Source organism: Aythya ferina, assembly GCF_964211825.1.
Source record: "Aythya ferina genome assembly, chromosome: 4".
Lineage (NCBI taxonomy): Eukaryota > Metazoa > Chordata > Aves > Anseriformes > Anatidae > Aythya > Aythya ferina.
The window spans coordinates 69,952,214-70,232,098 of NC_140300.1; the positions used below are offsets into that span (position 1 = coordinate 69,952,214).

Below are 279,885 nucleotides of genomic sequence, written 5' to 3' on the forward strand. Positions count from 1 at the left end.
GCCGGCCGAGGCCCACCAGCACCTCCTCCTCTACCATACCCGACGTGGGTTACAACGATGGATTCAGTCACAGGATGTTTCACGGTTTGCCATCATGATGCACTGGCACCACTCATTCAGTCAAATCCAGGTGAAGAAAAGATGGTAGAAATGAGAGGGGGAAAAAATATTAAGAATCTGTAAGTAAATCTTGCTGGGTTGGTAACTGGAAGTGGAATGAAACAACAGACTGCTTGGAAATGGATTCTGTAGATGACAAATTACAAGACAGCCATGTCACCCTTAGCAGCACAGGCAAGGCCATTTAAAATCCTATTTAAATTCCAAGAATTATAGCTATATTGATTAGGAATTGTAGTCAATTTAGTGGTTTCTTTGTAGTAACGTAAAACTAAGCTGTTTCTAAACTGCACTAAGTGTTATAAACACATCCAAATTTGATTAAACTGCTACCAATGTAAACATGTCATTATAATGAGATTAAAGTAGTAGCAAGAATTGTGGTATGAAGCCCTAGCCAGATCTCAGTGACATTGAGATAATAGGTGGAAGTGCAGAAAGTATCGATTGTGTGTGACTAATAGGCTGCTTCATAAAGGGAGAAAGACTTACACATTGAAGAACTGAAGATAAAAAGTATTAATAGCAAACCTGTAAGTGCTGCTGCAGTGCATGCATGAAATATCAAATGTTAGAAAAGCCCATTTCCCAATTAATATTCCTTTCATAATTATGAAGCATGAGAATCTAAGGTAGCATATCTGTTACTGGCGCACAGGACATTGAAAAGATTTAAATTAGACATAAGTGCACTGGGGAGGGGTTATACATTTATAATCCGAGCATAAAGGAAGAATGTATTTCTGTTTAGAGAGAGCGCAGAAAATACGCTTTTTCTTTCCATCTCACTTAACATCATAAATCATTGGTCTATGTCCCTCTGTTTTCTTTCCATTTGTAAGCTGGAGCTAATATTGCTGTGACATTTAAAAGGCCTGCTCCTAGAAGGGAGTCATGAAGATGGAGAATTCAGACATTGGAGCAATGAGTAGTATCTTAATTATGTATTTATTTCTTCTCATTGCATCTCAGGATGCAAACATTTGCTGTTATTTTCCATCTGTGAGAGCTATGCCCAGTCCAAATTCCCTTTTTTTTTTTTTTTTTTTTTTTTTTTTTTTCTGCAAAGATAACTTTGGGAGCAATGCTTCCAGCCTTTGCACCCAGCCAAGGAGAGGTTAGGGGACCCTTACCCACTCATAAATGCTGGTGAACACTGTTCCAGGTTTCCTGATGCCGAGCGCGACCCAGCTGCAAATCACTCTGTCACAGCAAGACAATATAGCCGCACTCAGAGGAAGCCATCAAAGACTTCCAAAAGAAACCTGCTTGGAGATGAAAGAGAAAATTATGATGGTAATCATCTTTACTAAGAGAAAAGGAAAGCTCTTTGGGAAAATTTCCAGTGCTCAAGAAAGGGGGAGAAGGCGGGGAGGGAGCGTGATAAGGTCTCACACGTTCGATTGATTGTTCCCATCTAACAAAAATAGCCCCAGCCTGCTCCCATTGTCCTGCAGCTGCTGGCTTCATTATGCTCATTGTGTGTTTCCTCGTGGCCCAGCAGCGCGGTTGCCCAGTTTCCTCTCCTTCATTTCCTAACAAGATCCGTGATGAACTGTAGGAAGAGCCAGCAGCACTTCAAAACAACGCCTTGCAAGTCTTGCTGTGGCTCTGAAAAAAAAAAACAAAACAAAAACAAAAAACACAACAGGCAGCTTGCTCATAGCATTGCAAGGCTATGTCAGGCAAGCTGCCATTGCAGGTAGCTGGGCAGTGTCCTGAATCAGTGTTCCATTGCTTGCACGTATGCATTTAGTTATTTATTTTGGTAATTCCCAGGGCATGTTTGTGTTCCGTGTGTATTTCACACTTGCTCATTAGGTGACAGAAGAAGCCTCCTGCGAGCGAGGCCAAAAGTTCTTAATTTTGGGAAAAGAATCTGTACATAGAGATGTGAACATTGGATTTAAAAGGTCCCCCTCGCCTTTATGCACTTAACAGCGAGTGTTAACTCTCTGAAGGATCATTCCTCTCTATGCAAGCAGTTTTAGGATAAAGAACAAGGTGTGGAGTGGGGTTCCCCCTGGCTCCTTCGCTGCTGCTAGAACCATTTAAGCTACTGCTGAAGTATCAAACTGACCTGGTGCAGCTGGATTGCCTCTATGGCGAGGCTGCCCAGCCCCTGCGGACAGAAGCCGTAGAAAGCAAATGATCCCTCCCAAGAGTGGTGTTTTCTGCATACAGAACTTAAACGTCAGAGCACAGTAAATGAATGCTGTGAGATGGCTGAAAAAAAAATCCTACAAATATTTTGCATCCTATTAAATCCTCTTTAGATGAATTTCTCTGTCTTTTTTTTCCATGCCTTAAGAAATTACAAAAAACTTTTCTACAGAGAATTTACAGAGACCACTAGTGTGCACGTATGCCTTTCTTCCAGCATGGATTGAAGATTCAAGCTCCGTGTCATACCCCACCGTGTTTCTTGTTCTTTAAGAAATGTTTTCTTCATGAGAGAGTTCCATTTGTGCAGAAATAATCTCAGATGTTGCAAACAAAACCAGCTGACGGAAAGATTTGTTATTTCAATCTGTGTTTCTTTGTTATTCTTTATTATTTGTCAATGCCTCAATAGTTCCACCAATAAAATCAGCTTGAACAAATCCTGTAGGTGAAACAATCAGTTTCTGATGCGAGGTGCTAGATAAAACCAGACAGCTACAGACTAATCTCATGGCTAGGGTGAAGCCTTCTGCCCTGATATTTCATCAAAATGTCACCCTTCAGGAGCAAACACCGGCACCCAGATGTAGGTGAGCCTTACACAGACGGAGGGGGAAAACAGCAGCGTGGGAATAATCAGCAAAAGGGAAGAGCACCTTTGAAAGCATCCTCAGTAAAAAAAATATTTTTCCAGCCCCACTCCTCCCTCAGCAATCAGTCTGTTTCCTGGATAAGTGACTTGTTAGCCCTGGAAACCCAGCCAAACAGATAAGCTACACTTCAGTTCACCTTATTTGCTGCCAGATATTCAGTCCCAAAAACACTTGGTGGTCAACAATTCTTAATCTAAATGTCAGCCTTCTCTTCTCTACTCCTCTCACATATTTCACATAGCTTTGAGCAAGGAAATTCTTCGCAGGCGTTTTCAGAGATGCTCACAACCCTCCCCACAGCCCCTTCCTGCTCATGGTCCTTGCTGGGAGCACCAGACCCTTGAAACATTCATATTAGTGAACAGGGATTTAAAAACACATCAAGCCTCCAAGAATAATGGAAAGGGTGAACAAATACTTTTTGTGTTTCAAATAACAAACGAGGAAAGGAGATAACATAAATCACTGACCGGTTCCTGAGTTATCCATGATTTCACAACACCTCACACAAAGCTCGTTCGAGAATCTGAAGCCCACAGACTAATTGGGGTCTTAAAGCTGCTGTAAAACTCTAGTCAGAGTCTGTCTTTGCTGTAGCTTGACCTAAATTCTCCAATATCCACCAAAAGCCCTGATTTGACAGGAGGCAACATTAAATAAGCTTCCTTTAAATGCTGCTACTAATTCTCTGGCATATATTTTAGCAGCTTTCCTAATACTTTTGTTCAACATCATAGCAATGTATTCATTCTCCCAATATTAAGACCCTTGAATTTTTACTTCCAAAGTAAAACTAAAATACAAAAAAGCAAACAAACAAATAAAACACCCTGCATTAATTAGATAACAACAGAGTAAAACAACAAAGTAATTGTTATATCTACCTCATCAATTAAATGGCTTTTTCAAACACACAATACTTCGTTTAGTTGAATTAAGAACAATAAAGATCAATTAATATTGATTAAACGTTAAAAAAAAAAAAAAAGATGACATTAAATAAATGGCAGGTCAGTTCCTACTGCATAAAAAATGAACTCTGCTGAATGTTTAGGCAAGGCACTCTCTTTTAAGTTCAGTTAAAAACCTATCTAAAAACAAATGCAAAATTCAACAGGCAATCCCTGTCTATCTTGGGAGATGTAGATAAAGCAAAGATCAGGTGTGCAAATGAATGGGCCTGTGGTTACTTCTCTCTAAGACAGACAGCATCCAGAGAAGCAATCCAGTACAGCCTCCACCTCATGACTTCTTTCTTGGATACTCTTTGTACTATACTGTCCATTTGCTGTCCCTAAAAATCTTCGAGTCCTTGCAGATATTTTTCATTACTATGGTAACTGTTTTGAGAAGAGCTGGTGATACAATCAGAGACAACCATCACTAGCCAGACTGAATCAATCACTGGTTTATTAGTTGTATTGGTTCCTTCATACTCTCACAGACAGCTAAAATGGGAAAACTGAGAACCTGCTCACTCCCAGGCCTGAGGCAGTTTGCACCACGTGTTGGGCAGGCTGTGTAATGAGAAACAGGCTTTGTAGCCAACCAAAACCCATCACAAACAACTGCCTAAAAATACTGTGTCCTCCAATAGCCCATGATTTATTTAGTTTTCCTGCTACGTCTTACTCCTCAGGCATCTCAGGGTAGGCCTTGCAGAGGACTGTGCTTGAGATGCCCAGGCTCAGTCTGCCCAAGGCAAACCAATTGCTGGAAGCAGCTTTCCTGCTGGAAAGGTCCACATCTGGGCATGTGCACAGCTGTCTTATTTTGACACCTCACGTTTATGCCCCATTGGTCTTACGAAATGAAATCAGGTAGCCCTGGTGCGAGCTTTGAGGAAGACATCCCTTGCTCTCACACTGACAGCTTGGAATCTCCCTTTGGAGATCAGAAATTTAGCTTTAAATCTTCTTAGGCTGAGGGGAGATTTGGACAATGTACTCCCAATATCTCAAAAATGCCTTCAGGCAAGAGTTACTGCAAGTACCCTTCATATTTTTCAAAGAAATGTCTCTCTCCTCACTCCTTGAAAGACTGAGGGGAATCCATTTTCCTCAGGAGCGGCGGGCAGCTGCTGGCCTTTCCCACAGCCCCGAGTGAGGAACCTGCACCTAAATGTGATTCCAGATCTTCCAATATTTTTCTGTTTTTCCCCAGCACCGTTCTGGGCAGCGTCACCATGACGGTTTGCCTCAGCACCCAAACTGAGGTAGGCCGACACCGGATGGTTCGTGTCTTCCGTTCGCCAGTTTCGCTCATTTCTTTGCTTGCGTGCATGACTGTTGAAAAATAACTTTTCACTTCTTAGGATGCCTCCTGACATCTGACAGGGTACCAACAGTCCACGAACCAGAGCCCCAAAAGACCTACTGATCCACACTGAGGTACCAAGCACTGTCTCAGGCCTCAGTATCTGTCTCTTGAACCTTGCCACCAAGCACTGCTGTCCTGTGAGGTAAATGAAGGCATTTAAGCTGTTTATTGACTCCAGCTCTACAGCCATCACAAAAGATCTCCCAGTCTAAAAGATGTGCCAGAGTTACCTATTTCTTCCTGCCCTGGGAGTGCCGGAATGATCTCAGGTGCGTTTTGGAAGGATTAAGTACATCTGACCTGATAACAGCTTGCTGATGTTCTCAAATACTGTAGGGAATCACGATACTGAAACTCTCCCTGCTAGCTCATCTTTCCACATCATATAACCTATAAAAATCCTGCATTGCCTTTTTGGGACTGAACTGAGAATTTTGGCTGGAAAGGGACTGTCTCCCACTCTTCTGCAGGCTGCTAAAAAAAGCCAAAAGAGACGTACAGACCTTTGCGAAGACTCACACAGCTGTAGTCATACTTTGCATCAACAGAGGTTTTACCAACTGGTTTTCCTTTTAGGTCTGCTGCAGATCCCTGTGATTGTCAGTGCCACCTCCTGGTACTGAAACGTACTGAAATCCAGCCATGTAGGAATGCCAGAATAAGGAAATGCAAAAGGTCCCAAACCCCAAGTTACGTTCAATTTCAGTTGTTCTCCACATCCTTTCATAAGCAGCTATTTATTTTGCAGGTAATCACAAAGTTAAATATTCTTGTACCTAGAAATGAATGAAAAGGCAGAGGAGCTGTCAAAGGCAAGAGGTCACAATGGACTTTCCAAGATGTTCATAACACATCTAAACCCAAAACAAAAATGGCAATCAAACTAGCAGAAGCCAAGCAAGAAAAGCTTTGGGAGTTTAAAGTTTTAGTCAGAAATGCCTGCATTCATTGAAGGACTGAAGAAATATCTGCAGCATGTATGAACAAAAACAGCAAACAAAAATGGAGATCCTGATCGAAGATTTGAGAAGCCCCTCAAGGAGTTCCCCTAAAGCCTCCATACCACTACTCATCTCCTGGGGCAGGTCAAATTTTTGCCAGCCTATTTACAGAAATCACATCTTAAAAAGACATGTGGAAGAGAAAAACTGGCATGTATCCACAAAACCAAACAATCCCAAAAACTGAAGCACAGGACATGTTTTTTTCAGCAATACCTTCCCACCTCTTCTCTGTCTGTCTCACAGCCTCAGGTCTGAAGGAGCAGTAGTCTTCTCTCTTTGCCGTCACATGAAATTAATCTTTGCTAATGCTGCAGTGAAGGGCCTAAAATGCAGCATTCAACCTCTGGCTCCAGGAGAGGGCAGTGAAACACGGTTAAACTTGGAAATGGCAAATGCAGGCTGAAGAGCTCAGCGACGCCTGCTAAGTCAACCCAGGCATTGACCTTGGTGGCACCGGCGCGGGCAGATTCAGCAGGAGGAGCTGTGAGAGAGGTTTACACGTGTTGTGAGCCCCATAAATTGATTTGTGTCACTATTTCCCAGGGAAAAAAAAAAAAATGCAACCACTTTCTCTCTTTCTCTCTGCCCACAGAGAGGAAAAAATGTCATTAGGAGGCGGTGTTCACTTGCACTTGGGTTAATAGGTCTCATTTGTTCTGCCAGTGTGGAGGGAGGCAGAACCAATGGAAGAACTTGTAATTCTGCTTTATAATTAAGATAATGTGCCATACCAGCCCTCAATCATACTTTTGGACGCTGCAGTGTCCATGACACATCTTGGAGAGACCATGGCTGCGATTAAATATTTTTGATAACCCATAAATATAACATTAGTTGCCTGGGTTAGGTTTCTGATAACATCATTCATTTCAGATCATTCAATTAGCACAGACAAAGGGGCTCTTTCCAGGAGACATAATGTCATTGTCTCTGGAAAGGAACGCACTTCCCAATGACTGTTTATCACTCTGTAATTACAGGGCTGTAGCAGCCATTCTCTATATTACAAGGAGTCCTTTTTGTGCCCAAGGATCCAGCAGTTCTTTGTTTTAATTTATTTTCCTCTTAAATACCTCCTGCTATTTAAGCAATAATTCCCTGTAAATCAATTGTTAGCAGCAGTTAATGACTGGTTGGTTAATTAATAACTGAAAGCAAAGTGGAGGGTGTTCGCCGCTCTAACAAACCACCCCATGTTAACCGTGGTATTATTGCTAATGTACCCTATAATCAATGACTTCTCCCGGCGGTGGCGTAGCCTATGTATCACTTAAAGAAGGGACTGGCTGAGTTGCAATAGGTGACAACATGAGGAAAAAAGTCACCAAGGTAGCTGTCAACACTGCTGAACCATGGGGTCAACCTGAATGGGGCTGTCCCCATGCTCTCCCCGATGCCTCCATCAGAGTGATTTTGGTCCCACAGATCCCTCAGCCTCGTCTTTTGCTCACCCTGGGGTCAGCCAGGAGCTGGCTACTGAAATCCCTGCCAGCAACACGACAAAAAAGCCCTGGGTCTTTGCCTGTGTCAGAATCTGATTACTGGAGTACTCAGGGGTGTCTGCGCTCTGCTGGAGAGCAGCATTAAGATGTTTTTAATGCGAGGGTCTGCTCTGCTTCTCTCTCCAAGGGACAGATTCTCAGATAATCTCTTTTCACAACATTCTCATTTAATATTTATATAAGCCTGTTTTGTCTCTTATCTTCCACGAAATAAGGTTTGGAGTGATGCTGCCATGGAGAACGAAGGAGAGTCTAAAGCAGGCAGTAATTGATGTTCAGAAAGAGAGTATGTGTAATGGACCAGCTGGCTTATTATGAACTGAAATACTGCAGTATCTTCAGTACAGAGGATGGTAACAGAGAATAAATGTTGACATTTTCGTGGTGAGCAATGTAAGGCCATCAAATCAAACAATTTCTGGCATATAGTCAAAGCAGTGTTAAAATGGAAACTCTAGCGATAAGAACAGTTTTGCTTTTTTTTTTTTTTTTTTTTTTTTTTTTTTTTTTCTGAGCAGAAATGTGAGGCTGTATGAAACCTCATGGAATGAGCTCCCTGCACTGAAACAGAGCCAGGGCCTCCCAACAGGCACTGTCTGACTTGTCTGAAAGAGAGAAAAGGAAAAAAACAAAACAAAACAAAACAAAAAAAAAAAAAACACAACAGCAAGGAGCATCCTTGCATGACAGCGCCAACTCTTCTCACCCTGACATTAAGTGGCAAATTAAGATAATTTCTGCTTGTTATCCTCTCTGTGACCAAAGAGAACAATTGATCACTGTCTTGTTCACAGCCACCACTTATGTATATATACACACACACACACACACATATATACTGGAAGTCTTGTCATATTTCTCTCTCAGCCTTCTCTTTCCTGAAGTAAACAAACCCAATTCCCAATTCAGCATCTCCTCGCAGTTCATGCTTCTCAGCACTCTACGCTCTGACTGCTTTCCTGGTATTTTCTGTTTCCTTGTATTTTCTGTTTCCTCTTTGTTTGCAGCAAAAGGTGGCACCCACAAATGGATGCAGTACCAGAAGTGAAGCAAAGACAGGAAAGTAATCATAGGCTGTGTCTCAAGGATGGCACTCCTCACACAACCCAGAACATTTAATTCATGATTCTCTGCAATCCTCAAGTCCTTTACAAACATACTGCTGCCTAGTTATTCTCCCCAGCCACCACCGCCCCACATCATGTCTCTGCATCTCGTCTTCCCAGGTACAGCACTTTGGACTGTTCCTGAGAGAAATTCATTGTAATATTTCAGAATCATTTCCCCAAGCTGTAAAGATCATTTCAAGTTCAGATCCTGGCCTCCTTGGTCTTTTGGTATCTCCTAATTGTGCCATCCACAGGTTGCACTTGTTTGCTTGTTGTTCAGCTTCCAAGAAAAAATATTTATTAAAACCTGGGTATAAGACAAGCTGCTGAATTACATACTTGAAATATCCTCCCTGACAGCGATCCAGCACTAGCTGTTGCTACAGAGCTATTTTTCAACAGGCTATGCACCTACCCCATTGTAATTATATCTATACCATACTCCTTAGCCTGTCATATATGTCAAGAAGTGTTACTAAAATCAAGCACTGTTGCATTTGCTGCTTCCTCTTTATTCACTAGACAAGCTACTGTGACAAAGAGGGAAATGAGATTGATTTGACATCAATCGTTCTTGACAAGTCTATGTTTTCTTTCTTTTTTCTCTTTTCTTTCTTTTTTTTTTTTTTTTTTTTTTTTCATCACCATATCAGCTGGCTACTTGCAAATTGATTGTTTAATGATTTGTTCCTGTATCTTTTAAGGACCTAAGTTAGACTGACAGGTCTGTAATTCCCAGGGTCCTCCTTCTCCCCTCTTTAAAACATAATACACTCTGTTTGCCCTTCTCATGTCTTCAGGGACCTCCTCTCTCCTCCATGAGTTCTTAAAGATAATCACTAATGGCTCAGAGATTGCTTCAGACAGCACCTTAAGTACTCAGGGGTGAACTCCATCAGGCCCTGCTGACTGCACTACATCCATCTTATCTGAATATTCTTTAATCTAGTTCTCTTCCGTTCCAGCCTCTACTTCTGCCCCTTTGAAAAAACTCAGTTTAATCCACTGGTAACTGATAAAATTTGCAATTCAAAATAATTGGAAATTTTACAATATATTCTTTAAGAATTACCCAGGTTTATGTTTCCTTTCTACAAGTTACAATTCTAAAAAATACATACGGTACTCATAGAGCCCTATTCACTAGCTGCTAAACCAAGACTTGCGGATAGTTTCACATCCAAGAAAGGAGCAGAAAGAGGAAAAGCAAGTAAAACATTGTGTTTTTCCACTCAGGACTCCAACAGCCACTTATATACTTGCACTGATTGCAGAAATAGAGGTTTCCATTTCTCCCTACAGCTGTTCCTAAAATTATGCTAGCACTTTCATATCCAAAACGGCACCTCTGGCAGCGTCCGTGATCCAAGTAGTGTCCTTAATGAGCAGCTAGAGTAGCTTGAATTTGGAAAACTGTTGGACCTGTTCTCTGGAGGTCCTCTAAATTACAATGTACTAAGTCAACATGTTTTTTGTGTGTTTTGTTTTGTTTCTTTCCTTCTTTTTGAAACAGCAAGATTTGCCAAAAGTTACAATGGGTTTTCCACGTAAGTGTGATGTGAAGACTCACTCTGTTTTGCTCTATCAACCATCTGATGCTGCCATACCCAATGGGAAGGTAACTCCGGTTTCTGCCTGTGGTAGCAGAACAGAACAATTTCTGTGGCTGTCTTTATTAAAGTCTGATTTTGCCCACCTTTCTCCTCAATAACTCACAATCATTAAAGATTTCAAGTGCATGCTTAAGGCTCTAAACTCAGTGTCCTGCTGTGCCAAAGCCTGGATTTCAGTATAGCTCTGCCAGCAATTGCTGCATGTTTCTGAATCAAGGCAGTCCATACAACCCAGGATGAAGCTTGTGATGGCTCACAAGAAGCATTCTCGTTTGAAGGGATCTATCTCTGGAAGCACGCACACATTCAGAGGCTGTAGGTAAAGCAAAAATATAATCCTTTTTCCAAAAAGCTTTTCCCCTTCAGAAAGAAGGACATTTGAAATGACAGCTGGGCTTGGGAGTTTTCTAACTGCCTTTTTCATCAAAATTGCATGATGAGTCAAAAGTGACCCTTTGTGCTGGAACGTTGGTTGTGGTGAAACCCTCACTGGCAGCATCTCTGTGGTCTTGAACCAAAATTATATGAAACTGAAGAAGGGGAGAGGTGTACCACACGTCAGGCAGTGGCCAATTGGAGGGACACTCATGCAAGACATAGGAACCTCTCATTTGCATGCATGAATACCCACACACTGCTCATCAGATCTACCTTCTGATACGGAGATTTTCAAAACCCTCACAACAGACAAACTCACTGCCACTTAAACCAAAATAGATCGGAAGCTCTAATGGCTGGGATGTAAGTAATTTTTGTCCCATGAATCTTCTATTCCTCATCTGACATACAAACATAAATGTTGCCTAAAGGACCCTTTTCTCTGAGCTGTACAGCCATCCTCCTTTCATATCCTTTGTTCTTCCCACTACTTTTTTTCAGCCATTTTACTTTGAAGCACCCCCATCAGTCTAAAAATGCTCTTTTTTCCTCTTTTCCTTTCTTCTTCCCTTCCCTTCCTTTTCCTTCTCCCCCCCCCCCCCCCCCCCCTTTTTAAAAATTTATTTCAAGAATCTGTCCAACCTGCACTCAGGTTATCCATCTCTGGATTTTGCAATTTCATAATCTATTTGAGGATGACTGTATTTTTAACTCCCACTAGTAATTTTGTCTTCTGTTACAAAGCCACCTTCATAAATCTTCGATGAAGAAGAAGATAAACAATCCTTTATCCCGTTACCATCTTCCTCAAAGTTCAGTAACTCAGCAGGCCAACTTTAGCAGTAAGCTTCAAGTGCTGCTTTTTCCAGTTCTTGAAGCACTGGAGGAGCCAAGGCTGTAAATCAGCTTAAGATTCAGTTGATAACAACCCATCCAACTGACAGGTTGGCCTTAACCAAGCATTGAGTCAGTTTAGAAGTATTCAGGACTTTTCCCCTTGTCCACATTCCCAGTAATCCTTTAAATCAGAGCTTTTGTGATAAGTATCAGGAACAAAATCAAGCATATCTCACTGGAATTAGGAACTTCTCGTTGTTTATTGCATCTTTAGAGAGCATCTTTATTTCTGGGAAGGTCCACAAAGCTTTGCTCCCCACAGAACGCCCATTAGACAGGCCCCTTAACTTCTCTGCATGAATTTTCTCATCAGGAATATAGGGGAACACCTGGCTGCTCCCATTGTCTAGGGTAACTGGTGCTGGTTTAGTGATTTTTTAATGCTGCACTTCCAGTCTTTAGGAATAGTAAGTTTTCCAGTAGAATAAATTCCCTGCAAGCACCATTCAGAGCATCCCACTGAGCTGCTCAATAACTTCTTCAAAAAAATGGGGGAGCCACTGTTATCTTTACCAGGAGGAAGAAAGTGTAGCCCTTGGATCAAGCAGCTCTTCCTGGCATCCGATTATTTGTTTTCATTGCATAATAATAATAATAAAAAAAATTAGCTACATTGATTCATGCATTGATTGCTGGCTGGGGTTTCATTCTGGGTTGCTGCTGGGACTGCAGCATCAGCAGGAGTGGTTGCTTAGCCCTGGCTGTGCTGCACAGCCAGTAACCTGATCACGCTGTGTGAGGAGCACGGCTTCCTTCTGCTCTCTCCTTGTCCGAGGAGGAAACCCAGCTCCTCCTAATCACAGGCTGCCATCGCAGGGACACAACTCACTCCTACAGCACATCGACTACTACAGCCTTTATTATATGGTTCCCCAAAATAAAAAGGCCCTGTTGGTCTTGGCTGTGGGGTAGCTTGGAAGTGGACGCATGTCTCTGATGGGAACGCAGGCCTGGATTTCCCCAGACTCTTGCAATGGGGTTGATGGTTCAGCCTTTTTCAAAGAGGCACAAGCCAAAAGACGTCACCATGAAGTTAATGCTATCCCAAGTACAATTCCAGCAGACTGCCTTAACTCTGCTTTGAAGCTTCTTCGCAACCTGGACGTTTTTAGCTGTATCTTGAAAAATCTCTCCGTAATAGGCTCCCGATTACAAAACCCTCATTATAATATGATAGCATATTAAAGCTGCAGTCATGCTCAGCTTCCCCTCGTGCCAGAAACCCTACAATGGACTCACAGTGCCCTTCCTCAGTAGTTACACAAAAGCACAACAGAAAAAATAAAGCCTAAAAAGTTCTAAGAAGTTCTCTTCAGGAGGAAGAGAACAACCCTCAGCCAAGCAAAAAGAAAAAAATAAAGCAGGCCAGAAATCCAGCACTAGGCTCGTACACTGGCCATGTTTCAGACACAAGATACTACTAAATAATCTCTCCTCATTTAGGAGTAATCTCCCTGGAAGTGAGTTTGTCTTTGTAAAACATACAGTAACTTGCCTTATAAGATAACACGTACATTCTTCATGCTGCAAAATGCATTTAGTATGCATCCCATCAACTGATGCGTATGAAGTTGAACGTTACATGAATTACTCAGGTTTTCCTCTGCTGAAAGTAAAAAAAACTACTGCAGATACTGTGCCCTTTAATATGCTCAGGTATGGCAATTATGGGTTTAGTAAAATTGGGAATGTTTTTATGTATTTATTTCTTTTAATTGGACATGTTAGCTTGAGAACTACTGAGAAAAGAAGTACACTATAGGAGCATCAAATCTGTAATGGAAAAAAAATAGCCTTCCCTGAAAAAAACCACGCCTGTAATTAACCACAGATACTACGTTCTGCAAACTGCTGTTTTTCCGTATCTTGAACTAATCATCAATGCGTACAGTCACGCTTGAGCAAAACTCTGAATTCTTTGCAAAAAGAAACTTCAGTATGCCAGTACGCTTTACTAAACTAACTTTAAAATGCACATTCTAATGCAAAAATCCAAATGTTTTCACCATTTCACCTGCTCGGCCAGGTGAAGCCAAGGGACAGACAGATAGGAAGGGGAGGCTGTGGTTTAGGCATAGCCCCAGCGTGCCGAGGCACTGCATTATCCTCCAAATTGAAACGAAAATAACCACGAGTAGCACAGCACATCTTAATCTTCACTGCCGGTAGTGACAGCTTTACTCAATTTTAGTCAGCTATCGAGTAATCAAAATGGATTAAGCAGCAGAAGGAAGGACTGCGCTTGGCTCCAGCAAAGCAGCGGGCACTCGAGCGCTTCGGGAAGCCTCCGCACAGCTCCCTCTCTTCATTATCGCTGCGGATTCCCCACTGCTGCCCTTAGGCAACTCCCAGCCACCAGCTTCTCCCACCACACCTAGCACACACCCTCAGAAATTGCTGGGGGTCTGTATGCACACATGCCTGAGTTTATGTGCTTCGAAGAGTCTAATAAGAAGGCTTAAAGTGTTACCAGGTCCCAGCAAGGCCCTCTCACACCTTAAACAAGGCACAGTGCTTGCACTTGGTCAGGTTTCCTCACCCCACACGTGCTCCAAGAGCTGGGACGGACACGCTGGGACACTCAGCTGCTCGCCTTCATGCGAGCCACGACAGCACTTAGAGGCACAAACCTCCCGGCACGCAATTAGGGTATGAATTAGGACAGCTCTTGTGAAGTCTCTGCCTTTAACTGCAGTTTAGCACTGCCATTAAGCTGTCACACATGGGCTGTGATCTGCAGTAATTTCGTGCGACTGTACATGCAAGGCAAGTGGTTAATGCCTCCTCCATAAATCCTGATGGCCGAGCTGTAAGGAGGCTGTGGACGCAGGCTCTGCTAATTCAGTCGGGCATAAACCTGTTCTTTATAATACTAATAAACAACTATGCCCATTTCCCCGGGAACAGGGCTGAAAGCACTTGATGGAAAATGCTCATGACGGGCTAAAAAAAAGAGAAATCGAGAGGAAAAGTGACTTTCAGCACAAGATGGCTTCTCCTCATCGTTCAGGTAGCTTGTCTTATGCAGGGAAATTCAGGCCCCTGCTACCTCTGGGGAGAAAATAGATTTAAAGACAAATCCATCTTGAAAGTGATGGAAAACGCTTCTGAAAGTATCCGAAGAACGTTCAAATAGCCTTTGATTATGGATCATTACAAAATTACCCTGAGCCGAGGCCCTAATTTCTTCTCCAACAGCTATCTGCCTCCTCCGAGCTGCAGCACCCCCAGCCCTTGGTACCTCCCCCTCGAAGCTCTATGCAACATCGCAGAGAATTCAAGTGTCTGCTCTTGGAGGAAAATAGTTTCTAATTAAGCATGTTGTGTGGGTGTGAATAAAGCTGGGCCCACTCCTTGCTGCACTGATGTCAACAGAGAAGTGTTTTTTTTTTTTTCCTTTTTCTTCTTTACCAAGAGTGTCAGCAGAGGCAGGGGCCCTGGTGCATTGCTGCTAGCTGTGGTTTTGAAGGAACAGAGGTCCTATGCTACCGGCAATGAACGCGGATTTTCTGTAGGTTTGGTGAAAGGCTCTAAAGCTTTCTGAATTTTAGATTTAGGGTCCGGGTCTGACTGGGATGGGGTGCACCATAGAGCCACACCAGAGGTAAGAATGAACCCACTGAGCAGACAGCCCAGGAAGATGGTTGTTCACCTACACATCAGGTACCTGCGGGTCCACTCCAGACGTGGACATCGGAGAAAAGAGAGTCATAAAAACCTTTCCTGTACCAGATCAGAGCACGATTTTGTGGATTTTGAATCAAATGTATATATTCAGGGAATGCTGTGCAGCGTTTTCATGGTAAAATAGGTTATTTTGCAGGCTGACAATCTAGCTGAATCATTTTCAGATTTATTCCTTTGTTGATTTGAGGACTGAGCTCAAAACATAATCCTATATTTCCTCATTTTTCTCTATTATAATCCTTCCACAGACACATCCAAAAAAAAAAAAAAACCAACAGAAAATTGTTGTTATAAATGCAGACAAATAGACACAAACCTTGCAACATCACAATGTAATACAGACAGGTGAAGATACAGTACCTTTCATCTAGGTGGCCGTCCCCTTAGGCCAGGGTAGCTTTAGATGGTGTTGAAGCTCCTGATGATTCGATCTCCATCTCCTCAGTTCCCTCCCTCAATCCTCTCCGCCGCTGGAGCAGCACAGCAGCATTTTGATCACTTTTGGTGTAGGTCACGTTCGGTTGTAGCTCCATGGAAGATACCCATTTGGAAAAGGATTTTGGAAAAGGAGAAGGAGAAAATGAAGAAGCTGAAAGCCTTGACTGACACCACCAGAAACTGCACAGTTAGTTTGTTGGGAATAACCTGGTTTTACAGGTTAAAACGTGACTCCTGGTGAGATTAGAAGAGAGCTCTGCCTCTGTTCTAGCCATATCTCATACGTTGCATGAAAGAAAAGCTGAGTTTGCTGAATGGTTACAACTCATCTTCCATTTAAATTCTCAGCTACAAGCACTCCAGTTATTTCTGCAATAGTAGCTGGTAAAGCCAGGGCCTGCGTGAAATACAAAGAGATTTATTATATTTCAGTAACACAAAATCACATTTTCCTTGTAGAGCCACACAGAAAAAAAATAAATAAATCAGTAGCTGGTCTCTGGAGGTCCATCCAGTCCTATAAGTTCATCAAAGTTCATATTCCTGCATCTAAGCATATATTTTGCTTCAGAGCTCAGCTTGTGTGGAGCTGGGAAGGAGTGATCTGGTTTTCCATTTTGATGAGGCCAGCACTTCTCAAAGTTCACCTATGAATAATGTCGGCAGGGAGAAGTGCATCTGGATGATTCAGAAGACACATTTGTGTCAAAATCCATCTCTCCTGATTTTCAATGAAGTGTTTTGATATGCTATGGTACTTCACAAGATTGAAATAAGGGCATTTCATAGCCCTCATCTCCAACTCCCACCTTCCCTATCGCTATATTTCCATCCTTTTTTTTTTTTTTTTTCCTTTTCAGAAATACCTGAGGCTACTTTTTGTTTTCCTTAGCACAAGATGCAGGGTAATTTGAAGCCTTGTCTCTCAGACTTGTTTCCCTACAAGCCATTGTTCATCGCTATGGCAGCATCTTTCTGCACAAAAGCATCTCTGGGGCCTTTCAGGTGCTGTTTCCCAGAGGAAAGTGATGCCAAGACAGTATTTTCCTTCAATAATTGAATTATGCATTTCTTTTTTTTTCCCCCCAAATGCAAACTTGTCATGGGGGTTGTTCTCATTTAAGGACCAGCTGGGTTTGGGGAAAAAAAAAAAAAAAAAAAAAGGTTTTCCTTCATCTGCAATGGACACCGTGGCCAAATTTTTGAAATTATCAGAGGATATAGTTAGGCACTTTTCAAATCCTGCAAATGAGAGCTTAATTACCTTCAGGAATACCACCGGAACTGTGGCTCCAGCTGTTTTAACTTTCGTCTCAGCCCCTTGGAGGTTTGATTAAAGCCGAAGGCTGAGTGATGTAGATGCAAGGCTTCGAGGTATTCCCTCCCCCAGCTGCCACCCTATCGAAAATTATTTTTCTCCCAGGAAAAGCAGCAAAACAAGCTGTGTGAGCATGTTTTGGCCACTTGGGTTCACAGCTCTGATGTGATGCAAACCACTGATCAGTTGTTTTGCACTATGCCACTGGTTTGGGTAAAACTTTAGCTGGAAAGCAGTAGCCATGGGCTGCATGTTCTTCAGCTAAACAAGGGACCCTTCTAATTCTAGCCCTGGTGGGACACGAAGGCAGCTCAGGAAGGAGTGAGCATCAGGGGCAGACACTCCTTTAACCCTGGACCCAATTACCTGCACCTGTGTGGCATTTCAGACTGACCCCTTGAACCCCACAGCATACACTGTTCACAACATTCATTCTTAGAGTAAGTCTGAGGACACAAGTGGAATAAAATACACTTCTTACTAGAAGAATTTAATTTTCCCCCATGTGTAAGGGAGAGCCTTGCATACGGCATGGAAATCCTGCAGTGGTATTTGAGAAAGGGACAGAGCTATTGATAGCAAAGGACAAAAGTTTTGGGTTTTGTTTCGTTTTTGTTTTTAATGTTAACCGAACAGCGTTATTCCTCAGACTTATTTCAAACTGAACCAATTCCATCTGGCTTAAAGAGTCCTCCAACAGTGTTTCTGTATCATGCCAGGAAAGATTTGCTGTGCCCCTGGGATAGGAGCTGGACTCCTACAGATGTCATGTAGGAACGCAGAATAATGAGTATAGTGGGACAAACAAGACAGAGAAAAAGAACAGAAGTATTCTCCAACCCTGGCTCTTTTTTATTTTTATTTCTTAAACAAAATTTGAATTTCACTTATGTAAAAGTGTGGGGCTCACCTTGGCTTTCTGTGACCTTGTCACGGCGTGATGCTTTGCCTGCTTGCTGTGTTCCACCAGCACAGGGCACAACGAGTACCAGAAACCCCATGCATGAGCTTGAGGAGGGAGGGAAGGTTGAAATACCACATTAATTCAGCTGGTTCAAGAGTTTTGAACACTCACTAAAGTTGCTGAATGCTTGTTCAGCTTCAGCCTCGAGGGGATGGCTACTGGTTTGCCACGTGGACACCAGGGCTGCAGGGTTACACGCACCCTGCATGGCAAGCAAGTCCCAGCCCCATTTCCCCACCTGCCTGAGCTTCACGCAGCCCCAGAAAATCGTTCCATTTCCTATAAATAAATAAATAAATAATAATAATAATAATAATAAAATATGTAGGTCTTGGGCTGGGCTGTTATAGATCCTGAGTAATAGAGACTCCCCACGAAATAACATCCAGGCCCCTTGGGAGGTTTTGAATATCACAGGCTTGCTGTCAGTGCTAGCCCAAAACAAAGCCTTGCTGAAAAACATGAGGTATCTCCTGGCAGGCAGGGAATTTAAAGTGGAAGAAGGGCCCGGGAGAAGGGAAGAAATGGCAAAAGGAGTCTTGTGGGTTGTAAGAGCTCTAAACAAGAAGGCTTTAGAGACCCTCAGGTAGGCCTGATTCCCTGAAACAAGGGAGAGCGCAGAGACAAAAAGGATGGAAGGAACGGGGGCTACTCCCAGTCTCTGTTTCTGCATCCCAAGAAAACATGAAGATCCTTCACAAGGACTCAGCTCCATGCACCATTTATTCTTCCCCATTCTAGCAAAAAAATTTAGCATTGTAAAATGGTTTATGGTATATGAAACTCAAAATTTTGATCTTATAAAATAGTCCAAATGTTACTGTGGGGATATGAGCTAAAACAGCATAAAACAGCAACAAAACACTAATGAATCAGATCATTTTTCTTTACCCAGATCCCCTTGTGTCACCACCCCAGTTTTCTCAGCAGATCCATGTGTGCACAGGAGTTATTCCATGTTGATGCCCCCCTCAGTTCAGGTGCCAGTTTTGTGAGATGACTTTCACCACCATCCTGTGTAGCTTCCCTTTCTCTCTTTTCCCCTCTCTGTAGGGGGAAAAATAGCCCAAACAACAAGCACAGAAGTTCATACGTTGAGTAAAAATTTCACAGCTTGCTACAGGTTTCACAGAATGACTCAAGGAGCCTATTAATTTGATTTTCAAATTTTGCAGCTTTAAAAAAGGAACGTCTGGCAAATCCTACAGTCACTCCGCAGTGCCCTCCCGGCTGTGCTCCTCCTGGAGTCAAGTCTTCCTGCTCATCTCCTCAGCTAGAGAGACCCACCAACTCCTCCAGCTTAATTTAGATTTTGCTTCTGACAGAGCACCGTGAGATGCACCATGGCTCCATCACAGCCACCTGTGCTCTGCCAGGCTCTCCATTTTCTGTGTTCAAGGTGAGGACCAGCACGGTCCAACCCTAGCTCAACTTGCCCCGTCAGCACTAAACTAAGCAAACACAGAGGGTTCATTCACTTCTGAAATGAACTTAATTTCACTTTAGAGAGAGAAGAGGGGGGAAAGAAAACCACCTGTGATTCTCCCCCAAAAAAAAAAAAATCTGATTAAATACAACTTGCTCCATAAAAATTTGTTGCCATCTCTTGACAAGGATGGTCTGGTGCTTGCAGCTTCCACTGAATTTCATTTCTATTGTAGCTGAACTTGGGAGAAGTGACAGGGGAAGGATATTAATATATCTCGGGGCTGAGAGGAAGATGTTTTTCAAGTGAGACAGAAGCAATGAGTGTTTTGAACACCTCATACTTCAGAGAAATCCAATTTTCTGTCACAGGCTTTGCAGTGAAGCAAGAATGCTCTTGGAAGTCAGAGACTGGGATGCTAAGTGGCATCTATAAACCACGCAGGAGATGAATGCCTTCTCCTCCTTTGTTGCTTGCAAACGTACCCTTCAGTCTGCAGCAGGAGCGAACATTAGCCCTTGGCACAAGGCTTTGTGCTCAGAGGGTTTTGCACAGAATCCAAATTGCAGCTTACAGCTCCTCATGAAGGCTAATGAAAACGCCTGTGAATTCCCATGCTCAGGAATAATGCAACGCCTTCAAATGTTTCTAGAAGGCAGGGCATCTCTGCTGAGACTACGGCTATGCAGGCAAGCTTGGGCCTTAAGCTCTGGCCAGCAAACATCTGTGTTTAACCCTTGGAGACCTCTCAGTGCCCCGTCTGCTCGCCAGCTCTGGCCGGCACCGAGGGGGAGCCAAGGGGTGCAGAGAGGGTGCCCGCTTATGGGCAGCAAACATGAACTGTTTGGGACAGGAAGGCAGCCTGCAATCTTCTGACCAAATCCATCCTGGCGAAGAGCATGACAGTAATAACAGCCCTCTTAAAAGGATAAAGGCAAATCCCAGCGCTGAAGTCAGTGGGATCTCCGAATTCCTGGTGGCTTAATCACAGCCAAGTGCTCAACCACCGGGGCCGCTCTGCAGGCCGTGGGATGGATGCACCACACGGCAGACCTGCAGCCAGTTCTTCTAACCCAGCTGCTCCTCAAACCCGTCACGCTGAAGGCGTTAGCGCAGGCAGGGCAGCTCCTTCGGGCAGAGGTCCCTGCCCCTCGGGCTGAAATGTTTCATTAACTTCAGCTGCACTAGATACAGCTAAGCCCTCTGTTTGTGTCCAGAAGTAATACGCTTTTTACCTCCTGCCCAATTCTCTAGTATAAACAAATTAGATATACATTTTAAGCATGCCATAGACCACACCTGGCTTAAATTTATGCAGTCTTAATAGCACCACATTTAGAATAAACTCCCAAGTGAGGTAAACATGGTTAGAAAATAAGGCTTTGGCTCTCCTGGAAACAAAATATATTCTTTTGTCACTGCTAAATAATGAGACCATTAGTGCAAAACATCAGGAAGCATTTAATAGGACATAAGTGGAAGATTTAGTTAAAAGACTATGTAATGGGAAATATTTTCTGTCCAGGGGAGAAGAGCCTGGGAGAAACCAAGCCAAGCCAGGCCATGCCGGAGAGCATGGCCCTGCTCATCCCTTCTGCCTCTCCACCCCAGGAGCAGGAGCCATGTACGAGCACAAAAGCTGGTTATTTAAAATGGGGTCAGTGACCTGAATGCAGGAGCTGCTGGAGCTTGAAGCTTTGTTTTATTAATCAGTTTTCATGCATTTAGTTGGGGATTAGCAGAGGCTGCCAGCTTTATCAGCATTAATTTAGAGTACCTTGAGGTATTGGGGGCAGAGCTGCCTGCTGCTCCTGTAATTTCAGTGCATCACCCGCATCCTGGATTAAGAAACAGATTAAGAAACAGGGTAGAGAACAGTAGATGCCTCGCATACAGGATATTTTGGCACTGCTCGGCCTTGTTTGCCTTCATTTTGGTGTCTAAGCAGGGCATTGCAACTACACTCGTCGCAGGAGGTGTGCGCACAGCTGTCCTGCATGGCGAGGCCTGCTGGACCCGAGTGGGGAGATGGAGAAGGAAGACAGCAGGAGAAGAGATTTGGGGTTTATTTAAGTAGTTAGTAACAAAGTTAATGACAATAAATGCCAGTATTTTCAAGACACTGAGATTTTCTGTGGAAAAGAGCAGACCTTTGTCTGTGCAAAGATCAGAGGAATGTAAGTTCGGAGCTCCTCCAGCTGAAAATCCAAGCACCTGCTCCCATTTCTCTGGGTTAACACCTTTTCCTCTGAAAGAAGCAAAGGCTGACTATGGAGTAATGATCCAATACTTCCAGCTGGACACTGAACAAGAATATTAGCTTCATTTTCAAACACAGGCCAAATTTTTCTGCCTCTTCCTATTTCACTCTTTAAACTTTGACTTCCCGCTCCGCCCGTCCATGTGGGAGAGGTGACACAGGCCTCTGAGGTGCAGGCCTGCAGCCGGGCCTCTGCGCCATGATGGGGGCTGCAGAAACCACGGGCTGAGGGGCAAGCTGACACGAGAAGAGATCACACAGGGAAATGCTGCTGTGGTGAACCAAAGGGATGAATTCAAGGCAGCAGGCCCCTGCCCAAGCACACTCTTTGCAGCTGGTGCTGATTCAGAGGCAGAAATGTGCACCAGAACATCCCAAAGGTAGCCCAGATCCTGAAGCTACTGTGTGTGGCCAAGCTCTTGTACACCTCACTGAAAGCACAGGCTGCTCGCACTGGAGCTACTGGGCAGAGGGAGAAAAGAAGCCATTAGCCACACAAGCCTTGTGAGGGACTGGCTCTGCTCCCTGCAGGAGGAGCAGGCAGCATCCTGCAGACACCATGCCAGGAGCACTTCTCCCCTCACCCCCTGGCCGCTGGTGCCGACTCTACGCTTAGCACAAGCACTGCAAGCAGTCTCTGGGGCTCCGTCTCAGAAGTTGGATTAAATTAATGTAAATTAAATTAATTAATCCTCAGATATGTCTCTGGTTACTGCGCTAGGCCTTCGCCAGCCAAATGGAGGAGGCAGAAGAGGCAAGCTTGGCATGACGAGGGCCAGTGAGCTGAAAAATTCCACACAAATTTTTGCAGAAATTAACTCCAGCTAGAAAAGGCATCCTGACAAAGCTCTGCTGTCTTGTTCATAAATAGTCATCTTCACTGATTGGAGGCTTACCTGCTCAGCAGCTGAATGAAGTCAAGCCAAATGACCCTACAGAAACCAAGCACCTTGACTGGTGCACTGCCCAACTCCAAATCGCCCTTTCAGCCATGTCCCTGAGGTCTTGAGATTAATCCCACCTCTCAACTCCATCTCTACACTTCCCCCAAGCTGTGTTACCACACAAAAGTGTTTGCTTAAGACACAGCCCTGCTGTAGAGGAGGATGAGAAAAGCTGCCACCAGCCAGCTACTGCTTCTTATTTGGGGCTGGTTTGGGGGGTGTGCTTCTCTTATTTAAGCCCTGAATAACCTGGGGGTACCCTTGGCCCCATCGAGCTCTTCCCACAAGTACCTCTTCAGCTGATTCTTTGCTCCAAATCCCATGTGAGAGGGGACCTCTCCCTGCATGGAGACATCTCCCAGCCCCAGGAGGTACCTACAGGTTTTCCCTACCAGTGCTAGTGCCTCCTCTGTGGCCACCTGAAGCACAGAGGGTCCTGGTGACCAATCGGGCAGAAAGCGCGCCTCAATTTTTTTGTTTTAGTGATAAATGTGAAATCCTTATCGTAAACTCAAGATCAGACACAGCTGCTTTGAGCCAAGTCAGGAAGATGGGCTCAAGGAAGTCACCTGGAGAGCTTGGCCAGCCAAATTTGCAAGACAGAGCCCCCCTGAGGGCTCAGCTACCTTCTGGCTTGCCAACTATGTCTTGCCAAAACCAACCCAGCACACCGCCATGGCCGCTCACCCCCCTTCTGTCTCATTTGGATTTTTTATTTTTATTTTAACCACAGGGAAGGGTTCCATGCTGTAGCAATCTGTGTGGACCCTGTAAACAGTCTTGAGGGCAGAAGGCATCAGGTGATAGTCTGTTTGCCTACAGCTTGAAATAGTCACCCACAGCTGCAACAACACAATAATTAGCACCTCCCTGTTTGAGGGATTAACAGTTCCCTATTCAACAAGGACAGACAACAAATCTCTCAAACTCCATGGCCTCAAACCTGTTGTGTAAGGGCACCTGGGAGGGCGAGTCTGTTAGGGAGGGGGGTTCCCTGCAATGCTGAGCAGGGACCTGTTTCCATTCCTCCTCATCTCCTAGGTCCCCTTCCTCTGCCCAACAGCGACAGGGCAGGGGATCCACCACTGTCTGGGGTGTCTCAATCCAGTGCCTTTCTTTCAGGCCTGGCAGGGAGTTGCTCCACCAGTCTATCTCCTGCTCACACTCCCTGGTAGCCCTTAACCTCTCCACCTCGTCCTCGAGCTCTGCCACCAGGCTGAGCAGGCCATCCCCCTGCTTGCACCTCACACACGGTGTCTCTGCCACCCTCAGATGGCAGCAACAGCCTCAGGCACTCCCTGCACCCGGAGACCTGAACTGCCGCATTTTTGAGCGGGAACTCAGCCTGGGTCACCACAGGCTTTCTAGAAAGAGCTTTCTGCCTAGTGCAAGCCATGGTGGTTTAGCTACAGGCAGGCAGCCGGCAGACGAGCCGTCCTCCTGAGTGGGGAGGGACACCATGCCCTGCCTGAGGCGCCATGCCCTGCCTGAGGCACCATGCCCTGCCTGCCCGGCCTGGTGGCCGCGCTCCCCAGAAGCTGCCTTTGTACAACATGGAGGAGGCACTGCTGGCTCTGTCTACATCTTCTCAGCCTCCCTCATGAGGGCTGCCAGACCCTGGGGGCTCCCTCAGCTGCCTCGAGTGGCCTTGATGGTGGAGAAAAAGCCCTGACCGCCTCAATCCCCCTGCTCCACTGCACAACGCATCTGCCCCAGAGCTGATCACCTCAGCGAGTGAGATTAAAACACTCAGAACACTGTCGAAAAGCACCATTTCCCCCTTACTCGGCTTGTTGCAAGTGCCAGAAATATCAGGTGCCTTTAAGCAGAAGGATTCTGAGTGGCGATCAGACAAAAGTGATAATTTGGGCGCTGAGGGGTGACTGAACCCCCTCATAATGCTCTTTTTGCCAAACTATCTGGCAGACCTGGAAGAGTGACTGAAACCTTGTGTTTCTGTAGTACGCTCACTGTTTCTTCTGGGATGTAATTATGAGATTAGAACAAATTAAAGTCAGATGTAGGTGTGCCACCTGCATAGTAAAGTTGACACCCTTCCGTGAAATAAAAGACAAAAATCTCTAGAAAGTCAGGACAAAGAGGGCATAATTAAAAAGCAACTATATTTTGTTAAGGCCTGGTTGCTTTAGACCCTACCTGATCCAAGAATCTTTTTGCCAACACTGAAGCAAAATATGAATAGCTACCTCGGGCCTGGTGGATGCTTCAGCTGGACATCACAGTGCCACAGACACCAGAGTGTATCTGGAGCATCCACATCCTCAGAGCTCCTCATCTGGAGGCAGATGTACCAGATAGAGAGGCTTGGGCTCTCAGCCCACCTCCAAGCTCACCACTGACCTCGCCATGTCCTTCCCAGACCAGCAGCCTTTATATGCATTCATTCACTCTGCCCACCAGCTGATGCTGCTTTGGCTCCTTTAGATGGACAGAGGTTAGAGAAGGACCTACCTGGTGCCTTGTGCTGTGTGGTTGTCAGTGGTGGTCCTCTACAGTTATTTTCCCATGCTGTTGTACCATCTTGTCTGGTTCACTCCCAGAGTAAGCACATCTGGATAGCTTACTTCTCATGGACGACAGGGGTGGCTTAAAATGGATAATCCTGGAGTCCCTTGGTGGCCCTGGGTAACAGCCCCATGGCTTCTGCATCGCTCTGGCCCATTCGGTTCAGGATGCAGGCAGTGGCCTGGGGGCCTGCACCTAACAATGTCATCATGCCTCACAAGAGAAACTGCCAGCTTCAAGCAGTGACAGCCCCCAGTGCTCAGCAGCAAATAAAGCCTTCTCAGGGATAAGCTTCACATTAATTGTTCCTTTGAAGCCCTATCTGGGGAGACTGCCATGAAATCCAGCAAGAGAATAAGACGATTGCTCTCATGCCACCTTGCGTGACTCACTAGAGAGACAGGAGCACAGCGGTGTGGAGAAGATAATTACTCTTTTGTGAGTATGTGCCTGGTTTCAGTTTGTTTAAGTGTCTAGTTCTTGGCCGTTGTATTCAATCTTGTTTTTATTAGGGTCTTAAAATTGTACAGCATGGAGAAGTTTGTACCTCGATGGGAGCTTTCATAATGCAGTAAAACACCAGTATAAATAGCAGAAGTGCAGGTTGCTCTCTGGCATTTACATATAGCGCTCTTCTCTTGCCTCATTAATTTTGTAAGCATTTGGGTTTGCTAGAAATCAGCGTAATTTATACTAAAGCAGTAAAGTGAGCAAGCCGAAACACAAACATACCAGAGCCACTCTCGCTGCTGCATTGCACGTTGCCGCAGACAGAAAATGGGCTGCTTGAGGCAGAGCAAGAGAGGCCTCCAAGGCTGTGTGGTTTTGATGACAAACATCCCGCTGGACACACGCTGAGGTGTCACAGGAAGGGACGTGGCTGAAAAACAGGGACAGAGAGGTGACACAAGGCAGTGGTGGGCACAAGCACCACTACACGCAGCGTGGGATGTGCTCTGTCCTCTCTGCAGAAGAGCTGCTGCTCCAGCCATTGAACAGCAGTGTGCAATACCCTCTCTCTAGATCAGTTTCTTCTGCCTGTATCCTTTTTTTTTTTTTTTCTTTCTTTTTCTTTTCAGTGGTTCAAATCTGAGGAAGGAAAATGGCCAGCCTGTTCTGCTTTGCGGGCTATATTCCTATGGGATGCTGCTCCTTAAAGAACACAGCTGCATGGCTGTGAGGCAAACGATCCCACCCACCAGGACTTGTGTTTGTTCTCTATGGGTGGCCAGATTATATTCTCTAAAACACACAAAAACCCCTAACCTCACAGATAAATTATCAGCAGGCATGTAGCCCTTCCACACACTCCCCTTCCTAGCTCTGCATAAACATCAAAATTTCATTTTTCTCTCTCATTGCCATACGCATTTTTAACCAGCTGTGTAGCATTCCTGCCATAGAAAATGCCTGGGGAAAGAAGAAAAAAAAAAAGGCAAAAGCAAAAGAGTGTGCAAAGGGACTTTACTTTTACTACAGGACACATTATGAGGTGTGATGCACAGGCCCAGTCCCCTTGGATCTCTAAAGAGGACCACTTGGAGCACATCACAGCTCCTTCCCTGCCTGTGTTTCCTTGCCTTCTCCAGAGTAAGATGGTGTGGTTTGCCTTTTCGTGGAGTGAGACCACAGGTGGAGCAGGGGCTGAGGGCCAGGGCTGTGGGTTACAGCTGGCTGCTAAACGGATGCAACAGCCTGCCCCGAAAACGTGGAGCCCAGATTTTGACCCTTGCCGTTTGGAAGAGGAAAATCTGTCAGCAGGGAGAGCAGCGGGTGCTGCTGGCAAATGCACATTGCTCCAACCCTGCTCCAGTGCTGGGTTCATACAGGCCATTCAGTGCTCGGAGGCGCGGGCAGGTAGCCAGGCACTGTTCAAAATCCATGAAATAGAAATAGTCAGAAGCACATTTCCAGTCTTTGCAGATTTGTTTTTGTATGTCCTTTGACCAGAGAAGCCACTAAGAACGCTGTGTGTTTGTGAAGTCCACCCAGCCCACTACCCTACCCCGTGAAGGACAGCGATGAACGCTAGGAAAAGACCTTCAGGAAATAAGAAATAGGACCCTAGTGAGCAACCCTACCTGGTCAGCTGCCTCACCTGCTGCTTGCTGTTCAGACTGCTGTGTTTTCTTTCAATGGTCAGCCAATGCGATAGGGTTTTTGACCAGGAAAACTGAATTTTGGAAGGAAATCTGGATTAATGAGTTAGGGTTTTTACTGGTCAGACGTGCTCAGTAGAGACAAGGGGACCTCCAAAAAACTGATGGACATCGCAAGTCAGTTGTCTCTGCGTTACTCTCTGAGACCCCTTATCTTTCCCATTTCTAAAGGCAGGAAGGAATAACAATGCCATAATTTCCTTGGAAGGGCATCAGAAAGCTTAATGAAACAACGTTTGTCAAGCACATTAGGGTCCTTGGGTGCTTCGAGTGTTTTTTGTCTTATTACTCTGTTCCAGCTCTTGTCCTTCACAAAAAGGCAGAAGCAAAGGGCAGTGCCTAGACATGGTTATTTCCACAGCCCTCGGTGTTCAGTCTTTGTGGGCTGCAGCACAGGGACACCCCCAAGCCTGCTTGTTCTGGTCTGTCCCGAGGTGGTTAATGTTTGCCAGGTGTTGAAATGCACAGACACATTTCACCCCGAGGTTATTTAGAGCCGAAATCCACGGAGGCAAATGAGAGCGGTGTGCTAGGAAGCATATTCGCGTTCCTCCTGCAATCTTGCGATTCTTTCCCTTGACATTTTTGCACAGTTTCAAGCCAATGATTAACTTTCCATTAGCAAAATAAGGGCCATAAACCACCGAGAGAACTTGCTAGGCATGCTCTTGAAATAACGTTTCGGGCTGAGCTGGCTCCAGCGCTGATGCCTAGAGGAAGAGCAGGGGTTATAAAGCATGCCACTGCTTCGGCAAAAAGCCAGACAAAACTTCAGCTCAAGGGACTGCTTTTTCCCCTGTGGTGGCCGATAAGCCAGGGTGGGCAGCGTCCCTTGCAAGCTGAGCAAGGAGGAGGAACCTCGGGTGGAAGAGGAGGGAATTTAGCAAAACAACCCCCACAGCCCAGTGAAGAAACCTGCCAAAAATAAAACCAACACACACAAAAAAAAGCACAAACAGGAAAATAAGAGCTGCTGAGGGTCCCGAGATGGCGGTGGCTGTGGTTGACCACCACGGAGGGGAGCGGCATGAGTCAGGGGCACGTGGGGAGCACCCTCTGACCAGGGTGGCCCTGGCAGCCCCTGGGCTGGAGCAGCATGGAGAGGTGACCCAGGCAGCGTATTTACCACGCACCGTGGCTCAGGGACTGACTGAGCTCAGCTTTCATTAGCTGCTAAGAATATAGGGCCCACCGGTCCATCCGTATGGCAAAGCTCAGTGTTTTTCCACTTGGGTTCAGTCCCGTAGATGCCCGCAGCTTCTGAGCCAGGGCCCCGCATACAACGGGGAGCGCTGAAATAAAATCGCTCACACGAGCAAACGCCAGTAGGTGAGGGTAAGGATGGCAGAATGGGGTTCTTAACAATCCTGAGAGATGCTGTAAGCAGCCTAAAGAGAAGCCTAATTCAGATGCCTCGGTATGCAGCCTTTTTTATTACACCCACAAACCACCCACAACCTCCAAATTGCTATTCTTTAGAAACACCCTGCAGCACTTTTCTGGTTTCCAGCATACAGCAGTGCTGTAGGCTTAGCTGCTGGATTTGTGCATGCACATGCAAAAATAACTAATGGCGAGCTTGATCAGACAGCAGGATTTTTCCTCAAATGATACATTTTAGTATTAAAGTAAATGTATTCTGTTATCCTGCTAGCGTGGAATAATGAAACCAGAGCTTTTCCTTCCCAGCTTTTTTTTTTTTTTTTTCCTCTCCCTTCCTCTCTTCTGAGCCTTGCAAAGCAGCAACGCTCCTTGGCTCGTAGGCTGCAGCAGCCCACAGAAGCTTTGAGAATAGTGTCAGAAACCCACAAGCCCGCGCCGTTAATTGGGGACCGGATTGCTGGTGACGCTCGGGGAGCGCCGGGCTGTCATTTCAAAGCAGCAAGGTGCTCTGCAGATGCCAACGCCTGACATTTAGCAGCGGAGGGCGGACGGGCCCGTGCTGCTGAGAAATGTGCGTTTTGCAGATTTTTTTTTGCTTTTTTTCTGCAAGATCAAATCCCTCCTCCTGCGGGGCCCTGCCAGCAAACCCCGGCCCCACGCACCTCCGAGGGGCTGCGTGGCCATCGTGAGAAATGGTGGCCGTGACATGGCCGAGGTTTCATTTCAAGACGTGCACGCTGCTTCTCAAAGCTGCTGCTCGCCATGGCTGCAATCGCTGTAATACTTGAGGGGAAAGACTAGAGGAACAACGAGAAGAGGCTGATATTTAGGCCACCCCATGAATTTCTGTTTTGTTTCTTGGGCAACTGGGCTTTTTTTTCATTGTGGTTTCGGTTTAAGGCACGGGAGGGAAGAAGATTGAGGAGGAAAGAAAAAAAAAAAAAAAAGCGTGGATTTTCTTCCATTTCACACTATTGGGTGTGGCTGGAGAACAAAATCTTCCCAGAGAGCATAAATGCGTCTATAAGGAAAAAGAAAAGAAAAACAGAGAAGCCCTGCTCCTGGCTTTTAAACAGACTTTTACAAGATGTTGGTGTTCCTCGGGCCTCCCTGCTCACTCCACACCTCCATCGGGCTCCCTGCAGCTTGGTGGTGCCCTCCCCAGGTGCTTTTCCTGCAGGTGCCCCTCTCTCCATCATCATCCCCATGCAGCACGCTGCTCCGAACCCACACGACACCAGAAAACATACTCGGAGCAACATATAACGTCCACCAAAACCAGGAGTTTTTCTTACTGGAAGAATAAAAAAAAATGGATGTTTCTGTGCAGCACGGAAATACCAAGAGCACCAGAGGCTCCTCGGCTCAAGTCACCTCTCAGCTAACTCTGCCTCTGCGGCTGCCCCCAGACTCCAGCATCCTCGTGTCCTGGCTCTCCTCCTCCAGCAGCCTCCTCTGCCAGCCCCGCAGCGGCAGCAGAGCAGCCCAGCCACCCTTGTGCTGAGTTTCCCCAGCGCACCTCACTCCTACGTCTGTAATTAGGTTCCTTGCCTCGCTAATGATTACATAAGCTGCCTCGGAGGCCAGAAACGAGAAGCTAATGCCTCTGCGAAGTGAGAATCGTTCCAGGCACACACACACCAAAAAGAAAAAAAGAAAAAAAAAAAAAAAGGTGCTGCGCTCTCCTAGCAACCGGAGTTGTAAAATAATGTAATCACAGCCAAAATAATGCGATAAAAGATGATGCGACGCTTGTATCAGGTTGTCACGGCAACTGAAATAAGCTTAAAGCCACGTATCCAGAATTTCAAGCAAACGGCCTGATTGTATGCAAAGTTGCATTTCTAATTAATCCTGGTCAGTTTGCATTCATCTCCACTCACGCTCACTCCAGCTCTGCTGTTAGGTCTCATTTTAATGGCCTTTGCCCTCTCCCTGCCCGACCCAGCTCTTATTTTGTTTTCAACTTTCTGTTCTTTGACCCTGGAGATGTACAATTCTTATTTCGTCCCCGAGAGCCTGGTAGAGACAAGAGATTTGCATTGCAATGCATCATCTCTAACCCGACCTTGTTTCATTTTCTTTTCCAAACAACTTCCTTGCCTGGGGAAACGCTGCCATAAGGTGTCAGGGTTTCCTCAGCTCCCCCCACCACACACAAAGACATTTTTATCCCACACCAGCACTCGTCACGAGAAGAGCCCACCCCAGGGAGGTGCAGGAGCCTGGTCCACGACTGTCTCTGGTCAAATCAGCTGCCTTGCTCTCGAATTCTGGATTCTCATCAGGAGACGCACTTTAAAAAGAAACAAATAACAACGAAAAAATATTTTTGCGGAAGAGTTAGTGCCATAAGGGTTTTTTAAATAGCATGCCCTGTCACCAAATCACAGTAGCAGCATGTGTAACGTTCCTAGCATTTACCCATGACCTTCCATCTACCAGCACAATTTGGGGAACAGAAAAATTGGCTTCATTTCACTCTGATGTTGTACCAAGACCCAGGGAAAGGCCTGGCTGCGTGACGTGGCGTACACACGGTTCACACCGCTCGCATCATCCTTCTGTGCCCACAGGCTCAGCAATTAACTCTCACCAATTAACCCTGACACTGCTCCTCCATCTCAGCACTATCCCAGGGGCCATCCTGCTAGACTCAACGGGAGCACCCAACAGATTGCATTCACATTGAAATCCATAAAATACAACACCGGGTAGGCATTGCACAGTTAAATGCACTCCCGAGGTGCTCAGACCCAGGGTCAGCAGTTTCCCACTCACTGCACCCGACCTAAAGGCACCCTGCCCATCCCCACCAGGACATTATTTTATATATCTCCCATTCCCAGCCAGATAACGTGGCAGACAGGTCTGGCTTACAGCCCCAACCACCACTCATTGCATTTCGTCAATCAGGATGGGATGGGGAAAGCCACAACACAAGGTATTGAGGAGCAGCTCCCTGCCTCTCATCTCACTTTAATGGGGCCGTCGCAGGGAAGATGGGGGGAGGCTTTAAAATTAAAATTAAAATTTAAAATTTAAATTTTAAATTAAAAAAATTAATTTTTTTTTAATGTCGTCACTTTCAGACAAAATGGCAAGTTCATATTTATCTGGAATTTAACTAAAAAGGGAAACCTGCATGTGAATTTGATTTCTGATTGGTATGTTCTGCAGCCAAGAAAACATCAAAACCAGCCTGTAATTTGGTTTGCTGGTGTATAAACACTAAAGTGAAAAAGAAAAAAAAAAAAAAAAAAAAAAAAGATCATTTATCTTTGCATCCTTAGGGCTCTCAAACTTTGTTTGAAAGCCCAAAGTCTCCAAGCACTTCCTAATAATCCTAGTGGTGATATGTAAATCGTTGGAGAAGTTTCATGCAAAAACATCTTGTGCTAGCTGGTTATCCCTTTGAGGCTCTTCGCGTGGCTTCATTGAAGCAACTTATGCCAGCAGTATCAGAGTGGGTCATTTATAAAGAGCTCATAAATGATGCATTTGGAGAGCATTGATAAAAGTTAATTGTATGCAAAATGGCATACAGCAGCTCATCCCACATCTTCCTTGCAAGGTAGTCATCACCATCCAGGTAGGAAGACCATTTATTTGGATATTTCCAAGCTAGTCTTGAAAGCATTTTAAGCACTTTCTTTAAGAAATTAGCAAAGCACTATTTGTCCAGTTGCTATAAAAATTAATAAAAGATGCAAATCGAGTCGTCACCACGCAGGAAATTGGAAGCTATGAAAGACTGCTTCTAATCCAAATCCCTGCACCAAGTCCCTCTGCAGCAGCAAGGAAATTATTATCTCTGTTCTCAGCCCCAGTTTTCCCCCTAAAGTGCTAATGCTAATTATACCTGCTTCGTAGAGGTTTTGTAACAAACAGCCTGTGTGTGAAAACTACTTTGATGCAAGCAAGTGCCAAGTTTCAGTAATAAACATATGGTGAATGACATTTTGTCTGGATTTATGCACTGTAAGAGCTTATTTAAATCAGATTTGGAAACCAATAGTGAATCAGAGGAACGCTGGGTTGTTTCTCAATCGATAAATAAATACTTCCTTGTATCCCTTGCTCCAAATACCAGAAGCCGTGGCTCTGCTATAGGCATTAGGCAGATGGTGTGCCCGATTTTTTTTGCTCATAGCTTCAGTTATTTGCTGCGTAACATTTTTTTTTCAAAGCAATTTATTATTATTTTTTTTTTCCTCCAAAGGACCTTCATCCTATTCTTTTCCCCCCATTTAATTAAAAGTGCTTAAAGGGAAGAAGCTACTGTAATCTATGGCCACCATGTTTGTAACCTATATCCAGGCTGTATGCACTGGAAGTGCAGCTATCACTTAAGTCTCCAAATGTTAATTTAGATACCATATTAGACTATAATGCTATATTATGAGCATTTCACTACAGACATTGAGGACTCAGATCTGGCGAAGGCAGACCAGGAAACGGGACAGAACCAAATAGCTGTCCTCTCTGACACAAGAAGCCACCGCCAGCTCAGCAGAGGTGGAAGTGTGCTTTGGTAACTTTTCCAGCAGGCAGGCTACTCTGGCCAGAAACATCCTGAAGTAAAAGAATAACTGGTATCTGCTGAGTTACATCAGCGCACTTAAAGACTCTTTGTCTTAAAAGGCAGCTACTGACTTGGACAATCTACAAGCCTGAATTATTTAAATTATTTACAACATCTATTCCTCAGAGCAGCAGGAGTAGCAAGTGAGGAGACTGAATCCTGACACAGACCTCACTCTGTGATGGCCGCGTGCAAAATCACAAGTACACGGAGATTTTCACCAGCACAAAGAGCTCAGCCCCAAAATGCTTTGTTTTAATTACAGACCTCTGAGGAGACAGGCCAGCTTTCTATCATTCTTTGCTCTGGAAACCAATTTTTAATTTCCACCTTGCTTGGGCCAGGTTGAATTCACGGCCGAGGTCTTAGCCCTGCTGAAGGGAGCAGCAACCGCCTGATTGCCTCCAACCAGGCCAGGATGCTCCTGCCCTGCAAACGCCTTCCTGACTGCTTTGCAGGCGCACTGTGAACACTCAGCAGAAATTGCCTTTGTTCTTTTGTTAATATTTAATGCGAAATTTTAGTCTCGGAGGAGAACGACCTCTTGATTCTGAGGCAAATCTAAAACGATTATCGTATTAAGGCTCTCAATTATTTCTTCCCAAATAAGCGTTTCCATATGGGCAGTTGTATGACAAGTGGGATAGAGCTGTTTCTGCCTCCTCCAGCTGCAGCTGTTGACAATTTTCTTCACTCAGGATGGATTCCTGCACTTCAGCCCCAAATTAACGTTCCAGGATTTGCGCATCTTCTCCTACCCCACCTCTTAAATTACCAACACCACAGTCCCACCGGAGAACCGGGAAGCCGAGGTTATAAAAATGTTTAATATTCCTAATAGTTTTAATTACCGTGTATTTTTAAAAACCTGTGATTCCTATGTCCCTGTGGGATAACTGCTCTAATTTGAGTGGTGACAATGTACGTGGGTACGGAATTAAATTTAAAGCTTTCGTGGTTGCTAACAGCTCTATAGCTAAGCTCTTCTGGCAAAGTAAAGCACCCATCCCATCCCAACACCACGGTAACTGGACGTGTTAAGGTGTCCATGACAATGCTTGTCCATCTCCCAACAGGCAGCAAGGCTGTGCAGAACAGGGGGAAAAGCCAGCTAAATCTCACAGCAGGCACGGCCTGCAGGAGGTGAGGCCTGCATGGAGCACCACCAGGTCCAGCATCACCGACCACAGTGCCATCCCAAGCTGTTTTCATACCTGAAATGATTCTGAAGGTGCAGCCGACCAAAGTCACTCCCCTGTGTGTGGTTCTCTGCAGGACAGGGCCCGTCCATCCTCAGGCCATGGTGAATGCTGTTGAGGCAGTGCTCGTAGTGGTTATGCGCCAGTGCAGCAGCAGCCAGGTCTTCACTGGCACCCTTACAGCCCCTCTGGTGTGTTATCTGCCACCCCTTGAAACACAAGGGAGAAGAAAGACTTCCATATTTCTTGGGTGCTTGCTTTTACTTATCAGATACCTTATTGTACATGCTTTTGGGGACCAGAAGTCACGTTGCTTAGAGTAGAGTTGTCCCAGGAGGAGCCTCTTCCCAATCTGCCCATGCTCCCAAGCTTTCACCACTCACACCCCACACAGAATAACCTTACACTTGGCCTTGGGGCCTCCCTTTCCATGGCTAGTTCTTCCCATCTCGATATTTAAAAGGGATTCTGGTGCCTGAATCTCACCAGTTGTTCTATCCAGGCCATGGATACCACACTCACCCACACAATGCTCTGGGACCTCTTTATCTGGCGTTGGGGCTGCTCTTGATTAGCAGATTAGAGGTAAGAGCCTGACCAAGACACACCATAAGCCTTTTTGATGTTTTTCTGCTGTATTCCCATCTTCAAACCTATTATCTGTGGTTTGAGACGTGCAGACACGAGAGATGAGTTCACAAAGCTACTCAGAATGGAGCATGCCCTGGAGGACACTTCTCCCCTGTTAGATATAGGGGGGGAATCAAACAACCAGCAGCCTGTCTTTGATGCTGATACTGCATGGCTTCATAATGGCACATTGTATGTAAAACCATTCAACCACAGAGTTCAGATGACAGCCATGCTATTTGTCTGAAGCTCGCAAGAAACCACTTCCAAGGCATAACTACTCATCCACTGTAACTCCCAGTCCTCCCGAGGCCAGCCTGGGAATGACATTGTGTATTCCCAAACGGCTTGGATCAGCATTTTCCCGTCTGTGTGCACAGTCATCCCGCTGTGCTCGTCAGACAGGCGTCGATTGCCTACCAGTTTTCTACAAAGGCCTTTCGCCGAACTTCGTGAGACCAAACCAAAAGGAGGTGGTACTGGCAAAGCCGCTGCTTCTCAGCGTGTCGAAATTTTAATGCCCAGTGATTTCAGACAGGACTTGAGAATGACAAAATTTTTGGTGGTAGGAGGAATGTCCCTGAAGGAAAGCCAGACTAGCAAAATGGCTTCACGCCTTATCTAATGAAGTCTAACATCACTTGGAAGAACAAAGCCAAACAGTTTTCCATCAGTAAATACAACGATTGCGCTGCCCATTCCTCCTTTTTTTTTTTTTTTTTTTGCTCTACTCTTAATATTTACAAATGCACCAAAGCCTATGGGACTGTGGGCCCCAAAGCCATCATCCCCATAGCACAGATGATGCTATTCCACCCAGGTGAACCAGAGCATGGACATTGCTGATAGTGAGTCCTAATCCAAGGTCCCCAGGCTTCCAGAAACCATTACCTTCCCCGGTGATCTTTGCCAATGGCTTGAGTTGCCCCCTAATGCTGAACACCTGCACTGGGTTTTTGCCTGTGCTGCAAACGACATGGTGAACATGCTCATCACAGCAGCTCCTCCCAGCCCTCCTCCTGGTGTGCACCGAGCTCTTGGGCACACAGCGGAATAAATTTCCTATGCATCGAAGACTAACAAGGAAAAATAAAAGCCAAACAATAACAACAAGAGGAGCAAAGTAACATCATAAATTACAATGTAATACAAACACATCTATAAATTACAGGTATAATATCTTTTAAATTATCACTTCATAGCTGATCTATTACTGCATTAGAGACAGTATTTTATACTCAATAGGAATTGTGCTGCTTTACAAATATTGACTTTTCTAATTCCCCATCAGAAAATTAAAATGCTGATCCAGATGACACAGCTGGTTAGAATAAGCATTGTATTCACAGATTTCCAAGAAGACTGTCAGGATGACTTGAAAAAATATTTGGTTTATTATTTATAAGAAATACTAGCTTTCCAATGCCAGCTAATTCCCTTAAGATGCTATACCAATGTTCTAGGTTCAGCTGAGCAAGGGATTTCCAGTTTTGCACTATTATAGTTTTGGCAGCTAATACTGCTTGCAGCAGGGTTTTTAGGGGTTTGATCTTTTGTGTTTTTTTTTTTTTGTGCGAGTTAGCTAAATCCCTGAGTTTCTTCACATGCCCCAGAATATAAATCTGCCGTTTTCAAGGCCAATTTGTTTTCTTTTAAATCATATCAATTCTCTCTTGAACTTAAACCCAGGAATGCTTAACTGCTTGGCAATACCCTGAGCTCGCTGCCCTGGGTGGTGCTTCCCAAGTCAGCTCAGATGCTGAGGTGAGGGTACCTGGACAGCAGCACAGCCCGCCCTGAAAAAGGCAGCCCCTGCGCTCATGCTAAGGTTGGGAGATGGGTTTTGGGGTACAGAACAGTAGATGCCTCACATACAGGATATTTTGGCACTGCTCAGCCTTGCCTGCCTTCATTTTGGTGTCTAATCGGAGCATTACAAGTCCACTCATAGCAGGAGGTCCTGCATGATGAGGCCTGCTGGACCTGAGTGGGGAGGTGGAGAAGGAAGACAGCAGAAGAAGAGATTTGGGGTTTTTAGTGTGCGAGCACATAGAAACCCTTCAAACAGGACCCCATAATAGCACAGATGATGCAAGGGCAACCTGCGGTGTTGGGCAGTGGGAAAAAGCAAGGTCCTGGTCAGTGGGAAGGGATGTTTCCTCGTGCTGGACACCACAGAAGGTGGAACCATAACCGCATTTTTAGTACCTGATGCAAGACAACTAATTAGTAACAAAGTTAATGGTCATAAATGCCAGTATTTTCAAGACTCTGAGATTTTCTGTGGAAAAGAGCAGACCTTTGTGTGCGCAAAGGTCAGAAGAATGTAAGCTCCTAGCCTTTGCTTCTTCTAGAGGAAAAGCTGTTAACCCAGAGAAATGGGAGCAGGTGCTTGGACTTCCAGCTGGAGGAGCTGATTATGAAGTAATGATCCAATGCTTCCTGGTGGACACTGAACCAGGAAATATAGCTTCATTTTCAAACACAGGCCAAACTTTTCTGCCTCTTCCTATTTTGCTCTTTGAACTTTGGGACTTCCCGCTCCCATGTGGGAGAGGTGACACAGGCCTCTGAGGTGCAGGCCTGCAGCCGGGCCTGGGCCTCTGCGCCATGATGGGGGCTGCAGAAACCACGGGCTGGGGGGCAAGCTGACACAAGAAGAGATCACACAGGGGAATGCTGTTGTGGTGAACCAAAGGGGTGAATTCAAGGCAGCAGGCCCCTGCCCAGGCACACTCTTTGCAGCTGGTGCTGATTCAGAGGCAGAAACGTGCACCAGACAATCCCAAAGGTAGCCCAGATCCTGAAGCTACTGTGTGTGGCCAAGCTCTTGTACACCTCACTGAAAGCACAGGCTGCTTGCACTGGAGCTACTGGGCAGAGGGAGAAAAGAAGCCATTAGGCACACAAGCCTTGTGAGGAGCTGGCTCTGCTCCCTGCAGGAGGAGCAGGCAGCATCCTGCAGACACCATGCCAGGAGCACTTCTCCCCTCATCCACTGGCCGCTGGTGCCGACTCCACGCTTAGCACAAGCGCTGCAAGCAGTCTCTGGGGCTCCGTCTCAGAAGTTGGATTAAATTAATGTAAATTAAATTAATTAATCCTTAGATATGTCTCTGGTTACTGCGCTAGGCCTTCGCCAGCCAAATGGAGGAGGCAGAAGAGGCAAGTGTGGCGTGACGAGGGCCAGTGAGCTGAAAAATTCCACACAAATTTTTGCAGAAATTAACTCCAGCTGGAAAAGGTGCCTATAGGTTTCCCCTACCGGTGCTAGTGCCTCCTCTGTGGGCACCTGAAGCACAGAGGATCCTGGTGACCAACTGGGCAGAGAGCACGCCTTGATTTTTTGTTTTAGTGATAAATATAAAATCCTTATCCTCGACTCAAGATCAGACACAGCTGCTTTGAGCCAAGTCAGGAAGATGGGCTCAAGGAAGTCATCCAGAGAGCTTGGCCAGCCAAATTTGCAAGACAGAGCATTAGGCAGGGGAAACACCTGTGCCTCTGTTTTGTTCATATTTTGGATGATTTTTTGCTGGACCTTTCGGGCTTTCCACCTCTGCTGGACTGAGGCAGCCTGCTGAGGGGCCTGGAGCCAGAAAGGAAGGGGAATAAAACCAGTCACGGATGACGATGTCCTGCAGGGAGAACAACCCGATGGCAATGGTGGATGAGGTAAGAGACGAGGAAGCTTTGTTAATTACTTACCTGGCATAGGAACCGCGCTGGCAGCCCCTGCCCCAGAGGTGAGCCACTGCAGCTCACCAAACCCTAAACCAGCTGGGCTTCGAGGGGTCACCACCTGCGACCTGAAACCTCCCTGGAAATGTGCCAGCAGCCTTTGGAAAAAGAGTGGGGCCCAGATTTACTGTGACAATGGGCTTTTCTACTAATTTACATATGTATAATTTTTAACCTCCCTCCATGTCTGTATGTCCAAACAGCCCTGGGTGGTAAAAACCAGGGCGTTGCTTTCACACAGCTTTACAAAAGCCCAGAGAAAATCAGAACATAGTGGGCAGGAAAACGCAAATGGGATTAAATACCAACCTAAATAATTCTGAGGGTGTAGGACTGAGAGCAATTTCATTTTGCACATTTCACACAGAAAGCAAAAACCACCTCCGAGCTCCACATGACACCTCCTCACCTCTGTTTTGAAATGGAAATGCGGGCGACATGAGGGGAGCACAGCAGTCCCAATGCCACCCTTGAGCCTCCCTCATACTGAATTACATGCAGTCATCCCCTTTTAGTCCCCTTGGATGTCCCTGGCTACAGCTCAGCCCCCGTAGCATGTGCCATGTGCCTTGGATCAACCCAGAGACCAGACCCAGTGCTGAAGCTGGTGGTCCTCCCAGGGAGGACGTCCCCAGAGTCCTTTTAGTCTTAAAAAAAAAAAAAAAAAAAATTCCTGTTGCTGTCCTCTCTTTTGTATGTACATTTTTTTTTTTAATTTTTTTTTTCATCTGACAAATTCATGGTCCCCCTTTTCAACTTCTCCAGCGAGCAGCTGCACCAGTCCAGGGCTGCCCTACAGGTTTCATTCCTCCCCTCTCTGGCTTTGCTTCTGGTTTTGTTATTTATTAGCTGCAATGGCTTGTGGAAGGTTCGTGGCATCGTATTTCTAACTTCCCCCCCCCCCCCCCCCCATGCCTCATACCTCAAATATGAGCTATTTGTCCTTTTGCAGGAAATCTGACATTTATGAAGGTTTTGGCTGCTCGGAGAAGCCGGGAAGCTCTGGGAGGCAGATCAAGCAGAAACTGTGACCTCTGCCGTATTCTGTCCTCCTCCTCTTGTGGCAATGCCAAGGGGTCTCCTCGCTTTGTGCCTCCCCCATTGCTTTCCACCTCTATCTCACCCCACAAATCATTTTGTAATGCTTGCAGAGACCTGCACATGCCTCCTGCTGAATTTCTTGTCCTAGTTTTTTGACGGTCAGGGCCAAACCCTGATGCCCTGGCCCACGCCGAGGACACCCTGGCACTAAAATAAGCCTTAGTGGGGGACCCCAGAACACCTTACAGTGAGGAAAGGGGGCTTAGGAACTCTGTGGGGTATTTTTTTTTTCTTTACAACCTGCAGAGCAGAGCCCGTCACTCATGGTGACAATGCACCGGGCTCAGATCTTGTGCCTGGATCTGAGCTTGTCAGAGACGCGAAGTATTCTATAAATGTCTCGGGCGATTACATAAAGCCAGGATTTCTGCCCCAGAAACACAGCTCCGGTGCCTGAGGGGCGGCTGGGCGCACACAGACAGCGCTCGCACCTTGCGAGGTGGTTTCTCACCCTCGGGCACGTGCCAGCAGGACGCCAGCTGGTACAGACAGACAGGAACGTGCTGCTGCCAACACGCCGTGGCATTTCACACTGCAGCTCTTCCTGAAAGGTGCACGCAGAGGACGGGCAGACGCAGGATTCGCTAAGTGCCTGACTCTTGGTGGATTCAGATGCTCGTTCTGGGGCTTCTTTGCATGCAGTTATGCAGCTGATAACTGCACCAGGTGCAATCTTTCCTTCACCTCCACACAGCCCTGAACAGACGAGCATTTAAGCAGCTGCGTTGCCTGCAGTGAGAGGAGGAACCCAGCAACATCGGGTACTCAAAACAGCGCAAATACCTGCGTGTATAGGGCCACAGCCATCACCTCCCTGCCCCATCCCGGGGAGCACCTGCAGCGTGGTGGGAACCAGCAGCCCGTGGCTAACCCCAGTTCAGTCAGTTCACACACCAGTGCTGGTGCTTTCCGCCCCGTCAGCAGGCCCCCGATGGCTCAAGGGACGCTACACGCACCTCAACAGTTAACACCGAGGGGATTCGGGGCATCACACGCCGAATTTAGAAAGCCCCAAGGTCGCCATGGAAACAGGTTTCTCTTACACATAGCGATGCGCGCAGGGGACCCGAGCGCTTCACAAGGAAACGCTGCCTTGCTTCCCAGCTCACTCAGCAGCACCAGTTGCGTGGAGGGAGCAGAGTTTTAGCACTACCGGGTTTTTAAAAACCCTTTAAAGTGTGACTGAGCTTGACAAAACTGGGAAGCCCCAAGTGACCGTGCTCCACTTGAAGCCACATCCTGGCTGGGGATGGAGGAGGGCAGGACTTTGGGGCCTTCAGATATGAAGCCCGGCCACCCTAGCTCGTCTACATGTGCACAGCACTTCCAGCATTAATGGGCAGGTCCACGTAGATGGCCAGAGCCCATCACGCTGCCACGAATGGCCCTGCTCATCATTAGGGTCCTCCCGATGGCCTTGAAGGCTGGGGCACCAGCAGGAGACATCGAATCGGATGGAAGAGAGCGGGGCCGAATTCAGAGAACCCGACAGCCGTGAAGGATGGAGCTGCTGGCAGAGCAGCAGGCAGTGCACAGCCAGGCAAGTCCACCCCGTAGCAGCCATCCCGAAGGGCTCCGCATCCAAGCCAATTACAAAACCCAGGGGTTTTGTTCAAACAACAGACAAGTGCTCACATGAGCATAACTTGATTTAATTTTCAGTACTCAGCAGAACGTATTTTTCACTGCACCTCAGCTGTGGCGCAGAGATAAATGATGGATTTAGTCTTCTGACAGTTTCGCTAAAGCTTCGCTCCCAGCTGATCTCTTTCCAAATGATCCATATTTCAGGGATTTTTTATCCTTAATTAATCTTGGTGATAAAAGAATAAAAAAAAAATAAAATGAAACGGGGATTTGGAAAAATGTTTTCTGCTGTTAAAATCTTATTTCTTTCCATTCCTCGTTTGTTAGGCACCCCCAACCTTAGCCTTTCGCTGCCCTTGCAGCTATGCAATACGCAAGACCTCTCCAGTACATGTGATACTGCAGGAGACTGGAAATATTCCTGAGCCAGGAAACAATGACAGTTGTTCCATTAGGTACAAAGGTTTTCCTCTGCAAGCTTCACTAAAAAGGCATTACACAGTTAATAATATTACCTAAACCTCACTACCAGCTCTCAAACGGCCCAGATATCCTTTTGTCCTGCTGCTCCGTGCTGTATCGCTCCCTTCTTCCAATAACGCTTTGGCAAAGGGGCGTTTTCACAGCAATAAACATGCTCCCATAAGCTTGATGTAAATCCCAGCCACTGCGCAGGCAGCTCTGCTGGGTTCCTGCAGGTCCAGGATTTTTGGAAATAGCTGCAGCGCGCTCCACACAGGCAAGCTCCTGGCCTGCCTGTTGGCTTGGGCTCCTCCGTAGCGCACGGCCACGTACACAGGGTAATTTATAGCACGTTGCTCCAGCTGCATGACGTGGAACACAGGCAGGAAGCGCCTGCGTGGCCACTGCAGGGGAACAGCAAGAAAAATAATATTACACAGACACACGCTTTTCAGCCCAAAAGCTCTGTTTGCTGGGCTGTGGTCTGGTTCCCAAGAATTTTTCAGCTTAGGCAGATCCAATCTGAAGAGCTAAAAAAAATATCATATTCTCTCTCTAAAACATCAGTGTTTTATGTACGTTTGTGTGTGTATATATATATATATCCATCCTTGCAGCTCCTTGTGCTGACGCTAAATTCACACTCCTGCTTAAGCTGCGAGGAGCCTTAGCTGGGAGCGATTCCTACACTGTAGGTACAAAGGTTAAGTCGGGTTAACTGTGTTCTAAAACAACAATAAAAGCACAACCCATAGGAAAAAAAGGAAAAAAAAATAAATTCCATGGATAGTTTTGCCCAAATCTTTGCCCAGCAGAGGCACGACGATGCCAAAGACAAACCCAGCAAGGAATCCCCAGCGGTGCACAGCACTTGAGTGCTCCGTGAGTATCTGTATCGTAATGGATATCCGTGCCTTGATGGAATAATGTTGGACCGAGCAGCAGATATTCTCACTCCTCATGGAAGACCAGCGCAGGGGAGCTCTTTCACAAGGACAAACCCCCTCAAGCCTTGGAGGAGCCACCCCTGAGCCAGGAGGGATAAGAGAAAAAGCATCACTGGGCAGCCAGCAGCCCCGCAGGCAGGCAGGGGAGCCGGGAAGCTGCGTGAATCACAGCTGTGATTACACAAATCATTCCCCCTTCGGGAAAGCTCTTGCCCAAAGCTCCTGGCAGGCATTTTGCGGACCCATGCCCTTGCCCAGGGAAAGGATCCTCATTTCTGAAGCAGAAAAGTCTGCCCTGAGGGCAACTGGGACGTGTTCTCCAGTCTTGGGGGGAGAAAGGGCATGTTCAGCACGCAGGATTGCTTCAGACTGTCCTCAGCTCCCGTCCCTCACCACCCATCTCCTCCAAAAATTGGTCCCCACAGATGCCAATTTGCTCTGACAGCTCAGCAGTGCTTCAGCCGCCGCCGAGCCCTCCCTGCGGCCGGGCTTTCTGGGGACGGGAATCCCCCTGCCCTCCCCACAGCACCCGTGAGTCACGGAGGAGGTTATTTCTGGATGGAGCTTTCTGGACTTGGGGAATCGCTGCCATGCCAGCGCCCAGCTGCGCTTTCAAGAGGCGCATTGTTTGGCCAGCCTCGCAGAGCTATTTCCATATGAAAGCACCCGCATGAATCACTCCTGGGAAGAAAAAGCTGTGGAAGGGAAATGGGCAAGAAAAAAGGGTTTGCTGGGAGATAAGGAAGGGAAAACTGGCTGTTACTTTTCCTGCAACTCGTCCTCTCCTGCAAATATCAGCGTTTTCCAGCCACCACGTGTTCCGAAGGAGCACAAATTGTTAACAGGAATAACAAACTGGAGCTGATCAGCCACCTGTGTTGCTCCTAACGTTTGGACCAGTCTTTGTGGATTTCACCAAGTTGTTTTTTGTTTGTTTTTTTGTTTTCCTCACCTCCGAGGTCACACGAAGGGCTGCTGCACACTACCATATTGCTACTGCGAGGCATCACCGTAACGTCCTTGTGACAATCCCCATCGTCCCTAACTTACTTCTGATGCCCATATGGCACCGTAGCAAACAGCCATTTTGGTCATTTTGGTCAGCAGTTCCCCTCAAAGTTTTTTCCTTAAAGTTTTGCATACGATTACACTGAGACCAATGCGCCTGCAGTTGCTCCTTATTTATATATACTTCTCTACTTACGCGCTCTCCAAGTATATTTTCAAAGTACACCACCCACTCAGAGAAGTGTTAAAGAGCACTGCCATTTGACCAGTAAGCATATGTGGTATTTCTGTTGCAGCTTTAGGAGAGAAATTATTGCATTTTCCTGGAAAAAAAAAAAGAGCATTAAATGCTGAATTTGCCTGTGCCTCGATTCTGGTAGTTCTTGTTTCCATATCCTAAATCTCATTCTTGGCTCTTCTTCCACGGTCCCTCAGCCAATACATTTACTTTAATTCTTTCCCTTACCCTTATTGCATCATTTCCCTTCTTCTTTATACCTTGCTCTTCCTATTTAAGGGTCTGGAAAAGTTCTGTGCTGCTTTTTGACCACGATCAGCAAAGAATCTTAGCTGGACTCATGCTGATTTTCGCTGTATTCTTAGACTTTTCTGGCAATCCACAGCTTGCTTGGCTGCCAGCTCATTTTCCCAAACACAAAGCAGTGCCACCTCTTACTGATTCTGTGACTACAGTTTGAAGACTTTTGTCTGCTGTCTAATCTGAGATTAACGGCGTCCAAATATTGCCAACCAATGCCTGGCCAGCAGTTCTCCTGCTAGGAATTAGCCTTCCAGAGAGACAGAACTTCTGGTGGTACTTTCTAGCATCGCGGCCGGCGTGATGTGATGGATTTGGGTAGGGTTTGTAAAGTTGCCGTTCTTCTGTTTTCTCCCCGAGCTCTGCATCCACATTTCAGCTCAGCTGGAGCGTCAGCCCGATGCTCCCTTCAGACTGCACTTTCTTCTCATTTCAGAAAAATGCGGTCCCAGCGCACAGCTTATTAAATACGCACAGAAAGCAATAAACCACCAACTGGCGGATAAACAAATTACCTTCTCCTCAGGCAACCTCCTCGGAAGGTTACTTCTCCGTCCCCAGGGAGGCACAAGATCTCTCATTTATCTCATATCCTGATAATACTCGCAAATCTGCACTGTAATAATGACTGTATACAAATCACATGCTTCGGGGCTTCGTCCATTTGCCTGCTGAATCCAAGAAGGGACTGTTTGCCTCCGTAAAGCATTGGCCAGACTTCTGCTCCTCCTGAAGCCCTGAGGACCAGCAGTAGGTGGGACACGATGCATGACAGAACTGTACTGAGATGGTGAAGTGGATCCCTTTGCACTAATACCTATCTGGATGATCTGCGATCCAATTTATTGTCAGATTTGTCACTAAATGCTGTTCCTGCTCTTCCACTGTTCTCTCAGGCCAGTGAGGCCTTCATTTTCTCTTACCTTCTTCAATCTGTACCTCAGTACATCCCTGCTCTGCTCCTGCAGTGTTCCTCTGCTTCCCCCATTTTCTGATACATGGCTCTCCTCTTTCTGACTTCCACGGCTGGAGATGTCTTCTCCTGTCTTAAATTACTGGCACCAACATACATTACCAGCATTTAATAGTACACAACGGAAACCAGGCAGGTAATTCAACTTTACCATGAAGGTGATTAAGGGACTGGAGCCTCTGACTTACGAGGAGAGATGGAACTGCTCAGTCTAGAGCAAAGGAGGCTCAGCGTGGGCTCATCCACGTGTATAAATGCCTGATGTAAAGAAGGGGGAGGCAGGCTCTGCTCAGTGGGACCCCACGACAGGACAAGAGGGTATTAAATGCAAGAAAAAGCTTCTTGTTGTTTTGTTTCCCTGAGAGGTTGTGGGGTTTCCCTTCTCTGAGATGCCCAGAACCCAGTTAGACACGGCCCTGAGCAGTGTGAGCAGTTGGGTTGGGCTGGACAACCTCATCTCTTCTGACCTAAAATTGTGAAATTATTCCAAGTCACAATGTTCAGCCGCTCACACAAAGCAAAAAGAGACCAGAAAATACCCAAATGATGAGAAAAACGGGTTTGCTTGGTTGCACGACGGATGTCTGCATTGACTGTGTCTGAAACGACCACCTCTCGCTCAAGTTTTTCTGCCCTAAAAACGGCCCAGCTGGGAACACAGACCCCAGACCTCCAAAAACAGGCACACAGGACTCCACCCAAACGGGAGGGCGAGGCCTCGGTGAGCCCCAGCACAGCTAGTGATGGCCTGTGACAAAGGTGTAGACGCTGTCACCTCTGCCACCATGCTTGTCGACTTGTCGCTGGCGGCAAAGCCAGTCCTTCAGCACGTTCTTTGCTGAGTTGTTACCAAAAATCAAGCTTTTGACAAGGATGACAGAGCCGAGCCAGCCCCTCCTCCCTTTGCAGGCTCGTGTCAGAGCAGAGTGCTGCCCGGAGCACGCAGTAATCCTTCAGCTTGATAAAACATCATGTCCCGTATAAAACTGAAACTGCCCCCAAGTTATTTAAAAAAAAATAGAAATAAATCAAAGCCTCATAAACCGTATATTTTAAAATGCTTAGCGGGCTTGATACTGCAAAGTCAGCTCAGCAAGACTAATAAAACCCAATCTCTAGCTCCATCAAATCCTCCTCCTTTGTGTCCCCCACGGGGATGAGCACAGTCCTCTGTATTTTCATACACATGCGAACACACACATATGAACACATGCGAACTGGCACATTTTTTCTAAACCTTTCAAGTTCTGGGAACTTCATCCTTTTGCACACTGAAAATGGACTTATTTTTATTTTTTTTAAGAAGAATTAAACACCCTCCCAAAAGTAACTGAGAAAGTGATCTGCAAACTATTTTCAAAACAGCTGCTTTGGTGCATTTTTTTTTTTTTAATATATTTTTTTAATGCGATTCTCACATCCCTCTCTTTGTGAACAAGTGGGAAGATTCATGGATCTGACTAATCTGAGCAACAGTACCTTGAAAAAGACGGGAGACAGATTTCTAAGAACTAAAATTATTTTAAAAAGTATAAAAAAAGTATAAAAAAAGAGTAAAAGAAAAGACTGAAAGAGTCTGTGTGTGTGTGACAGCTGGCAGTTATGATAGAAGCTTAAGCAGGGTTAACTCTAGCACAATTTGGGGGAAACCCTGGGCAATAATCAAGATTGTCTCCTTCAAAGAACATATACTAAAAGCTTACGCACTTGGTAGCTGTTGAAAAGGAAAATTATCATCATGCAGAAAATATAATACACATATCCAATACACCACATCCCACAGTGGAAACCTACAAGTTAAAAAAAAATAATAATCCAGTCAATCCTGATGTAGGCACCAATGATGCAAAGAAACCTGTAAAGGGAGATGTGCTTCAGTGTGTGGCATTTCACTGAGTGAGACCATCCAAAACTCAGCCTTCGGTGGCACCACGTTTTTTCTTCAAATTCATCTATAGCTCTTTCTGTAGCAGGAAAAAGGACAGCTGAAAGAAATGGGATGCCCTGGAAAGAGATGACCTTTGAAAAATGGTTTTATCCTTTGAGAACATGAAATTATAGAGCGGAATACTCCTCAGAGCTCACCCAGAACCAGCCCCACGTTAGGACAGCGGGACCCGGTCCTGCAGAGCTGGGCCATCTTACCTGGACCCATGGGAAGCTGCTATTTCATACACTCAGGACATTTGCTATTCTTCCAAGACAGAAAAAGTTAAATAAATATACATATATCCTGATTGGCCACACAGAATTTGTGCATTTCCTGATGCAGCACTCAGCCTGCGCTACCTTGCTTACTCCTAAGCTCTTGAGCAACTGCAGCAGGCACCTGCAAACCCACGGCTGATTTTTAGCTTTGATAGCTTGGGTTAAGCTCACTGATTGAGAGGTCTAAGCAACACCACTGCTGCTGATGGAAAAACTCCTTTCTTCCTGTTAAATTGAGTTAGGCAACTGCCAGGGCCTGAGTTAAACGAATCCAGACAACATTTTGCAGCGACAAACAACTCGGTTCTATGTTGTACAAACTAGCTGCTGAGTGCTAGCCCAGGCATCTCTACAGAAAAATTCACACGAGGTAACCTACAGTTGTTCAGCTAGCACGTCCCTGGGACTGATTTGGCAAATAAAATAATCACTCAGAGTTTTACCATTACTTTTTCCAGAGACCGTTGTCATTCATCAGATGAGCAGCTCCACCGATCAGATGCACAGTTAGACCCTGCACGTCTCCCCTTTGTGTTTCATTTCTATATAAGCCTAAATAAAACTTTAAATATAAAATTAATCCAACTTCGCAGCCATGGATATTATGAATTCACTGTATTTTTGCCACCATTCCTATCTTGCCAAAAATAACAAGACAGGGCTAAAGTGGGAAGAACACATAAGAAAACAGGCACCAAGCCAACATTTAATAATGCTACCTGAAAGGAAGACTAAAGCAATACCCACGTTGTCACACCGTTTGGCATTTTCCATCACTTCTTCACTGGATGATGGACTGTGGAAGGATGCTGAGCACAGTCAGGGAGAAAATGAGAAAAAAAAAACACAGAGCTTTGACAATTCATCTCTGACTAAAAGACAACATTTGAAATCTGATACTGAAAAGCATCGTGTTTTTTTTTTTTTTTTTTTTTTTTTCCTTTCCTAAAGGAAGATTGCAAATGATACTAATTCACCTTTTCAAATACAGGAAGAGAGCTGGCTAGGAACATATGCGAGGTCTGTCCATACCATTTCCTTGTTTCCACACAGGGCGGGATGCTAGTCACATACCGTAATTACATCTTCATAATTCACAAGTCATGATGGAAAAAGAGGAACCTGTATTTGAACTGGAATTTTCTCTCTGCCGTGAGAGCCTAAGATGAGTCCTTCTGCTACCAATTCCAAGCTTTCTCTGTAAGTTTAGATTTCCAGGTATGAATCATCTAATATTTGTTTCTAATAACAGTCTGCAACAACACTGGGGGGATAGAAAAGCAAATTACAATCACAGGGCACTGTAGATGAGAGAGCAAACCACACAGAAAGCATACTATTTCTTGTGCACTCTACTAGTGGGATACATTCTACTCATTTCGGAGAAAAAAACCCTTTTTACCTAGAACTTGGGGGAAAAATCAGACATACAGGGAATTTGCAGAAGCAGCATTCAGTAGCTTAGTGCAGCTAGGTAATAAATGCATTTTTCTTAGTAAAGAACTGACCTTGAACTGTGAAACGTGTCCTTCTTCCTTTACGCAGATGGTCTCCACTTGTTCAAAAAGCAAAAGAGAGCAACAAACGCACGAACGTGTGCGCACACTTCTGTGATTTAGTCAGCAAGAAAGGGAAGAGCACTTACGTTCATGCACATTTTTATTGAGTAGTAATATAAAATGCTTCTTTCATTGTTACAAGTGCATGCTTTTGATTGCCAACATTTCGAAGTCAAATTACAAAGGCAAGGCTGTAGGCTGTAGTGAATTACTTGGGCACTTATACAATTGTTAAAAAATATCAATGGACTGTTTTGTTTTGTTTCTTTTTCTTTTTTTTAGAATGAACCAGTCGAAACCCGTAACTGATATACAAAGGGAAAAAAGTGAAAAAATTACACATTTTGTGGCACATGACAGAACATAACAAAATGACTAAACCATTATGACATTAACAGTTATCATGCATTTAGAATTTCACATGTAACTACAAACTTATTTAAATTTCACAAGGTTTGCTAAACATGCTACCCATCTATATGTGCACTGACAAGCTTATGTTAAAAACTTTAAGAATACTCTCCCCTTAGATTTTTCAAAGCTTTTTTTTTCGATTACAAAATTTCAAAGGCATTAAGCATTTTTTTTTTTAGAGAATATAAAGTACGCCAGTATACATACATTTCCAGTATAAGTCAGACCACTAAGCGCATTACAGTCCCATACAGGCCTATACAGCCATTTTTTTTCTTAAAAAACATGCATAGGCAGATTTTTACAGAATATAGATGCTTTTCACTGCACTTAATATGGTGTCTTGTTCACTATACTTAAAAATGCACCACTCATAAATATTTAAATTCAGCAAGCCACAACCAAGACTTGATTTACCAAAAAAAAAAAAAAAAAAGAAAACCCCCCAAACCAAACCCCCCTAAATATAAACAGCAAAAAAAAAAAGATAAATGTTATCATTATTCCAGTTTTTTTTTTTTAAACAAAGAAAAGGATAATCGCTGCCAAATTAGTAAGATAAGTGTTATATTTAAAGAAGGGCATTGAAGCACACTAAAGAAACCTGAGGTAAGCATAATCTGTACAAAATTAAACTGTCTCTCTCTCACTCTCTCTCTCTCTTTCTCGCTCTCTTTTTTTGGCATTTTAAACAAATTTCCAACATTCTTTTTTTTTTTTCTTTTTTTTTTTCTATATTTTTTAAGACTGCCTAATTTATTTCATAGCCATTGTCTGACAAGAGTAGCAAAACATTATCAATAAATAGTCCTTATTTAGTTTGTACATTTTGTTAAAAATGTTTTGATGTTGTCCATGTTTAGTGCTGCAACTGTAAACGTACAATAGTTAGTAAGAAATTAAACAAAGTTTTCATGTCCAGTAACATAACAAAAGGCCTTTCAGTAACATATCTAGAAGTTCCCAATGCAGTAGGAAAACATGTTCATTCCCCTAACTTTGCAATATATACCAGCATTAGCTTTCATTTTTCTACAAGCATTTTAAAGGCATATCCAAAGGAGGTGTCTATCCCCCACCCCCCTCCCACCAAATTAAAGTTTACGATCTCTTCGTAGATGATTTTGTAAACTGAATCCAACACCTGGCCCCCAGAGCAAGTAAGCTATTATCAGAGGCAAGAACATCCAACTGCTGATGTGCAGCAACCCCATCGCGCCCTGCAGCTCAACCCCCCGCCCAGGAAGTGGTCACTGAATATTGCTGCTATTACTGCCGTTGCTGTCAGTGCCATTAGTCTCTGTGGAGATTGCCTTGTTGATGGAGTTAAGGTTGGCATCAGATGGCACATCTCTGCGCGGAGGCATTCGCTCATTAATTCGATCTAAGCCTTTGGCCTCTTCGAAGCTAGTGATCTTATGCTGGGGTGAAAATCCTTTGATAGCTAAATAAAGGATTATTAAAAAGTACAATTAGCAACGTGGAACTCTTGGCAGTTTTTCCCCCAACTTAGCACCGTCCTTCTTTGCGAAGAAGGCAATGAGAAGATCTGACAACACGACGGACTCCTTACCGTATGCAGAAAGAGCTGGGGGCGAGCCGCCACCGTCTCTTGCAACCCAACTACTTTTTTTACAAACAAAATCATCTCCCACTACTTCGCTGTCCTCTAGGGCTCAGCTTAAAATACTAAGAGGCTGCTGTGAAGCTATGGTCTGTAAATCGGAACAACGCTCAGGGCAAGCAGTGACCCAGTGAGGTGGTTTTGGTTGTCATGGCCTAGAGCCTATGGCCTACAACGTTAGGCCTCTCCATGACATCCTCACTCAGGGAAAACTCCCCTTTGGTTTTCAGAGCCCACACAAACTCTGGAAGCACTGGCCAGTTACAAGCAGAGATGATGTGACGTGGCCAGTCTTCATGGTAAAGCTATAGGGCATTCGGGCTGACCCTATAACAGCTCGTCCTAGGGTCTCAGTGAGGGCCAACCGCTTGCCGGTCGGTCACTCCCCAACCTCCCTGGACTCTAAAAAGCAGTTTGAGTGGGACAGCAGTAATGCCGTGCAACGCAGATGAGGGCTATCATATCATTATTTTGGCATATTGGTACAACTGAACTTTGAGCATAAATTCACAGAGGACCAAAGTTCCAACTGGATCCGAGGACTTTTGAACGGCCTTTCAGCAGCAGCACCGATGAGGCCGCATGGACCTCAGAAGGCAGCCGCAGGCTCAGGAACATACTCACAGAGTGTGATTTATTTATTTTTCTTTGATTGATGAGTTTAAGATATTTAGATTTAAAGCAAGAGAGAAAAAAGCACTGTAGGCAAACAGCAGCTCACAGCTCCATAGCAAATTTGTAATAGCCTTCTGTGTGCTTTTCTCTTATCAACGCCAAATCCGTGTGCTGTACTTCCAGAACGCTGGTTGCACTTTTGTTAAGCCTCTATCTTAACATGCCATATAGCAGAAATGGTGTGTTAGTACCAGGAAACTGCAAACTCCCTGGGTAGAAAAGTGGTAGGGGAGTTTCAAAGATCAAATTCAATATTCTTTATTCAATATTCTTTCCCACCTTTTACCTTCTTCCCTCTTCCCTAAAGTACCCCTCATCTCCTTGCAATATGAAGTCCCAATTCTGTACAAGCTTGTACTTCTGCTAACCAAAAAAAAAAAAAAAAGGCAAACAAAACCAAAACCCCCAGACCTCCAAACATCCCTGGTACCAATCTACCACTCCTTGCATTTTGTGGGGAGTGAGAAAAGCATTTTCATGCTGAGATTTTTGCCAACCATTCCTGTGAAAATGGATAGATCCTGTTTGCCTCAGGATTTAGTTCCGTAGCCAGTTTCACAAATGTTATATTGGAACTTTGAAGTGCATGGTTTTAACATGTATCATACTTTAACTTAGAAAAAACAACAACAACATAATGGAGATTAGTCAAGTGAGCAGGGATGGAGCAGTGAAAACAGAACAGGCCCTATGGTAAGTTTTTTCAAGTACTTTTTCTTTATCGTCTACCACAAAAATGAAGATGTCTAACAAGCACCCAGGCCAATCCCTTAAAGCAACAGTTTAATGGATGGCCGTGTTGAAGCTGAAACAGTTGCTGTGTTCTGGAGCTTGCAAGTAGCACAGCCCAGTTGGAATTACAGGTATGGAGCACCTGGTGTCATCAGGCCCTGAATCAAAACTGCAGAGGGACAATTAGAAAAGGACGAAACATTTTCTCCATCGTTAGCTTCGTCTGTGTAGAGTAGTCGTTATGACTATGGTTGCGTGCCTAACTAGCGAGGATGGCAAATCAAGAATTAACTTGAAGAGTGCGTATTGCTGGAACAGGATCACGTTCAACCAATTGTATTTCAAGCAGACACATTATCATCTGTAATACTGAAGAAGGTGCTCTGCTGTAGTTGCTGGTCAGACAACGAGTATTAGCAGTTTACATTGAGAGTATACTAAACACAACACATAGTCACAGAAAATCACAGAAAACAGCCAAACTGTCAACAAGAATGCACACTGCAGATTAGAGATTGCCGATAGGAATAGATAATTCCAACATAAATAGCAGCTTACTCACTGCTATTTAGAAAGCAGTTGTATTTTCTCTTACTTATTTGTTCTAGAATCTTATTCACTGCTTTACAAAAATCAAAAACAAATTCAGCTGGCCAAAAGGGCACATCTCACCAACGGACAGCGATCATCAGATTTTATTTTATTTTTTTTAAATTAACTAAAAAAATACCCGCAGAAAATTTGAGAGGGGCAAGAACAAAATACAACTGAAGAATTTTGTTTTAAAGGGGAATTATGAAAATTCTTCTTCCAAAACTTTATAATGCTGAATGAATATTGTACATCTGTATTGCAATATGTAATTACTTAGGTCTTAGCTGTGTAGTTAAAAATTGCTTAGGGGTTAACTTAGAGGTCTGTCAATAAAGCACCATAGCTTTTGATACTAAACACTCAGAAACCTTCTGAGGCAGCCACTCTCTTTATGTTTGTAGCTAAAATGGTGCTAGTGTTAATGGTTGCTCTAATGTAAATATCCAGTGTGTAAACTGCCACTACCAGAGGAAACAGACGTCTTACAGACAAATGTGTCATGTTGTTTTACTTAAAGAGAAACAAACATGCTGAACTTTAACAAAAGACCAATAAAAATTTTTCACTAGTGACCTAAAAGTAAAAGAAAAAACAAACTGAAAAAAAAGAAAAAAACAACAAAAATATTTTAAAAAAACAACTGTGTGTTTTCCTTGACCAGAGATTGCTGAGAATGATTAGAGGCAGAGCCAGCCTTTAGCGTACAGCTTTGGAGCTATGTGTCACAGAGTATTTATGAGCTGCTGCCGAGTTATGTCCCTTGAGATCCAAGTCCCCTGATCTCCTACTGTGGCATTACTCAGTGCTTGGTTCAACATAGAGGAAGGATTCCAACATGATTGTAACTTTCAGAAAGAAAAACAGACAACAACAACAACAAAAAAAATACATTTTCCCCTTTAAAGCAATTACATTTTGGTTAATACCGAGCCACAATTGTTAGCCCAACACCCACACAATCTGTACAAGCTACAGCAAAATGAATACACCCAGCAGAGCCCTTATCTGTTGTAGCACCAACAGAAAGGGGACTGGCCAATTTACCTTCATCAGCCTCAATAGCCTCAACAGTAGCTGAAGAGAAGAAAGGGGTAGCAAAACGAATGAGAAAAATGAGCAGAGGATTTTAACTCTAAGAACAAGTCAGTGAATAGCAAAGGAGCTAACACACTAATGTTACTGTAAGTGCTGGATTTTGGCAAAACAGACACACACAGAGAAATGCTACACAAAAACAATAAATTGCAGATTGAATTAAGCTACAGTTTGTTCTGAAGCAGAAAGATTCACAAAGTTCATAAAGGCATATTTGAATAGCTTTCTTTTGACTCATAAAAAAAAAATCTTACAAAATGAAAACGTTTTCCATATCGTATATCTGACCTGCAATGTTTATTGTATAATTCTCTCAGTTTTAAATAAGAGTGGTTTGATTTGCTCTGTCAAAAGAGAACAAAAACTGGCATAAAGCCATCACACAAAATTCATACCACTTACAAAGTCAGCTTGAAAAGTATTCACTGCTGGTACAGGGCAAAAGAACCACATCTGCAACTTCTAAGAAAGTTTTTTCTCTCTGCTGACTAAAAGAAACCTCCCCACAACATGGGAAAGAGTTTGCTCAGAGAGCTTTCTTCTTTGCTTGCAATCTCACTCAGTCTGCTCCATCTGTAAGCATCCTTTATGGCAACCTGATCTTTGAAAACAAAATTCTTTTAATGTTTTCAACTGGTGGACATAGATACCATATTGAAAGCCCTTGGGCCCACAGAATTGCAAAGCCTGGTTGGAAAGAGAAAATTTTGTAATCAGGAGATTGCTGCAGTGTTACGAATACACCGTATGTTACCACTGTTTAGAAAACTTCATTGTTCTTAAAAAACTTGGCCTTCGTTTGAATTCTAACCATCAGTTCTGGTTTCAATTTGTTTCTACAGTAGTCAGAGATGTAGATGCTGAAGCAAACCAGCAAATGTGATCTAATACAGCACTGCTATTGTTAAATATTTAAAGAAATTTTGATTTTTCAAGAACTTTGCTGGTGTAGAGAATAGCTCAAGAAGCTTTTTTGTTTGTTTTTAATTTCTCTTATCTTATTTTTCTCCACGGAGAAGCTTTTTTGTCCTCCAATGGATTGAGATCAATATTAAAAAATACATACCGTTATCTTGCTGCATGGGGAAATTAGAGAAGCTAATCCACATGCACCAAGGTAATCTTATGCCTCTCAAGCTATAGAGCGAGAGAGATGGCAAAAATCAAGGAACTAAACCAATACAAGCATAAAAGAAAAGGAAACATGACAACTACGATGAGAAATTAAAATGAATAACCAGATCCAAACCAGCACTGACACATTAGGGGAAAAAAAAGAAAAGACAGCTAAGATGTATTACTTCCACAGAACATACTACTCATATTTTCTGTTAAAACACACAATAACGGGTGCTTAACAGAAACTATGTAGATTTCAGATTTAGTGAATGAGGTACTACTACGTGTTAACCAATGCAGGAGCATTGTTTTATAGTAATGTTTTACTATGCTACAATACTGCAGTATGAGGAGATTTTACTTTTAGTCAACAAGAAGTGTAGGCAATTTTCTCCAATTCATTTCAGTTCCTAATATTTTGCTAGGGCAACAGTAGCAGTTTTCCTGGACAAAATTTTCTGACAAACATAAAGCAACTATACAGTGAAAAGCCTAGATAGCAAGCGCGACCCTGTGGAATCATATTGCAGCATTTTCAAAGCAGAACGTTACTATGTCTGTAACACACAAGTCGTCAAAAAAGAAAAAAGGGAAGGAAAAAAGGGGAAATGAAAGTTTACCACAGAATACCTGAATCTTCTAGGTAAGAAAAGAGACAGTAAAGGGGAAAAAAATACAGAGGAAGAATGCTCCAGGAAGGAAACAAGAAAATCAGAGGCTGAGACTGTGTTAAGATTATAAAACATTTCTATTTCTAACATCTACTGCCAATAGAACCTCAGTAAGTGAGAGACATTCTTGCGTGCCTGCTATATACTGTACAGAAAAAAAGGAGAGCTTATAGTAGTAAATTAAATACTTTGCAGCTCCTTATCCCACAAGGAATATTTCATCAAAGGCAGACTTAGAGATTTCCTGTAACAAAAAGCGCTTGGTATAAAACTGAACTGACAATCTGTATTGTGTTTGTGTACAAGGCAAACACAGTGTTTGTAAGAGCCTCCCTTCACTTTGGCTTAAATCAGAATGTGAAATTGTTCTCATGCTGTCACCTAGGATTGCTAGAAGATAAAATCTACTTCTAGAACTATTTTCATTGGTGATTCTCTGTGAGGAAGAACAAATCAGATAAAATAAGAGTTTGAGTGTCATTATCTAAGCTGAATCTTCTGTACTCAGTGTATCAAAAGCTGCTATTGAGAAAAATAAAAGACGACTCTATAAACTGTGGGAAGAGTGCACTTCACATGTGATGCTGATCTACCATTCTGAACAGTTGATTCTCAGGGACTTTTTTTCCCTCCTTCTTTGAAAATCAGTGGTACGTAATAAGTCTTGAGAACTGGCCTTACGTGAACTGCTCCAAATGCTCCAGTACAGCAAGCCATCTGTTTTATTCTGCCCTTTATTTATTTATTTCTGAGAAGAGTGTGGTTATTTTCCTTGGGTTCTCCAGTTAAAAATCAATTGTTTCTTTTACACATAATGACACACAGAGGCAAACATGCTTACCGCTTTGCAGTGTTTGTTTTCCTCCAGAGAGCACACCACTGGGCAGCATTCCTGTTGGAGTCAGACCTTTCAGCGTCAGCACACTTTCACTCTCTTCTCTGCAGAAGAAAAAATATAGCAAAATCATTGTTATTTATTTTTTTTTCCCAAAAAAATACAGAAAGCATTCTAGCTACACCTTATGCTACACCTGTCCTGCAATAATTTTTTTAATCTCCTATCTCCTTACCAGGAAAGAGAGAATCTGCTGTTGGTGCAGTTCCAGCGTTGATGCAGTTTCCCCTCACAACATTTGGGATTTCTCCTTTATATATGTAAGTACTTCACCTTTGCACCACACGATGCACAGACTCCCCCTATAGCATCAGTATAACCTGCATCTATCAAACAGCATATGCAAATACCCACATTAGAACACGGTGCTGAAACCACAAACTTGAAAGGAAGGAGACCAAAGGAGCAGTTACTGCCAACAATATATTTAAATCTGTCTCAGTAGTTGATTCTTGGATCACACAATAAGCTGTTGTTTTGTTTTTGTCTACACTAGCACTAAGATGCATTATTTATTATTGATCATCAGCCACTTCAAAAAAAAGGAGCTAGAAACTCATTAAAATTAATGAGCACTTTCAACCTTGCTAGTACTCTTATAGTTTTCTATGCTGAAAATGATACAGGAATTAATGAAAATATTTTAGGAAATCTAAATATGTTTTCCAGGTCCCCAAATACATAGTTTTCAATATATGTCAGGAGAAATACAACAGCTCTATCCAGAAAAAGTTATGTACAGCCTTCTGCAAGCACTGTAATGCTGATGACATACTTTCTCAGCAGCAAAACTGACCCCAATTCTTTAAGAGAAGAATAAAGTGTTTTACTTTGAAATATATAATGACATTAAACTGGAGGAAGCAAACACAAAGGCAGAATTTAGTTCCGCATCCACTCGAGGATAATGTGGTTTTGTCTATCAAAACTGTCTCTCAACAATTCTAGCACATACAATTTTCTTTAGACCTCTACATGGCCTGAATTAATCATGTATTTTAAGCGACTCTTGTTTATCTATGACATATACTCTTCAAGTTCCATTTTTAGTCCGAAAATGTTTCTTCTTCTACACATACTTTTCCTAGTGTAAAAGTCAAAATTAGACTGTGACTGTTTTCAAGCTGCCTAGGCAATTAGAACTACAGCAATAGCCCAATATTGCCTGAACTAACAGGGTATTGTAATGCCACTACAGAGTATGACACATTAAAAGATTTGCTTGCTCTTGATTATCTGCCTCTACAAGAAAATGTCTATCTGCATTTTCAATTCAGTCAATTTCTTCTGTTTTTTGAACTAAACTGCAGGATCACTTTTAGCTTCACCTTCAAAGAAAATGTTTATCCATTGTATTTTTCATTATCTTTAAAATACACGTCCCCAACAAATCTCTGATTTGATCTCAACAAACTTTAAAGACTTTTAGCTAACCTTCAGTGTTCTTAATTTTGTATTTCACCTCCTTTATTTAACTTTTTAAAATAAAAATGAACTGATTAAGTATTTTATTTACCTCCCCCCTGTCTAGATACATCCAAAGAAAAGCTAGGCTGGAAAATACAAAGTTACAGAGAGGCCATGACAGAGAATCACAAGGTCTTCCACTGAGCTTAAGTCTTACGGCTTTCTTATGGCTTTTCCTTGCAAAGCTCATCTACAACCTTTGAAACTGAATATAGTGGTTTTTTGATGCCTAGTTTTGAGATGGAAGTGGCTGAAATGATCTCAGATATGAGCTTTACATTCAGGTTACACTTAAAACATATCTCAAGGGAGGTGGCCACTCTGGCTCTGAGAAGAGATCCCTTTGAATCCGGTCAGATCAGGTGAAGATTATTTGGAAAAGCTTTTCAACAATTAGTCAAGCAGGTTTCACAGAACAGCAATGACAGACAGGAACCTCAAAGATTTCTGAAATACGTTGTTTTAGATGACAGTGTTACCTCAGTCTTTGTAGGGTTATACACCGTTATCAAACACTCGTGTGTTAAATGTGGACTGCGCTGGCAAGACTGAAAAAATAATCCAGGCTATTCTGTCGGAATAGTACTTGGAGGATTAACCTCATGTAATCTTATCTGTGTAGAAGCCTAGCATCAATCTGAGGAGAATCAACCTTTACCAGGCAAGAGAAGAGGTACACCCAATGGTGGCTGGGGTGAAATGGCACTCATCTACCTCAACAAAATTGTCCATTTGATGTACCTATTTATCTGCCTATTATACACAGTGAGGGTGTGCTATATTTGCTGGTTAAAGTTAAGGGAGAACAAATATACTTTGTCTTCACTCCATCCTGCAAAGTTTTAAGGCCCATCAGTATGTAAAAAAAAAAAAAAGTATCCAAGACTCAGCAGCTTCAGTGAGTGAACCACTGGCTTCTCTACCAGATACAGTCCATTCTGGCCTTCTGGAGATGTTGGGATGCATGCAGTAGTGGTAAAAAAAAAAAAAAAGTCTCATGAAACACTGAGATAAATTTGTCTGATTCTCAGGAAAAGATAAAGCCTGATTTCCATTAGTACCTCAAAACATTACACTGATTTTCATGAAATAATTCAAGAGAGCTCCAAGCTTCAAATAGTGCTAAAACCCTGAGCTATGAGGCTCGTGCATGTCACTTAAAGCAGGGCACAAACAAGAATTACGCTGTATTCCTGCTTCATGCTTGAAATGATTCCTGCCCCATGGTTCCTTCTCAAAGTCTTTGACATATAGGTGATGAGAATCATTGGCAAATTATCAAAAAAAAAAAAATCAGCTGATCATCAAATTCCAGGCCCTTCTGTGCATATTTAAGTCCAGGTTTCTGTTAAATTCATCCTATATTTCAAAATGCAATCCAGAACAAAATACAGTGGGGATCCAAAAGCTACAGTTCAAGGGCATGGGGAAAGCCAGGTTTCCCAAACTTTGTTTGCTCAACTATCACCAGAGAAAAATAATCGTGCTGTTTCATGAAGGTGGTGACAATGTCAGCTCCAGGCTCTCTGCCAGATTTAATACAGAGGAACAGGTGGAAACATTTGACTGCTCCCCCGTCTTGTTTAGGGAAAAGGCATTATGCCAACTTTTTAAAAATTATTTATTTTTGTTTTTTATGGGTACCACTGAACTGATAGTTCACATGTAACAGTTTTGGAACCCTAGGTATAAGGTTCTCTCTCCATCTCAGTTTGCAATTTAAAGCTGTGCTGCTGCACTCCGCAATGCACAGGTGAACTGCTGTGTCCATGAGAAGCCCCAGTGAAAACCTGCCCCAGGTGCATGCTGCAGGAGAGTCTCAAAACAAGACAATTTCATCTGAAATCAAGAACGTATTCTTGAAGTAACTATTTTTATTCCCTTTTCTTATATCAATCACAACTATCATACCAATATATTAAAAAAATAACCCCCCCAAAAACCCAAACCTTGATTTTATACCAACTGTAGAAGCCATAAACTGACTCCAGCAGAGCAACATACCATTTCCTGGAAAAATTCCCTCCGCTGAAAGGGAGGAAGAACTGTATTTTCTATATTTAGACCTCAGCACAGTACAGCATGTTTTCTATTCTACTCAGAGACATCAAATGGAAAGTTCTAAACATTGGCTAGCAATTAGTTACTCATGTTCATGTGTTTGGGGGAGTGCAGCTGAAGGTAATGAGTTGCTGTTGTTTGCACTGATTTCCCAGATTTTTAGTTAAATGACCCTAATGCTTTCACATTTAATCATCTTTACTTGTGGCTCTAGCAATAACTATAGGTGACAGTGGTTCAGTTGGCTTCCTTTTTAATGAGATGTTATGTGGAAAATGCACTTTCCCTTCATTTAACTCTTGCTTAACAGAGACTAAAAGAGTTAACTTGCACACCTGGAAAGAAAAGGACTTTAGAAAAGGGTAACTGCAATTTTCTTTATTGATGAGGAAGATTTTTCAGAGCCATAATAAACAGCAGCACTGTCTAAATAAAACAGTCTTTAGAAGGTTCCAGCAAAGCTCAGTTGGGTGGTAGATTAAAATATTAAGTTTGCTGTTCGATGAACAGTAGAGAGCTCTAAGTAATCATTAAAAGCTGTCCTTTAACAGAAAATAAAACAAACAAAAAATAAACTTACCTTAGCACTGAGAAAACTCTAGCCATTTTTCCTATTGCTCTTATCTTGTTCCTTATAACCTCCTTTCGAGCAGCAGCTGTTGCTCCTACAGAAAATACATTAAAAATAGTTAGAGACTTGTAAATAATACATCACCGCTCTGAACTCTAAGTAAAAGAAACATCATTTTTATACTTCAGTTTGCCAAACTAAGCCATATCTGCTCTCAAAGCCAAAAATATTTTTTATCACTTACAGCTCAAGACTAATCACTTCTGAACAATCTAGTTATTAGCATCTTTAGAGTTGCGATCCTTTTTCTGCTACATATTAAACCAGCATATTTTTCATCAATATATTCTGATTTTCCATTTAAAAAATATTTTCAGAGGTCAAACTCTTTTGAAAACAAGTTACTTTGAAAATTGTCAAAATGTCAAAAGATATTCAACAAGAACAGTGTTCAAACCAGAAAGTTAAAAAAAAAATGGGATTTTAAAAACTATTTCTTGAACCTGCAATTTTAAGTGAAAAATAATCATGTTTTGTTTAATTTTCTACAAAAGGGATCGGGGTACATTTAAGGCCAAGAGGATCCTAACACGTCTTTCACATCCCTAGCTGAAAAGCTTTTAAAAGGTTATGAAGCCTAAAAGAAAGAGTCCTGAAAACCAGCATGATAACGTAAGGATAGTGTTGGCTGGTAGTAACTGGCAGATTTCTTTAGACAAAACTTTCTTCTCATCATTCTATAGCCTGCTCAAACTTACAATTACTCTCAAATTTATGAACTCACAAAATGCATTGCCTTAAAAACATCATACGCTGTAACAGTGACTGTAGTTCAGCTGATTTTGCATGTGTAATTGCTACCAAGAATATTATATACGTATAAAAGAAGAAAACCACCTTAATGGGGAAAACCTATAATTGTAGAGCTAAGTTATCAGAACTAGCCATTCCTTTTAACAAGGAAAAGTAAAACACTCCGCAAGAAAATGCCACAGTATAGTAAGTAAACAGCTTCACTTAATTATCAAACCCATAACCACGTACACCCAAAAGTTCTCCCCAAAGCATTCTGAACAAAAGGTGACCTCGGCTCATATAGATGCTGTCTGACAACTCCTGCCTCTGAGGTTCAAGAATGCGACTAGAAAAATACCCCACCAAGATACTGCTTCCTTCTTTGCTGTGCCAGAATTCAAGGGCAAAATGAGAACTCCTATCTTCAGTTCCTAGGCAAGCCCTCCATTTCATTGAGCAGAATCCATTGTAGAAAGAGCCAAAAATCAGGGAGCCAGAGCAGCAGAGATGTGCCGCAGAGCAGCAAGGTGCTGCTGAGTGCCAGTGATGGACAGAGTAGGTGAAAAGCAGCAGAAAACATGGGGCCTTGCCACGCAGGCCTTCTTTCACTGTATTTAAAACACGAAGTGACCTCAGCCAGAAGGGGTCGGAAGGAAACACGGGCTCCAGCCGTTCGGCAGAGCGCAGGAGAGGTCGGATAGTGCAATGCAGGAGATTTGTTGGGCACTTCTCAGGGCCAACTGCGAGATAATACTCATCGCTGTGGTTTTCTCCACATGTCTCTGCTGATGGCGGCCCCATGGTTCCACTATCAAGTGCTGTTACCTGCCCTGCTGCAAATCTCTCAATTACAATTACACTCCTAACAGCTTGAGACAACTCCTGGAAACACAAGGATTGCTTACTGTTATTTACCAGCTGACTAGGTGGTCTGGCTGATACTCTGGCATTTTAGAAGAGGTGAAAAGGATGTACCTTTTTTTTTTTTTTTTTTTTCTCCTGTGCTTGGATTTCAAAACAAATAACAATCCTTTGCAAAACTTTCAGAACTGAAAATAACTCAAACTCTAGAGCTGTTCAAAAGCAGGCTAAATAACCTGAAGAACAAATATCACAGGTAACAACACAATATCTCAGGATGAATCACACTACAACTCTTAATATCACGGTGGAGAGCAGGTTCAACCCCTTAGCAGAGCAAGGGGTATTTTATAAGATGGGAGCTTGATAGATGCACAGAGAATTGTGCAGAGCTCTTTGTACAGTTGCACATCCCCACCCAGCCTGCATACAAATGGGGACACACGAACTACCTTGCATTTACTCACAGCTACCACCATCTGCACGCTGAAGTGCTTGTTACTCTAAGCTTACACACTGGTGTATCTTCCTCCACGTGTCAAGGAGCACAAACTAGCTGTCTTATAATCATGCATGTTACTCTTGCCTTTCCATCTCTTGGGGCGGCCATTAAATGTGTTATTTCCAGACATTTCCAACTGTTGTTATAACCTGCCTGAATTAAGAGTCCATTTCTCGAAGTTTAAAATGAAAGAAACTATGCCTGGAACAATGTCTTTCAAATAGAAGGCTAGTTTAGGGCATAAATGCCTCATTCTAGGTGATAAAGAGTGGGAGAAAGGGCTGTAATTCAGCTGAAACTGAATTATATCTAAATGCATTAGTAAGAGCTTAATGAAAAATTTAAACAGCAACAGGTTCATCAGGAAATAGAGGGGATACATTCCTACCTCAGTTTCTAGAACCTCATGAGGCCACTGAAACCACAAGGTACATATGACAAGGTTTTCATGTTTTCATCCTTTTTTTCCCCCCACGAAAGCATTAAAACACAATTTGTACTTTCTTTTGGGTCTCACTACTCCTTTATTACAAGCCCACACTGTTCTAATTAATCTTATAAGTACTTTTGACCTTTTTCCAACCAGTGTTTAATTTCCAGAAGAGTTGAGAACTGGAAACCAGGAATATAATTTATTACTGAAGTAAAATACAATGCTCTACCCACATATGAAAAATAAGAAATAAAACCACCCTCAATCATAAAACAGAACAGGCTCAGAACGACTATTTTTTTTCTCATCAATACATATACTTTACTAAAAGACACACTAAAAATTTCTGTCTCTATTGAATTCCCTAATTTATAACAGATCTGTGAAAATGACTTATTTTTAATGTTCACTGCTCAATTATTGGTAATGATTTTATTTATCCTTATTTTTTTTAAAAAAACTTTATTTGCTAAATAACGCACCTACTATTGCTGCATGACATTTCCCTGCTAGTTTTGACTCAATGCTGCTAACCTGGTAATATCTGGATTCCCTAATCATTTATACATAAAACTTAGACTCATGGTTCAAGTGCGTCTACTCTGTTTTCATATTCTGAAATTCACCATTATGGAAAATCTTTATGAATTACCTCAGCTACACTTAAACATATGCTTATATGAAAGTAAATAGGTCATACCTTGAGAACTGACTATGGGTAAAATGGTTAATTTTCATGTCGGCAAACGTTGTCTAATATCCCCATACATACTTTTAAAAAGTGATATGAACACAACCAAGGTTAAAACTGAACAAATATGGGGGGATGTAGAATAAAGGCTTTGAACCTTACTTCAGAAATTTAACAAGTTCTATCGGAGCTCAGATTTGTAGCATCTAAGTAAGTACTTTGCAAGCTGGATATGTAGGAGTTAGGTAAAATTTAACTTAGACCTTCATATTAAGAAGTAAAACAATGAAAAATGACGGTAAACTCTGAAGATAGTGTGAGAGGTAGGATTGAATGGATAGAAAATACTGATTAAAAAACAACAAAAATAAATCTCTCAATGATATCCTAATATATTATGTATGATCTAATTAAGCATTAGGAAAATGATATGAAAGCAAATTAATTAAACTTAAGCCTTCCAATTTAATACCTTTCTTCTGTGCATAAATGGGATCTTCTTATGAATTCCAAAGGGGGGGGGGAAAGAAAAAGATCAGTGATGTTTGCAGAATGAAAACAAAAAATAATAAAGAACATTTGACAACATCAATGGAAACGCAATGTTTAAGTAAAGTCTGAAAAACAGAAAAGAAACAAATTAGGCAGGGAACATCCAAAAGGAAAGAAACAGATTGAGAACTATGGGGGAAAGAAAAAAGAAAATGAAAAAAAAGAAAAAAACAACTGTTTTCAGGTTAAAGACTTGTTAGTAGATTTGTAGGACACTAACATGCAGGCAGATCAGCAGGTAAGCTTAGCCTTGGTGCTATGATCTCTTGAATTTTCTTCTAAATTATTGCAGCTGCTTTGATAAGGCTCAGTCACTTCTCAGAAACAGCAGATACTAGAAAGATCTCCATCCTTCATCCCACACCCCATTTGGGGGTGTGCCTGCCTGGTACCCATGCATTTGCCAGAATCGTCCAGCAGCTTACAGTTAGCAAATCCAAGCGGCTACAAGGCACTGCGTTTTAAAATCAGCTAGTTTTGAGAGCAAGATAAGAGCAACCCTCAGAGCCCGGGCACAATTGCACCATAAGAAGTATTTTGGGGACATAGGTTGTCTAGTGCATGCTACTAGGCTGGTTCAAACGCAGAGCACACCGATGTGCTGTACTGGCTCTTGTGAAAAAGGTTTTGGGTACGGAACAACTAGACCCCGCCAGGAAAAAATAAAAATGCCATTAAAATGCACTTCTGCTATTAATTCACAAAGGGGAGGTACGCATTGCTGCCCAACGTTGCTGCTTTGCAGGAAGAACAAGAGTAAAACTGTAAAAAACAACCTCCCTGTCTTTCCTAGTTAAAAATTAACTTATTCATAAGATATGTCTGTCCTGTCTGCCTAGCTAGCATCACGAACGCTCTGATCAAGGCACGGGTAAGTGACCGTGACCTAAAGACAAAGGCTTGGCTTTGACTTGATCAGTCTCCGTGTCAGCTGCTGCAGAGCTTTCCTGGGTGTAGTGCATTGCACTGAAGACCTGTGGCAAATCCCACGTGCTGCTGCTCACAGCGGAACCAGGCTACGATCAACAGCACGCGTCTGACGTGGTAATTCGGTGTAGTCTCAGACTGCAGCACTTCGCTGCGGGAGCCGTGTTCCAGCCGAGGAATAAACGCTGCACCTAGTGCTATGCCAGCAGCTCTTTCCGCAAGAAGGCTGCGAGCTACAATGGTAAAGGCAATACCTAAATTACCTGCGTTAATTTCTAAGTGCCTTTATGCCAAATCATGATAGCGATGCATACAAAGCCAGGAGAGCATTTGTGTCAAGTTGGCTATTACATTATTGCACACTTTTAATTAGCAGCTTCGTTTTCCAATCAAATGCAGGAGGCCAGAAATGTTACTAATTAAAATAATCCAGGATTCTGACTGCATGCTGGCTGGGTACAAGTATTTGTAGCTCCTGTTGCTAAGCAATACGTTTGATGCACAAACCACTAGCTAACGTTCACCTAGGACATTTTTTACTGGATCCGATTATGTTGCAACCACCGTAGTGAACAGGAAAGAAAACGTACAATAAGAGGAAGCTATGAAAGATGAGAAAAATTTAACATACCATAACCTCTCATTTTTAAAGCAAGTGAAACCAAAAGGCCAACGCAGGCCACCAGGGAGATACGGTGTAGAGGGCACTGCAATCACTATTTAGGTTCTCTTCTACCAGGCATACACAAAAACCACCTCTAACAAACAGATCATATCCTCAGGATATATCTCCTTCAGCAAAAAAGAAAAAAAAAGGGGAAAAAAGGCAGGAATACATGCTGTTGGGCATCCTGCTCATGGCTAGATGCAACATGCATGACTTGGAACAAAAAGATATATATATAAAAAAAAAAAAGGCTCACAAACACCATGCAGTGAGGTCAGGCAGTACTGATGGGGCTTTGTTTTGAAAGGGAAAGGGAGTGAGAGGGGAAGACAGAGGGCAAGGAAGTGTAAGAGAAGGTAACAAATGAATGATCAGTGCAAACCATAGCGATGGATCATTCTCACTACATGTGGGAACCCAGGTCAGGGCATGTTCAAACTGCAAGGAGAGAAAGGAAATCAGCAGCGAGCCCTGAAAGCTACAGGTGATGCAAAAATACTCATTGATTTTAAAGAACCATCAAACAAAATGCGTCTGCTGTCGCAGGTATCAGGCATTTTCTTCTCCAGGAAAGACTGCTAAAGAAAACTGTCAGTGGTGAGCAGGACTCTGCTGCCGCAGTCCTCCGAGGAAGCTGGACAGAAATTGTGAAAAAACAGTGGAAACGTTGAACCACTACAAGCCTGTCAACACACCGCCCTCACAGGAACGGTTTTAAACCCATAATCTTTCCAGTTTGCTTCACCAAGAACACAAAGAAAACACCTTGTACTTCCTCCCTCCTAAAAGGGGATGCTCTAAGAATGAATGAATAAATAAATAAATAAATAAATAAGGAGGAAACAACTACCTCTGAGAGAAAGATCATTTTCCTTTGCTGTACAGAAAATAAATCAGAATGCACTGGGAAGTCATTACAGGTATCAGCCCCTACTTAAATTTAAATCAACTCTCAAATTTCCTTTTATGCCCGAATCCTTTGGTCTCTCCCATGTGTACAGTCCCCACGGGCCCAGTGCTCCCAGTGGGCTGGAGGAACAAGAGTACAGGCTCTGCAAGCTGCAGCACCGCTGCCCAGATTTCCCTTCAGAGCTGTGAGGGGATTATCTGGGGAAACAGACACGACTGGACACCAACTGCGGTTTTAGCTGCACATCCTGAAGAGGAAGACACTGCTAATGTCTTTCTTAAAATGATGTTTTACACAGAAAGCATTCATACCAAAAAATCTCGAAGTAGATTTAGACAACGGTATTAGCTTTACAGTACTGGGAAGGGTTTAATTATTCCTCATCTAGAAATTTTAACGCTGCTGGATATAATTATGCAGTACACACACACACGCAAGCCAAGGGGATTTCAGCCTGCGTTCCTGCTTAGGCACCTGTAATGCTGCAAACGCCACGCCTGGAAGCGTGCCATGGCAAAACTCCCTGGGAGACAGCTGCTGCTTGCTCCTCACAGCGAGGAAAATACGCAGGGAACACAGAGCCCTCCTGCAGCTGGGAAGGGCTCCTCTCATCCTCACTGAGGAATTATCCGCCACAAGAGCATCTGTCCTGGAAGACTCCCTAATATGCCTCTTCGTTTGTGGCCATGAGGTTGAAAACCTGCTAGAAACCTAGGCATAGGAACGATGAGGCAGTAACATTTCAGAAAAGGACTGCAGCCACTGGCCTACCTGTGCTCTGTTTAGTGTCAAAGGACGTTTATAGTACAACTTCGAGAGAAAAGATTAGGCCAATGCTGAACTGATTTAAAAATTCTTCCCATAAAACCTTTGCTTTGGCAACGAATCCAGTGAAATTTCAGCCCGTGCTTAAGTGCTTTCTGGAGCCAAGGATTTGAAGCACGTGGTTTGCCTGCTACTGTATTTAATTTGACACAGTTTTTACTCATTGTATGCCTCTGTGCTGTTTCACACACTGCTTTAATTACACAGTAGCTACTTATTTAAATTTCATGAGAAAAAAAATCAGGCACAATATTCAAACAGGTGTTTTCTTCTTTGCACTGATTACTGGTTTCAGTAAATCCAGTCTTTGTCCCAAGTCCTGCAAGATAATTGTTCACGTCCACACTGTGGCGGCTGCAGAACAGGGGAATCCAATTGGCTTTTCAGAGTAAATGCAAAGTGCTATAATCCGTATCCTTCTTCCCCATCATAAAGGAAACATGTCAAAATCCATGATTTAACTTCCTCTTCCAAAGATTAAGAATAAAGGCTCTGAGAGAGAACTTTAATTATTAATTATGGTTTCATTAAATATTTGTCTTACTTGATAGCTCTTCATTCTCCCCATTCTGTCATTCTACCTACAGACATCATGAGGATATTTCTAGTGGTTGCTTGGTAGTCCTACTTTTCCATATGAAAACCTAAATAAATTCCTGTTCTCTAGATTTTTATTTTTGTTTTTTTTTTTAAATATTGAAAGCATCCATAGTAAGAACAGCAGCGATGCATGGGATTTTTTTCAGCTTTGCTCAATTGAAAAGGAATATTCTGGAGAGCTGCAATTTTCTGTTAAGCTGTGCAAGAGTAAGTAATGGCTAATGAAATAAATTCACTTCCAAGAAATTCCAAATTGCAAGATATAAAGTGTCCTTTACCATCAAACCAACAGGAACATGGCAACTTATCATCATATAAATCCCAGCCCAAGTGATAACAGAAGTGAACATTCCTTTCTTCGTAGCAGAAATGTCAGGTCAGAACATTCTCTGCGGCTGTACAGGTTGATTTTTATTGATTAAATTGATTCTTAAAGCCTTTTAAATACACAAGTGCATTAAAAGTTGTGACAAACAACATATTTCAAGTACAATTCTTCCAAAGTTACAGCATCTACATTTTGGAATGAGCTCTGCAAGAAGCTGATTTTATCGTAAAAAGGTAATTTCATTGATACGATACTTTCTGTAGGAATTGCTGGTGTATTATGCATAAAATCAACACCGTACCCCCTCATGACATCACAACTGAGATTTCATGGAGGGAAAATTTTTATTTTATTTTTACAAATCAAAACCGAAGGAGTGAGACCAAGGAAAGATTTGTACTTTTAGCTGGGGTTAGAACAGGGCAAGATTTCCATTAATTCTTTCCAACACATGCAGTAAGCAAATCCATTGGAGTCTAGCACAACAGTTGCTTTCAGCAGCACAGAACTTAAATGGGACCCAGAAAATTATCCCAGGGTTAGTAAATAAACCTTTTAAAGTAGTTTCAAGGCAAACAATCTCAACCAAGGGCAGGAGGCTCTTACCATCAAAACCATCTTCCTCTGTCCCTAATTCATCATCTGAGCAGATGTTCAGCACATTTACCAGCATCTCTGTCACTGAAATGGAAAACAAAATGCAAGTTGTTGATGTCAGGCTTCCCTGGTCAGCCAGAGAGCAAACTCTAGCTGTAGTAATGTTAAAGAAAATTCAGTACACAAATGGCACTTGCTTCTTAAACATGGACCTTATTTTATGCATGCAGTAATATAAGCATGAACTGTCTTGTGTAGTTTTTAAAAGGTCAGTCTGTATAATTTTACATAGAAATTGTTCCAAATATATCAATCACTGCAGCAAATGATTCTTTTTTCTAAACAAGTGTTTACAATCTCTCTTTTTGCAACTGCCAAGTACCTAACTTTTGTTTTCTCCCCCTCTGCCAATTTTTGATTTTCAGTCACGTTAGAATTGACTGCTCTTCTCTTGCTGCTACATTGCAGTAGGATTTGAATTCCCTGCATAGCAAACGGAATATCAATCCAAATCAAAAAGTCACAGCAAGAAAGATGACCAGAAGCTTTCATTTCTACAGAAGTTTTAGACACTGTAGTTTTAGTTCAAAAAATATTAAAGGTTTTGAGATATCTATAAAGGGACAGCATGCCTAGAAATCTAGGACAAATGGCACCGATACAAATGTCATTATTGGTAAATTCAGAATATGTTCAGCTTGCTTACTTTGCAACTCGGGCATGCAAAGGTCAGCATCAGGCTACCCCTAACCCCAGTCCATTTGGAAATGGCAAGAGTGTGACACTAACCAGAGAGCACAGAGTGAGAACAGCAGGGGAAAAAAAAATCACAACCAAATAAATGGAATTCAGAGATCAAAAGCCAAAGTTATGAGGCAAAATGTGAAATCATTAGCAGATTGATAACAACTGCACTAGATCTACATATAGTAAGCACCATTAAAACTGTTACCTGGCATGTGTAGACTTGCACTAGCTACACAGGCTCAAAAGTGTTTGTTAAAATTCTCTTCTGTGACACCTATGATGTTTGAAACATTAGAAGGGCAGGGCAAAGCCATATTTTCCTAAATTAGTGCAAGATTTAACATTTTCCTTTGACAGCATTAGTGGAAAGACTTTTGACACTAACATTGACCAGTGTTACTAACTGCCTTCTACCTTGGTTGGCCTTTGAGGAATAAAAAAAATCTATAAAAGAAAAATAAAATGCTGTGTTGAATGTTGACTCTTACGGCCAGTGAGTTTTGTTTTGCAGAAAAAGGGAGAACACTAATTTTACCTCCTCTTTCCCTTCTTGGGGCTTCAGAGTTTCCAAGCAAATGGTAAGAAAGTCCACTAAGACAGGATAAAAAACAAAAAAAAAGACCAAGGAGGAGTGTTCATGGCCTCGGGATCTCGCTGAGTCTTGACTATCCATTCTGCAGCCTCACCTGATGAGGCCGCCTATGGGAAATGACCTTACAGAGCACCTTACAGAACTGCATTGTGTCTGGAGAAGAGGCTTGTCCTATGAACAGGGCCTGGCTGAATTTATGGCCGAGCAGAATGAAAGCGTTTTATCTGCCTCACAAGTCTGCAACATGCATCAGCATGGATTATGTAATGTCTCCATTAGTGGAAACAGCTGTCTCTTCTCTGTTAATCCCCGCTTTATTGTCTATCTGTTCTGTTCACAGAGGCCTCAGGCATGTCACCAGCAGCTTTCCTGGTACAAAAGAGTAGCTGCAAACAAAGCTGGTCATGACTGCAGGTAAGAGCCATAGCTGGCCGTACTTCCAGTTGCTTATTAAGAGAGAACTGTTTTTCCAAGCAGCTTTTATGAGTTTATTATAGTTCTCTGGCAGTAATTGCTGTTGCAGCAACGTACTAAAATGGATGGATCAAAGCAAGTCTCATCTCAGGCCCCGAATAAAATGACTCGGGGTTTAAGCAGTTTGCCCTATGTATTCATTTAATATGTTAGACTAAAGTCTTTTTCATGCCTTTTATGTGCTTGCCATTCATAGCATGAAGTTGTCTTCAGGCAAGATCAGGAGCATCATGTTTCAATAAAACATCAACTATGTTTTAGGGCGAGTCTTCTGAGGCACCATGCACTCTGGGTGGAGACAGGGCTGAGAAGCAGATTTTCCTTCCAGACATCCCTCTGCTCTCAAGGAAAAGTAAACCAGAGCGGGTCTTAGCATCACCAGCTCTGTATTTACTGATGAAAAAGCAACCCATCATCATCTTATCGAGACAGGTCAGCGAGCTAAGGCTGTAACCATGATGTAGTGAAGTCTGATGTGCTGTCCCTCAAGCAGTGAACAACATCCATGGGAATTCCCCAAAGCTTATAAAGTAACAAGCAGTAAGAATTTTATTCAGTGAATTCACCTCTGGCCTGCAATGCCATAAAAATCTATTTCCACTGCAGAAACAATACCATAGCCTGGAAAAAGTGGAAATCAAAAACATGACAAGTGTGATTAACCATTGGTAATTGCTTGTCCCTATGGCCTGTTTCTTCCAATTTGTCCTCAAAAGCAAATGATCTGTCTTCAAATTATTCCTGTCAGTTCAAATAAACTGGGCCACACGCACAGTGACTTGCAAACCATTCTGCAGCTTCTGTGAACACGGCAGATTTACCTACCTTTCTCACCCACAAATGGCAAGGACCAGGTAAACACATCCATGAAATTTGGAAGCCAGTACGGATGCGGGGAGCAGTTGAACTGTCTGATATTCATAACGTTGTTTTCGTATTTCAATACTGCAGCTAAAATGGGGAAAAGAAACAAAAAGAGATGTCAGCAACGTGTACGACTCACTACCAGACCAGTAGCGCTGGTAGTGTTCAGTCTTCTAGCTGCAAGACGGGCTTTCAACCACTTGACCCAGCAGCAGCACTTGACCACTAGTTATGATAGGATACAGCCTCAAAGAAGTCACAAGTCATTTCCAAGCTGAAAGCGGTGTTGTCAGCTTTCCCTTGTACTAATTTGCATTGTTAAGTGAATTAATAACTCTTTGAACAGACGCGAACAGCGGCTCTAGGATCTGCCACCACGAGGGAATCAGGCAGACTTCCATACCACACTTATCTGAGCCCCTCACAACCACACTGGAGATAATAAATGAAAATGTTTATCATTCAGATTTTGAATGCTGCTCCTTCAGTGAACGTTTTCCACATATCTCATTCATGGTTACTGTACAACATGATACTTTCTTCTCACGTTATTTAACCTATATGGACATGAGACTATGTCCCCTATCGTACAAACACATAATAATATGAGTTTTAAATGCTACAAAACAAATCCTTGTCTGGTCAACAGAAAAAGGAAAAAAAAAAAAAAAAAAAAAAAAAAAAAAAAAAAAAGACTACACCTGTTAATGGGCAGAAATAGAGGTATTTGTGACATAGCTACATATAAGCTTTTTAAAGCACCTTGTCAAGTTCAGTGCTTACTCGTGATAATGGACTTCAGGTTCATACCTGAAACAGGACCTGATTGACGTGAAGTTGTCTATCCAATACTCAGAACAAAGTAAAAACAAAGGACATGAGTAAAAAACCAGCTAATTGTTTCCAGAAGAGACCACGCGGTACCCAGGCCCAGTGCAGCCCAAAGTCTGATGCAGGAGGAAAGGCACGAACTGTGCTTGGGTATTATTAATACAGCCAAGAGTGCAAGCAGGAGAGAGAGAGGGGAAATATCAATTTGGCTAGAAAAGGGTAAAGTAATAACAATGAAAAAGCAACATATGACATAAAATGAAGTCTACAATAAACCTAGATAAATGCCCTTATCAAAGCTCATTTTCTGAAGCATAAAGTTTGCCCAACATTATGCTAATACCATGTTCCACAGCATTTCTAGACTTCTGTGCACTTTGAAATTATTATTATTATTTTTTAATAGCTGTAATTATCAGGTTGCTGCAGATGACTAAAATTTCAGGTCAGTTATTGAGACCACCTGGAAGAGCACAGAATGGGGATGGGTGCAACAGGTGTTTGGATCACAGGTTTGTTTGTTGGCTTTACAAGGATATATTGAGGGAGAGCTTTCAATAATATGGGGTTTCAATAAAAATCACCGAGCGCTGGATTTCTGTTGTTTGCTTTATGGGCTATCTGCCCCCACTTGGGAAAGAGTAAAGCAGTAAATCTTATCCTTTCCTTCTCCACTCCTTCAAAATTTTTATTTTTTTGTCTTCTCACAAAAACCTTGATAACCTTCTTGTAAAATCTTAATAATGCAGTTGAAGACTCAACCCGGTAACGGCATCTCTAACATAATTAGCGTATAATTTAATTTACAGATTGTGCTTTTTAAAAGTCAGTAGTTTCTAGAATTATGCACATGTTCTGTATGGATGTGAACAGAGCCATTTATGAACAGAAAATATTTCTTCGCTCATGGAGAGAAAGGTAATTTTGAGACGACCATCTAAAACCAAAAGGGACTCGTAACTATCTCCAACACAAATAAAAGTTCCTAAATAATATAGGTACAGGACTGCAGACAAGATTTTTGATCAACATGGGGCTAAGTCAATACATCTGAAGGTTACATCCACTGTAAAAGGTGCTAGTGCCTTACATTTTTATTACTGGAAAAAAAGAAGTGGGTTTTCAGTTTAAAAGATGGCTCAATGGACTTAAAATCAAGTTTGCTGGTCAATGCACTACTAGAATCTACATATAGCTGTGAACATAACATAATTCCCATTCAGGTGCTTACCCTGACATAAAAATTACTTCACTGTGTTCTGCTGTTAATGACCTGATCACGTCACAATCCTAGTTCTGTAGCTGTAGACAAGCTGTCATCAAATACTGGTTATGCTGAAGACAACTTGCCGCATGTGTTGGACAACACATATGTAACTTTATGTAAATAGGCTTTGATTTGCCTTTTGAAGCTCTGAATTAAGCCATCCAAATGAAAACTAGGAACCTGTGACCCTGGGAACGATCCTCCTCGGCTTTACTCAAAGAAAAATGACTCAAAGAAGGAGCACGCATGATAACACCATCATAAACGAAACAGCAAGAATCCAAAGTATGTCAGAAACATACCACATCAAAGATACAGATTAGAAGATATAGCATGCCTTGTTTTCCCCTTTCCACCTGCCTTTGCACTTGTGCCTCACCTAGGAGGAACGTAGTTAACAAACAGTACGGGCAATGAAGTTGTATGACTGCAATGTGCCAAATACTATAGGAGATGCCATGTATCACAACACTGACTGAAGGGGGTGAACAATCAATTTAATTATTCATCTCTTTCCATTGACTAAAGAGTGTTTCAATTGGACAATAAGCTTTTTTTTTTTTTTTTTTTTTTTGTACTGCACTACATTGTCAGTTAGTGCAAAAATTCAATAGCTTGCTAAAGGTCTTCCATTTTGTGGCTGATTTGCTAACATTTACATGAACTTTTGCCAAACACCCTTCATTTAAATAAACCACATTTGACTCTTGCCCATTCAATCTCTTTTGGCAGCCATTCTGCTTTTCAGTAAAAATGGTTTAATACTGGTATTAGCAAAAATGAGAGAACTAGCATCAATGCTCTTAATATTTCCATCATTTTTTGGCTGAAATTACCTAGGGCAGATCAAAAATCATTCTCCTTCCATTACAGCGACACAATTGCATAATAAAAATAAATAGCTTGTGGCTTTATAGTAAAAATGAATCAAAACCACACAAAAAGGACTATTTAATGGATGTGAAGATTCATTTAGGAATAAAACTTCAACTTCATCATCTTAGTGAGCTGAGGTAGTTTTTTTTCCTTTCCACTATTTCAATTTATCATCAAGTTTATTTCTAAATTATGTGAAAGTTGAATAATTCAATTTTATAAGATTTTTTTTTTTTTTTTTTTAATTAACTAGCCTCTAAAAAGGACCAATCTGTAAACAGAACAGTTGACAAAAATCAGATTAAATGGTTTTAGGGCTTTTATTTGGTTGGTTGGTTTATTTTGAAGGAAGATCATTTATTTTGAGATTACTTTAAAAAAAAAAAAAAAAACAACTTCACACCATCTTATTAATTTATCTACCTGAATGTCTTACTAAAGCAAGTTCCAACAACAGTATTTCAGAAACTTTTCCCCTCTGCAAATGACCTGTACAGGTCCTCCAACGACTTCAAGAGCCACTTGAAGGAAAATAACACTGTACAATAGAGCAGTGTAATAACAAAGAAGGACATCTTCTAAAATTACTCTACTCTTAAGAGGATAAAATAAGGTAGGTTAGATACCAGTGTCACAAATGCTTTTTTGAATTTATAATTTTAAATCTTTACTCTATATGTATAATGTAGAAAAAATATTTTTTTAATTAAGTAACTAGCATGATGCTTTGAAGTCAGAAGAAGAAAATGTTAGCCTGGGCAAGAAAAAAAATCCTTCTCTCATATAGTGGCAATTTCTCTGAGGTTTTCTGACCCCTTGCTTTCTTCTAGTCATAGCTCTGTTCTTTCTCTGTTGGCTCAGAAAAGGTTTGGGTGTTTCACCTCTTCTTCATTCTGAAGTCCACATTAATCCGATGCCTAAGTAGCTACAGGAGACCTCAAAGGCCCTTTAGGAGGAGGAATTGCTTGAGGATTTTATGACTACGGGCCACATGGTTGCTTGTTGAGGAGATAAAAAAGTGGAATGGGTTCCTTTGATTATGAAACTAGTAACCGAGGAAAACCCAACTCTCTCAAACATTAATTTCCAAGTTTAGTTGCTCGTTACCCAGTCCCTAAACTTCTCTTTCTAAAGCTGTACTCAGATGCTAGCAGACTAAGCCACCAGTAACAGTTTTATAGTCTATAATCACAAACCAGAGCAAGAACCTTATTTTATTATTCCTAAACAGCCACACACATTTTAATGTAATTTTGGTACTTGCTCTTGTAAATGAGTTTTAGAAGCCAATGTTTTGTAAAGTGAAGATGTGCAGATATCCCAAATGACATTATACCTCTTTTCCAATGCTTGTAAACTGAGATATCGGATGCTGAAATCACATTAGAATGAAATGAAACACTAATGCAGCAGACAAGGGGCATTCATACTGTTTAGCTTTAAGCATTTTACCTTGGTACCTATGGCTGGACATACAGGTGGTGAAAAATAGGCAGGTGAGAAGCCTCCTTCCTTCAGCTAGGAACAGAGACAGCTCTTCTGACCTTCTCAGGGTCAAATATAAGCACCTGGTGCCACCTGAGATCCCCTGGGGGATCTCCTTGGCCTTCTTCTGTTAAAGATGAGCCTAGATCACTCATCTCATGTCAGACCTGTCAGAACTGAGTGGATGTCAGATCCTTCTGGCATCTCAAATGGCACTTTAAAAGCCTATATGTTGGGAGCTGAGTTAAGGCCTTAGGCAAAGTTAACAGCATTAAACGGTATGACCTGTAGTTCAGAATTACTCAAATACATTACACAACCTGCTGCAAGTAGTGCTGCATAATTGTTCAGTAATTGAAAAAATGTCCGTCAGAAGAAAACAGTTGAGCACGGCAGAAATATCAGCCTAGGATGAACTACGTGTTTTTAGGTAAACAACCTCAAAGTGATTTTCACAAACGAGTTAGCTAATTTCCCCATCGTTTTTTCAGAGCACCCATCCTGCGTTTTGGAAATAAAAGCAGTGAAAGGTCTCGACTTCTTCACGTTTAGTGAAGAACTGCAATTTCTGATGCAGTGCCAAGTTAACTCCAGCACTAGCTGCGCTCTCTCCTCCAGCAGAGTTGCCAAGTAACCACCGTGCTTTCTGCCCGAGACAGGTCGGGGAGAAGGGCTAGCAAAATGCTTAACGGAGTTTAAACACTGTCAAAGGCAAAAAAAAGAAAAGCCTTACAATGCCAAGGTAATGATGTAAATAACACAACACTGAAGCAGGGCTAATTGCAGTTGGAAAATCTTCCCTTACAGAAATCAGAAGGCTTTTATTTTACACGTACAATTGTGTCTTCAAAAGAAATAGTGGCACAGCATTCAAGATTTTTATCAATTGCCCACAAAAAAAATATTACTTGTAACAAACATCTCTGTGTTGGCAATGAGATGGCCAAGATAGCCCAGCAGGTTCCCTTTAAAAGGTTTTGTTTCCACGAGGAGGCCTCGTCACAAAAGCAGTGATAAAGCATTCAAGAAAATTGACAGGGCCAACAGAAGGTTGCACAGCTTTTCGTTCTCCTGAAGTGCTGTTATTTCTCAAAGATCATCCTTGCCTTCCAGGTACAATGCTCTGCCTTTTTCCAATACAAAAATAACTTTCCCATCAGATTCGTTTGCATCAGGTATATTTCTTAACGTATATCTACAGTATCCCACATGCTGATACTTTACACGTGCTTCACTGATACGTTACTTATCGGATTTGTTAACAAGCACACCAATGTACATCTGCTCTTGATTTTTGTCGTCTTCCAAACCCCCCTCCCTCTCCCTTGCATATTTCCTTTGTTTCTTTCCATCATCTGCATCCTTTCAGCAGCAGCACATGTACTTTGAAGAATGTTGGAAGAGACACCGCGTTGTTTTTTTTTATTTTTTCAATAGCTTTGGATTCTCTGGTGGTTATCTCGTCGCTGTGAAACCTAATCGTTTAAAAATGTTCAAAAGATAATAGTCTGCGTCTTTAGACAGCTAGTTAAAATTGTTCACTCAGCCAAAAAGCATGCACATACATGCATGACACTGACATGACAGCCAGACACTGAAATATTAAGTACTGGCAATAATTTACAAATAAATTGCCTGACTCTCGAGATCCTCTCTAAAATCTTTTTGTTGTTGTTGTGGCACAAAGAGCATTACAACAAGCCCTAATTAAGGCAGTAAGAGTAAAAAGTAAAGTAAAAATTGAAATGTGGGAATGCATGTTTAAAAATTGTACAAGGCCACTAGATCACACAATGATCTAGATCACCTTCTGGCAACCTCTTGCTCTGTTGCTATACCTAATTCCTCCTGATGATGGGTGCCCTAAAATCGAGGTAAATCTGTACTTATGCAGCTTTCTCAGAGTTTCTTGACCAGTACAGCCTTAATCTGAGGCCTCAGAGTCACCAGTAACTATCACAAAATCAACTACCACAATCAGCAGGAAGATTTTTGATCCTCTCCAACAACAGCAGTCTTAGAAGATAATCAATGTACCCGTATTTCTTGTAAAAAGATTTAATAATTATCTTAAAGTATCTTTTCCTTTGTGACTTCTAATAATATAATGCACAGAGGTTTGAGAAAGCTATGAAACAATGAACAGAAGCTTAGAAGTTGCCAAAAACGTATGTATACATTCCTCACCTTTGCCAAATGTTCTTCATTATAATGAATATGGAAGGCATTAATAATAATAATGAAGAAGGATAGTGTAGGAAAGAGGAGATGCAGTAGACTACACGTATCTAGGTCGTTTCTGAGTCTCTGAATACTCTGAAAGCATCTGTCTCCATTAACTACAACAGGAACCCCTGACAGTAGTCTCCCAATTGAAAAAACTAATGCACGGATGTGGGTGGGCTGGGGTTGCAGCAGGACCAGCAGCCACGTGACAGATGAATTACTTCTCACGCAGCCTTCAAGACGCCGTGGCCAGTAACCAAAGGGATACAGAAAACTCCCTTCAGTGCCAGAATCCAGGCGGTCCCAGCCAAAAGCATATGCAAAGGGTCCATAACAGTGTTATTAACAGCAGATATGCTGAACGTGGCCTTCTTTGGGTACCTTATCTCAAGCTACTCCTGCTGAATCTCCTCTTGCTCTAGTAACGTTCCCTATCTACTACTCTCTGAGTGATTATCTGAAGCCAGTGATTGCTCTCCAGTGAGGATTGAATAAATCCTTAAAGCTGGCAGCCAAGCTCAGCCCTTGAAGTGCTCTGAAGACACACAGAAAAGTATATGTGCTTTAATGGGTATAAGAACTACCAACCTAGGATAGAAAAGGAGCATTCTTAGCCCCTTGCAGCTTTTAATTTCATTTCATTTTTTAAGCAACACCATATTTAAAAATGACCCTGGAACACATCATTCGTATCAGTGGCAGATGGAGCCTCTCATGAATTTATGTAGGGTTATTTTACTAGCTCAAGTGACAACCAGAAGCGTACTAAGAATGTACTCTAGAAATGACAGGCACTTACCAGTAGGACAGTAACTACCTTTCCAAAAACTGTCAGTAACTGAAAATCCAATGATTTGGTTTAAAAATCAATCAGGTTCTGCACCGATGCACAATGAGTCAGCTACAGCAATTGTTCTGTAACACCTCTGCACGGACAAGCCTGCCTTCGCTTACTGAAACCAGTCTGTCTGTCAGAAGCTGTGTTCTTTGCTAGTTCATTTGCTGAAAATCAAGGAAGTCAACAAGTGGCCGTTTTTCGTTTTGTTTTGGTTTTAGCTGATTTAGGGTGGCAGAGTTTTTCTTTCTTGAATGGGGAAGCAAGCACCCAAATGCTACCCAGATGAAGATGCATGAGTAAGATGCAGCACGAAAAAATATGCATGATGTACTTTATAAGCCAAGAGACAGTGCAATCAGTCTCATGAAATAACGCATCTAAGACTTCTAATGAGAGAAAAGGAGGCAGTTAAACCGAACAGAAACGCATTAGAAATCCAAGTAAAGGTCAGCCTCTACATTTACAACAAGTGATACATTAAAGTGGCACATCAGCACTGCTCTCACACTGCTGCAATCTTGCCTGAGCTCACTCAGACCAGATATGCCCAGCAGTGCATCCAAACTTCACCTGTGACCACAGATAGTCATTGCCTCTCAGGAGCTGGCCATGAGCCTTTTACCAGGAAAGAGTTTTCACCAGTTTTAAAGCCTGCCCGCCACAGCAGAGAACCTGCAACAAGTGAAATGACTCTGCTCTGAAGCAGAAAGAACAGAAAGGCAGCTCTTTTTGCCACCCAAACTCTGTGGTTTAAAATTCAAGATTTTGAATATTATAAATCATTACTTTATAATTAACATTTGCTGACATGACAAAATCCCGTGTTGTTCACCCGTTGCCTTCACGTGCATAGGACTGCCCTCACATATTATGAAACAAGAGGCAAATGCTTTATGTCAGATTACTTCTACAGACCTGTCATCGGTCTGTGCTCTACCCAAAGCAGCCAACTCAGAAAGTAAACACACTTTCCACCAAGAACAATGATGCTGCCAAGAAAGTTAATGCATTCCTTGTCTCATTCTGCTCTTCTTGTGTTGCTAACAAGTCCCTATACTATTTACTTTTACAAAAATAGCTACTGAAAGCTCTACTTGGATGGTGTTTTTTGTCTTTTTTTTTTTTTCTCTCATTATTTTTTCCGCAAGTTAACATACATTTTGAGAACTAAGCGTACAAAATCCATTACCTAACAGTGAAGTATCTGAACTGTTTTCTCCCCATGCACACAGTTCATGGAATAACACCTTTTAGGTTAAAAGTTTTATAATACAGAATGGTGCCTGAGAAAGCTTTCTTTTGGAAGAAAAAAAAGAAACAAACAACATAAAACTTACTCCCTTTGCAGGCAAGTATCCAAATTAAAAATGTCTCTGTTCAAGAAAGATTGATCTCTCTGCAATGAAAGTGCTTTCAATAATACCACTGGGAAAAAATATTTTCCTTTTCTCACAAACACAATAACATTACCTTTACTAGGAATAGGAGAAAGGAGATATTATTGCTCATTTCAAGATATAGGAGGGCAGATTTATTAGAAAGCTTTATTTTTAGAAACATATATTTTTTTTCCAGTTCGTTAGAGAAGACTTTGAGAGACGCTGCAAGCATTTGTATTTAATGGAGTCTTTATAGAGTGACCAGTGACTGCTAATTCATGCAACAACTTATTTTTGGCTAATGGTATTTTATTTCCTACATAATAGTTCTCAAATGATTAATAAACAGAACACAGGTATTCCACTCCTTATCCACTGATGCTCTGTCAATGTTTGTTAGCTGGGTAGAGGGTCTGTGTGTACAAACCCCTTTAATTTTAAGGGGAGGAGCGAGGGGACAAACAATTATAAGGAGCAATGGACTCCAAACACCTCAGCCACAGCATTTCATAATATACTTCTCTTAGTTAATAGAGCTGTTCTTAGTTTTGTTTCCTGTATAACATTTACTTGATGACTTGCAGTCAAAATACAGAAATATCTTAAGGCATATTCGAACCTACATTATATTCAGAGGTGTACATCTGCCTGTAATAAATTTAATTAGATTTGCATTATGTAATAAATTGAATGGGCATGAGCTAATAAATAGAGGAAATAAATGGATGTGAACTAATAAAGAGAGAAGGAAGAGAAAAAGAAAAACAATGTAAGAAATGTGAGTAAAGTGCAGTCTACTGTATATTAACAGAAATTAAAGCTTACCTTTGTTATTGTATACATCTAGATAGTTTGGTGCTGAAAAAATTGTGATTAGTGAAGGGAAGCCTGTTGTTTGGCTTTTCCTGTACATACGATACCTAAAGGAAAGAGAAGGTATAAAACTGGTAAATAACTGTACTGGGTTTTACAAATGCCAAGACAGAAAGCATGCATATGTGCTTTTTAAAATCGCAAGAAAAGAGATTCTTCCTGCAGATTTATTCATTATTTCCACTTGGAGTGGCGAGGGAACCACACCATAGTCAAAAGTACACCTCTGTCTGCAATTTAGCATGGCAGAGGTTGTTTTTTTGTTATGGGTTTGCTCAGTGCCCATCTCCGGAGTCAGGCAGCCTGCACACGTGCACATCCTGGGATGCTCCCAGCACTTTGCTTTCCACAGGACTGAGAGTAAAGGCTCGCACCAGCACGTGCCTCGGAGGTGAATGTACTGAGGGGAAGGGCATGTCCTCCCGTGACCTCCCAGCTGCTTGCCCTTCTGCATGTGCAAGCGAAGGCAAGGCCAGGGTAGAAAGCATGAGAAAGGAAGGGGAAACAAAGGGTCAGATATTTTCGGTGCTATGTCTAATCTAATTTGGTCTATTCGCCACCTTATTAACGCCTGCATATTTTCATTACTTAACCTTGCTGCCTTTTGTAAAATAAAAGGCTTACTGGTCCAACAGAGCAGCATACAGTTGGTCAAGCATTAAACCTGCAAGTAACTGGAAGCAAAGCAACCAAGAAGTACTTTTGTCTTACTCAGAGACAAGTAACACTAAATACTCCTCTTTAGAACCTCAGCAACAAGAAACTGAAGAGTCTGGCAACCGTCCACAATAGTTGCACTGAAACCACTGTACAGTCTCCATGCAATCCCTTCTACAAAATTTTATTTTTCACCATTTATTGGAAAGCAATACAATAAAGATGAAATTTCATTACCCTTGGGTATTTCATGCCAGTTATTTTTGGCAGAGTAATAGATTGCTTTTAATTGCATTGAGGTTTTTAAGTATGTGATAATTCAAGCATTCAGAACAGCTTTTTATATGCGCAGTGAGTATCGACCTCATTCCTATAATCTTGTTACTTTATCTTTCATTATTCTTCTGATTGGGTAAGGTTTTTACCTCCAAATAATCACAATAAACACGTTAATAATTTATGCAAGATATGCAAAACTATTTATTCAGGTACCAATCCTTCATTATAATCTCACAAGTTTGGTACATTTCCCCAAAGAGATTATTTATTTATTTATTTTAAGTGGCAGAAAAAAATGCTGTCTTTACACTGGCAATAATTTCATGACCAAACTATCAACAATACCCAGTACCTGACCCCGGGGCTGTTTTTGCACACAGTATCTTTAATAAGACTCCTTAAATTCAGTACTGATACTCCTGCACAAAAATAATTTGTGGCCATTTTGAGTTCCCTTAGGTTATTTTCTTGCTAAAATGTAAAACCAGCAGGCCCAGAAGTTTCGTTCATGTACGTATTGAGAGAAAACAGTTCTGGCCATCAGAAACCAAATCTCTTCCTAGGCACTGGGGCAGTCTGTGCGTCAGAAGTCTCAGCCACACTTGCAAAATTTCTTTTGCTGAGCTGAATTAGTTTTCCCTCCAACACTTGGCAACCAAATCACTTTGGGCCACTGCACGCCACTTAAAATTGCCAGGGCTAAGTGGGATATATGAGGATTCATTAAGTCCTGTAACTCAGTAGCAATCACGTAGAAGACTGCGCATTCTAATGCCAGTGTATGCTTTTGTATCTTTAATGAAAAGCAAGAGCTGTTGCAAATTAAAATTAAGTTTCCCAGTTCACTCTCACTCAGTTCCTCTTTCTTTCCTTGCCATGTCTGACAACAACGAGCCATTATTCATTATTAGTGCCCCCTCTCCCTCTCCACACGCACTTACCCAGCATCCTGGGCTTCATGAGCTCGAAGTATAGATAACAAGTTATTGTGCTGGAGGAATTCACATACAGCAGGGTAACTGTTGGAAGAAAATAACAGCACCTGTTATGGCATTATCAGAAGCACCACATTTAGCTCTAGCTTTCAGAAAATGTTTCATCCAAAATGCATCATTCATGAAATCAGCCCCTGCTCTGCTGGCAGATTTCTGTAGAGACAACACTAGAAGCAGTACTTTTTTCCCCCCACCCCATAATTGCATGGAGAGGAATGCTGTAAAGTTGCAATTCATTACAGTAATCACCTTGTAGCTTGTGGGAAATTTCTTCCACTGTGCTTCACGATTCAATGAGCTCAGAAAAAGAAAAAAAAAGCAATACAACGGTTGCTTGCAACAAACAACCTTGCACACACTAACTGCAGCATACACAGGCTGCTTACGGACACCAGATAATGTGGTATGTGAGAAGAGTAGGAGAAAGAAAGGAAAAAGGCAGAGCTGCTTCCAGATTCCAGATTTGTGATCTTCTGAACATCATCTCCCTGGTAAACAAGGATCATCTTTCCCCTCAGCAACTTCAAATGTAAATTGCATGACTGCTGAAAACCCCCCAAAGCCTGCCCATCAAATACATCCTCCCAAGGCCTGTTCTCCTGCATGAATGTAAACAAAACCATTAGATGAAACTGGTACAAATTCCTCTGTCATGATAATTTTCACTGCACATGAACAGTGTTGCTTTCAAAGAAAAATTAGGAGCCTGTTGTCACCACCTCTGCACCACAAAACCCATTCGTACCATTAAAGACACTGACCATGAATGAAAAGCACGTGCAACAAAACCACAAAATAACCTGTACTGTCAAAACTGCATACAGGTGCGAAATATGATTATTTTAGATATTTATTTAAAATTATACCTAAATAAATGTTACAGTACTTGAAATCACTCCATATTGCTGCTTTCTAAAATAAGTTGTTTACTTCTGTAATGACTGTTTTCTTCTTGCTTTTAAATCACTGATGACTTTCCATGTTCAAGGACAACCAGCACGATGGCCATCTATCACCTCAAGCCAGGAAGCAAAACATCTCTTCTCCTATCAGTAGTAATTTAATGCAGAACTGTCCTGGCTTCCCCCGTCAGAAGCCAGCTATAGCAAGAACAAAACAGGACTAAGAACATGCTTGTAAAAAAGTAGAAGTAGCAATGGAATAATAAAAAAAAAAAAAAAATGCTTCACAGATCTGACAAATCCTTATTAGGCCTCTTAAAGGCATCAAGGATGGGAACGACTTTATCCAGATGACATCTACAGGCTCTTCTCTTTTTTCCCCCCTTCAGGTCAATTCTATGCACTTTGTTTTGCTTTATGAAGATTTATTTGCCACCCTTGAAACCCAGCAATCATTAAGTTAAGATGCTACATCTTTCACGATCATTCATCCTGGCAGGGAAGCGGGCACCCCACGAGGTAGGAGACAGCCTCAGTCCAAATCCCGGCACCTGGTGACCCCACGTCTGAAAGGCACTTGTGAATTTTGCCTTCCTCGTTGGCAAAGATCCAGCACGGTACTGGCCCCATGCTCACAGGAGCTTAAAGAAGTCGCGTTTAAAACATTAATCCTGGGGAGACGGCAAGTGTTACCACCTCCTGTCACTTGCTTTGTTTGATTAATGCTCACATAAAGACAAAATTCCATAATAACCAGGTAAGAGCGCTAGTGTGCTGTGCCGCCCTGCCCTCAGCAGTGCTTCTCAGCACCAGCAGACGAGCCATTTGTGGAATCAAGGCCAGAGATTCTTCTAGCTTGCCATTATCAGGCAGCAGATATATCCACGAGACATATTTTCCTGGAATGGAAGCCCAGGATATGGCACACAGATGTTACAATTCCCTCGTCTCGCTGCTGGACAAGTTGGAGAGCAAAAATAAAACCTGCTGCAAAAAAAAGAAAAGCTGACGACAAATGATGTAAACTTCACAAAACAGCTCTGAAATTTCACCTGACGGCTGAAGAAAAAAGCAGAACAGGCCCTGCATTAACATCCATTCACCATGTTATTTTCCAGTATTGATTCAACGTCTCCTGTAGTTCAAATAATAGGAGAGGCGGAAAGGTTTAAAAGAGGAAATACAAGGTGTCGGGGAAGACACCAAGGCATCTCCGTGATCACTTCTGTGCTGGCTCTGCAGCACAATGGGCTCACGGCATGCCTGTAAGTAACACAAACCAACCTGCAGAGTCTCTGGATCTCTACGAGTAACTCACACACAGGTATCACGTTATGGGGCTGTACGTAGCATCAAAGGGACTGCTACGAGCACACTGCTTTGCAGTACCTAAGGGGCAAGATGCAGTCATACAGCAGGAGCATGGTTAAGCAAAATACCTAAGTAAAAGCTGTTGTTAAATATACTATGTTTAAAAAAAATAAATCTCAACCAAACATGATAAAAAAGACCTGCTGTCCCAGCCATGATTTCATGGGCCACCTTCAGAGCCTGCTTACAACCACTTAACAGCTCCATCCGTTTCTTGCTACTTGCATGAAAGAGATGAAAATTCATGAGAAAAAAAAAAAAAAAAGCATAATCTAATGCCTCATCTTTCTTCGGTTTATCCAAGGGAAAAGCTACTGTTCACTTCCAACCTTCCTGCACATTTTGAAGCTGAAATGTTCTCTGCAGCTAGAGCCTACAAACCCACTCAAAGGACACATTGCTGGTTCCAGATATGACCCACCTCCTGTATATTCTCAGACACAGGTATGGTATATGGAATTGTCTAAAAAGATTGGAAGGTATAAAATAACTTAAAACTCCCAGATTAGATAGGGAACCGCAGTGATCTCAAATGCTGACAGGCTGCCATTCAAACCCCTGGCAAATGAGATCTCATTTGCATACATTTCTCTTCATAATTAATTGTGACTAAATGTAGACTTATGGTACATTTTGTTTAGAAATTTTTACATTAACTTCTGAAAACTGGGGTCTATAATGAAAAATCTGATAGACAGTTGATTATGTTCATTATCAGTGCAGCTGCTCAAAATGTCTAGACTTTTTTTTTTCTATGGTATTCTTTTCATCCAGTGTTAAGTACTGCTTTTAAAGAAGATATAATGAAGTGGTAAAAAAAATGCTTCTAAATAGGTTCTTCTTTCTATCTCAAAGTAGAAAAGTTCTTAAAAAATATATCTTTAATTATCTTATTCTTTATACAGCTATGGAAAATAGACTTCTATTAGCAGGATTTGGCTCTTTTTCAGATTCCATAGGGTCCACTACCTAGAAGGACAGAGAGGCCAAATAGTGCTCCATGCACACAGAGGAAAATTGGGCTGCCATCTTTTCCTGCGAGTGAAGCATGATAATACTCCTGTCACCAAACCTCAACCCCACGAGCAGCCTATCCTAGTATTTTAGTTAAAAAAATGCAAAGCAACTCTCAGACTTTTTTTTTTTAGCTGCTTGCTGAAGTGAGGGCTGGGGAGAGGCAAAGTTTTCAGCTGCATGCAGCTGTTACAAATGCTTCACCAGTTTGACAAATACTTTGTAAATATGAGTTTGCTCCTGCCTAAATGTGATTTCATGTTAAATATCCTTCAACACAAAATATAGAAAAAATTTACAGTAATCTAGAGAAGCAAATTCAGAGATATAAAATATGAAATCCTGAAGTTCTGGGCCTTGGGAGAACTGGATCTCACAGCCTTCAGACAAACAGCAGCAAACCCTGGAAACTGCCAAACAACCAAAGATTATGGCAAAGGTTAATAGAAACAAGCTTCTACAGAAGAGATTTGCCACTTGGATTCTTGAATTATCTTTTTTCTAATTAAAATTGCTGGATTTTCAAATCTTTCTTATCAAAACGGTCCTCCTGTAAGCAAATTCCCAACTTTTTTTTCTACCCTTTCCAGAAAGCCTCTCCTCCTTGCCCTGCTTTGCAGAGCCCAGGCTGTAATTCAGCTGAGCCAGAAATAAAACAGTTGGCCAAGAGAGAAAACAAACAAACAGACCCCCCCCCACGCAACAGGCTTTTCCAGAACAACCTACTGCTCTGCCTGCGCTTCATGTGTCATGCTGAATCACAGAAGAGCAGTGACTCACAGAGAAAACAAAATACCCCAGTGCTAAACTAGAGATGTTATTCTCCATGGACTGCATGTGTTATTCCCTCCTTCTGCACCCCTTCTTCATTAAAATTTCTCCTGCATATTTTACTAGTTTGGAGGTATTTTTTGCAGGATCAATTTCTCCCATGCAATTGTGAAATAGAAGCAATATTTTGCTAGCATGAACCAAAATGTTAGATACTGTCAAGCTGGTCTTCCAACAGCTGGAAAAACTGAATGGACTGCACAACAAGCACACTCAGCTACATGTATACCTTGATAATCCAGATTGACCTGGACAGGCTGGAGAGTTGGGCAGAGAGGAGCCTCACGAAGCTCAGCAGAGGTGAACGCAGGGTCCTGCACCTAGGGAGGAATCATGGCATGCCCCAGGGCAGGTTGGGGGCTGGCAGGCTGGAAAGCAGCCCTGTGGAGAAGGACTTGGAAGTCCTGGTGGTCAACAGGTTAACCGTGAGCCAGCAATGGGCCCCTGTGGCCCAGAAGGCCAACGGGATCCTGTCCCGCTTCTCAGCCCATGCAATGTGCTCTAGGTGACCCTGCTTGACAGGGGGGTTGGACTAGATGATCTCCAGACGTCCCTTCCAACCTTAACCATTCTGTGATTCTGTATTATTATTTGAGCAAAGTTTATATTGCATCCACAAATGTTCTTACACTTTAAGGTAACAGGCACAGGCATCTTGGGAGCATGGATCTCCTTCATTCTGCATCAACAGCATCTCCTGAAGGCACTAACTCTTCAGGAAGCCTTTTAAAGCTACAAAAACACCAACAGTACAGAAGAATAACAGCTTCCATCTCAGCCTCTTTTAGATCTCCCCAAATTACAGCGAACGATCCTATGCTCCAAGAGCCCAGTGATCTCCACCTCCCGCATGGCCTGGCAGGTCAGTTCCTAGCAGGCACAATTTAAAGGTTTCAGCCAAGCACAACTAGAGCCCTCAGCTAGATCTAGGATCAGAGGAAATGTGAAGATAGAGCTAAGCAACCTATCTGACATGGACAGGACAGAAAATGAGTCATACATTCGATAACGACGCTTTAAATATATTTTGAAATGTTTGTAACATAAAACAAACAAAAGAGGGTATCTACACACACTGGTTTTCTAGAAGGTAGGAGGAAATGACAAAGATCTACCAAGACAGTTGGCTTTCTTCCCCCCACGTTCGCCCCCAGATGACTTTTTGGGAGCTGTAGAAGCAGACATAGCAGGACAACAGCAGAATGTTCTGGCAACCTCTCTGCTCTTCACCAACCTGCCTTTAGCCCTGCTACGTGCACCTGGCTAAATGCAACTTGGACAGGTGACTAGTGTCATAGTAGTAACTCCAGAGCTTGATAATATATGTTAGCACATTCACAAATTGCTCTTTTGATTAAATATTTAAAAAAATAATCATTTTTGTTCATACCCTTCACCATACCAATAATAAGGAGATGTACACATTTCCTTAAAAAGAAGGCATTCAAATTTAGCCCAACAGCTTCAGAAGATTAGATGCAGGTATAAAAAAGGTTTTCATCAAAACAGATTGACCTTGCACTTCAGTTGTCAAAGACCAAAGTCAAAAGCAAATGCTTTTGCTACTCCATGGTCCTAGGAAGCTTCTATCACAGCTCTTTCTGCCTGTTTTCTCCTACCCTTCATCGTGCTGTCTGCACTGAGAAATGGACTAAGGAGCTGCACTGGATTAGAACACATAAATACATATTTTTCTTCCCTGCAAAGTCATTCTTTTCAAGACTGGATGTGTTCCCAGATCTGATGGAGTACACGAGCAATCCTACTAATACAGCTGATTGCATAATATGAAGGCAGCATAAGACTTCTGGCCTTGGAGATGGCAGAATGAAAAGGTGGGCAAAATAATCTGTTCAAAATGTTGCTACAGCTCAGAAACATTCATGTAACTATGCCTCACACCCTAAGGTGAAAGGTGCTACAATCTTCAAAAGCTTTTTAGCACGCATTTGTCTGGTGCTCGCATACTCACAAACTTAAAATATGTGTAAAGTAAGCCACTGAAATGATGTGCTAGCATGGCTAGAATAATAATTCTTCATTAATAATTCTTAATTAATAATTCTTAATAATAATTCTAGCCTACAGCATCTGTAAGGCCAAGTCAGTCCACTTTTGCCCAAGGCTAGCAAATGAAGAACTTTCAGGAGTCTGCAATGCTAGCCACTCTTTGTTACCATTAAACATCTCTGCCTTCATTTTTTTATTGCTTTTTAAAAATATAACAACGTAATCAACAGCCAAACACTTTTATATATCTCAGCATTCCCTAAGAGCTAATATGAAGCTCACTAACAAGATCCATGAACCTAGAGTGCAATACCTGCAGAAAATTTCCAAGTAGTTGCTCTAGTTCTAATTCCATCCATTGGCTTGGGCTGGGCTCATGCCACTCTTGTGCTCTTGTTAACAGTTATTAATTAACCAAGCCTCATACACATAATGAATCCCAGAAAGCAAGTGTTAAGCTTGTGCATGTGCTTACTCCTGATAGGAAGCCCTTTCCATAGGACAAGACACAGTTAATTACCTCCGCGGCGTAACCAAACTCCTGAAATTCTTCACCAGAGCTTTGACACAAAGGAAATGAAACAAGCTGGGCTCGGATCCAATTGCAATTTTCACGGTTAGGACTACATATGCTCATAGTAACTTTGTCTAAATGCGATGAAAGAATATTTTAATTCTTCATCCATCCCATAAATCTCCTGGGAACAATGACATCCATGAACCTAGTATGGTTTGGACAGGAGAGTTTTCCCTCCTGCCTTCACAATTGCCTAAACCCACTTACTGGCTCTCTCTCCTTAAGTTAGTATTATTTTCTGAGAGGGAAAAAAAAAAAGTCTAACTGACTTCTTCAAGCTTTCTGTTCAGCGAAAGAAGCCATTCTCAACATAAGTAGCAGTAGACCTTGTCACGTTAGATGCATTTCTCACAGAAATGCTCGAGTTACTGTAACCCTTCTCCATGAAATCAGTGCAATGGGTCATTGGCAAGATCAGTGCAACCAGCCAAGCACAAATAAATATACACTAAATAAATACAAAGCAAAACTACATACTCTGATAAACAAAGAGGAAACACCTTTACTGGCAAGCGGCTGAAAAATCTGTTTAAAAAAAATAAAAAATACAAAACAAAAACAACACACTCAAGGAAAAATTACTTCCTTTGTTTGTGACATTTCCTGAATACAAAGTAATTTTCTACGGGCTAGGATAGAAGAAAAGTTTTGCTTTAATAATTAAAAACTAATTTACACAACTAGCACTCCATTAATTATCTTTTGCTTCTTCAAGAAATTGCATCAACTAACATGACCAAAACTGTAAAGGTCACATGAGCTTTTATTTCAGAAAAGGGAAATGAAATCTCATCACTGTCGTTCTTTGTTTACTTTAAGGTACAAAGAAATTAAATACATTTCCAAAAATTACTTTTTTCTCCAGCATTGTGTTACTGCTATTTCCCAGGATGCACAGATTTTGGCAATCTACAGTGTGAATTGTTGCTGGATACAAAAGACATTTATTAAGTGCTCACTCTTAGCACCCTTGAAAATTAAGCTATTCTTTACATCTCTAAATGACAGGTTAGGTCTGTAATTTCCAGAACTGAGATTTTACAGTGCTAGCCATACTAGCTTCAAGGACTGTTATACAAAAGGAAATTTCTTGAAGAAAACCTTGATCAGTTTGAAATTCAATAGACTGTGAGTGATCACCTAATAAAAGCAGGGGAAAGATTGTCAGATTCATGTAAACTACATTCTTTATAATTTCTCATATATACTTAGCTCATACAAATGGCTCAACAGTTCACAAACGAGTTGTGGATGAATAGAGAAGACTGAATGTACTACTGAGCTGGAAAGCCCAATTAACACATTGCATGTACACAGTTGGAAAGCTGCATCACTGTTGAATGCATCTTTCTCATAGCATTTTGTTATAACTCTAAAATCACTTTAAAAGTCACTTGGAATTTGCCATGATCACGAACATGTCTGATAAAATGACAACTATTTCTTACTGATACTTCCTGTAATTAAGAGATCTTAATCATCTAGAAATCATTCTTCTGGCTTGCATGTCTCTGAAATCTTTCTGACCTTCCTACAAAATGCCCACTGCTATCTTTTAACTTTCCATTCTGAAAATGGCTAAGAACTTTTATTTATCGAAGAATAAACAAAGTCCATTCTATCAACAGACAGCCTTGAGCAAGGACTGCCTAATTAAGTCATTTCTTTACAAGCTGAGCTGCTGTTTAGGAAAACATGCTCCTTTTCATAGGAGCTAACTAGAAAAGGCAAGCAAAACTAGATGCTGCACAGTGTAATCATGGATTTTTTTTTATTAGTATTATTTTTTTTTGCCATGAATTATAATTAGGTAGGCAATTAGTGAACTTAAAGAAAATTAGGTACGACTTTTTAGAGTAACACTTGCTTTTATATAACCTCAGATAAAGTTCGCAACAAGCTAGGCATCTGCTAGTGTCGTTATGCAGTTCCATTTTCCCCTCACACATTACCTCACATCTAGGCATCTTGCAAATATTTCATCTTTTCCTGAACACGCACTTTTCTGAATATGAAACGGAATACTGACTAGATCTGATATCTTACATTTTCAGGAGAAAAAAAGGATATATACTTTAGGGGAATTTTAGGGTAATTTTGAGAAACAACCCTGGAAAACAACCCTAAAATCTAAAAGGTGCTCCGAAGGAGTCCATAACAAGCATCTGAGCACAAGGCATGTCTGCAAGGCTTTTCACATTTCAAGAGAGGTTCATGAGAGGAAACTGCTATTACTCACTGTTTGTAGTGCACAGTGCCTGGGAGTCCTAGGCATGCGTCAAGCGCAGCGTTCAGCGTTATTCAAAGGAAGAGGAATGATTTTAGCCCTCGGAGTCATAAGCCCATTTCTCCACAGATCAATTGTTTGCAACAGTTTGACACCTTCTTTCATAATGAGACCAAACACATTTATTGAGCACATTCCAGGTTTTATTGATCTGAGCGCCGTGGTGTTACTAATCCACAAAAGGTGCGTGTGGACAGCACAGGCTGCGGTACAAATGGCTTTGTTCTGAGCCCAGCCCATGCTGGAGCAATTACAGCTCAGAGAAAGGAGTAGGTAAACTAATTTCTATAGGTCAACCCATCAGTTACCTTTCTGCTAACATTACCAACGAGGGGGCAGATTCTAGCAGCTCTGTCTCCTGGTTACTGGTGGAAGTCATCGATTTCTTTCTACATGTTACTAAACAGCTAAGGGTCAGCTACGCTGCAGGTGAGGTCTTCTGAGATCACTAAAAAAGCTGGATTCCTCATTTCTGCTGACGTCTTTTGGAAAACCTAGACCTGAATATCGCTAGCATGGACTGAAGTAGAACTGCTCCCTTCAGAAGGTTCAACAACCTCTTAACATTTTGACGGAACCTTTTTTTTTTTTTATATATATATAAAGATTTCACTGAATACATTTCTCATTCTGCCACTCAACCTCCCCCTGTGTCAGTTCCACTCCACTCCTTTCCTTGCAAGCTTGCCTGAACTTCCATAACAGCAACAAAAAACCCTCAAAATCCCTACAGCGTACACCACAAAATCACCACCACCATCCATAAGGTAACACGGACTCTTCCTATGATGAAGAGGGAATGGAAGCAGCACTTGAGTAGTTCTTCACCAGCAGCTGAAGCAGGGTTTCTACTGCCTGGTGTCCACAGGACTCTTAAAACCAAGGAACCTACCACTGGGAATGGAAAAAGGCAGCAGCCAGCTTCCCTTCAGATCAAACTGAGAAAAGGGAACTGGTCGATTGCTTTGGTTTCCCTGTGTGCTGACAAGGGCACATACCCAAGCACCCAAAGAAAGGCACTGCTTCAATGTACAGTAGTTAGGGTCTCCCAACTCTTTACACTGACAGAGACACATAAAAACCATGCTTAAAGGATAGAATTTTACAACAACTACTAAGCAGAAAAGAAACAGGAAGCTTCCTTTAAACAGTCACAAACTGACCCACAGATTTCTTTTAGATTTGCTTCTATACCCACCACTATTACTTTTTGGTAATATTCTCAGGTTTATTTTTAATATATATAAAAAGAAATCACTTACAGATAATTATAATTTGATGTCCTTGCATTTAACTACATACACGTTTTCTGCAATAACATCTGTGATTACAGGCAACTTGTCTACATTTCAGCTCTTAGCCAGTCCAATTTAACCAGTACTGTTCAAATACTAAATTTCATGGGAAGAACTAGTCCCAAATTTAAGCAGAAGTTCAATAGACCTGGAAAAAACGTGCCTGTGTGGAGAAACCAGTTTTTACCTACCATGCAGAGCAATAGGTAGTGAGTCTTCCAACACTAGTATTTTTCATTCAAAATTAACTTATAAGTTTCAAACTAGAAATGTAGTTAACTACCCCTTTTTAAAAGAGTAAAGTTCATTCCCTAACTTACAAGGAGAAAAATAAATGAAATACATGGGCTTTGGTGAATAAAATTAAGTTATTTAGGTTTTTACAGTCGTGTGAAGAAGGCAAGACACAAATAAAAGATGAATTTACCTGAAAGTAAGCCCAGCCTGCAGGGAAAAAAAAGGACCAGACCTTTTCACAACCCAATTATCTAAGAAGCACTGTAAACTTCAAGCAAACATTTATACCAAACCAGAACAAGCTGACACGGAGAAATCCATTAAATCAAAGAAGAAATGTTCACCTGTAGAAGTACGAGCACCCCCTGACTGTGTTGTGAGTAAAGTGTTCCTGAGTCTTCTCATTTCCAAAGTCCTCTAATGGATCTGACCACAGGATGTCACACATAGGTCCGTATGCAGGTGGTTCCTTGAATCGATCTAACTAAGAAAAATAGGAGACAAAGAAATACTAACTTCTTTCAATAGAAACACTGAAGCAAAGGTATTATTTTTTTCATTCCATAGGTTGCCAAACTAACACCCAAAGCAGACTACTTTTCGGCTTTGGGTTACTCTCAGCTTTAAAGAACTGGATTTTGAATAAATAACAGTAAAATGTTCCTTGCTAACACTGACGAAGAGAAGCAGTAATAGATATAGATGAAAAATAAAGAGATACAGTGGATTCCCATATGATGTGATTTTTTTTATATATATATTTTTTATGTTCTTTGTGAATATGGAAAAGAAAAAATCAGTAATCCTGTATTTTGTGATTTTTCAAATATCATTGCACTTGACTAATGTGACTGAGACAATTCAAGAAAAAAATACAATAGTTATTTCAAAGTTAGTTCCCATTTTACTTTCAATACATTCATATATATATATATATATATACATATACATACATACATATATATATGTATATATATATAAACACATTTCTGCATTACAGCATCTTGCCATGGTATTCCTGTTGCTCCCATAATACTAGCTCTAATTAAGCAGCTAAAAATTACTGTTTCTGCCTGGTATTAACAGACCACTGGCATTAAAAATTTAAATTATATAGAATCACACTGCATATAAGAGTATGACAAAATATGAAAATATTAGAAAGCAGTATTCCTCTGTAAGCATCCTTTAATACAAAAAGGGTCCTTGTTAAGATGGCTGTAAGAGTGAAGCCAGCGGTCCAGAACATTCTCTAGAAAGAAAAAGGATCTTTCTCTCCAGAAAGATCAAACGATGATTTGTTAATTATTTAGAAAAAAAAAAAAAAAAAAAAGTAATTTTCAACCAGAAAGAAGTGGTCTTACCTGTTTGCAACACCAAGTTTATGTCTTAATGAAATCGCCACAATTTTGCCTTTGCATCCTCATTATGAAATATTCATAGCATACCTACACTTCTAACTTATTTCAACCCTCTAAACAATTAATGCTTTTGTAACTGTAACTCATTGAAACTAAATAACAATTCATAAATATGCAAAAACAATTCCTACTGATTGCCAAAGATGAATAAACCTACTGGGAAAGGGGAATGATTGGGGGGGAGCGCTGAAGTGAAGATGTTAATGATCCTAATCTAGAATCTAAGCACTAAACAATTTTGCTCTGCTATTACACTGTTGCAAAGCCAGCTAATTTTCAGGCAGAGAATATTTTAGCTTAATGAGATAGTGAACCTTTAACTCAGAAATCAAACTTTGTATTCAGTAATTTTTGAAAGTGCTGTTAATATCTTAATCTAATTGCATTTAAATCAAAATATGTAATTACTGATTTAAGAATTATATTTTTAAACCATATTTATTTCTTAGTAGGCTAAAAATTAGCCTTAGAATACAATTCATCTTTCAGTATCTTTAAGTTTCAGAAGTGTGTACCCATATTTACAAGTTTCAAACTTCATGCAAGAAATATGAAATCTATACTGCTAGAAACGCTAAAAACGAATGGGCTAAATATCTCTTTTACCAAAACACATGAAAAGAATTAATCCTTGATAGCATGCAACAACAGAGTGCATAAAGATATTGTTTGATATTGTCTAAGTGGGGCTCAGTAAATTGGTGCTTACATTATACTCTTGTGTGATGAAAAGTTTCTTACAAGCACTGCACACCCAAGTGCAGTACTATTAAAACCATACCAGAAAATTTTGACAACAAAGTTCTCGACTTTCTTTTAAGTAATAATGTTTTGACTATAATTATTGCTATCATATCACAATTTTTATTATGTTCTTTAGATATTGTGAGATTTTTCTAGAAATAAATAAATATAAATAAATAAATAAATAAATAAATATATTTAAAACTTTTCTCCAAGAGTGCAGAATGCCTAACAAGGTACAAGGAATCATCAGGTGGTATGCCCACAATGCGCCAGTAGATTTTACTTACAAGAAATTAATACTATGTTTATTTGTTCCTAAATACTGGTTTCCCTAATACAATTTTTATTTTATTTTTTCAGAACACAAAGATGATAAATCCTGCATTATACTGGTTGCTGGTGATTTCTTCACCTCAATAAAACACCACTAATTGCAGCAATTCCTTTTACGTTCTATTTAAAAAGACCTTTAAAAGGCAATAATGTCAATGTGAACATTGAAATGACATACAAGCGACTTACAGATATAAAAGTGAGAAAGGATTCAATTTCTAGTTATCGGTGATTAACCGTTCTCTCATTAGACCCGAGCACTACTCAGACTTACTTTTCTGATGTCATCTAAGGTGTTGATCTCTGGAGACAAGCCACCATGTACACACAGGAATTGTTGGTTCATCAGAGCAGCCAAGGGAAGGCAGTCGAAGGCATCCATGCAGGCATCGTATACTCGTTCTGAATATTTGATTTTACCTTTTAAAGATTAAAATGGTATCAACAAGAGCAACCAACGCTTAAAGGAAAACAGCAACAGAATGCTACTTAATCCTAATCTTGCTGTCACTGCTCTCTTGCACTGAGAACTACAGCAAAGCTTGGTTCATGCAAAAAAAACCTCTAAGGCTACTGTTACTCATTGGTGGAAAAATTCATTTACTATTTGAGGTGAAACTAACAGAAGTTCTGCAAAGTTCATTAAATTTTTCTTAAAAGCTGTAAATAATCAATTTAATATGCCATTGTTGTCTCCCAGGAAACCTATACAGCAAGGCTTAAAAAGTCTGCTGAGTGGTAATCAGCTACTGCATTTTCACTCAAAGCTCTCTATGAAGTAATCAGAACTTTAGCCCAGTCCCTTACAATTAATTATCTACCAAAAGACCATTATAAAATGAATGAGGTGGTACAATGAAGCCGAAATGTTAATTTACCAATGCGCATATTAAAGTCAGAAAACCATGAAGCCTTTGAGCCAATTAACATTTCCTTTATACCCGCTGCTAAAAAGGCAACAGAGGAGTATGGCAATAGCTTCAGTTTACAGTGCCCCAGAAAAAAGTTTCATTGTGCAAGTGAAGGTCTACACCTAATGAGCTTGTGTGTGTCACTGCATCCTTTCTTGCAATACAGAAAGGAATTTGTATTAAAAAATAAGTGTACCAATAAGTGTAAGCCAATTTACAGGGTAAGAGTGAATTGCACTTCTGATCAGAAGTTAGCTCAGAGACTAATCCCCTCCTTTCTCCATCACAGGGACACCCTCCCCAACCCCTGCAGGATGTCGGCCCATTCGGGGAACAGGGATGACAGCTGAAAATTGCTCAGAGTAAGCATTAGGAGTACCTTAGGAATTACTGATAGGAAAAGTGAGTATCAAATACGAAATAACAAAACGAAGCTGTTGAACAGGGATTAAAGACAAGACAGGCTATAAGGTACACTTACATTCTTGCTTAAATGTGAAATACTCTGTTAAATGTCTACATTCATGATTCCCACGAAGTAAAAACAGTGTTTTGGGGTAAAGGATTTTCAAGGCCCACAAGTACAGCACACACTGCAAAGCAGAAACGAGAAAGAGAAACATAATTTATAATTCATTACAAAATTCAACCATTGTGTTCCCCCCAACAGCAAAAAGAAACAGCACGGAAAAAGTACCCTGCATGAAACATGTTTTCAATGTTTAAAACTTCATCATTCATGTGTTTATCATGTGCAAACATCTCTCCGTGCTGAAACATGGACTGGCAGAAGCTGATATCGGTGTTCTCTGGTATCAAAGTCTCTGACTTTGGCTAAATAAATCCCTGCTCAGCCTTCAGTTGTTACAGCTATCAGGAACACCACGCATCTCCAAAACAAAACGCGTACACTCCACCTGGAAGGCCAGGCAGAAATCTGCCGTGGAAAGTATTTCACCGGAAGATCTGCACATCCTGCCTGAAGAAAGACTGTTGCCCTAGAACAATTTAACCCACACTTCAGGAAATACCTTAGCTTCCAGTATTAGAGAATTTCTACAGGAATACTTGCAGCAAACGCTTGCTTGTTATTCACTTTACGCTGTTCTGCACAAATGGACGAGAAGGAAAAATCCACAAAGCTCTTGCATTAAATGCAGTTAGTACAAAGCCTCAGATAAAGCCTTTTGTCTTCCCAGACTTCGATTTGAGATGACATTTCTTGTAGACGTGTTTTTAAAAGGCAGAAAAGGAGACTTGGAGGGGCAGTCTGTGCGGAGACCTCTCGAGACCATCTGAACAAAACAGTTGTTTTGAAACAAAACTGACATGGCACCAACGTCAAAGCGTGAAGAAACTCCTGACAGATGAATAAATCTGCAACCTTCACAGAATATTTATCACTTGCATGATGGCCCTGGCCAGGTACCTGGCTGACAAGCTGGCAGCTCCAGGGAAGCCCATGGAAATGAGACACGTCCCATCGCATCCCACGAGACCGCTGGATGCGCTCAGCCTTCCCTCTGCTGCCAAGCTGATGAGCCCACTCTTCGGAAGAACGTGGCAAGGACCATGATGGCCTGGGGAAAAGCGAGCTACAAACCTGTCTGAACGATTTCTCCTCCAGCCCTTCCTGCCGTAAACACCCACCAACTGCACGACTGTTGCACAAGAAACAAAAGGTGTCGAAATTCAACACTTTCATGCAACCATCCCCTAATGGCCTCCCTTCATTCTGTTGGGGAGTTGAGTTACCTTAATAACCAACAGCCTGGAATGTGGAAATGTACTTCTGATAGTGGTTTCTGCCTAGGGGAAACCCTGCGTTTTTGTCAGCTTCATGCCTCTAAATACAAACAGTACGAATTCCCTTCTATGATTCAGAGTGTCTTCATAAAAAGGAATAGAAGATTTATGTTAATCGTATCTGAACATTTTGATCTCTGCTCCCATTTGCTTCACAGTCATCATCTTAAAGGAAAAATGATGCCGCATTTCTCCATTTGTGCTAAAACCCACACTATCTATAGATAATTACACAGCAGCAGGGGTTTTACAATGCTGCACTTTGTCTTGAATTTATTGTGCGTAAACATCTAGATGCTCTGTCTGGACTCCGTAATTTGTTTGTTTATTCAGAGGCTTTAGAGGTAGGTAAAAAAGCAGAGAAGATACAGGCAGCACCCTCCGGTACTTAAACAAACAAATAAATAAATAAAAATCAATCCTCCCTCTTGGGAAGGTACAGAAGGGCTCCCAATATCACGTTGCCTCCTCGACTTACCAGGTGCTACTGCCACCCCAGGCAGCAAGAAGAAATGTCCAAACACCACGTTGGACATCGTGTTGACCTAATCCAGTGGGAGATTATGCTGTTGGGTTACAGGCTTTAACGGCCCCAGGTCGTGCCAGGGGAGGTTTAGATTGGTATCAGGAGGAATTTCTTCACGGAGAAGGTGGTCAAGCCCTGGAACGGGCTGCCCAGGGAAGTGGTGGAGTCTCCATCCCTGGAGGTACTTAAGAGAGGTGTGGACATGGCTCTGAGGGACATGGTTGAGCGATGGGACACGGCAGGTCAGGCTGATGGTTGGACTTGATCAACTTGAAGGTCATTTCCAACCTAGATGAGGCTATGAATTACGTGCCGTGGCTCAAAACAACCATGAGGGGTGTGCCTGCATAGACAGTGAAGACATGGCTTTGGGGATTTCACTTCAACAGGCAAGAAAGCCTGGAGTCTTCATTTCAACGTTACCAGCAAAATTCTCCAGATCTGATGATGACTGCTCATTTTCATCATTTTTCCAGTAACTCAATTCTTTTAACTTACAGTTTCATACAAAAATTTGAGGTAAATGCTGTGAGACAAGATGATTAAAGTGACACCTCCATTCATCCAAAAAAAGTTCCAACCATGAAAAAAAGTTGTGTTGAAGCTACCCCAGAGCTTCTAGTTCTGCCAAATCGCTTTATAATTCAGGAAAGCACAACACTTAGTGCACAGATGAAAAGCTTTATTAAAAATAAAAATAGAATTGGTTATATTTTCCTTTTAAGTTTTTCATATTCATAACGCCTTGGCAAGATTGAAATCAGCACAAGATACTTAAAATATCATCCAGGTCTAGGAAGCAAAGTAAATAAGGAAAACTAAGTTTTATCTTTTTTTTTTTTTTTTTTTTTTTTTTTTGCATTTGGTACTTGCTTATGGTTAGATCACTTCATGTTTGCTTATCATACTTTTATTTTTTCATGTTCCCTTTGAAGCATTTAAGAGAACTAGAGAAGATAAGGGGGAAGCAACACAGTCCAGAAAACACCATATTTCGAAGCTACTCCTCAAATAACATAAGCCCAGCCTTCACAGTTTGTGTAGTTTTCAGTACTATCATATTTAAGGCGTTTTTTCTTTAGATATTTTCTTTAATTTTCTCCCTTTTCTGTTCAGAAGTCCACTGACGTAATATCATAAGAATAAACAGGAGCTAATTAGCAGATTTTTTTCCTTGCAAACTAAACAACAAATATGAAGGTGACAGCTTTTCATGGCTTTCCAACTTAGTCATTTATATACAAAAAAGTAAAAGTCCAGAAAGCATATGCAAACTTGTTTAAAACAAACAAACAAAAATGAACATTTACTGAAGTCAATTTGCTGTTGAAAATCTGAATTTATAATCTCTGACTCCTTGGTAGTGTTGCTTCCCAGTAGCAAAACTTTTAAATCTCTTCTTTTCTCCAAGCTTTGTTGTTAATATACTACACGTCACCTTTGCTGTAGCTCTGCATAAAATGTCCAGGAGTGACTTTGCAATCCAGATGTCCCTCAGGTAAGAGCAAAGAGGTGATCTGCCCAGCTCCCAGCTCCTACAGTAGTCAAGCTGTTTTCCTGCTGAGGCTCTGGCAGCCTCACCACCAGGAAAAAAGGTCTATGCAATTAAGTGCTACGTAAGCCAAAGAAGCATATTTTCAAAATGGGCTAGGGATTTAACTCCATTGTTGCACGCTGAGTTGGAGCCTTGTCACAATTTCAAGTCTCAGCTCCTTCTGAAAAGGGAAAACAAGAGTCCCAGACCTCCTTCCACAAATCCCACATTAAGTGCTCAAAGCAAGTAACCTTGAAAAAGTTACCCTTGCCACTAGACTGCAGCCACAGCAACACAGCCCTCTGCCTCCTGTGTGCTCTTTCCCTGATGATGCCAAGAAGAAAAAGCTGTAGCTCACTGCTAGCTCACAGCGTTGTACGTGTAACAAAAGATGAACTCTCCCTCCAAATGACCGATGCCATCGGGCACTCCCCCAGCACACGAAGTTCAATGTGATTAAACACAAGGTAATTAATAGTCAGAAAGATAATTTGAGCTGTACATTACTAAGGTCTCTACTGACGCTCTCTGAACAGTATTTTAGCACAGCTCCTTCACTCTACCTAGCACGCATCTCATCTAAACATAAAAATTGCATTATTTTAACTGCACTGCAGTAATTGGATAATTGCAGTACCTAGTACAGATGCAGCTTTCTAAAATGGAGTAAGTTATCCCAAAGGAAACTGTGTGCCTTTTTACACACAGCTAGTACCACTCAATGTGGCATTATTTCAGAGACAAAGGCAGGTTGTATCTGTAACCAAAACACATGCCACTGATGCAAATGCTTTTCTGAACCACCTCCATCAACCACACCTTCAGTGACAACTTACAGTTCTTGCCCCAAGTCTTCTTTGCCAACGTGCTCTTGTTTTGCCCGTTCTTTGTGTTTCAAAAACAAGTGCTCACGTATGTAGAGCTTTCATGTTTAAAAATAAAAAAGGCTACCACTGTGGAAACCTACTTCTCATGGACTAACAGTGAAACCGTTCCTTGTGGTCAGGGTCTCAGCTGGTTCCAAAATGTTGTTGCAGAATTCAGTTCTTGTTTAATTTATTGTTTTTAAACATCTGCTGAATATTCCCGAGCTGCTTCGGGAGCTTGTTTTGACACTTGCACGGTACTTTAGCACCTCTAGATTTTAATTACTGAAACACACCCTTCTAGCTGGTCTCCCAGATGGTTTTATTAAAAATGGTCACACGCAAAATATTGCTACTTGCCTTACACTCTTTTCTAGTGTTTAAAACACATTACACCCATTTCAGCCTTTTGGAAGGATCTCAATTTATACCAAAAAGGTGAGCAGATATATATTTAATGTTCCACTAATTCTTATAAGTAGTACTTTCTAAACAAAAATCCAAGTGCTGGCTCCTAGCTCTCTTTATTGGACCTTGTGTCTTGGCCCCAGCTGTTTTCTATGGAAAAAAGTCCCAGAGATACAGAAGAAGTGAGGGGAGAACAGTACAAGTGACCTTCACAGCATCACCCTGTGCACTCTCCCTGCATCCCAAATGTGTTCTTGGTTTGCTGGTGGTTCGCTCTGGAAGAGCTGATGCAGGCTGCTAGCTGGGGGCACTGTCCTGACACAAGTGGGTGTTCTAATCAGGGAATACAATATAGAGAAAAATAACTTGAATTTGCTGAATTACTGAATATTAAAGGTTCTGAGAATTATTTCCCAGGAAAAATAAGATCTTAAAAGATGAAAACTCTTGATAACACAGAAACATATCTGGTATTGCCAGAAAAAAAGAAAAGGGCAAGGAAATTTAGGATAATGAAGTTCCTAGGACTTTATTTGCTCTGAAAGAAGTAAACACAACAATTGACTTCAATGAACTCTTGACTGACCAAAAATATTTCAAGCTTTTTATTAGGAAACATTAATATTCTAGAGCTATGGAGAATAAGGTGCTTATTCCTCCAATAAAGCCCTCGAAAGTGCACGAAGACTTGAGAGATGGTAAACACATGACTTCACCAGCGTTCACTTCACCCACAGCTCACTAACATGAATTTATTAAATGCGACTCTTTTCTTGGGAGAGATCAGTCAAATTCTAAAAGCTCAGTGTTCGTAAGCATCTAAAGTGCCATGTGCTTTTTTTTAAACTGAAGTAAGGTCTGATGGTCAAATTCCTGACCTTCAGACCTACTCCAAACACCTCACTTTGTTCTTGCCAGAAACACCACAAGAGCAGCTTTTCCTTTTGCAATGGCAGTCTTTGGATTCGGGAAGTGAACAAGTATACATATTTTGAACCTTAATTAAGCACATTTCCACTTCTGTTAGTTATGAACTTTTGTTTAATTCCGCATATCCCAACTGTCTGCTCTGTCAAAAACAATCAGAAGGGCACGCAATTAAAACTTAAGCCTGTGTGTTTTTATGTGGGATTGAGCAGGAAGAGAGTTCCAGCAGTTCCTTCACGTGATATTAATGCACTACATTTGGCATTTACAGTGACTGTCATCTTTCAAACACTGATGAAAAGCAGTCTACATGCATACTCCTTTGCACTGCATTGTGTTTACGTCTGACTTTCAAACGAGTTTTCAGACCCAGGTAAAGAAAAGTCGTTCTTCCTTACAACCCGTTCCTGCAGAAACACTTACAATCTAACTGCTCTTTGGACTTAAAAATAGCCCTCTGTTTTGATCATTTGGATTTCTTTTATCCACGACCATAAACTTGTTTTAAAGGGAGAAGTGAGGGGTTCCTACTCTGGAGTCAGAACCCTGGAACGGTGCACAAGCGCAGCCTGGAAATGTTATCAGTTACACAGCTGAGGAAACAAGTGCACCACATCAGATACTGCAAGTTGCAGGAGTCTGTTTTTCTAAGAGGAGAAACGCTCAGGCTCTGCCAAAAGGTCAAATGGAAAAGAGTGCAGCAAAGGGATAAAGATTTGGTCTGTGCCAAGAAAGCTTGTCTCATTGTATCTACAGTTTTGCATTTATATTTTTTTTAAAGCTATTGTAGTTTCTTTACTAGTCTCTCATCCTGCAACACTGTGCTTGGAAGTAATTTTACAGGCATAAAACACCCTCTACAAACAAGGGAGCCAACTCTGCTTGGTAAAAATGGAGCACACATATGAAGGATTGAGCCCTTAGATCAAAAGCTCTGTGGGGCAAGGACTGTCATTTCTGCTGAGTGCCTTATACAAATACTTTTCTCTCTTTCCCTTTGCATTATCAAGTGCCTTCCACCTACCTTATGCAATTTCTTCTTCTGTTCTTAATGATAATAGCTTACATTATATAGTACCTTTCATCCAGAAGAATCCCAAATGCTTTGCAGCCCACAGACGGGGATTATCTCGCCCACTGCCAGAACTCAGCTAGGTTTAGGCTCAATGGTGTCACTTTTACGCTAGATAGCACACGGCAAGTGAAGGGATTTTTAAAAAGCTCGTATTACTTGTGATTAGTACCTTGGACCACCTACTTCATTCTTCTGGAAAGACCCCAAAACTGCGATTGTGTCACGTCTACATTGGCAGAAAGAGGAGCCAACAGAGAGATGGAATAAAGATCAGGGGGTGACTGGCATGGTGGAAATACGTACTGAGGCCAGGCTGGGTTGTTTTCCACCATGACTTTTACACCAGCACAAAGTCCTGGCAAGAGCTGGTGCCTGCTAGACGTGCTCAGGACCCCTTCTCCAACAAAAGCATCCCCCCAGCCTGCCAAAGTGCATTCCTCTCCATTTCCCCTCTCCTTGTCACTACTTATTCTGCTGAGTTCATGCCTGAATGCATAGCTGTAAATCCGAATACAGTTATGAAATAGAAACCTTCCTCTTCTTTCAAAGGCATTGTTTAATCAAGGTGACAGGTGGGGACAATCAGTTATGCACCAGAAAAGTAGTACTGTGAGAATCCTACATACAAAAAGGAATAATATAAGGGGCTGTTCAGGTATTTCCTTTGCTCTAGAAGAAACCAGCGCAGCTTCCAGTGAAAAAGCAGTGTTCCAGAATGGAAAATCTAAATGCAGAATAGAACTTGCTAAATGTGTATGTGCAGATTGCAAAAATGAATTATTTTAAGGGGCTTGTTCCCCACCCATAAGCTATTTTGCCATGTTATATGGCTTGCTCTTGTCTGTAACCAGTAATAGCCCTAAAGCAGATTTTGGCAAACTGTCAGACAGGCACTTGAAAGCTGAAGCAAATCACTTGTTTAGTCTCTTCTAATAAAAAGCATAAAGAAATGGAGACAAAACTCTAATCTTCCAGATGCAACTTGGTCCAGTCAAAGTCTTCAGGAGATAAAAATTAGGCTATCACGACTGAAAAACGGTAGTGCAAGATTCAGTCACACAACAACATAAACCTACAAAGGCATCTTCCACATTCCCACCCTTCTTCCAGCAGTCCAGTACAGCAATCCACGCCGTGATGATTTAGCCCACAGCTCACCAAAGACCAGAGAAGGGAGAAAGCAGACTCGTGGTACAACAAAAAGCCCGATCGCAGCGTGGACTTCAGTGTAAGACTAAATCCTGACTATATTAAACATTTATGGTATGTGGGCTGAAGAACCTTGCAGTTTTGCACTTGAAACGGTGTATTTCTACTTGTAGAATGTATCACCTCCCAACCATGCTGTTAACACTTAAAAGTAAGTTTTTAAAAAATCAGCCAATAAAGCAAAAGTGGTTTTATAGAATCTTATTTTTAAGAAACTTCTCTGCATAGTATAAATATAGAACTGGCAAGATAATGCACCAATCCATTTTACAAACACATTGCAAGTAACTCAGCTGTTTGGGACTACATGTTTTTATATCAGTATGACAGAAGTGTACTAAGATGTCGTTTGTAAAACGAAACAGCAGTGTCTGCTGCCATCTTAACTAGTCACTGCTACACAACCACGTATCATACGACCTATGTTGTTTCTAACATATATTTCATAACATAACTCCCTTGGCTTAGAGGGAGTTCAAGTCTGAACTCTTCAAAGGAAAGACTCAAACTGTAGCTCAAAAGCTGCTGCAAGGGTTTCTGATGGACCACTGAGCGGTCAATCAGATGAGATCCAGATCAGCTATGATCTGGATGAACAAATCCAGATTAGATTTTATTTGGTAACTGTGCACCTCAATTTGCAAAACCAAGCAACAAAACAAATTAAAAAAAATCCCATTTGTTTTATGAGCACTCTAACAATGCATTTATGCCTGGTATTTGACTTTCTTCTAGTCAAAGGTAGGTATGTTGGGCAGGACAGTTTTCCTTCATAGATTTTCCTTCACAAGCCAGCTAAAGATGCTTCCATTTGACCTCCTCATTCTACATCCTGATGCTCGCATCTGCACTGGGTCTCAGCACTTTCAACAGGGCACATGTCCATCACTGCTCCGTGGATTCAAGTGCCAGAGATCACGCACTGCTGCAACCCAGATTTAAGCAGAACTCATTCATTCTCTCCAGCACAGCATGCTATGTTGCTGGCTTTTTTGTTCCTTCCACTTCATAAGAAATTTGCATACAGGAGGCTCAGATCAACTAAGTCAGTAAGTCGAATTGTGTGTCACTATTCCTCTACATCTCTTTTCTAATAGATCGTGTCTATTAATCCTATTTAACTTGTTTAAGCTGCAGAGCAGACTGCCTTCTGTGCTACATTTGGATGGTCGCTATAAGTTCCTAGGACTGTTCTCCATCAGCTCTCTTGCATAGATGTAGCAGGATTTGACCGAATACCAAACAGCCTTTATGAAAACCCCAACAGTGACATTTACACGGACCTCTTTTGCTCACAGTGGTGTCTGCAAAGAGCCTCTGTTCCTGAAGTGGTTAAATTACTGTCAAATACACACTATAGGCTGCAAGCAGTTTCACAGCCAAAAATAAAGAAATAAGAAACTTACTTCAATGCTGAAGTACCCTCTGTCCACATAGTCCCCCAGGAAGAGGTACCGCGTGTTGGCAGGAGAACCTCCCACTTCAAATAGTTTCATCAAGTCAAAGAATTGGCCATGGATGTCTCCACAAACTGCAAGAAAAAGAAAAAGAGCTGTATTCAGTTTCACCATGCTACAATCATCTTAGGCACCCACATTCTGAAGTCAGTCTCTCTCACAAGAAACACGTTATGGCAATTTGTGCATCATCCCCTAGTTCAATGAGCAGTGAGAGCTGGCAGCTGTTCAGCAGAAGCAGTTTTTCTATGGCGTGCATCCACCTAAGCGTGCAAGATGTTAATTAGAGGAGAGCTATCAAGCAAACCTGACCAATATTTATTTCCACAGATATCTGTCCACACCGTCTGCTGCCCAGCAGAGCACACAACACTGGCAATAGGAATAAGATGAGCCAAAGAAGGCCTGAAGAGAGAAAAAGCTGAAGCAAATTTACTCTTCCTTTCACCATCACGCCTCTGTTTGTCTCAGCCCCAGATGAACATGGCCAGGCTTTCTGGGAAAGACGAAACATGCCAGTCCTGTGTATGCTACTGCTTCAGAACTGACAAATTTTGGATTTCAGGTTCCTTTAGAACTGGAAGAAACCATACAAAACATGGCCTGCTTGCTTCTCTAAAGCATGTCTTAGACAAGACGACACAGGTTTTTCATGCTTTAGCCTTTACCACTTTATGTAACCTTGCATAATTATGATTTGTTTCACTTCATTACAGTGAAGTCAACCTAACCAGCAGCACCTCGATCAAGAGCAGCTCCCATGACACCAGGCAGAGCAATGTGCAGCCAGGACTAAGCAGAGACGCCTCTTTTTGTGTCTCGGACTCAATAGATCGGCTCTGCTATCCTGTGAAATTTCATACTCACTGCTGGGTGATTTCAAACATCTGCAGGAAGGAAGGCAAAGCTTTTGGAGTCCCCCATGGAAGCTTAACTAACAATGCTGTGTCAAAACCTGGTTTGTTTTGCTTCCTCTACCCAAGGGAAGGGGAGAAAAAACAAAACAAAACAACACAACTTGGCCCCAGCTTAGGGCCAAGCCCAGGCCTTTTCAGGCAACAAGCTTTAACAAAGAAAAATGTTAACAGCCTTAAGGCCTGAAACTGAAAGAGATAAGGGATGGAGGGAGAAGCACTGCAGCTTGGTCCCCCAGGAGAGTGGATGCAAAGGAGTTTAGCCTAGGAACGTCTGTCAAACACGAGCCTTAGGTGTGGCAATATCCAGACCAGTTCTGGGCTGCTCCTGATTCAGTCTTTCCTCCAACGCTGTTCTATTTCCAAGGTTTAACAAAACTGGCTTGTTACCATTGGCTTCTGGGGATTTTCACAAGCTTCTGAAGCGACGTGGCTCCCCCTTTCTCCAGGCCTTTTTGGTAAACACAAAGGCACCTGCACGAATCTCATTTCTCCTGCTTTTAGACTGGGTCTCCCTCCATGAAATTACATTCTCAGCACCGAATTACATTGCATAATCTTTTTCCAAGTCAATTTTTTCCCCCATGAGTTTTAGATGACAGCCTTCACGTTGAAGCCATCAACAGCTAGAATTTCTAGCTAAGAATAATTACTGCCATCATTTATGCAACATCAACACTATTTAAATCCTCAAGTAGTACAAAACCACTCCTATTTCTTTAAAAAAAATAAAATGTGTACCCCAAAAGGAAAAAATATTTTTATCGTGTCTTCGTTTGAACATGTTCATCCACGAAACCAAAGCACAGTGCCTGCCTGTACTCCTCTGCATGGACACTGTGGGAAGATTACGAACACGTGGCGTGCATCGATGGCCAGGCAATCTGCTCTCCTAACTTCCAGCAGAAGAGCTTTTAGTTATATAACTGTACAGCTCTCCCAATTATCGCCCGCCCCCATTTGCTCCAACCATAAAAAAAAAAAAAACAAAAAACTGAAGTTGAACGCGACTGAAAGATTTTTAGATGGATTCAACTTTTGCTCTTTCCCAAAACCACCAAGGAAGAAGGGAGTTATTTATTTATCGCTCTCGATCTGGACAGGTAAGCACACCGAGGCCATTACGGAGAAATCAACAAGGTTGAAAAGCTTTCTCCAAGCAGCTACATGTCCCCGAGCTTGTCACGAGTCAGAAAAACAGAAAGCAAACCGGTGAAGAGGACAGAAATAAAAACCGCAGAGCCTCGCAACCCCACGGCTTGCAAAACTTCTGAATCGGGCTGGAGAATCGATAGCTGATGGGAACTCCAGACGTTTTACTCACAGCAGCCTATTCTTTCCAGACTTGACAACAGATCCAGAAATACATCCAAGAAAAAAAAAAAAAAAAAAAAAAAAGAGAAAGCTAAAAAGCCCTCGAGCTCAGTCTTGCCAAGCAATTGCAGTAGTTCCAAAATAGAAGCATCGCATCAGTAGGTAAAAGCAGTGGGAGCAAGAGAAGATGCTCAAAATTAAGAGTTAACGCTGAGACTTAATTTTCAGTGAGATCCCAGAATTCCTACTGAAAGACCACAGTGTTACATACCGGCAACCCGAGCAGTGTTTGGCTTTGGGACAGCGTGAAGTAGTTTAAGGATCTCACACTTTCCAGGTCTGAACGTACAGACCCGAAACGTCCTTTGACTGGGAAGCCTGGGTTCTGATGGGTGGTTTTATTCGGAGATAAATTTAAGAGTGATTTCTTAAGAACTGTATGCAGTTTGAAATCAACTGCTTTAAAGCTCTAGTTTTGCCTTCTTTCTTTTCCAGCTCTAAGCCCATACAAATCTCCTATCTGGAAGATTTCCCAGGCAGCTGAATCAATGCTTTATCTTTCCTTAGGTGGGGACAGAAGAGATCCAGCATTGTATTTCCATTCATCAAGGCAGAATCATCCCTCAGCCATAGCTCTGCTGTGTCCCTTCAGGTCTTTGAGCTTCTGATGGCTCGCACCCTTGTGGCACAGTCCAACTAGCAGCCTACAGCAGAAGTCCACATCCACACCACCTTCCCCCTTCACGTTACAGACGAAAATTTTGAAAGCCCAGTGACTGCTGTGGGTCTGTGCTTATTCTTGGACAAGCATTACCACTGGATCTCTGGTTCCTTTCAGTTTAGCTGAAAAATTCCCTTTGTATACTCTTTTGGTATCAGAACACTAGCTATTGAACAACCTATGTTGCAAAATACGAACTTTTTTATTCCATTAAATGATATCAAAACAAAACCTCTCCACTCCAACAGCACAGTGAAGCAGGAAATTCAATTCTTAATGAAAATCTCCAGGATCAATACACTTATGGATTTAAAGTAGGAGCATGGGGGACATAAAACACAGTTTGTGCGTGTGTGGAATTAACATTAAAAGCAGCTGTGCTTACACAAAAACAAATTCCTCAAAAGGAGGAATACTGTATACGGTATGGCTTCTCTTAGGACTGCCCCTGTTTTCCTGTATTACTGGAATCCTGAAAGCGCCGTCGTGTCATGACACTGAACTGATTTTTATGTTCATCAGTTTGTAACTAAATAATCTGAGTGCCTTTTTTTTCTTTTTAACCCCCTCCCCAAAAGGGCCTTTTTCATTTATCCAGTGCTTTTGTTTCCAACCTTCTTTGTGCCCGTCCATTGCCACTTGCACAACAGCAATTTTTCTAACAACAAAGCAATGCTTCTTCCAATTTCTCAGTAAGCTTCAGTTCTGGCCCCAAGCTTGTTAACCATGAATTTGTGTATCTGGATAATCTGTCTACCTACCTAACCTCGCATGGCACCAAGCCCACAAGTGCACTGCAAGCTACATGAAGAAAACTAATTTTAAATAGTTTTACAGGCATCTACTGACTTCACGGAGGCATTGAAAAGGTTTAAGAAACACTGTTGATTCGGGGACTCATTAGAAATTTACCTTTGTTGAGGAAGTTTTCACAGATAAAACGGGCCCCTCCAAAAGATCCAGGGTTACAGGACTGTCCATGCTATTACTGGCACCATCTCCTACCTGTTATAATGAGTCCTTTCATGCACTGTGCCTTCTTGCACTATGCCACCAGAACTTGTCCAGTGAAACGGTGTGCAAAGTACCATTTTAATATAAAAATAGGGATTGGACACAAGGGAGAGAAGGGATTCGCTTTTTTTTTTCTTGCAAGAAACTGTCATCCTAAAACAAATTAGTTTATGTTTTGGATGGCTTCACAGAGAGGATGTCCCTCTGAATTATGTCAAAGGAACAACAGTAGTGAACAGAAACCAGCGAGTTAAAGCTGCACCAGCAGTGAAGGAAGCCCAAAGCTCAGCAGTTGTATTGCCACAATATTTATAGAGGAAAGTGGCAGAGTAGCAATTCAGATTGCGTTATTATTGGAACAAATAAAAGTCTGCAAATGCTCTTCAGATGTCTTAGTTCAGAGAAATAATGCTCTTCACTATATACAATCGCAGTCCAGAGACAATTATGTGCAGTTTCCCACTGCAGTTGAAAATTAAGAACAGAATGTATATTCATAGTACATTGAACACGTTTTTCTGTATATACGAGCTTGGATATACTGCACTTATTTTCACATTTATCATGTAATTATTTAATTGCTATGAATTATGGTCCAATAGTAAGACACTATTAGTATCTCAGATGAATTCACATTCCATCTACCACAAGATCATGTTGCCTCTTCAAATAACATCAGGGATTAGCAGCAGATATGTAACGCTCCATCATCAGCGTCAGAAGCAACATCTGCAAATTCTTATTGTTATACCAATTAACGATAATGAAACAAAGCTACCTTTTAAATTTGAAACTAGCACTGTGTAGGGAGGAGTATGCATTGCTTGAAAACTTGTTGTTTTCGTTCACTAAGCCAGGAATGTCTTTGCACAGAGCTCAGAGAGATTGTGCTTCAGCAAAGAAGCATGCAATTCTTTAAATCTAGAGGGAGAAAACCACCCGATTGAGTTACGCTGCAGAATGCAGACTGCAAATGGGTTTTCTTCACACACTGCTCAAGAACTGCGTGGCTACTTACGGATCCACTACTCAGTACATGCTTCCAAGAGCTTTCCGCTTGCCAAGGACCTACAGAGCCTTGCCAAAGGGGCGAGCACACTGTAAACCTGCACGTCTCTGAGCTGACTCGGTGGATGTTCTGAAAACTGCATTCACCCAGGGCTGCTGGATAACACGGTAAAGAGGCTGCACACCCCGATGAGGAAAAGTATAAAATAAAGGAAGGAACTCCAGAAATTTTGATCAGTAGCTGCTCATTGTAACACCACTCAAGACAAGCCCAGTGGTTGTGTTGTATGTATTGCTTTACAGTCACGCACTTTTATTTCTCTTTATGTGTAAGTAATGAAGTCTGCAAGTTCTTCAATTTGAGTCAGAAGCATTTAGACAGCTCACTAGGTAACACATCATCCTAAGAAAACATCTACTAGACTTGACACAATGGTCTTTCATATGAATGTTTGCCATACTAAGTGTATTTAACAGCATAGCTCTGTATTTCCAAAGGAACCATGATTTCATTCATATCTCTACCTGCTTATCTTACATGGTTAAAATGGGTTTTCGTGCATCTTTGTCTGTCACTTCATGCAAACTGAAGAGTTGATCCTACCAGGGAGAATTGGCGCTAATAAAAAACTGCAATTAAATATTTTTATAAAGAGGCCTGCCTTATCGAAGGTAATGCCAGAAACCATTAGACCCTACAGTGCAGCAAAGGAAACCGCAAATGGACCATCAATGTTGCAGCTGACAACGCTGTTGGGTTGCCATCTTTCCTTCTTTTGTACTGAGCAAAACCAAGTGCCTTGGGAAAAGCTGTTTTCTGTGCAAGAGAGGAGGATGCTGTACCGCATTCTGCTCTGTGAACAACCCAAATGCTAGTGCCTGTAAAGATCAACCCACACTCACTCTTGGTAATAGGAGTTAGTTTTCTGCCACCATCCCCTGGAGGCTAGAACAAATTAATGACACTTGATTTGGGAAGGTGGAGTGAAAGAGAGTGGGGAAGGGAAAACATTGCATCAGAAAAGACCTTCGGGACAGCAGCCGGTAACATTCTCTAGGGAAGAAGAGAGCAAAAACCCAAGACACGCTGCAGCAAACTCTTCAGATGTTAAGGCTACAAAAATATCTTCAGCAAGAAGTTTTTAAAAATAGCTCTGCAAAACTACTTTCCCATTTGCATCGTAAAATTGCTTGCAGTGTCCCAAAACAACAACAAAGGTACACAAACCTGGCAAGCAGCGGAGCTCCTTTCTACACACAGGAGATCACCAGAAACAGCAGCTCTCAATAAACCGCCTCTGCCAACTGCTGTAAAACCTACACCAGCAGAGAAGAATCCCCTCGGCCCCCACTCCTACCCCACCTGCATTTTTCAGGAGAGCAAGCAGGTATCACATAGCGGTGAGGTGGCAAACAGAGACTTTCAATTCCCAGTCAGAGCAATGCAGCAGTAGAAATGGGATGTCGGTCTAGTGAGTTCCCCCAGCCCACACCCAACTGCATCAAAACCTACTGGCTCTTCCCCTGCCACCCTCCAAGGGCAGCACTGCCCCTGAGCATCTTCCACAGCAGAAAACAAGCATGCTGTCATCGTCCCTTGTTAATGCATCCTCAGTATCAGCGAGCAATGCTTATCCCCCAAATAACCTCATCAAAAGGATTACTTGCGAGGGAAGTGCTTCACTGGTGTACGGGCTAGGATTCCCAGTTCATATCCTTAGACCAAGGTTATTTATAGCAGTAGGGAAACTGTCTGATCCACAGCTTTACAGATGTGAAAAGCAAAGGCCTGAAGAAGCTTCATAATTTATAAGGTCACAAGCTCAGTCAGTGGAGGAGCAGGGATAGCCAGAGAGGAATAATCCATCCTCAGAGTGCTTCATCCAGTCTCACCAGGGCAATGGACACCTTCCTAGACAGGAGGAAGGTCCTGCACAAGGAGCAGGCACAGACTGGCCTTGCACAGTGCTCCAAATGAAACAGAAGGGAATAGGGAAATAGTAGAATAGGGGAAAGGGCTTTTGAAAAAGAAAAGCTCTGATACGCTCGTTTGAGCTTCCTAAAGTAGAATTTCAGAGCATTATTCCCCTAGCAGCTTGCAATCTAATTACCTTCCAAGCACCCGAGTATTTACAAGATTTTAAAGGTAGCAGCATTAGCATCTCAAGCTTCAGTATATCAATGCCTGGCATCTAAAAACCTAACCACAAAAAAAGAAAAAAGTGATGTTCACCTTGGCCTGTAATAAGCATTTTCCATTTTTACCGGAGAATACCGTGTTGTCACAGTCTCTTCATTCTAAACCATAACAAATTTGCTTTATGCTCCATCCCACCCCCAACTTGGTGTTTCATTAAGAACCAGCAGCAGTACTCTGTGACAAAAAGCATCCTTCTTCCTTCAGCACGACAGTTTGTCTTATCAATGGGAGATGAACATTTGCTCGACATGAACCAATGCATTTGTTTATTACCTTTAGATCTGCAGCGCTCCGCCTGCGTTTCGCAGAAACAGCCCTTAAAGGAAAATAAAAATAGCGGCTCTCAAATTCCTGGGCTTTTAATAAGCAACTGGCAGTGTCAGTATGATACTTGTAGGCACCCTGGCTGGTAGGAGAAGGCACGATTAATTTCTAAGGAATGCTGTGAAATTCAGCATTGGGATTTAATGACCTGTACTGAGAGCCATGGGAGAAAAAGAACAGGCAGTGAGGGCCTACAGAGCTTTAACCTCAGCTTGTGCACCCCTGTCTTTAATGGGCTCCAGCTATTATTTTATTCCAACAGTTTTGTAGTACAGGTGTTCATACGCTAAGTGGCTACCTCCAGGACAGTGATGGCACAGGGTTAAGGAAAGTAAGTATTTTCACGTTTTTCACTCAAGCCACATAAGATGACCTTTTCAAATTAGAGAATCCAAATTCCACAACCAAAATCTTATACAAAACTCAAGCAAAATTAACCATTTGTTAAAGATTATAGAGTACTTAGGTTATCCAGGAAGCACTGATGTTGCACTATGCTGAGAGAACGTAATTCTCTGTGAAAACAAAAAAAAAGATTAAATTCTGAGAAAAGAGAAAGCTCTCCACAGTAATTTCAATCCTGGTAAAAGCTCATCTTACAATTATTGAAAAGAAGAGTTGACCCCACTAATTTCTTCTTGCTGAAAACGTATGCCTAAACATGGTCTTGAGTAGGTGGTAAAATTCACATGCTGATTCTAATTCAACATGACTGTGTTAAAAAGGTTGTTTGTTTCCCCAAAGTTAACACTGATTAAGGAAAGACATGCCACGCTTTATGGCAGCCTGGCATCAGCATGGACAGAATTGTGTAAATGGATTTGAAAGTGATGAAGAACAAAATCATGTAATAGCTGGGTTTTTCAGCTTTCCTGAAGTGATCTTTAAAAACGAATGATATAGTAAATATATATATTGTCTTAAATATAGCACTGAAAAAATTAGCCCATAAAAAAACTTATTACTTGATGACAATTATGAAAGTGAGCCCCTCCAAAAAAGCGAGGCTGATGAACAAATTAGCCACCTTAACTACATTTCTTCCTATAACCATGCTATTAAGGATATAAAAGAGTGGACACAATCTTAGTAGCACTTGGCAGAATTTGGGGTGGCAACCAGGCAGATTTGGGCTAGGCCTTGTGCCTTGCTCCTCAAGCAAACTAAGCTGTCTCTCCCACTATATTGAACTGGCCGAGGAAATAAAAATAAATATGTATGTATCTAAGTCAGAGGGAAGAATTATTTTATTTTTTTTTTGCAAATAGCAGCCAACCACACCCTATACAGTGAGCTGAGTACTGCTATTCATAAACAGAGGAAAGATGACAATGTCACCATCAAAAACACTTTGCAAAGAGAATACTGGGTGAAAAATACTCTATTATTATACCTTTATGGTCTGTAGTCTTATCAGAAATTTCAAATGTAGACTTATCAGATGTATTTTTAATAATTACGGACCAAGGATTCCAAATAGAAGTCAGCGTTAAATACCTTACCAATCAGCCACACGGGATTTCACTGGCATTTGATTAGGATGAACACTGCATGCAAATCAAGTGTATGCGAATTAAGCATCTTTGCCCAAGGATCTCCATCATCTTACCCTTTCCACTTGCAGGATCAAGGCCTGCTTCAATTAGCCTCATAGGAACAGATCACATATACATAAATAGGGAATAACAACACGTACGGCCTGAGAACTGCCCCAAACACAGCGCCACATAAGAAAAATCACCTCACAGACTTGGTATTTTAATAAAATATTGTATGTACGGAGAGCAAGTAAACTCCTGAGTCAGCTTTTGTAATGTTGGGTATTGCAAAAACGTGATTTTCAGGCCGTTCAGAGTTTATTAATTCTGATAGGAGCTACGTGATTATTTCTTCCATAGCACTTCCCAGACTCTCTAGTTACAAAGAACAAAATCCCGGACACACATAATCGAAATATGAAATGGTATTTACACGACCTTATGATTTTTTTCCCCCAATATCAGGTACAACCATTTTAATGAAGCCTTTACAATAAAGTATCTGATAACACAGTGCTTTTCTTCTTAAAGCAACATTCAGAAGCACATGCTTTTAGCAGTAAATACAGAAGAAAATACAAGAGACCAGCAACCGATTCCCTCAGACACCAGCTCTTCTCTGAGAGCAAGTCCAAGAGTAAATGTGAAAGAAGCAGAAACCAACTGCACTATGCATCAGAAGAAACAATTACCTTCCTTTAATGCAAAAATATTCAAAGTTGCTGACAAAAAATATGCATAAAACCCCTCAAATATAGATTTTTGCAAACAAACTACACTGCAATTGTAGGTGCACGTTGCTGATGGCAGTGGCCAGACCTTTATGGCCATACCAAGAGGCTGCCACAGCATTACTAAATAAATAAAATAAAGCCTTTTATCGATGTCACGTTACAGAGAAGTGCCTAGCACTACATACTGCTGTAATACCCAAACCAGAAAGTATTTGGGCCACCTTAATGCTACAAAATGCCCATTTTCTTGCTGCTTTCTTAGCACTGAGAGCGGACTTCAGGGATGCGAAGACACACAGCTTCACCCTGCACCCACTGGCATTGATTTCCGACAGCTGCACAGGTCAAATTAGTTTCTGCTCCACTTGATCAATACAACCCTGTCATCTGTTACAGGGATTTCTAAACTACATCGGACTAGATGCACAACTTACTTCCTAAATTTTCATTTTGTCAAGTCATATCGACCAAGGGAAAGCTTGCCAAGAGAAGGACTGCCATTAAAGTTGCTTGGCTGCTTCCAAAAGTTTGGGAATTAACTATTGCTCTGTCTTTTTCCAGATGTACTGACCAGTAGGTCAGTATTAGTGCCCTAAGTCACACTGTCCTTTCAGCACTACGATGGTATAAACAAGCTAAACCTCAGTTCAACTCTTCCCAGTTCAGGGACAAGTTCAAGTCTCTTACACCAGTTGGTTTTAATAATGAAATTACAGATAAACTTAAAATAGGTCAGCCAAGGAGGACTTTTTTTCTGACTTACTGAAATAATTTCTGAACGTGTCCCTTGTGCTTGTTCTTCTTGAAGGATGGTGCATGAACTGAGTCTAGACACAAGCAAAATACTCCAGCTCTTGTAAGACGTTACGTGTTTAAGGAGTACAGTACTGCTACAAGACTGCTACTCCCAGTGCAATCAGACAAATCCGTATTTTAGCAGGAGATGCTTGCTGTTCAGAACCTTGCTGGGTTAATACCTGCTGTATTTCCACAACACACTGGGATAACTAAAGCTAAGTGTGCTCTGCGATCATTATTTCAGACCACAATGCATATACTCCTTTGAATATTTTATGCAACACTATTCTAGCACAGCAAACAAGAAAACAATGTCTTAATGGGGCAATAAAAAGATGACCATTTTCCTGCTTCTACTCCACGCAAGTTAGGTACTGGTCATTTGTTAACCTAACACAATGCAGTGACTGAAGAAGTCAAGCCCTTCTTTCCTTAGATTTTTTTTCTTCTTTTTATTTTTAAATTGTTATTATTTTATATATTTTTAACTTTGTTTCTCTGCAGAGTGACTCATTTTCAGAAAAAAAAAAAAACATTGTCTACTTTTGGCTAAGATAAAACATAATATTATCAGTTCAGTTCATTCCAAAAATGTTCTTTTCAACTACAACTACTACAATACTAACCCCAAACCCTGCTTCACTTTTGTCCTGCACACATACACAGACAAATAAAAAATGCTTAAAAAAAATCAAGCTGTGCTAAGCTGGTCAACTCCAACCAAAACCAAAAAGTGCACCCTTCACTCAGACTATGGTATCACTCACTAGAACGGTGAATTATCTTGGGGAGCTGGATGTTCATTAGGAAACAGAAACTACTAGCAAAACAAAACAAAACAAACAAAAAACAAATGAAGAGAGCCAACTTTCTCATGCATTCAGGAAAAATATATTTAATCCCACATCTGTACTATTTTTTGTGCAATAAAACTCCTGTCACTAGCAAGGAAAGCAGTTGACAAACAAAGCTCCACCATCTTTTCAAGAAAAAAAAAAAAAAAAGCTGACCTGCTGTCTTCTACATCGACAACACATTTTTAGGATAGAAATTGTCTATGCTCATCTTTTACATATGTTTCTAGCTACTGCAGTCCTAGATGTAATAAGCAAGGAAGAGATTTTATTCCCAAGAACATGCTATCTTGATTTTATGCAATCTTTTGCCCGCATTACACATTCCTCCATGAAGCCCAGTTTCTGCTGCTGTATTAGTTAGCACGACTGATTGGTCAAATTTGGCTCTCAGCAGTCCAGCAATTCAAGGGAAACCATTCTCTCGTGGATTTGTTACTGTCAAGTGAAAAATGTGTGCTAGGAAAAAAATGCACTATTTGCACTTCAGTGACTTTTCAGACTACTCCCCCTGGACTGCGATAGCAAGGTTATTTGAAGTGACTGCAAAGCAGAAACCTTACAGGCACATAAAAATAATAAAATTCTAATGTATTCATATGTTTGTTAAAGATTGTCTGCACTTAACTGAAACTTTAGATATTGCTTGGCAGTCTCTTTTTTAGACTCTTATCCAGCCAGGTAATAAAAAAATAATACCTCCTGGATCATAAACCTGTATTTATTACACCCAAATGTTTTCATGGACTCCAAAGGTATTACAACCTATACTTTCATTGAAATTTTAATGATTTTCCGGTATATACATTTTGCATTGAGATATTTGTTACCAAATTTTGTACACAAAAATCATCGAAGACCTTAGACTGACAATGTTTGATCTGCTGCTGCACACAGTTTGCTAGAAAGCTCAAGGGCATGTGGGTCAGGAGGGAAAAAAAGCCACCAAAAACTTTATATATATAAAAAAAAGCAGGATGCATAGTCATGTTTAAAAACGTGAGCCAGTACAGATAGGATCTCATCTTCAGAACACAAGTAGGAAAGGTGATTGGGTCTCAGAAGATCATCATCCATTAAAGAATGTAATTGTGGGCCCGTCTTTCTGGGGTGTAAGAGAACACGGGAGTGTCTAATCACAGGAAGCTCAGCTGATGAATCTGCTATGAAGAAACACAATTCGAGAAGAATAGGCTTTCAATCCCTTTCTTTTTTTTTCCCTTCCTTTTCATGCAGTCTCAGACAATACACGATTTCTAAATATAATCCAAAGATAAATACTTTTAACTCAAAAGAAAGCATGCAGATCTAGGAAATACTTGAGTTTTTCCATCAAAGTAACAAGCTACATAACACAGAGCCAGTTAAGTAGGAAAATATCAATGTGGAAGATGAGTACACATTTTAGCAAGACTACGAACGAATCTCCACAACCACTAAGAAGAAGAGACAATGCCACCTTTCATAAATGTTAGTGCTTTAAGAATTATTTAAGTCTAAAAGACTAAGAGCTAAATACACGAAAAAAAGTCCTCTTGGTTCACGTCAAACACGTCTTCAGCTTTGATTAAACTCTTATTTAAAAGACACTGTGAAAATGGACCAAATGACAAAATCTAAAACTCTAGAGCTGTTTAGACAACTTCTCTAAGAGGACAGAGGATTAGAAACCCGTGGACTACTTTGCTATAAACCATTCCATCAAGCACCGAGAAAGCAAACACAGAGCTAGAAGGGATCTCATGATCTGGACAGCCTAGAAGATCCTCCTCCAACATACAGAGAGCCTGAGTTGTCCCTCCTGAGCTGAACAAGGAATCACAGACTCATAAGGGTTAGAAAAGACCTCCAAGATCATCTGGTCCAACCATCACCCTACTATCAATGTCACCCACTAAAAGGAGCAGCTTCTAGTCCCGACCTTCATCACAGCTTCCTTCCAGCCCTTGTTGTCCACCGATCCTTACAAGCCAACACCAGGAATAAGGCAATGGAAGACCAAAACCCAAAACTTTGTCCAGAGGGCTTCTGCTGTCTAGTGAGTCTTCAGCACCAGACACTAAACAAATCTCGCAGAAGTTAAGAAAGCAGTTTTCACTTGTTCTCCTGCAGAAATGAAGTTCTACTACAGCTATTCATGGTACCTCAGCTAAAAACAAACCGTTTAAATTGCATGTTCTTAGCAAGCCATCAGTAACGCTGGTAAACAATAAGGAACAAGTGTGATTTGCATTGGATCAATGGCTGTTAATATTCACTGAACTTGCCTCAAGATTGTTTGCTGCCTGGCTTGCTGTATATAGCTGAATACAAATAAAACTGTCTCAACTAAAGAACATATTTTTTTTGCCATTTAAAAAAATTACTGTGCAGTTTATACATAAGAAACTAAATACGGTTCAGCATTCCCTTCAAAGGAAAATCTTATCCACTTACAAAAATATCTGACTCACACAGGTCTCGCTTAGACTACTGTCAGTTCAGAAACAATCTCCAGAAATACTTGCCAAAGAGGGAAAAAAAAAAACACCAAAACAAACATTTACTGCTTGTTTTCTGGTTTTGCTTGGTTGGTTTGTTGCTTTTGGTAGTTACAGCTAATAAATACGATCAACTTACTTGCCTCTCTTTAATCACAGTGTCCTTTAGGCACAGAAGGCGAGGTTGTGAAACTTCAAGAGTCTAGCACCACCGAAGAAGCACTACAAGCTGCAGCCATGAACTGGACTAGTCCTGCCTTCGTTTCTGTAGAGCACTCATAGTTAGGATTTGTGGTATCATTTCATATCTGAGTAGCCAAAACACTTCTTCAAACTGAGGTTCTGTTGCTGCCAGAGGTTCTATTTGCCACCTACACCATTTCTGGGAAGTTTCTTTTAGGTAAGAGGGTGAGTTTCTTTTAGGTAAGAGACATCATTTAAGATAACTTTTTGAATGGGCTGTACAACAGCTGCACTTTTCTAGGCAGCCATTAAACATGGATGCACTAACGACCTGGGTTCATTAACTGCAAAGATATAAATCATTATTACAGCAGGAAATAGACTGCAACATTTAAAACTCAATTAGTGACAACGCAAGTACATGGTAAAACTTGTCTTTTCAGCTGAATCAGGAGTGTAATAGAAGAATCCACACCAGTCTGTTCTTCTACTTCAGTTTACTGCTTAATCAAGAAATATTTCTACATTGAAAATTGCAACAGTAAAAGAGTTTATTGGGTACCTTAAAAGGCCACTTCTGTTTGAGAATATAATATGTTACTCCCTGTATCCTCATTTTAAGTTTCTCATCATTCTTACATACAGTATTCTAATATTCATTACTGACTGACACAGTTTTCGAGTTGCTAGCCAGCATGAAGTCATTTTGTTAGCCACTGTAAGAAGCAGAGAACGATTACACACAAGACTGCGTATTGCCTTTTTTTAAATGTTTTAATTTAGTGAGCCTCTAGAAACTGAAAATTCGTATTTTGGAATCGCTGAAGGACACATTTGTCAAAACAGAGAAATGGTGGAAGCGCTGGGAGAAGGGAGGAAAGCACAAGAGAAGAACCTGACGAGATGCAGGAGGTCATGCTGCCTGTCCCCTAAACTTCTGGGACAAAGTCTTCAGTTCCTTGGAAACACACCCACTTGGGGTGGGAGATCAGAACTCACCAGGTTTACAGGGATTCTTCATTTAAAAAATAAATTAATTAATTAACCTCAGCCTAATTTGATGCTCCTCTGGTTGCCAAAATCATGCAAAGCACAAGCTTTTCAGAGTGCCACTGAATTCTAAATCAGTACAAGGAATATGGATTTTTCTACAAATAATCATTTTCTTATCACCAATTTCTGTATGTGTCCCATACCAGTACCTTTATCACCACAAAATCAGGTTGTTAAATTATTATGTTTTAAACAAAATACATCAAAATAACAGTAAAAAATAATTAAAAAAAATCTCAGTTCATTGTTGCATCTGAAAACCTCATGCAGAAGAAGTTACTGTAAGAAACCTGCTTTGCAAATGTGAAGTCTTCTGAACTGCATATAAGATTACTTCATTCAACAGGAATACAAATTATGAGCTGGCAGCAGTCAGAAAGGTCTCTTTCCAGCTTACTGCCCTTAGAAAGGGTGACTTGTTTAAAGGATTGCCCGCTTCCAGAGTACTTTAAACATTGGCCTGGCCAGAACAAAAAGAGACTAATAAATAAGGGAGGTACATGAGACACATCTTCCTTATTAAATTACTGGGCAAAATGATCTCGCAATGTACAAGTGTTGCTTTGTCCACACAATCTGAGAACTAGGTATCTCCTAATTAGATAGTCTGGAATTATTAAAGGAAACTACACCACCAATTACGCACATCATCTTCATATTGTGCCACTGTAGCTTGGCAGACTAAATAAGGTGGAGAAAAAGAACAAAGACTGGTCATTTTCTGCATCCAGGAAAAAAAAATAATTTAAATAAAAAGCAAAATGGCATTCTTCTCTCAAGACCATGTGTATTCTGAATAAAATACATACAAAAATAATGCAAGGAAAAAAAATGTTTTCTTTTGCTACTTGGATAATCGTTACAGGACAAAAAATGCTGCCTAAAAACAGCTGAGGGGAAAAAAATCAGTGATTTCATCACACAGGTCAGCTATCTGATGTTGACTTTACTCTTCAGTAATAAAGATAGTGAGTGGTTTCAAGTGGCAGATGCAGACCTTGCCAGAAATTACAGCAAGAGCAATACTAAGAAAAATAAATATATATGGTCATGCAGAAGTATTGATACACTTCCAAAATGAAGTACAAACACAATGTTAAAATTGATCTGAAGACAGGGCTTTATAATTGTTTTAATTCCCACTCATTATTTTGTTCTCTCCCTTGTGCTTTTTCTTTTTTTCCCTATTTTTCAACTCATCTGGACAACGATGAAAGTGCTGCTGCAGGAGGCAAGGAAAAGAGTGCACCTTTCAAGGCTCCTGTTTGCGCTGAGACTTGGACTGCATCAAAATCTGGGTCAACCACAATTGATTCGCATCATCTCAGGACACGAACAGGTCCATACTTAAGTGGAAGGCCAAGAGTAAATGAAGCACAGAAGTGAAAAAAATGGTTTTCTGAAAGAAAAAGCCTGAGACAACAACCATTATCTAATAATCCACTACTATGCGCTACCATTATTTTTTTAGATGTTGTAAACCAGGAAGAAATACTGTATTCTGAAAGGAACTGAGCAAACAAAACAAGTATATATTCAAGCTATATTCGATATCAAGTTTCATGCTTAGTTCAATGCATTTTTAGGGAAAATATGTCTTCTGCAATCAACAGTCTAATGCTACCCGTAGGCATGAGTCATACACAGATCTTGCATCCCAGATAAAACCAGTTCTCCCTCATGGCTTTCCTCTTATTATTAGACAGAAGCTTATTTCAGCAGAAAACAGCACAAAAGAAGCATTTCATTGTTTCCCTTGAAAACCATCAAGAAAACAAAGTGGAAATTAGCAGCTTCAAAATACAGAAATGCAGATGAGGCTGCAAAACATCATTAAAGTTTTATCATCTCTTCAGGCCTTTAAGCTCTGCTGGGGTCCTCTAATTTCCATAAGTTTACCTATCACAAATAGCTGCATCAGCTCAGACTCAGGTTTGGCAGTCGTCAAACTTCCTAAGATTCAGTACGAAGGCCTCGTCCTTCTGCAAAGATAGCATCACAAGTGATAAATGAACCGCTGCACCACAAGGTGTGGCACCAGAGCATCCGGCCTCATGCTGCCAGGCCAAGCAAAGAAAGGAGGCTCAGGTTGCTGGCATTTCTTCCCAGGAGTCACCTGCACCCTCCTTCGTTTTTGTCGGAGAAAAATAAAAGCACTTCTGGGGAAGTACTTCTATGGAAAGATTTTGTGCAGTTAGTTTCTCGGAGCACAGCACTCGGTGCAGAACAGCTGTGGCACATTAGGCGGACAGCCTACAATAAAGTCAGGTAATATCTGCTGGCAGCACTTCAAATTCATTTTTAAGGACTGTAAAGGACAATGTCAATAGAGTGCAGGGGTAGGCACCATGCTATGCTGAGTAGCCGCAGTTACATTAGTCACTGTATTAAGCAGTTTTACAGCCTACAATACAATACACTCAACCCTCACCACAGAAATTCATGCGATTTCTTTCTCTCTCCTTTTCAATTCTGCTTTATTTGATTTTCCATTCAAACCTAATTCTGTTTCTCTGCACCTTCAGGGGAAACAGTTTCTGTTTTATTAAGTGTACAAAGGGTGTGCCTGATGTTGATACTACAGGCATGGGAACACATTTGATAGTCAGATACATTATTTGAAAAGGCTTTATAGGATCCCCGGTTGAAAAGAAACAATGTAAACCAGAAATCACAAAATCCAAACAAAACCTGTTCTTAAACTGCCTAGACATGAACAGGAATTAAGGAAGACATCCAGAGTACACCCTCTTTTTACAACTAATTTTCAACAGGTATCATTAGATCCTTATCCCTCACCTCACCTATTCATCTCAAGGGGTTACATTTGGCAGAGCGACAGCACAAGGAAACAAATCCGAGCTTATAGTCACTGAAGTCAACTTTTGTTTGAAGAGCAGAAGCCCACAGCTCAAAATAAAATCTACTGCGTGACATAATAAACTAACCTTACAACAGCGGTTTGTTTTGCTTCTTCTAGTAACTCTTACCCTAGGGATGATTAAAACTCCAGGAAGGAGGCACTAAGTAACAGCACCTATAGATTTAAAATAAAGGAAATGAAAGACCCCTAAGGTAAGGCTGTATTTTCAAACATGGCAAGTAAAGCCGTAACATCGTCACTGGCCATGTCGGATCAAGTACTAACCAACACGAGCTGTTAGAAGCTGGAGAGGGACCAGGAGACTACAACAAGGAGAATTAACGGGGAGTAACCTCCTCTGCCTCATGTGTCCAACCAATCCTGCTGGCACCAGCTTCATGGCAATCTGGACGCTGTTCCTGAGTGGTATATCACCTATTACAGCTTATGTTCCTCTTAACACAAAAGCTCTCCACATATTTTGCAAGACGGAGAAGCCCATTAGCATCTCTATTAAAAAGGTTTTGAAACCAAATCCTGGAGTTAACAAGTATGAAACATCAAGAACAAAACAAATCTAAAAAGCTTCTGGTTTTCCAAGAAGGGTTTTTCTTGTTTGTTTGTTTGTTTTTTACTTCTTTTTTTCTGTTTTCCTTATCAGCAAATGAAATAATAATAACAAATGTTTCTGATAATTAAATGCCTCTACATGTTCTGGACATTTACAGACAAGTAAAGTAACTGAATGGTATGTTGCAGCAGAGTTTTTTCTTTAAGAGTGTTTATGTCCTCTCTCAGGAAAGAAAACGATTAAATCAGCGGATGCTACAGATATTGACATCTCTCTATCATGCGGATCATGCCAAAACTTAAGCAGACATTCACACAGTACGAATTATAACTTGCCTTCATTTGTCTTTAGAAACCTGTATTAAAGTTTAAAAAAAAAAAAAAAAGGCAGCAGAAGCTATTCCTCACCTGATAGAAATTTCAGCAGTTCCTTGTTAAGCTGCATGACTTAACCCAAGTCTTTGTGCAACAAATGACTTCTGGATGGATTTGTAGAGAAGACTGGGTAGGCTCTGCCTGCCTTACAAAACATAAACTAGAACATTCACTGCAAGGTCACAAAAGACGGTAGGTTGCCTTGTGACTCCAAATAGATGACTAGACAGGCCGCTATAAGCCAGTAGAAAAATACAAGCACCTGAGAAAATCTGTTTCCCTAATGTTAGTGTAAAAAAGTCTCTGTAACTATATTATGCTGATAATCACAGGAAGAAAAAATTACTTAAATATTGTCAATAACTTTCAGAGAGACTAAAAACATGCATGATATTACATTCATGAAAAAGGCAGAAATATCAGTGTCCCTCTTCTTATTTCCCTCCTCAATAATTTAAGGTAAGCAATCTCATAACAGAATCTGTCCCTTATCTTCCATCTTACTGAACTCAACTCACCGAATTAGCTACCAGAAGTGTAATTTACTCCTTGCGTAACGCTACATGACTTGCAAAAAGCTGTCTGCTTTGCCAGCTATGACAACTTCGCATCTTTTTGGTCATGCCAGACATTTGGTGCTAAAATAAATAAGAGCACAGTGCAGTTTTGCAGAAATGAATCTATATCTCCCTCCAAATTGGCTCCCTGCAATCCTGTCCTCCAACACGTAATAGCAAGGTTTATATCCTCAGCAGGAGGCTGTGTTAATAGCACTGCATTTCCCACATGGGAAGGGCAGCTCTAAGAAAAAGTGCATTAGCAGATTCAAAACATGCGATTATTGGTTTGAATAAGATAAAGTGTTAAAAGATCTTAACGGGGAAAAAGCAAAAACTGAGTTTCCCACTGATGCTGAGTGATCCCCAGGACAGATATCTCTAATCTCTATCTCCTTCATCCCACCCAGATTGATAGCATCCTCTTCTGGCACAAGTATTGTTATTAGTCACATAAGCTTTTTATTATTATTATTATTTATTTACTCAAGTTTCTCCAGCCAAGAAATCACAGGCACATAGCCTTGTCAACAGGGAGAACAGATGGACGTTCCCAACAGAGTCTCCTGTCCCCTCACCCCAGCCTCCTCTTCCAAACCTATTTGATATTCCTAAGTGATGGGTTGGAGGTTTGGCTGCCAGCACAACTACCCACGTGCTCAATTTGCAGAGTGCCCACTGCAGTTATCTGGCCTGCTCAGCCCTGTCACAGGTGCCAAATATTGGTGACTTGGGACGTTCAGGCTGCTTTCCTTGAAACTTCTGCTGACAATGCGCTAGTATGCCAAAGGATAGAAAAGTAAATAAAAATAACACAAGCAAGACCACACACACCCCAAGAGGACACAAAAAATGAACAAACAAGCATCCGTTGTCCAAAGCTAGTTACATTGAACAGTTAAGCATGTAACACCAGCTCCTTCACAAGGCTGCGATTCCCTCACAGCATGCTACATGTAAGGAACTGGGCTATGGGTTCATTTCCTGGCCCTGTTAGAGATCTCTGCACGATCACTATCAGACCACTTAAGTCCACAGCCATGTTCACACTTAAAGAGCTAGAGCAGTTCTCATGAAATCAAACTGAAGTTTATCTCTGCTTGTTTAATGCAACTTGAGCACTAGTATCTCTGTTCCCTGCTTCAGATAAGGAAGATACCACTTCCCTAGTGCACACAGTAAGATACCGCCACAATGCTTGAAATAAATGTACAACATTCAACTTTGTACACATTCTCTTGCACCTCTAATATTACACCAGCATCATTAAATGCATACCAAAGACACCATTCTCTTGGGTCCTATCACTTGCCACTAAAGAGCACAGATCGGTGCCTGCACCCCCAACTCCCCCTCGTGAGGGAGCTGCAGGCCGCCATGAGGTCCCCCCTCAGCCTCCTCTTCTCCAGGCTGAACAGGCCCAGTGCCCTCAGCCACTCGTCATACGTCTTCCCCTCTAGGCCCTTCACCACCTTTGTAGCCCTCCTCTGGGCACTCTCCAACAGTTTAATGTCCTTTTTGTACTGTGGTGCCCAGAAACTGTACACAGGACTTGAGGTGAGGCCGCACCAGCGCAGAGTAGAGCGGGACAATCACCTCCCTTGACCAACTAGCGATGCCGTGCTTGATGCACCCCAGGGTACGGTTGGCCCTCCTGGCTGCCTGGGCACACTGCTGGATCACATTCAGCTTGCTACAAACCACAGCCCCCAGATCCCTCTCTAGTCCTACATCCTACGCTGTTTATCAAAACACTGAAGAGAACTGGCCCTAAAATGGAGCCTTGGGGGGACCCCAGTGGTGACCGGCACCAGCCTGATGCAGCCCCATTTACCATAATCCTTTGATCCCTACCCGTCAGCCAGTTATTCACCCATCATACGATGTTTTTGTCTAGCTGTATACTGGACATTTTATCTGACTTAAAGAATTTCCTTACCATCTTAGATAAAGGAGTTGTGGTGCCCCTGCCTCTGAACTTATATCCTCCTTTGCATGAAGCTTAAGCTTCCCCACCCCTTTTCAAAGTGGCTATTTCAGCTTAAAGAACTTCTTTTAATCCACAGAAGGAGTCACACAGACCTTGAAACCTTCATTTTGGGGCTTATTCTCTGCAGCTGACCTCTTCTTTTGATACTGATTTTCCCCTTTCTGTTTGAAGTGAACGTATGGAACTTCATGATTTATTATTTTTTTTAAATCCTTGTCTGCATTAACCCATATAATAGTCCTAAATTGTAGGTACTGTATAAGAGTTAAAAGAACATTTCAAAAACGCAAAGTAAAGTATTCAGCATCAGAGTTCAGTCGTCTTTGCACGTGTTATCTGAAACAAGGGTATCATCTCCTTTCCTCCCCAGGCACCTTGCCTCATGGACTGCAAAGGATGGACCGTGCTCGTTTCAAAGAGCAATGTTCTGTTTTTCTCCTACTGCAACACATGGGTCCATGCTGAGGCTTTGCACTCTCACACCAGGATTCAAGCAGTGAAGTGGTCATTTTCCTCAAAAATTCCTCCCAATACGTGCAGCAACAGACACAAGGGGGGCTTCAGGTGGACTCCTGACAAAAAAACCCTATCAGTTCTACACATCAGCTTGACATATTTGCAAGGCTAACTCAAACTCTTAGAAGGGAAACAAACAAAAAACAACCACAAACATTCAGCCCTTGATGAACTCAACCACACTCCCTGACAACTTCACGTGCAGAAATGATTAACCAGCGATTCAGCAAAATCATAACCCGGGGTTTCAACTCAGGAGCCCACAAAACGAGACAAAAATCTAACGAAGAGCCAGCTGTAAAATGTCTGGTCTGCACCTACAGGCAGGCTGCTCTGCTCTGCCAGTGGGAGAGGCCTGGGCAGCCAGGAAGATTTCAGTAATAGCAGAGGCACTATGAAAACCTCACACCTTCATGATTACCTTGCAGTGACTTGTTCGTCTGCTTGTGTCCTTTCTTTTGGGATGCCTTTGAATCACAACTCTTACAAGTATAAGCAAAGCCATGGTCACGTACCTTGTCTACATCAACATTTTAACAGTGCTAGTGGGGGCTCCCTCATTCACGCTACACATGTGAAATAGGAATGAGGTAATAAAGCCTAAAGTTCTCCCTACAGCTATAGTTAGCCCAGATGCCCTAAGTTAACATCCCTGGTACTTCTACCAATGCTGTACTGCAGAGATTAAATATAGGGAGAGCCGTCTGGTGATCTTTACAGCCTCCATGCTGCAAAACCCGACAGAATTCCTTTTGGACTTCTGCCATATCATCTCCAACATCTTAAACTACAATACATAAGATTTCAAACCACTAAGTATGCCAGCAATGTTTTGAAATAGAAACACTGATTAAGTAGATCGCTCTTTCATTCTTCCATTCCTTTTTTTTAATTCTGTTCAGTGTCCAGTGAACCCCTGTAAATCAGATTCCCACCAGCAGCTACAACTATAAGTGTTTACAATATACTCGTGCTTTTTTTTTTTTTTTGTAGATAATTCTCTTTGTTCTTTCTTTTCTGAAGCAATTTTTATTTCCTTTCAAGATTATTGAAAGGAAATTTTATTATGCTGTTGTTCTTCAACAGGTTCTTTCCTCACTAAAGCTACTCTAAGGTCTTTGGGGCTAATTTTTCATAATCTGCATACTGTTTCATTTTTTATACTGCAATATGAAATCTTAACAAGAATCACCAACAGGATTTCTGCCTCATGTGCTATGAAATTTAAACACACACACACTACCATGTGGTTACTTCTCCCTTAAGATCGCTTTCTGCGGAAAAAAAAAAAAAAAAAGATCTTCCAGTGATACCTTATCATGGGAAGAGTTCGTTTGAGCACTGAGAACAAATCAGTTGATCTATGCATGTCCAAATTCAGCTGCCTTCCTACAGCAGTCCAGTTTAAGCCACAAGCACATACATAGATCAAATACTTAAAAACAAACAAAAATCTTTAATCACTCAAGACTTGTTAAATCTACGTGAGCACTCAGTTATGATTCTTAGAGGCACTGCAATAGAGGATTGAGATGGTCAAAGCCCACAAACTTCACAAACATTTTGTGTTCAAAAATCTGTTTAAAAAACAAAAACCAGAAACTAACCAAGCCTAGTTTTAAACTAATTCATTTTTTGTTCTTACTAATTCTAATGGAATCATTCCAGAACATTTTTGCTGTGAAGATGAGGAACATTTCGTCCCACTCACAGCTCAGTCCTTATCTTTATTAATAGGTGACCATCAGTTCTTGTACCAACACTGTCTTTTCAATAAAGTAGGTCATCTTCCCTCCAGCATCTTCCCTTAACCTTTTGTTTTCAGACTCGCCTGTTCCATCAGTCTTCCATCATTTGTCCTTGTGGCCTTTTCACTATTCCTGCTTCTGTTTAACTTTACCTTGAATACCAACAAATCAGAACTCTGTGCTTCACTCCAGACAGGGTTTCACCAGGGCTTTGAACCACACACACACAGATACAAATCAGCTTAGCACTTCTCTGTGTTTATTGGAAATGTTTTTTCCAGATAGGACAGAATTCACCTTTTTCACAAGTACAGCCGTTCTGTCATTAGCCACCAAATCCAGGACTTTCTCCCCCCTGACAAGCTGAGGAACGACCTGCTCACAGCAGATACTCCCAGCTTCATGCTGTGAAACCAAAGAATTTCATCCTTTTCCTCCTACTGCAACCTTTCATACATTCCTGTTCTTCCCTCATTTCCAATCCTTCTCTATTTGACAGTGCCTCCCACAATGCGTCCCCTGCAAATTTTATTAGCACATTCCCTCTTTCTTATGCCAAGATAATAAATGAAAATACTATACGTAAGTTGGCTCTTGATAAACCTCTGAGCCTTCTGGAGAGAGGCATTTCTGCTTCAACAGTGCTCGTACCACCTCATCTCCTCATCACAAGGCTTTAATCTGTGACCAACATTGCTCTCAGTACCCTGTCCTTGGCTGCAATGCCCACTGTGTCCAACAACAGAAGATAAATCAGATCATTCACATGTTCACTGAAGGTAGAAAATACAATCAGGTAGGCAGTGAGAAACAGCTGGGTTATTCTCTCCTCAGTACGTACCTTAATAAGAACTGATCATCAGGATAAAACCCACAAGAGGTAGCAATACAGCAGTTCTGAAACTCTAGCTAAGACACTTGTAATTCACACAGCTATTTACAAGCCTCAAATGTGATTAGCCTCCAGTACCTAACATCACCATGAAAAACCCTCAACGCCCAGCCAGCTATAATCATACCACAGGGAGTATAAGATGCAATTTCAGATGCATAAATTGCTTTTGCAGGGCATTATAAGACAGGTTTGCCTCCTTCCTTGCTCTTTTTAGGTGCCAAGGTCCTCCAGTCACACAACACAACACAGCTGACCGTGCCCATGTGCGATGTGCCTTGGCTTCATTTGGCTTGCTTCCATCCATGTCGCTTGGCCCTGCAGGTCAGGGCTGCAAGGCTGGCACTGTCTGCAGAACTGCATATGTTTTCTAATCAAACACTGTGCCTTACATTACAGCCTTAAATCCAGAAATGTGAACGCAGTCAAAAAGAACAACTACACACCACAAGAAATTAAAACCATAAATAAATGATTTCTAAAATGGTAGAGGATTCCATCACTTGCGGTAAGAGGACTTTCAAGTTTCAGCATCTACCATGCTTAGGAAGAAGTCCTGTGGATGAGGACAGAAAAAAAAATGGGACAAAGGCAACATATTGTAATGTAATATACACGTTCATATTTTATGTATAAAATACAGAACAATTAGAACAACAACAGAGTAACTGCTTGCTGCTTCTCAGTTAAAAGCACACCCGGGGCTTTCAAAACTAGGAACGGAGGGAAAATAACCCAAAGTAAGCATTTGGTATCTTTGTGCAACTCCCAGGACAGTAGGTAGTTTCTCCATCCTCCCATTTCTCAACACCAGAGGCAGGGCATTTGCAAGATCCGAAAAGGACAGAGAAATGCACAAGGGAGAGCAAATGGAGAAACATCGTACAGCTGTAATATGTGAGCTATGTAACAACTGGCAGCCTTCTTCTAGTTACTGACAATCGGTTCCCTTTGTCTCCCCAAACACCATGCTGTCATCCCAGCTTGGCTCAACCAATTCCTTAAAGAGCTACGGTACTACAGACCTAGGGTATTTTTTCCATGTTGGGGGGAAGGGGTATCAAGCAAACCTCAGGAAAACTTTAGCAGCAGAATTTTTTAAATTCTGGTGAACCAAAAGAGCTCCACCGAAGGACAACAGAGAAGTTCATCTTCCTTCGTATACGCCTGCTGCGAAGTTCATCCACGATCTCGGAAAACACTAGCAACCTGCTTTACCTCAGTTGCACTGATAGAAACCACATGCAAAAGGCACTGATTGTATCTTGAAAAAACTGGCAAGCTCTGACAGATGCAGTGACAGCACCCTCTTAGCACGAGGACAACGCTCCTCCCGAAGCCTTGCTATGCATCCATCCATCAGCAGGGAATGGAAGGCCCTCAAGAGCCGGTTGTTTCTTTTATCCTCATTCTCTTTTTGGTGCAACTTCAGACAAACGGCAAGGCTGCAGCACATCACCCGGGGAGCCATCACATAGGAAGGGGGCAAACATCTGCAGAGCAGCCGAGTGCTGCCTGGCATTAGCATGGCAAGGGGGAGCACCGTTTGCCGGGAGCGATCCGTTACCTATTAGACAAAAGCATCAGCTACGCACCGTGAGTCAGACACCTCCGTAGGCGACTCAAGAAAGGAATTAAGGGTTGGCTTGTTTTTTTTTTCTTGACATCGACACCCAGGCAAGGAATTGCAGAGACTTTCTGTTCACCTCCTCCCTGCGCTCCACCTCCCACGGCGAGAACAACCCCCGGCGCACACAATCGAGCGGCGGTGGCGAGCAGCATGGGCCATCCACCCACACCACTGAGCTCAGGCTCTGAAAGGATTTTAACCCTTCCCCAAACTAACTTGCACTGCAATAAGGAACTTAGACGAGGCCCCTGCTTCGTACCATTTAGTACAAAGCCACTGCAACGCTCCTGTGGAAAAAACACCCTTCTGTAGCTAACACGATGCTATTTGAAACCCTGTTGCTCAGCCAGACTTGGAAACACATTGCTGTGGAGTGTGCAAGTGTACATAACAGAGCTTTACCACGGCTGAATGCACGGATGAGGGATTATTCTGCTGGCATTTCAGTTACTGCTCCCAGTAAATTGCATGGCTGTCTCCAGAAACCCCTCACCTTTAGCTGTACCAGGCAAAGCACCCTGCCCTGGCAACAAGCTGCTGCCGATGGGAGCAATGCTGATGTCCCTGCAGTCACAGCTACATGCCCAGGAACTAAAACTTACCCCTTAAAGTGTGCGGTAGCAACAGCTGATCAACCATTTGTATGCTCCTCAGAGAGTTTTCCAAGACAGCATCTTTTACTGTTTCAATTTCGAGACCAGTCAAAACTTGGCGCACATATTCTAACCAAATAACACACTGCACCGTAGTGATTAGCATAAGGGAATGCAATATAAAGTAATACTCCAAGAAGAGCAAGCCTACTTTTCCATTAAATTCACAAATTCATATTGTCAATTTTAAATACATTCATTTTGTTGAGATAGATCGTGGTTAGATTCATTCCCCATTCCTCCCTCCATTAAAAAATAATTAAAAGAATACTCAATCTATATTAAGAATCCCATTTAGATGATAAAAATCTGAATTTAAACAAATTCCTCATCTGCTTTTATTCACGTATACTTAATGTTATATTATATTTTGTATAGAAATAAAACTAAACTTGCTCTATGCTTTTGTTTCTCACAACCTAGTTTGCAGCTGCTGGATTTCCCTACACAAATCTAACCTATCTGGATGTAAGAAGAAACCATCATCTTCACTAATGGCCTCTAATAAAAAATAAAATAATGTTTGTAGATGCACATTAGAACTGGGATGCTTAATTCTACACTGTCAGTAGTTTCAATAGCTTCCTAATACAGTATATACCTGGAGATAAAGAGCTGGAACTATTTTTTCCTTCAATTCCACCCTTAGGATTTCTATAATTCCCACATGTAGTTCTCTGACCTCATCTCCCTTCACAGATCTCCCTCTCCATTTCTTGGGCTGAATCGGTTGTATCAGCCTAACTTGCAAAAGCTGCCTCACATATCCATAGAGCCAAAATGGCCATAAGGTTGACAATCTCCACATCATGTAGCTGATACTACCCATACTGAACCTCCAGACTTAAAATCTGAGGGAATGGAAATATTTGTAAATGAAGAAAGTTGCAAAAACCATGGAAAAATTGCTTAAAGTATTTTATAGAAAACATGAAATTAAACTGTCACATATGTCCTAAATATTTGCCTCTTCTCTGGCTCCATACTAACGCATGTTTATCCTTCCATTTCATGCAACTATCTAAAAGCAGAGCATCCTCTTCTGTGTCACGCACCATACATTCCTACCGACTCACAGCTAAATTTGAAGAAGTTTGTTCAACTGTTATGGCTCTAGAGATGTATTTAGCAGAAGACAAAAGCAGTATGCCCCTCAGTGCTCTGCCTGACCTCTGGGCACTGACATCCCAGCCATGGCTGCAGCCCAAGGCTGGTAGGACTCAGCTGATGCTGCTCTCAGAGGGGTGGAAAACACACTTTGGGGTCTTCCCGATACTGGACCTACCAAGTGACACACAGCCTTGGTTCTCTGCTTGTAGAGCAAAACATCACCAACAACAGTTATTTAATGGAAATGAAAGTTACAGAAAAAAAATGAAGCTTGAACCCGCTTTTCTTCTCTGTGGTGATGATGTTCAAAACACAGTTTCTGATGCTTCTCTAGAAACACAGAGAGAAACTGTGTGTATCAGGCACGTGTGCTTCACCCCAACTCTTTTCCTGTGGAAAATGGAACTCTGTTCCATTCCTCATCTCTCTCTCCCCCTTCTCTTCATACTCTGATAAGAGATGTCAAGTCATACAAAATGATAAACCTTCTTACTCTCCTTTGGAAGGAGCAAAGGCACACCATTCAACACTACTTCCCCAGTGCCCACACAATGATGAGTTCAAAGCAAAGGCCAATGTCACTTTAAAAATCACATCAGGAAAGGTTCAAGAGCAACACAGGATAAAAGAGAAGACTTTAAAGGCTTTCTAAAGAAAGGATTATACAGTGCCTTAAAATGTTGTTTGGATCAAAAAAGAGTATTTTCACTCACAGCTGGTAATGAAAAACTGGAAAACACCAATCGTTTCCCTCTATCCAATGTACCTCTGAAAAAAACGTGCTGGGTAACAGCTCGTGAAGTCTGCTCCAAATGCTGGTTAGCTCAAATTCTTACCTTGACTCCTTAGCACCAGTTATTGCACATAAACAAAAGGAAGCAGGCAAACAAAAGCAGAGGGGACAAGAATGAGTGGGAAAGAGATCTATTTGTGAAGCAGAAATTGCCTTTTTCTAGATGACTGCAGAGAGCTCGGCATAATGGTGCTGCAATCTGATTAGCATGGCTCACTACTACTTTTATTAAATAATAATTTACAGTAATGAACCCTCAGACGGTAGAGATTAAAATAATTCAATATTGCAGTAAGTTCAGGGGGTGCTAAATACATGCCCAAATTTGATTTCTCGGAGAGATTCAAGCATATACATGAACTGGTCGTCAGGACCCTCCCTCTCCAAGTGAACTGCTCCATGTCACCTGTACGTGTACATCGCAGCAGGGATGTTTCAGCCTTCTTTTATTCTAAAGAAGACAACAAAACCTCGTACTTCTTTTTGACAGTCTCACGCTTACACGTATGTCAGCAAAAGGAAGTACAAAAGCAAAATGTGCCTCAAGTAGGAAGCAGCATGTGCTTGTAAATTAATTATATTCTTTCAACCATCGGCTGCTTAGGAAGGACTACTGCATAGATCAAAGCACTGTTACACACCAGAATTCTTGGTTGCTGCAGACAGAATTAAACTGAAAGGAAAAATGCCACATACTTATCCTAAGTTTTAAGATGGAACAACAGACATTAATCAGTTGAAAAACCAACATCATGCACCACTTCAAGAAACCTCTCCAGCTAGCGATGCTGCAAGATGCCTTCCTTCTCACTCCCATTCCTAGTTGAGTTTCCATCTGCTGCCTGATTTTCATCAAACCTACCTACTTGCTACAAAGACATGAAATTAACACTGGCCTGCCTTGAGAGCCTGCTCTCTGAGAGGCGAACCCACCCCATCTCTCGGGCAGGACATCATAAGCCTCCCAAAGGCAAACATGAAGCAGATGCACTGAAGAAGATGAGAAAAGCTAATATGAGCAAGCCCACATTTCTAATGCAGAGGCCTTTCAAACTCTGCTTGTGCATCTGTTAAAGAGACAAAATGTGACTGAAGGCCAAAGAAAATTAAAAAAAAAGATGTTTCCACGGTGAGATGGGAAGCACCACCATTTTCATACAAGGTACAGTTACATTATCTGCAGGAAATTCTGCAATTTAAAGAGCATAACAGAAAGGAGAAGAATGTAGCCCCTCAAATAAACAAATGCATGACTGCAAAAAGGACTGGACTCTGCTTTTAGAGAAGGGGAGGAAGTGTAAAACACAAGATTTGCAGGGCTTACTGTATGGCCAAGAATGAAAGGATTCCTTCTACATCCATTTATGCGCGAGGTGGTCAGCATAGCATGTGTTGATGGGCTCATCACAGGAAAGGGGGGGTGACAGCTCTTAAAAGTAATCTTTCCTCACTGTACCGTTTGGCCACTCAGTAGGTAAAAGCAAGGAAATAAATTCAAATGCAATTATACATTCATTTAAAATCCATTCTCTCCTACTGCTATTCAAGCATTTCTTTATGTTCCCCAGGAAATACTCCGTTAAATTTTATTCTGTCCCACTTTGGACTGTGGCTGTTTTTTGATCTGTGAATTCTGGGTTGTTCCTGTTCTGCTTTTAAGGCAAGCTCAGGCAACAGATTGTCCTGCATGGTCTGGCACCATTAGATTGCACTCTGCATTTCTGCATTTCACTCTCCTGGCGAGAACCATCTGCTCCACAGGTTTAAGATGCTGACCACCTGGGTGGAAGCAACTTCATTAAATAAAAAAGAAAGGAAAAGAAAAGAATAGAAAAAAGTACTTCTGCACCATACTTCCCCTTACTTAGGGTGTACATCTGTAACATACTCTCTGTATTTTTAAAAATGCATTACATATACAATAGCATATATGTAATGTATTTTAATATGTAATTTTTAAATATATATAGTAAGTTTCTAGTTACTATAGCATGTATTTAATGAGTTCTTGGTTGTATTGCTTTGTTTCAATTTAGGTTATTTTTGAGCAGTGCAATAACCTTCTGCAGAATCTGATGGATTCTTTCAGATCAGCCCTACTGTCTTTTCATCAGGGCGGATATCTAGAAAACATACGTGAAGGTTCTAGATTCATTTAAAATTCGGAAGGAATAGTAAAAAATGAAGCTTGGACAGGTAAATGGAATAGCTATATCAAAGACTAGTAATAAAAAAGGAACTTTTTTTTTTTTTAGTTGAAAAAGATAAACACCATATACAATTATGCTCTGAGCTGAGAAGTGCCTCGTTAATCCAGTCAGCATGTAGGAACAGGGAGCTTTTCAAAACCTTTCAACATCTGCCTGATTCTGTCCTTTGGAAATCCTTTCCCATTTCAGTAGGATGAAACAAAGACCTAGGCAGAGTACTTTCTAAAAGCCTTTGGCTACAGACAACCTGCTGTATACATCATTATACGCAAGTCCTCAGGGAAAAAAGGCACAAGAAAATTAACTCAGTCTACAAATCCCAGCATTTGCTTGAGTGCTGTTCCCTGAGAGCTCAAAATCCATTCAATTTTGCCTTTTTCACTCCCGGAATATTCCATTTTCCAGAATGTTACCATTATTATTTGCATTGCCCATTTGATACTGTGCTCCTCTGGACAACAACTAAGCAAAATGCACGCCCCCTCAGTGTCCTCTTTCCATCACACATTTATGGGGTACTCCATGTGAGTCACCTACCGACAAAAGCTGTTTGATGAACATCAAGTTAATGTGCCTTTCCAAAGAACAAAACGTACTCCAAGAGAATACAAAAGGCCGTGCCATGCAACTTTCAAGTTTTGTTTTTTTCTGGTGGTGGTGGTTGGTTCTCTTGGTGTTTTGTTTTGTTTTAACGGCATGTGCCTAAGTCTCTGGCACAAAGCTTAGAGCAATATACCTGGCCACTCCATACAGTACACACATTCTGCTGTTTCTTTCAAATTCATTTTTCATCAGAGCATCTAAACCAGATCATTCTTTAGCACCTCCTCGTCTCTGTTGGGAACAAACAGCAGTCCAAATGAACAGACCTGATTAAAAAAAAAATCAATACATATAGAGAGATGCATATGTAGCATAACAGGCATGATTAAGAACAGTGCTTAAATACCATTTAGGGTTCATCTGTTCTGAGATGACTATACTGAGCCTTGTAAAATATTATATGCAATCACTGACTATGCTTGATTCAAACATTAAGGGTAATAGCAACCACAAAAGATAAATATCCCTAGGAATTTTTACACCAAGGAATAAGCACGTGGACTTGTGTTCTTCCTAGGTCAACTGAATAAATAAAATAAAGCTTTTATCTTTAGAAGAGGAATTCTTTCCTTCAAGAATTCTCAGTCAGCTTATTGATCAGCACACTAAGTTTCCCAGTGACCTCTCTGTAGTAGGGCCCTCCTGTGCCCATTTTTTGCCCCTCTCCAGACACGTGAAGGGGCCCTGGCACTGTCCCAGCAGTGGTTGGACACTGCAGCCCCTGCAACCTCTGGGGTTCAGGGCTTACAGCTCCATCCTGCTACCACAGAGTTAACTCAGCCTGTCAGAAATAACTGTTTGTTTTTTTTCCTTCTTCTGGAGAAAATCCAGTGAGTGAAATGTCACCGCAAGCAGGACACTCAGCGGAGCTACAGCTAGCCCTGAATCGTGTCAGGCACCAATAATGTGAGTGGTCGCTTCCACAGTCAATATTGTTTCAACCCAAGAAAACCCAAACCCAACAACAAAGTGGCTGCCTGGGAGCTGCCTGTGCTAAGAACAGCAAAGAGCTGCCAAGAGCAATCAGTCTGCCCAAGCAGTATATAATGAGCTAGCAAATAAAATAAGGAATGGAAAAAGAACATTAGATTCCAGAAAAAAAATTGCTACTAACACAGGAATCAAAGTAGTATTAATTCATAGTTCTGTGACGTTTATTGCTATATACTGTGTTAGCTATCTCATGGAAAAAGAAGAAACAGGGCTCAGTACAGTTTTCTACTGCTGCTGGAAGCAGTGCAAGTGGAAGGCTGCGCAGTACCTTGGGACAGCAATTAACCTTCAGATTACCTGCTTCAACCTTGCCTGCAGCTCCACTATGACAAAATTAGGAGGCACCTAAAAGGTGCCTGCAAGATGAAGTACTTGGAATAAAACCTTGGTAAGTAAATAAAAGCACAGCTGAAAGCTCTGCAAACACGAGCAGCGCCACAGAGAAGAGAAAACGCGTGCTCTGCTCTGTCAGAACACACGCGGGTACAGAGCCCTTAAGCTATTCCCAAAACCAGGGCCCACTATATTAAAACTCCCTTCAGCAAACACGCTGCCTGGTTATGAAATATTAACTACAGCAAGAATCATCACTCAGGATTAACAGCAGTCATCCATTAGAGAGAGAGAGCCAAGCTTTACATGTCCTTTGAGAACTGCCGCAAACAGCGCTCGCTGCAATTCTTATTTCAAGAGCAGCTCTCAGTAAATGAATTAGAAGTTGATTCTTTCTAAGCTGGGAGCAGAGAACACTCATGCCCGATCCCAGAGAAAAAAAAGGCCTGATAATGTCTGATTCCGGAAGTACAAAGGCCATTTAATATCCCTTTAAATGAGATATTGCACTAGGTACTTTAGGAATGTCACATCCACTACTGCAGTATAACATGGATATAACATCCCAAATGACTCCACAGCAGTATTTCAGTGCTAGCTGAATTATTACTCCTACCATTACCAAATGCAGACAAAATGTATTTCATACTAAAGGATATGAAGAGAAAAAAAAAAGACATAAAACCTGTTTAAATACCATAGTTGTCATAGCTGCTCATCTTGTAAGAAAAGTCTGAGATGAGAACTATAAAAAACTCAAACTCCTTCACAAATAAAATGTTGGTTTTTTTTTTTTTTTTAATTATTTTTATTATTTTTTTTAATTTTTAAGCACAATTCCTTCTCCTCCCCTCCTGCTTAGAGGCATCTAAAGCATAACCCATTTTCCTCGAGGAAGACAGAAGCAGAGACACTTCTTTACATTAAGATTTTGCCTTTTTTTTTTTTTTTTTTTTTAAGGCAACATTGCATCTTTCTGCAAAGTTTCCTAAAATCTGTCAACAAACATACTCGATATTAACTAATCCATCTCCACATTTCCTCACATAGGAGGCGAGTTATAGAGCTTGTTTCCAAACTGTACCAAACTTGTTGAATATTTGTGCACAGAAAATACAATGTGCCAAGGCAACTCAATGAGATTGAGTGTAAATGAGACTACTGAAGGGATCAGGATTCAAGACAGAACTAGAATGGGTTTTCTTTGTTTTTAAGATGCAGGTCCTTTCAACTCTGTTTATAACGGGACTTGGCACACACACCAGATTCAACAACAACAAAAACCACCACCAAACACGCACACTCCAAACCAAAAAACAAGCAATTGCCTTTCAAAAGAAGGAAGAAGGCTGTTGAACCTCATCCATGAACTTCAACCCCTGATGAAGAACTGACATATTGGTCCTAGAAAGGTGCAGCTTGGTTTCACCAAGATAAAGGGTTTCAAACAAAGTTGTACATAATCCACACACCAGCCTTTGGCCACAGCATTTAAATGACAGCCAAAATAAAGTGAACACTCGCACTGATCTCACGTGTCTCTGCGGAAGGATGTGACTGAGAGGAAGGGGGCTTCAGATAGCAAAAAGAAACAATGAGAAGAGCCAGGACCAGATGCGCTGAGAAAACAGAAGTGAGCGGAAGGTCAGAGAGAGCTTTGAAAACTCACACAGGAGAACTGGGGAAAGATGACTGGAAGAGAACTAACTTGCACGGGGCTTTTGACAAGCAAAGGCATTGTAATTTCAACAAGAAGAATTAGCAAGATGAATTGTTACAGAAAAACACTGCATGATGCAGTAAGAAGCAGACGTTTCTGGGTGATTTAGATTTTCTTGTTTGAAAGGGGCTGCTTTTTTATTTAAGAGAACACCTGAGAGAGCATGTTAAGTGCTCCCCAACATGAGATTTTTTTTCCCCTGCTTTCAGCAAAAGGTTCTGATGAAACAAAATGGGATAAAAAATAAATTAGACTTGAGTAGTTCTTGGCCCCAGTATTCGAACAGCCTCCACCCAAGCACGCAACAGAGAAGATGAAACGCCAGGTGCCTGCCCCAAGAAGGACACAAGCATGAGTGGAAAACACAGGGGAAGAGATAACATCAAAAAACCTTCACTTCAGGTCACCACAGCCTACATGAAGAATATAGCTAAAAGCTTCCTGCCGGAACTAATTGCAGAGCTAACTACGTGTTGGCATTCCTAACCTCACACAAGGTTAGCTGGCTTCTTTAAGGGCATCGTGGAGGCAACACAGCCAAGAGGAAGTAGATCATTTTTCACCAGAGACAAAAAATCTCTATAAACAGACTGCATGACTGAAAACAAGTAGCGAATGGGTGCTAAGCTATCAGAAATTCCTTTCTCATTGATATTCCTTGGAGTACAACAAAACGAAACTCGCAAGGAGAGAATTCAAAACCCCAGGAAGACTGCAGCAAAAGATACATCTAGTATATAATTATCTGGTATTTAGAATACAAGTTACAAACAATTGCAAGGCAAGCCATAATTTTGAGCACTTGCACAAGTGACTCCACTACTTTTGAAGAAGAACGCAGGCTTATTTACTATCAATACTCAAATATCTTTAAAAAAAACATATAAAATATAAATTCTGATGCTTCACTAGGATAAAGTGTAACGTGTGTGTGCTTATACACACAATTGCATGAAACCCAGGCCAAAACAAACTGTCTCTGGTGCGTTCATATACCCATAGTGATTTCACATTCTCTGTAAGCCTACAAGTGAACAGTTGACCTCCATTACATTGGTTCCGCAGAGAATTATTTCAGCGAAACCAAATGCAACCTTTTCATCTTTTGAGCAAATTTCATGAGTATAATTTCAGCATATTTACCAGATAGAGATCATTGTGAAGAAGCGTCATGCTGTACTGAATTCCTTGATGACAAAAGCATCACAGCTCATTTGAAACAGGATGACTCAAATATTGAGTCTAGGATAATTCCACAACAGTCAGAAAAATATCAGCAGATTTTCCATATAATAGCAATACTTCAGCAAAACAGGACCATAGCAAATTACTTTTCAAGAAGTACTGCATCTCTCCTATAATTTAAATATCATACCATAAGAAAATGAGAAAAGCATTACACACTTTGGCTATGCATATTAAACAAGCCTGGATTATATATTTGACTTTCTTGCACATTTGAGGTACTGGTATTTATTCTTTCCTGAGCGTTCAGGAAAACACCTTATTTCAAAGAAACACAGTAGCTTTAGCTTCCCTAAGAAGTAAAAGTAATTTCAGCCTGGGGTTTTGTGGCAGCCTCAACTAATCATGCACTCGGCCACCGCAGTCCCCCTTGCTCCGGCTCCTGATCCCAACCACCCTTGAGCAAAATGAACCATTTCAGCACAGCTCAAGGACAAAAAGTCAGTCGCTATATTTAATTAGATAATTTTTGCCAGGTTAGGTCTCAGTGCGCTTCGTGCACTGAAACAGCTGCAGACAGGTTCAGAGGTGCTCTGGAGCCTGGGGAGCCCCGACAGCCAGCAGGTAGGTCAGGCTGCTGCCACACAAATGATCCAGAAAGCCAAGGTGGCAGCAACCTCAGCTCCAGGGGTCACCACCACTCCGGAGGAAATGTCACTTATACGGGCTCAGCGGTTCCTCAGCGGGTGAGGGAAAATGAAGGCCTCAAGATGCTCAGCTCTGCTAATCTGAGGAAGCAGCTTCTGAAGGACTTGTTTCACCCTTCAACCAACAGGTATAATGTTGTCTAGAATAACTCCAGGATTGCATCAGACCAAAAAGGAGAGTTGTAGCTTCACAGCTGGCAAACTAGCAGTGGGGATTGCACCAGAACATGCTCTAAATTCCTTATGTAATGAGCGGAATTTACCATTACAGCCAATTTCACAAAACTGTCTCAGCATTTTAACTTTAAACCTAAAAAAGTAACAGTATTCATTGAAAAAAAAAAATATATATGAAGAGCAATCTCTTCATATATCTCAAAAAAAGGAAGCAATTAAGCCTTGTACTTTTTCCAATATCATCAAGGACACTGGAAAATTGCAGAGAAAATATGAAGATTGCCAGGAATTATACTATTTTTGTAGATGAAAAGATGGGGAAGAAGTGGGAGGAGAATGAGCTATCTTCCATACTGTGCTGCTAATTTTCCAATTGAATTGTCATAGCAATGCTTGTACTTCAGAGTTTACCACACAACTGCAGAAACATGAACTGCTACCCAATCTTGCAAACGCAGCTCAGATTTTCAGTCCAGATCTAAACTACCTTTATACTAAATTTCACAGGATAAGCCAGGCTGCAAATTCACAGAAATGAGGTGAGGTTGCTCCTAACCCAAACGTAACAAGCATGGCTTGACTGGCCAGGTTCTCCAACTCACTGCTTTTTCCATCCAACAATTAACCAGGTAACTTTTTTTTTTTTTGTGTGTGTGTTTTATCAAGATACTCAGCCATAACCTCTGAAAAACTACTCTACTAGTCAGGCTTCAGATCCCGTGTTTTTTGTGAGTGTTTTGTTTTGAGAATGGAGCTCTCTCACCTGCAAGAATCCTCTGATACTGCTGAATTTGGACCGTAAGATGCATCACATGCATAGCTTCAAAAGCATACTTAGGAAGAAGAAAGGACAGGTGACAGATAGCATCCTCCAACAGACACACAAACACAGGTTGACTGCATCTGCAGGATAAGAAAGTGCTGAAAAACATACAGCAGCGTGATAATAAAAAATATATATACTTGCTCCCTTCTGTTTCGCCCAAGAATCTCCCCCAAACCACATTCTGTTCACATTACGATCATCACGTGGAAGTACTGTAGGTAGGTGGTACCATGAAGACACAGCCTAGGGAGCCATTCTCCACATACACAAGCCAATGAGATTAATATACTAATTATACCTAATTAAACCATCTTTATACAGCCACAATACTTAAGGAAAGGACAGGAGACTGTCTTCCCGCACGTTTAAACTAAAAGGACTACCATCGTTTGCCATGACTTCTACCAAAAGACTTAAGTCACTGAAAATATATGATGATGCTAGAGAATTACGAATCTCCCAAAACTTCCTTCTCGCACCATCTTACCCATCCTTTTATCCTCATGAAGAGGAATAAAATTACCTGTACTGGAAAATGCCTAAGTAGACAGACAGCTGTTTTCCCTTGCATAGTTTATTAGCCCGAAGACTAGGCTTTTCCTCTTTCATATGATTTTCACTGTGTTTTTCCCTCTCATTTCTTATTTATGCTTTTAAACCAAACATCTGCTTTATTTGTGACATGAAATGTGATGCCTCAGCAAAAAAAATGGTAATAACGAAATATGCTTTCATCTAACTGCATCATAGTGAAGGGTTTTCTTCTGTTTGTTTTGCAAATCCTCTTGCTGCAGCAGTGCAGGGAACAATGCACTCTTGGTGCATCTGATGGATCAAAATAGGAGGGTTTGGGGCACAAAGCGTCATATATTACTTCTTCTTTACTCAGTTTCACAAAATAAATCTTTTGTTGTTGTCGTTTTTTGTTTGTTTTTTAATATACTAACCTGTAAAACTTTACTCTTCAATCAAGCATCAAAGCACAACACCCAGTTTAACAAAAGGAATCTCTGGTACCCAAAATTTCATGAGGAGGCTTCCCACCCCATCATTCAACCTCTAGGAGAAATTTCATATTGGCGAGTAACTGAACAATTCAGAGTCAGCTTTGGAATTCCTCTTGGTAATAATTTCTGAGTTGTTCTCCTCCGCTTTCTCCTTTCTAATATTTACCTTTGCACCAGGCTTTCTGTGCCTGTTTCTAAATGACATAGATATCATGTGAGTAATCTCTTCTGGTTGAAAATGTAATTTATTTTAATTGGAACTGAAAACTTGTTTGAGGGGTGGCAGGAGGAAACTGTTCCTATTTCCTGCTATAGTTCTCTCAGCATCTAATTACACCCATAAAGAGGAACAATGGGGAGGCTGTGTATTATTCAGTTTAATGTGGTTAATTACATGATTCCCTGTATGCATGCAAATATACCAGAGCCTCACAACTGATACAGCACCCACACAGCACATTCATCAGTTACAATAACCGTGCTTTGAGATCACATATAGTATACCCTGTAAATATAAGCACTTATTTACTGGAAGAAGGTTTCCAGTTCACCAGGAAGAACTGGAACAGGATGGACACTGAACCAAAAAATCTAACATTAGTATCTATATTTTCCACAAACTTCTCAATGTGAATTCATTTTTTTGCAACTAGAAGCATGCCCTACTTAAATACTTCTCCCCTTACTGCTCCTGTAGACACACACTTTGAGGAGACAAGGTGTTTTTATACCCCTATAACCCAAACTGCTAACAGGAGTTGAACCTAACACTTCACTTCCAAAGGTTCAAAAGATTTAGGCCGTGACCTTAAAACATTAAAAAAAAAAAAAAAAAAAAAAGTATGAGTCAGATTTTTTGCAAGTCAGCTTCCATGTCCAAGTACACCAAACTCAAATTTTAAATATTATCTATTAGAGAGGCCAAGGTTTCAGGTAGAACAACGACCCATACAGTGGATTCTCTTTGTTATTAAAAGTGAAATCGTGAATTTCTGTGGAAAACTGTGGAGAGGTGGATTCTCTTTGTTATTAACATATCTTCGAAGTCTTCTACAAGCAATGCTTTACAACTCCAAAGGCAGACAGAGGAGGCAGCTACTCAAGGAAGGTACAGACAACACAGCTACAGAAGCTCATGACAGCCTTTCTGAATGCCATGCTCTCCCCGAAACCCTTCGGTACGCTTTGTGGTGAATAATCATCAGTCAGGCACTGCAAAGCGATAGCTATTAACAATGGTTTAAGTGTCAGCACTGCCTGCCCCAGGAAATACATGTGAAAAAACACGGTCTTTAGAAGAGAAAGATGAGCCAGTGCACAGAAAAAAAAATTACTTGTCCACGGCCAGACTTTTTCAAGGATAAAGGCACAAGGAGAAGAGGGAAAAGACAAAAAAAACGAGGGGTAGGAGGATGGGGGGGGAGAGAGGGAGTACTACATATTAGTCCTCCTTGTCCAAAGAGTCAAAGAAATGTTTCATAGACTTAGTGTGAAACAGTCTGAGCTCAGAATGAGTCACTGGGGTTTGTGGAGCAAAACAGACAATGCGGATAATTGATAGAACAGGGGATAGGCTTGATGCTTAAAGAATACGATTCCTCCCCTCGCTGTACAGTCGGAACAGTAGGATGTCTGTTCAGAAACATGGTGTCAGAAGAAGGAATGCAGGCAAGTTGGGAGCTGAGAAACCAAGCAGCAGAATTTAGCCTGGACCTAACTTTGAAGCCGGCCCTGCTTCGAGCAAGGGACTGGACCAGATGCCTTCCAAAGCACCTTCCAACCTAAATTATTCTGTGATTTTAAGGAAAGGGCTTGTGTAGCAAGAACATAACAAAAACATTATCATCTTCATTACTGAATGAAATCCCATGCTGAAAATAAAGACTTAGTTTGGAGAATAAGTCACTGATGCCTGGGGAAAGCAGGTGATGAAATGAGAACAACAGAACCTGCAAATGTGACAGAAGATAGATGTCTTTTGGCAGACTAATGCTTTGATTTTGTTTAAACTAGCTTAAGTGAGTAATTTAGCTTCAATAGCACAGTGAAGAACTGCTACTGCTGCAACGCTTTAACCTTTACCCATTCAATTAATATTAGACTTTAAAACCACTTCTTAAAGAAAAAAATGCTTTATATAAAGATCAGGACAGATGATATATTCCTGATATTCTTAGTGATTTTTAAAAATATAGCCCTTGAGGTGCTACAACACCCTCAGAGACAACAAGGTTTGATCAACTGAAGCCAAAACTTAAAATTTCCGCTTAGGCGATTGAAACAAATTTCCTCCTGCAATAAAAACGTGCACCAAGCAAAGGTGGCAGATTTTCATCGTGTCATTGCCACCTCCATCCAACACAAATCCAGTTTGTCCCTGCCTGCTCCATTAAGATAACCAAAACTTCTCTGAAACGTGTAATTCAAAAAAGGAAATTGCACTTCAAAAATAAAAGGCTGACTTGCATTAAGTGTTTGTATTTGTATTCTCATGCACATTTGTGGGAGTTTTCTGGCCTGTGACTGCAGCAACAGCCAGAGACCTTGGTGTTCTGGACTTAACATAATGGCTGTGCCTATTCTTGCCCTCATGCATATGGAGGAGTATATGGCCTTGATGGAGGCTGCCAGATGTACCAAACACATACCACCAGATGACATCTGCAATCAGTTACACTCAAAACAGGTAGTATCTTCAGAAGATCTTGCATTTGACATAGTCTCCATATTTTGCAGCCTCAAGACTCCAAACTACAAAAAGCAGAGGCACTTACCCATGCCTAGACTGGAGGCAGTGGTCACAAGTCATTTTGTGTTGCTAAAGTCACCAGCTTACTGAGGATAGATTTGTTCCCTTAACAAGAATTCAGGGAGCAATACAAATAGTCTACACTGTGCTTTGTTGGTGACTTCTCCCCACATGTCCTTAGTGCTTCCTTTTTAATTTTACAAAAAAAAAAAATAATCTAGGTGCATTGCCACTGAATTGCCATGGAGGGACTACTGACTTGCAAAGGATTTGATGTATTTGATTCTAACCCTTTATATTAAGAAGCATTTTTGGCCCTAAGTAACTTCTATATGCATTTAGCAATTAAGCTGTTGTTTTTGTTGGGTTTTTATTCTGTAATTAGCAACTCTACTTCCAGTAGTAGTTACCTTAATGAAAACAAAAATAAACAAAGTAATTCTAAGAGTACCAGCAGACCACAAACCTATTTTTAATCTGCTGCAATCCATCATTAAAATAACAAGCATCACATACAAACCACCTTCAAATTCTTAACAATGATTGTATTAGCCATAATTAAAGCGCAGCCTACTCTCATTTCAACACTGGCTTATCATGCTAATCTCATAGCAGGTAAAATTTTGGTTAAATGGTTATCACCTGTCTTAGGCTCTAATAATTAATAGCAATATACATTTTCTCATCAGTTCAAAATCTAAAGAAGGCAAGATTCTCAAAAGTATTTTACCCTTTCAACCACAGTTGTTGAGTTTCTTTAGGGAAAAAATATACCCAGGTTTAAATACGTAGGCTAACCTTACAAACAGCTCTCCGTTTTTTTTTTCTTTCTTTTTAATTGTGTTATCTGCATGGAGGCTAGCCTTTTCTCTCTTAAGCCTGATAAAAAAAATAAAAATGAAATGAAGTGGAACAAAGAAGCAACATTAACTTTCATAATTTATTGTTCTAGACAACCCCGACTACTGCCTGTGACAGAAAGTAAGCCAAGCAGAAAGAAAATTGAAGTGTTTTTGCATTGCCACTTTGCCAAAGGATGAAGTCACAGGATTGATTTCTGTGACCACCGGCAGTGCCTCCCACCCATGCTGCCACCCTGCAGTTCTCAGACTGCTGTACAGAGGGCACGGAACACAGGAGACTCATGAAAGACGAGCTGAAATGTGCTTGGCTTGTTTTTTTTTTTTAAGTTTCAACATTTAAAACGATACTTGAAAGTTTTCTTTATTAATACGGGTTAATAAAGAATAAATCTGACAGTTCACTCAATTCCATCTCCTTCATTATGCAGACAATTATTTTTGATCTGGCTGAATAAACCCCTGCGGTGAATTCTCATGAGCAATTCATTTGGGTTTCAGAGTCCTGTGCCTTTTGATTGGAACAATCCTTTCATGGTGTTTTCCACCTGTAAAAGTAGAATTTCGTATGGAGGTAGATTTGGAGCAGAGGGGAAAAGTGTCTACCCAATATTTTTTTCTTGCTATTCAACACAGCAATTTTCAGACATAACCTCTGAAAGCAATGATGCTGATGTACCTAACCAGCCAGAAGGACTCCCTGTAGTGCCTTCTCTTGAGCTAAGCACCAGAAGAATGTTTTTGATATTTAGTCACAGGCTCTTAAGCGGAGCTTACTCCGCTGCTGTTGTTGCTTTAGGTTGCCTCTTTTAAAGGTGACTGTGCAAGATGGATTCAGAAAACCTCACAGAAAGCCCCAAGACTCACAGCAAGTGATGCACGAGGTTCAACACAACTGCTAAGCTCCAGGTATCACTTATGCAATGAAGAAAGGCAGTAACCACACAGCATAGGACTTCCTGCTTTGGGACCAGGAACAAGATGCTCCTCACTTATCAAGAATGTTTTCACAAAGTAGTTAGCATCCTGAATGGTATCAAAGCATAAATTTCAACTAGATTTGGATGCCAAAAAAAAAAAAAAAAAGCACTGAGGAACCATTTGAAACTCATTCACCCTTTAATAGTTTGATACCCTAAAAAGGCAGATAATGACCCTTAGAGTCAGTGGAAGACTGTATGGCTGGACACACCACCCATACAAATCCCATACACTACTGCCACAATCCTACCAGTGACACTTCCCAAGGTTCTCTGGAATCAACTGCAGACTGAAAACATGCTCCTGTTCAGCACAATGAAATCTTCACAACTGGTGCATTTATTTAAAGAGCACGGATTTTACAAAGTTTAAAGGCAATTTGGAAGTACTGGATTCTTTTAAACTAATTAAAATGTTTTGAACTATAGCAGATTTTCCATTTAAAAGGCAAAATCTTCACAGAGAATATTATATACACTTGGAAGTTATTCTATAAATGTTTTATCTTGATAAATTGCAGAAAACCAAATAGAGAAAGTATCCATCTCAGCTCTGATAGCATTTTTTTAAATGATTAAAATGCTAATGGAAAAGCATCTAAAGGCAGGGAGAAGCAGAAACAGAACCCAGCCCAGAATAACATCCTTCTATAAGCATCACCTCCAACTACTAATGCTCTCGGAGTCATGCTCTTCCTAAGTGAAGGCAGGTAATATTTATAGTATCTCTTCAGAAAGAGCCTGCCAGCCATCTCCTCTGCACTTGCCAGGCTTTGGTGAAAGGCTAGCTGCACAGCCATCAAGCACAGATGAAAACAGGAGACAGCTTGTGTTAGCTCCGAAAATGCAACCGGACTCTAAGCAAGAGGGGCACGCATCTGCACAGCAGCTCCCAAATCAGATAAACGGAGTGGTTTATCTCATCAGGATATAGTCTCCAAGTGGCAATGATCAGCTAACACAAATGCTGTTTGTCTCTGTCTTGCTATTAGTCCACCCCCTCACACTCCTCCAGTTCTTTTTCTTCTCGCTTTTCACTGTTCCCAGCTTGATTTCTATGCTCTGGCTGCTCTACAGTTGCAGGTATGGTGTGAGTAACACAGAAGCAATTCCCTTTCCCTTCCCTTATGTATAAATCCTTATCCTCTGTTTTTTCCTCACATGCACGTACACACACACGCACAAAGAGGGGGACACTCCAGATCGTGCACGACTGTTAGATTTTGGGTTGGCCGGGGGCGAAGGACTAAAAGGCAAACGTGTGCTGGAATTTCCCTCTACCCCCTTCTGTCTTACTCATTTCAGCAGCTCCGCAATCCAAACTGGGGGAGGAGGAGGGAACGTGGGTGGCTGTGATTTCAGCAGCAATCCCACTGGATTCCCACACCTCCTTCCAATATAAACTACGACCTAAGATGGAGCTAAATTAACCTGAGGCCAGGATCAGAAGGAGAGATAACTAGGCAAAGCGAAGAAAACACAAAAGGCAAGGACAAAGGATCTCTTTATCTCTAACAAGCACTCCACGGCGCGAACATCATGCTTGTTTTTGAAAAGAAACCCAAGGAGCAAAACTACGGAACTACCGAGTGCTAACCACAGTTGTGCCACTGATTAAATGATCATAAAACAAATATGAAATTTGATTTGCGAGTTTCAAAGAAAAAAAAAAATATGTTTGAAAAACAAAATAAATACTGTGCTGTACCGTGTCTTCATGAAGTAGCCCTAGAAGAAATGCTAACATGCTATATTGAGTCATTGGCATTTACGTGATGAAGAAGCATCTCCACGCTGAAATAAAAATTAAACAGTCAGAATGAAGGCCTAAAAGGGCTAGGTATTTGCAAGCAGGTTTTTTCGTTTGTTTGTTTTTTGTATTTTCACTGGTGGTTATTTTTAAAATCAATACAACTTCTGTGCTGACTTGAAGCCCAGTACAGATCTGATCCTCCATTTCACAGCCTCAAATTAAGCTTCATACCTGAAGGGAATCTACGACTCCACGATTTCGCTTTGGATTATCTGACTAGGATTTCTGCACCACAGCAAGTTAACTATAAATGGATTATTTATAAGAACAAGTGAGGTAGTTGTAAAGAATACTGTCTGTAGTATCCACTGCCTTGGCAATAATGATAGATTTAGGCAGCTGCTACTAGAAAACATCAGCTCTGCCAAAATGTCAGATGCTAATGTCTGAGGCAGCTCAATTAAGCTACAAGACGCAATCACTTTGTTCTACCAGGGATGCGGGCAGGCATATTTCAATCCATATCTGGAACTGACAGAAGCATTTAGCGAAGGAACAGATCAAAAAACTGCAATACATACAGCCTTACATCTCCACCTTGTTTCAGAAGTCTCAGTTTTTAAGCCGCGAGTGATTCGACTTATTATGAGTTCTCAATAAAGCATGCAAAAGAGCTGGAGCAGTGTCAGCTTTCATCAGCAAGCCAATTAAAGGATTTAATCAAGTTCACTTTAGCTGTTCAACAGTATGTTTATATCAAATTATTTTTTAACAGAAGTTTAACGTGGAGGTTCTCTATTCTAATAACATTCTCAACAGTGATATGTAAAGGCAAATAACTGCTACAATAGTAAACTGCACTCATGCATACACTGGGAGTAAACCTAACCACTTCAAAAATTATAGCAAAAACTTCTTCATAACGTCTAGTTTACTTATTGAGTCAAAGAACCGCCTTACACAGCCATGTGAAAGCAGCGCAGCATCATTTGTTTTAAGGATTTGTTTAAGGATGCAAGCGTATAATACAGCTAAAGCAGCTGAAGTTACTCACAAGTTAAAGATACGACCACTTGGCTGAGGTACAGAAAACAACCTTACACCTTGCTCAGAGTGCAGACCCCATCACCTATTTACTTGTAGCATCACAAATGACATTAACGGCAGCCTTTAAAGATAATTTTAATGAATGCAATATGGCAAAGATGGGAAAAGAAGAATTCTTGTGATTAACACTTACCCTCAGAAGCAGCAGGCATCCAGACTTCCGACTAGCATTAAAGCATTTAGGCTTGGCATCTGAAAACACCAGCTACTGGGGGGGAAGTTTTAGGATTTGACCATGCAAATGGTTTTCTTCGAGACAAGTAAATATTTTAGTTATAACAGTGTCCTGGAAATTCAATAGTGTCCTCAACAGTAAGCACGGTACGTTAGGTTTAGAGTATAAATTAAATTACTGGAGTGTGAAATAGAAAAGTTTTAACTAAAATTGCTTTTACTGAAATGTTAATTTCAGACAAACTTTGATGTTGTGCTAATATAGACAGGCTTTACATTACTTGTAGGCCGCTAATAAGCAATCTTGTTTATTTTCCGTGCTGGAATTCTATCTCAAACTGCTTCAAAAGTAAAAAAAAAAAAAAAAAAAAAAAAACAAACAAACAAAAAAACAGAAAGAATTGTTTTAGTTCAGCTCTTCAATTGCATCAGCTCATTTAAATGTGTGCTACAGTTTGAGGCAATTTTAAGCATTATTGCCTTTTTACTATAACGTGGGCATAAATACTTTTATTAGCTCATCTTAGCATTGATCACTTTAGCTAGAAGCTTCCTATGCTTACGAAGTTCTAAGTGATGCAGTTTAAGGGAAAAATGTACATGGAACACGAGGAAACATTCAGACCCAGGAGGCCTGACCATCCCATGCAATAACGCCCCCGGGGAATATCCGGAAGCCTCAAAGATCAGAAAGGCACACGCTGGCAGGAAAGGGCTTTCCCTCTCTAGTTTTTATGAGCCTACAATCCAACAGATGATTCTGACAGTCACCAGAGCTGCTGCAGTTGTTCCCACACGGGCCATTCTCAGATGCCAACAGCCTCCCCCCAGCCAATCAATTTCTCATTCAAATTGCCAAAACTCTGTGTCCTCAGTACAATACAAGCATAGCAAGCAAAACGAACATTTAAGTTTTATTTCTGTACCATTCTGACATTCAACCAAGCCAGTGAAATTCTGCCCCCTCCCCCAAAGACAGGACAATGAAACTGCAAGTGGGAGCGTTACCCTTTAACGCGCTGATATACCCATTGGACGTGTGTATTTACCAACCTTAAATTATGCAATGCAAATAACAAGGAAGGCTCTGCAAGCAACAGTGTTTTCTGTGTGTCTACAACATCTATAAACACGCACACTCCAAAAAGTAGCACTTGTAGAGGCAAACAACATAGCCAAGGAAGAGACCATTTCAGAAAGCTTTGCACACATTCCCAACAAAGGATGTGAAAGTTTTGGTAAAACAAATATAAGCTCTGGTTCTGTTTTCCTCTTCTTCTAAATGAGAGACTGATAGATGCTAGCTCCACGCCCTGCCTGCACGTGGCCTGGCTACTGTCACCACACCAGAAACTGCTGTCATTGCTACTGCTGGTGATGGTGCCCAGGCAAACAGAATTGAGAATATCTATGCACAGGCAGCTAGCTGCCTGCACAATGTGGGTGTATTACATATAACTACCACATGCAAAAATGCACAGGTTTATAAAGATGTGTACGACTTAGATTTTTGCGTTCTTAGTTCACTAGAGGAAACTTTTCTTAGTAACGATGGGCAGAGACTAACCAAAAGGTGTGCACACTGAGTATACAGTGAGAGATGTCACATGTTACAGGAAGAAACAGTACATGCTGATTTCTTTTAAAATAGATAAACAGGAAAAACAGACTTACCTTAAAAAAATAAAATAAAATAAAAAAGTCTCTTACAAATTTATTCACTTGTGCTATCATATATACAAAAGATATCATGGTATTTCCTTTCAGTATCTGTGAAACTAACAATGTCTTCAAGAAACATAACTCATAAGGCAAGAAACGCACAATGAGATATATTAGACAAACCACTCAGGTTCTAGGTCTACTCTGGAGTTGATGTTGTTTAAGAAGGTATAAATTTGAATCACAGAAATGTTAAGGTTGGAAGGTCATCAAGTGCAACACACTAGACTCAAAACTGGGCCAATTTCAAAATTAGATCCAGCTTTAAAGTTAGAATTGGCTGTTGCCATCAGTTACTTTACTGTTGAAATAAAATTCTGCAATGTGACCGTTCACCACTTCAATTTTATTAATCTGGAGGGGATGGAATAACACTATTTAACCTTTTGTAGAGATTTTTGCAGATGTAGGAAAACAACAATATATCATGTTTCAAAAGGTTTCGTTGCTCTGAAAAGGACCTGTGAATTGAGGCCCACTAATGACAGTAAATCATACACCTAGTAATTAAAGAGAACACTACGAATATGATGAGGAGAAAAAAAAAACCCTCCATATGTAAGATGTGACAAAATTAAAGTTTCAAGTACAACCCCTCTTGCATATGCTACAAATTCCTTCATCATATTGTCACTTTCCACTTTTTGCAGTGCAGTGGACAGAATAAACCATTGACAGCGAGCAATTTCCAAGTTGTGGTCTCTTCACTTGCATGAAGTATGCTTCGGTTACAAAACTTTTATAAACCCTGGTCTGAAGACAGCATGGTCAACTTGCTCACATCCTTTCACCACCACTCAGCATAACAGTATCTCATCACTTCAGACAGACATGCATGACTTACTGTCTTTGCAACACAAGCGAGCCAAGGAGTCCATTTTACAGCCTGGGTGCTAAGCAAGACAGCATTCCCATCGAAGCCTCTACCTACTTTTTTTTTTTTTTCCCTGACTGAACACTTCCAAAACTCCCCAGAATTACCATGTTATAGATAATGCCACAGAAGTCTACACATATACCTGTGCACTGAAGTCAAAGAGGCAAGTGCTCAGCATGCAGGTGAGAGCGTTCAGTACTTAATGACAGCAGATTTTAGATCTGCAAGTGAGGCCCCATACAAACGATTAGCTAATTAGTCAGTCACTATGGAAAGGGTTGCTCAGAAACACTCTATATAGTAATGAAAGCATATAATAAGGCCACATAAAACTATTCAGGCAATCCTAAATCTGGCATTCCCAAGTGTTCTTCGGTGTCACTCCAGTAATATTGCCATCAGGGAGGTTCAGAGTTATCCTTCCTTAGCCTTTTGAAAGAACCAATTAAAAAGGAGCTAATTTCACCACGAGCCATTATATTGCTAAGTACATAATATAGGATGGGAAATCCTAAGGCTGCTATACAGACATCTTTCATCTCAACACTGAACAGCTGTAGGCTAGTGGTACATCAACCCCATCGAACCCACGAGCTTAAGAAAAAGACCACATGCCTCCAAGAGAAGAGGGTGTAGATGAAGTCAGAAACAATTCAAAGCCATGGAAGGTGGCAGTGTCCCTGTTCCCTTGCTGGCTGCCCATTCCCCTGGGGATGAAGACTGGTAGGGATACTTACTTCCATGGTGCTGCAGGCAACCAGACAGCATCCTGGTAACCCATTTCCCTCAACCATTTCCCTGCTGTCTTCTCAACAGTCCTTGGGACCATTTTTAATCCCTACTTGCAGCCTTCCCTTCTGCATAGCTTTGATTATTTTGATGCAATTCTCTCCATCCCTCCAAACTCACCTTCAAAAGTCAAAACAAAGTTGCCTAAATGCTTTCCAGATGTAAAAAGAGATCCCTGAAAGCACGGACTTGGAGTCTCTTCTTAGTTCAGGCTCTGGTCAGACTCATACCAGCAAACAGCAGCCCTGAGTAACAACTGCAGGATACTTCACCTTGGTCATAAGCCAGAGCTGTAACATACACACACGCATAGTTTGCGTGTAGCAAACTATAGGAATTTGAGATGAAGTCTCAAATGAATTAATCAGGAGAATTTGGAAAGCCATGACAAATTTGAAAATAAAATATATTAACTCAAAATGACAATCATATTGGTACTTCCAGCTCTCCACAGAATCAGAGTAAGTTTTACGCAGATACTAAATCATAGATTATGCATTCCACATTAAGACTTCTGCCCCATCCCCTAATTATACAAACCTTCTTCTCCCTCTAATCAGGGCCTTCTATGTACCCTCTATCTCATATTACTTCTTATAAGCAGAACTATGATATTTTTTTCTGAGGAAAATTATCTCGCCCCTCAAAAGGAACAAAAAGAGACATTTCAAGCTAAGGGATAGCAGCACAAGGCTTCAAGAAAAATAAACTTTTCATGTTCTTTAACAAGTATCCGATTGCACAAATCCACAATGCTCTTATTCCAAGAGTTAGTTTTCTCTCTCCCCCTTCCTTTTTGATGATCATCGTCTCATCAACCAGCTACAGGGATACGTTTCTCAAAGATGAATGCATCTCCCACAAAGGATCTCATATTAATGATTAATGACTGACACTCTTCAACAAGACTGCCTGCCATGCCTAAAATCTATAAATTTATTCTCTTCTCCAATATATCAGTGATTTTATTTTTCTGTATGCTTGAAGAAAGTCTTCCTCCATTCCATAGTTATTTCTTGATTGCCTGTATACCTTGCACTTCCACCACACCATCGGTCAACTGATACTCTCATTATCCAGTCATCTGCTGTCACACTACTCATACAAAGCAAATTGTCAGGCCCTGCGATGCCTCACAAGCTTTGCCAACCTCCCTTCATATTTTTTTCTTCTTTTGATGATCACTTTCACAACTCCGGCTTTCATGTTTGTTCATACAGAACATTAGCACTTCTCAGCTACCCCACTAACAAGCATTAGGAGTCCAGCCTTCCTACGCTAGCTTAAAAGAGAATACCTATCAGCTACCCTGAAGAATGCTGCAGTACCACAATCATCGCAGAAGAATAATTTCAAAAGCAAGAACAAAGCAAGACGTAGGCTAAACTGAAAAAAGAATCAAAGACTTAAATTACACCAGTGATATACAATCGGGTAACCTTCAGGAGATTAATCGCCAAAACACAATTCAAAACAAGCCACACACCTTCAAAAGGATTTAAGAAACAATAAAATTAATGTTCTTTTTTTTTGTTTTTAAGTATGAACTTATGGAAATCAGTCGGGACACAGCAGACCTATCCCACAGTCTCTGTCTCTCAGTAGATGAAATATTCCACAGAACAGCAGGCAGAATTTCTGCACGTCTGCCACTCAGTTAGGGACAATGGTACTGCCTCTCCACAACTTCTTCCATTTAACATCCTGAACAGCCTGTATTCTCCCTTCAAAGAAAATGTCTGTTGAACACTATTCTCAGTCTACTCAGGGGATCCTTTTATTCATCCTATTCCCTTTATTCATCCCTGAGCTGCACTATGATTGACATCTTTTCCATCAGAATTGTAAGGCAGCGTGACAAGCTAATTATTACATAAGAGATGATATACATTACCTCTCCAGGTCAGCCCAGAATCCCTTATTTGGATGTCATTTTAAAAATTACAGGCTTTAATAACTTCTGCATCATTCTAGTCCAGACACTATGCTCTTTGGTGAGAAGAAGAGTTTTCCTGAAAACGAGGGCTTTCTATTTCTATGTATTTTTTTTTTGTGAATGCTACCAGTACAAGACAATAAATACTGGTAACTCTTCTAGGTTAGAAAGAATAGGAGAAAATATGTCTTTGATTTTTTGTTTGTTTGCCTGGGGAAGTGAGTGGGCCTTCCCAGGAACAAAAGAAGTGACAAAAAGATTTGCCTTTTTAAACCAGGTTTGGTTTCACAGTTTAAGCTGACTAAAATTAGTTGTCTTTTGTCCCACAACTAACTTTCTATGCCACAGGTAGATCTCATGCCAAAAATGCATTAATATCTGATAACAGCAACAAAACAGGGGAGGAGGCACATTAGAGCAAGCAAATGCATTCAAACATTCAGAATGTAGTCGAGGCAGAAGACAATTAGAGAAGGAAATTCAAAATATAAGGCATTTCCTGAGGATTAATGAGTGGGTGGTAGTATTTGATAGTCAAGGGCAGAATGGGTTCTGCAGCCAGCACAATTCATTAATTCCCCAGGCAACACAAACTGGGATTCTGTTAATTTTTTTTCCTTTCTGCTGTACTCATTATTTTCCTCAACTTTTAATTAAGATTTCCATTTACTGTACCACCATCATTCCTTCAGAGCCAAACTGTGTATGTCTGAATAGCGCTATTATGGTAAAGGACATCTATAACCTTTTTTTGGATTAATTCCTGGTGCAAAAGGCCAGGGACCTTTTTCAAGTTTAAGAAAGTTCCTCGAATCATCTCATATAGGCTAAAAACATTGTCTGACTTAGAAACAGAGGGAGTTCAGCAGATACGATCATTTCCTCTCTTACAAGCTTCTTGATGGCCTCCATTATCTTAGTGGTAAGAGACAAAGAGAGTATAAAGAATTGAAGAGAGTAAGTTCTTTTCAAGCTTCCTTTCAGCTCCTTCGGAAGCTGCATCCACTAACATATTATTTAACATGTCCCAAAACAACAACCATCGTAACTCCATACTAACCTGTGACTGGTGCATCTATGTCCAGCAAATTTTTTTCCTGACGAAGAATTGAAGCTCCCTCTGTTATTATTCTCAAAGCAACGCTTTCTTCCAGTCTCCCTTCTTTCATAAGGTGTGCCTTTAAGATATCCACCCGGGGTTTTCCATCATTATCAAACACTTCCTTAGCTGTGAGCCGGTGACTTGGAGGGAACGGGACAGCTGCACGAAGAAAAAAAAAAAAGTGTCATCAGTTTTTACAGTAAAGCCTCTATTACTAATCATGACACGTTTCAAAAAAAGTCATCTCTGCTGCCGAACAGTACTGGAATGAATTTCCTACTGCCTCTTATATCTTGGGGGTTAAAGTGTACATAAAGGAAGGTATCACTGAAGCATATGTATTCTGCAGGCTGAGTTATCCACGCATGTGAGAATAACTGTTTTGTGTTCATAACAAAATTGAAAGGAAGACTTACGCCACATTTACAGATAGATATGTGCAAACAAAACAAAAAAGGCATGGCAATTTCAGGGATAGAAGGCAGTGAAGCTTCCAGTGCTCTGGTAGCACTGCAAAGCATCGACATGAATACACAAACCGGTGTTATATTTAATTTCTGTGCACAGACACACACAGATACACTCCAATTAAAATGCTGAACTCCAAGACAGTGCTCTCTCTGACGACTTGGGAGGTAGGAGATGTCTTCTCCAGATCATTTCCACAAGATACCTTCTACCACCACCAAAGCACACCTGCACGCAAAGCTGACCACTCCAGCAAAAGCTGCATCGGTCTGGGGTTTAAAATAAATCCATAAATCAGCAGGTTGTCCTAGCAACACGGCAGCGACTGCCGTCACGGAAGGGCTCAGAGCAAACTTCAGACCCTCACGTCTTCCCTCTCCCGAAGCCAGCTGGAGCAAGAAGGCTCCGAGGCGATGCTGTCGGCTGCCAGGATGAGGCCGGAGCGTTATCCCAGCCTCACCCCCTTTCCCTCACAGCTCAGTCGGAGCAGCATTAGGCCCTGCAGGCCTCAGGGTAATTGCACTGCTCCCTGCCGCAGCTGCAGGACACTCAGATTACGGGGAGCTCTGAGAGGGGAGAGGCAGCCACAGGGCTGACCTGGGCCCTGCATCCCCTCAGCAACCTGGGCCCTGCCAAGGGCCTTCATCCCCTGCTGAGCCTCCTCCTGGGAGCTCTGCTACACTGTGAGAAACGACACGCAGCAGACCCATATATCTGTTGGTTTCCATTTTCTTCACATTTCACGATCCCTGTGCGCTGGAAGCAGCCCACAGACCACGCACATCATTTAAAGCCTGACCCAAGAACTTCTACCAGAAGCAGCGGAGCAGATAATAAACAATTGCATTTCGTGCAGTTGTTTTCCACTGATACTTGAAACACATACGTCTTCAGAAAACACTTTCTCTTTTTTGGCTTGACCTTTTGCTGCCCTGACCCCAGTAGTTCATGCACTAAAATACTCTGATGTGGACTAATGAATACGGGTCTATGAAACTAACTGAAACTGGAGACCAGACTGAAAAGGGAACAAAATTGGGAAGAGGTGAAGTGCTGTCAAGCCCCAGGCCCCACCTCAATTCATGTGTGCAGTGAACAAGGAAGTTGAAACGCAGCCCTTGGTTTCAGAAGGGCCTTCCCCAGATCCATTACAGTTTTCTCACTCAACCTACAAGAACTCCTAAACTGCTTTAGATTAGTTCATGCTTTGACTTCTACTTCTGTAATTAGAGTTAAACTGGTAAAGACCAAAACCTCATTTTGCTTTTTGCAACTACTGTGGTTAAGCGCAGCCCACGACACTCAAAGAAATCAGGAGGTTTTGTGCTTTGTGTCTCTTTCAGGTATCTCCACAGTAGGCCTCAATTCCTCAAAAGCAAGTCAACAATCTACACAAGCTATGAACAATTCATTATACAACACAGAAAAAAAAAAAAATAAAAAAAAATTGTGAGATAAATGAAGGTGAGGGAGAACTCAGCAGTTCTCCACATCTTTATCGTCCTTCTGGAGAAGAACTTAAATAAAAGGCCAGCTAGTTATAATAATCCTTCATCCTTCCTGAATGGGGGAAGAAGAGGAGAAAGTCATTGCTTATCTCCAGTCCACATGGCTGGAAGAAGCACTACCATTTACTTGCATTCCTTGCAAGACAGCAGCCTCCCTACTTCCCCTAAGGGATCACAGTATAAAAACCTACGCAGCATATTGCTACCTGGAGGTAACTGCCATACACAAATGCATGCCACGAGGAGATTTTTACATTTATAAAGAGCAAAACAAACAAGCAAGCAAGCACACAAACAAAGGAAGCTAGAAGACGCTACCTACTGATTAACAGAAAAATATGGCCCGCACTGCAGCACTGGAAGAGCTCTGCAGGCAGATTTCTAACAAACATGTACCAGTGGCTAATTAAAGAAAAAAAGATACTGTTCCAACAGCGGATGATTAATGATTAATTAGCACAAACATGAGCGACTGAATAGAGCACAAATTGCATCTTCCATTATGAGAATATTAATTTTGTATATACACATACAGCGCTTCCACAGAACAACATAAGAAATGGTCATGTTCATGTGGAAATCAGTTAAACAGAGTTCATTACTGGAATCGCCAACAAATGCCAAGATCAATCACAATCCTCTTATAAATATAACAAACATTTCGTTTCCATTGCTTTGTACAGCGTTACCATCCAAACACACAGGCATCTATCAGCTTCTCCATACCTGCTTGCTTTTTCTACTTTTCCTTAAACCGGTGATATTAGTGCAAGCGACAAATAACTATTTCCCTCCCAGTGGTTTTGTATTTGTCAGAAATAAAACTGAGAGCCTAACCAGACAGCAACTGTGCACACAGCATGCACAATAGGGAAGAGTACGTAGCTAAGACCAAAAACAAAAAAAAAAGAATCAGTTGCAACCTTTTTCCTCTCTTTACAAAAAAAAAAAAAAAAAAAAAAAAAAAAAAAAAAAAAGACCTAAGTTTTGATCTCTTTGTGAAGCAAAATCTTCTGGTACTTGAAGAATTCTCTGCTAGATCCTGTGATTATCTAGAGGCGAGGAAAAATACTGCAGCAGCCTCTGTGCAGTAGAGGAAAAAAATACACTGGGAGGGAAAATGCTGGAGGCAGAGGCAGGGAGAGCAGAGCCAGGACTGGGTGGCTGGTGAAGGCTTTGCTGGAGGAGCCCTGGAGAAGAGCCCAAGGAGGCGATGGCTGCTTAGAGCTGCTGGCACTGCCCCAGTGGGTGCTTCTGTAATGAGAGGTGGGGTCTCTGCTGCACAAAGATGGGGATGCGACCTCAGATGAGGGAAAGGGAGAGGCCATAAAACATGTGTGCATATAGCAAATACGTTTCGAAGAAGTTTGATGACAAATCCCACAAGAACACTAGACAAAAGTCATGCACGCTATCCATACTCTGGAAAACGTAAGGCCTGGTCGCTACCTCCATTTATAGTTGTTTGAAACCTTTTAAAGGCACGCCATTTGTTTCCTGGTATTGGCATTAAACAAGAAAAACTGCTCGCCATATGAAATACTATCACCGGGATGTGGTAATAAAACGCAGACCACAGGAAAAAGCAACAAAACAGATTTTTAACCCTTTACCTCACCGTGCCAGTAGCATCCTCTCGAGACCTGGAAACACAAGAAAACTATTGAGCCACTCGTTTTTTTTTTGGTGGTGGTGGTAGTTGTTTTTCTTGCGCTTTCAGGTCTCCTGAACGTGTTCCAGCAAACGGAGAAAAAGATCAACCTGCTATTTTCCTGTTCTTGCAGGCTCCTGCAGAACCCATCTCACTGATAACACAGCCACGGTAAAGGTCAGACACATTGTTACTGCTTCTCTCAAATATTAAGCAGCCTCTCCAGAACAAATAAATAAACCATAAAGAGCTGTGCTTAATTAGTGTTGAACATGTGCGCACACATAAATAAAATACAAGCATGCGGCAAAGAATGCATTATTTTGTTTATATATTATTCATTTCAAAATGAAGCTGTACACTGTATTAATACCCTCTGAGGAGGCTGCCCGTAAGAAAAACTAGCTTTCATCAATATCCAAGTTCCTTGCATTTTATCTCCCCTCTGTAACAAACTTGTCCTGTAATTTTGTACAACTATGTCTGTAATGTCTAGAGCATGAGGGACTTCTATGGGAAATAAGTAAATGCCTTCTTCTTCATTTGTATGGGCAACACACCAGTGCCTACCATCATCTCGGTATTACAATGCATTGCCTTTGTTTGATGGCAATTTGCAATTCTGCACTTCAAGAAACATTGGCACAGCAGCAGTGGTGACAGCACGGGTTCGTGAACAGGTCGATGCTTCCTCCACACGCAGAAGAACAGCTCACAAAAGGGTCGCTGCAGCTTTCCCCACCCCGCTCCCATCTACTTATTCATAATCCTTGGACCCAGATACATGCAATTGCTCCCTGCCACCTCAGAAACTCCAACAAAATCGTGTTTTCAAAAGACAGGAACATTTTCAATAGCGACCTAAATACTTTTTTCAGGCTGACTTTGAAAGTCTACCCCCATTTCACATACACTATGCATGATCATGCTTGGCCAATACACAAAGCAGCAGACAGATCCACTTTTTGACCTATTTTTAACATTTTCTGAGCTGATTGTCTACGTTATTATACATTTACCCATGAATTTTTGGCTTACAAGGTTTCTATGAACCAAAAGGGCAAGAATGAAATAAATATTTTTCTCCACGACTTACTTCAGGTGACAGATAGGAGCTAGAGAATGAGTCACTGTCACTGAGAGCTGCTGGAGGAACAGAGCGAAGCCTCCCAGGCAGCACAGAGCTCACCAAAGCAGGGAGAGGGGAAAAAAGCACTGCCAAAATCTCTTTTAATGCTGACACGTATAGAAAGTGTGTACAACAAACCTCCCTTTCTACAGATTTCCTCAGGCAGCATAGAGATGGCTGATGTTTTTGTCTCCACATACAAGTTATCCAGTGACAGACTCTGAAACATTACTGGAATTAGCAACACATCTCCAAAAGATCAAACTCTAATGTGCCGTTTTAAGACATTATGTACCTGAGGACTACTTCTTTATTTTACTAAACACGTTCATCAGATTTTCACAAAAAAAAAGTTTGACTAAACTAAATAATTGCCAATATGGTGAAAACGGCAGAAACTGAAGTCTGGAAAATGTATCTACAGTATAAAATAAACTATGAGGATTACAAATTATCTACAGAAATTCAGCATCAATTTTCCCATGGCCAAGAAGTTCTTGCAGCATAGTTGGAAGCGCTCGGCACAGATGTATTTGTTTAAAGATGTAATTAGATCAATCTCCCAGAGAACAAGGCATGCTACTTCACAGAAAGCTGCCTGTTACCAGGGGCGAGCTAGTCAATAACCCATCAAGAAACAGTCCGTCAAAAAGAAGGTGCTGCTACGTGAAGTCACCTCAGAGTAACAGCATCTGCAAACCAAATCAGGAAGCAGACAGACGGGTCATTCCCTAGTCAAGCCCACATAGACTGAACATACAAGAAAAATAGAAAGAAGAGAGCTCCTTCGACAGATACGTTCAACAGCTGCCTCATTTGGCAGCATGGAAAGCAAGGCACTTGAGAAGAGGAGATAATACCTGCAGCCCCAAATTAACCACTACCAGTAGAGCGGGCAGTCAGTTGTGTTAAAAGTTGTCAATTCATAGTCCTTTTAACATAGCACATGTACGAAGCCCACCACAGCAGGGCTGCTTTATTGTTGTCGAAGAGGTTAACCAATTTTAGTCATTTATATCATCACCAAAAGGTGCTACGGGTTGGCATGGAAGTTGCTGCACAGAACAGAAAGAGATGAGTTGTGCTAGCAGCACTTCTCAATAACTGCAGGTTCAGAAAAAAATAAATAAAAAAAGAAATAACTAGCCAAGACACTTCATCAAGTATTACAGCTCTGAGAAATTAGCTTGCTATTTTTAATACCTTTTGACATTTCAATCACAACTAGAGAACACAACAGCCCTGGATGGAGGCTGTGCTGGGAAGGTGTTTGTAAAAGGAAGGCCTAAGTCCACCACGCACCGTCCTCAACCTAGCGCCAAGATTTTTCCAGATGTTAAGACTCTTGAAGTGGCTACCTAATTAAAATGCTGAGTTGTGCGCTTTCTCTGCCTGCTTTTCTGAATTAAATGACCAGTTTCACCTGGAATAATTGCGCTTTTGCAGAAGACTGATCCCTGAACCAGATCGCTGGCGGTTCCTTCACTTCCACTACTTGGGCAACTTCTCACCCTGAGGTTGGCAGCTACATGTGAGCTCAGGAGCCAGAAGGCCACGTGGCACATCCTGTAAATGGGATGAACTGGAAGCCCTGGCCACAGCAAGAGGGGCAGTGCAAGCTCCTCCATCCATCCCTAGCCAGTACACATCACTCTCCTCACCCCTCACTTGCAATGCCCTACTTAAGCCAACCTGCCTGAGCACACCACAAGCAGTCCTCATGTAGCACAGCTCTGTGATACATATAGGAAGACAATCCTTCACGCAAAGCACTTTTGCAGGATATGACCCTCAAGCTTGCAGAGGAATGACTGATTCTCCCACGATAACACCTAACCCTTGCTACTTTACAGGAGAAAGTCACATCCCACCAGCTGCAAAGCAGGAACTGTACTGTTTTGTCACCTCTCAATGATGGGGCTACGTTTTGGACAGGATAATCCTGTCTCAATTATTTGAATAAGAAAAAATGGCCCCTTCTGCAAGCATATTTCTGACACAGCGGACAGAAAGGACACCAGAAGTCCCCATTAGCTTGGAACCCACAGAACAGGGCTGAAACTCTGTCATTTCTGTTGAATTATTTGGCTCAGCTAAGAGATTATTTTCAGCAGCTTCAAATCTGAATTACTGTCAGTCTTTCCATTAAAGTTACCCATTCTCATAGCTATCAGGCAAGAGGATTAAATATCAGTGATACCCCTTTCCACCATTTCAAGACTCGGTCTGGTCTTTTCATCAAATTATTGGCCTCTTCCAGACCTAGCAATAAGCCAAGTACATAGCAACCCTTGTCCTCAATTCTTTAGAAGAATAAAGCCAAAATAACCAATGCCTTCATAAACTCCTCATAAAAACTCCTCTTACTTAAGAACAACCGTAAGTAGCTATTCCACTTTAAGCCACCGCAAAGAAATAGTCATTAAAAACAAAACAGAACCACCCACCAGTACAGGACTGGGTATACTTCATATTCAATGAGAGAAACCTTAAGAGCCATATAGACGAGTTCAGATATAGGGGTTCTTTAAAGAGGTTAGAGCAGTGACACATATTTCTTACTCAGAGCTCCAATCAAGAGTAATAAAACATACCAAGACCTGGATAAACACAGAAAATCGCTTTGGTTGTTTGATTTTAGTCTGATGAAGTGATTGACATGTATCATCCCAACTGCTCCGAACACTCTTCATATCAGTAACGAGTATAAATTTTCATTACTGCTAGTTGAAGCGAAGGAGTTTTTAGACTGGAATAATTACAAGCCAAATCTAACTCAAATCTTGCCTCCACAATCATTATCAATCAGCAATAAAAAAAAAAATAAATTCATTTTCTCAAGAAAAAAATCCAAAAAGGCACAGAAAGACATGTACAGGCAACATACACATCACACAGAACAAACTGGGAACCTAGGAAAAAGTACACATTGAAAAGGGGAAGGGAAAGAGGTACACTTTTTAAAAGCTGCCTTAAAGGAAAGTTTCAGAAGTCAAAGAACTGGGTTTGTTTGAAATATAAAATTGTAGGGTATGTGGTTATTTAGCAACAGCCTTCCCAAAGTATCTTTTGGCCAACTGTTGGAATAAACAAACAAATCCTAACAGCCTTACTGAGCACAAAACAACATGTGTTCCTGTAAAATATTATAAAAATACATCCTTTCCCTATGTTCAAGATCATACATGAATATTTTTGACATTCAGTGTTCCCTCCTCTCCACAGTTTATGGATAAAAAACAACTACAAAGTAAAAGAGAGAGGAAAAATTAAGTTTTACAGGAAACCTTTCCAATTAGGACCAAAACATACAGCTAAAACTGGAAAATGTGATTGTAGCTTCCTGGCCTCATCAGCAAAGTTTGTTTTTCTACTTTGTGTGTTACACCCAAGTTTTTCCATAGGCCTCCAACTGCATACTGTTGAGCTTTGTTTTTATTAGCTTTTGGAACAGAGAACAATCATTATCCACAGTTTAAATTCCTTTACAGGAACAATTCATTTGGAGAAAACAAAGTCAGAGGAAAAAAAGCCCTGTAACAATGGAAAATACCAAAGATCTTCCAAGACTCAGATAAGGAATCAGGCGTACTCCTCCATCCCCCAAGATACTTGAGTGATGGATAACTTCTCTTCCATAGTAAGACTCAACTATTGTTCCCAATTGGAAGCAATTAAGAAGCAATCACATGTGGGTAATAACTGAAATTATTTAAATATATCAGGAAAAAAATATAAATCCTTGGACCTGAATAACCTACAGGTATCAACACAGATTATGGAACCGTTCTGCTCTGAATTTCTTGTTCAACCCATTTCAGTCCATAGACACTAATAAATCTCAGTCTTGTATCTGGCAACACATATAGAAGAAAGAAGCACTGCTGACAATTCCTCACCTAGAAACTGAAATCTTAGTTCAGTCCCTCTCACAGCTTTCAGGCACCATGAGGTACCATAACCAAGCCTGGCCAGAAATCAGCTTACTTCAGGTGAAAGCCTGCTGTGAGCCATGCAAAGGGGAAAAAAAGCACAAATCTTTTCCTTTCCAAAGTTGCTCTATCAGGACAAGACTCAACTACAGGGAAGTTTCAGCATGCAAACACTGACCACTGTGCATTATCTCACATTAGTCCATAAAGTCGTTAAAAAGGGTCTTAGAAAGATGAAGAAGTTAAAACACTTATGGTTAAATCTTTTATTACAGAAGTTGCTTTGGTTAAACATCATACTACAGAAGTCACTTCTGGAACACAAGACAGTAGCTTACCTATCCCTGTTACATGAAAATCATGAAGCTATTTACCGAGCAGAGGAAACAGAATTTCCTGCTATCCTTGCAAAGTAATCCCTAAAAAAAATGTACCTTTATGTTTTCACAGTTCAAATTTAGGATGTTTTGGCATCTAGCAATCAACACACTGCCCAAAGAGCCTGCAGCCAACAGAACAAAGACACTGGGATAGGAACACTAACAGATCTTGGTGTTTTACTGACTGCTTCTTCCAGGCTCTAAGCCACTAGTGCTGACCAATGCCACCCTCAAGCAGCACGTTTGAATTGTTCAAATTTTGATTTATCCACCCTCCTCTCCTCAAAACCTTCAGGGAAAAAGAAAAAAAAAAAGAATAAAATGAAGAAAAAGCAGCACACCTTACCTAAGCCACTAACTTTCAGGACATGAAGAACATTATAACATTAATGTCTGAACTATGTGAACTAAATAAAAAAAAATCATGTTGATTCATAAATGGCAATATGCTTTATTATTTTGCTGGTCACAAGAAATGCAGAAAGTAGATCTACAACAGCACTTTCCAAATCAGTCAGACAAGGCCAAAGCTGTATAAAGAGTAAAGGCTTACAACACAACCATAGACACGTGCCTGGCCTAAAGTGCACCAAGAGCCAAATTAACCTTAAGAAGTAGTTGGAAACTGCAGTTGATGGATTATTTATTTATTCGGTCCCAAATGGCTTTGCTTTAGTAGCATTTTTTGCCTTTGACAGATTTTAAATCAGCATAAAAGTGCATCTATATGGACTCATACTGGCAGATGCTTTGAATACTCAAATGCAGTTCAAATGACTCGCTTCTCCTGGAATTGGGCTTTAATCAACTCAGCACCCACTCAACGCAATTTGTTCCGTCTTGCCTGATAACCGAGATACTGCTTGCTAGCTCAAACTAATACCCCCACTTGAAAGTGTATTCAAGACCTACGAGAACCTTCACTAAGGGCATTTGGCGCAGCATTTTCAGAAAGGGTACGAGAAGAATGCAAAGGGCACACAAATCCTGTGTACTGGCCCTGTAAACAATGGTGCCTTTCACTCCTGACAAAAAGAATTGAAACTATTCCAATATATTGTATGAACCAATTCCCAACAACTCCTTCTTCTTCCTTCAACGTACTTGAGAACGAATTTTCTTGTGATGTTGCTGCAGTTCACATAGATCAGCGCTGAAGATTATGGACCACATTCATCACCGTGTTATGCCGCTGTAATTCCATTAAGCAAATGGGCTTTCTAATCCAGCCTTAGCAGATCATACTGCGAGCTTTGAAACAGGGTTCAGCCTGCTCTAGATGTCTAAATAAAACTTACCCAACCAAATCGAGTTACGCTGGCACTAATCTGAAGTAATGTGGCCATGAATCAGCCCTGGTATTTTTGTTCTGTTTTCATGGCTCGGCTCTACTGGCAGTTACACCACCGCGTGTCAACACGGAAATTTTCCCCTGGAATCGTCTCCAAAGTAGCACCTCTCGGCATCCATATTTATTTCCATCAGCTAACCTGGACTGCTGAAAAAGCTGCTTTTAGTTTAAAAAAAAATCTTGGGAAAACACATGCAGGATGTAAATAAAAAAGGGTGGTTTTTTTTGTTGTTTTTTAAGCTGTTGTTCAGCCGTGTTTTACACGTGGCAGAAACAGAGACAGTTTCAAAGCCCTCGGTATAAGCCTCTAGTCCTGTATTTAAAAGGATATTTAAGCCAAATCCTCCTTCTTTGTCCTAAAGATGCTTTTATATTTTCGTAAACCGTATCTCCCCTCAAATCTCAATCGCCATCTAATAAACGTGTTGGCTAAAAATAAATCTGTCTAAACTTATCATTTTGCTGATACTCGCTGAAACATCCTGTTCTTAAGCAGAGCGTTCGAGTTTGAAAAAGCAGCTTTATTAGGCTATGAGAGAGGAGGAGACGTGTGCTTCACTCCCAGCTCTGTCATGTACAAGCAATTTAATCTTCACTTGCCGATGACTACATCCAGAGACCTCAGCACCGGGGTGCTCAGTTCTGCATCCCGCAGGCGTGCACCAGGCACGTGGCTGCGTGAGGGATGTCCTGGGAGAGATCAGCACAGCAGAAAGGGACTCCCAATGTGCTCACCAAGTCGGCAAAGCTACAAGAGAGAGAGGGACCCGGGGAGAGAGGAACCGTGGTGCTGCAGCCAAGGCAGGCGCAGCCCCCAGGCAGAGAAGAAGCTGAACTTAAACCTTCTGCTCCAAAATCCGTCCCATATTTAACACTCAGGGGTTGCTGGAGAAAAAAAGGGTTCATCTGTTCTAGGGCCAGGAAGGTGGGCAGTGCTCCTCTCCTGTGCACACAACTTGTCTCCAGTCCTTAGCTGACTGGGGTCTTTTGGGCTCCCACCCCTACCAAGCAGTAAGTTTTCACGCTTCTTCCAGCTGAAGAAATTGTCTTTTCCTCCAGTAAGAGGTGGAGTGCTAGTGCACCTTCCCTGGAAGTGAAAGTTTTACTCCTCTTTAAACTGATGAGCTTTAATTAGGGAGAGGAGGAGAAGAAGGGGTGGACAATTGTGCAAGTTGATGGTGCAGCAGGGTAGGCTTGCAGTGTGTGCACATTTATAAGAATTATTATTAATAATGAACGTTGGAACAGATATAAAATGAACATGTTTTTCACAGAGGGAACGGCAAAAACAAAAGCAGCAAATAGGACTCAAGGGTTGTAGCAAAGCTCTCAAGTCAGGTTTTCTGTAATATTTCTGCTAATGCATGAAAGTAATCATCATTAGCCAGCAGAGAAGCCACAGATGATGTTGTCATGGAAATAACAACAACAGATCCATTCACCAGTGGATGGCAAACAATAAAACTAGCCTACACATTTGCACTGGTTCTTAATCTCTCAAAATTATTCGTTCGCTGCGTTACCAAGATACGAGCTTACCTCTGAAGGTTTATCAGAATTTTTTTGAATAGATGACCTTAGCAAGAAACAGGACTTTTATCCAAAATTATATATAGCTGATACTACTGATCTAAATAATAGAGCTGGTCTATTACATTATTACCGATATAAAGCAACGCAGCAAGCCTTATTCAAAGCCCAGCACCGAGAAGTGACCCAGCACATACAATCATAAATGTGCGGGCTGTTTTTTTTTTTTTTTTTTTCCTCTGAGAGATAGTGCTGTGCTGTTCTGCTTTGTTAGATACGTTACTTCATTTCTGCATATCATCTTGACTCTCAAAAAACAACTTTGACTTAAGTGGAACATGGAGCTGTTAGGGCTTTTATTCAAATATCAAGGGGCTAGTTCCTGCTACTAGTGAATGAAAGAAGCATCCTTCCAAGACTGCAGTTATCTTTAGCATTGAAAAACGGCTTTGCATTAAGTGTATGATAAAGACCACAGATGAAAGGCATGCTTTGCAGCTCGAACAAGGGGGAACAATAAGGCACGATGCAGGAGGATTCACTGGCTGTTGCTTTATGCAGAACTCCAGCCCCACGCAGGAGAGGCGGCAGCAGCAGCAGGAAGATCAGAGACACTCCGGGAGAAAGAAAAATTCACAGCCTGAACAAGTAGGGGGAAAACAAGCAGGATAAAAGGTAGGAAAAAGTTTGATAAATGCAGCAAAATGTCTGCGAGAATGATGCAAGCCAGGCTAGACTAGGTGAACACATCACATAAAACACAAAATATTTGCCACATCTCTCAGCTGAGCCTCTACCGTGGATGCTGCAGATGTCTGATATTTACACACAACACGAGCACTTCAAACCATCTCTGTCAAGGCTTGCCGTAGTTTTCTCCTAGCTAAGAGAACGAAGGCTTTTGCAAAGGGGTTTGTTTAGAGAAGAGGCAAACCCTTCTATCTTTGAACGTGCACACAAATGACGTTCAAAAGATGACACAATATCCACAATATCATTAACTGGAAGATAGAGTTGAAAGACCTCAGAAAGGTATGTGAAGAATTACACAGCCAGTACCTCAAACCCATTTCTCTGGGTATGATATGACCAAAGTAACAGTTACTATAGCGGATGGAGTAACAAAAGGAGGCACCTTGAAAAATTTCAGTGATATCCCACAGTCAGTAACCTGCCCTACATTTTCAAAATCAGCAGGGTTCCAGCTTTGCAATATTAAAACATTTGCAAAAATTACAGTGATTATGTCTCTTAGAATGACTTCTCTGCTTTTAACTTCTGTTATCCTGCACCATCTGCAATCTGCAGAATTACCTATCAGGTGGATACAGACTGCACCTGGACATGAAATATTTAGAATACTCTACACAATTATTCTAAATAAGACATCATTAAATGCAATCTATGGAAGAAAGAAAATCTATACCACAGTGGTATCAAGACATACTGCCTATGTACTTTTAACACACTTACAGGTCTAGTAACAAAGGAAGGTTTTTTCCTTTGTTACTAGATTACAGAAATCTATATTACAGATTACAGAAATAATGCATTCATACACCTGTATTTCATTCATATTTTCATGCGCACAAAACCTATATAGATTATATATTTTATCTATTTATCTATCTATACAGATGTAGAGAAAAGTACCAACACCTGTAACAGCTTCTACTTCCTTTTCACACAAAAAAATAAAATAAAATCATACCACACATAGCTGAGAAATCAAGAGCACTCCTCGAGGTTTGCTGAAAGGTAACATCATCAGCTGGCCACTTCTGAGACTGACACCCTAAGAAATTCTTTGAATCACTTGCAGAATGGTTTGTGTTGGAAGGGACCTCAAGGGTCATTCAGTTTAACCCCTCCTGCCACGGGCAGGGACACCTTGCACTACACCACATTGCCCAAAGCTTCTGGGCTGCAAGCACTCACTGCTGGCTCCTGTCGAGCTTTTCATCCACCACAACCCCCAGGTCCTTCTCTGCAGGGCTGCTCTCAGCGAGTTCCTCTCCCAGCCTGTCCTCATGTCTGGGATTGCTCCAACCCAGGTGCAGCACCTTGCACTTAGACATGTGGAGCCTCATTAGGTTCAAATGGGCCAAAATTAAACCTTTTTTTTTTTTTTTAAAAAAGTTTGAAGGAAGTATACATCAAAGTCTCACCACTTCAGATGAGATACTCCATCTGAATTCAAAGGGCAATGGGCACTACTCCACATGCTCTTAAAAGCCTCAAGGATCATAACTAGCAAACACAATGGCCAGCTGTGAGGCTTCTGAACAGTACTAACTTCCCATCGATGTGAATTCAAGCACAAACTCCCAAACGCACATTACCACCAGAAATTCCTATTCCATTTGAACAAGTTTCCAAGTGAAGATGTAAAAGAAGAAAATGTACCCTGGAGCTGTGAGTACCCCAGGCAATTTGGATCCTTCAGATCCTTTTAAAATAACAGGTACTACACCCAAAGTGCATACTGAAAGGAATTTCTCAGTACCAGCTACCTGCATTTTGACCCAAATCACTACAACACCCTTGTCTCTGCTCAAAGAGCATCTTAAGGAAAGCCATTATCTCCACAAGCAATATCACTTGGAGAGGAACGCAGAGAAGAGTCTCTCGTGTTCCATGGGCAGCCAGTGGGTAGCTCCGGGTTTGAAGTACCCTCTTTATCACGAGAAAACTCTAGGGCCCTAGGGAGAAGGTGAGTCTTTCGAGGGCCTCCATTTCACAAAAAGTGCCTGTACAAACAAGCTAAACCAGTCATACACTGCAGGTAAGTGCTCAGCTGAGGGACAGACGCTTGTCTCCTCCTCACCCTTAGGAGTAATTTTAGACCAGCTATGAAGTCTTAGCCCTGTTATGAAGGTCTCAAAATACAATCAGAAAGGTACTGAATACCCCCATTTCCAATTTTAAAATAAAATTGATTTTTAAAATGAATTCTCTAAGGCAAGACAAATTAGTATGGTGATAGCAGCCCCCAGCTCTTCCATTCTGCTAATTGGACTTCTGGAGTGCCACTGGAGAGCTGAAACAGTATTTAAATTTGCCTTCACACCTTTTTATAGTCTTCTCATATTTCTAACATAGGAGACACTAAGCACAGTAGATTATCTGGTTTTCATGACTAAACTGCAGCTTTTTCTAATGGCCGACACTACTTCCTTAGAAATGCAACTGTTCTGAATGTGTGGTATGACCAGACAAAACCAACAGTTGTCATTATTAGTGCATCAGATGCACATTACCAAAAAGATAAAATAACCCAGTATAAAAAAAAAGGAGAAATAAATTTATAAGTAGAGTTGATAGAGATCAATAACCACCTTCGCATTGGGAATAACTTTGTTCTTCCCCTAGTGCACGTTATGACTGGAGACAAAAGCATTTTTCTATACTTGGTAAAATCATACTCCTGTAGATTACATGGTAAAAGTTAGAATAACAACATCAAAAAAACTGTGCTCCAGACCAGAATGCTCCCAGTCCATTAACCTGGTTCCAGTCCTGACATGGAAGAAAGCACGTATTTTACTATGTACTTCACATTTATGAATGGTTTCCAGTAGCACATGTCTAAAAAAGACTCCAGAATCTCCCTCTATCTCATACACACACACACACAAAATCTCAACTACATTTTACCACAGGATACAACTAATTTTCACAATGCCTATGCTGTTTAGCACAAGACTTACTTAACTGAACTAATTCCTGTCATCAAACACCTGCAAAATCTTAACAGAAGCCGCAAAGGCCTAGCTGACTGGCATCTAATTTTGTCTTGAGAACACATCACTGATGAATACTTCGGGACACTGAAGTCTAATTTGGGTCTTTCTATCACAATGCAACAAACTCCTGCTCGGTGGGCAGCCAGGAGGGAAATCCAGCCTCCTCTCCAAGCATAACTCAGTCTGTGGGTCCTGGCCTACCGCCCACAGGTGTCCAGGTAGCCTTCTGGCATCTGTGACACAAGTTTTTCTATTGGTTTTCTGCCTGTAGAAGTACATCCAAGAATTAATCCATCTTCAAAAACTTAAGTACTGCAATTCAGCTCAATGTACACTTAAGCTCCAGAGAGTCTGGGTTTTCGTTCTTCTTTTTTCTTCCACAGCTGATTTCCTTCTACCACAGCCAGCAGAAGCAGTAATGAGGTCTCCATCACAGGAAAAATTGCACAACCCAGCATACTCCAGCTGAAAGTTGCACATTTAACCACTCATGCCTCCCACCGCCTGCACAGAGCCTCTGTTCATGTTCATCCCTGCTCGGAAAGGTGACTGGGCTCTGGTACAAGCAGTGGCAAAAGCTTGTCCAGCAGTCTTCCCCCAGCATAACAGCCCCCGAGCTTTTAATGAATGATGCTAATGTTGCTACGTGACATCTTGATTCAATGCAGCAAGCAAGAGAAGGCACTGTTAGAATGATTTTAGCCCTGCCTGAGCCTCACAATCTTTACAGGACTTGCTTTGTTGGGCATAGGGACCAGACAGGACCTGTGGAAACCCCTTGACAGAGAAGCTCTGCAGTGCACTGGCTCAAATTCCTGACCAGAGTTGGTAGGCTCAAGCTTCCTGAACCATTTTCTGAATAATTTTAAATGAATGCTTGAATTGACAAGGGTTTATGGCATGCAACCATGGACTTCCCCCTGTCTTTAAGTGAAAACCCACAATTATCTCCTGCATTACTTCTTTGTCAATGCCCCCGAAAGTAATGCACAGTAGCAGCAATATAGCCCAGACTGCACAGACTGGGGAAGGAACATCTCACCTCACAACTGTCAAGCTATTTTAGATTTCATTTAAACTAAAAAATAGTAGGCTAATTACAGTCATTATTTGCTTAAAAGTTTTTCCCTTTATCTCCCTCAAACATTATTAATCTCGTAGACTGTTCTGTTCATAAACCATATCTGATCGTTTTTTTATCAGACATTTTGTTTTCCTGAATATCTTTAAAGAACAGCCTTTAAACCATCACCATTTTGTTAGACAACAGGGAGACAACTATTTTTTAACAAAGAGGATGGTGAAGGTCAGGGACAAACTTTGCTCTGTTGAGGATGGGGTAATATTTCCAGCGTTGCCTTCTGGGGGAAAGTACCGAACACCCTGAACTTTATAAGGAAAAAAAAAAAGGACAAGATACTTGTTTCTCTCTGGTGAAAAAGCAGCACTGGGGGCATGCAAGTGAGACACTCTCGGCAGTATCAAGACAATTGCAATGGCTTAAATGACAACCGGCTAGGAACTCATGTTACAGAACCAGCACCCTAATCGACCTTCTGGCAAACCACTATCTGTGAAGAAAACAGCAGAAACAATCCCAGCCATTTACACGTTCCCTTTGCACGTCCTTTTCAAATGGCTTTCATAAATGAACATAAAGAGATTTACTAAAAAAAATAATCTAGAAATCGCCAGGTAACAGATCAACTATTAGCCACCTCATAGGCAGCGACAACTTGCATGAATTACTAATTCAACGTTCACACCACAGGAGAGTGAATAATGCAACAAATTCGTTTTAGAAGCATCTTTAACTGGCTGCTCCACTGGCTATGGATTGAGCCCATAAATGGCTTCGTTTGCCAGCACAGTTCACATTACAAGTAAGATCCACTGACCTTTAGGAGGGAGCAAAAAACAAAAGAGCAAACCGAAGCCTGGTTTAACTACAACTTTCTGAAGCACAAGTTGAGGCATTTTCAATTATCTTTTATCAAATACTCAGTGAAACAGAGGAGATTAAATTAAGTGCACTTCAACTGAATCATTTTCAGCAGAATGAAGCAGTCTCAAATTGCTTGGCAACTTGATAAAGAGTAGAAAATCCTACCCTTCTGTCACTCAAGTGAAAGGCAAGTATTTATTATATATTACATTTGCATGACACAAAGGCTTTTCTAAGCCTAATATTATCTTAGCATTAAGAACATAAAGTTACAATGTTTACTAAGTAGGGTTTATGACACAAACAAAATCCTTCATGCTTAATGTCTTGAATGTCTGTTAACAAAGTCCAAGACCTCCTCTGGGAATTTCCCAAAGCAGCAGAGAATCCATTTTTTCACCAGATTCAGGTAAGAAAGCAAACTCAAACGTCTCACATTATCATTATTGATCACATCATTTCCACGTTATAAATTTCAGATTTTTCTTTAAGAACTAGTCTGAACAATAATCTCAAAGATTTCTGGACTGACTGTACCATCATCCAAAAAGAACAACATGGTTCGAAATGATTCGTCGTAAACAACCCTGTCCTTCCCTAGGTGCAAGTAAGGTTATGGATTCCATCCATACTCATACTAGTCCAGTATAACATGTCAGAAATAATATGATTTAGCCTCTAAGGTTTAACTTTTAGTAATGCTAATTTTTGACTCCTGCCTTGTTGCCATTTTCCACCTGACGCACCGTCACACTGCGTGCTTTGGCAAATACCCCATCATCACCCAAAGCCATACTCAGGTACTACCTTTCATGGACTTACTCTTACAGAAAGCCTAAAAACCCCCAAAACAAAGGAATCCACAGCAGGAGGGCCGTTAGCACACTTTTAAGGACTTCAAGTCAAACTCAGACCTGTTTCATGGTTGTACCCCGCAGAATGCTTTAAAGAACCACAGCACATGGATATCCATTCTTTTTTCACTCACTGAAGATCTTAAAATCCATGTCACTGTCCTAATCATTTAAAATATTTAAATATTAAAATAAATTCTTAATGGCAAATTCAAAAAGGATAAATTCTTCATTTAAAACTTTAACGGTCAAAGCTAACGTCTTCTGATTTAACTCCTTTTTGGGGGAAAAAAAAAGCTATTTAATTCTCAGCTTTACAAAAATGCTATTTCTAAATTACTTGTGTCCTACACTTATACCTCGTATGCTGGTTGTATCACTGTTAGAATCCACCCTGCCTATAGTCGGGGGCAGATATGCAGGGAGATTTGTTAAACTGCATCCCAAATTCTCAACCAGCAGTCATCTCTTGAATCTGCAACCTCGTCTGACAGGACAAACAAAACGCTACTGAATTTACAGTTTTAGTATTTCCCTGTTCCGCAGGCAGCCAAAATGATCTGACACATTCACGCACATCAACTTTAGCAGCAGATGTCAGCAAGTTAAGCTGTTTGTCAATTCTCCCCCCTGCTTAAGACCTTCCAAAAGGAATCCCAGAAAGCTTCCTGGCTGGAAGCTATATATTGAGCTATGTTTTCAAGAAGAAGAAAAAATTGTTTGGACTAATCCAGTAAGCAAGAAGAAAACGTTTCTCACAACAAATGCAAGCAAGGGGATGGAATAAGGTGTTTTCTGAGGTTCACAGACCCCCAGAAAGTGGAAAGAAAACATTGCATATCCATCTTTTCCATGTGCAGGCTGTGCATTAGATATTTTATAATGCACAAGTGTAGACAAAACAGATTATGCCTTCTCCTACAAAGGAATGGCCTTGGCAGAGATCCTGCAAAAAGGAACTGAGCTAGTTTCTACAGCAGTCCCTCTTTCTTTAAGCTTCACCCTGACATTTTTGTGATGCACACTGGACTGCATTCAATTGTGCTCTCATCTGTGGGATTCCCTATTAACCTAGTGAACATACTGAACTCACAAATCCAGCAATGCTCACACAGCAGCTTAGAAACCAATTAAACCTAACTTGCTTGGGTTAGAGGTAGACATCTTAGCACAAGTGCAAAAGGGTTGCTTTCTAGTGTACGAGTCTATAAACTGGTAGTAACACTAATTTTCACATTTTCCAGAAAGAAAGAAAAACCAAACGCATAATATATAAACATGTTGAAGATGTATTCATTGCAAAAATCTTGCCACAACGGAAAAAATGACTATAAAAAAGCAAAACATACACTTATACATACAGATGTTGATGGAGACAACTGCGAATCCTTCCCTCTGGAATTCAAAATGAACCAGGACATGCAATCACACTGCTATCTTCTCCTTTTGAAACACTAGGAAGGAGTCTGCTGTCATCAAGGCCATTTAACTCTACCTGATTACTTGAGAAATGATGTTTCAAACCATATTTGAAAAGCACTCTATCCCTCATCTTTCCGCATTCAGAAATTTAGATTAGAAAACCTTAATGGCAAACCACAACGCACAGAATAAACGCATCTATGAGGCAAGGAGAGAACAGGGGCCTATGTGTTTCTCTGAGAACAGGCGGATACAGTTGGTTCAAAATACAAGACAAAATAAGACTACATTCAGAAACGAGAAGTAACCTCTCCTGTAGGCAACACACTATTTCCAAACAGTTATTGTGGTGTAAGTACTGAACACATCTTTGAAGATAAATTTATACCTAATGCACATGGAAGTCCCTCTTCCAAACAGAAGGCTGCATTGCATTCCTTTGTAGGCTATTGATGTTTTTCCTTCACCTACTTCCTTTGCAGGAAGCCTCAGAGCCCTAGGAAAGGCTTAATCTTTTCCAAAATTGAAAATACTCCCTCAACATCTGGCAGCTTGCATTACCTCAGCGCTCCAAGGTTTGCCACAAAAGTGAGGCAACGTTCACGCTTGGAGACTTCGCCAAGAAGATTCCTAACAATTTTTTCCTCCCTAATATAAGGGTTTCCAACCGGCATATTTGTTCCTAAGAGGGAAAGAAGTATTTGTAACGTTGTACATCATTCTGCAGGGCTTTATAGCCGTCATGGTGTATATACTTTTTTTTCTTCTTTTCCTTTCTTAATATCCAAACCAGGTGTCAAACCAATCTCATCACATTTATATAAACAAGCAGCAGCATAATACCAGGACAACCACGCTTTTTGTTAGATTAGGATTAACACCTACTCTTAAAAAGAGGAATGGAAACCCAGATGCAGACCCTCTGAGGCTAGATCCCTTCCAAATTCTGGTTTACAAAGCCCAAACTTCACTATGCACAATCTCACAGGGCCCTCCTGGTCTCACTGTTACACAAGGCTGGGAAAATGGAAAGCTCAATTTAGGATCCTCATGGAGAACTAGGGAAAAGATTGCGTCTGCATGCACAGGAAAGGGGGTAGGGAAGAAGAGATGGAGGGGAAAAAAAATAACACAAATTGCAGGCACACACAAAGGGCTAGAGCAACCAAAGCAAAGTAACTTTTCTCCTTGCCCTAAACACAGAAAACAGCTTGAGTGACTTATTTCATACTCCATGTTGGGGAAAGAAAAAAATAAAGTGTTTTCCTCCCCCCACCCCAACTAAGCTTTTATTTCTACGATTGTTTCTGTTCCAGGGCTTTTGAGATCCACCCAAACACAAACAATATTCAGAGCTATTTTATCTTCATCCAGAACATGAAATCGACTATTTGCTATTAGAGGAAACAAAACAAACCAAAACTCTTTTAAATAGAAACCTATACTTTGGAATGGCTCTTCTCCCCTTCCCCTCCATCTCAGAGGGAGAAAAAACATCCTCTTAACAAAACACAAATGAAGAAAATCAGGTCTACAATGAGCCTTGAGAAGACAGAGGTTATCGCCTTCCATACAAAGAAAAGAGCTCAGAGCCAAGGAAATAAGTCACATATACACCTACACATAAATACCCACCTAACACAATCTACCCTAAATAAAACGAAATATTACCCTTCCAATCTATTCTGTAAAAAGGACTCAAAAAAAAAAAAAAAAAAAAAAAAAAGCTTAACCACAGCCAGAAGCCCAACTAGCCCCATGGTTTTTGTTCTGGCAAGCCACCCCAGCACCAGGGGGCTAAGTGAAGCAACAGGGATTTGAGATTCCCCTTGACTGTGCTCATTGTGTGCTGACTTTTGTCGTATCTGTCTGCAGTCATCTTTTCCCAGGCTTGGGGATCCCGACTACGCGCTTCCCCTGTGCATGGGTGCTGTTTCACACATCCGATCCTGTTATTTTACTCCATTTTTCCACTTCCATTCCGATGGAATAGCCCAGAATGGCTCTGCATATTTAAGACATTGGCACAGCGCTGTGCAATGATGTCTCATCATTTGTTCTCCATCTTTCCCCTACTAACACCTGGTGCCCAATTTTCCTTGTACTCCCACTAAGTGCTACTGAGCATAGAGCTCATGCTTTCCCAGAGCCACCTATGGGAAGATGATCCCACAGTAACCATAAAGTGGTACAAGCCAGAGCCCACCCCAGCAGAGCTGTAATGTGCACGCTTCCTATGTGCACGCTTGCACTTACATTTCTCTACATCAAGTACCATTTACAATTTTGTGGCTTAGTTAAGCAGCACTGTAGGGTAGTTGCACAATTCTTCAGAGCTGGCTCTTAAACACTCTGACCGAATTAGGGCTTCATTACCTCACTGTTCACCTGCTTTTCCAGATCATTTATATGGCCAATGATAAAGTAAGCAGAAATTATGTCTCATTTTTCCAGTATATACTGCAAGATTTCCAGCTTTCCAAAGCACAGTTGATAGTGCCTATTATAAAGTGTATTTATACTTGGAAGTTACCGTTTAATTTGACATTTAGGGCTATGGAACACAGTGCTTTTCTGCAGGGGAAAAAAACCCACTGTCTTACTCATACTCTTCATTTTTGGCAGTCTCTCTCAGAAACACTTTGTCTCATCACGGAGATCATTATCCTGAGATGATGCAGCCTGCATGCAGGAATGAGCTATATGCCATTATGTCTCACAGTAACAGACCTGATTCCAGTTTCACACTGTTACAACACATTGCACTTCGTCCTCCTTTTATTGCTCTTGACTCCATTAAGAATGACAGTTTGATCTATTATCAGGGACTTGGCTCAAAGGGAATGCAAAATAAGGAACTCCAACTTCAGGCTAAATACACTAAGCCATGCTCCCTGCAAAACCGGAATAAGATTGTTCAAATGTCATTTCAGCACAAGAAAAAGCTTTTTCCAAGCTTACAGTAAATACTTTAGCTTTTGCTAACAGATCTTCAGTCCCGTTTCATGAAATTTCAAGACAGTAGCTACTGAAATTTCACTGCAAGATGCACTAGCAATCAAGTGGGCCTCCTCCCCCAATGACCTGGGAAATACATGGATTAATTTTGAAAACAGTTAACAAAACACAAGTCTGGCAAAAAGGGTGAGATTTCTCATGCTTGAGCAAGGTAGTTGGTAAAATTAGAGAGGAAAAGCAGTCAAACGGTTGCCTACACTCAAAAAGAAATCTAATTTAGCAGCACATATCTAATGAGCAGACTATACAGGAATTATACAGGAATCTCCTTTATTAATGTATTAATAAAAGGAATCTCCTTTATTAATGTCTTCCTCTGCTAGGAAGACCTAGCAGATGAAGATGAAATCAGCAGCTACAGAAGCCACCAATAAAACTTCTACTCAGCCACGTCTTGCTTTCATGCAATATATAGGTAAAACTAATAATGAATTTTACTCTGTGCCCATCGATTTCAGCAGCTGATAGTTGTTTTTTTTGTTTGTTTTTTAAAGTAATAAGGTACAGGTACAAACAAAAAACTTGTGTTTCATCACAAACATAGTGGTGAATTAACAATCCATGTAGCAGTAAGAGGTCTTCCTGATGCACACAATCAAAAGTCATCTATTACGGGCTGTAGCGTCTGAGCCAGGAGAAAATGAGGTCTCTGGTCGTCTGAGTGAAAGCAAGTATTGGGCCCATGAATAAATGCCTTACTAGGTATCTACATGTGCCTGGGATTACGAAGCACACAAAGGAAACCAATTGTGATTATTCCCCTATGCTGTGAAGTATCCTGGCTGTTCCTGATGCTACTGTGTTACACTAGTCTCTTCAACACTAGACATTATCAAACATTTCAGAAGAAAATAGTAGAGGCCTACATTGGAGGGGGCTGGGGTCTAACCGTACCACTGCTCATCACCTCTAGTAGCTAGAAACTGGCTTAAACAGAGAAACATGAATTTTTGTTCATAACACCAGCTCTGTACTGTAGCCATATCGTATCGTTCATCAGAATAGAGGCAACCAAACAGCAGGAACAAGTGTAAGCTGGAAGCTAACTTCTTGTTGTTGCTTTTATTTTCTGGAAAATGTCTTCATTCTGTGATTTACTTAGTGCTTTCTCAGTTTTCTCTTTCTATTCTGATTTTAAGAGAAATTACTGATTGTAGCAGAATGCAAGAGACATGGCTAAAGAGCTTCATTAGAAACTATAACACTGCATTTGGGGAAGACTTATTTTCCTTTTGCAACTCTGCACTTCAGATGGTAGATAATTTTTGGTCTGGCTTCTCCACACAGTTAAACTTTATGTCCTTTTGTCTCCCTCTACCCCTACCTTAGTAAAGAAAGAGGGAACCAGTGCCATACCCGTGTCCCCTGTTTCCTTAGCCTTGTACCTCATTCATTCAGACTTACTCATGAGCATTTTAAAGGTCTGCATAAAACATTTGGCTGCCCAAATATTTATCTTACTGACTTTTCAACCCATTAAATTGTTGTTCATGATGGTATCATTTATAATCTCTTCATACATCGCTCTTCCAATTTTTCAGTAGTAGCACGTTCTCTTAGGTAGTTTATTTTCAGAACTTCAGCATTAAGAGGACAGGAGAAGAAATCATTTTCTTAAATCCTAAATGTTAGATTCACTTCCTAGATTTCATAATTTGGCACAGAGGAAGGAAAAGGAGAACAGAAGACTCGCAACAGATGCAACGTGGAGTTACTTATGGAGATGAAGACGATATCCACGTCTGTGGGACATGCGTAAGATAACGCATAGCAAGACCTGAATTAGCCCTGTTGTGTGGCAGGCATGTAACCACTCGTGGATGACACCTGCCCCAATGTCCTGCTTAAGCAGAGCGTGTGCTTCAGCTCAGGGTGCTGCTTTCTGTGCACAGGACAAGTTCGCTCGTATTTCCTTTAAACATACCACACAAGCATCCTGGAGGAGCAGAATCGGTGCGACCAGCCTTTAAAGGTGTCCTCTGGCACATCCTGAACAAGAGTGGCTTTAGGAACTGCAAGCATTTGTCACAAAGGGTACGAGTAGCACAGGGTATCCAGACCGGGGCCTGTCTGAGGTGCGGTGCCTGAACACTTCTCTGGGTGCTCTGGAAGCACAAGGCCTCCGGCAGTCAGCCATTAACGTGGTTAGCTTGCACAGGGGTTGTGACAGGATTACACCCGTTTAGCCCAGTAACAAGGGGAAGATGGCAAAGGGAACTGCAGTGGAGGACATGAGGAGGTCAAAGGGAGGAGCGAAGACAAAAGCAGAAGAGGCGGCAGGCAGCCTGTGCTCCACAGCCTCCCACCAGCCCAAGTCAACTGGCTGAAGAAAAGCCAGTGCGATAGCAAGAACTGATAAATGTGACAAAATGATTTCACCTAAAGCAGAAAACTATACTATGGTTGTTTTCCAAACTTACTACCTTTAACATTTACACTAATCCTGCACTGTTTTCCGTTTACGTTGTCAGATTCTCACGACAGGAAAAGCGCTGGAGCTGACAAACTTCTCCAGTCATTTTTGAGCATCTCAAAGGATGGAGACTGCACAGCCTCTCTGAGCAACCCGTGCCAGTGTTTGACAACCACCACACTCAAATGATTTCTTCAAACCACTTGAAAACAAACTTTTAGCGCTTCACTTTGTGCCCACTGCCTCTTGTCCTGTCAGTGGGCACCACTGACAAGAACCTGGCTCTGCTTTTATTCCCCTGGTGGAGATGCATCAGTGTTTCATACCTTGTACAAAGACACCCGTTGATATTTAATAATGAGCATATGTCTGAATCACTCCAGATCGTCCTACAGCACAGAGTGATCTGATGTACTGCTGGCCTGTAGTAATTAATATCACTCTAATAGAATACTGTCATCACAGACAGACAACAAACAAACTGAAGTTTCCTCCTGAAAGTTAGCAGAATTGGTCAAGAGGTGGCCAAAAGCACAAAAATCTGAGTTACAAACAGGGATTTAAGCTTGAATTTGCTATGCTCTGGCTAACCAGAATATCCATTTGCGCTCTGACTCCACTGACTACCTCAGCTCATATTCTGACACACAGAAAGACAGATCTGCTGACATCAAGAATTGTTTGCCAAAGGAAATCTGTTAATAAGGAACATTTATAACTTTCTTAATAAAAAGCAGAGTAGCTACAAGAAGTCAACTGTGTAAAACAGTATCTTCCTTACTCAATGGCACGCAAACAGGAGCTAATATTCAGAGGCAAAGGGAAAGCGAATCACAAAGGACACAAGAAACTGAGACAAGGGCAGACTGAAAAAAGATCTTGGGAAATTCACTTGTGATCACACAACCGACGTTGTGATTGTACCACGATGCATATGTGAACAGCAGCTGAACGAATATTCCCACTTTAGGAATGCTTGGTCTGTAAGCTTTAATGTTTTCTACTGATTTTACATCACCTGCTTTGAGATAAAACTGTGTCCTACTATTCTTACTAACAATACAGAATTAGCAACTGAAACCTATAGGAATAGGTGCTGGATTCTCTCCTGACTCATGCATCATCAAAAGATCTCTTTAAATTTAATTGCAGAACTACTTAACAGGAATAATGTATCTACTAAAAATATTTCTTTCTTCCGTTTTCATGCTCTAGGCTAGGACTGAAGAGTTGGCAATTGCAAGCTGAGAAACATCACATTTTTACCTTCAGACTGAGCAAGTTTGTTCTAGAGTCTCTGAAAGCACAACTCAGTCATGCTTTAAAAAGCATCTGTTGGTATATTGTTGCAAATAAAATTTTCTAATGTTATTAAAAAATTCTCACCTCTAAGCGCATAAAGTCTCTTTCGTCACAAAAGGTATTACTGTCAATAAGGGCTAAATAAAGTTGCAGATTCAATCTCATGGCTGTCATTTCACTCAACACATAGCTAAAACATCAAATAACGTGCACACACAAACTTAGCAATAAAACTAGAACTACTTTGGCCTCACTATTTATTAGACCACAGGATACAATCTTAAAAGGAGCAGGAAAAGCAATACCTACACCCATTGCAAAAAAGTACCAGTTTGTTATTGACTGGAATAAAACATTGAGAAAGGTTACCCACCCCATCATATAGGGCAAGTACACAAAAGCAGCAGCACAGCCTGATTAGTACCAGAAACTAATCAGGCGTTTCTTTTAGGACACAACTTGATGTTACATCTCATAGGGATGTAACTAACATAGAAAAAAACTGCAATCAAATAAAAAACCAAAAACTTAAGCAGCAGTTAAGCAGCAGTAGTGCTTGGTTTGTGCAATCCTCAGACGTGACTGTGTTCCTATTTTTCAATAACTTACAACAACAGGAAACATCAGCAAATTTTGATTAGAGCTTACTGTGCTCTCATTCCAAGAGGACAAGAAAAAAAAAAAAAAAAAAAAAAAAAGAGCATAATATTAACAGCCAAACCAGATTGGGCACACACGTTGATCAAATGGTTGTTGATCTGTACAGTATCTTTTGTATGCCCAGCATCTGATGGAAAGGGAGAAATCAATCTGCAGATTTCCCTAGTCATGATAAACTGCCCTTGTTCTTCTAAGAAAATAAACAAAACAAAAAAACACCAAAACCGCCCACAAGTTTTGATTTAGGTATCCCTACAGAAGAGTGGAGTGGGGACTGTGTTATTCTTAAAATATGTACACAAGAGTGTTCTTGGAAATTTAAATTGGCTAATGACAGGTTTCAGGTCTGATACTACTACCTCTAGAATAAGGCCAGTCAGCATTTCTCATTCTCTGTTTTAATGCATCTTTTGCAATCAATTAAAGCAAAAAACAAATACATCTTTCACTGAGCCACATTCACTACTGCCCTAATTTCTTTGCACACACAACAGATTGACTTTACCACTTGAATACCTAGGCCTTTACGTACTTGGCCCATCTGATGTCCTTACTCTTCAACAGTTACAATCTCTGTCATCCCTATTCATATTTAATATTGCTCTCCATATGCCATGGATGTCTGTAAATGGAAGAGGCAGCTGCACAAAGCCATTAGAAACTTCATTCCTTGTGAGCATGTGCTCGCTCACAACCAAGACCCACATGTGCCATTAATTTGGGTACCATCAGGAATCACTGTGAGACCAAGGCATCATGCATCCACCTCCCATCCTGAACACAGCAGCCATGGAAGGGGAGAACGTGCTGCTAGCACCATGGGACAGCAGCACTCACCTGAGTGGCACCTTCACATCCACTTTTCAAGTCTCCTGGAAGTACCAGCCACAAGGGTTATACAGGTTTTTATCCGCTTTATAGCAAACAAAGCAGTTGCCAAGATAAAGCCATGGTGTGCAGCCCAGCATGGTCACAAGCATACAACAGCAAGCTTACAAGGTAACACGAACAGCAATAAACTTATTATCCACCTCTCTCCTCTAACTCTAAACCTATTATAACAGTCAAAATATGAAAATAGCCTTGGGGTTTTGAAGAAAAGGGATGAGGAGGAAGAGAAGTAGATAATCTCTGATTGTTTTACAGGATTCTGCTGTGCAGACAGACCCGTCTCCTACCTCCTGCACCCTGACGCCAGGCCATGACTTGGCCAGGGGCTCTCTTCCCCTCCTAGGTGCTTCTGCAACGCTTGCACATCCAAGGTATTAGGACAACTTCATCAACTGCTGCTAAATGTTCTCACACAAAACTACTTTTACATCACATAGCAAATCACAAAAGCACAAACATGCTGTTAACTCCAGCCATATTTTTTCTCCCTTTTCTTTTTCCTTGACAGCTTTTTTTTTTTTTTGGAATTGGGATAAAAGGCAGACAAAGAGACAATGAGGCTTTAGCCCAAACCCTAATTATGACTGAATCTGCAACCAAGAAGTCTTCCTAGCTTTAAATCTCGTTATCCACCATTAAGGGCAGGAATTTACAAAGCAGAAGTTAAACGCCAGATTTTAAAAATTACAGTTGCACATAGGTTTCACTATGCTTCTGTCACTGTAAATCTATTTAGCTTGTTGCTGTCCCCGTTATTTACTTGCAAAAGCGGGTTTCCAGTTTGGGTTTACGTCTATCAATTGCAAGTGTCGTCTTTTTTTCTCTGCTGGGAGACAAAATATAGGACATTATGCATCTAATCTATACATTAGCATAAGCAGCATATCCATCTTTTCACAGCATGCAGGAGAAAGCAGCTGAAACACTCAGATACGTTCATTTCCAAGTAAAATACGAAATAGAGGAAGTGGTGTTTCTTTCTAAGTTGTGGATTCTGTTTGTTTTTAACGTAGAAAAGAGGATTAGGGGAATCTGTGGCTTCATCCTCAACATGGTGGACCTCCCTTATTTTACTGAAGACCTCATAACACTCAGTACGTCAAAACCAGGATCAAAAAGCTCTGCCTGACCCAGTTATAAAATTATAGTTAGGTCATACTTTTACTTACAGAGATGACCTAGTATACGGAATATCAAAGCAAGACCAACCAATTTATTCATGCTTTGCTAGATGAACCTAACAGTTCCGTCCAGAGGACCGTGTCCCTTGTCACGTACACTTTTCTTGGCTCTGTCATGAACCTGCTCTGTGACTCCAAGCAAATTGTGCTGCTTTCCTGTATTCTTTGCTTTCCCACATTGCATTTTGACCTAAAAAATCTGAACACAGATCATAAAACCACCTCAAATACCATCTCAGACACACTAAACACTTCTCATGCCCCCTGGAATCCTCTGTTAACGTGACAAATGCTGAGATACTGTCCTAAAGCAAAAGATGCTCCCAGAACAGAGATTTCCACTGCCAGACCAGCTGAGCACCCAGAGAAGAGGTGGAGGTGAGTAGCTGAGATGGAGTCCCAGGGCAAGATGAATCCAGCCCCAAGTCTCTATACATACCCCTTAAAACAGAGCAGAAGAAAAATCCCCCGGTCACGGCCCATCCTCTGGTTACATACGATGTGGCAGAAGTAGATGTAAGCCTCTAGATCTGAAAGCTGGGCTCTTGGCCCATCTGGTTCGAATCCTTACATGACAAGTAATGACGAACGAGAAGGTTTTTATCATAGATCTACATTTCTTTCTGTGAATTTCTTTTGAAGAAGATGGCAGCCACACTACCCGCATGCATAATTCCTTCAGGCAGGAGAGAGTCAGCCTCCACGAACACAGCCAACACCATCTCAGCTCCGAGACGATCTGATTCAAGTCTACCTACCTCCCGAACCACGCTCAAAACATATTTTACCTTTTTCTCTTTCAGGAATTCCTTCATCCCTCTACTACAGGCACGTTATCTAGTAACTGAGCAGCGCTCTCTTCTTGAAACAGATTTTTTAAGTGACTTGACAGACTGCACTGTGACGAAGGAAAAATTAATGCCTTCATTTCCAGCCTATATTCTCAAGATGTAGCTTTCCACATGTCTATTACTAGACAGCAAAAATAAGTATAAAGCCCTGACAGCATGACAAATATCAGTTAGAGGTAATGGGTACACTCTAAATGCAAACTTAATTAGAATGGAATTGAAAAGTTAAGAAGCCATAAAAAACATTAATAAAATATTGCCAAAAAGTACAGATAATGGATTAAAAAAAAAAAAAAAAACTACTCATTTTTCCCTCCCTCCTTCCCCCAAGCCTTTCCGTGTTGCTTGTACAGACATATTTTACTCAGTTGTCCATTTGTTAAACTGCTTAAATGCAGTAACGCTCTGCCCCTGGGACAAAAATCTAGGGTAGTGCCTTCTTCCACAACCAAATCAATTTGTAAAGGGCAGAAGTGATTTCCCACCCCATCTTGCAAGTTTTCACATAGGCATCCACCAGCTGCAGGACTCTAAATAACACCAACTAAGAGGATAGAGAGGTCATCCTTAGACGAAACATGGGCAAGCCAACACAGTTAAGCTTCAGATCACCTCCTTAATATGACCTGAAAACATAACCCCACAGCTACAATCCCATTTTCATGTTCTGTTTGCTGTAATTCAAGCAAGGACTGCACTGTCTACAGACAAAAGCCTTGAAAACATAAAGCAAAACTAGCCTTGCATATGAAATAACGTTAAATTGAGAGATGAGTGCCTGGGCAAGCAGCATTTTTTTCTCCACATTTCAATTTTACTTTTAAATTTATGTTTATAATTTTTTCTTTTAAAGGAAATAGCAGATATTTGGAAATCAAGGAGAGCTTTTAAAGATGCTGCCAAGACAACAGTCTACGTCTCCAGTTTTCCTCAGAGCCAAAGGGAAAAATATTGGATGTTTCTACTGGGTAAAAATTAGAGTCACAATTCTCCCCCCAGCCCCCAACAGGGACTCCTGCATTTAATGAACCCTTCTTTCCCTTTTCATGTTAAAACTACTAAAATCCAGACAAAGTTATGAAGTATCACTGCAAGTAACAAGAAGGTGCTATTTATTAGCACCAGAAATAAGCAAAATACTTCATCTGTAGGTCACTACCCATTTCATTCAGACATTATACAGTTCAAAGACCAATTATTCACTTGCTTTAGAACAATGCAGAGTTTTAGGATAGCAACGCATTTGCTTGGTCTCCAGATCTATCATAAAAGTGTTCCTTTGTGCAAATGCTTTATTTTATCTCTTGCTTGCTTTTAAAACTTTATTGCAAAAAAGAAAAAAAGGACAAATCCCCCTGTTACCGTGGAACACTGTATTGAGGACTTTTGATATATTTTCTTTATCCTTATATTCTTACAAATTATGTATGTGAGGAGCAGATGACGAGCGGCAATTTGGCAGCACTTCACCATCTGCTATTTGCAGATCTAGTCAAATTCAGAGAGTTAATTAAAGATTAAAGACAGGGACCGATACTGTTGAAGCAAAGAGCCATCTTCTTTACTGTTACGACTGTAAATAAATAATTTTGGTAGCTGGTTCCGACTCACTCCCATGGAATCGTAAATCTGCAGCATCGCAAGGGCAACGCAAGTCACATTCATAATATACCTGTGTATCTTCTGTTGGAATCAGTAACAGGGCACTAAAAATTACATCGGCTTTGTTAGCACACCACCATCTCCTACATCCCTTCTCCAGAACCAGCCCATTTTGAGCATCTCCCTCCCTCCTCTGGGCCCCCAGCCCCTCTCCTCCACATCCTCGCTTCAGTTGTCTCCCCCATTCCCTGCACCCACTCCATCAGGGCTGGGAAGGAGGAACAAAAGAGCTCCAACTGGAAGGGGTGCAGGTCCTTGCAAGATGCTGATTCAGGCACACAAAGCGATGGTTCCTGCTCTGTGTTGATGAGCAGAAACCAAGTTTGTTCCTTCCAGTGGATCTGCGAGCATTGCTCTGCTTCCCCAGTGTGCCAAGGCCAAGACCTGCACGGTGCTGCTGCCTCGCTTTGGGCAATCAGAGCAACCCCAACGGAGCTAAGGGGCTCCTTGGCCACCAGAGAGCCATCGGTACACACATCACAGCCCCACTGCTGCGGGCCAGGTGGGCACAGAAGGTATTCAGGGATGGGGAGCTGCAGGGAGAAAGCAGGAGAGGCCTACAAGTGAGGTCTACGAGCTGAAAAATGGAAAACTTCTCCCCCTCTCCCCATCAAACAGAAGCTGCTGATGGGTAGAGAAGTAATTACTGAACAGTAATTACACCAGGAACAGATTACTTCTGTCGATTGCCAACTTTTTTTTTTTTTTTTAATTAAATTCCATCAAAAGGCCGTCCCAAGAAAACATCAGTCTTCCTGCTTTCTCCTGCTCTTTTTCCCAGCAATGAAAAATTTGAGAACTCGCTGTGAGAGCATTATGGCAGCAAACAAGCTCTGGTTCACTAGCACTTCATTGAAGCTCAGCTCCTACAGGATTGTTACAGAGGAAATGGGTCAAACAAAGCATTTCTGGCGCTTATTTTGTTGAGGCTAAGAGAAGTTGAACCAATGAAAAATGTACTTCAAGATATTTAATTTCTTTCTAAATGTCAAGGTTAGGTTTCCCGCAACTTTTGAAATGCCATCTCCCTGCAAGAGATGAACCTCTGCACCAAATCGAAATTAATTCCAGAAATATTTTAGTGTTTCTCAAACTGTATTTTTGGCCGCAAGCACCAGCTGAAAGCTCTGCCCAGTTCCAGCCCCTGTTAGCTCAGGGTGCCGAGCTCTGAGTTTCAGGGGGTGAAGAGGCAAAGGAAGGAAGGAATTCTGACACGTTTCGTTCAGGTTTAGACCAAACCCAAGATTTTCAGTGGTCCCATGGCGGGGAGAAACCACACAGCCTGAATGACTCACTCATGGTGAAAACCTCCGTGCGAGGAAGCTGCAAAAGTCTCTCAGATTTCTTCAAAGGATTCCTTAGCTGAAGGGTATTACCTGTCAGAAGTAGACACATGGGCATGTTGTGAACCTGCAGCTCCTAACTGCAAAGCAGAACTCAATTTGCACACACAATACAGTTTTTGGCCCTGTATATTTTGCATTTGCGTGCTACAGAAGAGAAGTTCCCTAAAGTATTCATTGTGGACGTAATATTCTGCAAAGAACTGAACTGCCAAGCAAACCTCCTACTACGCTAACTATGAATGACTTATTCACCCCCAGAGAAAAATATCTAGATTAATTAGAAGTAGATTTGCCACCGCTTATGAAGGAGAATTGCTGCCAATGTAAACTCTGCGTTGAAATCACGGAGTCGCAGTGTGAGGACTTAGATAAAATGAAGTCCCAACCCTCCACGAGCATCCACAACAATTCAGCCAACAGCACAGCTGTGTGTCCCCCAGTCCTTCCCCCAGTTTTGGGTTCAGAGGTTCAGGTGTTGCCACACGAGGGGCTCCTATCTACTTGCTACCTGTATAACTTGGGCTCTTACCTCATTTTACAAACATTGGCTTTGCTACGAGGTTTCTCCCTCTCACCTGTCAGAGTTCACACCAAGTTCAAGAGATTTCTGTAAGCAATGCTCACAGCTACCAATACGACAGAGGAATTTTGAACAACTAAGATCGTGTCAGGCTTTTTCAGCTAAATGGGGTTAAAAAAAATAAAATAAAAAATCACGTTTTATATAAAAGTAACCGCATCTCACCCACAATGACAGGAATTATATAGAGTCGAGGCAAATCTTTGCTAGGCTGGGCCTTCAGAAGGCCAGAGTTACTCTGAAATTTGTGCTGACGTTTCTCGTGACCACAGCAATTCTTAAAAACTGAAAGATTTGTTTGCTTTCAAACTGTGCTCCTCCCCCTATTCCTTCTTCCCCTCCCCAAAAAAAGGGAGCAGGAAACAACAGCTTGACAAAAAAAACTGAGGTGTGTATTACCACAGAACCGAATGCAAGCACTCGAGGTCTCCAGTACCACGCTCTGAACAGGGAAATCTGCAATACAGCAGGTTTTTGATGTGCAAAACTCCAGCTGATGGTTCCCCTCAAGCTGCTTACTGCTTTGAGAGACTTGGTGCATCGCATCCGAGGATGTTTTCAGGCTGTTTCCACTGCAGTATTTATTTCAGACTGCTTCTGTACATGATTTTCTGAAGGGAATATTAATGGTATATTGCAGAAATATTGAGGTTAAAAAAAGGAAATGCTGATTGCATCACCTGGAGCATTCTCCTGACGGGGCAGGATTTTGTTCCTATTTGTAAATTTAGGACATTTTGCAGTTTGACTTGACAAATATTAAGCAATAACGTTCTGAATCGCTCTTGTCACTGATATCTGTTTGCTAGGAGAGGTTTGAGGGTCTTTTGCTTTTTTCCTGCAAGACTCCACTACATTTTTTTCATTTCATTAGCCCAAGTTTTATGTTTCTATTTCTTCAGCTTCATATTTTCAAAATGCATCCTGGCCCTATATGCTCAGTGTCAGCTTACCCCTTGCAAACAACACACGTTGGCTTTGTCTCTAAATACATTTAAAGGAGAGGGAAGAACAGCACAAGTTATTTGCCATGCACAACCCTGGGATGCGTGAGGCAGGTTGGAGATGCAGTAATTAGGAGGGCTCTGGTGAGAGATGTCTGCGAGCACCAAGTACAGCTCTGGCCACCTGTGATCAGGAAAATCTCATATCCTGACAGGTGCAGAGCAGGGCTGGGGAGATGATCACAGCAGCCCTGGGTCTGTTTTATGAGAAGCTGCAAGAGTTTGCAGTGTTCTGCTACGCAAAATGGAAGGGGGAGGGAGGGAAGGAGAAAGATGACTGCCTGCTGTAAATTATTCAGATCCAGCAGGGGGGAAAGATGAGCTAGGGATAAATTGGTGGGCAACGCTGACCAGAGAAGTGGGTATAAGCCTGGCTAATGATAAACTTCATAAGCGTGAATCATGAAAAGCTCTTATTTGTTTTTTCAACACAGCAAATGGGGAAACATCTCAACAGTGTTAAAAGTGGAGCATGAGCAATTCTTGGAAATAACTTGCAAGAAGACTGGAGGGTGACAGGTGAGGATTCAGTGCTCCATGAGAGGTCTTCCCCGTGCCCACATATCCTGTACCTCCTCGTTTTGAGATTTATTGAGTACCCCTCCAGGTTTTTGGTCAGTTGCCACCACTACTGGGCACGTTCCCCTGCTCCGTCGGCTGTGCCATGCGGATGCTGGTTGCCTTTTCAATCAAGCCACAGGGTTCACATCCACAGCTTCCAAGAGGAAGCCATTTCAAGCACACAACGCTTTGCATTGTCCTACGGAGAGCAGAAACAATGCTGCATTTTCTTGAGCAGCAACTGCTAGTTCATCATCAACCACGAGTTTGCATATTGACAAACCCAGGGAACAGCCCCGATGATGAACGGCAAGGCAGGGAGAGGGCAGCAGCTCCTGGCTTTGAGGCAGGGCTTTCTCCAGGGACCAGATTTGCATTTATGGGTCAGGTTTCTGCCATACTGCCTGGTCAAGTCCGATCTTACCCAGTGACTACTATAATAAAATATTTTAGTATAGTTTTATACATATTTATATCTGACTTCAAATTTTATTACGTGTGTGCTACATACACAATAGACATTGCATTTGTAAAAACAAATGTTTCCATCCAAAAGTCGCTCCAGATACATACTTAGGAAAATACTACTGCAAAATATGGTTCCACTGAAATACAATTATTCATGGTTTTATACCTAATATACCTAATATTAGGAATTTTATATGTATGATGTGCCTTAAGTAACATCATGCCGTGTGTACCTTTCCACTTCTTGTGCAACGCATCATGTAAATGAATCCATTTTATCAAGTAAGGCTTTTTGAGCCAGCAGTAACTCATCTAAATATTTTTTCTAATTATTGCCATTTTTGTTTCACTGATAACATATTACTCTGAGAACCTCTTGCAACTGCTTCTATTATGAAACCCTGCTACATATTAGGCACCCTTCACAAAGTTCATTTGGCTTAGCAGGAGGAGAATTGCTACTTCCATTTTGTCCAGTCGATTATTTCTGAGATATAAGACATAGATGCAGAAAGGGTCTATTGCCTGAAGGCCAGCATTTTTCTACAGATGTTTATCCATAAAACTAGACTGCTTCCACCTTTAAGACTGCATTTTGGGAATTTTCCCTTCTTCCACCAAGACCAGATTTTTTGTATTCACACACCAGGAAATCACCACCTTGGTTAATCCCCATATGTAGAAGCACTCCTCAGGCCTCTATGAAATATAATGCATACAGACACGTTTCAAATGTCATTAAGACTTCAAATACTTGATGCATTAGAATTTCTAAATTATTAGTCAACTTCTTCAGTTAATGTGCCAAACAATTCGATTAACTTACACGCAGTTCAGCGACTAAAATGATCACATCATTTACCCAACCTTATTTCTCCAAAATAAACTAATAGCGAAGGACCTAATTACTAGTCAAAAACGTATATATTTGCTTAGAAATGCACAATTAACTGAGAGGCTTGGTATCTCCCAGCTCAATTACTGAAAGAAATGTGGTAATTTAACAAGTATTGAAAAAAATAAGAAATCTTAGCTATGAAAGAAGATGACCATTTTAACAGATGTGTGCTTAAAATCTTAAAAAAGAAATCCATCCAATGCTCTACTGTTTCTTTTGAAAGGGTAGACAAATCTGAACTGGAGAGAAAAACGTATAATCATGATTCTGAGAGAGCAGCTGGTTTAGAGGTGTTTTTTTTTTTATTATTATTATGTTTAGTGGGGACTGTTAGTGTTAGGTCAGAAGTTGGACTCGATGATCTTGAGGTCTCTTCCAACCTAGAAATTCTGTGATTCTGTTTTTTTTAAAGTCAAGTAAAATTTTCCTTCCCATAATTCAAGACAACCTGCTCTACATTCTTGGGGGAAGAAAAAAAAAAAAAGATAAAAGTAAAGTTACTGTTAAGATATTGATAAACCTGTTTTTGTTTATTCCAACCAAAGCCACCAACTGATGTGTTATGACTTGGCAGGACTATTGGTTGATCAGACCACATGTGAGCATGGGTTATGTTTCTCATGGGTTTCCCTTTCCTCTGGGAATATGGAGGCATCTCAAGACTTATTTATTTTGGTAGATGTTTATATTTATTTTTTTTTTCTTAGCTATCACAGTATCATCATCATAGACAACAGAAATAATTCGAGGTAAGACTAAGTATTGAAATGGCAGCATCTATTTAAAACTGCATCACAGACTGATTTGAGAATTCACTCTCAGCTAAAATTTTTATGGAGCCTTCAAGGAGACTTGAGATCAGTCTGTTAACAGGATAGCAATGCAGAAAACAATCAAAATTGAGAATTTTGGTATTTACACAATTCACATATTCCTGTAGTGCCTTTTTGTTCTCCCTTTCCAGTAGGAAAACTATATGTGGACTTTTATTAAAGTTTTTCCAGGTTTTGTGCCCTGTGTTGAAAGGTTAACATTTTACCAATTTAAGAAAGAACAATCAATGATACTGCTGCAGAACAAACCGAACAGATTTCCCATATATCCTAATATTTTAAATGATCTAGTGAACTAAAACAAATGGCAGAACAAAACGAGGGCCTGCGTGCCACAGAAAATGGTGAACAGGATGTAATTTTGGAGCCTACACGCCAATCAAATCTCTTTGGTAGGAAAAGCCTTTTCAAAAATATATAATAATTAACCCCCAAACAATAAAGTCATCCAGTTGAGTTTTTAAATGGCGGGTGGAGCAGAAACCTGCCTTGTTAATGTTTCCCAGCCAAGAAGGCACTGTGCTGCATCTTCCCAGGACTCCAAAGGTCGAGCTATGCAGCAGTCTGAAACTAACAGATGGCACCACACTACTTTTTTTCCAACGCAACAGGAACAAGCAAATCCAAGCGAGGAAAGCAAATACTTAAATAGTGCTAACAATTATCTGAGTAAAGAACTAACACAGACCAAAACACCTACACACACTCATGTCCTGGTACATGCACAGCATGTTACTGCAAATCTGACATTAAGAAACCAGAGGGAAAAAGAGAAAAAAAAAAATCAGTTGACTTGAGTTATGGAACATATTAGAACAAATGCCAAAATAAGCCTCAGCGTTAGAATTCAGAAAGTGAGACCAAGCAAATCTCAAAGTTGGATTCTGTGGAAATTATTCTATTAAAAACACACTCATTACCAAGAGATAACTAAGAGATTTTTTTCCTCTTCACAGCCATTACTACTGAAATCCTCACACAAACAGCTGTGCCAAGGATGAGCTCAGCGCTGGGTGTCCTGACAGCCACACAGGATCTGAATGCAGGTGGCCAGGTGCATCTTCCTTTGCAAGCAAGAGGCCCAAATGTTTTGACATGGAGTGGGAAGACTGCCAATTTGTTCTGCACGGCACGTTTCCTCAGACTTTGCTAATGCCAAAAACCACAGCATATCCAAACACAAGATTCAACATAGACAACCATTAGAAATCAATGCGTAGGTCAAGAGGAACTACTGGTATTGATAGAGAGGAGATCACATCATCCCCAAAATGCTCAGCATGGGGCTTTTTTTGGAAGATGATTGCTGAAAGGCGAAGTTGAGGCACTTGTTCATTAATTTCATTGAAGTAAAAGAAAACCACCAAATGAACCGCAAAAACCAGTTCTTGGAGCCACTGCCAAGCTTAATGGGGTTAAGAAGAGTGCTGTTATCAAAATTAGGTCAAATTGGAAAGTTTCGCAGTACTACCGGTAATTACATGAAGTTATACTGCACAAGTTAAAAAAAGTGAATAATCTGAAAGTTTTAACATCTAGACTAGTTAGTAATCACTCCACTTCGTTTCATCCCCAGTAAAATGGCTTACACAGACAAGAATGCAATTAGCACTTCAATGAAGATTTTATTCCATAAAGAAGAAATTGCATAGCCAAGACCCAAACTCGAGAGCCACTCCCATTTATCCCTTTGGGTTTCCAAGTAATAAAGGACCTTAATGCTCTTCCTTCCTTTCTACCCTAACACAGCGCTGCTAAAAGCAGAGCACTAAAGGAAAATTGTCAAATTCTGCCTACGTTAGTACAAGCAGGTATAGAAAAGCTCTCCAAGTACAACAAAGCCAGTCCCCTCGCACACTCCAGGAGATCAGGCACCCTGGCAGCCAGTGAATTCAAGGCACAGCTTCAAACCCATCCAGTTCAGGAGCTTCCTCCCTGCTACCAGCACTCCGATGAACACACAAGGAGTTCATGGACATACATGCTCCAACTCCACTACTCCTAAGGCAGGAAAATGCAAATAAAAAGCACCCCTGTGCTAGGAAAGCAAGAGAAAAAGCAAAACAAAGCCAGACCCATGAAATACAGACAAGCCTCCCTATAGCCTCCCAGCTACTACAGTCTGCATTCATCAAATAAACCATAATTAGTACCATATTCCACTATGACAGGCTATAGTGACTGTACTCATCTTTTAGCATCTTTTATTTAACTTTTCCTGATCAATCTAAAGGTTTTGTTGTCCTATCAGTCTCTTTTAAGCACTTATGATTTTTTTCCTGATGTTTGAAGTGATGATCATCAGCAAGCACAAGGCATACCTAAATATATTCAGCTACGTCTACTGCAAAAATTTCAGTAGACAAAACAGCTTCAATGAAACCGAGTGAGCTGCAGGAGAAGCTGCAGGAGACTCTCTTAAATAGAGTCTAAAAATATTATCAACGGACTCGGCAAATTCCAAGCAGACAGCACAAAAGCCAAACTCAGTTTATACCTGTAGATTTTCAAAGGCAGTAGTGGGAAAGACATCCCTTCAGGTCTTGACCACTATCAAGAAATTGAAAAGATGGGAGACTAACAAAAGGCCTACAAGCAATTTTTACTTTCACTCACATGGCTTACCAAACAAAATTGAAGATTTAACCCTGTCTTACGAGGAAGCAGTGTTCACAGGTTGGGTGCCAGTGCGGGCACTTCCACAGAAAAGCCTGATCTATGTAAAGGCACCTGCCTTAGGACTCCAGTTCTGAAGATTTTTAAAGAACTCTACGTGTATTGTCAAGCCAAAAAAGAAATAAATCCCTTTTTCCAGAGTATGTTTTATTTATTTTAACATTACCAACATGCAAGCCTGCTCCCCACCCCTCTCTCACTCAAAAAATAAATAAATATATAAATCTGAAACAAAACTGCTCATATACATCCTCACTGGTAGCTTAACCTTTCTCCAGAGGCTAGTGTTAAAGTGTCTACCATATCCCTCCTCTCCTTAACGTGTCTAGGAAGCTCTGTACACGAGTATTCAGCTCTTCTTTGTGATATTAAAATGCATTTTAACCTTTCACAGTTTGAAATAATGGAATTCAGATTTTACATTATGCAAAACAACAGAACCTGCCTATGATATCATCAGTATAAAAACTTTCTTCACTTTTTTTTTCTTTTTAAGTTTGTCACAGTATTAAAAAGTGTAATTAATAATGGGAGACTGATCATCCTTCCGTAGCCTTAGAGAGACTTTTACTGACTGTACATCAATAGTATGAATAGTAAGAAACGTCCTTTTCAGTTTTCAGACCACAAGCACACTGCTAAGTACCCTTTCCTTTTAAATAAGCTTCAGTCTTTTATTTTATGCAATCTGCTCAATGGTTTCAAGTCTGTGAAAACACTCTAGCTTGTTGGCATTACCTTTCTAAAACAGGTCATGACTGCTGTTACAGTCTTAAAATGCAACTCCCCCGTGCAGAGTCCAGGCATCTTTCCACCTCTCCAGGTGGCTTTCAGAGGTTAACAATTACAATTCTGTCTAATTCCAGTTCTGGACTCAGCAACTTGTTGCAATTCCAAATCTAACTTTCTAGATTTGCTGTTCTCCACCACTGTATCCGAGAAGACAAAGCAAGAGACAAGAGAAGGACTGATGCCAGCAGACTTATGCAGGCTCTCTTCTTTCTCCTAACACTTAAAAAAAATCTAGAAGTTGATTTTTGAACACAAAAGATCTATGTGCTTGCAAAAAGACTGCTCGGTAGGTGAGATCAGGAAGGAGCACTTAGTGGAGATTTGATTCAGCAGCCCCGTTGTGTTCAATTACTGCCATATTTGTCCACCGAGCCCAGTCTCAGAATGACTGTGCTCTGGGTACACACTGCAAGTCAAGGAGCTCAACTGAGGGCTAACTGCGACAGGACTGCACTGACAGTTTAACATCAGTGGCATGAGTAAGACATGGAACAAAATGCATTTCCTAGGCTGAGAATTGTCTCAAAACCTAGTTACAAAGCTTAATCAAATGCACACATATTTAAATGGGATGCCCCCTTCGAGCTGCAAGCAGGTGCACCTTGCCAACAGGTAGCTTTGCTTCCTTCCTCTCAAACCCCCAACTCTTTAGGCAGCTTTAGCCCATGCCAAGCAGATCATGCCTGCAGCTGGGTGCCCCATGGCCCTGGGTTCCCTCCGAGATGCAGGCAGAGCACCTTGTCCTGGTGTGCTGTTATGGCAGGCATCACTGGGTGGCACTGTTAGACAATCTTCGCTTCCTTTGCAGGGGAAGCAATACGCTCTCTCTCCCCCCACAACCACAGATTTTTAACTGCTGGGAGTTCAGCTGTGCAGCTTTTCAAGGATGCTGTTGCAAGCAGCAGCAGCAGCGCTGCTCTCCGACGGCCTCTGTCTCGCTGCAGCACACGCTGAAATAGCACCTCTTCCTCAGAAGATGTGAAACGATGCACTTACCAAAAATTTCTTTGAGTACCGTAGGTGTACAGCACTAAATTTACAAGTCCTCAAATACAAAATAGTCACCCTGAAATTCCAACATCGCTCCGTGATTTTTTTTCTGTCAATACAGCAGCTGCCCAGACCATCCTAAAAATCTGCCATCTGAAGGACCACATGCATTATTAGTGTCACATGGGCACTCCCAACTTTGCCCTGTCTGCACTCAAAAGTCCATTTTGCCCAGCTAAATAGAGAGAAAACACTCATTATGTATTGTTGTGCTCATTAAGACATGTCAACTGCTAATCACTGAACTTGGCCAGATACCACACAAAGCAAAACTCATTATAGAATAAAAACAAACTACCGAAATACAGATACATGAGTAGCAATTATATAGAATAATATTATTCACAAATTAGTACATGCTCAAAAATCCTAGTAATACACTTATTGAAGAAGACCACTCCTGATTAGCCCACACATTTGGTCAATAATTACCCCAAGTTTCATGTAGATTCTTCACCTTCCAGCAAGAACAGCAAAGTTACATAATATTACAGGATAAATGCAGAAAATTAGAAGCCAGTGCTAAGATAATGACTTCAGAACTTCAAATACAGCTATTATTTGACTAAAAGCAGATTTGACTCATGGCAAAAAAAAAAAAAAATCCAACTCTACAAAGATGTGTGAGGGTCAGAAGTCAGCTGCTGTGTATTTCATTATTGCAAACAGTATAAACAGTATAACACATTTAAGAATAATGTTCAAAAGCTTACGTAGTGCCATTAACTATTTGTATCCACCACGTTATACAATTCTGTAAGCATAATCAACAGCTCTGCTGAAAAAGCATCCCTTGCTTTTCAAAGAAAGAGGATAGAGAAGAGGTTGAAAAACGACGTCAAAATATAACACTTTAACCAATTACAGGTTTTCAGTGCTGTGCTATGCACAAAGAATTTGGAGTAGTCAAACACTAAACTTGGAACCATAGAGACCTCATGACACAATACCTCTGTGGAGATGGAAATGAGAGTTGCAAGTGATGTGGATGCAGCAGGCTGGGTCACCCAAGGATTCCCCCCCACCTCCCACAAAAAGACACATTAGATATCACGCATGGCATCCGACTTCCACAGAAGGAAATGGCAGCTCCTGAGTGACCGAAGGAGATACTCTATTAGGACTTTGTTCTCAGCCTCTTGAACTTCACAGGCTCAATTACTTTCTATTCCTGAATTTTGCTCTTGGGGTTGAGACAAGCCAGAGCTGCTTGGAAGAGAAGTCTAAATGCAACCACTGCCTGCCTGTCTTGAACTCATCTTGGCAGAGCATCTCCCCTCACACCTACCACCATGCCCCAGGCTCCTGGCAGGAGGAGAGTTGAAGGCCATAGGGTGTGGGCCTGTTGGGAATGATCACGAACAAACTGACTTTGGAGAAGCTGGGTTGTATGGAAAGGACAACTCCAAGAAGGAAACCCAAAGCCCACTGACATAGGCTTTCCAAAACTGCTGTGGGACACATGCTTTAAGAAGGCTGGTAAAATATTCACGATCTGTTAAAGCATCAGCTTTCTGATGCTGCAAATCAACCTCTACCACAGCCTCGTCCACACCGCATTGGGCACTTGAGCGTCTCAGCGTTCAGGAGGCCGAATGCGCTTAGCGGAGTCATGGCAACCTGAGGAGCCAGAGGGCTGCCAGCCTTAACTTAACCCAAACCAGTCGTTCTCTGCTCATTTCCATGCTGTCACAGCCTGGCAGCTAACCAGAAAAGCCAACCAAAGCCAAGGAAGCAGGACTACCGAACAAGCAGAACATCTGAGCTGCTGCCCGCAACGTACTGCTCGGCCACAAAGCACGATCCTGAAGGCCTGGCACCATGCAGAAGCTTGTTTTTTCTTCGCTCTGTCAGTTTGTGTGTAAGAGTTTGTATTTTGCTTCCATTAAACAAAAATAAAAATAAAAATCTCAATGGTTAAGGGAGCTGAGAGTTATCTGTTTTATCCTGTTCTCCCCATCATCACACGCACACAAAAGAGCAGAGCAGAGTTGGAGGGGGGAGCAGCAAACCCAAAAAAACCCACACCATTCTGGGAAAAAAAAAAAAAAAAAAAGTCCTCCTATTAGCCATCTCCAAACTTGGGATCTGCCCTCTGAACAGAAACGAATGCCATATCAGGACTGAACTGTGAGGAGTCCCAGCCCAGCAGCTTGCACTTGGACACCAACATGAGCTGCTTTACCCTCACTGCACAACGCCCTCATTAACATCAAGTCACTACAGTGAAAAGCAGCCTTTATAGGGTGCTGAAAGTAATTTTCATTTTCTAATTGACAAGCGCATTTCTCTTCTGCCTTACACTCATGTTGCTTTCAAGTTGGTCAAACCCACAAGAACTTGATTCAACCAAATTGCCATCGAGGACTACGGGGCCCCTAACAGGATCTGCTCATGAAGTGAAGATTTCAGATCTATTAACATACATCCATTGAGGTCTGATTTTAAATTACAGACACAGAGAGAGGGACCACACAGACGGAGATCTTGGTTTTACCTAAAAGGAACAGTAACAAGTTCCCTCGCAAGGCACAGCTGGGGAGCGCTGGCACCATTGCCAACAAAAGCTGTGCTCTGGGCAGTTTCAGTCTGATTCCTCTTGGCTTCTTTACCTCTTCTCGCAGAAATAGGATAAAAGCCTACACGAAAAAATTCTAAGAGGCTATGCTGCGCGCAGACATTATTCCTTTTATTTTAAGGCTCATGCAAACATCAGTTCTTCGCAGAGAAAATTACCGAACTGCACAGTATGACTAATGGCCCCAGCTGAAGAAAGCATTCCAGCTTGCACTCAGCCCCAAGCACGCACTCAAGGCCCGGTGATACGAAGAGGAACTAATTGTTTTCCTTCCTCGGGATTACTGTCAGAGAGAGTGCAGGGCATGCGATACATTTCCAATTCCACTTGACTGACTTAAATGGCCAACACACGAGCGATGGTAATGAAACTCCCACTGATGTGGTGCCTCTCCCTCCCCCCCACTGCAGGCCTGAAAACAAGTAAATTAGGAGCCCACGGTGATAGGCCTCTGCTAACATTTGATGGGAATTAATATGTTCTTTGAAGCAATTAGCAAGCTAAGAGAGGACAATTAATCAGGACTGGCAGTACGAGAGCCTGAGCACATACGTCACCTTATGCAACTAAATAAATTGGCTTATTTCAGGGAGTTTATAAAGGAGCAAAGCACCATTTTTTATTGACATTTCAATACATACATACATATATATATATTTAAAGGATATAGAAGTCATTCTGTGAAGTGTTATCATCCACAGATTGTGATTTCCTTCCTTCCACAGCCTCTGAGCTGCCAGCCAGCCTCCTTGGGCACAAGCTCACACGGAGTAGGACTTAACAGCACACCTCACCCCTTTCCTCTCCCCCATCTGCTACCCTGTCCAGCTGGAGGTACCACACCACCATTAAGCAGGGTGGGGGGCCAGTGGCCTCTCCTAGGGCAGGAGTTATTTTTTGGCTAAGAAATTGGCTTTTTCACCCCCCTCACCTTGGTTTTAGAAAAGGAATGACAGGAGCAGGAAGAGTCCTCAGGCTCCTGCAGGGAACACCTCTTCCCCTCCACTGTCTGCTGTCTGTTTTGGAGACTTGCACAGGAATTAAAATGCAAGAACTGCTAATTTTAAAGAAGACAAACGCTAATATAGTCAGTATTTTGAAGTTTGGAAACACCTCTAATATTTTTTTGCCTACCTAAGCCTAACACATCATGCCTCAGTACACAATCAGATCAGGGAGGGAAACAGAGTCATACTTGTACCTTTAAGTAACGTCCAGAATACCCCCATTGGATTATGTACATGTACACCATCTACTCTTATAGTCCCGCCAGAAAAAAATAAACACTCTAATATCTATCACATCAGGTTTTTTTCCTTTAAAATGTCTACTCCAAACTCTGGTCTCCTTGCACAAACGTTCCTGAAACGCACATATCACTGTGTGCATATTATTTTTAAGTGATAGTTTTCTCTGCATTTTAGCTACAGCTTTGTCCATCACTTGACTCACCACAACCGAAATCTCTACAGCAAGCAGCACTACCTTAAACTTGAGCTTGCTGGACCACTGGAGGACAAGGAGGGGGGAAGATGGGTTGGAGTTCAAGTCCTCTGACACTCAAGCAAGTGAAGAAGTGGGGATACAGCTGCTCAGGTTTCATCAGCTCATCAGCTGCTGCTCCAGTCCTGCCACACTGCAAATTAAAATTCATCCTGGAGAGCCCAAGTGCTGCTTTTGCTCTGCGGTCACTGCCCCTCTGCTGAGCTCACTTATCTGCGCCCAGGGCTTCAGCAAAGGCAAACCTCAAATGCAGAAAGCTGGATCCCATTCCATTTTGGGTTTGAGAATTGTATTTTAAAATGAAGAAAAAAAAAACAACACCACCTCTATGTGCTCTAAATCCACATCTGCAAGATGGGACAAGGTTATCCTCTCTCCTCCAGACAACAAGGCCCATGAATAGGAGAAAACGCTTATTTCCCTTTTTCCCCATAAAAAGCATTTCCTTCTATGTATATAAAAATATGCACGTCAAATAAGCTAGCTAAGTGCCTCACGTACATCCCCTCCTCCTCTGACAATATCCTTTAGCCAGTGGATGTGAGGGGCAGCCTGGGAGCAGCGAGCATCCAGGAGGACACCACCACCACCCACATCCCCCTCAGCCCTACCTGCCACCGAATGCACATCTACCGCCAGCATGAAGCGTCTCAAGTTGCATCCAACTCACATGCCATCGCTTGGAAGACAAGGAAATTAAAATCTATTCTCCCCTCTACTCGCTTCAAAAAAAGCTTTTAAGTTCCACTTGAAAAGAAATACAAAGGAGCCTTCAGGAAGAAAGAAGGAGTAGGTGGACAGTTTAAAAATTCAAGACCAAGCCTGCAAGGGGAGTTTTGAGACATGATTTCTTCAGGAAGCGAGGAGCAGGTACGATGTTCCACCTTTGCACGTATTCTCTTGATTTTGCAAGCGCTCTCATCTCGTCTGCAGGGAAGGGTTTCTCCCTCCTCGCCATGCCAGCAGGAGGCTGATTTGCCGAGCGGGTGATGTCACCTCCAGGAATCCCCCCCAAGCCCTGCCAGCTGAGTCTTCCCAGTAACTGAGACACTGCCTATAAATAGGCACCTGGGGAAAACACGGGCAGTTAAGGAATTCTGAGGAAAACAGTAAAATGAGGAAGGCTTTTAAAATATATATATTTTCAGTGAACCCTTCTCAAAAGAGGAAAAAAAAAAATGCAGGTAAGGAGAGAGACTGCTTCACATCAGTTTGCTCAGAAGAAACCTGCCAACATAGCGTTTCGTCATCTTTGCACGTCAAGGGTTTTCAGATTCTTATCAAAAGGAGATAACCACCAGGAGAACGCCCTCTGCCACGCGATAACTCTACGGAGCCCAGCACCCAGATTTGCTACCGTTCCTAAAGTTATCTGAAGGGGAAAAGAAGATGAGCAGATACAAGGTCAGAGTCATATAAACGTGCTTCTATCATCCAAATCTGCTATCGAAAACAAGTCTCTGGCAAACACAGATATTGCATGCCAAGTAACATTATCCCATGCTTCACAACCTCGCAACACAAAGATTTCTAACTATGAAGGCCTCGTTTTGGAGGGCCCTGTGCTAATTTCCTCCCATTGCATACATTTCACACTCTAGCTTTGCGTGCTTTAAAGAACATTTTGAAAGCTCCACGAAACTGCAAGCAGCAAAAGGTTTTGGCAACTCAGAGAACTTAGGACACACGCTGCAGAGAATTTTTTGGCCTACATAGAATCAGAGGTTCAAAAATCCTCCCGTGTAACTCCTCTGGTGACTACACATCACCATTAAGCACGCGATGTTCACAGTGGGACTGACAGCAAGTGCTGTTCTCAAAGGAGATCAAGCAAACCTTGACCAGGAGCACCTAGGGTTTGGATGTGCAAGGATGCACCGGCTGAAGACACAAAGCATGTCTGAAGTACGCATCGTATTTAAATAGGTATAATGAAGTATATACCATATTTAAGTCATCTTTTCACACCTTGCAAGCATAGCAAGTACTGCCGGTATGTAAAATCCTATCGGACGTGAACAAATGCCCTTCACTTAACATGGAGAGCATTGGGTGTGCTCCGGAAGGGATTTGCAGAAGGGTTGGTGTGCAGAACCCAACACTAAGCTCTGCCTGTGCTAGTAAGAGCACACCGCTCGCACTTCGGTGCGAGTCTTATTTCAGATGCATATAAAATATTTACAGAGCCCAAATTTACAACACTGAACATTATTACTTCGGGTTTTCAGGGAAGTCAAGTCCCACCTCCAACGCCATCTGATGTTACGCACGCCAAATCCCTTGGTGAGGTACCTGCTGCGCCTCACACAGCCAAAGCAGAGAGCGGTGTGGGGAAATAAAGAACAGACTATCATAAACCAATTGTCTTAGCGCAGAGAAGGAAGAATAACAAGCCAAATGAATTAATGAGTTAGTTTAAGAGCACAGTGTCAGGATAGTAAAAATATCCTCTTTAGTGCTGTACTGAATAGAGGAAACAGCTGTCTAAATATTTGAGTTTTTCTGAAAAATATTTAGATACTATCATGAACAGCAAAGCTAATACTTTCACACACTGAAGGACTGACCAGAACCAAAGGGAACCCTAATGGTGACGTTAACAAATTAACAAAGCTATTTCCACTTGATGAAAACTGCCTGATAAACTCGTGTAGGTATTCTGTCAAGGAAGGAAATGAAATTAAAACGCAGTGGGCTAACGCAAGTCTCTAAATGAAGTAGTCAGGTCTGCTGAAACCGGCCTTCCTACTGACAAACTGCACTGAAACAGCTCATTAGAGGCCTCCTGTCACTTTATCATTTAAGCTTCATCTCGATGACTGTCACAAAACAGATCTAGGGACTATCTGGAAAAACCTTTCCGCTATTAATTTTACTCCTAGCAGTGAGATAGACTTCCAACATAATCTTTAAATCAGTTGAAGAGGCAGCTGCAAGAAGCATTGAATCATATCCACAGCAGAAATACAGAAGCCCCACCGAAGAGAAAAGAGAGGCATTGAGCCTACTTGTCATTTCGTGCCAAAAAGTCACACAGACAAGTCACAATCAACGACAAGTAATAAAACAAGCACTTCGTGCACAGGGTCTAATTGAGTTTGATCAAGGTTAGGCAAATTTCGGTTAAAAACACGTGCTACAGGAGTAGGAGGGAAGCAAAGAGAGAAAACCAACCCAGATACCACGATGCAAATACTTGTGGTGGTATTCAGGCTGCTGATGTAATTGTTCAAAACATCATTTTCCAAACAAGATGCACCCTTCTCCTCAAGTAGCACCTGAATGAGGAATTAATGATAGCAGCCTAGAAACGACACTGTGCTAATTTATAACAACCACCTCCTATTAATCACTTGGAATGCATGTCCCTTATGCATGAGGCCTTTTAACTTGATTTCCTTGAGACCAATGCAAATGATCAATGGCCTTAACATTGAAAGCCAATGTTTTGATTTTGTACACATGGCCATCATCAAGTGTGACAGAAAGACACAAGTTTTGTATTTAGAACATTTTGAAACTTAGGCCCTTATTGTGTGACAAATTTGTAGGAATACAAGAGTTTCAAAATGTTGGCTTCTGCACCTTACACAATCAGTTAGAAAGCCAATTTGTTGTCTGAATGAGTTTAAGTATCATCATTTCACTTCTATGCACTTGCCTCCATCCCCAAGGATACAAAATCACTTCACACAAGACTTAGATTAATCTCCCCTCCTTAACTTGCTTTCTCTTTTTGAAAAAGCACCTGAGTTGAAAGCAACTTCACTGAAATCAAAAGCTAATCTCTAGTAAAACTTGTTTGGTTTTCCTTTTTTTTTTTTTTGGTAGAAAAAAAATAGAGCTCTACAGCTTCTATAGAACAGCTCATCTCATTCTCCCCGAAATTGTCTTATCCTCCCTTTTGTGTGCAAGAGATGAGACATTCATTTCAAAAATAGCAACTACATTTAAAAAGCAAAAGTCATTAGGATCTATAATCAGGAACTTTATTTCCTGTGATGTTCAAACATAACTAATGCTTTAATCTGCTGCGCTGTTGTTTAAGGCCAGTGGGGGGAAAAAAGAAAGAAAAATCGTCTCTTACTCATCAGTGCAAGCAGCTTGTAGGAGAAGTCACAGCAAAAAGGGAGTACGCAGCTTATCTGTGTCCAGTATTCCACGCAGCTGGAGAGATGTGGACAGGAAAAGAAAAAGCCCTGCGATTCCAGGTAGCACCTAATTCTCCAAAGACACTAGTTAGCATAGGCTGGCTGAAAGAAGCAATCCTGCCAAACACAGATCAAAGGGAAGCCTGCTGTTCTCTGTATAGCAGCTGCAGGGCTGGGGAACGTGCCCAAGACTCAGGTAGGTCAACCCTACGGAGACACACAAGCCAATTCTGAATGTGCTAGGTCAGGCACAAGAAGTAATTTAGCCACTGCAAGCGCCAGGTCTCATGTAGGCAAATTTACCTAGCCAAGGAGCTAACTCTGCATCGACTCAGATGGGTACATTACAGCCTGCCCTACTGTTTTCCTCCCTTTAGGTTGGTAAACTAAACGCTTCTTATGAATCCAAGACTTGTTTTAAAGCCGCAAGCTAATCCTCATATAGTCATTTTCCTAACTTTGAAATGCACCTTTAGATAAAACTGAAAAACATCCAAGAAATAATCACTCGGTACTATTTAGAGAACATGAAAACTATCCAATTAAAGCATTCACACACACACAGAATCCAGAAGTACACGCTGTACTCTTCAGAAATAAAAAAGGAAGCAATAAAACTACCACTTGCTTCAGAACTTCAGTTCACTGCCTAGTTGGACACAGCTTTACCAAAGCTAAAGGGACAACACAATTCCCAATAACCTTAAATCCCAAGACCAAAGAATCTGTATAATAAGAAAGAAATAAAGGAAAAGGTAGAAAAGAAGCATATTTTATTCTGATAAATTCAATGCTAGATTGACCACGATGAATATGGAGCTGTTTGAGGGTGCATCACATTAGCTTATCAAACACAGTTCATAAGGCACTGGAGAAAAAAAAGTGAGAATAATAATCTTTGTATACAAGCACGTAATAAATGTTAATAACATCTTAAAAGCAATATTACTAATGCTAATGCTAGGTAGATGAAAGATGCTGCTCTACTGCACAAACATCAAAAACAACAACTGAAAAAGCTAGATTTACGGTTTCGGATTCAGTCAGTTGCAAACAGTCTTGAGTTATACAAAGAGAAAACCGCAGCTGATCATTTTAACACAGAACGACAGGAACCCAGGACTCCAAAATACCCTCCGGCACTCGTCTAAGCCTGTTCCTCCCAGCTCGCAAGGTGTGCTCCACTGCTGCAGCACCGCAGGAGGCAAGTGAAGCACGAAGACCCTTCCTCACTCCAGGAAGGGAACGTTATAACAAAACAAGGATTTTTAATACAAAAAGCTGTGGATGGACTAAAAAGGCTGAGAAGCCCTGGCTATACCAGCCCCTGCCCCCGGGGCAGGCTCTGGCATCTTCAGGGCACCTCCGTAAGTCTCAGCAGAAGCACCCAGGGCAGCTACATCGGCAGAACCAGATATCCCTGGCTACGTCAGTGCAGCTCTGAGGCTGAGAGCACAGGCTCTTAATGGGGTTAACTCACCCCTCTGCTGTTCTGAGTCCAGCTGAGATCTCCTTTCCTGTGCTGCACCGTGGCGGGGGGTGAGGGGCTGCTACCTATTTAGGTCAGCTTTAATTCGTACATCTTTGCAATGGTGTCAGTGCATCCATCTGTGAGCCTCTGGAGAGCGTCCTTCAGTCCTAAAAACATTTTCAGTGCTGGAAGATTTCGGTTCTGCATAATCTAAGATCTCCTCCACTGCAAATTAAAACAATTTGTTTTCATCTCAGCCTCAACAGAAACGAGGAATAGAGTTGATCTCCATCTTCCTCACATCATCTTTTCACATCACTGAAGATTTAGGCATTCCCCAAGCTTTCCATTTTCTAGGTTAAAGAAACTCGGAGCTTTCAAATTTTCCCCAAAGGCTGAGTTTTTCAAGTCTCCTACCCTATCCTCATTGCTGCCGCTGAAACCCTGCCCCCTCTGTCTACCACATACTTCTTTATTAAGTCTAAAAGGGAGAGCAAACACACGGCGCTAAGCACAATAGGATAGTTATCTCCTCGGCTATTTATCTGCCGTGTTTATCAGCTACACGGCTCTAATGAAATCTCAGCGCTATACACACTGCCCCTAACAAACTCAGTCTTTGATCCACTGCAATTCCTGGGTCCTTCCTGGCCAGGATGCTGCCCAGCCCATTTGTTTTTGTGCATTTGATTTCTCCTAAGTGTAACACTTTACAGTTGTCTTTATTAAATTGCGTCTCATCGATTTCAGACCATTTTTCCAATTCATCATCTTTAATTCTAAATCTGTCCTCTTAACCGTTTATAATCCCTTCCAGCTTTTGTCTTCCAAAACTGCTCAAATTATCCCCGTTGACAGTAACAAATGAACGATAATGACAATATTGACTAGTAAACAACCTGAGCCAGCCTCTTCAGGAATTAACTTCATAGTCTGACAGCAAACCACTGAGCTTAGCTCAACCTTTCAGCCTAATTTCTGTGCGTTGCCGGCCGTCATGCAGGCAATGGAAAGAAATCATTTCTTCAGCAGCTGCATTACTGAGCTGGTCTCATCCCGTCCCTGTGAGCACTTCTTTCCCTCGCCGGGTTTGTTGATACACTCCTGAATGCCAGCATTACTTCAGCGGTCGGAGTCTGAACAGGGCATATTTTTAAGTGCGTGTGCCTATTTACTGTCCTAAAAACATCCTTGCGGCCACAAGTCGGTAATTAGGCAGAAACCGAAAAGATATCTGGAGAAGTCCCTATTTAGGAATGGGGCTGACTACACGAGCCGCCGACTCCTTGCCAAGCTTTCAGATGTAAGGCAACTCTCCTGAAACCATGCGCTCCCCCAGATGGGACAGAGGGGAGGGGGGAGAAAAACCTCCCCAAACGCACGAAAGACACGGGTGATAAAATTACGCTAAAGGATCCATGCACTTGAAATAAAGCCAGAACACATCTGCGTAGATCTGTAGGCTATCCGCTTGACTGTGGAGCTATTTCATATTTGTGAAGTTACTCAAAAAAACAACTTACTGTTTAAGGCCAAAAATAGCAACTGATCTTCAGCCTGAACACCACGCATGCTTCGTAAACAGAGATGAAAATAATTTTATTTAATGAAAGACCTACACCTTCAACTGGAATTACTGAACCTTAGAGGGAAAAAAAAATAACCTATATAAACAAACTGCAGTTTAATCCACCAAAATTCTGTAGTGTCAGCAGGCTGCTGTAACATTATACAGATCACTTCAGTAGGACAAGTGCCAGCCTTTTCAGAAGCTAAGCATATCTTCCTGTTGCTCTATTCTGCACATGAACGCTCAGCTTTCTTTTTTTTTTTTTTTCAATGCCTATTATTGGCACTATTTCTTACCTCAACAATGCCCTGGATTTGCTTCTGGGTTCAAAACAGGAATAAGGTGAGCTCAGGGCCTTCCCTCAGTATCCCGCTCCCTGTGATTCCCTGCAGAGGACACATTTGGGCTCCTCTCCTTCACCCGGGGGAGCCCAGCCGGGTGGCACTGCTGGCCATCACCCTAGGGCGAGCTGCAGGCACCCAGGCACCCTGCCAACGCCACCCCTGAGCTCCTTGGTGTTGGAAAACACGACAAAACTGAGCCCGGGCAAGGGAAGAGATGCTAGGTGTCATGTCTTGTCCCGAGACAGAGTCACGGTGTAACCAGAAGGCCGACGCAGGCCTAGGAAGCAGCCTTGATCTTTGGAAGAGTCACGCCAGTATTTAACAACCTTTGTACAATATCCCTATTTTATAATTTAAATTAAATTTTGTGCAGTTTTACCCTTTCATTCAAGAGGGGCCAAGGGAGATAAAATAGCAATAGAGCTGTTACATTCTAAAGCGAGCAACACATCTATAAAATAAACCCTACTCCTCCTAAGGACAGCAATTAAAACCTCAGTTTTATTCACAGAGGAAGAGAAATGTACATTTCCCCTGCACAGTTCACATATTGCATTTTCTATAAATTAAACACCAAAACATACGAGGACCACCTGCTAAATAACTTCAGGTCATTCAGGCTTCATTTCCCGTAAGTGAACTACAGCAATATTTGATATATTCGCAATGCAACGCATCATAATGAAAGTGAGCTTCTTCGCAAATGCACTCCGGATTTCTTCAAAACGCAGAACTACGAAACACAGTCATGGAAGTTGGCAAATTCATTTCAAAAGGATGTTTTTAGGTCACGTGAATCTTGCCACTGCCAAATTAAGTTAAACTCAGAATAATGATAAAACAGGAAACACATGAATACTGCCTTCCTTTTCAATGGTTTCTATTTCTTATCGCTACACTTCTGCTTAACGAGGTTTGAAAGTCCACTTGCAAAAAAAGCTAACAGCACGCTTCTAGTTGAAATAATTTTTTTTCTACTCCCAGTTTTCAAAAGCTTCGTTTTAATTCTTTCCAAGTAGTCACCTTACCAATCGCAAAAATCACAAGAGCACTGCTTCTTCTTCTCAACCACCAGTTGGAATTGCATGAATTATTCAGGTTTTATTGAGCACAGCAAAGACAAGATCTGGTATTTATGCAGACTGAACAACAAGAGAGACATCCTGAAAGCAATGCAAACCCCACCTTTAGGATGGAGCCAAGCTTCTTCATTCATTATGTGCTTCATGCAAAGGCTCCCTCAGGATGCCACTACGAGAGCCTGGTCTTTGCACACAATTATGAAATGCACACATTAAAACACCAAGCAGAAGGCTTTCACCAATTTGAGATGTGGCACCACATTTGTACTCCAAATCTTCCTCCTCTCCTCTTGCCCCCAAGCTGTGAGTGAGGGCCAACACATGGGGCTGCATCCCAAGGGCCACGTTCTCCTCCTTCCAGCTCTGTGACCTTGCCAAATATCTCTATGCCTAGAAAAAAGGAAGCAAGGGGCTCTACTGAGGCCCCATCCAGCCTGCTGACTGCACGAGCACCCATCTCAGCACCACAGCACACCCCACTCAATGCCTGGCAGCAGCTGGGTGGTTTTGCTGTCATCGCACCCCAAGGGACCACTTCACAACCAGACACAAAAACAGGTGAAGGAATAAGACAGGTGTTTCATCCATACTTCTTCCTGCAGTGTCAAGAAAAACCTGACCACCACCAACCCGACAAGTTACCACAGAAAACCTAGCCGACTTTAAAACACCATCTGAAATGTATTCATACCGCACTAGCAGACATCACCAGTTCTATCATTATTATTTTGTACTTCAAAGGGAAGTCAGTGACTAAAGAACAGGATACGAGAGGTTCTCACACCATTGTAAATCCAGCAGAAAACAGTACTCTTGGTCAGCTGCCTTGTGAACAGCCAAGTATCTTCATTTTTGTTTCATTGACTTAGGAATTTCATACATTCCTGTGCATCGTTTCAAACATACGAATCACGTATAGGCTCTATATTAAAACTAATCCTAATGAGGTACAAATCATTAGGGCTAATGTAACTTCTGTTCAGCCTGAGTCATTTGGAACCCTAAGAAGAGCATTTGATGCAAAAAAGCTCAGCCTGGAAGGACAGGTCTGTATTCCTGAAAAGCAAAAGTAAGAGAACTTCATGTACAAACTCATGTGAAACCTTCCCATGCATTTAAGAACTCAGTTGGCTGAGGACGTTTTACTCAAAAATTTAGGGGGAAATTGCAATGTGCTAGAGTGGTTACTTTCTGCCTCTACCCATTTTACTAACTGCAACCAGGGACAGAGTCCTCAATAGTGAAGCTTTTTCCACCTGTAACTTGCAGGAATAAAACAAGCAAACATCTAGACTATTATCATGAAACCCTCAGACTTCCTTGTTTGTTTACTTCTCAGTGACCACATTTATTTTTTTTTTCTTCCTAGGAAAAACAGCAGATAAGAAAAGTTGAGGCAGGAAGGAAACGTCCACTCTTCAACCTCTAACTCGACGTCTTCAGGATTACAGAAGATTCCTAGGAACAAAGGGACCAAATGCTCCAGCCCTTAATAAACTGGAAAAAAACTTCCCTGGGTAAGACAAAAAGCATTTGGGAAGCCATTGGCTTCTAAATATCAGTAAGAGAAGCATGTCTGCCTAATTCGATTTTGCAGCCCTTTGAGCCATGCTATAGGCACTGCAGCTGCTTGTCTCAAGACTCCAGTTAAAAAAAAAAAAAGAAAAAAAAAAAGAAAAATGTGTTCCCACCCACAAACATGGATTTGGATCCGTTTCCAGAGCCCTCATTTTTACTGCTGCGTTCATAAGCGGTAGGAATTTTTTTTTTAAAGTCACAATAGGCTATGCTCTGCACATGGCCAGAGAAAAATGCTGCTACAATACTGTAAGAAGGATGTGTAAGGCAACTTCCCTACCTAGAGACAACTGCTGCTGTGCAAGCACAGCTCTGCATCACATCAGGACTTCCCAGCATAGTGGGGAGGTTTTGCTGGAATACAAAAAAAAAAAAAAAAAAAACAAAACACAAAATATTGCATTTTGATTTATTTCTTTAGCGATTTTAGAAAAACCCTTACCACTTCTTACATATACTTCATCTTTGGAGAACATTAAATTTCATATATTGGGCTCGGTGAGTTAAAGCTGAAGAGTTCAACCCAATGAAATCTTTCTGAAGAAGTTACTGCAGATTTTCAAATACACAAAAACCACTAAAAGGGACAAGAAATAGCACACCCATAACAAATAGAGCCCTATACTTTATGTGCTCCAGATGTGACCTCGAATATTCTAACAAGTCTGAAAAATCCCTCGTTTTAGGATAAATATTTAAGAGTAGTAGTTACTGTGACTTTTGCCTGGCATCATGGATACAACTGCTGCAAGCCTGGGCAGTCAGCGAGTGAGCAAGCCACTGGCAGCATCATCTCCTCTCATATCAGGTCAACAGCACCCAAGACATCCTTGGCTGGCAGGTGACTGGTATCAAGTCTTTGAAAAATGCCGGGCAGCCACCTGTTATCCCTGCAGAAGGACAGGTGGCTGCAGGTTTAAAACAGACTTCTAACAAGTTACCATAAAACAGAAGGATGTCACAAATCAAGCAAAGCAAGGAAACGGCTAGCAATGGTTCCTGGTGTTTTACAGGAGAAAGATTAAGCAAGAGGATGACAGATTTAAAATCAAAATAAAAAGAACTGTAACTCTTTTATAATCAGCAAGGCTTCACGAGCTGAACAAGACCTGGCAACACTACCAGAAACACATCATTAAGTTGCTGAACAAGCACTTTATACTTGGCTTTAGGCAAGACCCTGAGAAAGCAAGCCGCCTCCTAGCCTTTGCGAGAATGTTGAGGGCTGTATCTTCCTCACAGCCAAGACCCCACATCTCTTAGTTACCCTCTCAGCAGAGCACAGAGCAGGGAATGAGACATCAGCAGGAGGAAAAACTTCTGGTCCAGCCCTGCTCCTATGAAACGACGACGCAACATACTTCAACCTTTTGCAGATGTTTGCAAAAGCTCTGCGCTTAAATTGTTCGGAGGGGAGGCTCAAACTCTTACAATCCCTGCTAGCTTCTGTAAGCCATCAGATCATACACTTCTGGAAAAATAACTAAGCCTTTAGGAACAAAAATAAGGAAGAGAAACCATGGCATCGCAGAGTTTAAGAGTCCAAATATAGTTAATTAGCCTGCCTCGAGACCACCCATGCAGGATTTTGTGATTTATTTGAGAACTTGCCATCACGGAGAAGTAAACCCTGGCTGGCCTCTTCAACTCATTTAAAATCAAATACTTCATTTTCATAGAAGCTAGTCGAGATCATTTACTCGCAGCCATTTAGAGGAATTGTTTAGGTTAACAGAGATAAGGCAAACAATATTTACCAGTCCTTAAGTGAATTTCCTCGGCCCTCTGTAAACTGTTATGCTTACCCGATACATTAAGACAGGGCTGCCTGCTGATACAGGGGGCAACACAGCAAACTCCCGTGTGGCACATCCTACAGTAGGGGCTCCAGAGCCACACCAGGAACCAGGTTAGTGAGTAAAAAATAAAAATAAAAGAGGTTGCAGCTGCCATTTTGATAAGCTGACTCGATAACAAGCCTATGGGGTGGGAAGACTCGACAGCAAACTTGTCATCTTTCAGAGAGGAGGCTTTCTTGCGAGAAGCCCACGGGGACTGCTGGGGCTGCTATCGTGCCTAGCAGTGCTCTGCCCTGCTGCATGGCCAGGCTGTTTCTTCTTCCACTGCTACCTGTTGGAGAGCTCTCATCAGCTCTTAGTCGAATTAAGAGCACAGCGGTCTCTGCACAGCTGAAGCAAATACTTTATTAATAGACAAGAGTGAAGAAAAGGTCTGGTTCTGTGCATGGCCAATCCGGGATGCTAATGCTCAGGAATACTGCTCCTGCATGAAACACTGCAAAACCTCCACAGGAGTGATTTACACAAACACCCACAAATATCCCCTTCAGCATACTTTCAGATGACTGGAAGGTTGCCCAAAATGCTGGTTAATGCACAAAATGATTGCAACTTAACAGCAATGCAGAGAGAGAGACAGAATCCCACCCTACACCTACACAATCAGCCCTTTCCACTTCATACCCACATCCCCAGAAGGACAACACTACTGACAGCCCAGCTCAACTACAAACCCATAACAACTCGTCCCTATTTTGCAGTGACCAAAATGCAAGCAGTCTCCCATACAGTATTTGGTCTGACTCCTTGTACGTGTTAGGACTAGGTGTTTTTCCAAAAGCCTCCTGGCACCAAGGCTCCGTGAATGCCAACCTGTCAACACACTTTGTTTTCATTGTGTTTCAGATCATGTCACAAATCAACACTGTTCAGTTAAGAATGAAAAAAAAAAAAATGCAACAGACAAAGTGGAAGGAAAGATAAAATAGGACAGGGTTTCTTCTCCGGACAGGGCCACTCCTCTAAGCCAGCATCTCCAACCCACAAAAGGATTTTTCCTGCAAACAGACCCATGAATCTTGGTAGCCCTTTTCAGAAGTCACACACTTTACAAATAGCAATTTCAACTTCTGCTTGAAAAGTAAAACTCCCTTTTTTTTTTTTAACTGTTGTCACCACCTCCCAAGGAAAACATTTAAAAAAAAAAAAAAAAGTTATTTATTAGTTGTCCTCCTTAATGCTGTAAATTGATTGCGCTTACAAATCCTAACAATACTTTCTCCCTTAGAGGAGCAGAGAGCAGTATATGCTGGATGCACAGCTCTTCCATGAATTTATTGTAGATTTTCTTAAGGGAGAAAAATCACCACAAGCGAGTCAGATTCTACAGAATAATCACTTTGCCTTAGGAAAAATCTATATTAAAAAAAAAAAGACCTTCCTCAAATTTTAAGAGCCTTTTCAGACGGCATTTGCTGTAATTAGTCACTGCTATATAAAAACAAAGTACCTATGAAAGACTGCACACTACACCAGGATCTAACCAGTTTTCAAGGGCTGTGATACTCCATGTTTGGCTGAATGCCTAGGAACACACTCAAGGTCTGAGGAAATACCAGTGATGCACACAGCCTTCAGATACAGCAAAGCCTTCGGGGAGTTCAGCGACTGCTCACCTGAGCCACTGCCTGAAGGAGACACGCTGCTGTTCAGACCTACTTCCCAGTGCCAGAGAGACTGGATGTGGACCAAGTTAGAGACATCAAAAACAAAAGCTGCTGTGAAAAAAAAAAAGCTACAGACTCTAAATATACATTGCAAACCTTCAAATATTGTGCTGTGAGCAGCTCAACTGCTTTCCATCCTAAAATGTCAAGTAAAGTTAAAAAAAAAAAAAAAAAAAAAAGTAGCGAGTTCCTTTTTTTTTTTTTTTTTTTTAAATTGGAATAAAAATTAACTGTGACCATTCTGGAAAAGAGATTTGCTACTGAAAACGCAAGGACACCTGAATGTATTTAAAGTCCAGGCTTCGCTGCAATGATTCAGACTCTCATTTAAAGATCAACCCTTGCTTCTGTTCTGGAATCCCGGCTGGGGAGAGCAGGACGGTGTTCCTAGAGGATAAAATACGTGCTTCGACTTAAGCAACAGGCAAAGCGGGCGTGTGCCAGACCGAACTGCTCTGTCACACAGGTAGCACCAGACACCACTATTTCGAGCAGCGTTGACACAACAGATTGAGGCACCGGGCTGCAACTCAGGAGGCCAAAACACTGCTGGTTTCCTGCAAGACCATGGGAAGGCCGCTGAGCACGTGTGGACTTGGAGAGATAAGAATTTGTTCTGTGTTTCAGAGAAGGTAAAGAAAAAAAAAAAAAAAAAAACACAAACAAAAAACCAGCATAGCAAAATACAATTTCTGTTGTCATTTACTTTGATGTGCAATGTCACACAACAAACTCCAGTAACTAACCGCGTGTTTTCAGAGTTTGCTGTGGATCCCAGGGTGTGTTAACTCCCACCACGGCCACCTGATCCATTTCTCCTTCCAGTAACTTGTATTGAGAACAGGAGGAGGATGCCAACATGTAACAGAGGAGCTAGAAACAGAAAAATATAAGTTTCCCCCTTCTCACTGGGCTTAAAATGAAAACAAAATACAAAAGAGGTAGAGAACAAAACATTTTATTGTCTATTCTTTCCCCTCTTCCCCCTTTCTGAAGTTCTCTCTCCATGCAACACTTCTGTTAATCTCATGGTCCCCTCAATAAAACCCTAAAATGCCTGAAAACCTGAATAATGTAAACAAAGTAAGATGCTCACAGGAGTTATTTAAATATATATTTGAATTTATAATATTTTAAATCAGGTCAAAATAACCAATGGCTATACAGGTAAGGTGAACCCTAATTACCTATTCCATGAGCCAATAACTTAACCACACAGGGATCAAGCAAATGCAAGACCAATAACAAAAAGGTCTGAGTGAGGTTAAACATCAGATATGTTTGTAACACCTGGCTTTTTTTTTTTTTTTAAACCCGTACAACAATTTCTGGTAGATTTATTATAAGAAAAATAAAAGTCCATACTGGATTGTATTCTGCACAAGAGGAAATTAAAAGTGATTTATGAGAAATCTTCCTGACTGTTTTACAAGGCATAGGAAGGAACAAAACCAAAAGAGAAGCTAAAGGAATATGACTGACCTCACTGAGATTTCCTCCTGGGAGAACTAGTGGGCTTGCTTCCACTATTCTTTAAGAAAACCTTGAGGTAGTTTATGTACATCTCCATCAAGAGATGTTTTGGAGAAGGGAGTAGACTGCTAAATAAAAAACTGAAAAATAGCAATTTCTCAGACAGAGGTGAACGACTGTTAGGGAAGACTAACTCCACAGACAGGGAGTGAAGACCTGGTGACTAAGGCAAACACGAACAGAGAATCTCTGAAGGAAGAAAGAAGTCAGATCACTGGATATCCAGGCATGACTTGTTTCTATTTATACTTATCTTCTCTTCACTGTTTCGTCTTCTTGCATCATCCTTCTTGCCATAAAACCTGAGCTGAATTAAACAACAATCAGCATCTGCAAACTGGTATCTAAACTCTCGGCCTTTCCACGGAGGGAGTGGCAAGCAAAAAGCATGCTTCATTTGGGTAGGAGTTACACCAAAGCACCTAGATTTCATAAAGAAAATTGCTAGATTACAGGAGAGAAGGGAAAGCCAAAGATAAACATGTCTTACACAGATAACACAGAGCATAACATCTAGGACCACCCTTAATTCCAGTGGAAAAAGAGGGACTTGGCTGCACAATTTCGGACTAGAAGGAAAAAAGCCAACTCCGTATCTTCCTGCTGTGGGTACTCCTCTCGTGCCAAAGGACTAAAACCACTTCCAAAAGCCTCATTTCAGAGCTCTACACTCCAGCCGTGTCTGAAAGATCCCCAGCAAGGAGCAACCCAAGAGCAAAGTTTTGCCTATCGCTGGGTGGGCACATTCTTTCGCACTGCCTCCTCCGGGGCAGAAAACAGATGCCTGGCAATCCAGTTACAGGAGAACATCATCTATTACTGCCACCAAATCCTCTCCAGTTTCACGCCCTGGACTCCCTCCAAGATATGCCCAGTTTAAAAGATGAGATTCAATTAAATGAGTTTCTAGCCAGGTTTTAGAAGGTTTTTTTCCGTGAACTTTGCCCTGCAGGCAAGAAAGATTACAGCTGTAGTAGTTTGGGGCTACGTTATTGCTTCCCGTTGGGCCGACTACCAGGGTCTGAAACAAGGAGCTTAGGCTGCTGCTGTGAACGAAGCTTTTTCAGTCAGGTGTGACACCAACTGCTCGCAGCTCAGGCACAATGGGAAGGAGACGTATTGGCCTGCCAAGCCCTGAATTTCCTTTGCATCCTGCTCCTCCTGGAAATAACACAGCTGGGCAATAACCCATAGGTCAGCCCCAGCCACCTGAGGTGGCTGTTCAAGCACAGAGCTCTCGCCAGCAGAGCAGGATTTATCCCCCTGCTGCTCAATGCCCTTCATTGGATCCACAAAAATGTTTTGGAAACTCCCTGGTACAGAGCTTGGCAGCTTCAGGAGGTGCTTGAGGGGGTTTGAGGCCTGCAAGAAAGCTTCGGGCTTTGCACGATTGCTCCTTCCTCCCACCTACCTCAGCAGGAAATCTTTTAATCATCCACATGGCAAACCTCAGCCAGGAGGTCAAGGAGTTTGTATTTGATTCATTTTGCCAAACACCTTAGGTAAAAAACAAGCAACAACAAAAAAAATCTACTGTAAGAGACAAACCAGGAAGTAGACTTGAAAGGCGAAAATATTTAAGAATGCTACAGCGTGTGTATATGTAAGAAGTCTTACAGTAATCACGGTACTGTAAATATTTCAAGTACCCAGATTACAGAAGTTGACAACATGCATTCCAGTCATCAGTTTTCTTGTTCAAGAAGAAGGTTATGACATTAGACAGGCCATATTAACAGAGGCTTTAGAGCAGCAAGGTCACTAAAGCAAGAAAACATCCTCTTTTTCATCAAGTCCAAATTTGCATACAAAGAAGAAGAGATCCTGTACAGCTGTACACAATTTTGGTTGGTTTTAGATTGCTTTGTTGTTGCTGTTAAAAGGAATCAAAAGGCATTCATTTGGGTTAACTCGGGAAGAAAATCAGTAGGATTTTCAGTAGGATTTAGCAGCCTGAGACTTCAGTCTTTTCTGAGGTGAAAAAGGCAAGTGTTTTTCTGAAGTGTTAAGGTCAAAATCTAGCTAGTATACAGCACAAAGCATTAATGCAGTTGCCTGTATGAGACCTCCCAGGCCACACAACTACCCCCATCATTTCCCCATCTAAACTGGAAGTCAAGGGCTGAAAAGAGAACTGGTGGGTTATCAGCAGAAAGCCTTTAACCTCTCCCTTACACACGGGTCTGGTTCTGGTTAAGAGCACCTGCTCCTCTCACTATACCACCAGTACATGAGAAGTGCATTCACGTGCACCGACTGAGGATGCTGTTCCACCAGAAACACACCAGTAATGTGACGGTATTTGCAGCTCAATAGGAACTGTTCGGATGCTTGCTATTTCCAGTTCTGAAGTAAAGGTCTGACTCACCTGCTAATATCAGTAACAGCTCTGTACTGTACTACAGGACTGCCAGGTACAAACACACAACCTATGTGGACCTGTTTTCTTCTTCAGGTATCTTTCAGGAGAAACCAGCCACTCAACAGAGACTTCTACAATGCAATATGGATGCACACACATGAATAAATAACCCTGCTCTCCAGTCCATTTATCATACTCAGCACTCCTCACTAGTGAAGGTCACATCAAATGAAAAGATTTCTCCTTTGAACTACTCACACGTAAAGTTGCCTCTAAATAGCACAGTTCCAAACTAGAGCGTGCCAGGGTGAGCCAGTACAGAAGTAACTTTCTTCTTTTTTAATTCAAAATATGCAAAAGCAGAGTCTCCTCAGCTTGCAGGAAATATTTACAACGTTATTAGCATTCGCAGATGGAAGGCATAAGGATAACCTTGTGACAAGGGCTGATGAAGACAAGGGAAGGTAATTCAAACGCCACTTGTGTTTTTCCCTAGCTCTGAGCGCTATCCTCTCTGACCGCTGCCGAGCACTGCGCCAGCAATAAATTCAGCCTGCTCTCTCCCAGCCTCCTACAGCACTCAAAGTTTCAGAACTAATCCAGCCTGCTCTTCCCTGGATCCCCAGCCTACCGAAACTTCCAGAAGACTCATCCCTCAGTAAATGAGGCTGACAAATCTTGGCAGGTGCTCAACAACAAATACGATTTTGCAGGTCCAGAAGGTGCAAAAAAATTAAAAAAAATACATTTCTTTCAACAAGGACTCCTGCAATGAAATGGTTGCCATATATTATTCCCATGCTTATAGACTACTGTTTAGAAACGCACCATTACGATTTTTTTTTTTTAAATAAGAAAAGCTTTTTTTTTTTTTCAAGACTGATGCTCAGGAGGCAAGGTGAACACCTTGAAATGAACACTTCTAACCAAAATAATCCATGACGCTAGATTAAAAAATTCAGGCTAAGATGATTCATTCTGTAGTTAAAATGCAGTTGTGAAAGGATTTTGTAGCACTGTCTGGCTAGACACGCCATCTGATCCCACTGACTTCTCACGTTCACTCAGCTGCTGTGCGCATTAGAAGCGTTATTACTGCCACCAACTATTTTCTTTGAACAAAGACAAAACCTTGCACCTTTGAAGACAGGTTTTTCTCTGCTAAACCTTTAGGGAGGCAGTTAAAATCCTAGCCCTGTACCAAGGCACAGGAAGAATCCACTGCCCTCACAGGACCCTTTATTTTGGGGGAATCACTATGGAACTGGGGTTCATCTTTGCACAACTTCGTTATGTTCACACTTCAGGCAACAATTTTGGAAGTCCTGCAAAACTCTGGTGAATTTTTAATACTTGCTGATAAAATTATTTATCTGAAGGAGTTGCTTTATAGTTTCAGATTAAAAATGGCCCAAGTTGAAATCAGCTTTTAACCTTGCCCGATATATATATATATATATATATATATATATATATATATATATATATATATATATATATAACCGCATCAGGAAACAGATCAGCTCGCTCGAGAAGTTTTTCATGATTATAACCCCACAGAAACAATTTCCTCCAGTAAAATATTTGTGACTATGACAGGTGCCCACTTCGATAACAAGCCTTCTCTTGGCATGGCCTCTACCTCAACAAAAGAAGAGGGCATTAGTGTCAAAGCAATTTAGGAAGAAATGCCTTGCAGCATGGCTAGAAGAAAGACTACTGGAATATCCATTCATGCTTACGGTAAACGTGTATATGCCATTAACAGCACCTGATGGTTGTTGGGCTTTTTGTTTTGCTCTTCATTTCCACCTATTCAAAGCACCTCCTCAGCTCTTCTTGGGTGTTCAGTTGCCAGGTTGCAGTACCTGTGTTCACCCTGTTGCCTTTTTGATTTGTTCAACAAGTACCTTTATGGCAACTCTTAACATCCTGAATCCCTCTTTGGAGACCAGAAGATTCCCCATAGCAATGACTCTTCTGACATACACTTCTCTAATAACAAATTCTTAGGCCAAAGACATATGAGCTGAACTAGCAAATCCTTTGCTGGTTCTTGTTCTGTATGTTGCAAAGACATTAAATGTATTTAAACTTCTTTCATATGTTGTCCCGTTTCTTATTATACAGTATGATCTATATGAGCACTGAGGCAATTCTCACTTCAAATTACAGTATCTGAATGCCTATCATTTTCTTCCAATATATCTATCTAGTCAACTGCACAATGCAAGAAAGCCATGTTTCCACTACAACAACAAAAAAGGCCATTATCCAGATTAATTATCTAAGAATTCCACATAGAGAACTTGCTCAGAACTTCTACAAGGGTAGTATCAGTAACTTCACTTATCGCAGGTTTGATTTTATGTTTATACATACAGTACTCAAGTGTTTCCTAACTAGCCCTGCATGGCAACGTGTACCTTCACAGGGAAATAAAAAAGCATGAGAAAGCAGCAAAGAGAACTTCAGATCTGAAAGACAAAACCTTTTTCATTATCACAATTTTCAAAGCTTTTTACTGATTGACAGCAGTCTCAGTTTTAATCTTCATGCCATTATGAAAAGATCAGATGAACCAAAGACTAGTAAAAGATAACTTCCATCCAGTAATTGAAAGAAAACAGACCTTTCTGGCCATCATATCAGAAGCCTTTGTAATGACTACGAAAAATTCACATAAAAGCTTTTTCCAACTTCTCTTAGAGTTGCCCAAAGCAAACTACAGTGGACATACTTCCTGCTCCCCCTTTTAAGTTCCACAAAATGTTGAAGCTGTCAATGCTTGGAAAGTTCTGAAACTCATCAAAAGTGGTCTATGCAAGTGTTTTGCCAGCTACACTGCAATCTACATATGGATATGTCAATTTCTGTAGAAATTGAGAAATAAAATACATGATTCCCCAATACATCATATCTGGGTGTTATTTCAGAGTAAGTATTTTATGGTGGATCCTCATAATCACACAAAGCATTCTTCCTGTAGAAGATCTCATTATCAGACCCAACTGTTCATTTTTAAAGGAAGAAAGGTTTCTCTCTCTCATGTCTGGTCAAAAGGCCTGTGAACTGATAAACTGTGCTTCAATTATCCATTTAAAAGAATTCAGTGAAAGACGATCACAGAATCATTTAGGTTGGAAGGGGCCTCAGGAGGTCATCTGCTCAAGCAAGAGCCACCTGGAGGAGGCCAGCCAGGACCACATCCATACAGCTTTTGAATATCACCAAGGATGGAGACTCTACAGCCTCTCCAGGCAACCTGTTTCTATGTTTGACAATGCTCTCAGTAACTCAAAAATGTTTGCTTGGGTTCCCCTGAGCCTTTTTTTTTTTTTTTTCCTCCAGGCCAGACAGCCCCAGCTCCCGCAGCCTTTCCTCAGAAGAGAGATGCTCCAGGCCCTCAGTCATCCTCATGGCCCATTGCTGGTCTCTCTCCAGTAGCTCTACATCACTGGTGTACTGGGGAGCCCCGAACAGGACCCAGTACTCCAGGTGAGGCCTCACCCATGCTGAGTAAAGGCAAGGATCACCTCCTTGACCTGCTGGCAACGTGCCTCCTAATGCAGCCCAGGAGGCTGTTGGCAAATTCTCAAAGATTACCTATGAAAAAAAAAATCCATCTATTTCAACTCCCACAGAGCCAGGGAAAAAAAAGAAGTCTAATACATATTCAGAAACCATAGCAACTGGATTATAACCAAAAAGGTATCTGCAGAGTAACTTTCTGACTGGCAGTACTTCTACAGCTAGGCCTAGGTTAAACAAACAATGTCCTACAGCGAAGTATTGTCTGTGAAAATAGGATACAAGACGTGAAGTTCACATTTTGTACAAAAAGTACAAAAAGTTGGGTTAATAAGGGTGCTATCCCTCCTCTTGTGACATGGTGTATGTGGTAAACAGGTCCTGTTTACGTGTGAGACCGGTGCCACCTGGGATTCAGAGCCCTGGAGAAGCAGCAGTATCTTGTTAGAGGGTATGAGGACACGCTATTCCCTCACGTGCAAGAACTTTACGTGTATAAATTTGCTTGCATTTACATTTCACACAGGAACTGCCTGCTGTGACATTTCAAAAAGCAAAAAGATGAGTGAAATAGCATAGTCCTGCCCCACGTGTCCAGCTCTGGGCTCCCCAGACTGGTTGGGGACCTCAACTGGTGGATATGGTCCTGGGCAAGTGGGCCTATGGGCTTCAGCAGGGGCTTGGACAAGATGACCCCCAGAGGTCCCTTCCAGCCTTACCCCTCCTGGGACCCTGAAGTTGTCAAAGCTCATGCCTTTTAGTTACAAGTGACTGAGAAACGATCTTTGATGTTAAGGATAAATTGTTAAAATTAAGGATATCTTGTGACCAAAAAACACCATATGCTCACATCTGCTAAGGTAGGAGACCACCCATAAGTTAAAGCTAGTCCCTTAACTGAAATGAACACAGGCTCATCCCCATTTGTAACAAAGAAAAAAAGTTTGTTTTTTTTTTTTGTAGTTCACTGTTCCTTGTCCTCCACCAAAAGTAACCTCATCTTGTACACTCAAAACAACCACCACCACGCACACACAAAGATCATTCGCAGATAACTTAAACCTACTTTAGGGCTGTACACACAAAGTATCACTAAAAAAGTTTCACCAAGTGCCTTTGCCAGTTTGTTGATTCAGCCCAGCTCCCTTGTGGTTAGGGCACAGCGGCCCGCCCCGCTGCACACAAACACCTCTAAAAATCCAAGGTACCCACCTGAGCCAAAACAACTCATTAGGCAAAGCACTCCCAAAACATCTCCGTGCTTTCGGTTTCTAAGCAAGCCAGGACTCCCTGCGTAATGCTTCACTACCCTTGTCCACTGCAGTTTTCATTCCTGCTCCCAAACCTCCCCAGCCGCATGGCCAGCACACCTGATGAGGCTGCTGGCCTCCTTCCTAGGCAGGCAGCTGCTCACACCAGCCACCACCACCCCGCTTTCCTCTTTCCCCCCCTCCCCACATCCTTATTTTTGTGCAGCACAGAGCTACAGGTCTCCCAACAAGGAAAATTACACTCTTACACACATCTGCTATGTCCATCTTCCGTCCTACCGCTGTGATTTTAATATTAGGACGTACTCTATTATGCCAGAGAAATTGTTAAGCAAAGCAGACTACCTTTTTATTTAAGGCAACCCAGATGCATTCACTACTAAATAAAACTCGTTTCCACATGAGCAGAACACAGGAAAAAAAACAAAACAACTTATACATAAGAATGGCTCCTATGTGTTTTTTTTAGTGATAAAAACATTCATACATGTATGGAAAACATTTTAGACAATTTCTGAAGACACAGCAACAAAACAAACTATTGCTTGAGCTAAAGAGCCACACAGACAACTCACTTTTTGCTTGCCAGATGACAGCATTGCAAACAGGAGCGTGCTTTGCTCAGGGTGAAAATAAGAGACAACGCTGTCCTGCCTAAGCCACAGAAGGTCGGATATAACAACACAGTTTACAGTGGACAGAAATCAGGCACTGAAAAGGAAGAGCAAAAGCAAAACCGTAAGTCACAGGATGACGACTTGATTCACAGTTTACTCAAGTTAATGAAAAGATTCCAACTCCTGCAGATTTCAGCGGGTTATGAAACAGGTCCTGCGAAGGGAAGCGCTCCAAGTCACAAACAGCAATGCGATATTTTGATACCTAATTGCCACCATTGCCCACGAAGAAATCCCTGGTGTAAAGTAGAGAACAAATACAATAATCTCGCTTTCTCATTTTAAAATGGCATAAAAGGAACAATAAAAAAAAGTTATTGAAGAGAACTAGATTGTTCCCAGCTGTTATCATAAAATACTACAGCTGTTCGTGTCATTGTAGCTAATGACCAGTTGCACTTTTTCAAAGATTGTAACACAGTATGACCATTGTAATCTACATCAAACTGAAACTTGGCAAACATCACGGAAAAAAAAAAGACCAAAAAATTATTTAAATTGCTGTGTTTGATGTTTTCGTTGTGTTTGTGGGTTTTGAGGTTGTTTTTCTGTGTGTGTGTTTGGGGGAATGGCTCTGAATTTTTGTCTGAATGGCTCAGCATTCAAATTGTCCATTATTTTAAATTCCTTTAAAAATCACTGTAAATGAAAGGTATTTAATTATTAAACTTGTCTCTGCAGGAATAAAAGCAGAAATAAGCCAGAAATTGCCAAATTTGTTCCAAATTTGCTGAGTAGAACAATATCTCAAGTCCAAAGTGGATGATGAAACATCTTCTCTCCAAGGCCAGCAAGAGGGTGGGTTTCCCCATCTAGAAGCTTTTAATTGTTTTGTTAACTGTATATGTGAACCAAATCAAATCTTCCATAAGGATTCAAACACACATGCAAAGAAAATGGGGAAATAGAAGAAAAAAATCAAAGAGATAGATGAAGAAAGAATTTTCAGAGACATCTCTCTACTGGAACAGTACTCCTTGACAGATGGAGAAAAAGCTAGGGTAAAAGTATGTATGCCCACAAAAAAAAATTAAAAAAAAAATCTCTGCAGAACCTGGAATATACTATTTCAAGCAATTTCATGTAATTTCCAGAGAAAATACATTAGCATATGTTTCTCTCTAGCCATGTGCTTTCCCCTCCAAAATCACCCATATAGGATTATAGACCAGAAACACATCCCAAGCTCCTTTTTTTTTTTTCCCCGTGCTGCTTTTTTTCCTCGTTACTAATAAAAACACTGATTTATTGAAGAAAACCAGCATTCACTTTACCACCAGGTTTTCCATGTCAGAAACAATTCCAGAACTCCAAACGCTTTAGAAAGACTACCACGCAACCATACACGGCATATATCCTGCTGCATAGGAACTGATCTGGGACATTATAACAAGTAACATACAGCCACAGCAAAGAAACGTAAAAAGCTCAAGAACAGGAAAACCAAGAAGACAAGGAGCTCAGCCTCTTCTTCTCCCCTTGAGCTATTTATCCAGACCACTAAAGATTTATTTCAGAATGATGGGTAGTCCAAAACACAAACAACTCAGGAACTTAGCTTTTATCTGGCCACACAATTACTTGGCTGTCACTACCAGCAAGAAAAAAAAAAAAACAACTGTGTATAACCTACCTTCATGAGGACACTCACAAATGCTTAAATTAAAAATTAAGCCCTAGTCACACTAAATTAGGCCAGAAAACTGTAGTTGGGATTCTATTAATTAAGTCTATTGAACAATGCCCAGAGTGAGTGCTAAAGACCGTCTGCAACATCGCATCTGCATAACCCATTATTAACACGTGTTATTTTCACCATTCCAATCACAAGGTCAAAGTGCACTTCCTTTCTTGTGGCAACACTGTGCAGGCTTGATATTTTTGTGTAATTGGCAAGAATCAGAGCCAACATTATAGCACAGTTTGCTCTGCAGGGGGTGATTTCCTACTGATTTCGTTGGTGAGAACTTCACCACCACAAAAAGGTAACCTGGCTTTAGGGTTCTGAATAAATTCTCTGGTTAAACCTGTTGCCATTTTTTCCCCTCCAGTCCATCAACTCCACACTAAGCCACATGTATCTAAAAGACTGCCTGGAGAAAAAGAGTATGGTATAGAATACCAGCGTTTTCATACCAATGCTTGCTTCATCCCATCAGAGAACTTCTTGATTTCGAAAAGCCCAAAATGCAAACTTAAATTATTTTAATCAATCCATATATGCTTATCTGAAAAATGGGGGAAAAAAAAGCTATCAATATTGCTAAAGCTTAATGCAACTATATTTTAGGAGAGTTTTTTCTTCTTTCTTTGCCACCAAGATTAGTCTCTATACAGACTAGGTTCTATACCTTTAACACTTTGACTTTAAGGTGGAGGCTTTGAAGTTCACTCATCCGTGATGAACTTCACTTTTTTTCAAGCAAGTATTACCACCTTCATCAAATCTTACTTTCCCTTGCTAATTAATTTCTGCGTCGGGCTGCAGAGACACCAAAGCATAAGTGCTTACACTGCCTCTCTTCCCAAATTAACTAAAACCACTAATGACCACACTAGCCCTCACATAACTTTTTGCAAGCTACATGAGTTAAAACCAGGAGCCATGCTGTGAGCTTCCAATGTTACTGCTAAGCAACCTGCAAGCGGCAGCTGAAGTGCAAAATACAGACATCCTTCTGGGACAAGTTGGGCAGAGCTTGAGTAGCACACTGCTAGTGGAGCTACTCACTGAAAAGAAAGCTACAGAGTCAGCAGCTGGCTGCAGAATTATAACAGAAGTCAGAGGAAGAGTCATAACACACTTCCCCTGTTCTCACACGCTTCCCCAGGCACCTACAGATGCATCAAAGGCAATACGCTGTACCCAGCGCACCTCTTACCTTAGGTGAAGTGCATCCCAACCACAAACAGGCAGCACTTAAGCTGCTCAACATACGGCACCATGGGAATTAAAAAATAAAATTAAAAAGAATACAAGGACAGAGTTTGAACAGGAAAAGAAGGAGCACACTGAAACTTGAGAGGGAGAAAGCATTAAGAAAAAAAAAAAGACTGAAAACAACAGAAAGCTGCAGTGGAAGTTCAGTATAGCACACCTTGATTTCTAAGTACAAAGAGGTTTATTTGTTAAAATTACTGTTAAGCAAAATATTTTCCAAAGCTTCATGAAAACCCCTACAAAACTCTACACCTTTAGCATGTGCAACGCAGAAACCCCACCCACAAACACCCAGGAATTAACTCCTAAATAAAAACATCACTTTTGACCTCTGGTGCCTTTCCACTCCACTCTTTCTCCTTTCCAGCTCCAACTACAAGCGCTATCAACTTGCAAATTGCGTTGGCATCATAATTAAAATCTTAACTAAGACAGTCATGTTCTCCTCACACACCAGTGTTGCCATATCAACGTGAACATGCCTAACCTCGCTAATAAAAATAGGCCTCATACTCAGCTTAAAACACATGGAAATGACTGTCAAAGAGATCCTACTCTGGGGGTGTTACTTCAACAGCATCGGCTTTCTGGTGGGGGAGTAAAGTAGTTTGGATTTTTATCTTTGAGATTAAAATTCACCACCACGGCACCTATCGTCCCTGTTTCTCCACACATCTCTTCCTCCATGCAAGGAATAACTGGTTAGGAGGATGTACCCAGGGTACAACACTGCTACATTGGCAGCTAGAAGCCAAGTAGCAGATTATTCACCGAGCCCCGCTGCTGCACGAACTAGGCCGCACGGACGCTGAAGTGTTTTTCAGAGCCGGGATGATGCATTTCACCATTATCGACTGAGAAGCCATAAAATGCTCTTTTACGGGGTAAAGTCAAGGTAAATGACTGATTATCAGAACAGGAAATGATTTAAGCATTCAGCAGAAGAAATGATATGTAATGGCAACTTGCATTTGACTCGTGAAACCACATATAAAAGAGTATCAGAAGGCACCTTTTCATGAAGGTGATTTGAAGTGGCTTTTACTTCAGAAACTTGTGGCTTCTTTTATGGCATACTTGAGAAAATAAAAAAAGTGTAAAACAGTATCTTTGTGTCTTAAAATACTCTTAAGGGAGTGCTTTTCTCCATATTCTTTAAAGCTCTAAAGGAGGAACTATCCCCCACACCCCGCTGCTTCAACATCACTGCGAAGCCTTAAATGAACTAACATTCATACTTGATGGAGTACCAAACCTAAATTGTGTTTCTTCTGTACTTTAAGTAGGAGCTGCCCAGCAAAACAGAAGGAGCTGAAGAAAGAGGATGAGTTTGGGACATACAAGCTACAATAGACAAATAAGCAGCGTGCTGAGGTATTAACACTGCCCGAGATAAATTTCCTTAAGAAATACCAGGCGAGAAGAATCGTGAGAGTTCGGGAAGACTCGGAACTATGAAGAATAAAGAGAGTATCAGGTTGTATACTCAGAGATAAATATATTTTGTATTTTATCTTCCTGCCACAACCCGCACAGAGAAGCGAGCGTAACCATGTAGAATCTCTCATCTCCAAGTGGGATGCACGCAATGGAAGTAGATACCATTGAATTTGGGAATAGATAGCAGAGAGGAAACAACTGCCCTGCACAACATTCCCCTATGGAAAATTACCTCAACTGGCTCATATTTTCCACTGAAGTTAAGCACTGATAACATCCAGCATGAACTCCTCTTTCAAGTTTCTCACCACCACCACCACTGGTATCAAACGCACCACTCCCCTCGCTGGGCTCAGCCAGAAAGAGCACGTAACAGAAGACAGCTTTAGCCCACACAGAATTCAGAAACATAAAGGTTTTAAACACACAGATAAGGTAGTTTTTCCCCCCCTTGCCTCATATCAGTCCAAAGCACGAGGAAAGTCTCCCACCTATGCAGCGCAACACGAGTTGCGTAAGAAAGGTGTCTTCCAGTGCACGCGTGGTTCTTCCTTATGCAGTAAAAGGCTTGCTGTTTCAGTACAGCCTTATTTACAAAATTACCTTAATGAGTAAGAGGTACGGAGAGTTCACAAATCAAAATAAATCACCGGTTTAATTACACAAGCGTAACTGTCAAGCGCTGTACTTTGCTTTTATTTAGGTTTCTCATTACTACGCTCACGATCCTTTACGCCGAGCGCTGTGCACCAGGCACACGTACACGGGTTCACAGGGTGTCAGACACACACAGGCTGCCATACCCAAGCAGCATCCAGCTGACAGAAGCCATGGGTTCTTTTTTACAGGCATTAACGGAGTTTTGACCATGAGACGCAAGAACATAGGGGTTACATGTAAGAAAATAAGCCAGCCTTGTTTTGTTTTCTAAGTACCTGTAAGATAAGGACGAAGTGAGCACATCCACTCATTTTCTGTCCTCAACCGCTTCTCCTACAGCTTGTTTCATGAATTTACTGGGGGTCCGTGCTTACAAAGGTAGCAAAGCCAAGGGGGGACCACCCTAAAAAGGGTGGTAAGAAGGGATGAGGAGCACACAGCTCAAGGTGGGTTCTCCACTCGGTAACATCGCTTAAACCTAGATGCAGGCTCCCTCTGAGTGCATTCTTAAGCATTACAAGGATAAATTGAATTAATTAAAAACAAAAATAGAGTCAGCGTTCCTATGCCAATAGAAACCACTACAACGCAACTCCCTCCTTTCCCTCATGAGGATCAGGCAGATATTGAACTTCCAGCACCCTCAGAGGAGGGGCACAAAACAGTTTCATCTCCTGCCACTGGCCAGCTGTAACTATCCAAGTAGCACTTGGATATCCTCAGCAGAGGTTTCCTAATACTTAGATTCACACCAGAACACATACCAACTGCACCAGCACTACTGATGCTCAGGTCAGGCACGGGACTACCCAAAAAACACAGGACAGCCCAGCACTCGCAGGGTGCACACATGCTGGAAAAAAAAAATGTATTTGATTCACAGGAAGGCTTCTGCAGCACCCCTATAAAGACCAGCCTGGTACACCAGCCTCTGGAGAACGCATAGAGGTCTCCCCTGGACTAAAGGAAACCCTAAACTTCATGGCTAATTCCTATTATTGACGGCAATAAACACCAGTTTTATCTTTCATGAATCTGAAGTTAACACTGATGGCTAACATATCGATTGGGAACTGACATTCATATTATATTACAAACAACTGACAGCCCGAACATTAGGAGATCGTTAACAACGCCAGGGTTGAAGATTCAGAGACAGCAGGGGCTGATGGCTGGTGTTTTTGGGGGTGTCAGTTCTTGCTATAACCTCAGCACACAATGCACAACGGGATTGCCAACACCAAGGATCCAGAGCCATGGCAGCAGCCCATCTGAGGAGCTGAGATGGACGGATTCCATTAAAACTCCATCTTCCTTCAAAGGGGAAGAAAAAAAAAAAAAATCAAAACCAAAAGCACACAACCATCTGACCTGCACAGAAGAATCAATCACTGTACCTAGCTAACAGCAAGATTTCCAGGAAATACTGCTTTTATTTCTCCGTATGACTATTAGGGCTCACTTTTGAAGTTTTGATTTAGGATTACTCTGCTTTAGAGCAGTATTTCTAGAAGGCAGTAACGCAACACTGAATATTTTGAGGAGGTCAAGTAATCTGACACGCAGCTTTTCCCTCCAGGTCAGTGGGGTTCATATCTTGCTAATGTCAGTAGTGACCAAAAGCTGTTGACATCAGACAGCTGTTCTGTGACCCACGAGGAATGAGCTAGGATTCTCGGTCCAGTTTTTCCTGGACAGGTATCCCCACCTTCACTAGCGCAACCCAGCCCACGCTCTGGCTAGCAAGTCTCAGGAGTTTAAAGCGGTGCAGACAAGGAGCAGCTTTCTCAATCCTGAAAGAGAACTAGAAGTTGTAAACAGCTCCGTCCGGGCGAAGGCTGCATCATACCTCTAACGAAAAAGAAAGCAATTTCAATCTGTAAATATGCCAGGTCAGCATTTGCTGCAACACTACGTTGTCCTGAGCCTTGATCCTGCAAGCATTTGCATGTACAGGTCATCTTTGAATGGTCTGATAACTGCAAGTAAGCATTGCTCCTCTACAGGATAAAAAAAATAATAAATAAATCCACAGATGAAAGACGATTTGTCTAATTTTCACGACAATGTACATACCACGTTAAGGAGAGCACAAAAATAAATAAAAAAGTACTACTTGAACTGTAACTGCATGCTGCAGCTTCACATACAGGAACCTCTTTCCCTTTAAGGATACGATTTTGTCAGCTTCACCAAGAGTTAATTTGCTTCTGAAAACTTCGCATGACACACAGACTTGAATTTCTTCTTTGCACCCCTCATTGCACAACCACCCCAGATCTGCAAATTTCACTCAAACCGTCAGATGTAATCGTGCACCAACAGCATAACAGAGGAGAGAGAAGACCAAAACCTTATAAGCATTAGGGACTACTCCTCAGCCATCTTCCCTTTCTCCCAAAAGCACGCTTTATTTTGGACTGCAATCAGCTTAAGCACGGCTCAGAAAATTCAATAAGCAACGCAAAAGGAGCGTGAGACGCAGTTTTTGCCGACAGAAAGATCCCACTCCTCGCTATGCTCGATGGTTTCGGGCAGGGAAAAAAGCCAAGGAGCCCACCTAAGAGGCAGCAGGCAGCCAGGAGCAACCTGCAGGCAGCTGCTGGAGCTGGAAGCTCCCCGAGCGCACCCATCGTTGCGTAACGCTGCCTGGCGGGGGCTTTCACCGGCCAGCTCAGAACTGTTGTTAGAAGGAGACATCTCCTGTCATGCACCAGCAAACCGAAAGGGCTTAAGGCACACACACACACATAAATAAATAAATAAGAAATGAACAAGCCAAGCAACAACAACACAACAACCAACCGCACGCATGCAGGAGGAGAGGAGCTTAAGCCAGAGCTTATATCCATATGCTACGAACATCTCCTTTCCAAATTAAGTTAAAACATCACATGAAATGAAACCTTAAAAAAAAAAAAAAGTTGCTTTCAAGGTTCTATCTCAGCACCATCAGAAAACCTGGTCTGCCTTCTACAGTATCAGGACTCTCTGGCTACTTGCATGGGTGCTAACAAGGTGTTATTTCCTTTTTTATTATTATTTCTTATTCATTTTCACATTGCAAGCCTACTCCAGTTGCTCACCTCTAGAAAGCACAAGTGACATCCCATGGAAAAGAAGCAAGGCAACCTTTTCCTACCCCCATTATCACCACCAATTATTTTCTTGCTAGATTTCCTTACAGTCTATATGAAGGCAGTGTGGGGTGCCTATGATACAGCAAAGAATAATCCTACTAAGAAATCAGTTTACTGTGTGCTACCCCCTTCAGGTACTATTTTAAGACCTTGAAACGAACTCACTGTTTAATAAAATAAAAAAAAAATGAACCGGTTAAACAAATCTTCATGTGACACAGTGACACCAGACAGCTACCAGCAGAGATGAGAGACACCCGAGCAGCATTTCGGTTTCGTTCAGTACTTTCTCAGTTTACCAAAGTCGATTTCTAATTGCATGATAAAATTATTCCTGCAATACCGCTGAGTTTTCTAAGAAAACGGTGCTTTGAGATATCACAAACGCTAAAAAAATATATATGTTAAAAAAAAAATAATGCAAAAGAGTGGTTGCTGACAAAAGCCATTAGGATGCAAAACCACTGGGGGGGCTGTCAATATGGAGATGGCAGTTCCAATTCTGCAGCAATTCTTACTCATGCTGAACACCTACTTCAGTCAAAGGAAGTTCTGTCACACACGAGATCAGGACGTTTGGTCATGTGTCAGGAACGAGGCAGATTTTAAAACAAGTCCAAAAAAAAATAAAAATAAAAAAAAAAGGGGGCAGCCAAACCATAAAAGAGACGAAGCCTTCCCAATAGGGTTTGCTGTACCTAGAGAGGGGATGCATCAGCTAAACGGAGCTGCTTCAGGTCTCTGAAGCCTGCTGCTGGTGTGATATAACTGATTGCTGGAAATATGCTACATTTTTACAGGACGTATCTCGGTTAGGAGATACATTTCCAAGCCACTTAAATAAAAAAATAAAAAAAACGTGTCATGGCTGCAATTGCATTTCTCACATCTGCAGTTCCATTTGGAGGGAAAAAAAAGGATAAAAATGTAATAATAAAAGGGGGGGTGAAAGGCAATAGGAAGCGTGAATAAACAACATGCTGAATGCCATTTACACGGAAGGTTTGGCTCGGGGAAGCGAGGGGGGGGGGGCGGTCGGGGCCGCCTTCCCCTGCAGCCCCGCGGGCCGGGGGCTGCCAGCACAGCCCCTGCTGGGGGACAGCCTCGTCGGGGAGCCCTCGGGGGCCGAACCGGGAGGAGGAGGAGGAGGAGGAGGAGGAGGAGGAGGAGGAGGAGGAGGAGGAGGAGGAGGAAGGGGGATGCCCGGCGGAGCTCCCCCTCGCTCTGCAGCCAGCCCTGCGCAGCCTGGGCGCGGAGAGGGGGGGGGGGGGGGGGGGCGGCGCTGCAGCGGGGGGACCCCCCCGGCCCCAAGCGTTGTGCCGAGCCCCCTCCCCCGACCCTAAACCCCCCTTATACCCCCCCAAAACACACACACACACACCTCCCACACCACACCCCCACCCCGAGCCCGGCGATGCCCCGGCGGCGGCACCCACCTTTCACCACCCTGTCCGTCGTCGACAGCTTGGGGTCGGTGGCCTTGTGCTCCGACATGTCGGCCGGGCGGCGGCCGCCGCTGCGGGCAGGGCTGGGGCTCCGGCTCCTCCGAGGTGGCCCCAAGTTGCCGCGTCCCGCTGGGTCGGCGCTGCCTTCCTCCCCCCTCCTCCTCCTCCTCCTCCTCCTCCTTCTCGGAGCTCCGGCGGCGGCTTCTCCCCCGCTCCCCGCTGCTGGAGGCGGTCGCCGGCTTCTCCCCCCCCCCCGCGGAGCACCAGCCGAGGGTCAGCAGGCAGCAGCGGCAGCAGCAGCAGGCACAGCCCCGAGCCGGCAGCGGCGGCCAGGTTGCAAACGCAGCAGCCCTGCGCTTCGCTTCCTTCCTCCGCGGCGCAGCTCCTCCTCCTCCTCCTCCTCCTCCTCCTCCTCCTTAAGGTCAGGCTCCGTCTCCCCTCCCTCCCCCCTTACCCTCCCCGCTGAGCTCTCCCTGCTCGCCCCGCTCAGCTCAGCTCCGCTCCGCTCCCACCGCTCCGGCTCCAGCCCCGTCCCCAGCCCCGTTCCCGTCCCCGTCCCCGTCCCCGCTGCCGGCTCCGCGCCGCCCTCCCGGCCCCGCTCCCCCCCGCGCCGCCATTGGCCGCGCCCCGCCTCCCGCCCACCGCGGGGCCGCCCAGGTGCGCCCCGGCCGCCTCAGGGCCCTGCCGCAGCGCCCCCCCCCCCCAAAAAAAAGAGGCTTCGTGCCCCCTTTTTGGCACCCCCACAGCCCCGCGGTGGGGCTTGTTGGTGTGTGTCTGAGGAGAATCTGCTCGGCTGTGGGGCTGAGCGGTGTTCTGGTTTTATTTTTTTTTGTTAATTCCAGAGGAAAAATGAGGCGCGCCCCCTCGGGGTGAGGGGTGTTGAGGGAGCTCTTGTGGTATGGCTCCTGTGTAGGGCAGCCAAGAAGCCGGAGACACCTTGCCCGGCTCCCCGTTTCCCTCCGGGGTGCCATCCAAGCTGCTTGGTTGGCAGATGTTGCTGCTTCAGGAAGCCACAAGGAAAACAAGGTGGCGGTCAGGACGCGTATTCCCAGCTTTGATTCGCCTGGCGTTTCTAGGGGGTGTTTGCTTGGCCATCCTTGTGGTGTTTTCCCTGAACATGAGCCGGCATCCTACGTGACCGGCCTTCAGTACCACGCCATGAGTCTTACTCCAGAAGCTGTGGTGAGCTCCTGGTGGTGCCACCACCCTTTGGTCCCATGAACATAAGAGCAAGGCACCCACCTGCCATCCCCCTCACAGCACTAACACAACACTCAAAAACAAACCCAGTGCTCAAGCAAGGCATTTCCTACCCACCCAAATAAACCCCAGAGCCCACATCAGGCACGTATAAAGCTCCCCATACGCTAAGCACGCTTGGTGAAGCACCAAGAGCACAGAAGAGCCCGGGCAGAAATGCCCCACGCCTTCACCCTGGCTGCTGGGAGGCACTGCTTAGCGGCACCTGGACGCAGAAGGAGAAGCAGCGCGTCAGGAATGCAGCACGGCCAGTAAATTCAGGTCTTGCATACGCCTCGTGGGCCACAACTTCATGAGACGCAGAGGACCAGTTTGGATCCGTTCTTCTGTGACTGCAGGCTGTTTGCATGAGTCATTTGGATTCTTGATAGACTGCAATAACAGAGACTCTGGGTCTCCAGCTTACACTTGCTCCCCCATTAGTCACAGGACAAGACTTCAGCTCCGATTTTTTTTTTTTCAACAAGTAATTGTGGCTATTGTTGCAGCTATATAAGGACATTTAGTGTCCCAGCTCCAGCACCTTCCTAGGAATTCTGAAGGCCATCTGAGACTTCTTTTAGCATTTTTCCTTTGCTTCAAAGTTCTTAGTTGTAATATGCCATCCAGGCCAGGGGAGGTTCTCTCATTTTATCTTGTGGAGGGAGGGTCTTGTTCATGCATTTGTTGCATTTAGTCTTCCTTTCCAAGGTAGAATCCCCATTGCAATTATTTTCTTCATAACAAGTTTTCAGATAAGTTTACGTAAGACAAAGATGAGTACCACTGCCAAAGACCACATATCATACCTCTGCAATATACAGTACAGTCAAGACTCAGATCACAGGTAAAAGACCTCATCACCACTTTGTCTTGGTCTGGTGCGGTCTTAACCTCATGACTTGTTTCAGGAGCATTTGTAAATTCTTTATCCTTGCCATGAGGGAAGGAAAAAGAGAGAGAAAAATCACAGAACACCTTCTTTGTTCTCTTGTGATGGTAACAGAGTTGAAAAATTCTGTATTTTGGATCCATGTTAGTAGTAAAGGTTGTGTAACTTCCTTAGTACTTAAATGTTTCTTTTTCCCCCATCTGCACAGCTTCTTCCTTCATTTTTTTCTTGCAAAGACCTCCTTTACCATAGAGGGATTTGTTTTTCATGGGATCTGAGTTCTATTGGACTCCTTTATTTGATTTAACAGGAGGAGAACATGGAGATACCTCTCTGAATGGGAACAACACGGTCCGTGGGTTTCTGGGCAAATTCTAACACATCTGACTTCTCGCATCAGGAAACCTGAGTAGCATTGTTAGTCACATCATCCCCCAGCAGAATGGAAGTCCAGCATTATAAACTGGAAGCTCTGATCTTCTGATTGCAGGTTTTGGAGACAAGGTCTGTGAGAGTTGGGGGTGGGGCAGAGAAGGGGAAGAGGGATTTTTTTTGAAGTCTGAAATAAGCCAGTCCCTACCTCTTCACCTCATATGAGCAATTCTTTTCCATTTTAGCAGAGAGGTGACAATTTTTTTTAAGCACACAGCAGCTCCAGAAAGCAGCAGCACCCACCTGAAGTGGAAGGAGGAATAAATGACCACGCAATGAGAAGGCAGTCATTTTAGGTCAAATGTTGCATGATGATGTACGGGCTAACAGACTCCAAACCTTGTCATGTGTCCCATGAAAAATCAGTGGTCGAGTTGCCTGGACTTTATTTCAGCAGCAAGCTGAAGATTATTCTCTAGAAATGTAACCATATGTTTGCACACTGACTCAACCAATTAAGATCCTGTTTAAAAGTATTGATTGTAAGAGATAGCATTTTAAATTTTAATCATTATTATTAGAGAAAAACTGTTCTAACTGCAGGGAGTCTGTCCTTCACGCATTAGCTTTAGCCCCTGGAAGTTCTGGCTTCACATATGATCAATGTAACTTGGGCAGTATCTTGGAAGTAAAGGGAACTGCGAGAGTGTGCCTGAATATTATGATGGCTGCATGGAAAATATGTGCAGCGAGGTTAGTCTGGACATCAGTGTTGCCTTAACTGATTATTTTCCTGATTATTTTTTTAAACAATAGAGATTTGTAATTGTTTCAGTTTACTTCCCTGCAGTATAAAAAGTGATGGGATTCTTAACACCTGCGTATCGAAGTCTATTGCATAGGCCATAATGTCTACAACACAGTTGTCCACAAGATTAAGACTGTTACTAGCCTACATTGACAGGGCATTTCTAGGAGATATGCAGAACCCAAGGCTGAACTTCACAGTCCTGACTACGAGCACCTAAAACTTCCAGAAGGCCAACATTCATCTACATCTGACAAGAGTAAATTTGACACCAAGTGCCTTGGAAGGCCAGTATAACTTATTGGTGCCATTTGGTCCTGTTACATCCAAGAGAGGCAATTCACACCAGCGAGCCTTTACAGCAATGTAGATCACTCTCAAAAGGGCCAAGGGGCACCATCCGATGGTGTTCTTGACAAATGGTTTCTCATATTTCTTCTACCTCAATACACAAGAGGGAGCTAGATAAAGGGCCTGTAGCAGGTAACAGTTCTCTGTTTCATCTAAACACGTCCTGCCCAGCTTGCAAAGAGATGGCAAGTTCAGATGGCAAAACACAGTCACATAATCCATCACTTAATGCATTCTTTGGGTTCCCCGTGTGTGATCCTCATGCACCCAGTGCAGGCACTTAACCTGTCGCATGGTCAGCCTCTCTGCAGCCTTGCATGTTTTCCCCTTGCATGCATCTGTCAGGCATTTGGCTCAGCTGCCTCTATAGGCTCTGGATTTGGTCCCGAAGCCATCAGCAGAATTTATACACGCTGTTAACGATACAGTGCCCGCTTTAGAAGGCAAAGAAAAATAGACAATTTTACAGAGTCATAGAGGGGATGCTACCAAAATGAATCGTGCTGGAATAAAATACAAGCAGTGGCATCGGGAATGCTGGAGAGGGAAGGCAGGTTAGCTCCAAATTCCAAGATGATGAATCTGCATGGAAAACAGTAACAAATGGTGCTATGAGCAATTATACAGAGCCGAACTGACATTTAGAAAGAGTCAACAGATAGTAATAAAAAAGAACACAAGCGAAAGATAATAACTTTGAGCCCTGGAAACAGTCATACCCCCTGCAAAATCTAGCCTGCTTGCAGTAGGTTTCAATATAAAAGAAGCACAGCTATGGTCATCCAAGGCTGCGAATGAAAATCTGCGTTTGGATTCAGCCTCTGGTGCAAAACAGATCCACAAGCCGTGCCTGTCATCCCTAGCAGCATGCAGACCCGAGACAAATCATGCCAAGGTCTTCCATCTGCCCCCTTTCCAACACTGCAGACACATCAGGTAATGCAGGCTTCTTACCCTGCAGTTTCAGATTCCTTAAGAGGCCCGTATCTGCACCAGGCTAACTACTGTGTTAAGCTCAAAGGTGAAGACCAAGTTACAATTAAGTTTGGGGCTGAATACTGAAGCCGGCATAAGAATAAGTCAGGAGACCAGAGAAGCAAAGAGTCTACCAAACCGAGGAGCATGGTCAGAAAGCCACAGAGCCAGGAGCTTGAAAATCCCTGTTCTAAGATAAGTCAGGGCTGGAACAAGGTGAGGTCGAGGAGCCTAACACAAAGGAGACAGGAACCGGGGATCAAGACTAAGCAAACAGGAATGAAAAGCAGGAGGGACAGAAGCAAAACTACAGCCAAGTGGCACTGCAGACTGCCAAGAGCAACTGGTGGAGCTGCCTGACACATCTGCTGTTAGAGGAAATTAGCCAAGCCTTAGCTCCTGCACAGCTGGGCCACAGTCCCGGTCGCCCTACTGCATCCAGCTGCAGGGGCCGTAGCCCAGGCAGAGCTCGACAGTGTGGACAAACGTGCACCAGCTTAAATGTGCACCTTACCTGCAGGAGTAGCTCGTCCCTATACATTTACTGGTGCAAGCAGCAGATTCAACTGGGTGTACGTACCCAGTGCAAATCCACTGCCCTGGTTCGCCTAAATGTCTTTAAAATTATAGCTTTAATTAAGCGCTGCAAGTCTGTGCGCTGGAAAGGGCTTGGTGTAGAAGCAATAGATGTATTTGATGGCAGGCAGCGGTGCCAAGGTTCCCAAAAGTGGAAAGACATCCCCTCGTCTCCCCCTGCTGGCCTGCGACTCCAGGAGCCGAGTGCCTGGGAGCAGCCGCCTCCTCTGCCTCGCCTGTGCCAGCACTTGGAGAAGCTGCAGGAGGGGACCCTTGGGAGCAGCCTCCAACATCAAACCGTTCTCAAGATGCTGGCAAGGGCTTAAAACCACAGTCCTGCTATCAAGAATTAGTCATTTGCTCCCAGGGAGTTCATCCTGCAGGCTCTGGTTCTTAATTAGGCGCTGCTCTTAATGGGAGGCTACAGAGTACAGAATTTCACATCGGGCCTTAAGATGTTATCCCCGTGAATATTAAAATCTCCCAGGAAAAAAAAAAAATATATATATATATATATATATATAAATTAAGAAAGGAATGGAAGAAAAGCTCATTCATTTTTTAAGATGTACTTGCAGCAGCAAACATCACGACAGACAGATGCCTGCTTGGAGGGAAAGGAACGGCATTTGATGGAAATGGGAACAGCAAAGTAACGAGGCACACGCTCAGTTCGTGTTATAGGCATCCCCTATCTGGTTAATTTAACTATGGTGTGGAATTAAAAACTACCAGCCGTAGGAGCAGCTGACGAGATTCTGAAGCAAAATGGGCTGCTCAGCCTGTTTCGTACCCAGGATGCCTTCCTGCCTCCTTTCTCAGGAGCAATGCTGTTGTCAGAGACAAAAGGACAAGGAGGAAGGCATGTAGTTGTTTCTGCAGGAGTAGAGCCTTATTTGTTTTCATAAAGGTGCCGCGGTTTATTATTTATTTTTGCTGTCTTCTGCTGCCAGAAGGCAGTGCAGGCTAAATCCCTGCCCCTGTAAAGGTACCGTGCGTGGAACACGTCCTGGAGTAAATGATTTATTCAAGTGCCATCGTTGCCAACCGAGGGCTCGGTGGTAGCAAGCAGACCATAACTGGTGCTAGGGGTGAGATCACTAATAAGTTAATACCCAAGAAACAAACACTGAGAAAAAAATACAATTTAATTGCCCAAAACTCCCAGAATACAAAGCGGCTTGTGATGCATTATTTAAAGCAGCATGGTGAATATGAAAAGGAACAACAGGCTAGAACGTGTTTTCTGTGCTGGCCTCCTGTGCTATGCCTTTTCCTAGGAAGTTTGTAATGGAAAGAAAGGACAGAACAACCTGATCTCTGAACGTGTGTCCATAAAAGTCCCAAATATTTACAAAGCAAAACACTAAAACCTGAAGATTACCGTACAGTTTAAGGAGCTCTAATGAATACAGTTGTTGTCTTGAATTAAGTGTGGCTGACTTATTCAGATTGGTTTAGTGGCAGCATTACAAAATATAAAAATCTTCAATTAATTTTCAGTCAGACTGGTCATAATTTATACACTGAGAATCCGGACTCCCACTTACCCCAAGGCTTTAAATTGCTGTACGATGCAAAGCTGCTTTATAATGGTTATAAGTTACACTTGCACTCACTTAAAATCCATTTTATATTCCCGGGGTGATGAAGAGCAGCCCTAATGTAAGGCAGAACCAGGTTTCTAATTGACTACCAACATCCTCAACCAAGGCTGCACGTCCAGGGCTGCGGGCTGAACCAACTGCTGCACGGGGACTCCCTTCCCATACAGGTGCCCTGCTGGTCCCCCGCGGCTTTCTTCCAGGGCAGCCTGCAGGATCAGGTGTTAATATCCTTCAACAGCAGCAGCCAAGTCAACAAGCAAACACCCCCTTTCTCCCGCGTGCACCTGCGTCATTTAAAAACATCAACCTCGGGCACGCCGCAGAACATCCTTTCAATCATATTTTAATCAAAATTGCTTTTCAGCTTCTCAAGTTTTATGTAAGAATCACATGAGCCGCTTTAATCTTTCCTCCTCCTCCCTCGCTCCTCAAAAGAAAGTTTCAGTGCTCTGTGCTTACTCAAAGAATGGCATTCAGCACAGCAACAGACACATAAATCTTCTGAATTGCTAAAAAAGTGTTACCGAGAGGCTGGTATAGCTCTAGATGATGACAATCAAGTGCACAGGACTGGGGAAGGCAGTTGAAAAGCACTCAGATAATATATTTTCCTTTTAAAATATCCTTATTGGTACAGGGCACATCCATTCTATAAATAGATGTGCCCTACAGGATAGGGCAATTCCATCATCTTGACTTTAATGGTTTGTGAAAATAATTTAAACCGTAAGCCAGGAGCAGACATTAACATTACTCAAAACTATGAAGATGTTGCTTATTGAGTAAAAGTAAATATTTTTCAGTTATTCTCGCCATCTTAACATTGCCAATAAACCTAGCACTCGTGTTAGTTGCTTTGTATGACACTGCCTTCTGCCTAAGAAGGAAATATTTCTCTAACTCTCCTGGAGTTCACAGCTATCCCAAGAGTAATGACTTCTTGCTGGTTGTCTTCCAAAGGATGTTGTCAGCCCCTCAGTAGTTCATTTCGGGTGAAAATAACCCTTGCGCCGTGGCCAGGCCAAGATCATATACCAAATAAGTCCCATTAAAATCTTCAGATAAGGCCTAAGTGATATTTAAGTACTCCAGCACCGGCCTTCTGCTCGGTAGCGAATTCATCTTGTATCTGCAAAGACGGGTTTGCTCTGAGTTAAAAACTAGCAAGGGCTTACAGTGTGGGGACCGGTGAGGCCAGCTCCAAAATCCCAGCGAGTAGCCCAGGAGACGCAGGCTCTGCCCGAATCTCGTAAGTTTTCCACTTGAGCACGTCGGCAGGATCACAGCCACCCCGCTGGAGGATCTGGATGTTGTTGCAGCACAGCAGTCCCTGGAGATTCAAAGGCCAGGAGCAGCGCTGACGCTGCGGCTGGTGCCGAACAGGGAGCACCACGTGCTTGGGTCCTGTCCTCCCCCACTGGGAGCAGGGTGTAGAGGCAGCAGCCACGTCGTCCCCTCCACTCATCCACCCCTTGCAGGCCACAGGCTGACGTTAAAGAGCAAGGGGCAGGGGATGAGTCAGAAAAAGGCGATTGCTGCGATGCAGGTAAACCATTAAATGTGGTCTACCAATACACTGAGATCCTACCAGGCAGCAGATGGCCTGAGGAGTGGGTCACAACCTCCATCACTTCACGAAAATGCTTGCCTTTTGCCCCGTCTTGTCCAGATTTTGCTTGAGCTGACACCTTTTATTCTCGCTCCGATTTCTTCTAGGTGCTGGGTCAGCTGGAAAAAAGGTCTTGTTCCTTCTGGAAAGAAGCGAGACGAATGGATGTTTCCAGCACCATATAATTAGAGTGCAAAGCATGGCCACAGATAAAATATAGATGCATGTAAAATATGGGAACCAGACCTTCTGCCTTGCTAATGCAATTATTCATACGCATGGCAACACAAATATGCTGTGGAAGGGAATCTGTGTCAGTGATAATGTTTGCTCAGATATTCGCTTGCATATTCATGGGCTCAGATGGAGAATATGCAGTGGGAAATGATTGGTCCACCTCCTTCCATTTCTGTGTCCTCAAAATCTCCCTCCTTTGTTTTCCTTTCTTCTTTTTCTTTCCTTCTATTGTTTTTCTTCTTATTGTTGTTATTAATTATTCTTAATTTCCCATCCCCCCATTTCAGAAGTACCTGGAAGAGTATTTCAGACAAGCTTTCTAACAGCATGATTCCTCCTAATAAAGCAGATTGCGCCGTGCACACACAATCCTTTGCTCCTGGAAGAATCTCTGTAATGGCCAATTAGGGCTGCTGGGCCTTTTCTGTCTTCCCTTTTCTCTCATTTGCTCCTTCTCTTTTTCTTTCCCTCTCCTTTTCTCTCTTTTCCTTCTTTCCCTCCCTTCCTTTCATTTTGTCTTTCCCCTCATCTTCTGAGCTCTGTTACAGCCCCTGGCAGGCCGTGATAGGGAAGGATGAAGAAGGCCCTACTGTGACATTTTCCAGAGATTCTTTCCCAGGAAGGAGCCATTTCACAGCATTCCCAGAATATACTCTCATAGTGTCCAGAAACGCTTTCCAAAGTATTCTGGAGACTCTTAATCTTAAACTCCATTACTGCAAGTGATCTCCAATTTCTCCCCATCTCCCGTGTACTTTCAATGATTTCAGGCTTTCTTTGGCCAATGTTTTTGAAGCATCTACCAAAACACATTTGCAGGTAAAATCCGACTACGTAGCTCACAAGCAGAGGGGAAGCTTAATAAATCTATTGTTTCTCCATTAAAAGAAAAAGGAAGAAATTGCTAATACTGCTCTAAATACATAATCACTGCCAACAGTAACACACGTAGCAGCCAGCTTCCATCTGCATTGAGATTTCCCAGACAAGCTGTACGGTATCGCTCCAGAAACTGCTAAGCCTTGGCAATAATCAAAAGATTGGTGGGGAGACACTGCAGAGGCGTTGGATGAAGTTAATCGGGCAGGCCAGTGGAACAGACATGAGCACAAAAGTCAGGGAGAAGCAGCTGCTGAGCCACCAGGGACAGGCAGCAGCCTTTTTTACTCTGAAGCTCTGCGTATTTTGCTGGCTGTCAGAGAGAGCCTATTCATCTACGTGATGTTAATATTTTCATATTATATAAGGATTTATCATTCATACATATTGCTCATGCTATGTGAAGATCATATAGGAAAGCTCTCATGAATAAATGCTCAAAAAATTAGATTTACTTTCTCCTAAGAGTATGCTGAATGCCCAAGTGAAGGAGGAAAAAGAGGCTTATAATTTCATGTATTCAGCAGCATACAGATGCTTTTGAGCCTTTTGTTTACTTTATATTAGACTAAGAGTATATATTTAGTATAATTCAGGGCATCTCCTTTCATTCCTGCTACTTCCTGGTAGGATTTATCCTTTTAGTGCTCTAAAAGCTACCATTTGGCATCTTCCATAATTGCTTGTGCAGAAGGGCAGGGACACTAACACCCTTCCTTCTACCTTACTCACCAACCACAGAGCATCGCTTCCTTTCCTCGCACAGATACACGTAAGTAATCAGCAGCAAGAGAGCTTCGCGTTTCACATCCAAAGATGCAGTGCCTGGAAGCCAAACGCAGCAAAATTCAACCCGGGGATGAGACACACATCTTTAACAGTCTGGGTAATTAACCGCTGGAATTGCTCGCCCTGGAATGTGCTTTGACACTTGGAGCCCTCCCATCAAGGCTGGATGTCTACAAAAAGATGCCGACCGCTTCGATTGCAAGATACTGAGCTTGGTGCAGGAACCTCTGGCCTTGTTATGCAGAAGGTTAGACTAGACAGTCCCTAGGGCTTTAGTGGCTAGGAAACAAATACAGAAACACAGTCAAATGTAAAACACAGTTTGCACAAATGCTGGTAATACACGCTGTTTATGAATTCACTTTGCTGAGTATTTCAAGCACTTGAACTTCAAATGAGCTTTCTGTGGGTATCTGCACAAGCTCATACCAGAATATACAACATACACACCAGAAAGTGTACAACTGGGAGACAGCAGGGCTTCAGGTGCAACCAGGGCAAAACTCCCATAAAATGTAAAGCCTGTGTCTGCACTCTTTGTTCTTGTTTTCTTTTTCCCACTCAGTTCTTTTTAATAGCCTGAAAGTGAAGAACTGCTCTCCAGTAGCAGCAGTGGGCTGCAGCTGGAGGACTGCAGGGCAGAAGTTCACCAAAGTCACCCCGTGTAGCCCTGCATTGGCCAAGACCAAGCTGCTGAGACTCCCAAGGCACTGCAATTTGGATTTCCTCTGATACACCTGTATGTCTTCATCATTTACTTTGTATAAGCCACAGTCAAGTGCAGCATAATTACAGTTCTGTCTGGCAGCTTTAGCCCCCTGCGAAGCAAAATCCTGGTAGGAGAGAGTAAACAGAAGAACTCCACCCAGCCCTCGCCAGCAATTAACAGAGAGGAGCTTCAGCCTCTGCTGCTGGAGCTTTCCCTCGGAGCACTGGTCACCCCGACCAGGCAGCACGAAGGCAGTGAAGCCTCACAGCCCACACCTTGCTGGCTTGCGTAAATATTTGGCTACTAGCCAGAGAGCCAGAGCCCACGGCAGCTTCTCCTTCCCACGGATCGTGTATTTGAAGGCTGGATGTCCTGTGTCCTCCTGCCACCTCCAATCCTGTTGCTTAGGTGGCTCTTTTTACAAAATACCGAACACCGAGTACCTGTAGGAAAGCCAAATAGGCCGTGCATGAAAACACCAGACTGTTTTTCCTCGCAGCTCAGTGACAGAGTCCCTGATGTGCCTGTTTCACAGCCCTGACACAGTGTGACAAACTTCTAGTGCTACCAGCCCAGGTTACAGCTCACGGCCTGTCATGGCTTTCCTTAACTTCAGCCAGTCCCCCAGATGCCAGATAAATTCAATTCAGCTATTCAATTGCCAGATAAATTTCATCAACTGGACTAGGTATATGGAACATTTTAGCCTGAAGTGTGGGCTGAAATGTACCTTGTTTAGGGTTAAAAATAAAAAATTAAAAAAAATGACACTAGGCCCCGTTCAGCCTGTACATGAAAACCACTAAAGGCAGCGGTTTTGCCTCACTCCTCAATTAGTCCATTTATTTCAGTGAAGCTCCACAAGCCTCCACAAGAGCTAAATACGTCTCCTAGGATCCTTTTACTGCCCAGATCAGTCACCGTGCAACCCAGAGCCCCCTGAGCCCGCACCAAGGCGAGGTGAGGCGGTGGTCTCAGCGAAACCAGGCCTCTCGGGTGAGACGTCAGGCTGGCGTCCCTGCAACTGCATTTCCAGACAATAGGGCTAAAGCGAACCAGCTGGAGACAGCCCAGTCCTGTAGCCACAAATGAGTTGGTTGTCGTTTTGAATTGCAAACTCTCCTTCAGTGTCTCTGCATTTTTCAGCTCCAGAACTGTGAAGGGAAGCCCGGAGCTCTGTGATTTTTCAAAATGTGATGGGTGCCAGCAGCCTATTTATCCACCACGCGGTTGTGTAAGAGTGGATCAACAAGTCTCGCTGCTTTTCCCTTCCCATGCCACGGCAGACGTGATTTAAATCCTAGTCTGTGATGTTTGCTGTGATGGCTTTTCACCTGAAAGCCCTGCCATGTCAGAGATCACAGGCCCATGGGTCGCTAGCTAGCTATCAGCATGGCGACTTTTCCCCAGTCTGTGGTTAGGTATCAAATAGGTGGAACAAGCTGGAGACCCCAAGTAGTCTTTCCTGAAAGCTGAACTCCTCAGGCCTGAAAACTGCTGTCTTCTATTTTTTCTCTTTTCTCCCCTTTTCCCCTACTAACCTGAGTTTCAAATCCAGCGGATCAAAGCAGTGCCTATTGGAAGCAAGCCCTCTACCCACGTGCTGCTGCTGAGGTACTGTGGGGATGTCCTGTTCGGTGTAATTACATCTTAAGTAGCAAATTAGGCTGGCTGTTCATGCTCTCTGAAAGAGGGATGAACAACTGCAATGGCTTTCAAGATAAGATTTTTATACTGATGCTCTTTCTGCCGCTGTACCAAAATTCTTGTGGTGAAGTCAGTGAATCACAGTAATATGTAAGTGTTGACAGCTATTTATGTTAGGTCCTTTTGAATTTGTAAACAGAATATGACAGAACTAAAGCAAATGCCAAGAGGTTATTTTACACTCCGCTGAACTACACGAAGCGATATAAAGGCATTTCAGAAAAGTTTTACAGAGCTGGGGGAAAACACTGCACTGTGGGACAAAAATTCAGATTGCGTTGGAGAGAAGAAAAAAAAAACACAACAGAGTTCCCACGGGGAGAGCTCATCCTTGTAACATTGTGATAGTTCACATTCGCTTCCGAGCTGCACGAGGCAGATAATTAACGAAGCAAGCATGCACACGATGAGCCTACCTACAGTAAGGATGGGATACCACAGTAGCAAGTGTCCTTAAGGGCCTAGCACATAGACAGGCACACAGAAGAGAAAAAAAAAAAAAAAAAGCAAAAAAAAAAAAGAAAGAAGGAAAAAGGTTGTGTAGGTTCTGGCCTAGCCACAGGCAGGATGTAGCCCACAGAACATTTCAGCAGCTGGCCACATCCTCCTTCTCTGTTTCTTTTTTAGATTTTATGGGAGTCCCCAAGATCCACATGCAAGAAAGGTTTATTCTTCACTCTGCTCTTTCCCTCAGCCTCCTGCTCTCATGCCACCAGAAATCACCTAAGAGAGAACACAAAATGAGGTCTAGGGTATAGGAACGTGAAGAGCTTGCTTGGTGAAGCAACAGACAAAATTGATTTGGAGATAAGATTCACAAAGAATCTCTGCTCTGTGTCCCAGCTCTAGTTTTCAAACAGCCGACTGTGAGGTATTCAGGCTTTTGGGGTGGTTTTCTGCCTGGCCATATTTCTATTTCTGAACACGTTTCAAGGCAAAGGAACAGAGTACGTTTGTGTAATCAGGCCCAGTTCCCTCTTGCTAATGCAGTGACTTCTAGCAAGGCTCAGACTGACCCGAAGTATGCTCAGACTGATCCTCTGATACCACAGACTGGCAGAGACGATGGGCACAACCAGATCAGCATGAGAACTAGCTGGTCTGCTTCAGCTCTCTAATTGCATGCCATGCCCTTCCATCTCCAAGAGCTTTTCTTCACCTGATTCTTAAAGAGAAATAAGACAGAACAGGTAGAGGGGGACCCTGATCACGTAAGTTCTAACAGGTGAAAAAATACATGGATTTTGTTGCACACAGTCATTTTGCGAGTTATTTATGCTGCTTTCTCTTTTATTCGTGCTGGTTTAGACCAAGAGTAGCTCAGCCACTCAGCCAGCACGAAGGAGTTCTCAAAAGTGAGATATCTGATGTTTTCTCAGCTCGGAGGGGTCACGACGCTTTGTGTGAATATCTGCTGTCACTTCTGCCCTCCCCACAAGAAAGCATGTTTCCTGCTAGCTACAGGAAAAAGCTTGAAAATGCAAGCCCTCTGGTTAAAAAGCCGTAAGAGCTTCTAAACGTATTATTGCTCAAAGCATTATCGCTTGTGAGCCAATTTCATGATTTTGAACACTCCGGATTGGCAACAGTGAGCAACTTGGAACAAATGAGGTGTAAATGATAAGTAAGGCCAACAAAATATACACAGCACAAAGAGCATCATATATGGTTGTGTCGTCCACGTTGGCTGACCTCTGAGTAGTATCTGGAATGCTACTTAATGAACATTGCTTCAGTAACCTCAGTCTGGCTGCCAAAGTCAATACTTCTGTTTGTGGTAACATGGCACGTTATGATACATGAGACGAACTGATCGTAAAGAACCTGATGAAAGCTGGAAAGATTGAGGGAACAGATAATGTTTTCGGGAAAAAAAATATAAGACATGGAAAATTTTACTTATTTGGGCAGCTGAGCGCAGCAGATGGCAAGATCTTCAGGGAAATAAACACAAAGTTTGGGAAAGCAAGAGTGTGTTCTAGCAGTTGCCAGTGATCTCATGCAGCAGGAAAATCAGTCAAAAATTAAATAGACACTCAGTAGCACCAGTGTTTTGTCAACATTTTGTAAAGAACGGGGACTTGGCAGCCAGAAAGCAGAGGACAGAGGAGGCTGACTGGCTTCGAGGGCCAGCGTTTGCAAAAATAATTGTCAGGATCAGATGGTATTATAACTTTAGCAATCAGGACTTTTTAGTGGAGACTCACCAATTGTGTATCAAAGAGCATTCAGCTCTAAAACTCAACTAAATGTGCATCTGCCACAGCCCCCTCCCAGGCTACTGACTGTCAACTGATCAAACAAACCATGAGCAGGAGCTGAGTATGCTACGTGACGGAGCAAATAACATTGTCCTAAGGAAATGTTTTTATCAATTAGTATCATTCATAAATATGTTCGTTAATTAATATGATCTGTAGCCATATGAATAAGATTATACATCCAAGTACAGAGTGTTCACAAATCCGTGTTATTCAGTAGAAGGCCCATGACAATCTCTTTCAGGAACGGATGGGCTGAAGTGCTGTGCAATATCTCACCTGGAATCTGATCCTACCTCCCTTCATTCCTACTCAAATTGTGCATCTCACCTCTGAGGGGTATATAAGGCAGCCAAGATTGTGCCTCTTAGGTCAAACTGAATTAAGAAGTGAATTTTGCTTCGGGATCAGAAATTAGAGAGAGCCAGAATCATCTATCCTCCTGCTTGTGTTGCAGGTCTCAATCTCTACTCGAGTTCTCTTTGTACATGGAATTCCTCCTTAGTCCTCACTTTGAATTGCTGCATAGAGAGTAAAAATAGCTTGGTATTATTCTGTGATGCTACCCAGCTGCCAAAACCTGAAAAAGAAGGCTACATATGCAAGGTGTATGGAGAGAAATTATATGTGGTTTCTCTACATTGACCCTACAAGTGTAATCATCGTGGAACTGAGTGAATGTATCACTGTTGACAAACATGACTTTCACAGCATCTGCCTCATGATCAAGCATAGATCACATAGGATTTATTTAGAAGAGACAAGGCTGGGTATACAAACAAATTATGCAAAAAAAAAAAAAAAAATCTGCATGCATCTCTACCTATGTGTGACACCTGTGTCTGCAAGTACATGTCTAAGAGCAGAAGGCAGCAGGACTCGCTGTGGCAGCAGCACTGGGGAAGGAAACAGCATCAACACAGTCCCTAAAACCCAGAATTTTACCTGGGTAACAATTTCTTCCTAGTTTCCTAAGGAAACTGGACTTTCTGCCCTTTAAGTTTTGCCCTGGTTTAAGTTTACAGGCTAAAGGAATGAAGTGTTCTTCATGGTTAGCTACTTTTTTATAACAAAGATCATACATTCAGTTGCCATCCTGTACTAGTGAACAAGGTAAATTCCTTCTCTCCTGGTGTCAGAGGGTTTCCCCGGGCTTCAGAAAGGATTTCATGCAGCATTTGAGAAGTGCTGAACCAAGTAAGATGACACATCATATTTGTATAGATGTGGATAGCTTTGGCTTAAACCTAGATACAATAGGAACATGAGCAAACAATAGTAATTAGTAAGCTCTTGCAGGAATCGTGTCCAAATTACAGTATTTTAGTAATTTACATCAGCTGTTCATCTGATTTTAGGTATTCCGGACAGAGGCATAATATTAAGATCATCAGGAAACAAGCCCTTTTCCTGTTTGTTGATGATGGCACTAATTGGAGGCACCAGCACTTAAAGAAAATCTCACAGGAGTCTTAGGCTCATAAGGGCTTCAAACATTAAGCACCTATCTACTTCAAAACAATGGGCCAAAAGAAATCTAGCCATGCTGTTTTGCATCTAGTCTAGTATTTTGCTATTAATACAGGAAAAAATAAAAAAAATACAGTAGACAGTCTATGAGACATGTCTCCAGAGAAAATTTCCTCCTAATATTTAGCTGTTTGCAATCCATTTGTTCTCTGAAATCTGAGAGTTTGTTATGTATTTTCTGTGCATTTAATACTGTAACTCTGGATGTATTTGTTTTCTATATACATAATAAGATTCTCTTCTGTAGCCAAATAAAAGATGCTGATCCCAAATATAGCTTCTGCTACTGAATCACAGAATCACAGAGTGGTTGAGGTTGGAAGGGACGTCTGGAGATCATCTAGTCCAACCCTTGCTCAAGCAGGGTCACCTAGAGCACGTTGCTCAGGATCAGATCCAGGTGGGTTTTGACCATCTCCGGAGCAGGAGACTCCACGACCTCTCTGGGCAACCTGTTCCAGCACTTTGTAACCCTCACAGTTGTTTTTTTTTCCCCTTCTTGTTAATTATCACTTTCATTATTTTATTGTCTCACTTTCCCCCCCCCCCCTTCTTGTTAATTTTACATCCATGCATTTGTTTTCTCTCTAGTACAAATGTTTCAAGGCTGACCATTCTTTCTCTCCACTGGTTCAAACAACAGCAAGGCAAGGGCAGTACAAAGGCCCTGTCCAAATGCAAACAACATTTTCTTTGCTGCTTTTTACTTCTTTCAATAAAAGAGCATTTCTAACCTCCCCCAAATTCTGTATAATGCACAGCATGTTCTTCCCAAAGTGTAAGCTCAATTTCTTTACCCAGTTCTCTCTCAGCAGTCTCAAGTCTGCTTCAGAAATTATTGGTAATAACCCAGTCAACTGCTTGCCTTGTCTCTCTAGCATCTATCACCAGACAAATGAAAAACAACCTGTGCAAAGGTTTATTCCTCAGCCAGTGTATCTACAGACTTAATACACCCGTGGAGTCGAACACATCTTCATATCTGTGCTCTTAGGATCGGCAACACCCTGAGCAAATTCCAGGAGAGGAAAGAATTGCCTCTCGCTGATTCAATGGCAGAGACTTTGAGATGCTCACCAAACTAAGGGATTTTAACGAAGAAATTCTGTGCCATTCCCTGTCCAAAATCCAAACAAAGGTATCCGTGGGTCTAATGAGAGGGAGGTTTGGAGCAGCAGGTCTGCGTGGTCTCCTGTAGCACACGCCGACAGCACTGGAAGCCAACCATGGCAGGGAGTGAAGGCAGCCCTTCAGCATGAAATGTCAGAATGACTTTTCATTGTCAGCCCGGAATGTCAAACCTAAGTTCTGAAAATAAACCCACTTGCAATTCAGGTAGTCGTGCTTTCATATTCTCTATCATAAAAAGTACTGCATTTGTTCACGCTCAGATTGCCATTCAAGTTTATTTGGGGGTTTACAGAAGAGGTGGGTTCTTTTTGCTGTTGTTTTTTTTTTTTTTTTCACATCTGCAACCCATTTGAACATATAACTAAGACTACCTGAGCCATTCAAATGGATCCGGGAGCTGTGTTTGACCAAAGATGGCTGAAATCAATCCTGCAGGCAGAGGAATGGAGATGATGCCCCTGACAACCATAAGAGCATGGTTATGACAGATTCAACTTTTAATTTGTAAATCTTACAAATTACTCTTTTTTCTTTGGAACGTGTATGAAACATGAATCTGTAGTCATGTTTTCCAACTCAAAGCTACTGTAGAAAAAGAAAAGATGCTGAAAAATTATTATTAAAAAAAAGAAAAAAAAAAGAAAAAAAAAAAAAAAAAGAAAGACCAATTTGCTATTTGGGTGGATATGTTAACCTGCCTTTAACTTGAAAACACCTTGTAACCTGGCAGGCTGTGTCCCAAAGCGGGGAAGCAAACACCACGGCTGTGTCCTTTCAAGGTCCTCTCTTCATGGAACAATTTATCATTTGATTACAAAGGCAAAATACAAAAGCAAAACTACTCAACTGATAAGCATTGGCTTTAACAGCAAGGGGTTTTCCCGCTTGCCTTCACTGTAGAAAGGTTACAAACCCTGGCTTGCTTTGCCTCATGGGTCTCGCTCAGGTGCTCTTGGGCAGCTCCGACAGCCGCAGACCTCTCAGCACCGTTCCTTCGCTCCTTTATACGCCAGGGTTTGCTTGCTTGGTTAAGGCAGAAACTGGATCGAACCCAAACGCCATTCGTGGACAACCAATTTTATCTATTGACCAGCAAAGGACAATTTTAAAAGGCAAGACTAAAGCTGAGCTCCTAGATCAATACAATAGGTATTTTTCTGCAGGATCTATTTATGAATACATCTGTATCATGGCAAAGCAGTTACGCAATTTCTATTTCTCTAATATATTTTCACGTGCTGGTGATTATTTAATGAAAGGAGAATGATAAGAAGAATTATCGCCCACTGACTGCTTCTAGTTTAAGCTTAGGGAGGAGGGTGGCTAATCCTTCGCTTTCACATTCTGTTCCTTCACTTAAACATACAGGGTTTGGTCTGTAGTCTGTATCGTGTTCAATGTATATATAGCTTGTGAGGTGGCCATCATGCTGGGATGAGCAAATCCCGCTTTGAAGTCTACACCTCTTCCTGTTTATAAATAGAGTCCTGAATGTGAAATATTGCGTTGAAGCAGATGGTACCTTCCAAAGGAAGCCACTAAATGGCTTTAATTTTACTTTACCAATTATTGTTCAAGCAAGTAGAGGATGCGTGCGCATTTTTGTGGATGAGCATGCAAATCAGGTCTCTCTCACACTTCCGACCAGTCCCTAACATTGCAAAATTTGTTTGCCATAGTATAATAGGGCCTTGGGCTCTATTGGGAACAGCACAAACCCTTTAAGCCTCACACACAGAGCCCAGACACACATGCACTCAGCTTATTGAGGCTGGGGACAAACCCAGGAGAAAGCTGTGCCCCTGGCCACGAAGGGACAGATGAAGTGTTTTAATGGGGCACACCAAAGTTCATTCTGAAGCATGGAGGCTTCTTGGTGGCTTCAGGCAGGACAGGCAGAGGGACAGCGAGCTGGGCACACTTCCAGCATCACAGACTGCGAAGGGGACAGGGAAGTCTGTAGGACCAAACTGCCAGACACAGGAATCAACCCCCTGAGGGCTGTGGATGGTGCTCGATCTCCAGTGAGTCCCTACAAGCAAAGGTGACTGCTGCCAGGTGCTGTGTAACAAAGCAAGACAGGGAGCAAGGGACGGGTATTTCTACATCAGTCAGGCTGGCTTCTAAGCAGCCAGGGAGCTGCTTCACTCGTGAAGAGAACTGGGGAAAACAATGTACCCTAATAAAAGTTTAACGCCATACACTGCAACAATCTTGGGCAGCTAAATTCCTTTCCTTTTCCTGGGAGAGCCTGCAGTATGATTATTATATTCTCGCTCTGAGCTTGATGTATTCCACGTTTTCTCTCAGGAAATAACATTTTATTTATGCTGCTCCTTTCCCGTATATCCAAAAGAATCTGGTTTGATGCACTCGGTTGTGGTGAGAGTGGTTTCTGGCACCTTCTGTGCCGCAGGTACAACTTGTTCAGTGCTCTCTGCATCATCCTCAGGTATCGCTGGGCAACGCCATGATGCTGTGGTACCGGTGTCTGTCACAGGTCTGGCTGACAACCCCAACCTCCCCGAAAAGCAAAACTCTCATCCCCATTTGCTGGTGCATTTTTAACAAAAGAACGATTTTTGTTTGGAGTAAGCCATGCAGTAATTAGTTATTTTGAAGCATTCGAGAGCCTTGTGGGTGCTAATTAAATGCCTGTGAATATTAGCCTCCCCATCGTTACGGTGCCGTAATTATATCTCCATCTTTCACAGCAGAGCTCATTTGCGAAGCCCTTGCTTAAAAAGTTGCAGTCACCTCATCAGAAAACAAAAAGAATCCCATGAGATTTAGGTGACCAGCTACGATAACAAATACAAATGCACGGATTAAGAGAGTGATTCACAAACAAACCACGGTTTTGTAGTGGGAATATCTGGGTAAGCATTACAAATAGTGAAAAAAAGAATCAGAGGACACTGAGACTAGGTCATGGATAACTGTTCAACCAAAATAGAACTAATTTATTATTTGGAAAGAACTGCTTGACCTGTAAACCACTGCACAAAGAGTAATAGTTACAGAAACCCTGTAAACTGAGAGATATTTTGGAGCTATAGTAGCTGTGGGATGCGTAAAGATAAAAGTGCTTCTACTTCATCTGGAGGATAAGCAATGCACTGAAGTTGCACAGCGATGTGCTGATTGCAAAAGTCCTGCAGATCAGAGGTCTTGGTTCAAAGACTACGGAAAATCTTCAGCAGAGAACACAGTTTTGAGAAGCTGCATTGCAAGTATTAAGGATTCACATTTGCTTTGAGATTTATGACTTTCAGGGCAACAGTGAACACAACATTAAGTACACGCAGCACCAAAAACGAGTTACTCCTAGTTGTGTTGGGATCATACCAGTAGATGACGTGATGCCCTTCAGTTTGCCATAACAATCAGTATCTAGATTTGCAGCAGCTGGTGTTCTCCATGAAATGAAGGTGATCGTGAAACTGAAGGTTTTGCCATTTGCTTTCAGCTTGGATTTTACTTGCTTTATCACAATTTTCATTCACTGGTGTGGGTTCTCACAGGACGTGCTTTTCCGTACCCTAACGATGGCTGCTCTGCCGACAGAGCACTGCTTCACAGGGACTGTTTCTGGCAGGAAGTTGGGAAAAGTCTTCAACTGTTTTTTTTTAATTATTGTTTTAAAAAGCTTCTAACCTCAAAAGTTTGACACATTAATTAAAAATATTACTGATCATTGAACTACAGCACTGCAGGTGTGCAGGCTGCATCTGAGCAACATGATGAGAGTGGGAGATCCCTTGTAGGGTGCAGAGGCAGAGATTATGCTGATTACAGTTCAAGGCAGAACCGAATCAATCCCTCTGTCACTTTTGGTCCTACTTAATTAGAACTACTCTTCTAATTACCATAGGAAGTCACATAGACAAGTAATAGTGCAGAACTTACTCCAGCTGGCAAAGGTTCCCTCATAAGGAGTCTGCGCATTGACAACAAGATTTATCATGACATAAATCTGGGGGAAAAAATATCTAAAATGGAATTGCCAATCTGAAGAAAACAACCAAACAAACGACATGCTGTTCTACAACACAGCAGCACAGGCAATATTAAAGGTTTCGTTCACATGGCCACAGTGTCCCAAGTACCTTGTTACTTACAGAGACTGAGAGAAGTTTGAGTCCCCTCTGAAATTCTGGGGGAAAAAAACAAGCGTCACCAATGCCACACAACGTGACCTTCACCTTTGAGCACTTAGAGAAAGTTACAACTGTGTTTGCAATCAGGATCTCTAAAATGCATAAAGGATTGTGCTGTGCTTAAGCCCTTGCCTCTGGCCCCAATTAATCTATAGCGTATTGTTACTGACCACAGCATTGATTTTCTTCCATGGCTTTCTAATACCGTGTCTTCAGACTTTCAGTAATGACACCAGCTAAGATTCTGCTCTGCTCTGGCCTATTGTCATCTTGTTGAAAGCGGTGAAATACCAGCATGGAGAAATTCAGTGGTGACATAAATGCAGTGAGATTTTGTATGCAGGGTGTATAAATTGGGCAGCAAATGCATTAGAGTCACTTGTATCCATTTCATGCCTAATGGCCACACATGCCTGATGCAACTACACTGATTTAGCATTTGCAGGGCTCACGTTAAATCCCAAAGCCGAGGGAACTTGTTCCTGATAAATGCGTCCAGAGCTGCGCTTGGAGCTTTGAAGAAGGTCAGCCACATGTTTCATATTTAAGCATGCATACTGACTAAAAATCAGCTTTCCAGGAAGTGAGTACTTAACGCATTTTCTGTCCAGCCTGCACCCAATATTTATCTTGTACAGGGTCAGTCAGCATTTAATTCGCTGCACCTCAATGAAGGAGCCTGGAGCAGGAGTCCTAGAGGTGACAACAAGCTTCCCGTCATTTTTCCTGCCATTGCTCACTCTAAAAACTACCTCTTGCCAAGCTATTATTAACTACCAAGTGATTCAGTTCATTCTGAGCAGGTTCCATAAGCTGCAAACAGAGCTGTCCTTAGACGTGGGGATGAACTTTCCACCCACTCTAGCAATGTAGCTGCAGCATTAGAAAATGTGTCCATCACTAAGGGTTCACCACGAAAGGCAGGGAATGTCCTGAAGTCCTTCCTGGATCACAATTGATGAGGAAATGGCTCCAGTTTATAGAACAAACTTAAAAATCCATACAAAGTTTGGTGTTTGAGTCTATTTCTGGTGGCAACTTCTTAATCTGAGCCTGCTACTAAACGCAGCTCTTGCTTTATGAGAAGATTTCATCTGGAACTGGAGGAGTCCGGCAGTCCAGGTAGGAGTAACTTTGACACGACAGCCTCCCTGCCTCATCACAAGTGCCAATGCTTAGGCAAAATGAGAACCCATGTGCTGGTCTAAATACAAATCCCATTAGCCGGCAAAAGCCAAGAAAATGCCACGAAAATTAGCATTTTTACAGTTACGAATGGTTTATGTTATGGAATATGGCAAAGTTCAGGAAAAAGGGCCATAAAAGCAGTTACATTTGATCAAAGTGTAAATCCCTCTAGCTCTGCTATGCACTCTTCGCTGGTGGCCATTAGCACTTAGGGAAGAAATGCAAGGACAGTTACAAAATTATCCATTCCTTGAAATACTCAGCCACCTTCCTAACTAGTTGCTTAAGAATGAACGCCCTGAGATGAAGACTATGCCTGAAAAACACTTTTGCTAGCCACTGACTGACCTGTCCCCTACTCCTGCCCTACCAAGACTCCTGCCCTACCTTGTTTCATGCAAAAGAAGGGGATGCACCTAATGCTTCTGCCACTTTTCCAGGTCAATCCTAACTTGTGTAACATTAAATAACCTCGATACTCCTTTAGATATGGGAACTGTAGCAGCACGTGTCTCCCAGGGCTTAGAAAAGTCAAAGATTGTGTGTGGCTCACGTGTTAGACAGGTGTGCACCGTCTCGTTTTACAGCAGGGCAGTAATTATAGAAGTGTCAGTGGCCAGGGAATTCTTCCTGCAGAGCATCTGAGTGCATTGGTCTGTCTGATGGGCTGCAGGCATCAAAGAGTCACATTGCATTAGGGAGAAGGGGGACTGCTAATTTTAGCACTTAAATTATTATAACAAAAGGAACGTGATTTCCGCACGATGTCTAGATAGGTTTCTATACCTATTTCAAGAGAGACCGTAAAATACTGCTTCAAAGAAGTCCCCAACCCAGAGCTGCCTGACCACTTCTAGAGGCAGCAAATTTGCCACCACACCATGGGAAGGTGTCCAGGAAGAATTTCTTTGTCCTTAGGCCATTATAATCTCTTAGTATCAGAAAAGGGTCCAATATCTTTAATTATCATCCTTTCCTAATAGCTTTTTGGTCATTCAGGAAGCGTGGGGAGGGAGGAAGGGCCACCAGGCAGGGCAGGGCAAGACAGCACAGTCTTTGAACCTTCACTCTTTGAACCCAGTGCAGCCAAAGACAAGTAACACCAGTTGAGCTGGGAGTATTTGGTCAAATCTTATGAGATACTGAGAGTGGACTTTGCCTACATCGCCCTCTCCCACTCGTGATTAACTGATTTCCTTGTTTCTTGGAAGACGGACGAATATTAGAAGTAATCACATAATAACAGGGTCATATCAAGTCTTGTGACCTTTCTTTTCCCTGCCTTTTAAACAGTGTTAAACACTTTGGGATGATCTTGTGGGCCATTTCAAACTCTAAGGATGTGAGCTCCGTGAGCAGTTGAGGTAAAAGAGTAAGAAATGTCACAATTGTGTACTTTCTCAACAAGTAATTTCATAGTAAACTAACGTGACTTATTTGCGTGTTCTTTTGACTATAAATGTAGTAGATTGCATAAGTGTAACAGCATCACTAATGACATTGGCATGCCTCACCAGTGTTCCAGAGTGTGCTGCAATTCCTCTGCTACTGCTTCGAGCCGCTCAAGAACTTGACGCAAACATCCCCTTGAAAAAATAATTCATAAATCAAAGGCTGACCTGACAAGAGCTGCACTTTGGTTCTGCTGATCAAACTTAGAACGGTACGTTTTCAGTCAGGCGTAGCCAAAACATGACTACTAAAAGTATTTTATTTGGGTTTCTAATGTTATGTGCATAGATGCTTGGTTATGGATAGGAAGAGCTCAGGGGAGAGCTCCAGGCACCAGAGCCCTGCTGTATTTTTTTCACCATGACTTTGGCAGCTAAACACTGTGGAGAATCAGAGCGTGTACCACGGAAAAGAAGCACGAGTGAGCTGTCTGAGAGCGATGAGAGAAAAGACACTGGAAATTGTATCCCAAGATTTCAGCTAATGAATTGCTTTATTCTGGCTGTGCTTCCTGCTCAATCAATACATCGTGTCGTCAGGCTGGGGCTCGGAAAGGACTTGGGTATGGTATTGATCCATCTTCGGCTGCTGCTTCGCGTTGCTGTAATCCAGCTGGGTAACCAAGGCAGTGACTGCTCAGTCCAATCTGTGTTGAATCTGGTCCCGCGCCAGAGGAAATCGAGCTAAACTTTCAAATAGCCAGTGGAGTTAATTATGAGGAAAAATAATTGTGCCAGGGAAATCAAAACGAAGTCCTTTTGACTTTGTGCACAGTGTTGTAAGCACTGAAATGAAAAGTGCTGTGCATGTGAGGCACGGCCATTCGCTGCCTTCTCTTCTGCCAGGGGCGAGTGTATTTCCTTGGGTTTTTGGAATTTAGCAACTTATGAAGTACCTGACAGGTTCTGGGGATGCAAGACACATGGAAGTGAAATACTGGCAGCTTAATCAGCTAGCAAGTTGCAGGCTTTGGCTAATCACACCAGGAACAGGCTGTGCCCGTGTAAACACGAAGACATGCTACTGGATCATTGGACCACCTACAATTTTTCTGTGTACCTTCAGTGTGCATTTAAAGTTTTTTTTACAACTGCATTCCCACTTATTTTACTTGAAATTAAACTGTTTCACTCTTCCATATGGTAGGCCTGAACTCTGTAACTAGATTCTTCTTGAGTGCATGGAAGAGGTACATCAGGCCCATTTTATACGGAAAATGTGTGTTTCCAGTGAGTGTTAATGAAAGAAGAAATCATGTATGGTTTGGGCAGCAAAGCAGAAAAATTGTGTGGCTATTCCAGGGATATTACAACACAAATAGGCAATATACAATAGCAGTATAAGTGAGGTTATTTATAGGTGCATATTATGCCGTGAAGATATGCGGCGAGGAGACAGTAAGAAAACAATTCCCCGGTTCTATGTATTGGATCGAGTTGTTCATATTTTGTGTTTTCAAAGGAGAGCTTTCCTCTCCCTTTTTGAGCATGTATTTACTGGGTTTCCTTTTGGATTAATATGTACAGATCCTCATATTTTAAATTCACTAGAAATAAATAAATGTATTAGGTTAGACAGCAATTTCTTCTGGGTAGAGTGCCTTCTGTTTCTACACCTGTTCTTCCTGGAGGATAGAGATGCTGGAACAAATCTGGAGAACAAAAGAAAGCCCACTCCAGATCCCAGGGCTGGTACAGCCCTAGTTTATATTTCTGCATTCCTTTTATTTTATTTATTTTTTTTAACATTTATTCATAGAGCTGCTACTCTGATAACCTCTAATTTCACAGAGTGCAGTACCACTAAATATGAACATTCAAAACATGAGAAAAAAAAGGTGCCTACCATCACAAGGTTCGCTTAAAAATATGAGTTCTTAAAGTACATTGGGTTTTTCTTTTTGTATTCTTAGACTCACAGCCTTTTGGATTTATATTCTTAAGATGTCTCTAGCAACCATAATGAGCAGAAACATTTTGTTTTTCTAAATGAAAAAAAAAAAAAAAAAAGGAGAGACTTCCAGCTAATTATACAGGTACAGGGATCCAGAAGACTTGTGGTAGAAATGCAAGTTTTGGGAAAAACAAAACAAAACAAAAAAGGTGCATGTTATAGTGACTGGTTTGTTTCTGAGAGCTGCAAAGCAGGGGACAAAGAACAAACAACTTCAAGTATTTGTGCACGTAATAGGGCAGAGAAGACTGATGATGAGAAATGCATAAAATACATCTTTTAATATTCTGAATTGTTGATTCATGTCAGTGATGACAGAGTTATTGATGGAATCTCCAGATTTTTGGCACTGCAAGCAGTGAGAAGTGTTTTCATAAGTTTTTGTCCTATTTTGCTAGATATTCTTCTTGTTATTCAAGGGAGCACGTCCAGCCTCTTTTCAATGCAAGCTGGATAAAGTATCCTCTTGTTTTTTAGTGTGAATCTCTGTGAGAAGCAGCTGTACTTAGCTACCCAGAGATATTTTCATATCCTACAGGCAAGATGGCACATTAGTTCTGGTAGTGTTAGATGATCCTTGCTAAGAAAAGTTTCCTACGACAAATACAAATGAAAGCATGAACTTTTTTTAAAGACATGACACAATTCTTCATGTTGTAGAAATAGTTCTCTTCTGGATGAGTTTCTTGTTTTGTTGTTTGGGGTTTTTCTTCTGTGTGTTTGTTTAGTCCCAGACTATTTTTGTGCGAAGAAACCACAGAAGGCTATGTAAAATCTGTTGCATTCGTGGTGTCTGGTCTAAAAACATTTATCTAAAAATATCAGAGGATTATGGGTTACAGTAGGCAAGTTTCAGAGCTGCTTAAAGTTAAATAAACATTTTGCATTTGTTTTCTAAAATAACATAACAAACCAAGCCGTATCAACTTTCCCGACGTTATAGCCAATTCAAACCAAGCTTTATATACATCTGGAACTGTTCGCGCTGTAATTGCGAGGGGGTATATTTTGCGCGGGGCTGGGATCTGATTGCATTTAATTCCACGTAATTTTTAGACCCAGGCACAGGGCTTTGGGTTGGAAAGGACTGGAGAACACCCATAGGGATGGCCCAAGCAGCGGGGATGGAGGCAGCAGCTCGGCCATGAGAACCCCCCCAGGCTGGCCATACACAAGCAGTGCACGGGGGTTTTATGCACGCGGGCAGCTTTCGTGGGTTATTTTACTTCAAAGACCATCCTTGCAACATTCAAGAGAAAACTGATTATTAAAATCTACTTCTTGGCCACGGTGAGAATGCCGTCATACGGAAACCAGAAACCTGAGTGCTTATGGGGTGACCAAGAACTGAAAGGATGAAAGGAAAGTCTGAAAGCCATAAGCCTGTAAGAAAAAACAACCTACGTGGGAGCTTGTAGGTTATTTACAATGACACTTTCCCAGACGTTTTGCCAATTTCTCTGGTAAAGGCCAAAGGATGATTTTTGTATCTTTTCTTTTCCAAATGGCTTTATTCTAGCAGTTCTCTTGCCAGTTTCACCCATCCCCTCTCTCTCAGAAAGAGAAACAGAAACTTCAAAATTGCTTATACAGCCACAACCCTCCTGAATTATGAGCGGTATCTCTTTTTTAATTAATCAAACCTCCTCAGTTTGTTTGAATTAATTTCAGCTCCTGAGCGCTACCCTCTTAGGAGACTGGCCCTAACCTCTGTTTTTTGTTCCAGCCTTACTCCCCAGACTGGGCGTTATTTACGTTCACCGCGGGGATGACGCATCCTCTTGTGTCCCCACTGGCTTCCTAACTCTTTTTCTCAGACCGTCACCTCACCCCAGCCTAACTGCAGAGGAGTCCTGGACTTCCTATTTACCCTTTAAATACGTCAGACTATTTTCGTGGCTTCTTCCCAAGTATCACAAGTTAACCTTTTCCAAATATTGCTAAAACAAGCGTGCTTTTACAGAAAGCGATAGAAGGGAAGTTAAAAGCATGATGCCGGAACTTGTTTGAAACCACACACACACACACACACACACACAGAGGCACAAATATTTATATCCCTCATTACGTACGCGTGTATGTATGCTACAAAATGAGTATTTTGCTGTGTTATCTTGATAGATTTTTATGGTTGTGAAGATATGGCACTGCAGGAGGCATAAAAAGGTGACTATGGCAAAAGGGATGGAGAAGAAAGGGTGAACCAGCTACCAGACAAATATAAACCAGGTCTTTCTGTGTGTGCCATTTGTCCTTCCATTTGCCAAAGTCTACGGCTCACTGCCTCGTTTTACGAGCAAAGGACATGGTGCTAAGGAACAGAGGCTCAGATGTTGAGAGCTTTCAGTTTACATGGAAGAGGGACATCTTCCAGCCAGAAGCACAAAGCTTTGTAACTCTAACCTTCCTCTGTTAAAAAACACCAGCATTAACGGATACGTAAAGAGGAGAAGCTGGTGGAAGCAGAAGGTTTGCATAACCCCTTCATTTGGCATTCCTGCTGCTGCTACGGGATGCTAATCTCCAGTTCTGCTATTGACAGCTCCAGGAGGAGAGTGAAAATGATGCGAGGCACATAGAGAAGAGCCATGAGAATGCTTAAAGGGTTGCGAAAAGTCCTGCATCCATCCAAAACTGAAAGTTTAGCCCATTTATCTTACCATGGAAGAGAAGAAATTTATCCTCTCTCTGTGAGTATTTCCATAAGGAGCAAAAGGATTCCATATTTCCATAAGGAGTCCCTGGGATTTGCAGACTGAGTGTGACTGTCTAAAAGGTGCAGATGGACCGGTCTAGATGGGGAGCAAAGTGCTTTTTCTGTAAGCGAGGATGGCTCAGCACTGGAACAACTTGCCAAAGGCTGTGCTGAATTCTCCATGGTTGGCAGTTCTTGAAAAAGGAGCTGAGGCTTTCATAAAATCATGTTTCAGCGCTAACAGCAATTACTTGGGGGAAGTTGTAAGACTTTGTTTTATAGAGGGAAGACAAGCTGGAGTCTCAGCGACCACTTCTGATGCTGTCGTCTTTGGATCTTGGCATTTACTTCGAAGAGACAACCAGATCTTTACACGACTGCTTGTTTAGATGCCTTCTGTGGATCAGGTCCTGGCTACTCACAGGTTTCCTGTCTTTGGATGGCACCTCAACATTTAAAGAGGGAAGCATTGCAATAGAGTTGTCTGGAGGTTTTTCATGGTAGCTACTTGGGTCAACATAGAGAATATGCCTGGGGTTTTGATTATTGGTCCCATTTTTGCTGAAGCATTTTGCAAAGGGTAAAAATACACACAGCATTGGTACATATAAGTCAATCTAGCTCACTAATTAAATAAAATATTACATTTTACGAAATGTTCCTGCAAGCATCTGTATTTCAGTATATACAGACGAGACACGATGATTACAATGTCTTACCCTGTAAGATTACAAAGGCTGAAAAAACAGTGCAGAAGGACAGCAGACACACTGAGTCAAAAAGCACCTCTCTTTTAGGCTTTCAGATTCCACTTTTGCTAAGGAAGAAATTTAATAATTTTCTGCACTGTTATGTAGAATGACCAGCCTAGCAGTGGTAAGCTTTTTGTTATGTGATCACTTCCTAGAAGTGCTTAATGACTGATAAAATTACTTTTTGTAGCTTTTTAGGTCCGTGATTTCTATAGCAAGCCATTTGCAGATAGCAAACTCTCCAACTGAGCCCCATTTAGTAAAGCTGTATCTGAATACATATCTGAATCAAAGCGTACGGGCCACGTTTTAGTTTGTGCCATTAACCCATTTCCTATGAACGTTTGACATTTGAAGATTCAAGAATAGCTTCTTGTGGTCAGAAATGTTGGCGTAAAAAGCCAAACTGAGTGGGAGGAGGGCTTCTTTCACCAGCCCCTCCTTTCTCCATAAGCAGAGTCCCCTGCAAACTCTTTCATGGGCGTACGACACCGAAAGCATCGCCTTGGAGTAGCCTTTGAATGCATGGGCCGTTGTTGTCCTCATTACGACACCAAGACACCGAGCATTTGAAGTCTCTTCCTTGCTGAAAGCTTTCTGAATTTTTTATGTGCGCTGCTATAACCGTCTTTCTAATGAAAAGAAACCTCTTGATAAAAGGCAGGAAAGCCAAAAAGGAAGCAGCAGCAAGCACGGGCTTCGTTCAGTCTCAGGAAACAGCTGGTAGCCAGCTTTTGTGAGAGCTGCCAGGAGAAGGTTGATTGCCGTACCTGGCAGCCAGGATCCCGTGCCTGACCTTGCCAGGCAGAGAGCAACGGGGCACGGGGGTTTCCAACAGGACGGGGCTGAAACTCGGCTGTAAAGCAATGATCCAAATGTACAAAGCGGATTTGAGTGCTTTAGTTTGAGTTTGGAGGCAGATTAGAGCCCTGCTGGAGCTCAGCCTGAACTTCCAAAAAGTTGAAAGGCGTTTCGGTACGGTGTTCCTTTTCTTTTCAACAGAGATCCAGCTATTCATCTTCCCCGTTCCCTTACAAACTGGGTAGACTCCCACTCAAAAGGAAATGGTGGAGGATCGTGTTACCCCTTATGGCTGGCGGGTACAAAAGAATCCACTGGACACCTGGAGGTATGAGAAAGGTCCTACTTACTGGAAAGCAAGCTGCAATTAACTCCTTTATGCCGGTCAGCAACTATTTAGTTTGCAGAGGGCTGACTTAAATGCTTTAAGCCTTTTCTCCTGGACACATTTGAATTTTCATTTCATTTTCAACCTAATCCCTCTTTTCTGCCTTCGGTGTTCCCTCATATTTCACTAGCCAAAAAAAAGCTTGACACACTTGGTTCGGTTGAACTGAGACTATTGTGAAAATCCACCCGAGCTGCCTCTGGAGTTCAAGATTGATCAGTTGTTCAGCTTGGCAAGTCAGATCCAACCCTTCCCATGGCCAGAAATCGTTCCCAAAGAACAAAAGAGAGCGAAACGCGGTCGTTCTGGTCGATCTGCTGCAATACCTGGTGGAGTAGGATCTTGCCAATGAAGCAGGCAGCAGAGATGTGGCCAAGAAAACTTTGCAGAGGAAATGTAAGTTAATTTTACATTGCCCCAACCTTTTCCTGGGGACACAGAATATAACAAAATCCTACCGGTACAGAACAAGTCGCATTCCTTAAAAAGGGCAAATAACTCAGTACCAAATTATCCCTCGGTCTTTACTTGCTCTCTTGTTAACCAAATTTTGCACAGATGCTTCTGTCCGTCTGTATATATATCTCAGGACAAATGACCTTTGCAACAGGCTCAGATCATGTACATGTGTACGTGAATCATCTCAGAGACGTGTCAGCCGCTATCGCTCGGGCCATGTCAGGAAGCATTGTACAACTTACACCCCTTGTATTGAATATCATCCTTAACGCAATTTTGTCCGAGGCTGAGGCACATGCAAGAAAGCATTCATTTGTGTCACTATGTCAGGCCACACACGCTCTTCTCTTCAGGCAGAACTAATCCCACGTAATACATATTTATACTAAAATGCAGAGATCCCACCAACTATGCAGGGTAAGTTGTATATACAGTCATGGGCAGGAATTTCATAAAATCGCAGCATGTACTGCCATCTGTTAAGATTTACCCATGGTTTCCACTGGCAGTCAACCTTGATTTTCAGAAATATAACTTTCTAGGCAGAAATTGCAGTTTCTAAGGTCAGGGCTGAGTAAATTTGAACTTGACGAAATTAAAATTCCTTTGCTAAAGAAATAAAGACTCAACCAGGTTCTAAATTAAAAAAAAATGGAAAAAAAAAAAAAAAAAAAGCTTTAAAAGTAACTAAAGTAGGTTACTTTGATTTAAAGAATAAATCATTCTGTTTATACAAACAGATAAATGTCAAGTTTTCATTTCCCTAGTAATCTTGTCTCTGCATGCAAATCAGTAGCAACTGCAATTACTAAAACCTTCGTGTCCAAAGGCTGACGCTCTTCTCATCTCTAACCAGGACTTCTCAGTGTTGGTGCCATTCTGAACCAGACCGTGCTGCAAAAAAATGACCAACATACTTGCTTAACATCGAGGGAAATTTAAATTCTTGAAAGGAAAAAGAAAAACCACAGATACATATCACAGAAAATCTTATATTACCAGGACTATATACATAAATAATTAAATGAGGAAGATCATTTCCCCTCATGCTGTATAAACAAGGAAGATTATTCCCCTTCATTCCCAACATCATATACAACATACACATACTGTCCAGAGTCTTGGAATCAAGACAGAGAAAACAAACATAAAACCCCAAGCCAAGCCTATCCAGCAGAGCTTATTAAAAAACCCTCTGGCTTCTGAATGAGGATTTTTTTTTTGTTTATTTCAATAATTATCTTTCTTCTGGAATTCAGCTTCGTAGCTCCTCTTGGAAGCCATTTTCTTTCTCCTACCGAAAAGAAAGAATGCTTTTCTTTAGCAAATAATTTGTGATAAGAAGTGAGTGAAATATGTCCTTCCCCAAAAGAGGAAAAACAAATGCTTTAATATTTTCTTCATCCAGAATCCATAGATTTATTTAGGAGAGCCACTTCTGACTCATTAGAAGTCAAAACTAGAACAGAATGAAGAGAAATACTAATTTAGCTGTTAGAGATTAATTTCTAATGCTATCAACAAACTTTTCAAAGGAAGGTTAATTGAATCATTGCTTATGATCCTCAGAGCAGTCGTATCTGGAACAACTGATTTGGCTACAGAGATGGATCTAACAAGGAAGACAAATTCCTCTAATTCAATCACTGAGGGGTAAAATAGAAGAAAACACTGGCAAATGTTTTGATATTCTTTCTATTGTTGTCTTTTTTTTTGTCAAGGACCAAAGGGCAGTGTAAATTACCCTAGTCACGTGCTTCCTCTTAGAATTTCGTGTAGGACTCAGGAAAATAATGTGATTATGAGAATTTTTAGAAGAATGAACTCTAGACGTTTCCTATCATTCGCTTCCGTGTAACAAAGATTTGGGCTGCTTTATCTCAGTTTCCAGTTTTTGGAGTCCAGTCTCGGTCACACAAAACACAAGGAATACCTAAAACAAGTAAGTCACAAACTCACACTGAAAATTATTCACTTAAGCTCCTTTCATAGCATGGACAAATACTTCAAAAGTAATCAATTTGCAAACAATTTGCCTCTGTAAATGGTGTTTTTGCTTTTAACAAATTATCTACAATGTACATAGATAACTAGTGTTGTCAATTACGTATGTTTTCCGGAGGCCTTAAAAAAACCTGCAAAACTGACTTTTCCAAAAGGAAATCTTACTTTAGTGTGTGTACAGTCTAAGATCATATATTCTAATAAAGGCTAAAAATAAGATTGCAAAAAAAAACAATGAAAATGAATTAGAATACACAGCCTCCCTGCTTTTATATTTTTCCTGCTGCGTGCAGGATGAACGTTTGCAGTGAAATTGGAATCCTTGCACATTCAGTTGAAAACCAACTTTATGATTTCACAGGAAACCGTACTTCCAAAAACAATGAAAGCCTATGAAGTCAAAGATCCTTGACAATTTTTTGTCTCGTAAATACGGTAAAATGGTACCTGAGGTGTTGTTGGGCTCATTCCAAGGACTGAAAAGTGGAAGGCTTTCTGTTGACCACAGTAAGCTGAGCACATCTGGGACTCCGTGGAGTACTTATGAACTGTGGTGATTAAAAAACTCGTACCAGTTCTTGCAAAAGAAGGAAAGGTTTGAAGGGCAGACAAGGGAATCTGAAAAAAAAAAGCCTTTGTATGTATAGTATGGTCCACAGAGTTGCATCTGATGGCATGGAGACAGTATGTGGTGCAGAGTCTTTGCTGAATCTCTGCTAGAACTGTTCTCAGACTAGAAAGAAACAAATCAAATTAGGATGGGCTTCTGATACTGAGTTGGAAAATATGAGTGTGAACTGGATTAACTAAAGATGCTTCTACATGGGAAATCCCAGCTGAGAAGAGCAGTGGGTCTTCTGTACGCATGTTCTCATATAAACACACTGATGAAAACATTAGCACAGACTCTAAGGTGGAGGAAAGGTGAATTATTCAGGGTTTGTTCAGTATAGGCCAGGCTGAGAAGGACAATTACTCAGAAAGTAATGGTAGGGCTCCAAGGATGGTATGAACACTGAGATGCTGCTTAAAGCAATTATAAATTTCAAGTGTATTTTCAGAAGTTGGCTTCCTCTTTTTTTTTGCTGTCAATCTATTCATATTGTATCTGTGCTATCAGGTTTTATCATATTTGTCTACCTACTCCTACAAAGTTGACTCAGGTTTCTTAGGTAATAGAGGACGGAAAATGAGCCCCAAAGTGTATGACCCTGATTTTGTTTGTTTGTTTGTTTGTTTGTTTGTTTGTTTGTTTTCCTCCAGTGGATAGAAAACCAGGGTATGAACTGGCAATACTGAAGAGTTGTCCCAGTTGTTTTACTGATGGGAGCGTTGCTTGCTTCTGAAAGAATATGCTTTTTTATTGCAGAAAATAGGGGACAAAGTAAAAGTGGAGAGGAACCTCTACGCTGAGTACTAGTTCCAGACTACAGTAGCTTGGTACAGAGATTCTAAAAATAAAACTTTGCATTATAAGCACATATACATGTATATACCACAGCGTTCTTTGCTCTATCTGAAATAGCATATGAAAATTACAAGTCGCAGACTTTCTTCCATGGAGTATGCAGGCAGAAGCTTACAAAATAACGAAGCAGCAGCTGGGGTAGTAGAGAAGAAGGCCATGGCACTGTGAGTTTTGTGTAAGAGTCCAGGGAGCTGTTGACTTGGGAAATGACTGTACCATCTCACTTAGCACTCCTTAAGGACCATTTTCAGGGGAAGCTCTACCAAATCTGCACTCCCGAGAAGCTTTCCAACTTCGAGGTACTTGCTAATGCTAAGAGGATGTCACTGCTCTGCTCATGTATAATCCAGGGTGGATGCGAGTAGGTTTGTGCTATGGCCTTCCCTTACTGAGAGTCGCTTCTTCCCACAGAACAGCTGCTAATACAACCCTTGATGGCTCTCAGGATGGCACAACTCGGCTTCAGAAATTTGAAAGCTCTTCGTTAACGCTTCTGCCTAGCCATGGAAATACACTCTTTAAAGCAGGGTGGGGAAATACTTTCCTTTACGAGAACCAAACAGGATTTTCTAGTACCTTTCTACAGACCTGCAGGGCTGTATTTCCCCATTCCTTGCAGATCAGCTTCCCAGTGGTCGTGCACAGCCCACAGCCCTGCTGTGCCCCCTCGCTCCAGCCTCCTGCCCTCACAGTTGTGCAGGTCAGGTTGATGGTTGGACTTAACGAACTGGAAGGTCTTTTCCAACCCAAGTGATTCTGTAAATCCAGCTAGCACACAGCACTGGCTCATACTCCCCACCAGCACGCTGCCTGGGTGCTGCCACTGCAACCAGGATCCTTCCACATCTCACAACAAGAAGCAGCCCCATTCCACCACCACCACCACACCACCACTGCGGATAGTGCTGTTATATTCTCCATGCTCAGTGCAGTACTCCAGCCTTTTTTTTTTTTTTTTCTTTTTTTGCCATTGTCTATCCGAGTTTCACCACAGAACAGAGAATCAGGCCTTGTATGTCTTCCAACGTGGCCGATCAAACCGAGCCCATAACCATTCCAAACAGCAGAAGGTACCATTAAACTATCTATTAGATGTTTATGGTATCTACAGATGTTAGCAACATCTGGAATTATGTACTCTTAATTGTGAGATGATTCCTGTTAAGCAAACACTGAATACGGTTGTGATATATTGTCCCTCTAAGCCTACTTCTAAGGGAAGTGTGGACATCTGTTTGAATAAATCTCACTTTCCTCCTGACCTTTTCTCTCCTGCAAGAGAAGTTAAGCCTGTCGGATGTTAATGTCTCTCAGACATGAACTCAGTTTATCAGAGGCAGGAGTAAATTTGGTGTTACAGAGATGATGTTTAGCTTTGCGATTCTGGTATTAATTCATTCTTACATCTAATCACAGGGTGACGGTTTTATTTTCTGATGAGGCTTGATCTCTTTTAAGCATATACGGTTACTTTATGAGTTGTTGCCTGAAGCTAAACTGTTGCCTTGGTAGCAAAAAATGAAGTACAGATGCCCTCTAGGCCAGAAAAACTAAAACTCTTAATAGTGCAGCATCCTGTGCACTTAAGTTTTGCTGTTAAATGTTAACACATACAGTTCAAAGCAGAGAATAACAATCACTGACCTCCCCATTCAAGCGTTCAGCTTTCACATCTACGCCTCAAAAAGATTCAAGCTGCTAGCAGAACGCTTAATGTGAGAAACAGAGTATATGAAATAAACATGAAAGACGAGATCAAATACAAACAAAGTAAAAGTGCAACACACTTCTTGGTGCTGTTTCGGGGTATTTATAGCTCAAAGGAGACTAAAACACACAGCTTCTCTACCTGTGGCAAAGGACGTTTCCTGTTAGTGACCTCTGCTGTGAGCAGCGATACGCGCTGTGCCGGTTGCCCACGTGGTGATGGAGAGCCCCATCCGTGGTGGGCTTGATTAATTCAGAGGCTGCATTTGCTGTCACACGAAAGCACACAGCAAAGCGACTGGAGGCAATCGCTAGCCATAACTAACAGCTGCAGTATGTAGCAGCCTGCCCTCCATATAGCCACACTCTTGTGGACAGAAAACAAAAAAAAAAAAGTGAAGTTATTGTGGTCAAGCTTTATCGCACCACTTCTGTATCTGGGGAGCTCACAGAGGTGTTACGCTGCTCACCGTCAGGCACAGACCGCCTTCAGCCTCTGATATTTCTCTCCCTTTCTATGTCTCTCCCAAGACTGCCTACAGTCAGGGGGAAGAGAATTGATCCTCCACCAGGTGAATCTGAACCTGAATTAAAAAAATGCAAGAAGGACTCATCCCCAGCTGGCTTTGCAAAGCACTAGTGAAGGGATACACTTGACAGCCTCCAGGCAGGACATGTCATGTATCTATCTTGACTCTGATCCTGGATGCAGAAATCTTTTCAAAGTTTTCTTCTGTGGGCTAACGAGGTCAAAACCTTTGGCTGGAGAGATGGGGATATTTCTGGGATGCCATTTGCCTCTAACTTTACCCACATGTAGTGCATCACATACACTGGCCCTCAGCATCAGTGTGAAATCCAAATCAGCATGCAGCAGAGGACATCGCCTTTTTTGGTTTTTGCTCACTAGCCCTGGATATTTCTTTGCACCATGTCACCAAAGAGCAAAACTCCATGGTGTAGTAAGAGAGAGCATTTCCTGGTGTGTGGCCTGTACGGATGGCATCAGAGGTGTTACTGAACTGCAAACAACAAAAGCAACGCATTCACACACAGACTATCACAGCCTTCCCGTCTGTACCAGGTGTGCCTCAGCTATTTTGTTCTTATTTTTGGATCTCAGCAAATTAAATAGCTGTCCTCGTGTTTGTACAGAGAAGCGCCTTCATTTATGCTCAGTTCATCTTTGCCTCTTAGACCAAATACACAGTGACCCAAATACACGAATTCACACCAGCTTTTGTAGAGATCACAGTGCGATACACAACCCTAGAAAGCATTCGCTCGATATGTAAGAAAGATTTTCATTTAATCTACATTTGGAGGGAAAGAAGGGAGAGACACAGCGTGCCTCTTCCATACACTAAATTAAATTGCTGTTCATTGACTCAGGTTACCCTGGGCACGGCTCATTCTAATGAAGCCTTATTAAATTCAGAGAAGGCTGCTACAGTGAAGGCAGGGGTAAATGAAGCAGAGTTCAGATGCTACGCTGCACATACGTATTTCAGGTGCTGTCTTTGATGAATGACACGTAATGGAAACAATGCTTAGCTTGCTCCGAGACAGCGTCTTAAAAACTCTTCTGCTGTCTAATTACAGTAGCTCAAAGATATTTAAGCTAGAAAGGTCATTAACATTTTAAGCATACTTTACACCACCACGACTGCATATTTCCTGACATTCCTAACAACCTCCTGCTCTTGGGAAAGTGATGGCTCAGGGGTTTGCTAATGAGTGAGAGACCCTTCGCTGCTTGATCACTGGTCTGAATTCTGTTTAATCTGGAAAAAGCGAAGAACTGTCAGCGGCTGGTGGTGTTTATGAATTAATTTGATAACTAGTCTTGGTTCAGACTGCAGCAGGAAAATGGCCCGATTTAAAAACCTTCTCTTACCTTCTTTGCTCCCTTATTCATGACAATCTCTGATGTGCCTGGACCAGGAGGACACAGAAAACTACAGACTCCTCTAAGGGACTGCACAGACAAAACACCAGAGGTCATATAGCTACATCCCGGCTTTGTGAGGTGCCCATGGAGCTCACAGGGTATTCAGGGGATGCAGTACAGACCTACAGACTCTGGGGCAGATGACAAACTCTTTATTCTGCCCAGGGATACGGCTGTGTGCAGGGAAGAGAAGTTCTCCTGTACAAATTTGAGTAAGAATATGGGATTTGCTGTAAGGACTGCACTGGTTGTTTCAGGAAAACATGATGGCATTTCCCCCTCATTACCTCATTTATTTGTAATGAAGGTTCTTCCCAGCCTCCTCCATAACAAGTTTTTGGTAGAGTGGGTTACAAATTCTGTTTTCCCATAATGAGGGTGTGCTGTGATGACCCAGACTAGAGACAAGCCCAGATTTCCATCCATTCCACATGCCAGGGTTCCCACCTAGTTTGAATGAAGGTGCCAGGTCGTGGAGAGCTGAATGAATGCTCGGTCTTATCCCGATAGGCAGCTGGGATGTGACTATGTGCGATACACCACCTATATATATATGGTCTCCAAAAATGTAGTGCACATGTTTTTTTTTGCGTTATTTTCTGATAACCAGGTAGAATTTTAAGTACAGAAGGAAATCCTGACTCCACTGTTGAATTCAACTATGCTGAATGTCCCATTGACTTAAACAAGGATAGTACGTTAATTTGGTAACAGCACAGTTTAGCATCTCACTTTTCTATAAGTTCTTCTGATTCGTCTCTGATCTACAAGGAGGCCACAGTTTACACCACCCACAGCTCTGCAGTCCCCAGATCAAAATATTTTGCTTCTGTTTTCTGACATTATCTTACTGTAGTTAAGTCTAGCAGCTGCCTGCTCAGAGAGACAGAATGGGAATAAGTGTGATAGAATGCAAAACATTGCTAAGTCTATATGACAACTTTGGTGATATTTACGGCTTCTCACCTTTTCTTAATTACAGGATCAGTTGAGAGAATCATTCCTCACCTAATTTTCCTGGCCTTTCATTTGCCATATGCAATTGGTTACAAAAATCAACTCAGTATTATCTGTAGTCCAACATCAAGACTAATTCTAGAGGGATCAGTTCCGAGGTTGGTATTAATGAGTGGTTTTAATTAATTTGGTTCAGGATGGAGACTGTATTGAACAAACTTAAGATGCTATAAGCTGCGAACAGATAACACATGATTTAAGGAGCAGATTGAAGTCTATCACAGAGGGAACCAGACACAATGAGCAGGACAAGTAATGGGTAGTAGCTGACATCACAACAGAGGATGGAGATGCCTGCTCAGTGGCACCAATTCCTTGGATATAGTTCATGAGGAAACAGAGAAAATCAGGTGTGTTTATAGTCTTCCTGGCGTCTCAAAATGTCTAAATTGTCTAATTAGCTAGATGCTAGTATTATACTTGTATAGTACTATACAAGAGTAAAGAATGTCTAAACAAGGCATGGACTTCAGCACTAGATCACGACCACATATACACAGTTCAATACCTAGCGTGCTGCCTTGCACAATCTGGCCC

General features: G+C 41.9%; 1 protein-coding gene and 1 long non-coding RNA gene across 3 annotated transcripts; both read right to left on the reverse strand.

Annotated features, from left to right (window-relative positions):
- Positions 1 to 21,996: 21,996 nt before the first annotated feature.
- LOC311436878 lies at positions 21,997 to 39,686 on the reverse strand. Its single transcript, XR_014693146.1, has 2 exons — positions 38,152 to 39,686; positions 21,997 to 22,313 (listed from the first exon to the last, which is right to left on the reverse strand). It is a non-coding gene; the product is annotated as an uncharacterized lncRNA (long non-coding RNA).
- A 9,797-nt stretch (positions 39,687 to 49,483) lies between these two features.
- Positions 49,484 to 239,836, reverse strand: PPP3CA (protein phosphatase 3 catalytic subunit alpha). 2 transcript variants are annotated; one of them, XM_084519424.1, is made up of 14 exons: positions 239,673 to 239,836; positions 160,735 to 160,935; positions 108,084 to 108,208; positions 98,808 to 98,919; positions 97,690 to 97,835; positions 95,259 to 95,398; positions 84,337 to 84,414; positions 82,412 to 82,506; positions 72,646 to 72,771; positions 70,017 to 70,091; positions 61,329 to 61,413; positions 57,167 to 57,264; positions 54,485 to 54,514; positions 49,484 to 51,259 (listed from the first exon to the last, which is right to left on the reverse strand). In XM_084519424.1, the coding sequence occupies exons 1-14, from the start codon at positions 239,728 to 239,730 to the stop codon at positions 51,066 to 51,068; spliced, it is 1,563 nt and encodes a 520-aa protein (XP_084375550.1). In that variant the 5' UTR covers positions 239,731 to 239,836; the 3' UTR covers positions 49,484 to 51,065. The 2 variants fall into 2 exon arrangements, with proteins under 2 accessions (XP_084375550.1, XP_084375549.1); XM_084519423.1 differs by lacking the exon at positions 54,485 to 54,514 and having other exon boundaries at positions 239,673 to 239,834.
- Between the last annotated feature and the right edge of the window lie 40,049 nt (positions 239,837 to 279,885).

Coding starts and splice junctions, on each gene's coding strand:
- PPP3CA (XM_084519424.1), bottom strand. CDS start 239,730: ATGTCGGAGCACAAGGCCACCGACCCCAAGCTGTCGACGACGGACAGG. Junction 82,507..84,336: donor CATGAAGCCCAGGATGCTGG/GTAAGTGCGTGT, acceptor TCTTTCCTTTAG/GTATCGTATGTACAGGAAAA. Junction 72,772..82,411: donor AGATGTATACAATAACAAAG/GTAAGCTTTAAT, acceptor TCCCCATTTTAG/CTGCAGTATTGAAATACGAA.